This window comes from Perna viridis, chromosome 2 (assembly GCF_037379345.1).
Source record: "Perna viridis isolate PV_CMFRI_1.1 ecotype Kerala chromosome 2, ASM3737934v1, whole genome shotgun sequence".
NCBI classification, from domain to species: Eukaryota; Metazoa; Mollusca; class Bivalvia; order Mytilida; family Mytilidae; genus Perna; species Perna viridis.
The window spans coordinates 3,752,600-3,969,521 of NC_142446.1; the positions used below are offsets into that span (position 1 = coordinate 3,752,600).

At 33.6% G+C, this 216,922-nt stretch overlaps 6 protein-coding genes across 17 annotated transcripts; 3 read left to right on the forward strand and 3 right to left on the reverse strand.

Annotated features, from left to right (window-relative positions):
* Nucleotides 1-17,605: 17,605 nt before the first annotated feature.
* On the reverse strand, nt 17,606-77,996 carry LOC148623335 (exonuclease 1-like). Of its 3 annotated transcripts, none has more exons than XM_088565117.1 (14): nt 77,899-77,996; nt 64,611-64,796; nt 63,771-63,890; nt 61,014-61,137; nt 53,506-53,643; nt 51,124-51,339; nt 44,310-44,500; nt 43,405-43,501; nt 42,857-43,034; nt 37,513-37,879; nt 33,150-33,663; nt 27,803-27,830; nt 23,512-23,620; nt 17,606-22,155 (listed from the first exon to the last, which is right to left on the reverse strand). In XM_088565117.1, the coding sequence occupies exons 2-14, from the start codon at nt 64,769-64,771 to the stop codon at nt 22,041-22,043; spliced, it is 2,358 nt and encodes a 785-aa protein (XP_088421243.1). In that variant the 5' UTR covers nt 64,772-64,796; nt 77,899-77,996; the 3' UTR covers nt 17,606-22,040. The 3 variants fall into 3 exon arrangements, with proteins under 3 accessions (XP_088421243.1, XP_088421242.1, XP_088421244.1); XM_088565116.1 differs by having other exon boundaries at nt 77,893-77,990; XM_088565118.1 differs by lacking the exon at nt 23,512-23,620 and having other exon boundaries at nt 77,893-77,990.
* Nucleotides 77,997-80,244: 2,248 nt separating this feature from the next.
* LOC148623336 (protein YIPF4-like) lies at nt 80,245-93,520 on the forward strand. The gene is made up of 6 exons (XM_088565119.1): nt 80,245-80,394; nt 84,012-84,183; nt 86,971-87,142; nt 87,625-87,702; nt 90,085-90,198; nt 90,900-93,520. Exons 1-6 carry the CDS (start codon nt 80,256-80,258, stop codon nt 91,035-91,037), a joined length of 813 nt encoding a protein of 270 aa, XP_088421245.1. The 5' UTR covers nt 80,245-80,255; the 3' UTR covers nt 91,038-93,520.
* A 2,896-nt stretch (nt 93,521-96,416) lies between these two features.
* LOC148623337 (kelch repeat and BTB domain-containing protein 2-like) lies at nt 96,417-107,004 on the reverse strand. 2 transcript variants are annotated; one of them, XM_088565129.1, is made up of 2 exons: nt 106,920-107,004; nt 96,417-98,505 (listed from the first exon to the last, which is right to left on the reverse strand). In XM_088565129.1, exon 2 carries the CDS (start codon nt 98,489-98,491, stop codon nt 96,563-96,565), a length of 1,929 nt encoding a protein of 642 aa, XP_088421255.1. In that variant the 5' UTR covers nt 98,492-98,505; nt 106,920-107,004; the 3' UTR covers nt 96,417-96,562. The 2 variants fall into 2 exon arrangements, with proteins under 2 accessions (XP_088421255.1, XP_088421256.1); XM_088565130.1 differs by lacking the exon at nt 106,920-107,004 and adding an exon at nt 99,767-99,902.
* Nucleotide 107,005: 1 nt separating this feature from the next.
* On the forward strand, nt 107,006-167,960 carry LOC148623338 (dipeptidyl peptidase 3-like). Its single transcript, XM_088565128.1, has 19 exons — nt 107,006-107,056; nt 112,359-112,520; nt 115,939-116,055; nt 116,436-116,525; nt 117,888-118,025; nt 118,595-118,669; nt 122,032-122,122; nt 123,638-123,783; nt 126,450-126,580; nt 128,818-128,876; nt 131,357-131,551; nt 132,980-133,086; nt 136,655-136,747; nt 138,260-138,322; nt 140,775-140,899; nt 141,908-142,028; nt 144,803-144,982; nt 145,466-145,628; nt 167,736-167,960. Exons 2-19 carry the CDS (start codon nt 112,362-112,364, stop codon nt 167,873-167,875), a joined length of 2,193 nt encoding a protein of 730 aa, XP_088421254.1. The 5' UTR covers nt 107,006-107,056; nt 112,359-112,361; the 3' UTR covers nt 167,876-167,960.
* A 3,140-nt stretch (nt 167,961-171,100) lies between these two features.
* LOC148623339 (protein AMBP-like) lies at nt 171,101-175,014 on the reverse strand. 2 transcript variants are annotated; one of them, XM_088565131.1, is made up of 6 exons: nt 174,856-175,014; nt 174,452-174,598; nt 173,921-174,020; nt 173,346-173,639; nt 171,597-171,823; nt 171,101-171,369 (listed from the first exon to the last, which is right to left on the reverse strand). In XM_088565131.1, exons 1-5 carry the CDS (start codon nt 174,895-174,897, stop codon nt 171,597-171,599), a joined length of 810 nt encoding a protein of 269 aa, XP_088421257.1. In that variant the 5' UTR covers nt 174,898-175,014; the 3' UTR covers nt 171,101-171,369. The 2 variants fall into 2 exon arrangements, with proteins under 2 accessions (XP_088421257.1, XP_088421259.1); XM_088565133.1 differs by lacking the exon at nt 174,452-174,598 and having other exon boundaries at nt 171,231-171,369; nt 174,856-175,008.
* Nucleotides 175,015-180,398: 5,384 nt separating this feature from the next.
* On the forward strand, nt 180,399-214,207 carry LOC148623340 (kelch domain-containing protein 1-like). Of its 8 annotated transcripts, none has more exons than XM_088565139.1 (12): nt 180,446-180,543; nt 181,533-181,605; nt 188,105-188,242; nt 188,874-188,944; nt 191,771-191,992; nt 193,583-193,670; nt 195,719-195,796; nt 199,003-199,142; nt 201,696-201,808; nt 204,671-204,834; nt 205,113-205,165; nt 210,540-214,207. In XM_088565139.1, the coding sequence occupies exons 3-12, from the start codon at nt 188,141-188,143 to the stop codon at nt 210,733-210,735; spliced, it is 1,227 nt and encodes a 408-aa protein (XP_088421265.1). In that variant the 5' UTR covers nt 180,446-180,543; nt 181,533-181,605; nt 188,105-188,140; the 3' UTR covers nt 210,736-214,207. The 8 variants fall into 8 exon arrangements, with proteins under 8 accessions (XP_088421272.1, XP_088421264.1, XP_088421265.1 ...); XM_088565140.1 differs by lacking the exon at nt 181,533-181,605 and adding an exon at nt 182,702-182,832 and having other exon boundaries at nt 180,459-180,543; XM_088565143.1 differs by lacking the exon at nt 181,533-181,605 and adding an exon at nt 187,567-187,605 and having other exon boundaries at nt 180,462-180,543.
* The last annotated feature ends 2,715 nt before the right edge of the window (nt 214,208-216,922 follow it).

Sequence of the window (216,922 nt, forward strand, 5' to 3'; positions counted from 1 at the left end):
GCAGTTTTATTTATCCACCAGAACAAAAAAAAACGAAAAAAAAAAAAAGACTAATGACACAGCTTCCTGCGCCTCTTTTTCAGACCTTCGCCTCGAATATGACGACTAGTCATCTCGGAACTAAAATATATGACAAAAAAGACGATTTTGATTTAAAAAAATATATATTTCTTTTTCTTGTGCAGTAATATACTAGTTTGTCCCAGGCAAATTGAAGTGTAGGCAAAATTACGACAGAAGGCCCCCAGCAGGTCCAGGGGGCGAAGCCCCCCCCCCCCGAAGTTCCGCGGAGATAGCGTTTTAGAGTATCATTTATGCCTCTCCTGGATATATTTTATCTAAAAAAAAATTGGCTTAATTAAGTGCAGGCAAAAGCTTTTTTGCCTAACGACAGCAACGCGCCTGTGTCCTGCATATGGTGTTCATGTTTCTCAGTTGTCAAGGTATATCGTGAGTTAGTAGCGACTATTCTGATTTCTTTTAAAAGGCACCACCGTTGCCTTAGAGACAGACTTTTGAATATATTGATTGATTGACATTCATTTATTTTGGTCGCCCAATTGTTCTTTAATCCCCTGTTAATCTTGATGTTTGTCATTGAGCTGAGAAACCGCCACTAGTAAATTTGTCAATATTGCAATTGTCGCTAAACACCTCAAAATTTGGAATGTTTTAAGTGTTTTATGATCCTGTCAAAATATAGAACAGGTTTTGTCTTTTTTAATCGAGGAATCTGTCCCTGACTGCTAAAAGGTACACATGCATTTTCACCTGATTTAAAGTGTACTGGAACTTTGCAATTAAAGTAAAATGATATCAACAAAAACAAGAGGCTCCCAGGATCCTGAATCGACCACCTGGTTGAATTTTTGCCTTTCAAAGGCAATAAATTTAACATGAAGTTGTCCAACAATTTTGACTCAAGAAGTCTTTGGTAGGGCTTATCATAAGGATCATTTCAACAATTGAAAGTTTCTTTTAATCTATCACAGTTTTCAAGATATTGACTGAAAACTGTTAAAAAAGTCATTTTCCCCTTGCAAGGGCAATAACACTTACAATCAGTCATCTGACTACTTTTATCCCTGAAGACTTTTGTAGTCCTAATAATAAGGATTATTTCAGCTATTGAAAGAATTTGGCTAAACCTTACGGTTTTGGAGATATATGTCTACTGTCTGACCCCTACACAGTATGTTCTATTTTTAGGAACGGCTGCCATGTTTTTTGCCGGATCAAAAATCACCACAGTTCTATGCAGGATACACCAAGGAACATTCGTACCGTATTTGGTTCCAATTGATCAAATAATGTCAGAGGAGAAGATTTTTGCAAGAAATAACATTAAAAATAGCAAAAATCGTTGAAAAAGGGCAATTTTTCCAACATGATTCAACAGTTTAAACCAAAATTTTACCAGAGATAGATCTCATCATGCTGCACACTTTTGTGATATATGCAAAATCTGCTGTCTGTCCCCTAAGTTCTATTTTTAGTAACGGCGGCTATATTTTTCGGCGAATAAAAAATCCCCACATCAATTCTATGCAGGATACCCCAAGGAACATTTATACCAAGTTTGGTTTTAATCAGTCAAGTAGTTTCAGAGGAGATGAGTTTTGTATAATTGTTAACGACGACGACGGACGCCAAGTGATGGCAATAGCTCACATGGCCTTTGGCAAGGTGAGCTAAAAATGTGTGATAAAATAGTGTATACGATGCCTCACAACGGTGATCAGTCTTTGTGAAACGATCCTTTATAAAACATTACTATTGTCGCTTGCGTCGCCTGCGTTTTTGTACATGATACTTTTTTCAAACGATTTGCATGGACTGGTGCTCTTAGAAGTTAATTGTCAGTACATCGCCGTACTCGGAAGGTATACTCCCCGATTAGTTATATAATGTAGTATGGACCTATCCAATTTTTTAAGGTTTGGTGAAAGCCAGTTGGAGTTCTTGTACAATACAGCCTAACTTGGTCATTGAGATGAAATTACGGTTCACCGACGGTCTTGTCATGTTGCTGTTTATATTTTTCCTGAGCTCCTTCTGTTTTTCTTTGCGATTTCTCTGGCTGACTTCACATTGTCAACGATTGTCTTACAGGTTGCTTCTGCATTTCCACTCAATCCTGTGGCTGATTCTGGAATAAATGCAAGGTCAAGTGGGTTTCAAGGTTCCCGACCTGTAGCTCGTTGACTCGGTTGCTACCGTGTTTCTGTAAGCCATCATTACGCTTTGGAGATATTCTGGCCACTTTGATTGGTTTTTGCCGTAGTACATTCGCAAAGAGGTTGTGAGTGTATGGTTCTGTCTTTCCGTAGCTGCATTGCATTCTGGGTGGTACGACGAGGCACTCAACTTGGTTATTTGGAAAATTGAGCGCACTTCTTTCAATAACTTTGACATGAAATTTTGTCCTCTATCTGTAAGCATTTCTCGACATGGACCATACCTGCAGATAATCTCATTGAAGAAGGTTCGGGCCGTTTCGGCTGCTGAACCGCTTCTCATGGGAAAAACTTTTGGCCATCTTGTGAATGAGCAAACTACGACTAAAATCTGGTTGTAGCCTTCTGCTGACTGGTAGGTTGCAAAGTATATCCATTTGAACCCGTTCAAATAATCCTGTAGCTGGTAGTGGCTGTAACGGGGCCTTTTCATGGACTGGTTTTGCATTGTTGACATTCTAAGCATGTTCGACAGTAATCCTCAATGTCAGAGTACATGCGTTTCCAGAAGTACTTCAGCATAGTATTGTTGTATGTCCTGTCGAATCCTGGGTGTGCGGCTATAATTGCATCGTGATACGACAACAGAACGTCGTTTCTGAGAGCTTTTGGGACTGTAAGTTGCTCGACGACTCTGTTTGACATGTGGTCTTTCCCTGTCGGATAATAGTGATGAAACAAGATACCGTCGGAAATAACATAGTGGTTAGATTCCCGTATAATTAAATCGGCCAACTTTATATCTTCTGGCAGGGTATTCTGTTCAATGTAGTCACACCTTTGTCTCAATGCGGAGTCTTCACGCTGTGCTCTTTTAACTTTGTCTCTTGTGATAGCTGTTGTCTCAAATATGTGCTCTACTGGGTCTAGGTCACGATACCTCACTTCTGCTTCAGTTATGGCCTGTAGTGCCGAAACTTGAGTATTGAACGATGATTGTTCCTTGTTGACTGTCCCTGTGTGACTGTTACTTTGGGGACCGGATGGGTGTTCAGCAAGGTTGCCCACTATGACCTCAATACTAGGTCGGCGCTGATGCTTGTTTTTGGGTGCTCTATTCTAGAGAGGAAGTCAGCGCAGATAATATCTTTGCCTGTTTGTAGTGAACCTCAAAGCTGTAAGACTGCAGATACATTACCCATCTTGCGAGTCTACCAGTACTTTCTTTTATCTTGTGTAAATATTGTAGGGCTATGTGGTCAGTGTATACGTAGAATTTGCGGTTGGCTAGGTAATCTTGGAACTGTTTGATTGCAGTTACTAGCGCGAGGCATTCACGATCTTCCACATCCCATAATTGTTCCGTTTTTCTTAGCATTCTTCCGCCATACGATATGACTTTATGACTTTGAGTTTCTTAGTCTCTGTACAGTATTGCTGTAGAACAAAGCCTATAGCTGCGGAGTACAAACTCCTTGTCAAAGTCTGGCACTACTAGTATTGGTGGCGACGTTAGCCTATTTTTCAAGGCAAGGTGTCCACTGCATGTTGACAATCATCTGTCCATTCGAATTTTTGGTATTTCTGAAATAACTTGTTTAGCGGCGTGGCTATCTTCGCGAAATTTGGTATAAATCGTCTTAAGTATTTCACACAGCTTAGAAACATTCTCAGTTCTTTAAGGTTCTTAGGGCGGTTAAATGACCAGATCGAGAGTGTTTTCCTTGATGTTGCAAACAGACAGGACTTGGGCTGTCAAGGACGTCCGACAGATGCGGTAGGAGGAGGGTAAATATTTTGTCACAGTTTTGAGCTTTCTGTAATCGAAGACGAATCTTTTCTCTCCATTTGCTTAGTAAGCAGCAAAACAGGACTACTCCAGGGTGACATACTGTTTCGAATTATCCAACGCTCTTTCATATTGTCTAATATTTTATACATTTCGCCTTTTGTCCTAGGCGTTGAGTGGTATGGGCATTGACAACTGAACTGTAATTCCCTGCAAAAAATACAATCTACACAGTGTGTGTCATACAGTTAAATCTTTGTTCTTAAAACTAAAATCAAAATGCTGTTAGTACTGGTGGGTTTTGATTTTTGTGAAAATAGTGCTACACATTAAATTTCAAAGATTACATAATGTAAAATAGAACTGTAATAATAAATTTGCATTTCCTATTGAATTTAGAACTGTTTACTTAAACGTTTAAACAGAATGTAAATCTTTAATACGTATTTCAGATATGCATACCTGTTAGTCTTTATTACAGTTCAAGAGGGAGATTCTCCCCCTTTTGACGCTGTCTGATGTCGGAGATTATTTCCGTTAAAGCAATTTTTTTAAAGTGCAAATTTAATTATTTCGTATTTTGCACAGTTATTTTTAACCAAAAATCGACCACAATCTTTCATTTTTATACGAGATATTCTATTTTTTTTCAGTGATTTTGTGGGATTCTCACCCCTTATATGAGAAGTAAAAAGAATTGAGTATATATAGCATGAAAACGGCAGTTAGAGCAAGTATAGTCAACTGTTCATATCGTGCGTTTGGTTGGTTAACACTGCGTTACGAAAGACTTTTGGGGATTTCTGTGGTTTATAACCCACAAATTATATCCTCGAAGCTACGCTGTCTTAGCTTTATAATAAACGAAATGAAGGGTGTAATGGGTATACGGAAAGTGCTGTATCTTTTTCAACTTTATCTCACCTTCAACACAAAGTTCAAGACTTTGAAACTCGTGGTTAGGATTTACTTATTTTTTAATGTATTTAGTTCTTTTTATTTTCACTCATTTATTGTTCATATCTTATACATTATGTACTATTTTGACTGCTGGTGTTGCCGATGTTGACTAGTGGCAAATACATGCCGCGCATTTGTGTTGAAGTAACCTTGAAATAATGAGTCATAATGGAGGCGGAAGGTTTAGCGCTATAATACCCGGTTTAACCCACATTTCATTTTAAAAAGCATGTACCAAGATGATTTCCAACTTTCAGGTTTTTACCCTGATATTTCCATTTGCTACATAGACTTTCTTTTTATACTGTTCTTTTTCACTACTACCCCGATTTTACCAGTTCTTTAATTTTGTTACTATTCTTCATTCATTAAAGCATTAACTGCTGGAAAAATAGTTCAACGGGAAAAAATCATATCAAATATTTGCCAAAGATGTCTTTAATAAGAGGTGCACATGTTCTATAAATATAAAAACCCTGTTCAAAACTTTAGTAATATTGGCTTAATACTCACTGAGTAACAGATTACTCAAGAACATAAAGTGAAATTCAAAATGTTAATGAGTATTTAATTCTTCATTTATGGTTTTCAAGTAACGAGCTAATTAACAAACTTGCTTAGTTGAACTCTATTCAGTACGTGTGGACACAATGTTTTTGACAGACTTACAACTCATACAAAATAGCACACAATAAAGGTGAAAAAAGTGTTGCTTTAAGGGTGCTAATCAAAAACCTTTACCTTCGATCCCTGTAACAGAATGCAAACTTCAAGAAAAGAGCGGAAAACTCCTCAAGACTGCATTAATTGTCTAAATCTCTGGACCATAACTTATAAAATACTCAACGAACCTGAACAAAATTTGTTCTTGATCTGTAAGGCACAGAGAATTTTCTTCTATGGGTGGGAGGAGGGGGTTAGAATATTTTCAGCAGCAGCCAGAGTTGAATTCTTACTTAGAAAATCTACATTGCTAAGTAAAGGGGCATATTAATTTTTTTTCTTCCATGGCGATTAAAACAGTTTTTTGGCTTTAATTTGGAATATATTTTTTTTCATAATAATCCCAGCCACCCCCAGTATAAAATGGTCCGTGCCTCACTGGTCATGGTTAAGCAATGTACCAAATATCAATTTAAATATCTGCGTGCATGACAAAATAGTGCGGAAACCGAGTAGATTGGAGTAAATTTGTAATTATCTTAATATTATCATAACTATGATATATATATTGTAAATAATGAAACTCAAAGTCAAGACGTATGGTTTGAATGTTCCGAGTATGGTTTAACTGTTGACAGTGTGAATAATTTCTGATAGCAATCATCAGAATTGGTCGGTAGCAAGTAATATACAAGTGGAATGTAATGACAATCCTTGTATCCGTGATTAATATATATTTACAACATTTGAAAGTGCCATTATGCAGCGAAAATTTCGATATCACTTAGTAGTTTCACATTTCAAATATTATACCGCTCTCGCAATCATCCACAAAGACAATATTGGTATTTTTTACATGTACATTTAGTGAACCGGCGCAGTTGGCAGTCCTTTTGGCACAGATCAACTACGAGAATTTTTTTAGGGGGCGGGGGTGGCGCAATTTAACTACAAATTTTTGTCCGACTGACACAGAATTTTTTTGAACAAAATTCAAACTTGATCTGTAACTTGTACCAAATATCAAATGTATATGCAAGCACGATAAAAAAAAAGAAAGTGCGGAAAACTGATTCGCCAGATTGACAAATGGGCGGGCGGACGGACGGACAGAGAGCAAACCTTATGTCCCCTTTTGGCGATAGTAAGATATCTTGTTTTTTTGTTTTGGGTGCAGTCCCCTTTGGCCTCTTAAAACTAAAAAAAATGGTAAGAGACATCTGAAATCTGATTGAAAAACGAGGCTGAAATTTTCAGAAGGAACTCCCCCCACCCAAAAAAAAAAAATTCTAAATCAAAACAAAAAATAAAAAAGTCCTTTTGAAAATTCCTGCCTTGTTCTTCAATCAGATTTCAAAAAAATTTTGGTAGTGTTGCCCTTTTGGTCCTTTATTACTTCAAACTGAAAGAGATATCAGAAATCTGATTGGAATTTTTATAAAGAATCCAATGAAAAAAAATATCAAAATCAGATGAAAAATTAATAAAAAGCTTCGTCAAGCGCAGCATGATACGACCGCAGAGGTAGAAACCTGAACAGTTGGGACAAGTGTGGACACAATATTAGTTTTTGACACACTTAAGCATAAGGACTTACAATTCATTATGGACACATAAAATGGTTTGGAGACTATACCGCACAAAATTTTAAAATTACAAATTTTCAAAATCAGACCAAAAATTAAAAAAAGTCGATTTATTCGGGTGTGGCCCATTTGACCCCTTATAATTCGAAAATCGTAAGAGATATCTGAAACCTGATTGAAAACGCAGGCTGGAACTTTTATGAGGAATCTAATAAAAAAAAGTTGAATTTTTTGGGCGTTGCCCAACTTTGACCCCCTATAACTTGAAATTTGTTTACCAGAATTGAATAAGGAACACAATAAAAAAGGAATAATTAAAATCGAAAAAGTAAGAAAACAAATATTCTACAAGGGTTTTAATAGAAACATATTTTTAAACCTTTTTTTTTTACACAAAAACAGTAGAGGCCACAAAGGCCAAATTAAATAGGAACCTTCCTTTAATGCTAAATAAAATCATATCAAAATTTCAAAACAATTAGTTGACCACAAATAGAGACATCGCACGAAAACGAAGTGTCCCCAGACGACGACTGCACCATAACATTATACGACCGCATATTTTTGCGGTCGTGTAGAAAGTCGATGTTTAAGGGTTTAGACCAATATCGTACTCATTTAATAACAAACGGTTAAAGAAAAGTAGGACCTGCAAAGAAAACATTTAAAACAGAATTTCAAATGGAACACATTGACATCTGAATCATCAAAATTGGATTAACAATAAACCTCTTTCAACAATTCTACCACACCCATTTCCCCTTATTTTCAAAAGCCCCAAAACTATAGGGCTCTCCACCATGTACATGGGGACAATGTTTTAAAATTTAAAAAAATACCCAAGTTATCGTAAATAAACTAAAGTTAACAGACGCTAACTAAAGTTGCCAAAGACTACATGGTGATAGACTTTATTTTAGAGAGTAACACATTTAGGTTACAAGAACTAATCATACGACTGAAAAATTCTTCATATCTTACCTCCCAAGGCTAAAAACTCCAATAAGGAGTGGTGGTGCAACTTCGACCAAATGGAGACATTGGTAAAGCTCTTTAGGTACCAGTGTCGTATTGCATATCCCTGAGCAGGTGTACGTCAAAACATGGATGCTATAAAAATATAGTGCATTTTCTTTTTGCCTCTCTACAAACTAATATTTTGTCAAAAGATATGAACAATGACTTATAAAATAGAGCAAACATCACACTGTAAGATGAAGAACTTTTTTAAAAGAAAATCTAACATGATATCATAAAAATGTTCCACTGAAAAGGTTGGTTTGGTGAGTGCAAAACGAAAGTGAAAGTAGAGAAAATGGCTATTTATAGTTCGAGACTACTTTTCTGTCCGGTCTTCGTGGACTCACCCTATTTTCTTTGCGGGAAATTATTTTTTCACATGTCTTTAGAAATGCTACATAAGTGAAAGTTTTATTGAATCAATTTACATATTTTTAAAAAATCCTAAAAATATGCACTTCACTATAGAAGTCTATGGGAAAATTAATACGATACTGAGACCTTTAGGATGAAGAATGTTACTTTTATTTTCCAGAATCCCAAAGTTTTCTTAAGAGATTTGTACAGATTGGTGAATTGATCCAGTCAAGGTGGCCATGTTTTTTTTTAAATATCCTGCAATGAGGTTATTTGTTAAACGAATAAAGGTATACGGTTATTTTTTGCGGTATCTGTACATTAGCAGGTTATCGACTTCTGGCTCCTCCCACTCACGTGATCGGCAGAACTACTTTTTTCTGGTATGCGTAAATTAATCATGGCCGCCACCATAGATACGATATAAACAAATTGCGATTGCGTATCCGAATAATCCTTTGCTGTTTTGTTTCGTTTTCACCTGAGTGAAATAAAAGATTTTATGTTAACCAAATAATGATTTTGTTTGTATTTTTTTTCACCTCATATATATGGCAAATCCCAAATCTCGTTCAGATTTGATTCATTATCAGTTTGCAGACGACTTCCAATATACCAAACAGAAACAAGTCAGCTTCCACCTTCCTCGCGAAATTCAAAACTTTAATGTTCTTAAAATCGACTTTACAACATTCAAAATATTTGTATTTATTGTTCATTTTACTTATTTGTCTCTTGGAATTAAATAAATTTTGATACATTGCTTATTTTCTTCAAACAGCTTTGACGGATTATATGATGCAGATTGAATTTCAATGTTTACTGAGTCATGCGCCATGCATATTAATTTTTTTCGTTGGGTTTAACGATCGGGGCTCCTCAGGGGATATGCATTTTAAAAAAAATTATTTTAAAAATGTACACACGCACAAAACTTAATATAACAGGATAAAAACAATATAGGTACATTGTCGAAAATTATTGAAGATATGTGTATTCGGCTTGGAACGGGGGAAATAGCTCGGCGGAGCCTCGCATTTCCTACCCGTTCCGTCGCCTCATCACATATCTCCAATAATTTTCGACAATGTACCTATATTGTATATGTATCAAGTATTGACACAGACTGTTATTACCCGAGGGGGAAGTATGGACGCAGAGTGGTATTGCCCGAAGAGCAAATTTGATTGAACATACATATTTTGTGTTGAATGCGCATTGTCTAGAAAACTCCTTCATTTATTGATATCAATAATTTAATTATACGTATGTTTATAAATATCCATTAACATATGTTACTAAACATCTAAATGGGGAGCAAATTCCACATCAGACAAGTCATATACATATAACAATGCTTCTTTCTTGAAGGTGTACTTGCATGGATGTGTTGAACTTGGTACGTCATGTTTAGGTTTGACCATTCCACTTAGCTTGGTAAAATTCTGGACTCCCAGTTTTTTTCTTAAGATTAACAAAAAACCAACATTGTAGTGTCTGCCAGTTACATGGATGGGCCTAATTTAAAAACGGTACGGGTCATAAACTCGAAATTCAACAGAAGCATTCCTTTAGTAGTTAGTAAAATCATATCAAAATTTCATAACAATTGATCAACCATAACTAAATTCATCGCACGAAAACCAAGTGAATATGGACGACGACGCCGCTGTCAGCACCATACCAATATACGATATACGACCAATATATTTTGATGCAATTTGTTTTACATATATAAGGTCTTTGTTTTTACATTAGTCCTAGTTAAACAGTTCTCTATAAAAAAAAAAGTATAAAACTGCACACTAACAGTCATATACCCAAGAGAAAACATTCAAAATTCTATGAATCAAAATTACAATACCGGTATATGAAGGACTTTAAGGCTAAATCCATCGATACTGATACTTCTAAGTAGCTGGAAAATGTTCCTATACTGTAGTACTTGTTACAGAACTATCATAACGTGTATGTACGTTTAGTACTTCAGGCTAAAAACCACTAATTCCACTTCCCATAGGCTTCTATGCTAATTTCACAATATTCAATGGCTTCTCTGGACTTTACCTTAACTTTAACCTGCAGAGGACTATATATCAGCATGATTCTACATATGTCAGCTCACAATCCTCAGAATGGCATGTGGGGTTAGCAGACTTGCAGTGAAGTACTGGTCACCGGAAGTGAAGGGTCTATAAATAGCATGGGAAATCCCAGTGTTTTCACAAGATAGGGGTATATTTAAAAATCATTGTGGAGATTAGGCTTCACATCACAGGAAGCAAAATGCACCTATAAAATGTACAGAAATGTTTTTCCTGTCAGAAACTGTTTAAATTTTTTAAATAAGATGAGAACTTTTTTCACAGCACTATGAGGAACAGGGGTAATTTCTGCGTAGGACTATTTTTGCGTACGTTCCAAATGCTCATTGGTTGAATTGGTGGTCTGTAACCTAAAGAGTCACTTTTTGTCTTAGAAAAAATAAATCACTATACAGGTATCTTTCTACACACATACTGAATGCATTTGCAAAGTTTCAGTGAAATGTGACAAGCACTTTTTTAAATATTTGATTTTTAAATATAGGGTAACCAACTTGTGCGAGCAAAAAAGTGACAATATTTTACCATACTTAAATGCATTAAATATTTGCAAAGAACTTTTTCTGACTTTTCAAATAAAAAATATCAATCACAACTTGTTTTTTAACAATATTAATGAAGAAATAGTTTTAACAGTAATCATTTTCTGAGAAATTGGTCTATTTTTTAAAAATTTATTTCTGACATGCCTCCCCCTTTTTCTTGATCACATGTCAAAAATCCTAAATCTTTAAATTTTCACAAAAGGTGATATATTTGGCTTTAAATTTGTAAATACAGTGTTTTTACATTACAACATGACCAGTAAAGGGCACCTAAAGCAAAAAAAGTGCTCAATAATGGATTTTCCATGTTGCCATAGGGGAATGCTTATATGGCCTTAACCGCAGTAATGAAAGTGAGTTTTTCCTCATTTCTAACCTAATTTTTGCTCAAATCTACACAAAACTTGATTTCAAGTGCTTATTACCACCATATTTAGGTAAATATAGCCCTCAAAGTTTAATATTTGATATTTTTACTAAATTTTCTACACTTTTTACAAGATAGGACATAAAAATCAGGCAAAAAGACCAATTTTCCATAATTTGGACCTATAACTTAAAAAAATGCATATTTTGAAGGATTTTTGTAGTGTATTCCTCTCATGGCAAAGTTAACAAGATCTTCAAGTAGTTTAAAGCTATTTCAAGAAACTTTTCATTTTGCCATGGCTTCAGCTTAAGGCTAAAAACCACTAATTCCACTTCCCATAGGCTTCTATGCTAATTTCACAATATTCAATGGCTTCTCTGGACTTTACCTTAACTTTAACCTGCAGAGGACTATATATCAGCATGATTCTACATATGTCAGCTCACAATCCTCAGAATGGCATGTGGGGTTAGCAGACTTGCAGTGAAGTACTGGTCACCGGAAGTGAAGGGTCTATAAATAGCATGGGAAATCCCAGTGTTTTCACAAGATAGGGGTATATTTAAAAATCATTGTGGAGATTAGGCTTCACATCACAAGAAGCAAAATGCACCTATAAAATGTACAGAAATGTTTTTCCTGTCAGAAACTGTTTAAATTTTTTAAATAAGATGAGAACTTTTTTCACAGCACTATGAGGAACAGGGGTAATTTCTGCGTAGGACTATTTTTGCGTACGTTCCAAATGCTCATTGGTTGAATTGGTGGTCTGTAACCTTCACAACCCACTGTCATTAACTTTAGAATCACTATTTTATTTAATCATGTAAATCTTCTTCACAATTTTAACAAAAGTTATTTTTACGTATGTAGTATTAATGTCTTGATACTTAATAAAATCCCTACCCTACGTTTAAATATGAATGTGACTAAAATTATATTGTTATGTACATGTACAAACTTTACTTCATTGGCATGAAGTCGTAAACAAAAAATGGTTAAATTAAAAATCATATTAAGAGTTGTCAGTACATGCAGTCTGACATATACATATATAGCAAAACTAAAAATCGTTGGAGCTCCTCGGGAGTGTACTTACATGTACACTGTACTTTTACGTGTACATAATGTCTATATGTATAATGTAGAATTCCCGAAACTTCATGTTACAGTAATGGGCAGCTAATTGGACAACCCCAACTCACCAAATTCCTCAATGCCATGTGTTTTGCAACAAAATAGCTTGCCAGACAACCTCTAGCACTGCTGGAGTAATAAATAGACCATCCTATTCCCAGACAGCATGCCTCCGTCGGGCCAACGTTGGCTGATGGTTGGTTTGTTGGCTTTTAGTTGGCGTTGGCAAGACTACGTTGGCCCAACGTTAAGCCAATGTAGCCGTGAGTGGTTTTGGAAATATCTCTATATTGATTTATTTTTACCAAAATGGTTTTTACTTGTCAAGCTAATGGTTAAACATGGCGTATTGAAATTTTAAATACTTTCATATCATTAAAAAAGGTTTTACGTCGGTCCTACTATTCAGAATAACCAATGCATTTTATGTTTTTCTTTAATAACTTTTAGAAGCTGCTTGTACTAGATAATATTGTTACATTTTAATTTTTAAATCAAAACCATGATTACATAATTTGTATTTTTCTACATTAGTCCAACCCAGAGCCAACGGTGAGCCAACATTCAACCAACGTCAAAACAACTTTGGTAATACACATGTTAAAACAGACTTCAGATTATTCTTGATGCCAAAATGTATTTTGATCTCAAGAAAAATGAAACAAGAAAGCAAATCCGGACATATGGAAGAAAAATTGTGTTGCATACAAACTGCGATGCTAAGTTGGGCCAACGTTGAAACACCAAAAAATTATTGATATATATATTTTTACTTTAATAAAAGCTCTGTAAGCTCTTTTAAAAAATACTGTTATGCGCATGTTTAATATTATGCAACAAGTATTCATGTTTAATATTTATGTTTGTTTGTTTGTTTGTTGGGGTTTAACGTCCGAGCAGCAATATTTCAGCTATATTCAGACGATGAACATGAAATTGATGATAAAATGAACATGAAATGAAAAAAAAAAAGGATGGGTCACAAGGATAATAGGGTCGACAAATTTTGATTGCCACTGGAAAAAGGGGGATGGGTAAGGTCGGGCAATTTAGCCTCCAGTGGTGGAGCGCAAAGGTTCCTACTCCTATCGAATACCACAGCAGGGTTCTTTAACGTGCGAGGAATGTGGCATCTTTCCCAACACGGTGCACCACTATGGTTTGCGGTCAGGTTTTCCGTATTATATCCTGACAACCCCAGCATGTAACACGCCAGGGGTACCCCATTCCACCACCTGGGGCACACATCCCAGTTGCTCTGTAGGCAGAGCGCCTAGCCCCCGGCTAGGTTTCTGAGCACTATTTAGTCGCCTTATACGACAAGCTTAGCGCTGCTGCATGCCTATTCTTTTATCACCCGGACCTGCACGGGGGTTAATATTTATGTAACGAGTATTCGTGTGTAATATTTATGTAACTAGTATTCGTGTTTAATATTTAGTACTTAATAATACACAAATTTATTATGAATAACCAAATCTAACTTATGATAACAATAATGTACGTGATTATCTCCCCCTTATGCAGTTTTGTAACTGAGAGCATAAAACACCCTTTTCAAAACAAAAGTTGTCTTTCATTTTGAACAAACGTGTACATATTTTCAATGTAATTTCTACTTTAACATAAAACAGAGACAAGCATTATAATGTTTCTATCAAATGATTTGCAAATTTTCAATACCTACTATACAAATGCTTGTAATATCGGATAATTCGATAATTTTTCTTGTTTTAATCATATTTGCAGCTGCAATCAGCTTGTCCTTGGTACATTCTAACTGTTAAAAATATATGTGAGAAAACGAGGGGAATTTTGTTTGCCTTCTCTAATGCAGCGCGTAGCATCAGCACTCTGCGACATCACAATTAAACAAATTATCAAATTTCATTCCAATATATCTCGAGGAATACCATCGTTGTACCACTTGGATGGGTGAAAGTTGGGCTTATGCTGGATCAACATTGGGTATCCCACGTTGGCCCAACGTAGGAATGCTATTTAGGTTAGGCATAAATATATGTTGTTTGCGGTCACCCTATCGATCCTCCTTCAGAACTCCTATCCAAAAGTTTTTGTTATTTTGAAAAAAAAAAAAAATAATAATAAAGTCTGCCGATTGTCTTTGAGAAAAAAAGTAAAAAATAAAGCCATAGATGTTTTTTTCTATCCTAGATGACAAAAAAAGAGAAATATTTGTAGTTTATATTTAGATTCGATTGTAAACACATACATGTATGCCACGAGTGTGCTCTTGGTCGTGGATAATCCCTTTTGAGATTCGGCACTAGAATTAAATATTTTGTTGTTTTGACCACCACCGTCAAAACAAAATTATAATTTAAATTAAAATAAATCCCAGCCTACCGACCCGACAAAATTTAAGAATGGTGATCGGAAACATAACATTACTTTTTCGGCCTTGGAGATTTCTCATTAATTGACTGCAGCTGGCGTGCACCATTGACCTACCTTTCTGTCTTTCGTGCACTTGGAAGTATTGATTTGATCCAAAAAAGTATTTTGCTGGGTCAAAGATTCAGTTGATTGACTGATTGTTGGGGTTTAACGTCCGAGCAGCAATATTTCAGCTATATTCAGACGATGAACATGAAATGGATGATAAAATGAACATGAAATGATGAAATGAAAATAGGGATTGGACACAAGGATAATAGGGTCGAAAAATTTTGATTGCTACTAGAAAAAGGGAGGGATGGGTAAGGTCGGGCAATTTAGCCTCCTGTGGCGGAGCGCAAAGGTTCTTACTCCTATCGAATACCACAGCAGGGTTCTTTAACGTGGGAGGAACGGGACATCTTTATCAACACGGTGTACCACTATGGTTTGCGGTCAGGTTTTCCGTGTTATAGCCTGACAACCCCAGCATGTAACACACCAGGGATACCCCATTCCACCACCTGGGGCACATCCCAGTTGCTCTATGGACAGAGCGCCTAGCCCCCGGCTAGGTTTCTGAGCACTATTTAGTCGCCTTTTACGACAAGTTTAGCGCTGCTGCAGGCCTATTCTTTTAACACCCGGACCTGCACGGGGCTCAAAGATTCAGCAAATATTGTAGGCTGTTCAGTATAGTGTACTGATTACAAATCGGATCACTAGGTCACGGATCGACATTAAATTACGCGATAATGCATTTAACGAATGAACGTGGTCACATGACAATTTCTCCGAATACACCATGACCCACATTCATGGGTATGACTATGCCCGGGGACTGCGTAAAAGCTTCAATGCTTGCACCGTGTGTGAGAGACCCCAAATGACAGCCAAGGGCGTTAAGAAACACCTCTGCCCGTCATGTATTACAAATACCATATGTGAGTGCAAACCGCGTCTCACAGTATTATATACTGTAAACGTACTTATTTTCGCGGATTTCGCGGTTGACCATTTTCCGCGAAAATAAATACCCGCGAACATAAATACCCATATCACAAAATTTAGAAGAACTTTATTACCCTAGACAACACATACCCGTCGATCAAAGACAAATTGCTATGTAAACAATTTTACAACCAGAACGACCCAAGCTGACCTTTAAATTGTTGTGAAAACAATATCAGGTGAGAGCAGTCCACGCTACCTGTATTTGTAAGATTGACACTTTTATTGTGAATGTGTTCATTGATCCGAATAATCCATAGTGACCATAATGACCTGTGTACGCTTTGATCTTTATTTATTATGAAAGGGACAGTTAAATAATCGATCCGTCACATTTTATATTTAATAACATATTTACAGGTATTCAAAATAAAATTAATCATGGAATAAACTTTGTCTTTTACACGATGTTAAAAAGAGACAGAGTTATATTCCGCGAAAATAGTAAAAGTTAAAACTAGAAAAACGCGAAATTAAATACCCGCGAACTTGTTTGAAATTGTAAAATCGCGAATATAAGTACCCGCGAAAATAAGTACGTTTACAGTATGTTAGCATGTTAGCATGAAAACGAAAATTAAATCAAGTATAGGAACAGTCAGCTGATGGTCGGCGTCACTCATATCGTGCAAGTGATAGGCTAACACTGTGTTACGAAGAATTTTTTTTTTTTTTTTTTTTTTTTTTTGGGGGGGGGGGGTTTGTGGTTTATTTCTACAAAGACAGTCGAATTATTTGCTCAAATCAACTATGTCCTAGCTTTTTAATGCACGAAATGAAGGGTGTGACGGATATACGGAAAGTGCTGCTGTTTTCAACTTTATTGTTATAGTGCTATTTAAATACCCCAAGGATGCTGGTGCCCAAATAAGGTAATTCCCTCTACCCATCGAGCGATTTGCACAACACAAAAAAAAAAGATCATTTGTAAAGAGCATTGAAGTCCCTATTAAGTTTCAGAACATTGACACCTATGTTTCAGAGATATTTTCTTTAGAATGAAAATACCCCCCCCCCCCCAAAAAAAAAAAAGCAAATAGAAAAGAGCAATAACCTCAACAAGGGCGATTTTCATATATCCATGGTTACATCATGCCGAATACTTTAACCCAATATAAAAAATAGAAATGGTGAATTAGTCGAAGAGGCAACAATTCCACGCAATAGGCCACCCATGGGTCTTGACGAGGAAACCACAGGGCAGATTGTAACTGGCCCTTAAACAGCATTATGCACAGGTACAGAGAAATAGTTTCCCCATATACTCCTTCAATATAAAAGTATAATGAACGTGAAAACGATTTGTATGAACCAAACGATTTTGAAAAACTTACAAAAAACTCGCTGTTAAGATTCATACTGTCCATTTTGGTAATGACAGCAAAATTCATGTCAGTTCTGTGAACAATACCCAAGGGAACATGTTTACATCTGTTTAATAACACAAAGATAGCAAAAACGTCATAAAGGGCATAACAGGGTTCAACAGAACTTCATATTATTTTATTTCATCTTGCTTGAACACTTTTATTGAAAGTCAAATTTTATGTAAACCTAATGGTGATAGAGATACAAATATAAAACTCAATCCATTTTTAGGAAATTAGTCTTGTCCTCTTTCTGATACTGCAATTAACCCTTTGAACCTTACTGCTATAGTTTTCATGTAAATAAAAAAAACATGCAAAATATGGTAAAAATTGCATAAACACGCTTAAATGGGTTTTGGGATAAACTTGAAATTTTTCTTCCATTCGTTAGGGTTTTGAAATTTATGGCAAAAACTGTTGTCTGATCCTTATAAAGAGTGCCAAAAAAATTAAATATGAAATTGAAATTTTATAGAAAAGAAAGCCCATGACCATGGATACTAAATGTCCCAAATAAATGCAAACGTTTTGGAGTTCTTGTACAATGTTGATGACAGACGAATGGACAGACGGCAATACACCATCGAAATTGCCAGGCATATAACAATCAGGAAAAAAATACTGGTTTCTGGCCCTTTTGCGGCCCCTCATTTTTACTTGGCTCAAGACACATGCCAAAAATCAATCCCAATCTTCCTTTTGTGGTATGGCAACTTCAACTGGTAAAATTCACTTTTTTTCAAAATCATTGTTCAAACATAAGAAAATAAATTTGTTTCAGGTCCCCTTTAAGCCCTTATTAAAAATGTTCAAGCCTTAACCCCCCCCCCATCCAATTCTTCCTTTGGTGGTATGGCACTTTGTAACAAGAGATATCAATTCATTAATAGCCCAGTTATTGTCTGGAATTCAGCATTTTTCTGGTCCCCTTTTTGGTCCGAAATTAACAAATGTTCATAATCAATCCCTGTCTTACCATAGTAGTATAAGAAACAAGAGGCTCCCAGGAGCCTGAATTGCTCACCTGGTTAGAATTTTGCCTTCTACGGGCAATAACTCTAATAAGGAGCTGTCCTCCAATTTTGACTGAAAAAACTTTGATAGGACTTATCATGAGGATCACTTCATCAATTGAAAGTTAATTTGTATCTATTCTAGTTATCACGATATTGGCTGAAAACTGCTAAAAACATCATTTTTTCGCCTTTCAAGGGCAATTACTTAGTCGTCATCCAACATCTTTAATCACCTGCACACTTTTGTAGGCCTTATCATAAGGATCATTTCAGCTATTGCAGTTTCTTTCTATCTATCAAACTTTTCAAGATATTGGCTGAAAACTGTTAAGAAAATCCTTTCATGCTTCACCTTTCAAGGGCAGTAACTCCAACAAGGAGTCGTCCGACAACTTTTGATCCAATGCAGACTTTTGGTCTCACTAACCACTTCTAACGTTTCCATTACTTTACATGTTAAAAAAGTAATTTTCAAAGTCTCATTGTGAATTCCCAGGACAAATGACATCTTAAAGTTGCATACTGTTGCGAAGTTTGGAAAATAAGGCTTCCAAAATCATTACGCTAATGGTACGATGATAGTAGAAATTCTTCAGAAAATTTACTTGAATAAATAATACTGAAAATCCACATTTTTACCTGTTCTGCTAACTGACAGCATGGAGGCAAATTACTCACACATGTAAACAATATTCATACACTTTTGCAGTTAATTACATATATGATTTTAAAGTACACATTCTCAGCTTCATTTTGACTACTTTTAATCATAATACACACAAATAATGCACTTACAATGCATATGTCTAGGTTCAGTGTGTTTTTGGTATTACATAGGGGGGTGGCCATTTGACCCGGAAGTGGTTAGTGAGACCTTTGTAGGCCTAGAGTAATTGCCCTTGAAAAGCAGTTTTCAGCCAATATCCTAAAAACTATAATAGATAGAAATTAACTTTCAATTGATGAAATGATCCTTACGAAAGAATTTGGCTTAACCGTACTGTTTTGAATAAGGGTAACAACAGAATTACCAAACACAAATTCGATCCACAATCAAGTCCAAAATGAATCTGGCAAAATAGATATTACACCACTGGAGCAGCTGGTACTGCAATGGTCCTGACTTGGTTCATTGCTCATTATTTTAGAAACAAATGAGTATTTTTCAACCAAGGATTGATATCTTAAAAGAATTTATGAAGTAGTTAGTACTTGCTCTAGCATAGCGAATCAATTGTAAAATATAAACACCATATGCAGGAGATGATGGAATATTGCTGCACAGGTAAGGAAAATTTATATTAAAATTAAAGTCGTATCTTTTATCATAAATCTTAGTGTTTACAAAAGACCACTGTCACTGTTGTCAAAAAAGGTGCAGAACAAGCTGTTTTTGTAGTCTCCATCATCTTGAACTTTGGTGGATATATTGAAGGTAATCATTTACCAAAAGATGGGTTGCTGACTGACAACACATCATCAATATATCTGTATGTAAAATTAAATGATTTAGCATCTTTCATATTTTTATTCTTGATGAGATTCTGAAGAAATTCAGTCTTTTGAATACAAAAACATATCGGCTAGGAGAGGAGCACAGTTAGTGCCCATTGATATGCCAACTCGCTGAAATAAACCTCCTCCGAATGTGACAAACATGTTATCATTGAGGAAATCAAGTACATTGTAAGCCTGCTTTTCTGTGTAGCACACTTTGTCCTTCTGCGATATTTTAGAAAAAATATGTGGATTTGTAACTTAAGAACAACATAATTTTTTGAAACAAGATTTACAAACAAGTCCTTTCAAATGAAATTCCTATTTTTCAAAAGTTTGGAGAGATTGAATTTCCAAAAAGCTGTGGGATTTTAGGTTCTGAAGTAAATATACACAAAAACTTTCTGATCCTTATGTTTTATTCATAATAACAGCGGCCATATAGTTCTAGGGAACAAAAATCTCCACTTCAGTTCTATGCAGCATACACTAAAGAACATTCATACCAAGTTTGGTTCAAATTGGTCAGTAGTTTCATAGGAGAAGAGTCTTGAAAAATTGTTAATGAAGACAGACAATGTTTACGATGGAAGCAAGCGATGGCAATAGCTCACATGGCCGTTGGCCAGGTGAACTAAAAACTTAGTATGTTCCCTTATTTGATACTCCCACTCCCCACTTTGATAACATGCAGCTTTTGACCTCCATATTGATTTGTATCAAAATCTGAAATAGGAGGTGCACAATGGGAATATGTAATAAAGATTCTGTAAAAGTTCCATTCAATTCCATTCAGTTGTATAGGAGGAGTAAAGGATAATAGAGGAGTCCCCCAAAAATGTACCCAAATTCAAAAATGACAAAGCTCATGTTTTCTATGTGAAACCCCCAAATAGATTTGGCTCAAGATCTACAATACGAGGTGTACAACATGTAATAAAAAATCTGTGAAAGATGAATTTAATTCCATTCAGTGGTATACAAGGAGTAACGTTACAGATAAGAGATGGGTCCACCTGTGTAATAGAAGGAAGGAAGTATGGATGGACAGACACCCCTATCACAATATTTCCCCCATTTGCAAGTTGGGGGTATAAACATTATGGAACAATAGACATTCCGTAATGCTTTTACTTGAGTCTATGAAATGCTTAATTTCGTGTCTAATTTTAAAATTGTTGGGGGCTATAACCCCTAAAATCAATACTAACCTCCTTTTGGTAGTTTGGAACCTTTTTATATAATTTCATAAAGATTAACTGACTAATATTCAAATTATTGCATGAAAAACCAAGTGTGTACGGATGACCACAGTGCCATATTGTTACATGACCTTAAATTTTTATGATCGTATAAATAACTATACTTTGTAGGTACAAAACATACAAAACTTCAACTATAAAAAATGTATGACATCTAAAAAGTCACTAAAAAACTGTAGACAAGCATTGCAAAGTTGAATTATATATATATATCATTTGTTAAATCATTGCAAATTTCATCTCTGTATAATAAGATGAGTTCATCTTCATTAGATGCTAAGTTCTGTAAGTACTACAATCCCTGTTGAATCTATATCAATACATTAGGTATGATGAGTGGTATCTGTTATATCTATCTCTGTACAATATTAGGTATGATGAGTGGTATCTGTTATATCTATCTCTGTACAATATTAAGTATGATGAGTGGTATCTGCCTTGTTATATATATCTCTGTACAATATTAGGTATGATGAGGACTAATATACTTGTTGAATCTACCTCTGTACAATTTTGAACACTATCATCCTTGTTGAATCTATCTCTGTACAATGTTAAGTATGATGAACACTATCATCCTTGTTGAGTCTATTTCTGTACAACATTGAAGATCATCCTTGTTGAGTCTATTTCTGTACAATATTGAGGATCATCCTTGTTGAATCTATCTTTGTTGAGTATGATGAGTGCTATCATCCTTGTTGAATCTATCTCTGTACAATGTTAAGTTTGATGAGCATTACCAAACTTGTTATTTCTATCCTTGTATGCTTTTAAATCATGGAAGAATACATCTTTGTAAACCACTTGTTACTGATAAAACATCAGAACTGGCAGATGGAGTTCCATAAATGTCTTTGTTTTTTTCATGCTTTATCTTTGGTAAATCTTTGCTGAAATAAACAGTGAGAATGTCATTTGTAATTTTCATTAGCATACATGTGCTGAAAAAGAATGAAAATGAATGCAACTATCATGCACCAAAAGACTAGACACCACAGTAAAATAACAATATGTAACACTCTCAACCAGATACAAAAGTTTAGCTTAGAAGCAAAATTCAAAATGACCTCTCATTAAGATACAGAAGCTTAAATCTTAACTTAAAATAAAGCAGAACTCATGTGACCCCTTTCCAAGTGTGTGTGTGTGTGAGGATATAACTAGGAACATTACAAGCAAAACTTATTTGGTGATGCCCCTCCATCCCAAAAAACATATAGGAAACCATTTAGACTGTTAAAAATGAGGATAAATGGCATCATACAAGAAAGAATTTGTGAAAATTTCAATAAAATCCATTTGCTGGTTTAAGAACAGGTACGGATAAGATGGTCCTTTTTGTTAAGAACAGGTCCGGATAATAAGATGGTCCTTTTTGTTAAGAACAGGTACGGATAAGAAGATCGTCCTTTTTGTGGACCAATGACAAAGTCCATGTTTTGTAACAGATGGAAAAATAAAATAGGTACATAATGACATCTTTTGATAAAGACTTTGTGAATGTTTCAACAAATTTCATTCAACATTTTCAGAGAAGTTGTAGATTAGAATTGATGATAGACAAACAGCATTTGCTTTGCTTGGAGCATAATAATAGAAAATAATTAAGGATTTTTATTTCCAAATTTTTGTGTTAGTTGCTGTTAAACTCATAAAATATGTTGTCAACATATTTTTATGACATGTAAAGATGGTACATGTATATATATATACATGATATATATGTGTATAAACAAATATTTCTAAAAAATAAAGCATATCAAAAAAATATGTAAAAAAGTATTTGTGAAAATTTCATTCAATTCCTTTCAGGGGTATAAGAGAAATAATGGATAAGGTACTGGTTCACCCATTTGCCCATATTAAAAAATGACAAAAGTCCAATGTGAAACATCCAAATTGTTTGGATCAAAATCTGAAATAAAAAGTGCACAATGAGAACATATTATAAAGATTCTGCAAAAGTTTAATTCAGTTCCATTCTGTGGCATGGGAGGAGTAACAGATAAGAGATGCCCCTCACCCTGTGTAACAGAAGGACATATGGACACCCCTATCACTATAGATCCCCCATTTTGCAAGTGGGGGTATAAAAAAGGTTTAATGTTGCAATTATAACAAACCTCACAATTTGGTTGATTCTTAAAAATAATTGAGGAGATATGGTTGTAAAAGATGTAACAATAGACATGTGAGAGTAATCTAATCAAATGTCATACAGATTATGGTAACGGACAGATATTTACCTTCTATTATTAGAGAATTTTGAAAGCATGTCCTTCAGATTCAGTTGTTTATTGTTTACAGGTATTTTCTTAGATAATCCTGAGACCCTACATCCAGACGTGAGAGAAGCTGAAAATTAGAATATTTATTTAGCTGCAAAATTATAAATCCTCCACTTAGATATGAAAATATTATTTTTCTTCTTCAAATATCCAATACCTGCTCATTATAACTGAAATGAAATGAATATATCATAATTAAGACTTCTGAACAGAGTATCATAAAAGAGAAAATTGTTGTTGTTAACACTGTTTTTGATGTTCTATATTGTATATTATCTTGAAGGGCTTTGATATTGTCAAATCAGATTTTCCTTAATTGTGTGTTTTTTTTAGTAGTTATAGTTTTGTGTGTGAGGGTCTAAGAGAAGATTAGCTTGTAAATTAACTGTGTAACCCTCTCAAAATAAAGATTTTATTATTATTATTATTATTATTATTATTATTATTATTATTATAATTTGGCTTTGTTTGGATGACACTGAAATTTTCAAGGTATCAATGACAGCGAGTTGATTATGGAAATTTCTTGCATCAAGAGAAATACATTTTCAGTTTCTACATTAAGGTGATGTGAGAAATTTCATAATCGACAACCTAAAGTTGTAGATTCTGCCTCTAATTTTTTCAAAACAAAAACACAGGTGTCATTCCACATATGTGTCAAGGCAGATAATCTAGATATCATCTATGACCTCAACAGCTGTTATGGGAGGACAATGTAAATAAACTGTTATCTCGCCTGTTCGATATTGTCAATATAATAGTGTGTTTGTTATATATATTTTTCGTGTTGCTTTCATATTTTGTATAATAATATGATATTATAAAATGATCATTTTTGTGTTACCACTACATAATGCACTAGACTGCGGGGGTATATCCATTCAATTGGCATGAATTCGTAAAGCAATGATGGTAATGCATCTGTACACCAAATATCACTGACCTAGCATTAAGATGTTCATGTTGAAATGAACTTATCAGAAAACTTAATGTTAAACTTTAACATTAAATTTTCTAAGTCAACAGACCATGACTGCGGGGGTATATGTGTAAAATTGGCATGAATTTGTGATGCAATGATGGTAATGCACTTCACAGTTTATCCAAAAAAAAAAAAATAAAATAAAATAAAACCATTAATAACCCTCATCTTGTTTTAAACAAGTGATTGATTAGAAGGTCAAACAAACATATATGAAGAGTTTTATAACATATGTAACTAGAAAAATAACATTGCAGAAATAAGATTCCTGTCACTCCTGTTAAACACTCAAAATGAATGATATTCCCTTGCAAAGTCAGACAAAAAAACACAGAATTCCAACCAATACTTGGATCTAGTGCAAGAAGATTGCTGCCACTAATTACTCAAATTGAAGTGTATTAATGACTTAAATTTTCGGGATGCCAGAGATAAAATGGAAAATACAAATGTATACTTAAAGTGAACAAAGTGCCAGTTCCAAGAATAATTTTGGTGTTGCCTAGTACATTTAGGCATTACATAGGGGTTTGGAGACTTCACACTTCAAACATTGATATTTTAAGTCCATTGTGTACTTCAGTTGTTTCAAGGTTCCTTACACCTAGATAATCATTATGGCCTGACCTACAACCAAAAATGTATACTGGCCAGTGAAATCAATAATTAAATACTTTTGCCACATGACAAAAATGTCTTCCTTCATACTTTACCTTCAGAACCAAGAATAACTTAAAAAGTAGATATCTTAGAGCTATGGATGGCTAAGGATATTGAAAACTTTGTGTAAATTTTGAATATCATTCTTATTTAAGTGAAGAATAGTTTTCTGCATTAATAACAGATAGGGTCAAAGATATACCCTGTTTAATCTTTGATAGGTAATCAAGTTAATTCATGAATTGTCGGTATTGGAAAACAGCTTTCCAATGGAAGTGGCCTATTTCATCACTAAACAAAAATGTCCTTAAGGGCCATGGGAGCTTTTGGCATTCGTGGTTTTTGTACTCAAGTGTCTTTTCTAAGCCTTATCATAAAGATCATGTCATGAATAATAGAACTGAATGTTTCTAAATGTAATGGCTTTCAAAATTTTGGCTAAAAACAGCAAAAAAAATCCAACATCAGTTCTCATTTTAAAGGGCAATAACTCAAATAAGAAAGCCTACAACTGACTCCTGTATGAAAGATCACTACTGGAGTGTTTCTATCTATAATGTTTTTTTTTTTTACAAGATATTTCATAAAATTGCAAAAAAAAACATCAGTTTTCAATTTTCAAGGTCAATAACTTTAAACAAGTACTATCTTCTTAAAAGATAGCAGATGCAGTAAAATTTTGTTCTTTTAACTTCTAAGTTTCTACATTTATTTCAAGAAAAGAACACATGGCACGCAATTTCAAATTTTAAATACATATTTTTCAAATGCCACTAATTTATCAGTATTTGGCCAATTGGGAAATAGAATTACGATCAAGGGACATGCATTTCCATAGAAGAGCGTCCTTAAGGTCAAAGGATAAAAAGCAAAACTACCGACTGCATCCGCAAAAAATTCAACACAAAGGGACTTTTGAGGAGGTCTTCACACAAAGGAGCCTGGGTGGATATATATATATATATTTTTCTCTATCTTGTATAGTTTTTCAAGATGTATCTTGAAATAATGGCTTTTCCCAATGTTCTATAAACAGACATGGCAGCCATGTTTTTTTTCATGGATCAAAAATAATACCACATTTTTGTGCAAGATACCCTGAAGATTGTTCATTTAAATTTGTTAAGTTGTTTTAGCAAGGAAGATGTTAGAGGAATTGCTAGACAAAAACAAGGAAGAACCATCAGATGGTGGAAAAAGCTTACATGGCCCTTTCGAAAGGTGAGCTAAAAACAAAATTGATGTTGAGCACGGCCTATTTTACTCATGCGAAAAATAGTCAAAAAAATATTCAGTTAGACATGACCTCTTATACTCATCAGATGAAAAGTCAAATATATTACACTTCTGTTTGACCTCTAAAAATAATTAGAGGAAAAAGTCAAAGAAAGATCCTGTTTAGTATGGCCTTCTAAGAGTGTCTGTCTGTAGTGTTTATATCAATATGTGTTGTTTAAGAAGATCTACATAGTGGTTGGGAAGGAAATTTTTGAAGGGGCCATTTTGAGGATTTTACTAAGATATTCATAATTTGAAAGACCCATTTGTTAAGAAACTGTATAATTCTCATTGACATAAGGAACCATTTCCAACGAGAAAGGGCAAATGGCTCCTGGATCCTTGCCTTCCCAATCCCTGTCTATAAATCTAAACTGCTTCTTGATACATTTTAACCGATTCCATCAAGTATGTTCACTTAAACATATTCTTGAGCATCTGTAGGACTGCAATTGTTTTGAATTAATTGTCACTTCCTTTATGTAAGAAAACTTCAGGAAAGATACATTTTACACAAAGCAGAAATACCAGAATTCAATGATCCTCACATTCTTTTGAAAGTTTAAACAGATTTAGTGAGGTCATTCTTTAAATATCATTTGAAAATCAAATACATGTATAAGACAAATGAACTGACTAAAATGTAAAAAGAAAACAAAATATATTTAGAATGGCCTATAATGTCTGAATACAAGCGTTATTCAAAACTAAATGTGTGAAATTTAAGAACATTAATGAGCATGCTCATAATATCCTATGCACCCACATTTGTCCTCTTTGGAAGAACTTAGTCCCAATACCCCAAAAAGTGGCTCCCTTCACCCATTTGTTAAAATCAATCCCTTCCAAATTGCTAGTAACCATTCAACAAAGTTAAAGGGAGATCATTCAAAATATGGAGGTGCTATCAAAATGACAAGCCCAAATAATTTTTTTTTCTAATTATAAAAGTAGTCCCCTTTGACCAATTTCTGCGAAAAAATAAATCCCATCCAAATGGAAGCTTCTATAGTTACTATAAACTATTCCCTAAAGTTTAGAAGAAATCAGGGAAAAAATGGAGACAAGCCTAAATCTTTGATTTTTTTAAACTAATTCACCCCCCTCCCCAAAAAAAAAAGTGGTCCCCTGTCACCAATTTCTGTTAAAATCCATCTCATCAAAGCTTTTATAGTAACTAACCATTCACCAAATTTTTAAGGCAATCAGTTCAAAAATAGAGGCACTATCCTTGCAACAACATAATGTAATGGACACATGTATGGTGGACAGACGGGTCAAACCTTAGTTGTATGGGGCATAAGTGGAGTATAATAAATAACTAACCTTTTGTAATATCTTTTACAGCACCAGTCTGTAATACAACAAAGTTCAATATTTACTAAACAGAGTACTACTATGATAAAATGATAACTCAGAAAACACTAGACTCCCCTGACCAGTACTTGATAATAATAAATACTTTGATTTGTGTGGTTGATTAATAAAAATTGTCTTTAAATGTTAGTGTTTTCCTCTTCATCATGTTCCAATATAAAAGTTCAATAAGGTAAATGGTTGAGAGTGTGCAGTAGGGCTCTGTGTCAGACTACAATTTCAACAATAAATATTGATGTTTTCACATGGGCTCAGGTCACTATCTATACAACAGGTAAACGAAAGGTCGTACTTAGCATGACAACCATTGTTGTAAGTAGTTAATTAATGACAAATTGTAAATTTCAATAAAACCCAGGTTCTTCTAATACAGATATAAATAATAAAAAAAAAAGTGTGGAAAACTTTAAATTCACTGAAAAGTCCAAGGGTTGTAACTTCCATAAAAATCAATCTACTGTAACCGAAGTTGAACTTATGAAACTTCTCATAGTAAGACTACATACAAAATATAAAATCAGTTGGTAAAAGCAATACAAAAAAAACTGCGGAAAACTTAATCTGTAACTCTTCATAATAAGGCTGCATACCAAAAACAAACTTATTTGGTAAAAACATTACAAAACAGTGCGGAAAACGCGGACGGATGGATGCCCGGTATTTCCATGTCCCCTCGCAATGTGTCATGGGTGACTAAGAACTGTATTTAAAATCTAAAGGGATCCGAACACCAGCTTTTACATATTGTCAAACACCTACAAAATTTTAGATTACCGAACTGCTAATATAACGAGAAGTTGACCAGAAAAAACATTATACATATATATGATAAATACACAAGTCAACTTGAGTCTAGGAAACAGAATTTAACACTGCAGAGATGAGATTTGATGGATATTTTACACAAAAATCTAATATTTGCGTAAATATATCATTTGAAATATACTAACTTATTTAAAACACATTCAAGAAAAAAGTTCATTAATCTTGTGCATCTTTTTGGTTATTGCGATACCCTCTAACAATGAATGAATCATGAATCCCCCCAATCAACCCTGAGTTATTGCGATACCCTCTAACGATGAATGAATTCCCCCAATCAACCCTGAAGATTGAAACAGACCTCAGTAATTGATAGGTGAGGCACATGCAGACGACTTTCGCTTAAACCTTAAGTTTATAAATATAATGATGGGATATTAGTGGTTGTGCATCAATATAAGTAGTAACCAGAAAACACTAGATCTAACAATACAATGCATTGCCATACAACGCATTATTTAAATGCATTGTATAAAATGTTAACTCCAAGTAAAAGATCATAGGGTCATTGATGCTATTAATTAAGTCATTAATTTGCAACTGCACTTTTAAAAATAGATGGCTTGGATGAAACTATTAACAGAATACTGTACATAAACAAAGGTATAATGGGATGCATGTTGCTTATTTACAATCAGTAAAATGTCTTATAACATTTAAAAAAAAAAAAAAAAACATTTTATAATTAAAGCCAAAAAAATGTACATCTACAATAAGTAAGAAACTGCAACATATTTTTATTGACAACATACGTTTTACCATTTTCTCAAACATTGACACGAAGAAATCACAACCTACCTTATACTTGGCAATCACTGTACCTATGATAAGTAGTTCTTATGAAGGAGAAAGTGCTAAGCCACACATACATAGCCATCCTTTCTTCCCTAGTCCAAATTTATACAGTTAAATCAGTCAGACTCTGGTAGATGCCATTGCTTTGTTAACAAAGAGTAATCAAGAGAACCAAGGTTATAGCGGTAATCAAAAGAATATAATCCAGGGACAAAGACCTGACATGGAAAACACATACACAACAAAGAATATAAAGTAACTAAAATCATACATACAAAGTAACGAAAGCAAATGAGCAACTCGGACTCCACTAAAAACTGGGAGCATGGACCAGGTGCATCGGTATGGTAAGCGTCCTCTTTTTTCTAGAAACACACGCCGAGTTGCTCGTAAAAAGTCAAGTCCAGGGTAGACGAAAGAGTAATCAAGGGAACCAAGGTTATAGCGGTAATCAAAAGAATGTAATCCAGGGACAAAGGCCAGACATGGAAAACAGACATACACAACAAAGAACATAAAGTAACTAAAATCATACATACAAAGTAACAAAAGTAAATGAGCAACTCGGACTCCTCTAAAAACTGGGAGCATGGACCTGGTGCACCGGTAGGGTAAGCGTCCTCTGCTTTTCTAGAAACACCCAGGAAAACTATGACACGTTGAATAAATCAGTTTTCATGGTGCAGATGGGACCATAAAACTTCTGTAGTGATGACTTCAATCTTTTAGCAACATAACCCTGTTCCAGAAGCCTATTTGTTAGAGTTCTAGCGCAATACAAGAAGTCTGCGTAGTTCGGCAAGCTCTGGCATAACGTATGAGTTGTGATATGAACACTCCATACGCAGGTGCTGAAGGGATGTTGCCACAGATGAAAGGAAAGTTGACAATTCTGAATGAAAAGTCATCACGTTTGTCATAAAGTTTGGTCAATAGTTTTCCTTTACCATTGATTTCTAAGTGTAGGTCAAGATATGAGGCTGACTTCACAGTGTCTGTAGTATCCTTTATCTCAAGTTCTTTTGGGTAGATGCGATGTATCAATCCCCGAAATTAGGATTGTTTAAAGATAATACGTCATCTATATAGTGGAAACTGAGATTAAAGGTTCTAGCTAAACGATATTCTTTCTTTCGGATCAGATCAGCTATAAAGTCAGCCTCATTAGAGTGAAGGAAATGGTCAGCAAGTAAAGGAGCACAATTTGTTCCCATTGAACGCTGACCGTTTGTTGAAAAAAACGTCCACCACACTGGACAAATATATTGTCGATTAAAAATTCCAGCATTTTCTAAACATCTTCCTCTGTATATTTGGAAGATGATTTGGAATTATTTCTTACAAAGTATGAGGAATCTCTACCAAGAACTATATATTTGTATGTAGGTGTACCATCTTTTTTTGGAAAACCAACGATGTATAATGTTTTTAAGTCTGGATTTAACTGAGTATGGAGAATAGAAGTATACAGTGTTGAAAAATCATAGGTTTTAATGCTATTATATTCAGATAATAGTCTTGAACTGATTGTATCCAAAAGATCTTTCGAATTTTTCAGGATCCACATTGAATTAATAACACTACGGGAGTAACAAGTGTTGTGGTAGGACTGTAGACCCTCTTTGACAGCTGTGAATATAGAAGTTTAAAGTTTTGAAAGAGGTTTGGTGGTACATTTTGCAGATCCAGCTATGAAATGTTGTTTTTATGGATTCTTGTGGAGTTTAGGAATCCAGTACATAGACTGTAAATCACAATCATACGAAAAGTCACATTGGTTCAGTCGTAAAAAAAATTCAATTATTTAAAATGTGAATTATCCATCTCTTAAATACACTGCGTATTTATCAGCAAAATGAATACTGGTTATTTTTATTATCACTGGTTAGGTGATGCTTTGATTTTAGAATTTTCAGTTTGAACACTGATGACATAACACTCTGTCGTAATCTTTCTTCTTATTAAAATTGATAGAACTATTGTCTACTTTAACTTAACGTTAGCAGTAAAATTAAATTAAATCAAATCAAATTAAATACATCATCATAAATTTGCAAACACATTACGCAAAAATTATCATGCACTGGTTGGGCGAGTCTATATCTTGATATCTTCTTATCGTCTGGAAACTACCAAGAAACAGACATATGGAAGGATGGACATGCAACTTTCCATCAGGGTAATCACATAACACTTTGCCAATTCATTTGGCAGGGTATTAAAAGCACCAAAGTAATGAAACTTAAAGAATCAACACACTATGAAAAATACACATTGGATGAGTGTAGAATATTTTATGCCTAAAAAAATTTAGGCAACGTACAAACAAGACAAAAACTTGAGAAAATAAAAAAAGTATTGTCTACCTACCAACCCTTGGACTTACATATCTTTTTCACAACATGAGGAATTGTAGAACATGAAAAAAAATGGGTTGACAGAAAGAAACACTTGGGTTCCATATTACTTTAATTTATCATTTCATGATGAGCTAATAAGAATGATCCAAGATACATTGTAATTGATCTTAACCAAACTACATCTCTCAAACCTTAGAGCAAGCAGGGAGACTATCAAATATCTCTGTAACAAGTATACAAAACTTACAGCAAGCAGAGAGACTATCAACAATCTCTGTTACAAGTGTACAAATCTTAGAGCAAGCAGGAAGACTAGTACATGTATCAACAATCTCTGTAACAAGTTTACCAACCTTACAGCAAGCAGGGAGACTAGTACATGTATCAACAATCTCTGTAACAAGTTTACAAACCTTAGAGCAAGCAGGGAGACTAGTACATGTATCAACAATCTCTGTAACAAGTCTACAAACCTTGCAGCAAGCAGGAAGACTATCAACAATCTCTGTTACAAGTGTACAAACCTTACAGCAAGCAGGGAGACTATCAAATATCTCTGTAACAAGTGTACAAACCTTAAAGCAAGCAGGGAGACTATCAACTATCTCTGTAACAAGTGTACAAACCTTAGAGCAAGCAGGGAGACTATCAACAATCTCTGTTACAAGTGTAAAAACCTTAGAGCCAGCAGGGAGACTAGTGCATGTATCAACAATCTCTGTAACAAGTGTACAAACCTTAGAGCAAGCAGGGAGACTAGAACGTGTATCAACAATCTCTGTTACAAGTGTACAAACCTTAGAGCAAGCAGGGAGACTAGTACATGTATCAACAATCTCTGTTACAAGTGTACAAACCTTACAGCAAGCAGGGAGACTATCAACAATCTCTGTAACAAGTTTACAAACCTTAGAGCAAGCAGGGAGACTAGTACATGTATCAACAATCTCTGTAACAAGTTTACAAACCATAGAGCAAGCAGGAAGACTAGTACATGTATCAACAATCTCTGTAACAAGTTTACAAACCTTAGAGCAAGCAGGAAGATTAGTACATGTATCAACAATCTCTGTTACAAGTGTACAAACCTTACAGCAAGCAGGGAGACTATCAACAATCTCTGTAACAAGTTTACAAACCTTTGAGCAAGCAGGGAGACTAGTACATGTATCAACAATCTCTGTAACAAGTTTACAAACCTTTGAGCAAGCAGGGAGACTAGTACATGTATCAACAATCTCTGTAACAAGTGTACAAACCTTAGAGCAAGCAGGGAGACTAGTACATGTATCAACAATCTCTGTTACAAGTTTACAAACCTTAGAGCAAGCAGGAAGATTATCAACAATTATTACTTCAGTTTCACAACCATTTGGAAGAACATCAGAAATCTTCCTTGGTAATTTCATTTCATCACTTTGACAATGGTTTGAAGTTTCCTTATCACAAGAACTGTATGATTTGTCAATATTGTTACAGTCAGAACTATCAATCTGAGGATCTGGTCTACATACTGAATCAGACAGTCTGGGTGTTGAAAACTCTTGTTTTGGAGAGGATACATCAGACATGACTCTTTTAAAAGCATTTCTTGATGATGGACTTGCCTCTATATTTTTGAAATTTGTAGACTTAAACCGACACCAACTGAAAGCTGATTTTGATTCATCTCTTTTAACTTCTACTGGTGTACATCTTTTGGAAGTGTTAAATCCGTGCATCACATTTGAGTGACTTGAGATATTCTCTGGTATTTGTTCTTCCTTGTCATTCTTATCACCTGAATTCTTCATTTCTAGTTTCATTTCATTTTCTGGGGATGATGTAAAAAACCTTCAGTATAAAAAAAAAAAAAAAAAAAAAAAAAAAATATAAGTTAAAGTCATGGAATGGTTCTCTAGAAATTGATCCACATTAAAGTCTAGCTAATAGTGATCCTTTGGTTTCAACAATTCAAACTAAAGGTACCATCAGAAGCACTTTGTTGATGTTCTAGCAATGGAGGCCCAATACTGTAAATGTATTATTATTGATAGTTTCAAAGAATTATCAGTGGTACATAGTGTTAAAAATCTATTTCGCAGGTACTATTTTTATGCTTTTCTTTTCCACTGTAAAAATCAGGGATAATTATAATTTTGATACAGACTGGGGGTCTCGGGACTGCTTAAGGCCCCTTAAGCTCTTGGGTTATTGGTGCAAAATCCTGCATTCTAGGGCTCTCCTTGACAAGAAATTAGTGGATATCAAAATCTTCTTTTTTATGCCTTTGTCAATCTGACGAGTATTAACATTGGATCCTCTATACAAAATTCATCTTGCCATTACAAACTAAAAAAACGGCATGGACCTACATATAAAGTTTCATCAAAATCTGTTGAATGTTTAAGGAGGAGCTGCCTGTGCACCTGATCCATGCTCCCAGTTTTTAGTGGAGTCTGAGTTGCTCATTTGCTTTTGTTACTTTGTATGTATGATTTTAGTTACTTTATGTTCTTTGTTGTGTATGTCTGTTTTCCTTGTCTGGTCTTTGTCTCTGGATTACATTCTTTTGATTACTGCTATAACCTTGGTTCCCTTGATTACTCTTGCCCTCACGTTTTTACAAGTAAAACCCTATAGTTGAATTATCTCCCTTAAGAACTATATTCCTACATGCACAGCTACATATAATGCCCAACCTTTCTATTACGTTTCATCAAAATTTCTTAAGGGATTTAGAAGATGTTATACTTACGATAATGTAGACAGAAAGATTGACAGAGTGATTTCTATATATCCACAAAACTTTGTTTGCTGGGGGTATGGTATAATAAATGAGAAACATTAAAAAGCTCATTCAGAATTTATCAGCAAAAATATCAAAAATATCTAAATCTGGTAAAGGTAAAACAGGAAAATAACATGGTCAGCAAATGCTAGACCAGGTAATGGTAAAACAAGAAAATATGTAGACCAGCTAATGGCAAAACAGGAAAATATCTAGACCAGTTAATGGTTAAACAGGAAAATATCTAACCAGTTAATGGTTAAACAGGAAAATATCTAGAGGAGTTAATGGTAACACAGGTAAAACAGGAAAATATCTAGAGGAGTTAATGGTTAAACAGGTAAAACAGGAAAATATCTAACCAGTTAATGGTTAAACAGGAAAATATCTAGACCAGCTAATGGTCAAACAGGTAAAACAGGAAAACATCTAGACCAGTTAATGGTTAAACAGGTAAAACAGGAAAATATCTAACCAGTTAATGGTTAAACAGGAAAATATCTAGACCAGCTAATGGTTAAACAGGTAAAACAGGAAAATATCTAGACCAGCTTATGATGAAACAGGTAAAATAGGAAAATATCTAAACCAGTTAATGGTTAAACAGGTAAAACAGGAAAATATCTAGACCAGTTAATGGTTAAACAGGTAAAACAGGAAAATATCTAACCAGTTAATGGTTAAACAGGTAAAACAGGAAAATATCTAAACCAGCTAATGGTTAAACAGGTGAAACAGGAAAATATCTAGACCAGCCTATGATGAAACAGGTAACATAGGAAAATATCTAAACCAGTTAATGGTTAAACAGGTAAAACAGGAAAATATCTAGACCAGCTTTTGACGAAACAGGTAAAACAGGAAAATATCAAGACCAGCTTATGATTAAACAAGTAAACATGGAAATATCTAGACCAGCTAATGGTTAAACAGGTAAAACAGGAAAATATCTAGACCAGTTAATGGTTAAACAGGAAAATATCTAGACCAGTTAATGACTAAACAGGAAAATATCTAGACCAGCTAACGGTTAAACAGGTAAAATAGGAAAATATCTAAACCAGTTAATGGTTAAACAGGTAAAACAGGAAAATATCTAGACCAGCTTTTGATGAAACAGGTAAAACAGGAAAATATTTAGACAAGTTAATAGTTAAACAGGTTAAACAGAAAAATATCTAGACCAGCTAATGGTTAAACAGGTAAAACAGGAAAATATCTAGACCAGTTAATGGTTAAACAGGTAAAACAGGAAAATATCTAGACCAGTTAATGGTTAAACAGGTAAAACAGGAAAATATCTAGACCAGTTAGTGGTTAAACAGGTAAAACAGGAAAATATCTAGACCAGTTAATGGCTAAACAGGAAAATATCTAACCAGTTAATGGTTAAACAGGTAAAACAGGAAAATATCTAGACCAGTTAATGGTTAAACAGGTAAAACAGGAAAATATCTAGACCAGTTAATGGCTAAACAGGAAAATATCTAGACCAGCTAATGGTTAAACGGGTAAAACAGGAAAATATCTGGACCAGCTAGTGGTTAAACAGGAAAACATGGAAATATTTAGACCAGCTCAAGCCAAAAATAATAATAGTCTTGTTTCCTGCTACCAGCAATACAAAAATAAGGTTGGTAGGTAAGGAAATCGTTATGTTTTTCATTTTACAGTGACTTAATTGGGAAACAATCTAGAATTTAACAGTCCTTGAGCAAAACGGCCATTAAATATATAGGATAGGCAAAAAAAAAACTAGGGTTGGTAGGGTAGCAGGAAACAGACATTATTTTAATGGTAAACAGGTTAAACAGGAAGCCTGTAAGAACTAAAATTCCCATGTTCTTCAGATGGACTTGTTAAATTTAGTTAGTTAATAATCTCTTTTTGAAGGCAGCAGACAATAGCTACTTTCCTCAATATGACATGCATAATGATAACTAAAGGCTCAAGAGAGCCTAAATTGCCCACCTGGTTAACCATTTGTCTATTTGAAAACTTGAGAAATGAGACAGGCTAATTTAAAATTAACTGAAAAGTTAAATGCAGGAAAAACTTTTAATAGCACTTAATGACCTGAACCAGAATTTTGCTAAAGGCAACAGTTTTTTAATTATATTCTTCCCACCCCTATGTTCAATTTATAGCATAGGCAGCCATATCTATTCATGGATTAAAAATTACATGTCATTTCCAGCACAATGCACTAAAGAGTAATCAAGGGAACCAAGGTTATAGTGGTAATCAAAAGAATGTAATCCAGGGACAAAGGCCAGACATAAAAAACAGACATACACAACAAAGAACATAAAGTAACTAAAATCATACATACAAAGTAACAAAAGTAAATGTAAAAAAAAAAAGTAAAGAACGCTTATTTTCATTAAATGATATTGAATGGATTTAGAGAAGAAGTTATCAATTAATTACAAGAAATGCTTTGTCACTATGAAGCTTCACACCAACTCTGAAAACAATTAACTCAGCGTTAAGTTAGTTGCACAAATGTGGACAGGCAGACAGATGGGGTTATATCTGTTTACCCACAAAACTTAGTTTTAAAAAAAATGTTTCATGTCCCTCACCAAAGTAACCACAAACTTATCCTCGAGATTCATTTTGGTATTAAATTCATCCAAATCCTTCAAAAATTGTATGAGGAAATGTGATAACAAAACAAATTTTTAAGAAATTTACATTTCAAAGGAAGATAACATGCACAGTATATGATATTTTTCAAACTAGTCTGAGAGATTTATGGTAGTAAATTTTTATATATTTTTAAACTAGAAATGCTGTTAGAAAACCTCTGCCATCCACATATTTTTGTACACACTTGATTCACTGAAACTTTTATGATCAATGATAGTAAGACATGGAATGCAGGTTTCATAATTTCTATTACAACGTACCTGCTTGTTACCACCTCTTTTGGAGCATTTAAGTCAAACTTGTGTTTCTTTGAAGGACTTCGAACAACAAATCTATTCCTCCTTGGTGACTTTATATAATTTTCCTTATTATCTACAACCTTTGTAGCACCATAAGTCACTGTAGTGTCAGCCTCTACCAAACAATTGTATAACTCTGGTTTGCAGTGACCTTGTGTAAATTCCTCATACTTGGTAAAAGTAGTCAGATAATTTCTTTTCTTTAGCAAAGGATCTTCATCACTATTTCCCCTTTCATACTTTCGCTTCCTAATAACCTGATTGCTAGGAGAGATTTGATACAGACTACTCAATTCCCTGTCAGTTTTTACGTCTTCAACATCTTCAGCTTAAAAAAATAAAAACCAAGGGGAGATATAAAATACAGTACTTATATTGGTTTTCAACCTTCAATTTCATCTTATTTTCTAAGAACACTGACATATTTGTATTTTAAAATGAAGATGAAGACTAACTTCCATCTAAATAAGAGCAGTGGGTTAAATCTCATAGTAAGAGGAACTTCAAAATCAGTAGGTGCCTTCTCTAATGTTAACATGTATTAGTTTCATGAAAATACACATAAGCTTTCAGAGGCTTTGCCCTGGAAATAAGTTTTTACTTGAAAAAAATTATTTCCTTAAGTATATGTGACTTAGAACTGTAACCTACTGATGCAAATATCAATAGGCATCTTCTTTGTCCCTCAATGGTCAACTGGTATACATTTCTTCAAAATATATAAAAGCTTTCACATGATATACCTCAAAATCATTCTTACTAAAATAAATTGTATGTCTTAAAGTATAATGTATATGTGATCCTAATATTTGACCTGCTGACCCCACAATATATAAAAAAGTGTTTTGTTTACCTCCAAATAGTTACCAGCATGAAAAAAATAGGATAAGTAGGTAGGTATGGAATCATTTTACTTTTCAGAAACATTTTACATTGACTGAGTTAATGGAGAGACAATCTAGTCTTCTAACAGTGATTGAGCCAAAATGGCCATAAAATGTTAGGGTAGGCAAAAAAACTAGGTAGGGTAGCAGAAAACAGATATATTATTTTCAAATGGATGCCCCAGACATAAATATATTCCTTACTGCCTAAACTTTCTATAAAACTGCATAAAAATCCCTTGAGCGGTTTAGACGTAGTGAATATGATATTTTAACATGTAAAACACTTAAGTTGAATTATCTCCCTTTGGAGGCATTGTTCAATAACCATATTCCTTTATAAACATCTACATATGAAGACTTAACTTCCTCTTTTTATATAAAGATCCCTAAGTGGTTGGCTATTTTCAGCTAAAGAAATTTTGAATCTATATCGAAGCTAAGATGTGGAAAGGCATCTGGTTTAGATGGTATTCCTAATGAGATGTTAAAGGCTGGTAGTTCTATACATATCCCCTTAATTCAGAAACTATCTAATCATGTATTTTCATCCGGCATATATCCTACACAGTATATCTGTCCCTTGTTTTTAAGTCTGGTGATCCGAGTAAAATAGATAATTATATGGTATTGTCATTAATTCATGCATTGGTAAATTATTTAACTCTGTTTTGAACAGCAGACTTAATACATTTTTAGAACTAAACTCAGTGATAAATCCTTGTCAATTGGATTTTCTGACAAGTGTAGACCATCTGATCAGGTTTTTGTTTTAAAAACTATCATTGACAAGTATATTAGTAAAAAAGGGGGAACATTTTTTGTCTGTTTTGTTGATTTCAAAAAAGCTTTTGATTAAGTGATACATGCAGGGGTTAAATGTAAACTTTAATGAATAATATTTTCAGCAGTCATGGCGAAATTCATCGGATATGACCGGTACTCTACGCCACCGGTCCAGTAAAATAAGCGTGATTTCCAGACCAGATGTCCGGTATGTCTTTTTTTTTTATTAGACATGCCTCAACTGGAACTTCCAGTTTAAAGATGGCATCCGAATCAAAGCAAATTTAAATTAGGTCCTGCAGATAACTGTTTGGTCCAGCAGATTTTGTTAGGTTGCCAGACAAATGTCCGACAGGTTGAAAAATGATTTTGCCAGGTCTGTTTTCAAAAACACATGATGGTTTGCAAAAGAGAATTGATATGTTGCATACTTTTTGTGAAGAATGGTGTTTTGATATTAATCTTAATAAGCCAAAATTGCAATTTTAAATAAATCAGGTAAATTTTTCAAATGTCTGGTTTATTCCAGAGGAAGAGAGCTTGAATGTGCAATGTTCTATAAATATCTTGGAATTGTATTTACACCTAGTGGTAAATTCAAGCAATGTAAAGATGACTTATATACAATATAGGTACATTGTCGAAAATTATCGAAGATATGTGATGAGGCGACGGAATGGGTAGGAAATGCGAGGCTCTGCCGAGCTATTTCCCCCGTTTCAAGCCAAATACACATATCTTCGATAATTTTCGACAATGTACCTATATTGTATATAAGTCATACAAGACTACATACAAAATACAATGTACCTATATTGTATATAAGTCATACAAGACAACATACAAAATTTAAAATCAATTGGTGAAAGCATTATAAAACAAGAGGCACCCAGGAGCCTGAATCACTCACCTTCTTGAATTTTGTCTTCCAAAGGCAATAAATTAAATAAGAAGTTGTCCAACAATTTTGACTAAAGAAGTCTTTGGTAGGACTATCACAAGATCTTTTCAACAATTGAAAGTTTCTTTTAATCTATCATAGTTTTCAAGATATTGACTGAAAACTATTTAAAAAGTCATTTTTCCCCTTTCAAGGACAACAACTCTTACAAGGAGTCTGAAGACTTTTGTAGTCCTAATAATATGAATCATTTCAGCTATTGAAAGAATTTAGATAAATCTAACAATTTAGGAGATATATGTAAAAAACTACTGTCTGACCCCTGATGTTCTATTTTTAGTAATGGCAGCTATGTTTTTTAACAGATCAAAAATCCAAATGATCATTTTGATAAGCATACCCTAAAAAACAAAAATACCAACTTTCATTGAATTCTGTCAAGTAGTCTTTGAGAAAAAGATTTTTGAAAGTAATAACATCAAAAACAGCAAAAAATGTCCAAAAAGGGCAATAACTCCAACATAACTCAACAGATTTTCACCAAAATTTGACCACAGATGGATCTCATCATGCTGAATACTTTTACCCCATCAGAATTTGGCTAAACCTAATGGTTCTGGAGATATATGCAAAAATCCACTGTCTGACCCTTATGTTCAAATTTTAGTAACAGCGGCCATGTTTTTTAACCAATAAAAAATCCAAACGGTCATTTTGTGCAGAATACTCTAAGGAACAGTCATTATAAGTTTCATGCAAATCCATTCAGTAGTTTCAGAGGAGAAGATGTTTGAAGAAATTGTTAACGACGATGACGATGATGGACGCCAAGTGATGGCAATAGCTCACTTCAAGGGCAATAACTCTTCCAAGGAGTCGGCTGACAACTTTGATCCCTGAAGACTTTTGAAGGCCTTATAATAAGGGTCATTTCAGCAAATGAAATAATTAATTAATAATATATAAAACGGTTTTGGAGATATATGTGAAAAACACAGTCTGACCCCTATGTTCTATTTTTAGTGATGGTGGTAATGTTCTTCAATGGTTCAAAAATCCCCACATCAGTTCTACGCAGGAAACCCCAATGAACATTCATACCAACTTTGGTTTCAATTGGACAAGTGGTGTCAGAAAAGAAGATTTTTGACAGAAATAAAATTCAAAATAGCCAAAAAAAAAAACCAAAAAACATTGAAAAAGGGCAATAACTTCAACATGGCTTAATATATGAAAGTGAAAATTTGACCACAGATAGATCTCATCATGCTGTACACTTTTAACTTTTTTCAATAGATCAAAAATCCCCACATCAGTTCTATGCAGGATACCCCAAGGAACATTCATACCAAGTTTGGTTCCAATTGGTCAAGTGGTGTCAGTGGAGAAGAGTTTTGAAAAATTGTTAACGATGACGGATGCCAAGTGATGGCAATAGCTCACATGACCTTTGGCCAGGTAAAAAGTGTGGAAAATGCAGACACCCAGCATTTCCATGTCACCTGGCGATGCGTCACAGGTGACCAAAAAAAATCCACTTACTGACCCCCTTTTTTTTTCCAACCGGGTACAGTAAACACATATCATTTTTTTGGCCGTATGGTTAATTTGGTGAAATTATTAGTAGCTCCTTTGATCTAAGAAGAACATGCCTTGGTACTGCTATTATTTGATATCTATGTGTTTTGTTATGGCTCTGATTCTGACTGAGGCTTATGATATGATGATACATGATTATTAAATAGATAGTACTAAGCAGTGTTTTATCGAATGTTTCCAGTGAAATAAATTTCGATAATTCACACTGTGAAATAAATTCGGTAATTTCACTCTTGGATTTTCTCCAACCAAAACATCACAACTTCAATCCGCTATTCGTAAAATTTGAAATTTATGTTGAAAATAGCAACAAATAATGGAGGAAATCTATATAATAATAGGATAATCAACAGGTTATTGTGAATGACCAAAATATGATCACTCATGCCAAGAACGCAGTAAGATTTAACTCGTTAAATCTATGCGTTCTTTGGCACTCGTGATCATATTTTGGTTATTCACTCCTTTCAATCAATTATCTCTACTGTGTAATGTGTTGTTTTTACTTAATTACATCATTGTAGTTGATTTATGTGCTCTTTATGGGCCCTGTAATTTGGAAAATATAATATTCTATTCCATTTTATTCTATGCTCACAGACAGATGGACAGACACTTTGTGGAGGTATAAAATAATCAAATCATCAAGTCAGCTTCTTTATACCTAAAAGTTTAAATTCATTATTCTTTAGTGCAGAATATTATTTCTTAGCATTTTTGAAAATACAGTAGGTACACATTGGTTTTACATGATGAAAATATCAATAATATAATTCATGTATAATGAAATATGGAACTCCTATCCTAATAAACATGTTTAGCTATTTAAGAGTCATTTACAAATGGTGTCACCTTATATGCCAGCAAAGGATTTTATAGTCTGATTAATCTGATAATGAAGTATAAACAAAAAAAAACCCAGTGTTTGTTCTGTGCAGAGTTATAGTGTTTAGGACAGGTGACCCTCATTAATTCCCATAATGTTTGGTCTTACATCAGGACACATTACCAACAGTAAAGTTTTTCAATAGCACCAGGAATACCAAAATTGACATCTATACCATACATACCAATTTTGGAAAACTACTGTGTTACAATGTTCTACTAAAACTATATCTGCATGACATAAGTGTACCTGATTGGACTTTGAACTCTATTCTAGGTAACTTTGTGGTAACAGTTATTTCTTTGCCCTTCGTATTTGGTCTACTTTGTACATCTGTCAGAAAAGACTTAGGCCGAACTCTGTAGTTTTTGTCCCAAACACTCAGCATATGTAAACTCTCAATTTTTCTTTTATTAGCTCTACTTGGCTGCAAATTAAACCATTTAACTTTATGACATGACCACTAACATTAACTTTATGACATGACCACTAACATTAACTTCATGACATGACCACTAACATTAACTTCATGACATAACCACTAACATTAACATTAACATTGATTAATGTTGGAGTATAACAATAAATTTATAATTGACAGTTTTGGTTTGAAATTTAAAATCATGACTTTATAGTTCATGTACCAAATAAAATGTATTTGGGATTGGGTATGATTGAATATAGTATATTGAGTATAAATTTACTGTGATTGAAAATGTGTTTGTTTAGTTTAATCTGCCTATATAATGTTACAATTGATTGACACGATCATATACAAAATCAGTTTAAAAACATACCACAAATATATCAGGATCAAAATCAGCAAACTTCTGCATGTTGTAAATATTTATGTTGCCAAGGGCAATTTGTAATGCTTTTTCATGAGGAAAATAACTGGTTAATGATAAGGAAAAAATGTTGAAAAGAAACACTGTATCAGAACGAGATTTTCAAAGTATAGTAAAACTCCTGACAAAATGGTCATAACTCATGTCAAACATATATAACAACTTTAGTGAGCTTACTCATAATATCCAACACACTCTCTTGAGTCCCTATACCATAAAGGAGCACCCACTTAACAAGTTTCTCTGACAAAAAATCGAAAAGGGAAATAAAATCTGACCAAAGAATAATTCACAAGCTATACAAGACCACCCGCACTCCTCCAACCATTGTGCATTTGGCTCCTAGTGGACACTTGGAAAACTGATTCAATAGTATTCAAGAAATAATCATATACATGTAGATGTATAATATACATTGTATTGAACAAGTTAAAAGTAACTGTGGAAACCAATCCCATTCATTGATAATATGGAGGCACTGTCCAGGCAAAAACCCTAAATACATATTTTTTAACCACATTCCATTTCTCTAAAGTGATTTCTGTATACAACTATCCCATCTAAGTTTTTATAGCTAACAACAAATCATTAAAATCTGAAGGAAATGTAAAAAAAGTTGCTGTCAAGGCAATTAGTCTTAAGCTAACAACTCAATGACAGACGGGTCAAAACATTATACCCCTGCAATTTAACCATAAAATGGTCGAGTTTGTAACTCTGAATATCAACCCCAACAATCTTTTCGTAGTACAACTCCATCAATTCACTATCACCGAAGTTATTGTCTGGAAACCAAATGTCAGCATATGTTGCCATATTATCACATGACTGTTCATTTAAAGCATTTAGGATACAACCCAGCATATGGCATATTGTCATGACTCAATCCATCCTTGTATTCATTTAACGGGATCAGTTGCCTGGATAAAGGATCAAATACTAGCTGATAGAGGAATGTGTTGTCAGCTCTTATAAATCCTTCTATATACTCCTGGCTCACCACTAAAGACATCTTTAAATAGGTAGACGGAAATTTCTTTAATAACTGAAATGAAAGAAGTCTTTAGTTACCTTCCAGACACAACTATCTTTAATAGCATTTCAAAGAATGGAAAACAACAAATATTATTTTTTTTAGAATACAACAAAAAATAAAAATAATTGAACATGAAGAGATACTCTGCCAGGTAATCATGAAAAAGGGGGGATGGCAAATGTCAAAAATGGTCTAACTCGAAAACTACATTTTGCTGGAAATTAGACTTAACCTTTATCTTATGGCATTTAACAACTGCAAAGTTTAAAAAATCGTGGATCTAATCTCAACTTATCACCTGGAAACTGTTGGGGATGAAATTTTTTAACACAAAGAAAATTATCTGCATTAAATATAAAGTTAAATATATATAACCCATAAATTCAATTATATCCCTTTGGAATCCTCTGACAGGAGCTATATTCCTTCATGCAAATCTATATACCAACTTTCCTATAAAATTTCATTGAAATTCCCTGGAGCAAATTAGGAGGAGTTGCACTTATGAGGTTTCAACATGTAAAACCTGTAAGTTGGATTATCTCTGACAGTAACTATATTACTTCATGCATATCTAGGCACGATGTTCAACCTTACTATAAAATTTCATCAAAATCCCTTGAGTGGTTTAGGAAGAATTGCATCGACACGCTTTTAACATGTAAAACCCTTAACCTCTTTAGAGTCCTGCAACACTATATTCAGTCATGCACATCTACACATGATGCCCAACCTTCACCAAAATCCCTTGAGCAGTTTAGGAGTTGTGCTGACAAGGTTTTAACATGTAAAACCCTGAAGTTGGATTACCTTCCTTTGGAGTCCTCTGACAGTTAGTGCATTTCTTTATGCAAATCTACTTATGATGCCAGACCTTTCAATAAAATTTCATCAAAATCTCTTGAGCAGTTTAGGAGTTGTGCTGACAAGAAATGCAAAAGACGGAGGGACAGACAGATGGAGTGATTCCTTTATACCATGAATTCATACTTTATTCTCTTGATATGTAAGTGTATGACATTTTAAAACACATAAAAGATAAAAGTATAGGGATTTCACATGTGAACACATTGCTGAATAATCTAGGGTTTTGACACCTCATTATAGAGTGAAATAACCTTCAGTTTGATAGAACTGAACAAAGAATACATGACCAATTTAAACAGAATATGAATGGTTCAATAGCTGCACATGAAAAAATATCATTCTTCTGTAAAATTCATATCCCTTCAAAAACACACCCATATATTGATATATGCAAAACTAAGATAGACAGATTTGTTATAAGTAGATTGTGAATCAGCACACATGGAAAGGGGCAGATACTGTGATATTGAAAGATATCCTATTTGTCTGTCATGTAATAGTGGTGACATCAAAGATGAGCATTTCTTCTTTTTGGTGTGCACTAATTATACATCAAAGAGAAATATTTATGGAGAAAAACTAAAAATAAAGTGTTCAATTTCTTTTATCAAAACCCCACTTTACAATAAAAGACTTATTCTACATACTAAAAAGCAATTCAACTGATATACTTGAATTAACACTTTAATTCCTGAAGGAATGCTGGAATCATATGTTAATTTTTTTCTTTTTTTATTATTAATTTTTTTTATAGACTATTTCTATCATATATAAATACCACTAACACATCATGGTCATAAATGTACATAGAATGTTACTTATTTCAATGTTCTTAATTAATGTATTGTTTGTATTCATGCCATAAGGCCTTAAATAAAGAGCTGCACTTCAAGGGCATGATATGCTCACTCCCCTTTTAACTTGTCCTTATGCTATTAATGAATTTATATGATCATCTACAAATAATTTGAGCCCTATCAAATATCCTCCAACCCCCCCCCCAAAAAAAAGGAGGCTCCCAGGAGCCTGAATCGCTCACCTGATTTAATTTTTGCCTTTCAAGGGCAATAACTCTTAACAAGGAGTTGTCCGACAATTTTGATTCCATTTGATTGATTCGAGACTTTATTAAGCTTATAATAATGATCATATCAGCAATAAAAAGCTAATAGCTAAACCTAATGGATTTGGAGATGTATGCAAAAATCTGCTGTCTGACCCTGATGTTCTATTTTTAGTAACGGCAGTCATGTTTTTTAACAGATCAAAAATCCAAATGGTCAGTGTGTTAAAGTTACCCTATAAAACAAAAATGCCAACTTTCATTGAATTCTGTAGTAGTTTCTGAAAAGAAGATTTTTTAAAGTAATAACATCAAAAACTGCAAAAAATGTCCAAAAAGGGCAATAACTCACACCAAAATTTGACCACAGATAGATCTCATCATGCTGAATACTTTTACTCTCATGTCAGAATTTGGTTAAACCTAACCGTTTTGGAGATATATGCAAAAAATCTGCTGTCTGACCCCTATGTTCAAATTTTAGTAATAGTGGCCATGTTTTTTAACAGATCAAACATCCAAATGATCATTTTTTGCAGGATACTGTAAGGAACAACCATTTTAAGTTTCATCAAAATCCATTCAGTAGTTTCAAAGAAGAAGATGTTAGAAGAAATGTTAGAAGGACACCAAGTGATGGCAATAGCTCACATGGCCTACAGCTAGGTGAGCTAATAAGGTGAATAAAAAAATCTACAAAAAAAATTGGCACTTTCAAGGCTACCTCAAGTTTAACAAAGTTTGTTGTCTTGATTTTCTACCTTGTTCAAAACACACTTTTCTGAGAAGGTTACCAAATACCTTTTATATTTATTAGTTGATCATCATAACAAATGGTCCATTTTCAATGATTTTTCAAATAAAATTTCCTTGGCTGTTTCTGCCTTTTTTTAAAGAGTAAAACATAACACAGAAACGTAAAATCTGACATTTATACAAATCGGAAGGGAGCTTACTTCAATAGATATGAACAATTCACCAAAGTTTCATATAAGTTAGTGAAAGTGTTTTTGAGTAATTGTGTGAAAACTTGAAAACCCCCCTTTTGTTAAGTATAAAAATTCATAACATGGAAACGAAAAATCTGAAATTTATGAAAATTAAAAGGGAGCTTATGTCAATAGATATCGACAATTCACCAAAGTTTCATAAAAGTAGGTGAGTGTTTTCGAGTTATTGTCTGAAAACTTCAAAATCCCCCTTTTTTTAAGTAAATTCATAACACAGGAACAAAAAATCTGAAATTTATAAAAATCGAAAGGGAACTTACATCAATAGATATGAACAATTTAACAAAGTTTCATAAAAGTTGGTGAACACATTTTTGAGTTATTGTCCAAAGTGTGGACGACGGATTGTACGACGGACGGGCAATGGTATATCATAATATGTCCCGTCTTAGACGGGTGTATAGAAAATTGTTGTTTTCGATCACCCTACTGACCCTCTTTCAGACTCCCCTACCCCAAGGTTTTTCTTGCTTAATTGTGTAAAAAAACTAGAGGCTTTAGAGAGCCTGAATCGTTCACCTGGTCAAAAATAGTCTTTACAGCTCTTTACCTTACCATACTATGGTCACAAGAATCATTTAATCATTCAAGGACAATAACTTTGAAACACTGAGCAACAGATCTTTATCAAAATTTCAGCATAGGTTCATCTCAGCATGCTGATCAATGCCCCCCTGCCAGAAAATTAGGTTTACAAGTTATTTCAACAAATCGTCAATTTTTATTAGTGGTGGCGATGTTTTTGACAGATAAAAAATTGTTAAGGATATCCTAACAAACATTCATCCAATGTTCGGTTAAAATCCATCCTACAAGTTGTCTAAGAGGAGATTTAAAAAAAAAAATCTATTTCTGGACCCATAACTCATTCATTTGTCAACGAATCTTTCTGAAAATTTCAGCATTCACATTCACTGAACATTTTTAATCCCTGCCAGATTTCAGCTCAACCAAACTGTTTTTAAGTTATTTGCATAATTCTTCAATATGGTCTATTTTTAGTAACAGTAGCCATATTTTTGCAAGATCAGAAATCCACAAGCATAGATTTTAAAACATGTTCTACATAACATTCATGCAAAGCTTTGTTTCAATCCATCAAGTCGTTTTAGAGGAGAAGATTTTCAAAGTTTGAAATGTAAAATTCAGAAAAAAATCTACATCAGGACCTAAAACTCCTTCATTCATTAACAGATCTTTCTAAAAATTTCAGCACAGGTCCATCACATTATGCTGAATGATTTTACTCCTACTAGATTTTAGCTAAACCCAACTGTTATTGAGTTATTTGCATAATTCTACAATCTGACCCCTATGGTCTATTTTTAATAACGGGGGCCATGTTTTTTTGCCAGATCAAATATTCCCAAATATTTAAAGATGTTTGAAAAAGTTTACGACTATAGACACATTAGTGATGGCAATAGCTTACCTGACCTTTTGGCCAAGGGAGCTAAAAATTAAAAAGCCTGCCGACTATCTTACAGAAAGAAAGAAGAAAATAAAGCCAAAGTTACTTCTTTTCTATCCTAGAATCAATTGTAAACAGACATGTGAGTGTGCTATTTGCCATGGACTAAGTCTATTACATTTTTTATCTCTGCAGATTTGGTTTTATTGAATTATGAGTTTGGTGTCACTGATTTCATTTCAAAATTTAAAAAAAAAAAAATTTTAAAATTTTTAAAAATCCCTACCTACAGATCCTAAAAAATTTTAGAGGAGTGATCAGAAACACAACATTATTATTTTTCAGCCTATGCATTTATTGTAAATGTGTAAACAAATATCATCTGATGTCTATTGTCTACAATGCCTCACCTTCCTATGAAGTTTCATCAAAGACCAGTGCTCGTCTACAGCCACCAGTCTGAAGCAAGGGCCAGTAAAAATTGATTCTAGTTAGTGAAATGATGTGTACTTTTCTTGTTTCAGCTAGTTCAGGGAGTTTCTGATGCTCATCTCTTAGAAAGCTGTGAGACGAGATGAGCATGAGAAAATCCCGCGAGTTGAAAAATATTTAATAATCTGTTTATCGCTGTTTTGCTGAATTGTAAGGTATTAGTTTTCTTTTATTTTTAGTTTTTCTGACCTAAATATGTGAGTTTTATAAGCACTGCAAAATTTCCATATGGGTCTATTCTTTGGCCATGTGCTATGTGATGTCACATATGTTGTGCAGCTGTGATTCACATCATTTGAAAAAGAAATTGGCTAACTATGACTGTCCTGTTTAAAATTTGAGGAATAATTTTGGAATTTATTCATTCTAATTGGGTAAGTTACTGTATTAAATCATTTTCCATTGTAAACTAGAAAATATTGCTACAAATTAGCCATTATTTCATATGCTGTAAACAAACAGACGGTTATTTGGGTTATCAAATATTCCTACGCAGTTGCTTGTATGTCACACGAGGACATAGAAACTAGCGATTATTTCCATTCTCATTCGACTGGTGTGAGATTGAAAATTATCCTATAGCAGGATCAAAGGGATTCTAAACAAAATAGTGGTAAGATTGAATATGAGTTATGGATGGCAAATAGTTTATTGTTATAACAACATTTAAGATTAGCCTCAACAAGTATTGTAAAAAAAAACCTCACAATCTGCTTTCCTTTTCTAAATAATAGGCAAAAACTGATTAAAATGTCAAACATAACACTTTCAAGAACCATACCTCCAAGAAGAGTAACAGATTTTTCTGAAATTTGCACAAAAATAGATATTAAAATACTGAACATTTTATCCATTCACATTAATCATAAATCTGCATTAGTTTTCTAAATAATAGGCACACTGCCAAAAAAAGATAAAATTAACAAAAAAGAGCAATACCTCCAAAATTAGTGAATCAATTATCTAGAAAATTTCAGAGAAGACAGATTTCTTCTATCTGTTATGGTTTTTGAGATATAAACAAAAATATATGGTGATACCCCTATGTTCTATTTTTTATGACAGTCGCCATGTTTTTTTTGGCAAGGGACCATATAGGTGTAATACCACTATTTCAGAAACCAGTCGCCTGAACATACTAGAAAGTAGTTCGTAATGACAGAAAGTAGTCCCAATATTGCACCCTATCATTCTCCTTGTTTAGTAGAGGTATACAAACTTGGTGTCATCTGAAAGCTGAATGAAACAGCAATACTCTAAAAACTTCATTTTCTTTATTAAGTGTAGGGTAAAACAATTCTGAACAAAAACTCTAGGCCCCTTGATATGGCTAAATTTCAAAACGAAAGTAGTGATTTCTGCACCTGTCTACTTTCACTTTACCGTTCTTTCTTAGAAGGCACATAAGGTATGTTGATATTTTTATGAGAGTTAAGGTAAAGGGTGACCATCATAATGATACCCCTCTAGCACCATCAGTACTAATGTAAAAAAATTTTTGAGCCTTATAAAAGCTGAATTTAACATAGAAAGTAATGGAGACCAAAAATAGTGGTATGACACCTATAAACAGATACAATTTTTAGAGTGGACATGCTAAGGATGATTGTCACCAAGTTTCATCAAATTCTGTTCTGTGATTTCAGAGATTTTTAAAGAAAAGTTAACAACAGTAGACAACAACAGACACCAAGTGATGAGAAAAGCTAACAAGGCCTTTTAGGTCAGGTGAGAAAAAAAGTTTATGTAAATTACAAAACAGGACACAAATATTAGTGATTTAACTTACTGTACGCAGATCTGCCTGTCTTGCCAATTTAAAGACTTTACAAGCTTTTGCAAGTCCTATGCCCGGGAGAGATGACAAATAATCACATCCAGATAATATACACATGTAACGGAACTTTTCAAATGTATAAAATCCATTCTGTATTTCTAATACTTCATTCAATCTAGTCTTTTCTATCATAACTCCATTACCAAGTACATCCATTTTAAATATAACCTGAAAACAGTGAAGTTTTTGTATTCATGAGTAATTTTGTTAATAAATATTGTCTTTGCTCATGTAGGTGTTCACACTATATTAACCTGTTAACATTTTCTCTCTTTTATCAATCACTTGTAGCCCTACACTTCTGTACAATTTACCAGTTAACAGTTTCTCTGTTTCTGCTAACTCATTAGTAACCCCTATCATTTTCTACAATTTACCTAATAACATTTTCTCACTATTATTAATCACACACAATCCTTACACTTCTGTACAATTTACCTGTTCATAGTTTCTCTCAATCTTCACTATGAGTTTTTAAAGAAAAACTGATATTACTGAGACACTATACAGAAAGAGACATACCATGACTAATCACCATGGTGGTGGTAATTGCTAAATATTTTCAAATTGAATATCTTTTATACTTCTAAAGAAACATTCAAACTTTTTTGTATTCAAATCAGCATGTTCTACCACTCTGAATGCTGACAAAAATATGACAATATCTCTGATAGTAACAAGAGGCTCCCAGAATCCTGAATCGCTCACCTGGTTAAAGTTTGTCTTTAAGGCCAATACATTTAACAAGAAGTTGTCCAACAATTTTGACTTATCATAAGGATCATTTCAGTGATTGAAAGTTTCTATCTGTTATAGTTTTCAAGATATTGACTGAAAACTGAAAAAAAAAAAAAACAAAACCAAAACCCGTCATTTTTTCATCTTTCAAGGGCATTAACTCTTACAAGGAGTCACCTGACAACTTTGATCCCTGAAGACTTTTGAAATCCTTATTATAAGGGTCATTTCAGCAATTGAATGAATTTGGCTAAACCTAACATTTTTGGAGATATGTGCAAAAAATTACTGTCTGAGCCCTATGTTCTATATTTAGTAAGGATGGCCATGTTTTTCAACAAAACAAAAATTACCACATCAGTTCTATGCAGGATATCCCAAGGAACATTCATTCCAGGTTTGGTTCCACTTGGTCAAGTAGTGTCAGAGGAGAAGATTTTTTAAAGAAATAACATTAAAAGCAGCAAAAAAAAAATATCAAAAAAGGGCAATAACTCCAACATGGCTTAACGAATTAAAACCAAAACTTGGCTAAACCTAACGGTTTTGGAGATATATGCAAAAAACTACTGTCTGATCCCTATGTTCTATTTTTAGAAACAGCCGCCATTTTTTTAGATGAATCACAAATCCCCAAATCAGTTCTATGCAGGATACCCCAAGGAACATTCATACCAAGTTCAATTCTAATTGGTCGAGTAGTTTCAGAGGGGAAGAGTTTTGTATAATTGTTAACGACGATGTACGATAATGGACGCCAAGTGATGACAACAGCTCACATGGCCTTTGGCCAGGTGAACTAAAAAAGTAATTCAATGTCCACTCTGTTAGTAGTTACCACTATCAAGGTGACTAGTTGTGGTTTTGTCTCTTTCTGTACTGTATATATCGCCTGTGGCACATGGACTCTATACAACCATTTGACACCACCAAAGTGGTCAGATTCCTCAGGTATCTTTTATTGTTTGCTTGTATGGAATTGTGATGAAGTGATGTTTCAGTAACATAAAGTCAATAGACTCTGACTGTGGGGCAAATTGATGAAAGAGATATGGAACTGTGAAGTATTGATGCTAATGTAACTACATACCACCTAATACATGTGATTCATGATAAAGTGACCTAATCAGAAAACTTAACATTCAAATCTTCACAAAAAATTTCAAAGCCAATAGATAGTGACTGCAGAGGCATATGCATGAAATTGATAAGAATTGGGATAAAGTAATGCTAATGCAACTGCACACTAAATACAACTGACCTAGTACAAGTGATTTATGATAAACTGACCTAATCAGAAAACTTAACATTAAAATCTTATAGTGGACACCAACACCAAAAAAGTAGTTCCTAACTGTCTCATTCCATGACATTTGTCACATTTACAATGTTCTACTTTTATTTACAGCTGCCATTTTCTTTTGATTATAAATATATGTGTATACTTGATACAATTTTGAAACTATACATCCAAATATTATTGAAACAAATACAAGCAGCATGAGATCTATGGTTTCAGAGGAGATTTTTGTCAATGGAAAACAATGGACACCAAGTGATGGTACAGATATTTATGTTTCCAGTTGACACACTTACCTTTTCACAACCAAACAGCAGTAGATCTGAATCTTCAGTTACAATTATCTGAGCAATACCAGCCTTATTGAGATAAGCTAATTGTGAATCTGCTTCATAAGGTGCCTGTATGCAGTCTATCCCCCTCTCTCTACATACCTATAACAATGGAGACATGTCAATTTAATTCATGAGAATACTATGGAGATTACCCAGTGACCTGCTAAGAAGTATTTCTACATGCAATGTCAATATCTGCAAGCGTTTAAAAAAAAGGTCTGGAAAACTGAAGATAGACTGATGGACAGGTCAAAAACATTATATCCTTTGCAACTTCATTGTGTGGGGTATAAAAACATCAGAGTTGGAGAAGAAGAGTTTTGAAAAATTGTCAATAACAGCAATGGATGGCAAACACAAATAATGGCAAGTTTTGTTATGAAAGATAAGACCCAAGCAAGGACATAACTGTTTCTTGCTGAAATATATTAAAAACATCTAGAAAACATTAGTGAAGTCTGTCCATGAATCCATGATTTCCTGTCACTTCTAATCATGATCATCTTGTGAAATCTGTCCATGAATCATGGATATCCTGTCACTATCTCCCATCTTGTACCAGATGGAAAAAACTAAAAATAGGTGATGCACAATGACCTCATGAGAAAAAAAAATGAGTGAAAGTTTCATCAAATTCCATTCTGCAGTAGAACTAGGGACAAATGAACGGGCAGCATGATCAATATAGACCTCCCGCTTAGATGAGGGTATAATGAAGAGTCAATGTGTTGTTGGCATATGGTTTTTTCCTCATCCACTAGAGACCTGTGCACTGGCAAGTAATCTCCTTATATTGAAAACTGCAAATCAATTATGTCTGGTGAATTGAGTCAACTACGGATGTTCTTCAGGATATTACACCTTGCAGTATTTAGAACACCTTTGTGTGATGTCTTCCTGTCATTTGATAGCAAAGTGTTTTTGTTGTCTAGGAGGACACTTCTAGGTCCTTCCAAAGAAGCTGTGTTTGTAAGTACATGTGATTCTTCATGATGATAAATGAAGCCCAAACATCTTTACAGCTAGATGAAATAGACCACTTCAAATTTCAATAAAAATCTAGGTTGGCTACTGAATAATTTAAATAGCTCTCTAGGTAGAAATCTGCCCTACAATATACCAATGTGTCCTACTCGCCTGTGTGATCTTTTGGACGCTGTCTTTTAAGTTAGAAAGCTGTCAATTACAATGACCTTAACCTCTATATTAAACCATGCACCAGTTTGTTTGGATAGCTTGTACTCTACAATTAAGGGATTTACTTGTTTCAGATTGGATAACATTGTTCATTTTATTTAAATATTCATTGACTAAAACCATTTTGATTTTCAATTATGTAATTGAATTTCCTTTAAGTGGGGAAAATGTGTAACAGTGACTTGATTCCCTTATTGTTTTTCAATCGAGAGATAAAAATCCCTAGTGTTTTAATTCCATCAACCAAATTTCCTAAATGATAATGATATGCGAGTAGTATAAGTAGTAAAAATATAAATCTGTTTAAGGTTATATTGGACGACAAGTAAGGTATGTAGGAAGGTAAAACCATTTTATTTTAAATTATTTTATATATAATGTAGACACTTATGGGAGGATTTCATGACTTTAATAGTGCTCAACTAAAAAATGATAATTTAGCAGCATTTCAACAAAAAATACAAATAAAATGTCCTAGGATTCGTAGAAAAAATAGGATAACCTTAAATAGATACATTATTTTTCTTGACCTAAATTATCCTGCAATTATATCAAGATTTTGAAGAGGGTTTTCATGAAGGGGAATCATAAAAAATGGGGCATGGTACTTGGGGGAAGTAATTAATGGACATAATATTGGTTAAAATTAAGACCAGTGATCATTATGGGAGATGACGAGTGAATCAGTGACTCACAAAGTTAACAAAGTACCAGTTCAAAAATTGTGAACATTTTTGTTGTCTACGGCAACACTATTAATATCTTGTTTTCCCGAGTAAATAGTCCATTTCTTCTTTTCTATTTTCCTTGGTTTCCTGTGAAAATATATTTGATTAGCCTCAGTGAGCTGTATTAGCTAAATGATGAATGAACATCTAGGGACCATAAATATGAATATTTATTTTTATTAAACAATTTTATCCAATCAAAAACAAGTAAATCACTTAAATGTAGAGTACAAGCTACCCAAACACACTGGTGGATGATATAATTTAGAGGTTAAGGTCATCATTATTGAAAGCCATTCAAACTTAGAAGACAGTGACCAACAGATCACACAGGTGCTCTGTGGTAATTAAGTAGGACATATTGGTATAATGTAGGACAAATTTTTATCTAGAGAGCTATTTAAACTAGAAATCATTCAGATGGAATCCATCTCTGTGGGCCCAGCCATGGCAATCAAACCACATATACTAGTGGATTAAGGTGAACTATTCACATTCTAAATATCAAAAGCCCACATGAAAAGATCAAAAATTTACAGCCAGGACAAGTTTGTCACCAAAAAAAATAGGAATATGAACATGAGGTCAAAGTTCAACCTCATAATCCACTAACCATGGACCAGGACACATCATCTTTATGTGATCTACCCACATGCTAAATATCAAAACCCACATTGAAAGAAACACAAGAGGATTCTAGGAGACTGAATCACTCACCTGGTTAAATTTTTGCCTTTCAAGGGCAATACTTCGAACAAGGAGTTGTCTGACAATTTTGATTCCAAGAAGACTTTGGTAGGACTTATCATAAGGATCATTTCATCAATCTATTTTCAAGATTTTGGCTAAAAACTGCTAAAAACGTAATTTTTTTTGCCTTTCAAGGACAATAACTCTTACATGGAGTCGTCTGACAATTTTGATTCTGAAGACTTTTGTAGGCCTTATGAAAAGAATCATTTCAGCAATTGACAATTTCATTCTATCTATCATAGTTTTCAAGAAATTGGCTGAAAACTGTAAAAAAAAAAAAAAATCATTTTTCACCACTCAAGGGTAGGAACTCTTACATGGAGTCATCTGACAACTTTGATCCCTGAGAGACTTTTGTAGGCCTCATCAATTAAAAGATATTAGCTGAATCTAAGTGTTTTGGCCCCTATGTTCTATTTTTAATAACAGCAGCCAAGTTTTTAACAGATCAAAAATCCAAACAGTTTCATTTAGTATACCCTAAACAACAAAAATACCAACGTTCATTGAATTCTGTCTAGCAGTTTCTGAGAAATAGGTTTTTGAAAGTAATAGCATCAAAAACAGCAAAAAATGTCAAAAAATGGCATTAACTCTAAAATTGGTCAACAGATTTTCACTAAAATTTGCCCAGATAGACCTCATCATGCTGAATACTTTTATCCTATGTCAGAATTTGGTTAAACCTAATGGTTTGAAGATATATGCAAAAATCTGCTGTCTGACCCCGATGTTCTATTTTTAGTAACAGGAGCCAAGTTTTTAACAGATCAAAAATCCAAACAGTCATTTTGTTTCGGATACCCTAAATAACAAAAATACCAACTTTCATTGAATTCTGTATAGCAGTTTCTGAGGAGAAGATTTTTAAAGTTATAATATCAAATTCAGCAAAAAAAGTACAAAATAGGGCAAAAACTCCAACATGGGTCAACAAATTTTCATCAAAATTTGACCACAGATAGATCTCATGATGCTGAATATTTTTACCAGTCAAAATTTGGTTAAATGTAACGGTTTTGGAGATATAAACAGAAAACTGCTGTCTGACCCCTATGTTCTATTTTTAGTAATGGTGGCCATGTTTTTTTAACAGATCAAAAATCCAAACGGTCATTTTGTGCAGGATACTCTAAGGAACAATCACCTTCAGTTTCATCCAAATCCATTCAGTAGTTTCAGAGAAGTATTTGAAAGTTATAACATCAAAAACATCAAAAAAAAAGCACAAAAAGGGCAGTAACTCCAACATGGGTCACCAGATTTTCACCAAAATTTGACCACAGATAGATCTCATCATGCCAAATACTTTTACCTGTCAGAATTTGGTTAAACGGTAATTTTGTGCAGGATACTCTAAGGAACAATCACAATAAGTTTCATCCAAATCCAATTCAGTAGTTTCAGAGGAGATGTTTGAAGAAATTGTTAACGAAGACAGACGAGAACAACGGCAGACGCCAAGTGGTGGCAATAGCTCAGATGGCCTATGGCCAGGTGAGCTAAAAAGTTACAACCCAGACACAAGTTTGTCACAGAAAAATTAGAACATTTGAGCTTAGGTCAAAGTTGAAGATCATAGGCTACTATCTGTGGTATGGGGCACATCATCTTTACGTGATCTCCTAACATGCCAAATATCAAAAGCATACATTGAAAGACAAAAAAGTTACAGCCTGGATATGAGTTTGTAAAAAACGGACAGATGGACAGAGTAATCACTATCGGGTGAGTGCCTTTTTTCATGGCAGGCCTCATTACTATACCTAGAATTGTATTGATATTTCAACTTAAGAGTGCTGTACATTCTATAGAGAAGTGACAACAAGTCTGAACTGATATTCTTACATTACCAATTAAACAGGGCTATCTAAGAACTGAGATATTAGTACATTGCATTACGTCTATCAAAATGAAGGGTATCTCAGAACTGAGATCTTAATATTACCTTCATCAAACAAAAGGCCATCTCAAAACTCAGATCTTAAAATTACCTCCTGTCAGGGATTATAGGCCCCATTCATTGTACTTACGTCACATCCATGTGACATTCAAGTTTTCAGTACTAATACAAGTATGAAAGCAGTCTGATGTTTTTTTTTTCATTTATACTTGTTTATAGTGTCCAATTCAAACCATTGTACGATATTGGTGCCGTGATCCGGATGGTATCCAAGCTGTCTTCAATTACGCGCAGGTTCAAGACTTCTAAATAAATTCCAGGAAATCTGTGATGACAAAAATGTAACAGTGAATAACCAGAAGCTAACAAGAATCATCAATAATCTTGTAAAGAAGCTGGAGACTTTACAAACATTAGATCAAGAAATTATACAGAATTCAGAAGAAGTGGACATTGAAAGAGAAACTGTTGATTCAGATATGTATGCTTATATCTTAGATGAGAAAATAAGCGAAATTCAAAATCTCATTATTGTCAATACTTCTACACTAAACATAAAAGCAGTAGAGTTCTTTAGTTCAATAGAATCTACTTCAGCACAATCCCAGCCATCCATCCAAAATCAGACTGCATTAGCTCAACCAAATCTGCAATAATTAAACCTGCAAATACCCTGCAGCCCACACAAGTTCTCAGCCAGCACAAGTTCTCAGCCAACACAAGTTCTCAGCCCACACAAGTTCTCAGCCAGCACAAGTTCTCAGCCAGCACAAATTCAACCCACAAGTCCTCAGTACATTCATGATCAGCATAGCTATACCCAGCCTAAGACAGAAATGCACAGCAATACACGTTATTCAAACTTCAGAATATCCAAAAACACAAAGTTTTACTAGAGTTCATGAATACAACAAGTTGCCCAAATTGAATCTTCCCAATTTTGACAGAAATATTATGCAATGGTGGTCATTTGGGATTCCTATGAGACATTGGTTCACAATAATTTTACTCTTAGCAATGTTCTGAAGTTCAATTATTCAAAATCACTTCTTCATGATGAGGCTTTGAAAACCGTCACAGGATTATCACTTACACATGTTAATTATAAGAAAGCTATCTCTTTGCTCTGAGAAAAAAACCCCCAGAAAATCATGTGTAATCAGACAAAAGTACATGCAAGCCCTGGTCGATATTCTAACACCAAAGTATTCATTATCTAGCACAAAAACTACTATGATGAAACTGAAATACGCATTCTAGGTTTAGAGGTATTAGGACAAAGCAAGGAGACATATGAAGCATATCTTGTACCTATCATTCTCAACAAACTACTGTATGAAATCCACAAAAATATTGCTAGACAATATGGATCAACAGACTTAGATTTGAGTGAGTTACATCTTGCAAATTTTGTACATCATAGATGCAGGAAAGATGTTCATACAAAGTGAGCAGCCTACAGCAACAGCTGCCTTTCTAACACTAAATTGAGACACCACACTGACTACAATCATGTGGAAAGGAGTAACAACAGCAAAAGCTCAAACTTTAATGACTATAAACAGAAATTTCATATTGTAAAGAAGCACATTGTCTACATATTGTACAAAAGTAACAGATCATGATGCCTAGATGTCAATCATGAAAAGAGATCGCAGTGGACAGAAAAGCACAGAAAGTAGTATGCGCAAATTTGATATTTAACACTATAGAGTTCTTATAATTTATGGAAACCGTGAAAATAGATACACACTAATATGTTCACTTGACAGAAGCCATGAAAATTAGTATGTTTACAGTATATACCTCACCATGCAGCGAAAAAAGATTAAACCACAAAATCAATCCAAGTAGTATTCAAGTGAAGTTTTTAGGAAACCCAGAATATCGACTTGAAATGACTGCTTGATGGATACTCCGCTCTGAACGATTTAGCCAGCATAATATTAAGATTTCTTTAATACAACTTTGCCTTCACTACTGATATTGAGAAACTGTGTTGGCTTAGAGACACAGGATCCAGATGTCACCTGTTTCTTTTGGTTTGACACACCAACAGATCCATTAACACATATTCCAATGGACCATACCAATGATAAAATACTAACACTATTGCATCTACTGTATGGGAGACAAATTGAAACTTTATCATATTCAGGATCAACAATTGATACTGATGAGGACAATGTACAAAACATGAAACTGTTAACCAACAACTTTTTACTCAATCACGTATTATTAATGACTTTTGGAACCAGTGGAGTCAAGAATACCTTAGCTCACTAATGGAACATCACTGAAATACAGCAGTCAACACATTATAGCTATTATAAAGTGATTCATGGAGAAGATTTCATTGTCATTTTACACACTTACAATGGTACTACATCTAAACCAATCCATTTGAACTCATATCAAAAGATAAAGATGAAACATCCAAGTCCAATTCTGAGCAGATGAGCAAAGTCTGATGCCAAGAAGAAAATCATGATTCTACCCAGATGCAAAACTTAAGAACATTTTAAAATGCATTTATTCAGTGAGAAATTGTCTAAGTCCCTTTATTGAGTTAACAGACACACAGACATTAATTCAGTTTTCACAATGCTAACTGTTTACAGAGAGACAATTGTAAAGTTTAATATTTTCCTTTTCATGATGTTCTGTTTTTGATTCATTTGTTTAATTGCATGCCCCTAGTATGGCGGGGATTGTAGGCCCCGCTCATTGTACTTAGGTCACATCCTTGTGACGTTCATAACATTTTCAGTACCAAGTATGAAAGCAGTCTGACATTCTTTTTCATTTATACTCAAGTTTATAGTGTCTGATTCAAACCATTCTAATATACCTCCATCAAGTGAGCTATGACCTTAGTATTACATTACCTCCATTAATCGAAGGGCCATCTCAGGACTGATATCTACACATTTCTGTAAACAATCTCTTGCCTCTGCTCGGTTCCCCTCCCTTAACAATTTGGCAGCTTTTTTTCTGTTTATCTCTCTCTTCCTGTTCAAAAAAATATAATAAGAAAAAAAATCGTAAAAAAAAAAATATGTAACACTGGACTAGTTACTACTAGTAATTCAAAACTTATAAGTTAAAAAAGGTTACTAGAGGGTCTTAAAGGCTCATGTGGAGCACTTTTCTTCGACTTAAGAATATTTAATGTCAGAAATTTACAAATTATCCAGCAATTTAAACATTTTGTTATAAATTTGATTAAATTAAAATGTTAAGACATATAAAAATATTGACCTCATCTGCCTTTAAAAGAGCACAAATATTGCACAGTGTCTATTCAATTGAACTGACTTCTATTCCATTTGTTCTAGTTGAGCAAAAACTAATCTACTACACAGTGCTTGAAACTTGTGGAAAATACAATGTCATTATCTTGTAGTAACTCACCTGGGGGTAGAATTCTTTCAAAATGTAAAAATCCAAGTATGGGCGCTCATACCAGTATTCCCCACATGCCCATATATTGGACACAGATCTTGTGTATTACAGGTCTCTAAAATTTCAGGTCTGAGTTGCTAATCTGGGTAATCTGAACCCTTCCCCATGAGCCCTTTTTTTATATATTAATCTCAGTGCCCTGACAAAACTTGTCAATTATCAGTTCCTGAAAATATTGCAAGTCCCATAACTTCTACAAAATTTGTTAAAATCAGAATGGCACATCTTAACCTTATAATAATACATCCTACCAAATATGGAAGGAATCTGTCAAGTGGTTTCAGAGGAGTTGCACTCACACAGTCTTTTGCCATTATGAACAGCTGGAAATACAGCGGATCCGTAAACTAACTTATTAAAAAACAAGAGGCATCCAGGAGCCTGTATCACTCACCTGGTAAAATTTTTGCCTTTACAAGGCAATAACTATAACAAGGAGTTGTCTGACAATTTTGACTCAATGAAGACTTTGGTAGAACTTATTATAATAATCTTTTCAACAATTGAAAGTTTCCTTCTATCTATTATAGTTTTCAAGATATTTGCTTAAATCTGCTAAAAACATCCATTATTTGCCTTCCAAGGGCAATAACTCACAACTTTCATCCCTTGCAGACTATTGTAAGCCTAATAATAAGGATCATTTCGGCAATTGAAAGAATTTGGCTAAACCTGGCAGTTTTGAAAAAGTTTGAGAAAAACTTTTGACCCCTTTGTTCCATTTTAGTAACCGTGGCCATGTTTTTTGACGGATCAAAAATCCTCACATCAAATCTATGCAGAAAACCCTAAAGAAATAACATTAAAAATAGGGCAAAAACGTCGAAAAAGGGCAGTAACTTCAACATGGCTTAACATATTAAAATGGAAATTTGACCACTGATAGATCTCATTATACTCAACACTTTTACCTGATGTCAGAATTCTGCTAAACCTAAAGGTTTTGGAGATGTATGCAAAAAACTTCTGTCTGACCCCAATGTTCTGTTTTAAGTAAACATCAGTTCTAAATAGGATACCCTAAGGAACATTCATACCAAGTTTGGTTCTAATTGGTCAAGTAGTTTCAGAGGAGAAGAAATTTGAAAAATTGTCAACAACAATGGACACCAAGTGATGACAATAGTTCACTTGGTCTTTGGCCAAGTGAGTTAAAAAGGCCTTATGAACATTTTGGAGGATCTACCCTCATGTTGAATATCTGAGGCTTACACCACATGACAACAAGGTTACAGTGCAAACATGAATCTGTAAAGCAAAGTTCTTAGTTTTGACCTCAAGGTCAAAGGTCAATAACCATGGTAAGCACCACATCATCTTTAGCTAGACTACCTTCGTGTCAAATATCAAAATCCAACACCAGACAACAAAGTTACAGCCCAGACATGATTTGTTAAAGACAGATGAGTGGATGATTGCTTTTGGGGCCCTGCCACAGTGGTGAGGGCTCTAATTGCTAAAAAAAATTTGTTTGGACCACTTATGTTTTATTAGGGCCACCAAAATTTTGACATTTTGAATATTTGTGGCTCAAAATGTTCTCTTTAGGCAACCAAGTTGTAAAAATTAGTAGGTATGTAAGGGTTCCACCTATGATACATATCACGATTCTTGACTGACATTCAAACTTGTATTGCGATTTATAAATAGGTCAAAATTAGTATTATTTCAATGATTTTATAATAAAAAGATATTTTTGTGTAGGTATAGCTGGTCTTTATCCCTTGCAGTTTCAGCAAATCTAAAGTGTTTTCACATTGCAGATTAAACTGTTTATGATTGAAAAAAAAAAATTTCTACATGTCATTACTCTGTTTTTGACGTCTGGACTAATGAGTAGAGGAATCAAATCAAAATTGCTAAAAGGGTTCTTGTATCGATTTTCAATAAGTAACCACAGATATCTTAATGCACCATTGCACCGATATACCGTTACCCTCCCCCCCCCCCCCCTACAAAATGAGTTTCAGAGCAGATACCTTGTATTTCTCTTTAATCAGAGATGCAGTCCAACATCAGATAAATTACTGTATCGAGTTAATGCTTTACAATACAAACATGATAGCAGAAAAGGTTGTGTATACAAATGTACGTCTACAAAAGAGTAAGGTATCCTTTATTTAGCATCATAGAAACATTCCGGCTGTTTACAAACTATATTATTTGGCAAGTTTACTTACTCTCTTCTTGACTTCTCCACACCAGCTTTGGAAGGAAGATGACACCCATCAAACACCAAAATAGGTTTCAGATTGTTTTTCAACATGTACTCTAAAAATTTCATACAGTAATACACATACCTGAAATTATGGAAAACAAATAGTAATTATATATTCAGAATAACAACAGTTTTTGAAGTTGAGATGAAAAATACTACTTTGACCCAAAAAAGGTGAGATGTGATGTTCTGTAGAAATGTTTCAAACTGGATAATACTGTTTATAGGGTTTGTAAGTCTCGTTCTAGTTTAATTTTCCTTTCCGGAATTTCCGAATGTATTGAAATCTGAAGACCAATCTGCATCTTATTGTTTACTTCTGGGATCTCAAAACTCTGCATTGCAATGAAAAATTTTCTATTCTATGCTTTTCTTAACATTTTCATGATGTAAAACTGGAGATTTGTAACTTTTAATTGGAATTACACACAAAAAGATGTTTTGCTTTTACTACTGAACTCAAAAATCTGTAAATGGCCAATCTCCATGCATTTGAATGGTAGACTAGGACCCTACCTTGTGACACAACAGAGTCACATGACAAGACTTACATATCCTATAGTCAACGTCACAGTCCATTTGGCATAACACTGTCACTGGAAATTGCCTGTGTCAAAGTGGGCCAACATTTTTTTACTTAATCAATTTTTGATGAATTTTGGAATTTCAAACAACACTCAATGATGACAAAACAACCTAAAATACTGCACCAACTGTTTAATTATTAATGTTTGCCTTGTTATGCCATTACTAATTACAGTGAGCTCCTATTAGAATACCATAAAAAATTATATTTACTTACTGGTCAGTTTTCTCTCCTAGTACTAGTTTCTCTGCACAAGAAAATGCTCCTTTATGAAGCCAACAATAGGCATCAATAGCTACTGTACATCCTGAAAATTTGGCAATATTCACTGGTTCATGAATTTTCTTCAAAAAAGGCAAAAGTCCAGTAATCCCCATTTTAAGAAGGAAGTTTTACCAGAACCTGAAATAGTTAAATGAAGATTACTTACTATTTACAACACTGATTACCAGAAACAAGATTGCTACATGTAGCCCCTGTCTATGAAAAAAAATTGAAAGCCCAACTGATATTCAAAATGTGTGTTATTGAAATTAGGAACATGGTCAAAGAGGCTCTAAAGGGCCTGATCGTTCACCTGACTCAATAAGCAACATTCTATTTTTGTAAAAGTGGCCATGTTTTTTCTTAGATAAAAATTCCTAACACTCATACCTAAGGTACCATCACATCAATTTTCATTACATTCTGTCCAGAAGTATCTGGGAAGAAAATAACATTAAAAATAACAAAAAGATGTTGAAGAAGGGCTATAACTCCAACATTGCTGAACAGATTTACATGAAAACTGAACATTTTACCCCATGTCAGAATTTGGCTTAACTTCTGTTTTGGAGATATATACACAACAAGAGGCTCCAAGGAGCCTGAATCGCTCACCTTGTTAAATTTTTGCCTTTTAAGGGCACTAACTCTAACAAGAACTTGTCAGACAATTTGGACTCCAACTGATTCATTGGACACATTTGTAAACCTTATAATAAGCATCATTTCAGCAATTGAAAGCTATTGGCTAAACAGATTTGGAGATGTATGCAAAAATCTTCTGTCTGACCCCATAGTTCTACTTTTAGAAACAGCAGCCATGTTTTTTCAGTGATCAAAAATCAGTCATTTTGTTAAGGGTATCCTATAAGGCCTGTTCCAGTAAAACATACATGGGACCCAGGGACAACATTTAAAAAAAAAAAAATACTTGGTTGTGGGTTGGTGGAAAATGCATCTATGGTACGGTACTGGACTTGGAAATTGCTTCTGTGAGGTGAGTGGTTGTTGGGAAAATGAAGGAATATTCTGTTGAAAGTTTTTTTTTACTTTCCCAAAATGGTCCAAAATGAATCCGTCATTGTATAAACCTTTAGTATAGTTGAGTTACGCGCTTTTGTTGCTGAAGTTCGCGCCATTTTTACAGGTGTTCCACCTGAAAATCGCCCGTGTTTGTTTTGATATTATTCTTCTGATATTCTCGGGATTTTGAATTGGAGCAATGGTGCGACCCGAGACACCTGAACATCAGAAAAGATGTCAACTTCCGTCATTTGTTGATGTGGTTCATTAGTGTCCTCGTCTCTCGGTCGTACTTAGACTTATTATTATGGTTTATACTTTAAATAAATTGTGACTTGGATGGAGAGTTGTCTCATTGGCACTCATACCACATCTTCTTACATGTATATCTATTCAGTGTGTCATCAAAGCAACTCTTCCACAATTAAACTTCTTTTGAAACTGAATTTGAACAGTTGTTAAATCACTATGTAGTCATTGCATATTGATATCAAGAATAACCCATTCCAAAACTTCAAAATGAAAGGGTATGGGCTATGGAGTGAATGTGTAGGTGACTAAAACACCAAATTATCAAAGAACAGGGCTTTTACTTCTGTTCTGCATCTTAGAAATTAAACAAGATAGTCCCCAGTGTGCAAATGAGCAGAATTTTCCATATTGATAAACATCAATATTGCTTTATACTCTATTGTTCCTCACCTGCACAGAGTGCATGCAAACTTGAGTGATGCTTAAATACAGCAGATTTCCAGCTGAAAGTGCTAGGTACACAAGAAGAAAAGTTTTCTTGAAATCATTGATCCCCAATAAAACAAATGAATTTTAGGAAACTTCACACAACTATCAAGGCAATCATATGGATACACACAGAAATTTCAACTGGTTAGATGATATGCAAAATAGTTCGTGGTAATACACCAGCTTCATATACAGTCACTGTTGTACAGTGTGGATCAATAAAACTTCTGCATTATCTTCTATTCCTCTTCACATACCAAATATCATCAACCTGTGATATAAAGTGGTTGTTGAAAATTTGCTATGGACAAATACTCTCACAATTGCGAATACCAGAAAGGTAATCCCTATATTCTGGCCTTCTTCGAATTTGCTCTTCGACAAGACAAAAATCAAGATTTAGCTATGCATTGAAAAGAGGATATGTGTGCATAAAAATGAATGTTAATATATGAAATGATTTTAATGTACAGATATGTGAATACACAAGAGGTAAAAGCATAAATCTATACATGAATATATACAACATGCAAGAAATAGGCAAAACAGCGAATATATATGTTTTTTAATCAGTGTCTTAGCTAGGCAAAATGGAGGGTGCAGCACCCCACCCCTCTGCCATATTACCCCCTTAGTGCCCATTTATAATTATCTTAAGATTACACTTTTGTTAATAAATTACACCAAGCCAGTTAAGAAGTGTCACCTTCATTTACCATATCCTGTCGTAATTAACCCTTAGGTATACCTCAGGTAATTATTGGTGATCATTCAGCTGATCAGGGTTGTCGGATGATGATCATTTACAAGTAGAAATTGGATCCCGATTGGATCTATCACCATTTCATGGACAGCCAATCATTGGTTAATAATTATTTTCTTTTGTACAATTAATTTTTTTTAAGTTGACAGGTCTATGTTATATAGAACCATGGGTGTAAACAATTGCATGTTGCATATGTTTGTTTATTCAATATGTCAGTTATCTCTGTCAGTTCAATTCTTTTTTAAATTTTTTATATCGTCAACAGTACAGGTAATTTTTCAAAAGTTATAATTACATTAGAGAAAATAATATGATTTTGAAATTGAATTGGAACAATATTGAATATTTGTTGCATTTTGTGCAACATTTTGCCTCGTAGTATGTCATAAATGTTAAGAATCACTTGCCCTTAATCTCCTTTATGGTGTGATAGTATACTGCTTTAAATTCTACAAAAGTAATGTTAATTTTTGTCTACACATCATTCCTGTATTATTTAATAAGAATACATACATACAAGAAAAGCAACAAAAAAAAAAAAATTAACAAAGATATTTCTGACTTAATGGAAACATAAATTTAAAAAAAAAACTTCAAATACGCCAATGTTCCTTTTTGGTTGAAAAAACATGCTACGTGTTTAAGTGCCCTCTTCCCTGCACACCCTCTATTTTCAAATCCTAGCTAGAACACTGATTATGTGTAAATGGAATGAAGCATTCATGAAATCATGCAATGTCTTGCTATTATCTGTATGAAATACATGTATGTCACATGCAGCTGAAATATATAAAAAATTAAAGAATCACCATGGGAATACTGTTATAGAATATATATGAATTTTAAAATACAGACAAATGAACGCAAGCAGTAAAAGCGCTAGTCTATACATGAATATGTGCAACATGCAAGTGATAGGCAAAACTACAGAATATATATTAATGAAATGAAGCATCCATGAAATCATGCTATGTCTTGCTATTATCTGTATGAAATGTCTCACATGCAGCTGAATTATATAAAAAAGTAATGTATCACCATGGGAATACTGTTAAAGAATATCTATAAATTTTAATTTGCTTCTGTTGGTGCCTATAAAACTTGGGTTTTTACCTCTATGGGTGGGTAGGAGTGGAAAAATATTGCTTCTATGGAAGGTTACCCCAATTTTCAAGTGCCTTCCCCTCGTCCCATGTATATTTTACTGGAACAGCCCTAAAACAAAAATGTCAACTTTCACTGAATTTTGCAGAATAATTTCTGAGGAGCAGATTTTTTAAAGTAATAACATCAAAAACAGCAAAAAACATCCAAAAAGGGCAATAACTCCAACATGGGTCAACAGATTTTCACCAAAATTTAACCACAGACAGATCTCTTCATGCTAAATAATTTTACCCGTGTCAGATTTTGGTTAAACCTAACCATTTTTGAGATATATACAAAAATCTGCTGTCTGACCCCAATGTTCAATTTTCAGTAACAGCAGCCATGCTTTATAACAGATCAAAAATCCAAACAATCATTTTGTTAAGGATACCCTTTAAAACAAAAATACCAACTTTCATTGAATTCTGTAAAGTAGTTTCTGAGGAGAAGATTTTTTAAAATAATAACATTTAAAACAGCAAAAAACGTCCAAAAGGGGCAATAACTCCAACTTGGGTCAACAGATTTTCACCAAATTTTGACCACAGATAGATCTCATCATGCTGAACACTTTTACCACCAAGTCAGAATTTGGCTAAACCTAATGGTTTTGGAGATACATGTATATGTGAAAAACTACTGTCTGACTCCTATGTTCTATTTTTAGTAACAGCGATCATGTTTTTCGACGGATCAAAAATCCCCAAGTCATTTCTATGCACAACACCCCAAGGAACATTCAAAGTAAGTTTGGTTCCAATTGGTCAAGTGGTGTCAGAGGAGAAGAGTTTTGAAAGAAATAACATTAAAAATAGCAAAAAAAACTTTGAAAAAGGGCAATAACTCCAACATGGCTTAGGTCTCACTAACCACTTCCGGGTCAAATGGCCACCCCCCTATGTAATACCAAAAACACACTGCACCTAGACATATGCATTGTAAGTGCATTATTTGTGTGTATTATGATTAAAAGTAGTCAAAATAAAGCTGAGAATGTGTACTTTAAAATCATATATGTAATTAACTACAAAAGTGTATGAATATTGTTTACATGTGTGAGTAATTTGCCTCCATGCTGTCAGTTAGCTGAACAGGTAAAAATGTGGATTTTCAGTATTATTTATTCAAGTAAATTTTGTGAAGAATTTCTACTATCACCGTACCATTAGCATAATGATTTTGGAAGCCTTATTTTCCAAGCTTCGCAATGGTATTCAGCTTTAAGATGTCCCTTGTCCTGGGAATTCACAGCGAGACTTTGAAAATTAGTTTTTTTAACATGTAAAGTAATGGAAACGTTAGAAGTGGTTAGTGAGACCTTAATAGTTTAAAATGAAAATTTGACTGCTGATAGATCTCACCATGCTGAACACTTTTATCCCCCATGTCAGAATTTGGCCAAGCCTAATGGTTTTGGAGATATATGCAAAAAACTACTGTCTGACACCTATGTTCTATTTTTAGTAACAGCGGCCATGTTTTTTTACAGATCAAAAATCCCCACATCAGTTCTATGCACGATACCCCAAGGAACATTCATACCAAGTTTGGTTCCAATTGGTCAAGTAGTTTCAGAGAAGAAGAGTTTTGAAAAATTGTTAACAACGACGACGGATGCCAAGCGATGGCTATATCTCACGTGGCCTTCGGCCAGGTGAACTGAAAACTACTGTCTGACCCCTATGTTCTATTTTCAGTAATGGCGGCCATGTTTTTCGACAGATCAAAAATCCCCACATCAGTTCTATGCAGGATACCCCAAGAAACATTCATACCAAGTTTGGTTCCAATTGGTCATGTAGTATCAGAGCAGAAGAATTTTGAAAAATTGTTAACGAAGACAGACGACTGTGACAGACGCCAAGTGATGACAATAGCTCACATAGCCATTGGCCAGTTGAGCTAAAAATTAATAAATGGATATGTGACACATTCTCTTGTCGCCATAAATAACAAAGGCTCCCAGGAGCCTGAATCGCTCACCTTGTTAAGTTTTTGCCCTTCAAGGGCAATAACTTTGATCCAATGCAAACTTTTGTAGGCCTTATCATAAGGATCTTATCAATTGAAAATGTCTTTCTATCTACCACAGTTTTCAAGATATTGGCTGAGAACTGTAAAAAAAAAAAAAAAAACAACTTCGATCCCTTGCAGACTTTTGAAAGCCTTATAATAAGGATCATTTTGGCAATTGCAAGAATAAGGTTAAATGTAATAGTTTTAGAGATATATGCGAAAAACTTCTATCTGACCCTTATGTTCTATTATTTGTAACAGTGGCCATGTTTTTCAACGGATCAAAAATCTCCTTATCAGTTCCATGCAGGATACCCACAGGAATATTCATTCCAAGTTAGGTTCAAATTGGTAATGACATAGGAGAAGATTTATGAAAGAAAAAACATTAAAAAGAGCAAAAAAATGTCAAAAAAGGGCAATAATTCCACCATGGCTTGACAGATTTAAACTACAATTGAACTACTGATAGATCTAATCATACTGAACACTTCAACATGACTCAGAATTTGGTTAAACCTAACGGTTTTGGAGATATATGAGTGTCTGACCACCACGTTCTATTATAATAAATGGCAGCTATGTTTTTAGATGCATCAAAAATCCCCACAAAAATTCTATGCAGGATACCCAAAGGAACATTCAAACCAAGCTCAGTTCAAATTGGTCAAGTAGTGTCAGAGTAGAAGAGTTTTAAATTATTATGAACGACAACAGACGACGGACACCAAGTGAGCCAAAAATGAATGTTTTCCCTTTTTAAATTTAAAATAAAATGCAATAAACATAAATATCTATAAATACATTACTAATTATTATTTCTAATACTTTAATTTGTTTTCAATTTATACATGAATAAATAGTTTCACATAAATGTGATAAAGGGGTTCCTTCAAAACTTTTTCAGCTGGAGAATTGTTCGAAAAATGGAGGTTTTTTTTTTTTATCTGTTTATCATTTTGTGGCGTAACAAGTAAATCATGTGTGAAGTTTTTGGAAAACCTCATGAATAAATTTAATTTTCTTGAAAAATTATACTCTTCTAGAATACAAATATCTCTCTTTTTCCTGCTTTCACTCAACCTTCAAGAACTTAACTTTCATGGCATTCTCAAGGAAAATGTCCTGCTGTATGAGTATGTCCTGCGGTATAAGCATGTCCTGTAGTATGAGCATGTCCTGTAGTATGAGCATGTCCTGTGGTATGAGTATGTCTTGTGGTAAGAGCATGTAATTTTTTTAATAACTGAAGCTTGTAAGTCCTTTTTTTCATTTACTGCATACCATGAGATCAATTATTTGGGGAAATTTAAACAAATATTCAAGAATGCTGCTACCACATTTCCGAAATCATCACCATTTTTACGGAATAGTATTTCCTATAACTATCAACACTGGTAGTTTTAAAAAAAATTTTCACATGTGGTTCTACAATATTTAGACTTGTTAAATTGACAATATTTACTAATTGTGCAGTAGAAATTAATCTTTAGAGAATGATTGGCTGTCAATAAAAATTTTGATCCATTTTCTTATTGTCACCCTAATCAGCTGATTGCTCCTCGATTTTTTTTACAGGTCATGTAACAGTCCTTTACCTGTTTAGAGAGCAATTAACAACTTTTATCAGATTTATGGCTCATAGAAGTGAGACTGACACACAAATTTTGGGGTTTGAATACTGGGTTTTCTAGAAAACTTTGGCAATGGCTACTGTAATGTTCAGAAAGCAGTAGATATTCTGTTCCAACGGTAGAAAGGTTCTCATTCTGGTAGAAATGACCGATTAGCAGGTTATCATGTACTTTTTCAAAAAATACTGTTTATCATTATGCAGCGATAATACGCAATGCAAGTATCGCCTCATTTCTGAATTTCCCAAACTTTAAAGTCAATTTGTAGGTTAATGCTACAGTTGCACATCTCTTAAATTACAGGTCTACTGGTCATAGCCATTTTCATGACAGAATCATTTTTCGCCAATTTCTGCACAAAAATTTCATTTTAAGATAGTTATTGTATAATACTTCATTTTTTTTTTACAAAATATATTGCAAGAGTAATCAAGGGAACCAAGGTTCTAGCGGTAATCAAAAGAATGTAATCCAGGGAAAAAGACCAGACATGGAAAACAGACATACACAACAAAGAACATAAAGTAACTAAAATAATACATACAAAGTAACAAAAGTAAATGCAAAACTGCTTATACCTTTTGTTTTAAAAATTCTAATTAACATGCTTGACAGGAAGAGTACGAAAAATCAGGTGGCGAGAATTACATGTACTAGACATGGAGAAGTACTTCTTGACCCATTTTCCTTAAAGAAGATGTGACACAAAAATGTATTTGTTCAATTTTTGGTTTATATGATTTATTACACCTAATATATATAATAAAAATGTCCATTTAGTCATTTACATTGTTTAAATGGAGATAAATTGATTCAAAATTGACGATGACCCAAGCCATACAAATGTTAATTAGCCATGTGGTCATGTGACCGTGTTACGTCATTAGTTCCCAATTCATAGATCGAGTGGTTGAAATGCTTGCATGGCTGCTGATTTCTACAACTGAGAGTGAAAATATTGAAAGTTTTGGTTGGCCAGTAAATATATACTTGCAGTTGTATTAATTTAAACCACTTCAAGAAGAAAAAAATAAACAATGTCAGAAATATTGAATATTTACATGTATAAAGACTAGACTATCAACAGTGAGATGACATCACTTCTGTTCGAATATTACACAGAAATATTTCATTATGTTCTGCTATATAAGATAGAACTTTTTACATAAAGTAAATTAAATTTGTATTCTAAGATTTAAACTGTTCCGATCTCAATCTTCTATTTCACCCCTATTTTACGGTATGTTACTCCTGTACCAGTACCAGGGATTGTAATATAAAGTCTCTGCAAGTACAGAGAATAATATGAACATGCTAATTTTTTATTGGTTTTTGATACCGTAATTTTATTTGATAACCCAAAAGGGTTTCGTACTGAAGCTTCCTCTTGTTCTAAATCTTTTTGCTAATATTAAATATTTTAACTGACTTGTACAAAAATGTAGTCCATACCAGGAAAGCTCCCTTAAACTCACCTAGGGTCACCTATTATACACTGTGTATCGCGTCAAATTCTCCCTGTGAATTGCTTTATTTCAAAATCCCTAAGAAAAAAGAAATCCAATTGTATTTCAATTAAATATTATCGAGGTCATACACCTGCGTCAACACCTGGGTCATGGGTCGCTAACCATATAAAGATAAAAGAAGCTGCCCACGTTATCTCTTGGGCATAATTAAGTCGACCGGGCTTGTTTATAAATATACCCAGTGGCAAAAAAAGAACGATACACAGTTTCACTATTTTTGTTGTACCCTCCAGTTCAAGTCCTAAAATAGTGTGCAAAGTAGTTGTGTATTCACCAAGCGGGGATGTATGCCTAACGAAAATGAAAAGCTGACAGAAAACGAGAAGAACTTAAGTCTTCTTACATGATGATTGCACCCATACACATATCAATGGACCACTCTGCATCATATATACAAGCTATTTTCAAAGATTTATTATTTTTTCAGATGCGTGTATACATTTTCAATGTACCCAAATGGAAATTGAGAACCCATGATTTAGCACTTCCATTTATGGTAATTGAGTGTTACTTCCTATTTTCATTTATGCATATTAATTAGGTTGTCGTTCAATGATTGGGATTAAAATTTTGTCAGTGGGACTATGGCCCCTTTACCCTTCATTTCAATGGGCCATCCTAAAAAATAACCATGGGACAAAATTTGAAATAGCTACTACTGCCATCTACGTGTAAATTTTGCAGAAATATGTAGCATTAACAAACTTTAATTTACACTGCAGATAGTCCACACATCCCTACACAAGTTATTTAGGTGAGAACCTATTTCTTTGTTTAGTTACTGGTACAAATATTAGATTTTAACCATTTATCTTGGAAAGGTTTTGTTGGGGCTTAAGGACCAGATGACATGACTCCACCATCATCAGTATTTTCAATAAGGGGTTCAGAATCATGTTCAGCTGCCAAGTCAGTTTCTACAACAATTGCAAAAAGATGACTTGCTTTGTTTCGGTGAAGCTTAAAAAAATGTCTTAGGTGGTATTTTCAATTTTAAATGGGACCGCTAGCACATACGTTTCTGATATTATCATTTTATTCAAGTTCTTTAAAAATACAATATCCATTGTTCTTTCCTTCAAACGTGTACATGATGAAGAACATGCAATCTCAACAAATCAAAACAAAGTGCCATTTCATTCCCCGGTCCTCAAATCCCCTCGAAAATGTGGCAATCAAAACACTTGCAAGTAGCTGATAAAAACCAGATTAAAAGACATGTTCATGCATTTTTTAACTGCCACAAGTAGGGGGAATTATTTACACCCCATCATCAATGATGGAAACTTAATGTGCGCACATGACACAGCACATTGGTCACTCAATGCGCCATTTTGAGAGGGAATGTGGATATGGTGCATGGCGCATAGTAATCCCTATCACTGGTCATGAAAACACAAATAAATCATTTTAACTTTATTTAGGGCTAACCTGATGAGGAAACGTTTGTTACACTCGTATCTAAACATACTATAGTTTTTTATAAATATACTGGAGTACTCCCATTCCATTGTTCAAAATGATATTCTTCCAATCAAGTTACCGATACGACACTAATGTTATATATAAAAATAAAATTCAAACATTATACTTTCCACTTCTGTAAATTATGTCATGTGCATGTCTTTATTGAATTATTACACCAGTAAATGAAAATCAAATGTCAACTATCTGCCATTATTGTTGTCGTACCCCAATTCCATGCATTTCCAGTGCAGAGATTAAATAAGTATGGGGAGCCATATGGGATACAATACAATTCCACTAAATAAATAAAAATATACTAGTATTGGATTTATTGACAAAAATATTGTACTGGACAAAAACAACTATATAAAATCTATTTTCTAGTCTAAAAGAGAAATATTTATATGTGGGAATTTAAACGCTTTGTTTTTTTAAAGCAAATAATTTAAAAATGATGTTTCTCTTATTTCAATTCCAATTCAAATAATCACTTAAAATTGACATACTGTAGGGTGATCTCAATCATTAGATTATTGAAACTTGAAAATTTTTAGTTGACAAATATTGAAATATTCTTATACAAGTATTTTATATACCATTTTTTGTGCAATTTTTTTTCCACTTGAATCAATTCTAACTTGGAAAATTAAATTAATTTTATATTTGAACAACTTTAATAAAATCAACAACAACAAAAAACTGTCAAACAAAAAAATATCCATTTTAGAACCATCAGGGTGATACTGTTTTTTCTTCATTTTTTAAGATATCTGTAAATAAGAAAATATCCCAAATTACATGTAGCTTAAATTTGTTCATTGTGAACTTTTTCTGTTGTTAAATACTGCATATGTATTAATTTCCACTGAATTTTTCTAAGTTAAATGTTTTTAAGATGAGGGAAAATATGTTTAATATTTAGATTTGTCAAATCCTCAGAAAATATTGATTTTTTGTTAATCTGGCTTTCCATAGTTTTTTCATATGACACATGATGTATTTTGGTCACATGATTGTTGTTTGGGAAGCTTTTCAAATGGCAGACAATAAATCAATATCGACTGATTGGTTTCATGTGTATTTTCTACATTTCTAAAAGGAATTAAATAATATGGCATACAGAGGTTTTGGAAAAGTTGGAAATCGAACCCTAGACCGCTCAGTGACAAGCCAGTGACAAACCAATTTGGCTAAAGAATTAATCCTTTAGCCAAGTCAATTAACTGGCTATTTAAATCTCACTACCTACTACAATGCAGGTAGGCCATCCTGCCACATTTCCCTGACCTTAAGAGTCTTTGTACCACAAACGACTCCATAAGTAGCTCAATAGCAAACCAAACCCTGTGGGTTTTTTTAGTTGGGCACCAAATGTAACGGGAGAGCATGATTTGGCTCACAAAATTATACTCTGCCACCGAGGATCGAACCCTAGACTGCTCAGTGACAAGCCAGTGACAAACCGATTCGGCTAAAAAATTAATCTTTGCCAAGTCAATTAAATGGCTATTTAAATCTCACTACCTACTACAATGCAGATAGGCCATCCTGCCACATTTCCCCCACCTTAAGAGTTTTCATACCACGAACGACACCAACACTAGCTCAGTAGCTAACCAAACCCTGTGGGTTTTTTTAAGTTGGGCGCCAAATGTAACGGGAGAGCATGATTTGACTCACAAAATTATACTCCCCCACCAACCGCTCGGTGACAAGCCAGCGACAAACTGATTCGGCTAAAGAATTAATCCTTTGTCAAGTCAATTAAATGGCTATTTAAATCTCACTACCTACTACAATGCAGGTAGGCCGTCCTGCCACATTTCTCCCACCTTAGAATCTTCATACCACGAACGACTCCAACACTAGCTCAATAGCTAACCAAACCCCGTGGGTTTTTTAAGTTGGTGCCAAATGTAACGGGAGAGCATGATTTGACTCACAATATTATACTCTGCCACCGAGAATCGAACCGTAGACCGCCTGGTGACAAGCCAGCAACAGACCGATTTGGCTAAAGAATTAATCCTTTGCCAAGTCAATTAAACGGCTATTTAAATCTCACTACCTACTACAATGCAGGTAGGCTGTCCTGCCACATTTCCCCCACCTTAAAATCTTCATACCACGAACGACTCCAACACTAGCTCAATGGCTAACCAAACCCTGTGGGTTTTTTAAGTTGGTGCCAAATGTAACGGGAGAGCATGATTTGACTCACAATATTATACTCTGCCACCGAGAATCGAACTGTAGACCGCCTGGTGACAAGCCAGCAACAGACCGATTTGGCTAAAGAATTAATCCTTTGCCAAGTCAATTAAACGGCTATTTAAATCTCACTACCTACTACAATGCAGGTAGGCTGTCCTGCCACATTTCCCCCACCTTAAAATCTTCATACCACGAACGACTCCAACACTAGCTCAATGGCTAACCAAACCCTGTGGGTTTTTTAAGTTGGTGCCAAATGTAACGGGAGAGCATGATTTGACTCACAATATTATACTCTGCCACCGAGAATTGAACCGTAGACCGCCTGGTGACAAGCCAGCAACAGACCGATTTGGCTAAAGAATTAATCCTTTGCCAAGTCAATTAAATGGCTATTTAAATCTCACTTTCTACTAAAACACAGGCTGTCCTGCCACACATTTATAAAATGATATTTTTGTGCCATGTGACATGTCTACTTTTAAATGGACTTTTTAATGGAGTCTGAGCTGCTCATTCACTTTTGTTTCTTTGTATGCATTACTTTGTTTATTTTATGTTCTTTGTTGGTGTGTCTGTTTTCCCTGTCTGGTCTTTCTCCCTGGATAATTTGCGTTCTTATGATTTCCACTAGAATATTTTTTTAACTTGGACCTACCCCTGTTGTAAGTATACAGAATTGAACTAACACTTACACTTACATCTGTATAATTTTTAGATCTAATCATTTATCATATATGTTAAGAATGGTCTTCTCTTTTTCCCATTTTCATGATTCCCGCTGTACAACATAGAGTCGCGTTTGATTCTTGAAATCGGCACACGCCAAATAGTGCCCGTAGTTCAGGAACGGTACAAAACGTCGGTATCCACTTTTTCCCGTACCTAATGCTTTTTTACTGATTTTTCCATTATTGCTTTATTTTTTCAGCAAAAAGTTTGTACACACGCGTTTTGTAAAATGGCATGATTTCTAGCATTCTGTCAATAATGGGGCTTTACTATCCACACGTACCCGAATCCGGGTTGTTTCGCCCTACTACCGGTTCGCTCTGATTTTTGTATGTCAAAGTAAAATAGTGAATTTAAGGATTTAGCGATCTCAGATGATTTATTAATAAAAAAAAATGCATATCAGTATATATTTTTTTCATTGAATTTATTCAGTATAATTATTCTATGTCTCTTGTGAAATAGCATGTAAGCCTATGCAATTTGTGTGTAAATAAACTAAGTCAATTGTAAAACTGCACAACCAATTAATGTTTGCCATTTTCTGCGACGTGACTTACAACACCGAAAATAAAATATACCTTCTCTTCTACTATATTTGGACTTGTTTTCCACAGTTAATTTTTACTTTTAATTTTGATAAGAACCCTTTTGTTATTTTCATTCAGGTTCCTTATCATTTGCTTATGTGTGCCTTGATAAAGGTACAATCATCCACAGCGTACACGATTCAGCTTCTGTTTTGATCTTGAACTTTGTGGGTTTTATGCTCGTGAAGTTTTGTGAGTTTTGTGCTCATAAAGTTTTATAAGTTTTATGCTGAAGAAGGATACCATCTTCTGGTAATGTTAAACATATTTAGACTTTAATAGATGTCAGCGGTACGAGTTCGAGTCCTGCGGAAATTTTTGGTCGTTCCCTCTGCGAGACTCGAACTTGTACCGCTGTGATATCTATTTATATATGCCCAACAATAATACCGAGATATCGTTGGCCCAACAATAGCTGTGTTGTATCTATACCAAGATATAGCTGGGCCAACAAAAATCGTGTTGTAACTAAACTGGGATATCGTTGGCCTACCTACGTTAGACAGATTAAATATTATTTTCTGAATCTAGAGGTTTCCATTTCACAAAGCAAACTCAAAACTAAAATTTACGACAAAAGGAACAATATATCCTTTCCAATTGTTAATTTTCCCTTTATTTGGCTCCTACACACTGTGTTTGTAGTGAGGTTTTAGACTAGCTTTAATGAATACCGATAAACTATTGAGTCAAGGTTTTCGTCACCACAAGTAAGTTAAAAGTTTTTCTTATTCTTCCATAAATATAAAGTTTTGATGCTGAAGTTTGGTTGTAGATGTCGTACCTTAATAACAAAAAAGGATTTTACGGTAATAAATAAAGCACAAAAGTTTAAACTGAATCCTTGTAGTCTGGGGAAAATATTTGAATAAACTTCTCTTAAACGGTTATCTTTACTATATATATAGCATTATTCACAAGAATATGGCCTGCCTAAATTGTTTAAACTCCACCATCTTTTTTTCGTCATAGCAATTGTCTAGTGCAGTTTCATCATTAACATAACGGCTTGACTTTTAATTGGCAACTCGGTGGTACGTGTTTCTAAAAAAGCAGATGACGCAAATCCTACTGATGCACCTGGTCTATGCTCCCAGTTTTTAGTGGAGTTCAAGTTGCTCATTTACATTTGTTACTTTGTATGTATTATTTTGGTTATTTTATGTCCTTGTTGTGTGTGTCTGTTTTCCATGTCTGGTCTTTTCCCTGGATTACATTGTTTTGAATTGCGCTAGAATCTTCGTTCCCTCGATTACTTTTGATATAAAATGAAAAAATATAAAAATATAAAGGGAAAAAGAGAGAAATTAATTTTCATCAGTTTTAATTAATTGGAATTTCCATTGGCAGAATGTTTTTCATCAAGATTACCATGGGACAAGAACTTTATCAATGATTTTCCACATGGGACGTAAACTTTTTTTGGCATACCTTTTTTACATTATGAAAGCTTTTTACCTTTCACCAGTTTAATTGTGATGCGCGCTACACGGATTAAGTTTTTTTCACTGAGGAGCCGTCTAAAGAGGCGTACGCCAATGTTCGTAAGCAAACGGGAAGACATACTTACAGTTTCGTAGTATTTTTAGAAATTTTATTATCCTAAAATTTTAACGAATTTAAATTAAATTGTCATTTTCATCCCTCATTCAAACGGTTGTACGTTTTACTGAAATCAAATTGACAAAGAGATATTTTTTCTAGTTTGACGTGTTGAATTCGAAACTTAAGAAAATATGGCTGCCAGCGAAGGAAATATTTCGTCTGAAAACAACATTTCTCTTAATATGGAAAACTCGTACACATACACTCCTCCTTCTGGTGCCCAAAGTTCACCTGACGAACTCCAATTTTTGCAAACACTGAAGGGCAGCGGTAATGTTTGATATTGAGAAGTTCAGGCTAGAAAAAAAAAATAAAAATCACAAATTATTGAGTTAGCCTATCGCCGAATCGGTATACCCCGAAACGTGTAACCTGTACTCGTGCCACATTCCCTGTGCCCAAATCGCTATATTCCCGATTTTCTATTATTATTATTAGGAATTTTGTACCGAAACTTGGTCAGGAAGTTGTGAATGATGTTTTAAATCAATTTAAGTTTAACTTTGAAGTTCAAACTACAATGTATTTGAGTGGTATAGGAGAGTTCGCCAATCTCATTAGTGATGTCATATTCACTAATTTGCATATCATTAAGTGTCAAATTGGTTGGCAAATAAACAATCGACAATTTCATGATTAGAATCCCAATTTTCAAAACTTTATAACTGTTAGTCTGTTATTTTATATCCAATTTTGGTTCTGTAAACTGTTTCATTTAGATAAAGTAATTCATATTTTTGTATGTGAATTTACTTGAAAAAATAAATTTGTAGTGATATTTATATGTACACCTCTATTTTTGTATAAAATTATAATTAAAATTTTATGTTCATATAGTCTGATTACTGAATATTTTATTTAAAAATTCCATGGATAAAAATAATTTTATTTGCAATGTTGGGAACCAAAAGAATTTTTCAATTATCTTTAAAAATGAAAAAGTTATGATGATTTAAAGTTGATACCCTATGCCACTCAATGGATTTTTTGCCAACCAAAACCCAAAAACTGCAAAAATCATTCTGAGGTTAAAACTTCACTTTATGACTTTTGATAACTAAAAAAAAATGTCAGAGCTTGAATTCTGTTACTAGAAAAATAAATTTCTAGTAATGTAATATGAAGAAAAAAGCTCAGATTTGATTTGTATTTAATGATCAAAGCTAGTTTATGTTTCCCAGACTGGTATGGTCCTCAGTCGCATTTGCTAAGTATACGAAAATGAAGCTACCATTATACTGTCTTTATACTCCCAATTTTACATGCAGAAACCAATATTGATGCTTTTTCTGCCCATAAGTATGCATGACCCAGTAGATAATACAGCCAAGGGAGAGTATTATTAACTTTTGAATGGTAAAATATTTGTTATGATATACGGTTTTCATCATCCTTACCTATTCTCTTATTGTCATGGTCTGAAATATGAATGGGCCGAAATGTTCGGCTTTGGTAAGGAACTTTGGGTTGCCATGGTCCGAAATGTCTTTGGGTCTAATTGTCTGGTATATATACACAGGCAAATGTGCCACACATGAGAATCATAAGGTTTGCATCATATGATTATCATATGAATCGAGCACCATATGATAATCATGTTTCATATAACATGTGATAATCACATGGTTTTCACAGACATATGATTATCATATGTTTTGAAGCCCATATTACCATATGAGAATCATATGATAATCATATGACTACCACATGATAAATATCATATGATTTTCATATGATTACCATATGATTATCATATGAATCGAGCACCATATGATTATCATATGTGGCACATTTGGCTGTGTAAGCTGATTATGCCATTTCTATAAACATTTGGGTGTCATGTTTTGACCATCCGTATCTTAGAAAAAGCTAAGATTTGATTTGTATTTATTCATCGAAGCTAGCTAATGTTTCCTAGACTGGTGTGGTTCTCATTTTGATTTACCAAGTTTATGAGAATGAAGCTGCCATGATGCTGTTTTTAGTTCCCGAACTGGATATTGATGGTTTTTCTGGCCATACGTATGCTGAACCCAGTTAATTATACAACCATTTATGCTCCCAAGTTACGCTCTCTTCTGCAGCGAATAAACCTATATTTTTCACATTCAAAGTGTTATTGAAAGTATATGTTCAAGACACTCAGGCTTGTGTGTACAAGAGGTTAAAACACAAACATGCATTCACAAAATATATTCATTGCGACAAGATATCATAGTCACTTAGTCTCTTAAAAGAGTAAGTGTACATGTTCAATATACATTTTTAAAGAAATCTTAATATTTTTCTGTTAAAAATGGCAAAATTTTTAGGTTTATAGAAATCACATTGTCCGTCTATCTGTCAATCTGTCCATGTAAACTTTTAAAAGTCTTATTGCAAGTATTTTTAAAAGTTCGATTCTGGTCAAAGTCTTATACTGTGTCATTTAATGACAATCAAAATTCAGAGCTGTATTAAGCTTGAATTTTGTGTCCATATAATTTTTGCCCCATATGTTCATGGTTTGAATATCTAGCTGAACTCCACAGTCCACAAAGCATTTTATCTTCTAATGTAAATCGCATAATTCAATGCGAAGTGTGGGGAGATCTGTTTTTATACAACCACATAAAAATTTGTCGTCTGCTTCATATTGTCCATTAACAATCCTTGTATGGAGATTTTTGATTTGATGGTAAACATGGCCGTGTTACTAAAAATTAATGGGATGGACCTATACAGAAATTTTCAGAAAGATCTGTCAATGGATGAATGAGTTATGGGTCCAGAAATGGATTTTCTCAGGAATTTTAAATTTCCAACTTTGAAAATCTTCTCCTTGGAGACTACTTGATAGATTGTAACTAAACATAGCATGAATGTTTGTTAGGATATCTTAAACAATCTGTGTGTGAAGATTTCCAATCTGTTGAAAGACATGGCCACCATGACAGAAATTGAGGATTTGTAGAAATAATGGAAAATAAATGGGTTTAGCCAAATTTTTATAGGATAAAATTGATCAACATGTTGAGACCGACCTATGCTGAAATTTTCATAAAGATCTGTTGTTTGATGTTGGAGTTGTCCTTGAAGAGTAAAAAAGTGACTATGAAGATTTGTTTTATAATATGTAAACCGGTTGGATAACTAATTAAGATGCTCCCTATTGATTAAATTATTCTTCTTGTGACAATAGTACAGTAGGATCAAGAGTTCAGCTTTAGAAGGCTAAAAGACTACTTTTTGACCAGGTGAGCGATTCAGGCTCTCTGAACTGCAAGTGTATCAAAAACTAATATTGTGTCCACACTTGCCCCAAGTGAAAGGAGTTCAACATTCTGTGGTCTAACATGTATCATGCTGTGCTTTGTGAATCTCTGTGAATCTCTTTATTATAGTTTCAATTTTATTAAGATATAATTTATGAAATCACATTGGAAAATATTCATAATTCTGATTGTTTATTGATTGTGAACGTGAACTGTTCACTACCTAAAACTTGATGTTCATTGATACATAACCACAAAGTGGATGATGTTAAAGAAGTGATTGATATCTTTTTTCTTCATTTCAAATCATTTACAGACAGTACCTGAGGTTATCAATCACAAAATGCAATTCATACATTGGATCTCAATTAATTATATTAGAAATTAAGCATTGGACAACTTACTCTGGTTTATGTTTCATTAAAAAGGCCTCAAGTTGTGGATTATCTCAAATCAATGGCTTACCAAATTCTGATCAATTGAAGAAAAGTACACTGAAGGTATGAAATGTTTACATGAATTATGAAAATAATTTGTGAAGTATAATACCACATGTTGTACAATAATAGTATGAACAAGACCTGTTAATGCTGTTTGTGGACAAAATCAAAATGTTGAAAGTGTTACTTTTAGGAGAAACAGCAAATGTTCAGGGATCTATACAAGCAACGGAAACAGGGCAATCCCAAGATATTTATGGTGTGCGCAAGAGAGGACCAGCATCATCATTTTTAGAGAACAGAGGGTTTGGTTGGTTATTAGAGGAAGATGAAGATGTTGATGAAGATGACCTAAAACCACTTTTGTATGTGCAAGTACTGTAATGAGTTCACTCTTTATTTTTTATATCTTTACATTCTACATGTCCTAGGCATCCTGTATTTTAAAACTTTCTTCAACATCTACTGGTACATGTATATTTTAAGAGAGAACACTCTATGAAGCATTTTCTTATTTTTGGTCTATGACTGTAGAGAGATATATTTATTGAACTAAGTATTAAAACTTGAATAAAAAGAGTATTGATCTCCATGAAATTGTACAAGAAGATTCCATGACAAAATGAGAAGGACATGTTTGATATATTTGGTTATGGTCCTAAGTTATTAAGAACTAGGAGCCAGAAAGAAGTGACAGATATGCATTTGCTTAAACCTTATGTAAATTACTTAGTTCTTACACTTGAGTGAAAATATTGATGTTCTTTTTTTTTTATGTTGTGTCTCAATCTGAACTCAGTACAGTATCAAGCTAGAATGCTCCAATGGTTCAGGATGTGACCACTAAGGTTTTATCAGGCTGTGGAATGTGAAGTATTTTATTCACTAATAATTATGAAAATACTGTAACTTAAGTTGTACAAAAATGTACATGGGGATGTGAATAGTTGAATGTTTTGGAAACAGAAAAGAATATGTCTCATGAGCTTCATGTTTAGGGTCACCATAAAAAATGGCAGACACCTTGTGATCAGACTGTCCTTCTGAAAAAAACTGTCCAGGCTGTAATTTTTTTGTCTTTCTGTGTAGGCTTTTGATATTTGACATGAAGGTACGTCAGCTCAAGACAATGTGTAGTGTACCATGGTTGGTAGCATATGACCTTGAACTGTGACCTCAAGTTCAAGTCAATGATTTTTGCTTGACAGATATATATCTGGGCTATAACTTTTTTGTTTTTTGACATTTGGCATGCAGGTAAATCAGCACTGGATGATGTGTCCCCATATCATGATCTGTGAACTTTGACTGCTTGCTAAAGTAATGACTGCAATCATGGGCTGCTGTGGCTTCCAAAATTTTGTCGCCAGAAATTTGCCAGCTGCCAATTTTTGTTTGCAATTTTCAGAAATTTTTAGAAGTTGCAGCTAACATGAGTTCCAAAAAATGATTCTATTTTAAAATATGACAGTAAGCCCACCGGTGAGTTATCTTTGTCAGTTCATCAAAATACCCTACATTCATGACATACATGTACCCAAGATTCACTCTTGATGATTGTTAGCTCTAGTCTTAGCCAGGAACTTAAACCATTAGTCATTTTTCATATGCAAAATGATAAAGTACTACTCCCGAAATAGGTGTTTTTTTGTATATTACTATACTCATAAAGTCACTTATTTTAAATCATGTTGAAATTTGTCCTCTGTGGTCTAATTAAATTGATCATAAAATATGATTAAATATTTTGAGGAATTTGATTTTTCAGAAACTTCCTTCTGTTTCTGAACTATACACAGAATGTAGTTCATGTATAGTTCCTTATCTCTTTTGGAATCAGTAAATATATTTTAGGCAATCATTCATCTTAAAAATACTCAGAAAGGAAATGTACAGCATGCCACATCTAGTATTTTTCTAAGAACGGAAAAAAGACAGGTATCTGTATTTCACTCACTGTGAATAATTAAAGCAAGTTTGAACCGTTCCAATCAAGATTTGGGTGTAGTATTAACACTGTTAGACTTTTCGTTCTGTATTGTCAACTTTCCTTTCATCTGTGGCATCACCCCTTCAGCACCTTTGTATGGAGTATTCGTATCACAACTCGTACATTATACCTGAGCTTGCTGTATCTACGCAGACTTTCAATATTGCACTAGACTACTTACAATTAGGCTTCTGGAACAGGGTTATGTTGCTACAAGTTTGATGTCATCGCTACAGAAGTTTTATGGTTGTGATCATGAACTTGTGGATCGTTACAGTGTGTCCATCTGCACTATGAAAACTGATTTGTTCTGTGTGCCATAGTTTTCCTTTCCTCTTTCGTCTACCCTGGACATGACTTTTTTATGAGCAACTTGTTAGGTGTCTAGAAAAGCAGAGGAGGCTTACCCTACCGGTGCACATGGTCCATACTCCCAGTTTTTAGTGGAGTCTGATTTGCTCATTTACATTTGTTACTTTGTATGTATTATTTTGGTTATTTTATGTTTGTTGCTATTTTTGTCTGTTATCCATGTCTGGATTTTGTCCTTGGAATACATTGTTTTGATTTCTGCTAGAATCTTTGTTCCCTTGTTTTTTTTCAGATGTTCACTGATATGATCATAATATCAAAGTTTTGTCCCATGTGGTCTTACAATGTACATAAATGAAATTATGGGTATTATTTGGCATGTTTAGTTATTGAATTTTGGACATCAGATCAAATTAAGAAAGTTTTTTTAACAGTTTCATTCTGTGTCATAATCATATTTTGTGTCGAAAATTTAATCACAATGCAAACTTTAAACTGCATTATTAATGATTAAGCTTGAATGTCATGTCCATATTTGCTCAAACTGTTCAGTGTTCGACCACTGCAGTTGTATCAAGCTGCACCCTGCGAAGCATTATATTCATGATAAATTGAGCATATTTTGCATTGCTGATGTACAGGCCTTCTACATCTCAATGATATCAATTCATAGCTAGAAAAAAAAATGCATAAGAGTGTACACGTTTTATTTTATTTCAGAAAGCTCTTACTCATAATTGAATAAATTCCCTTATAGATAGAATTTACAATACTACCTGTATCTTATCACATGTATTTGAGGCTACAATCAGGTTCTGTTTGAATTTAATCTGAACTGTTTTCCTTTCAGAGAAGAACTTGATATTGATCTGAAAGACATATACTACAAATTAAGATGTGTATTGTTCCCCTTGCCACAACTAGGTTTTAATAGACATGTTGTGAGAGAAAGTCCAGACTTTTGGGGACCACTTGTTGTTATTCTGTTGTATTCCCTTGTATCATTATATGGACAGTTCAGGGTAAGTCATTTTAATCAAACATTATATGGACAGTTCAGAGTAAGTCATTTTAATCAAACATTATATGGACAGTTCAGGGTAAGTCATTTTAATCAAACATTATATGGACAGTTCAGGGTAAGTCATTTTAATCAAACATTATATGGACAGTTCAGGGTAAGTCATTTTAATCAAACATTATATGGACAGTTCAGGGTAAGTCATTTTAATCACACATTATATGGACAGTTCAGAGTAAGTCATTTTAATCAAACATTATATGGACAGTTCAGAGTAAGTCATTATATTTTTAATATACAATGGTAATGACTTGTATATGGATATAGAAATAGTTTAAATGTAATTGCAAACAATACTTATAGGTTGATACCTGGTATATTTTGTACAAGAAAATTATTTTGGTTGTGCATTTAGAATGTTAAATTGATTCCTTTGATCAGTAAATTCATACTTCATTAATAGTCTACCTTTGTATTATTTAGGTCGTCTCTTGGATTATAACTATATGGATATTTGGTTCCCTGATTATATTTTTACTGGCCAGAGTTTTGGGAGGAGAGGTATGTTTTACTCAGAAGAATAAAATGCTGGTTTCTTCATTTATATAAAAATGATTCACTTGTATATCAGTTATGTATATTGGTTTACTTTGTTTTCAGAAAAAGAACAAAATGTAAAGTCTATGGTTATGTCTTTACTCTAACAGTCATTAGAAATGATTAGTCTGTGGTTATGTATTCACACTAAGTGTTAAAAAGAATGTTAAGTCTCTGATTATGTATTCATTCTGACAATTAATTGACATGTTTAGTAGCAGTCTTTGTAAGAATCATGCAAAATCTGTAATATGTGATACACCTAAAAAGGCTACACATTTTTGTTTTTGTTATTTAGTTCCTTTGTAGGTCTATATGATGAAATGTATAATTATTTATTCCAATCTGTCTGCTCTCAGGAGATAATTCACATTGAAAATCCAATGCTTTCTAATGTACATGTATTTTAGTGTCATTTACAGAATTATCTCCCTTTTATTTGAATTCTAGAGTACATTCTGTGTAATTTATAGGGTTATGTGAAAATCTACATGTTATTTTCTGTTTACTAAAGCATTTTAAACAAAACATCAAAAATGAAAATATGTAGGCTTTCCAACCATGTATCACATTTTGTATGATTCTTAGCTGGAGTGCTATTTAAGTATGTGATCGTGCATTCACACTAGCAATGAATGAAAATATTACCCATTAGCAGTTTTCTTGGTATTCAAAGTTTTAGTCTTCCTCAGTTTATTTAACAAATTTTTGGGTAGTATTTAAAAAAAAATTGAATGGTACATTTGAATGGGACATAAAATTCATGACAATGACATCTGTCTGGTAATGCTTCCATCTGTCTTTCTGTCCAGTAAGCTCTTAAATCCACATTTCTAAATGGGTATTTATATCAGATACATTTAAATTACCACCATTAATATCTTAAACTAAAAAAGCACTTCCATGACATCTAGATTGGAGAATATTGAATACTATTTCTTTCTGTTCATGGCGGAGTAAAATATACCTAGTCCAATACACCATAATGATTACATGTAAACATAATTTTTAGGAGATAAAACTTCACTGACTCGACACAAAGGCAATTTGTATATCAAAGTTTGTTGTCAAGTCAGTGCACTGTAATTATTTTTGTACTGAAAACAAATTTAAGAGAAAAATATAGTTTAACTCAAGAAAAACAATGTTTTTTATTTCCAAAAAGGCGACATCAGTTACTTTCTATCACTTGTAAATATGCGATCAAGGTGCTATGAATATTGCATATATTTACTACAGTGAAATTGTTTGCCTCCAAGATAAGGTTGTTTCCCCTGATGAAAGTTTCCCAATTTGTAAAAAAAATAGCTAAAAAATAATCCCAAACAAAATAAACTATTTCCAGTTAGGAAATCAAAGGATAGGATATGGTGTTTCTTCTCAAACTTACACTGATAAACTTATGACATATTTTTATCTTGATACCCTCTATAAAATTAATCATTGTAAGGAAAAATTTGAGGTTTTATATATTTTTTTTGTATAGTAATTTTGAAAAATAGGGCATATTTTCTCATTAAAAAGGATTAGATAGTTTTGTAAAAGGCCTACATTATCACTGGTTATGGTCATCATTGTTCCTAGTTCCACACCAATAGACATATTTAATTGGATTTATTTATTCCTAGTCTTATACAGATAGGTTTATAACACCCCACACAGCGAAGTTACGTAGGGTATTATGTTTTTGACCCGTCCATTAGCTCCTCAGCCAATCATCAGTTTTCCTGACTTTTTTCTTAATACTTCCAGATATTGAGCTGATTTTTGGAATGAGAGTCTACCATGACAAGTTACAGATCAATTTTACATTTTGTTCCTGTTCACTGATTTTTACTGAAATTATGGGCCTTGGAATTAGCAAATTTTACAAAAATGAGTTTTCTTGACTCTTTTTCCAAACCCTTGCAGATATTGAGCTGATTATTGGTATGGGAGTATTGGAGTCCGTTGTGATGAATTACAGATCAAATAAGTTTTTTTTTACTCTGCTGATTTTTACTGAAATCACGGGCCTAGGACTACGCAAATTTTGCAAGAATAACAGTTTTCCTGACTTTTTTCTAAACGCTGGTAGACATGCAAGTCTACAATGTACCATGATGAGTTGCAGATCAAGTTCATGTATCTATGAGAATTTGTATGAATTAAGGCCCTTTAAACCTTTTTTTTTTAAATACTTTTTATTTGAGAGTCCAATATATCATATTATGGACATGTTGGGTATGCGAGTGCACTTACTAAGGTTCTTCAATTTTTTGTTCAGTGTTTTTTTCTTTCTCGTTTCTATGATTACTGGGCAGGGAACATTTGAACAAGATTATTTTTATAATACTATTGTTATAGGTATCTTATTCTCAGTGCCTTGGTGTGATTGGATATTCAGTATTACCCTTAGTGATCACAGCATCTATTTTACCACTTGTGCACACTATGTATTATCTCAGTAACATTATAAAGGTAAGATATATAGTAATGATATTGAATATATGTATATAATTACACTGGTCTTGAACATACTTTCATGTTCTGATGAATGTTTGAAGGGTTTGTTGAATTCTTATATTATCAACGGGCAAAGCCACAAAAAATAGATAAATACAATGCATCTCTGAAAGAAAGCTAAGAAAAACTAATTAAAAGTGCCTAAGACTCAATCCAAACTTTGAGCTTAGCTGGGCAAGAGTGTGGTCTTAGGTATACCATCCAAGTGTGTGGATATACAAACACACAATCAAGGTCAATAAGTTCATGAAAATTAATTTATGGGATGTAGAAAAGAAGTTTTCTCCAACCAATAGGATTTTGTCAGAGAATTTAATTACCATTTCACTCTCAGAATGGAGAGGACTTGTTCATGACCCCATTCTCTAGAGGGAGACAATGTATTAAGTAAGTCAATTTAACATTCTTAATTACTGTGGAAGTACATTTATTCGTGGATACCAGTTTTCATGGATTTGGGTAGAAACACAAGTTCGTGGATTTTTGAATGCATGGTTTTGAGGTTTTCAGTATACACATCAATGGGAATTTTCTTTTCGTTGGGTGCCAAATTTCGTGGTTTGGCCTACCAACAAAAATTGGTACCCCATGAACAATAATACTTTCACAGTAAGTTTTTTTAATATGACCCTTGAACTCTTTACATTATTTTGCAGCTTTGTGGTGTAATGTGGGCAGCTTACAGCGCAGGATCATTACTGTGTGTTCAAGAACTACAACACAAGAAACCTTTGTTATTGTATCCTGTGTTCCTTTTATATATTTACTTTTTATCACTTTATACTGGTGCATGATATGTGACATGGTGTATAACAAAGACAAGTCTTGATCTTTTCACATAGATACGAACCAGCCAAAAATAATGACAGGAATTTTATGAAAGTAACTGCAACTTATTGACTAAATTGTTCAAGTATTATTTTATTGACAAAAACTATAAAAGGATTATATTATCATCAGAGAAGGCTCTGCTAATTAAAAATGCTTATTCATGTTCAACGTTGGTAATCTTTTTATACTTCAAGCATCTAAAGACAACTAAAGAAGATCATATTGGTATCGCCACTTAAATACACTATTTCCAGTGGCAATCAAAATTTGTCGACCCCATTGTCCTTGTGTCCCATCCCTTTTTCATTTCACCATTTCATGTTCATTTTATCATCAATTTCATGTTCATCGTCTGAATATAGCTGAAATATTTCTGTCAGTCCGTCGGTCACACTTGGTTTTCCGGACTTTTTTTTTGTAACGCCTCATCCAATTGATTTCATATTTGGTATATAGTCTTATCATGACAAGTTACAAGTTAAGTTCAAATGACATTATGGTTGAACGATTTTTACAGAAGTTATGGTTTTGGACATAGAAAATTTCATGAAATTTTATGTTTTTCTGACTTTTTTTTGTAATGCTTCATCCAATTGATTTCATATTTGGGATATAGTCTTATCATGAAAAGTTACAAGTTAAGTTTGAATGTTGTTACGGTTGAATGATTTTTACAGAAGTTGTGTCCCTTGGACATAGAAAATTTCATAAAATTTTATGTTTTCCAGACTTTTCTTTGTAATGCCTCATCCAATTGATTTCATATTTGTTAGCTAGTCTTATCATGACAAGATACAAATTAAATTTAAATATTATTGCAGCAAAATGGTTGATATGGAACTTATGGCCCTTTGACATAGAAAATTACATAAAATTTTATGTTTCATCATTTTGATGCAAATTGCTGCTGTCATTCTAGATTTATTTGTCCTTTAATTCATAATAACGAAGTTTTTTTCAACTTTCCAGGTGATAGAAAGAGAATGTCTTTATGCAGCTTTCTGTAATGCAGAATGCTAAAATGAAGCTCAGGTTTGATTTTGATGGAATTTGCTTTTGCTGTTCAAGAGTTATTTTCTCTTGATTGTTAAAAAAATAACACCAACCATTGTTAGTTCACATATATAAAAAAAATCTCATAAAGGCAATGAGTTCAAAGGCCGAAAGGGGACACTGTATTGCATCAGCAATACTGTCAGAATGCTTGTTATCTATACTATACTTTCTTGTGTGCAACACAACTTCTAGTAGTGGTTAAAAATAATCATGGTATTTATATTGCAGAACTCCAAATATAGGGCGGTCACTTGGACCAGGGTGTATCCTTTAATTTTTCGTCTTTTGACATTTGTGTTTTTAATTGTCACACCTAATCATGCCAAGTTTTAATACTGAACTCCTAAAGGTTTTAAGTTATTTTGATTTTGTGATGAAAGGATTGACAAACAGATGGGGAAGCTAATTACTACATGTATAGGGCACTGACAGGGTCCTAATAAAGGCAGATTGACAAACAGATGGGGAAGCTAATTACTACATGTATAGGGCACTGACAGGGTCCTAATAAAGGATTGACAAACAGATGGGGAAAACAGATGGGGAAGCTAATTACTACATGTATAGGGCACTGACAGGGTCCTAATAAAGGCAGATTGACAAACAGATGGGGAAGCTAATTACTACATGTATAGGGCACTGACAGGGTCCTAATAAAGGATTGACAAACAGATGGGGAAAACAGATGGGGAAGCTAATTACTACATGTATAGGGCACTGACAGGGTCCTAATAAAGGCAGATTGACAAACAGAAGCTAATTACTACGTGTATAGGGCACTGACAGGGTCCTAATAAAGGCAGATTGACAAACAGATGGGGAAGCTAATTACTACATGTATAGGGCACTGACAGGGTCCTAATAAAGGCAGATTGACAAACAGATGGGGAAGCTAATTACTACATGTATAGGGCACTGACAGGGTCCTAATAAAGGCAGATTGACAAACAGATGGGGAAGCTAATTACTACATGTATAGGGCACTGACAGGGTCCTAATAAAGGCAGTGAAATACTTATTTGAACAAAAATATTAAGGATAATGATTTTCTTTTCGTCACATATGGTGATGGCAGCCATGAATAATGTCATTCATTTATTTTGTTTTGTCTTGTATTGTGGAGACATGAATCTTGATTAAGGAATTGACAAGAAAATCCATTCAAGTTTGATATTATGAGCTTATTATTACAATATGCTCAGAATTCCTAATTGTTATTATTTTTATGAGTTATTTTTTATTAAAGAAAATAGAGAAATTATATTGAGGACTATAGCTGGTTACAAAGTGTAAATATGTATTTGATGGATGGTGTATTTGTCAATGATATACAATAACATACTGTCTAGTATGATCTGTGGTATTTAATAATAAATGGGATAAGCATAAAGTTGTAAATGTTATTTTTTAGCATCCTACCCGCAGACGTGAATAGGTTATGACTGATTATAGTTAATAGATACTTTTTATCAGCCCGTCGTTCTTGACAGGCTGTATAATGCTATACTGGTGTCCATCCATTGTTTACACTTCAAACAAAAAATCAAAAATGCTGCGACCAATTTTTGTGAAACTTTGATGAAATGTTTCTTTCTACTGAAGTGAGTACCTTTTTTTACAAAATATATCAGATATCAGAATAAATTGTGATCACATATAAAACTGAGGATAAAAAACAAGACAGCACAGGAACAACTAAAGCACTTGCAATGTAAAATTAGAGGCTGTAGAGAGCCTGAATCGCTCACCTAGAGAACTTGAAATCATGTGGTCATATCATTTGATCATTTAAAGCTTAAAGGGTCTCTGGCAGCCATTTGGTTTAATCAAGCAGAACCCAAAATCTTATCAAATTGTTTTCCATATTATTATTTCTGCCAATTTTGGTCACCACTGGCTAAGTAAAAGCACAGAAACTAAAATGTTTCCCCTTTGGTTTCAATGGCAACTTTGAGTGGCTGAAACCACCTGCTGAGCCACATAAAAAGTAGATCTTTTGTTAAGGGAAACCTAAATGGCCTCTTGTGTAACCAAAAGTAGATCTTAAGTAAAGGCTCTTGCATACATCATTTCTGTCAAGTTTGGTTGAAATTGGTCAAGGGGTTTTCATGCAGTTGAGGAAAATATGAAAAGTTTACGGACAACAACTATGTGATGGCATAAGCTCACTGGAGTCTTCGGTTCAGGCATATCTGCCAAGTTTGATTGAAATTGGTCAAAAGGTTTTCATGCAGTTGAGGAGAATGTGAAAAGTTTACGGACGACGACTAAGTGATAGCATAAGTCACTGGAACCTTCAATCCAGGTGAGCTAAAAAACAAAACAGACAAGACATCAGGTGCTCTGGAAGGGTATAACAGTGGCCATGTTTTGTTGGAAAAAAAAATCACCACACACAGGGATATCTTGAGGAGCGTTCATGCCAAGCTTGGTTAAATTCCATCCAGTAAGATGTTTGAAAAAGTTTACAAACAACAACTAAATAGTTGATTTTTTTTTGGCAAAACCTCCTCTGCCCCTTATAACTTGAAAGAGTAATCAAGGGAACCTTAACCAATACTAGTATTGGAAAGGAAATAAAATTATGTAATCCTGGGACAAAGATCAGACATAGAAAACAGACACACATAACAAGAACATAAAATAACCAAAATAATGCAATCAAAGTAACAAAAATAAAAGAAACCTTAAAATGTATCTGAAATCTGATTGGCAAGCACTAATAAGAATTTTCATCAGAAGTCAATAATTTTTTTTTAAAATGGACCAGAAAATATAAAAAAGTTGATTTTTGGGGAAAAATTTTGTACATGTAACTCCAGAACAGTCATGGATAAGTCTACCCTACAAAAAAATGTAAAACTATTAAATTTCAAAAGGAACACATTGACAACTGAATCATAAAAATTGGATCAATAAATTTTTCCAATCAATTCTAATGATAATACCCATTTGCCCTATTTTAGCCCCTTATTTTTAAAAAGGGGTGGGGCAAAAACCTCCAAAAACAATGGAGTTCCCTGTCGTGTACCTAGGAACAAATGTGTTAAACTTTTAAAAAGATCAAGTTATTGTGAATAAATGAAATTTTTTTTGCAGCCATATAAAAAGGAATAGTAATATTACTATACTAAAAGAGTAACTTCACACAGATCTGTTCACTAAATGTGTACTGATGACAAGGCAAGGACTAATTGCATTCTGATGATACAAATTTATTATACAACTGAAAATTTATAGCAGTGTTAAAATTAAAAAGCAAAGAAAATGGAATGTTAGTATCAGCTTATTTAATGGAAAAATCATTTAAACCCTTAAAATATTTAATCTTTGAACAAAAAAGGATATGAACACAGTGATGAAGAACATTAATTACTTCAGAGAATGAATCTGTATTAATCATAGTAAATGCAGAAAATAAATGCTATATGTTAATTGTATGTTCTTGTAGTTATGTCTTTGCATTGTTTCCATGATTCCAAACATATTTCCGGTGTCTGTAGATATTTGTGCATGGGTCTCTATGAAATTGTTTTGGGGGTTACAACCTTTGATGTTTGAGAAAAAACATTTTGGTTTTCTTTGTATACAAAAATGCAGCTTATTTCTTGATCATTTTCAATGGGGTTTAATCTAAGGGATTCTACACATAAAACAAGATTTTCCATTCAATTTTCATATTTAAGTAAGTCCAAATTGCAGTCTGAATTTTAAACTTTTTTGGATGTTAACTAAACATTTTTTACAGGTATTATTGACTTTGATGGGTATGAAAAGAATGTCATAAAGACAGGGTCAATGTCATGGTCAATGTGGACATCATAAAGACAGGTTCAATGTCATGGTCAATGTGGACATCATAAAGACAGGTTCAATGTCATGGTCAATGTGGACATCATAAAGACAGGTCCAATGTCATGGTCAATGTGGACATCATAAAGACAGGTTCAATGTCATGGTCAATGTGGACATCATTTATTATTCACTTTTTTATCATACACTCTATCAGTAAAATTTAGTATATGCATATAGAAATCACTTTATCCATTTAATCTCATATAAGTCTAATTACAAGTTTTTAAGCTCTTGACCATTTCCAGCCAGGTTAAATCTTATGCTGTGTCAGACATTGAATTATAATCCATAGTCACAGCAGAATCAAGCTTGAATGATGTGTAACTACATGCCCCAACAGTTCATGGTTCAACCTCTGTTTGCATCAATCTGCAAAGCATGAAGCATTTCATTGTATAAAGCCAAAAAGAGCTTAAAATATATAGTAGAATTTTTCAAAGAAAGACTTTTAACTATTTCAAATCAAAAATAGGCAGTTTATACTAAATTAGAATTGATTATTCTATAACTCTTCTATCCTAATTAACCTTCACAGCTTTCCAAGTGTCACTACATGTACTAACAATGCAATAAATATTTAAGTATCTACGTCTGGTCTAAAGACCTGAGAAAGTTTCCTGGTATGAAGTCGAGCAGATATACACTGATAGTTCTGACATGTTCCAAGCATCCTTTCAATAACATTCCATCGATTTGATGCAAAATCAAGTTTACATACAATGTTGTAGCGACAGATCCTTGTAAGCCTTCTATATTCTACTGTTCCACAACAGTACAAGGCACCACTGATCATATGGAGTCCAACATTATACATTTCCTCTGGTAAGTCTGGTCCTTGTCGCCACTGATTGTCTGATATGTTGAATATTTCTACAGACTTGAGAGCTTCTCTACTTATTGTCTGTGAGGAATGGGAATAGATCTGACCTCCAGCAACATAAATTTCCCCCATCACCAAACAAGCACCAAATTTAAATCTTGGTGTTGGCATTCCTGCTTTAGATATCCAGTTTCCTTTTACTGGATGATACATAACAACTAGGTTGTGAGCACCTACACCAGTTCGTCCCCCAAGTAAAAAGATATACTCCTCAAATACAACCGAACACAAATCAACAAGTGTTGTAGGTAGCATTCCTTGGTAACTCCAGCGGTTTTTTTCTATGTCATACACTTCAATAATCTCTGTAGGATGTTGGTTTTCAGTGACACCACCAAAACAATATATCTTCTTTCCTAAGCAGGCAAGAGTAAAGTTTGATTTGGGAAACAACATTGGTGACAAAGAGAGCCATTTGTTGTGATCATTGTCATAACAATAAAAATCCTTTCTCACAATTCTCTCTTCTAGCTCATCAAATGAGTCATCAGAATCAAAATGATCAGAGGGAAAGTCATGGTAAATGTAGTTTCCACCCCCAGCATACAACATATCATGATCTGTAACAACGCATGCTAAATCTTCAACTTCATAATCCCCAAGACGTTTGGCAGTTGGGTAATCTTCCATGTAGAATGTCTCTCGAGTTAAGGGATTATAACAGTTGATACATGTAGTTCGTCTACGATTTTCTATTCCTCCAACAAATAAAATACAATGCTCTGGTTTAATCATTCCTGAACGGAGAGCTAAACTGAAGTTATGTTTGCCACAATACAATTGAGGATTACTTTCTAACCTGATCAAACCCTCAAGCAAGTTTACACATGATTCTGAATCCTGTATATATTTATTATTCATTACACAGTCCTTCAGATATTTTACAGAAAGAAGTCCAATTCTAATGTGAGGTAACAATTCACTAATCAAAGAGCGTCTTCCCTTTTCATCTTGAGATATCCAAGCCATAATAGCTTCAAATATAACCTCTTCTTGCTCCACATTCAATTCATCACTGCAAATCAAGTCCTTTACTTTATCTACAGACAGATTAAAAAACTCTTCACCACGACAAACTTGAGTAAAGTGTTTCTCAATGTACTCCCTAGCTTTCTGTTGTAAACTGTTACAGTTATGAATATGTGCAAAATTAAAAATGCCAATACAATTTGCATTATCAATTTGTGTTTCCAAGAACTTTGCACATGCTCTTTGTATTGGTAAGATCTGGAACAAAGATGCAGCACTGAGGAGATTCTGGACATTTTCTTGATGAATTTTGATCATACCAGTGTAAGTGTATTCTATAATGTGACTAACAGAATCAAAATCAATTTCATGAAGTTCAATAAGTGACTGCTTACTTTCATTCAAATCTAAAGTAAACATGGCTTTAAAGTATGGACTTGCAGCTGCGAGGACAATTTTGTGACAAGACATCAATTGACCTTGAACACGAAGTGTGATATCCTTGAGTAAATCATTCTCAAACAAGATATTCATCTCTTTAAGAAATGTCCCAGCATACATTTCATTTTGAAAGAATACTGATTCTTCATTCTCATACTGTAATTGGCACTCTAAATCATCTTTCTCAGAGGAGCAACCCCCAATACTTGTATCCATGGCAACTATAGCATCTATAAATAAACAGATAATTAACTAATAATATTTGTGATAGTTATGATGGATTAGATGTGTCCTTTAATTACTAAGTACTTACATTTATAGATCTGAGACAAACCAACCATTAAATCAAAACAAAAATGCTAAATATTATTTCAAAACATGATTTCTTAATAAATTAAAATAAATATGAAATATTCAGCATCAGGCAACAACCATTAACCCTGTGCAGTGGAGGTAAAATTTATATAAGGACACTTTTATACAAAATCTCAAAATATTGCTTAATTGTGTTAATTTTGTTCTGATAAAATGTCTGCTTAATTAGCAAAGGTTTCAATGCCAACATAAACAAATAGTCTCATCCCCTACTGACCTGAATTTTTCAGCCCCCTCAACAAATTGTGTTTTGATTTTTTGCCCAATTTAGGTCAATTTCTTTAAAGTTTACAGCATTTTTTACTAAAACTGATAAAAAATCAAATTAACTCTCCCAAGTTGAGAATCTAGGACCCAAAGTACATCAACATGTAATTGTCAGTGACTGATAAACATTGTAAAAATAGAGCATCCAATAAGACATTAAATGATACCTCAACATGCTGCAAAACTTTTTGGGGGGTAAAAACAAATTAAAATGACTTCTGTAAATACAAAAGTACCAGTCACCATGGTCATATATATTGCAAATTTCAATATGCTGTACATGTGTTTCAGGGAATAACATCTCATCATCAGCATTAAAATCAAATATATAGGAAGACCTAAATCCAGAAATTAATTGTACAAACATATACAAGAAGTACTCCAACCACATCTATCAAAATAGGAAGCCAAACTGAAATTAGAACTTAATCATGTTGATCTGTATTTTATTACACTCAATAACAAAGTTTGAAAGATATCAACTGGAAACTGTTCAGGGGTGGACAGAGAAAATACTGTGCCACTCCATGTGGTGGGTATTAAATCTTTATTATTTCTGGTCAGATTTATGTAAGTGAAAAAAATAGAAATGAACAAAGTGAACTTCACTTTACTATAAGCTATCTTTTTTTTCTAAAAAATGTTTTAGACCTTGAATTGTGAAAACAGAGATATGTATGTATATGTATATTCCTCCTGAAGTTGAAGACTATCTAGAGTAACATCATTTAAGTCATAACTTTATTATTTAGAATCATATTTAATAGCTAGGTTTTGATCGACTGATGTAATATTGTTGCCATTTTGTTAAATGAATGTCTTCATTCTTCCAATTAAATTCCATCTTACCAACATATGCTTATAACTGTTAACAGGTCTATGTCACAAATGGCCTCTTAATTTGGTTCCATACATCTGTCATACTTCGGGGTACATTCTTTGTGTTATATACTTAGTGACAGCAGAAACACACCTCAAATACTGAAATATTCTATTAAAGCTATTAAAGGGATTCAGTACAATGGTTTTTTTTATTTGGGTACCACGCATTCAGAAACCATGCATTCAGAAACCATGGATTCAGAAACCATGGATTCAGATACCATGGATTCAGAAACCATGGATTCAGAAACCATGCATTCAGAAACCATGGATTCAGAAACCATGCATTCAGAAACCATGCATTCAGAAACCATGGATTCAGAAACCATGGATTCAGATACCATGGATTCAGAAACCATGGATTCAGAAACCATGCATTCAGAAACCATGCATTCAGATACCATGGATTCAGAAACCATGCATTCAGAAACCATGCATTCAGATACCATGGATTCAGAAACCATGCATTCAGATACCATGCATTCAGAAACCATGCATTCAGATACCATGCATTCAGAAACCATGCATTCAGATACCATGCATTCAGATACCATGCATTCAGAAACCATGGATTCAGAAACCATGCATTCAGATACCATGCATTCAGAAACCATGCATTCAGATACCATGCATTCAGAAACCATGCATTCAGATAATGATGATCCTACACAAATAATGATTAATAAGGAAAATTGGATTTAACCTTGGTAAATACATGTATGCATTAATTTGTGTGTACAAGTCAATAATTCATGTAATTGAGCTTTTTACATGTAAAATAGATATACAAGTAATGGTAATAGTTGTCAGGCTTATAGGACAGTAAAGCCTGATAGTCCTGGCTGGAAACCTGGACACATGTGGGGCTAATGAACCAAAAGGTGATAACAAGTCCAGCACCTTAACAACTCTTCCACTCTGTCTCTTATTTGTACCAAATTGTCCAGACCTATATTTTTTAATTGGTTGCCTATCAGTAAATAGAAATTGACACCAAAAGTGAGTTAGGTTAATATATCTGTCAGGGAGGCACACAACTCACAATTGACCTGAAAATACTTTTTATGTAATTATCCATTTTTATACATTTCCTTATTCAATTTGATTGTGTGAACCAATTCAAATAATTAAATTCAATAATCTTCTTGAATATATTGGTTTGTTTGTTTTGTTTGTTGGGGTTTAACGTCCGAGCAGCAATATTTCAGCTATATTCAGACGATGAACATGAAATGGATGATAAAATGAACATGAAATGATGATGAAATGAAAAAAGGGATGGGACACAAGGATAATGGGGTCGAGAAATTTTGATTGCCACTGGAAATAGGGAGAGGTGGGTAGGGTTGGGCAATTTAGCCTCCTGTGGCGGGGCCCTATGGTTCCTACTCCGGAAGAATACCACAGTAGGGTTTTTAACGTGCGAGGAACGTAGCATCATTCCCAACACGGTGCACCACTATGGTTTGTGGTCAGGTTTTCCGTATTATAGTCTGACAACCCCAGCATGTAACACACCAGGGGTACCCCATTCCACCACCTGGGGCACACAACCCAGTTGCTCTGTGGGCAGAGCGCCCTAGCCCCCGGCTAGGGTTCTGAGCACTATTTAGTCGCCTTTTACGACAAGCTTAGCGCTGCTGCAGGCCTATTCTTTTGACACCCGGACCTGCACGGGGGTGAATATATTGGAATGAATAAGCCTTTATACATTTTGAATCTGTGAAAGACAACCTTTACAACTTAGCCTCGGGTTATTTCAACTGGTAAGAATAATTTAGCTTTTATTATACATAATTACAAACAGTTACCTTTTGTTCTTTTTATCTAAATATATATAATCTTAAAACTATCATATGGATTCTTTTCTCTCTGTCGGTCTGTTTGCATTTTTTATCTTCTTGATTTTTTTCCCCAGTATAATATCTGACGTGGCTGTTCATTTTTTTTTTAAATTTTTTTTCTTTACTCTAATCAGTCCTGGATTTTTAAAACCAATCCTGATTTTTTTCTACCACTTGTATCCTGCCTTTTTTATTTATATTATTGTTAATCCTTGATTTTTTGAACAAGTTTTTTTTTTTTTACAAATTGGTTGGAACAAATCGAACATGGGACAAATTGACCAGACACCTTTTTAACCATACATCATCATCCTGCCTTTTTATTTCAAATTTGATCCTAGCCCCCCCAATAAAATCAAATGGTTGCTCCCAAATTATATTGATTATTTTTTTTACTTTTTTCACAATGAAATATTTTAATTTTCATTTTTTTCTATGCTTTTAATAATTGCAATTAATAGGGAGAACACAAACCAACAAAACAAAAGAATCTCCTGTACTTGGCGATCGAAATACTGGTATACCAGAATACTGCACAATACTAATATAAAAAATATTCCAGTATTGTCCATGGAGTGATAGATCTGTGCAGAAGCTTGTCATGTTTACTGAATGATGGACATAACGATTAGATGGCCATTTATGGTCCAGTTACATTTAAAGTAAAGTGTTTCAGAAAAAAATACAAGCCATGATGAGTAACTCCACAAAAAAGCACTATCAAATTCACAGAACGTGTTTACATAACAATTTAAGGTACAATTACAATACCAATAAGTGCAATACTAGTATACCAGTACTGTACAAAATTTTGAAAAAAAAAATCACAATACTGGAATATATTTTATAGCAGTATTGTGAACAATACTGGTATTCCAGTAATTTGATCGCCAAGTACAGGAGATTCAAACAAAACAGAAACAGTGAATTACTGTACAGCTTGCACTATATTATGTTCACCGAACTAATAACAAAGGGCCTGGCTCTACATGTAAATATGCTTCTTTTATATATTTTAAGTAATTTTAATTAAGTAATTTTTACACATACATGTACAAATGAGATTTATATCCCAAATGTGTATGTGGTGACCATTCACAGGGGGTGGATATTTAATCCCTTTTTGAGGGGATTAGGTGGATATTTAAAAGAAAGATAGACGATCACTAGGTTTAAAAAGTAGAGACTATGCATGGAGTGTAATATAAAGTCCCTGGTCCACGTTATCATTTCAATACGGACCATAGGAACAAATTTCAGTTGTTCATGCAAAGAAAAATGAAAGAGTGATCAAGGGAACCAAGGTTACGGCAATAATCAAAAGAATGCAATCCAGGGACAAAGACCAGACATACACAACAAAGAACATAAAGCAACTAAAATCATACACTCAAAGTAACAAAAGCAAATGAGCAACTCTGACTCCACTAAAAACTGGGAGCATGGACCAGGTGCACCGGTAAGGTAAGCGTCCTCTGCTTTTCTGGAAACACCCGCCGAGTTGCCCATAAAAAGTCAAGTCCGGGGTAGACAAAGGAGGAAAGCAAAACTAAGAACCATTGAATAAATCAGTTTTCATGGTGCAGATGGATACACCATAGCGATCCATAAGTTCATGATGACGACCATAAAACTTCTGTAGTGATGACTTCAATCGTGTAGCAACATAACCCTGTTCCAGAAGCCTATTTGTTAGAGTTTTAGTGTGATACAAAAAGTCTGCATAGTTTCAGCAAGCTCTGGCATAATGTATGAGTTGTGATATGAACAAATGAAGGGATGTTGCCACAGATGAAAGGAAAGTTGACAATTCTGAATGAAAAGTCATCACGTTTGTCGTAAAGTTCGGTCAATAGTTTTCCTTTACATCGATTTCTAAGTGTAGGTCAAGATATGAGGCTGACCTAACAGTGTCTGTAGTATTCTTTATCTCAAGTTCTTTGACGTAGATGCGATGTATCACATCCCCAAAATTAGGATTGTTTAAAGACAATATATCATCTATATAGCGGAAACTGAGATTAAAGGACCTAGCCAAACGATATTCTTTCTTTCGGATCAAATCAGCTATAAAGTCACCCTCATAAGAGTGAAGGAATAGGTCAGCAACTAAAGGAGCACAATTTGTTCCCATTGGAATGCCGACTGTTTGTTGACAAACATGTCCACCACACTGGACAAATAGGTTGTCGATTAAAAATTCCAGCATTTTGTAAACATCTTCCTCTGTATATTTGGAAGATGATTTGGAATTATTTCTTAGAAAGTATGAGGAATCTCTACCAAGAACTATATATTTGTATCTAGGTGTACCATCTTTTTTGGAAAAACAATGATGTATAATGTTTTAAAGTCAGGATTTTAACTGAATATGGGGAATAGAAGTATACAGTGTTGAAAAATCATAGGTTTTAATGCTATTATATTCAGATAATAGTCTTGAACTGATTGTCTCCAAAAGATCTTTCGAATTTTTCAGGATCCACATTGAATTAATACCACTACGGGAGTAACAAGTGTTGTGGTACGACTGCAGACCCTCTTTGACAGTTGTCAGTATAGAAGTTAAAAGTTTTGAAAGAGGTTTGATGGTAAATTTTGCAGATTCAGCTATGAAATGTTGTTTGTATGGATTTTCGTGGAGTTTAGGAATCCAGTACATAGACAGTAAATCACAATCATCGTCCTTGGTAGAAAGACCAAAAGAGGATAGCACAGATTTATGGTTTTCAACAATCTCTTCTTTGGAGAGTGTGGTAGCAGTATAGGTCTTATCACTGCTATCATTTTCTACGTCTAGCTCTGATAATAAACATTTGATGTAAAACACTTTGCAGACAAAAACAATGTTGTTTTGGGCTTTGTCTGCCGGTACGACAACATATTTGTCATGTATAGTAGACAATGTTTTTGCTACATCGGGGTCTTTGAAAACTGATGTAGTTGTGGCACTCATTGACCTACTTAAAACTTTCATTCTTTTCAAAATTAAAGACCTCAAGGCCTTTAACCACTCTGACAGAGAATCAATGTCTTCTTGTTCTCGTTTCATCCATTTTCTTGCATAGTCCTCGACAGCATTCATAAGAACTTTAAAGTTATAATTCCAATTTATGGAGCGTTGTTCACGGTACTTGGGACCTTTAGAAAGGATATTACGCAGAGATTTGTTTTCGATGATGGTTAAATCTCCCATAACAATGTGACCAGAAGGAACATATTTGAATGGAGAGTTTTTGCAAGAGCAGTCAGGTGGTTTAGCTTGAAGTCCTCAATCATGAGATTCTGCAATAGCCTTTTATAATTGAAAATTTTGGATGCAATGGGTGAAATATAAGAATATGAAATAATTGGTATGGATTTGTCTTTGAAATATGGGGGGAATTTTGTTGGTGATGTTTTTGTGATGGAGAATGTTGGCCAAATTAATTGCATCTATACCTTTGCTGACAAACAGTAGTGGAAGAAATGATCGTTTTTCTTCATCTTGACTTTTCACACAAACTGGTTTAAATAGTCTGTGGAAACCAATATCCAAAATGATGGTAACAAGTCTGTATAATAATGAAATGGGGTCAGAAACAGGAGTGTCAAGACTTGTTTTGTAAAGGGAGAGTAGTAGAGTAAGAGATATAGAATAAAATTTGGTTCTAATGTGATGAAGTCCAAGAGGTTTTTGTATGAAAGGAAGGAGACCATCTATGGAGACATCATGTAACTTAGGTGATGTATAGTGGCGATGGCCATGACTCCTTTCCTGTCTTGGATTTTTGTCAAATTCATCACATTTATGCTATTGTTATATTGGCTTGAAAGGTTTCCTATACTTTTGATGTTGTCATTGCATCCATAAGGTATTGCAGTACCTAGTCTACGTATCCAGTACTCCTCTCTTTCCCTACGATAGTTTTTACTTAGAACGGGACAGTTCGTAGGACAGTAAATTTTTTCTAAAATACGAACTTTCATAGAGAGGATTGAATGATTTTGTTGATTAATGTGTTGATAAACTGTCAAGAATTTGGTGGTGTTAATTCCTGAACCATGACCGCACATTCTTTTGTTTAATCATTCTTGTGTTTCTCCAACATATACTAAACCACATAAGTTGCATTCTAATCCATATATTAAGTTTGTTGATTTGCAACTGAAGTCATCGTGACTTCTTGTATAGAAGGTTTTGTTTGTAAGGGAACTGCAGAAGTAAGAGTCGGTTATAAGAATGTTGCATGTTTTGCAATTTTTAATTCCACATTTTGATATGGTACAATTCAATTCCTCATCGTTGTAGTCAAATATATCATTTAAAGTGATGGAACATGGTTTGATAATTTTGAAATAGTCCGAATTTTTGTACTGGAATATATAGTCTGCAGACTAAACGTGTGATTGGATACTTTTAATTGAATTGGTTGGGGCACTTTCCATACCAGATGTGAGTGTGTTAAGATTCCCATCTGGGGACACCACATTCTTATAAGACAACAGAGTGTCCGATCTGCTGTCAGGTTCGGAACTTTTTATAATGGGCGACATCCAAGCCACTTTTTCTTTCATTCCTCTTGTTAAAACCATTAATTTTTAAAAAAAGTGTATTACTGGGTTGATGATACCCTCGGGGACAAAATCCACAAGTAGAGGTATCGTCCCAGTGGTGTGAAAGCAGGCACGTAGCCGAGGCCAAATTGAAGTGTAGGCAAAATTACGGCAGGGAGTCCAGGAGGCAAAGCCCCCCTGAAGCTCTGCGGAGATAAAGTTTTAGAGCATCATTTATGCCTCTCCTGGATGTATTAAAAAAAAATATAAAAAAATTGGCAAAATTAAGTGCAGGCAAAAGCTTTTTTGCCTAACAGCAGCTACGCGCCTGGAAAGAGTAATCATCAAGGGAACCAAGGTTATAGCAGAAATCAAAAGAATGCAATCCAGGGACAAAGACCAGACATGGAAAACAGACATACACAACAAAGAACATTAAGTAACTAAAATCATACATACAAAGTAACAAAAACAAATGGGCAACTCGGGCTCCACTAAAAACTGGGAGCATGGACCAGGTGCACCAGTAGGGTAAGCGTCCTCTGCTTTTCTAGAAACACCCGCCGAGTTGCTCATAAAAAGTCGAGTCCGGAGTAGAAAGTGTCATAGACATAGACTGAAATGAATGTAACTGTAAGATCGATCAATCCCGATAACAAAGTCATAGAATGGTTTTGATGAAAACGACAAAATTTTAAATTACAAAATTTGGCATTGTAAGTATTTTGAATTAAAAATACCATTCACAGTTTCTGCAGGGGATCAATCTTCAGGGGATATGGTTTCTGTCTGTAGCTTTTGTTTTGCGGTTTGAATTATCTCCCCTATCTAACACATTGCACTTCCTTTTACAAAGTGAAAGTACAAGTTTTGGCGAGTAAGGAAACTTGAAATATGAAATTTGAATTAATACTATTATCTGTTGCTGTAAAGATTTTTTGTTATTAATTGTTTATTTATATCCTTTCTTCAGTCTTCTTTAGTCTTCGTGATAAGTTTTCGTCGATTCAAATATGAGCTCAATTTCATCACAGTCAATGGCACAAAGCACAATTTATGGTTGGTAAATGTTCAGCAATGATGGGCCACTTGGGCTTTGTCATACATGTTGAACATTGTCAGGCCTTGTACTAAGGCTTGTCATTAGTAACTGTGGGTTTAGATTGTTGAGCAATGATGGGCCATGTGCTGGTACCTGATTGGTCTAAAAACAGGATGGGCATGTTGCAATAGCTTTTTGGTTATAGTTTTACTGAATGGATTTAAAAATTCATGGATGGGGAGCCTCTTCAGGCTAGTTGTCTACACATCCAGTTTGCATCAATAACATAAAGGGTTGTGATGGAAAAGTCCGATTCGTTTTGGAAACATTGTTGAACTTATCCACAAATGTGTCACTATTAATGACATTGGGAACTGTTTTCACATTTAACAAGTCATATAAGTAATATTGACTGGTGCCAAAGTTGAAGCATCGTCTTTACCAGATGTTTCAAAATTTGGTAATAAAATCTTGGACGAAAATGTAAATATCTCTGATCTCTGAAAATGAATTTCTCACACTTCCGTAAATTACTTTCATCACTATTCTGTATATTATTGACTCAAACTGGATGTCTTGACCATTAGCTTGTAGAGGCTCCCAGTCCACAAATCTGTCGACCAGGAGACACTGCCTTAAAAAAAACTAAAAGGGTTTCTAAAGAAGAATAAAAGTGATTTAAATTGATTAAAAGATTTTTGAATAATAGATCAAAAATCTTTATGAATTTTTCGACAAAAAATTAGTAATAAAAAGGGGGAGATGTCGATGAACAAAGTTTGCTATTGATGAATGTCTTATATATGCCAAATATCGTCTATTTATTCTTAAAGCTTGTATTTATGGGTACAATATTTCAATATAAAATTAATATCAATTTGAGTTAGAAAAATCTTGATAGGACAGACTTTTTTGTTACACTATTTGTGCTGTGTTTTACAGGGATACGGTAACAAAACACTACATATCTGAAATGGATTTTATTTCTGTCAGAATTCCTCAACATGTTCTTAAAGTTGACACTATTTGATGTAATTTGATGAATACATTTCAAATAAATTCATAATCTTGACAGGACTTTTTCTAACAGAAAATATCCCTTTTGGCAGAAGATATGTGCACAAACAAAATTAAACATTTTTGATGCACTGTAAACTATATCAATCAGAACGCTTATCTGGAAAAAAATAATAACAATAAAATATACAAAAACAACAATTTCAACTTAACTGTATAATAAGTAAGTACACTGCCTAAAACTAACTTCTTTATCTATATTGGAATGGTTCGAAATCAGAAACAAATTGATTGATTTTATGCAGTACATCATTATGTTAACACCTATAATATTTATAACATGTTATATCATGTTGTTTACAAATGTATATACCATAAATGTTGTAACTGGGTCATAACCATATTTCCTTTATGAGTTTGTGCCAATACATTATTTGTATTTGTTTTATTTTCTAAGTGGTAAATGTCTATCAAAAAAGTTTTACATATTCTGGAAGCTGTACTGATAGGTGCGTTTGATATAGAAATAATTTAATTTTGAGTATGTTAAAGCGGGATATCTTTACAGGATGAACAGGCCATGCATGAGAGCATTGTAATTACTAACTGTTTGTAAATATTAAGCAATGGAAGGCCCCTGGAGCATTGTCATAACTAACTCTGGGGAAATATTGAGCAATGACAGTGTTATTTCTTCCAGTGTTGTTGCATAGTCATCCATTGCTTTTCTCAGCAAGCACTTGTATGACCTCAAAAAATTACAGTCATATTGTCATCTTTGTTGTTCCTAGTATTTTCTGCATTTTCTGCATTTTCTGTGATAACTTAGGTTGAAGATAACCAATTGTCATGAAATTTTGAAATATTGTTACTTGCTACAAGTGAAATATTGCTATTTAAAATAAGGACCAAAAGGGGTAAAATAGGTTTTTATTTAAAATTGATGTAGGATATTTGTTTCTCATATGATTTTGACAGTTTTTTTTAATTGGTTTCTTATAAATTATAACAAGTTTTAATTAGCATTTTAGTCTATAGGGGGCCAAGTGGGGACACATCCTTAGTTTAAACTTCTTTTATTTCTGGTCCAATTTGGATTTTTTTCATTGGATTAGTTGTGGAAACCCTTAACTGTATTTTTAAATCAGTATTGGAATAATTCTGTTGTTGACTATCAAGGGGTCAATGGGGCCAATAACATCATTTTTACATGTGTCTCCAAAGGCATAAGGTCTAGGAGTTAAGTCTGTCCATCTGCCCGTAGCACGGTCAGTCTGTAACACAATAAGATATTAGCATGTCATCCCAACTCCTCTAAAACTGTTCAACGGAAATACATGAAACAGGGTATGTAACAAGAACATCATAATTAGTGCATATTATCAGGAAATTTGATTCTCGAAGTTTTATTGGAGTTGACCCCTTTGAATTTAGATATTTACCATTAATCTTGTATCAGCTTGTCATTACAACTCCTCTTAAGCTTCCCAACAGAATTTCATAAAACTTTATTTGTAGCAAGAACACTATATATAGTTGTACTATTTTTCAGGAAATTTTGATTCTCAAATTTTATTGGAGTTATGCCCCTTTTAACTTAGATATTTACCATAAATCATCATATATCAGCTTATTATCACACCTCCTCTGAAATTTCCCAACAATTTCATAAAACTTGGTATGTAGCAAGAATACTATATCTTGTTGGGCATATTATCAGGAAATTTTGATTCTCTAATTTTTATAGGAAATATGTTGTGCAGTGTGATGCAGGTTCAGACATCCATTGGTCTAGCTTGTTTGGAAGACTGAATTCTTAAAATTTTTCATCTGATTTTAATGATTTTTTTTGTAAATTGTTCCTCTTTACAAAGATTTTAAAAGCATGCTATCAAATCTAATCTATTATTAACCATTTTTGTGATTATTGGATATAAAGCAATCCATGAAAGCACCCTGAAAGCAGAACTTTTGGATTTATGATCCATTAGGAACCTTGGGTCAGGAACTTCTCTATTATTTCTGAACACTGCACAAAAGTCAAAATGTAATTCCTTTTGTATCATCCAATACCTTTTTTATAACCACTAAATATTTTTCTGACAATTATTTGGCTCAAAAATATTCTATTATTTCTGCAAATAAAGATCTACACATGTCTTCAAATCAAGGAAAGATTTGAGGGACTGCTTTTTGGCCTTGATAGATATAAGTAATAATTTTACATTTAGGGAATTTAGTTCTTGCAATAATGTGCCAGAATCATTAAATGTGCAGCGTGTGTTTCATTAAAAAATAATTATCAGTCAAAACCTTAATCCATTCATTAATATATTATTATTAATGAACAGTAAGTGAACAGCAGTGATTTGAACCAGTAAAATTAGCGGAAAAGTTCAAATTGATTAAAAGTGTAAAGGAAAATCTTATGTCCATAGGAAATTATCATCTTTAGCTGATATTTGTTCCATTTGAGTATAATTGTTGTGTGGGATAAATACTCTATTATAATAGTTTTTGAATGGAAATGCAAATTAACTTTTTGACAGCCTGTTTAAAAACTTGTGAAAATACTTCAGAAATCAGTAGTAAAGATTGACACTCAGTTCATACATATATTTGGAAAAAACAGTTTTAAATATAACGAGAATTGGTATGGTGTGTGTGTCTAAGAACAAAAACCCCACCAGGAGGTAAATGTCAGCCCAATGCCACTCATTGGTCTCCAAGGAAACTTTCATACCTCAGGGCAGACTGCAACTGGCCCCAAAACATCATTATATACATGTAATATGGGAAATACTAATCTATAATTACAATTTTATTTTACATCATGTAATCTTTTAAATTTTGTTCTTGCTACAATAATATTCACAAGAATGAAAATCACCCAGTGCTTACAGCAATTTGATAACTTAAATTGAATTTCAAAATTTTGTGCAATATTGTATCCAAACCAGTTGTTGTGTCCATAATGAACTGTAAAATGTCATTGTGTTTAAGTGACACTATTTCTTTGAAACTGTGATAATGTAAAGGACTAAGTCCTCTTGGCAATTGCTTCTTCCCTGTTTTTATGGAATGTCCTGCCTCTTCTATTGGATTGGACAATATGTTCTTAGCTCTAACAAGTTTTGGTAGACCCCTTGTTACTTCGTTCTCAACTATACCCTGTTGTAAAAATCTAGTACTGTAATCCAACACATTAACAAATGATAAACCATACAACAGTTCTGTCAAAAAAATAAACAAATCTGAGTGACTTGATAAGTCTATGATGTAATGATCATGATTAGAAAAGAGAAGAGAATTATTTATTTATTTATTAAGATGCCAAAATTGGAAGAGAATCCCTTAAAATATTCTTACAATGATTTAAACATTAACAATGATTATAGAGGTAATGAGAAACACTTGGACATACTTTATGTACTAAATAGGTACATTTGTATTTCATTCAATCTAAAGTATGTGGATGATTTCACATCTGTTTGTAAGTGGAAAGATAGTCGTAAGTAATGATGTCATGATAGAAAGTAGTATTGTGATTGTATTTCTGTTAAATAAATGTGCTTATCGTAGCTTATTGACTACAAGTATGTGTATGGATAATATTTGATAAGTACTGGTCAATACTTTTAGCCAAATTAAGCCATTTTCAAAAATAGGAACATACATGTACTTACAAGTACAGCCGCTGCCTAAACTACAAATGTAAATTCTTTGTTGTCGGTGTATTTTATCCAACGAAAAGTTCTACTGGTATTTGTAAGTTTTGCATATTGATTTCTGTTGTGGGAGAGGTATTTTCTGTTGTGGAAGGAGGTATTTTCTGTTGTTGGACAGGTTGTTGGAGAGGTATTTCATGTCTAACTGTTGTGTGGAATGCAAAAATGTCTAAATAACTGTAGTTATCATAAATACATTAAAATTTGACCAATAACAACGATGTCTTTAAATGCTTCAAGAGAAACAAAGTAATCTGCATACATTCAAAATGCCCCAGTTGAAAGCTGATAGTTCTTTAGTTGTTGGTAGGGATTGACAAAATTGGATCTGTAGTTGATGAGAAGTAAAACAGTTGCTTATTTTTTTTTTTTTTTTTCATCATTTTTTGCAGAAGATGAGTACAGACAATTCACAGTATATTATCCAGAATGATACAGGAGTGTGTGTACTTGACTGTCAGATGGCTTTTAATGGCTTAACTGAAAAGGAGAGATTGTATGCTCACTACATATCCCAGGCTTCCTGGTTTGGTGGGTTAATAGTCCTTGTTCAGGTAAGATTGATACCAAACATTATTCATGTGAAAAATGTTCTTGATAGATTAATAACTGATAATGTTAGCAATATTAATGGTTTTGCTCAACTACAAAAAATTAGGATTGTATAATGGCAATATAACATTGTCTTTGTCATCATCTGTACATTTGGTCTCAGGACATTAATTGAATAAGTGAATGGATCTGTATGATATTGCACAAAGTTTCAATAGAGAATTCCCATTTATCACCCAACCTACATATCTAACATTATGTATTACTGCAACCTACATATCTAATGCTATTTATTATATAGATAACAGTGTTTTATCGAATGTTCCCAGTGTAATAAATTTCAGTAATTCACACTTTGAAATAAATTTGGTAATTTCCCTCTCACACTTTGTCTTGCCAAAATGTCACAACTTGAATATCAATCTGCTAATCATAGAATTTTAAAATTAATATTGAAAATATCGATAAATTATGAAGATAATCTATATAATAAATGGGATCATCAACTGGTTATCGTGAATAACCAAAACATTAGCACTCGTGCCAAGAACATTTGAGGATTTAACTTGTGTGCAGAACAAGTTCCGCACATTTGTTAAATCTAGGCATTCTTCGGTACTCGTGATAATATTATGGTTATTCACTCTTTCCAATTTTTATCCTGTTTTTATTAATACAACCTACATATCTAACTCAATTTATTAACACAACCTACATATCTAACACTATCTATTAACACAACCTACATATCTAACACTATCTATTAACACAACCTACATATCTAACACTATCTATTAACACAACCTACGTATCTAACTCTATCTATTAACACAACCTACATATCTAACTCTATCTATTAACACAACCTACTTAGCTAACTCTGTCTATTAACGCAACCTACATATCTAACACTATCTATTAACACAACCTACTTAGCTAACTCTATCTATTAATACAACCTACATATCTAACTCAATTTATTAACACAACCTACAGGGTTCGACGTTAGCTTTTATATTCACTTGTCCAATCGGGCAAGTGACATATGTGATTCACTTGCCCGAAATATTGAAATACTTGCCCCAAAACAGTCAAGTGTCCCCTGCTTGGCCATGCTCACTCCCTCGACACTTGGGGAGAACTGATTAATTGCAAGCCAAATAAATCGAAAAGCCGTCATATTTTTTGCGGGAATAAGGGGTAAAACAAGAAGCAAAGAAATTACAAGTATTCATGTGAGGAGTTTTTATTTCACATCTTTAGTTTAACAAATGGACAACAATAACTATCTTCAATAGAATTTTATTTCTCTTTTTCTCTCATATTTTCGAAGTTTTCGATACAGATTTCTTACAGTTTTCCAAAGTAAGAAATTCCATAAATAAATCGCGATGTTCAATTGGATAACGAAAATAGATGTACAATTGGATGCATCCGATTGGTCGACATTAATATCATACGATCTATTTTTGGCAAAGGGAAAATCAGAAAACTATCCAATGATAATCTAGGTCAGCAAGGTCGGGAAGAACGGCGAACTATACAGAAGTAATTTTCGATGTTTTAGAGCTGCGATGATCAGAAATAATGTAATTTGGGCTCATATTTTTTTCACTTGCCCAGTCGGGCAACTTTGATGTCGTTTTTACTTGCCCAGACCGGCGATTTACTTGCCCTGGGCAATCAGGCAACCGTTAATGTCGAACCCTGACCTACATATCTAACACTATCTATTAATACAACCTACTTAGCTAACTCTATCTATTAACACAACCTACATATCTAACTCTATCTATTAACACAACCTACTTAGCTAACTCTATCTATTAACGCAACCTACATATCTAACACTATCTATTAACACAACCTACTTAGCTAACTCTATCTATTAATACAACCTACATATCTAACTCAATTTATTAACACAACCTACATATCTAACACTATCTATTAATACAACCTACATATCTAACTCTATCTATTAACACAACCTACATATCTAACACTATCTATTAACACAACCTACTTAGCTAACTCTGTCTATTAACTCAACCTACATATCTAACACTATCTATTAACACAACCTACTTAGCTAACTCTATCTATTAATACAACCTACATATCTAACTCAATTTATTAACACAGCCTACATATCTAACATCATCTATTAACACAACCTACATATCTAACACTATCTATTAACACAACCTACATATCTAACTCTATCTATTAACACAACCTACTTAGCTAACACTATCTATTAACACAACCTACATGTCTAACACTATCTATTAACACAACCTACATATCTAACACTATCTATTAACACAACCTACATATCTAATACTATCTATTAATACAACCTACATTTCTAACTCAATTTATTAACACAACCTACATATCTAACACTATCTATTAACACAACCTACATATCTAACTCTATCTGTTAACACAACCTACTTAGCTAACACTATCTATTAACACAACCTACATATCTAACACTATCTATTAACACAACCTACATATCTAACACTATCTATTAATACAACCTACATATCTAACTCAATTTATTAACACAACCTACATATCTAACACTATCTATTAACACAATCTACATATCTAACACTATTAATGTTATAGCTTACCGTTACTAATCAGACTTTTGTATTGTGCTAAACTTCTCACAATAAGACTTCTGGAACAGGGTTATGTTGCTGCATATTTAAGGTCATCGCTGCATAAGTTTTGTGGTCAACATCATGAAATCGTGGATCGTTACGGTGTATCCATCTGCACCATGAAAACTGATTTGTTCAACATGTCATGGTTTTTCTTTCCTCTTTTGTTTACCCTTGACATGACTTTTTTATAAGCAACTTGGCATGTGTTTCTAGAAAAGCAGAGGATGCTTATTGTGATTATATGATTTATAATCTTCATTAAATTTTTTTCTATAACTACTCAATATATTGACACAAGCTTTATATTTATATCCTGGGATTCAGTTTCAGGATTTGGGCAACAACTAAGTCCTGTTTGACAACTGTGTACATTTTGACCATTTGGTTTTAATATAAAATGTTCATATACTTCAGTTGGAATACAAGGGTATCACTACTGGACATTGACTCCCAGATTGACCTAAACTTTGATTCTCTGACTAAGCTCATCATGGATGACAAATGTGAACCATGTTAATTAAGAAGAAGAACCCTTTAACCAGATTTTGTTGTTTCTCTTAAAAACAAGTTATTAGTTTTGTTTTCCTTCTTGATTGTGATATCTCTGCCTTTGAGTATGTAATGAAAGGTAAGTTCTTGTGCATTCTGTAATTGAATTATAGATCCTCTACAACTAACTGTGATGATTTTATTACCATTCTTTGAAGGAAGTTGATTTCAATTTCTGTTTTTTTTTCAGACTTCTCCAGAATCTCCTGGTATTTTCATACTACTACAAAAAATATTCCATAAACAATCGATCAAGGATGTAAAATGCCTGGCTTTAGAAAAAGGATTTACTGAAGAGGACTGGCAGGTATAAATAGAGAACAATATTTCATACTATTACAAAAAATCTCTTTTTCAGAATGTAAGGTGTTGAAGGAAGTGAATAAGTCTGTTTTCTCTTCTGAAGAATGGTAGGTATTCTGAAATGGTTAATTCTCTTCTGAAGAATGGTAGGTATTCTGAAATGGTTAACTCTCTTCTGAAGAAATAGAACAAGCAGATAAGTCATATTTTCTGAAGACCAGATGAATTGCACACATAGTCTGTATTTTTCTGAATTCAAGTTATTTAACATGTATAGTTAAAGAGTATTGACTCATTGACACATTGTTAGATTATTTTTTACTGAACAGGTAAAATAAGTGTATTTCAACCTGAATAATGCAATGTGGTTGTCTTTTTTATCAGGCATTTATGATATACTGTGCAGCATTTTATGCCAATATGGGAAACTACAAAGGCTTTGGAGATTCGAAGTTTATTCCAAATTTGTCAAAGGTAAATATTATACATTTATGGAATTACAATTATGTTGCTAGAGCAACTCCTTTAATGATTAATATAATCACCTCACCAGTCAGTTTAATGGTTAATATAATCACTTCACCAGTCAGTTTAGTGGTTAATATAATCACCTCACCAGTCAGTTTAATTGTTAATATAATCACCTCACCAGTCAGTTTAATGGTTAATATAATCACCTCACCAGTCAGTTTAATGGTTAATATAATCACCTCACCAGTTAGTTTAATGGTTAATATAATCACCTCACCAGTCAGTTTAATGGTTAATATAATCACCTCACCAATCAGTTTAATGATTCAACTTTTTCTCATGTTGATAAATTGCATTGCATCCTAGTTTTCAAAAATCAATAATTGTTTTATTACATGGTTGTTCCAGAGAAAAAAAACAATTAGAAAAAGACAATGAATCTCATTCAGCAACAGTTTTAGGAAGGTCCCTATTCTGTTTTTATACAACCACACAAATTGCCGGTCATGGCATTGTTGTTGATGTTGTCAATTGACATTAAGGGGTGCTTTCCATCATACAGTTTGTTCCATTTGAACCACAAATTTATGTTCCATTTTTGGTTTGTTCCCAGATGGTTTACCAGACAAACAAGAATTAGTTGGTGTATATCAGTTAATGGAATACAAGCTTGGTATACACACAATAACTTAAATAAAAGTGTAGCAATCTCTTTAGAATTGTACCCCTGGGAACTATACCACTTAAAAAAAGCCTGGGATTGATTTTACAGTTTTTACTGAAAAAATGTAGGAATAAGGGTCCAAAAAGGGGCCATAAACAAGCAATTTCACGAAGTAAAAAGAGCATGGATTAACCAGGGTGTCAACTTGAACATGGTTACTTTAGGAGTTAGAAGTCAATAACAAGCATTTTCCCAGTTCCTTGTCAAAAACTGGGGTAAAATGTATAGATCCTTTTGAAAAAGTACCACAAAATGTAGTACTATCATACTGCAATGGAAGTTTTTATAACTGAAAGTTAGTAGCTTTAATGTTTCAAGAATAAGAGGCCAAAAAGGGGTCTGAAATAATATTCAGAAATGAGCATTTTCTACAAATCAGTATAAATTTCGTCTTTTTTTGTCTAATTGCAAAATTTAAGTTGATTGACACTAAAATTCTGGTCAGAATCTTATACTGTGTCAACTATTTAATCACAATCCATATTGAGAGCTGTATGACCTTTGAATGTTGTGTCATACCAACTGTTTGTGGTTTGACCTCTGTGTCCACACTCGTACCAACTGTTTGTGGTTTGACCTCTGTATTGGTATGAAGTTGCTGCAATGTCTTTGTGAATGAGATATATTACGTATCATTTCAGGATAAGTTAGAGTCTGTTATTTTGAGCTGTAAGGCAGCTGTTGAAGATTCCTCAAGCATTAAAACGATATGGGATGGTGTGTCAGGTCGTATGTTTTCATTGGTTGATAGACAGAAGGAATTAGGTTTGGGAAAAAAGGTAAAATATGTGTCTGAAAGGCTAATTGTGTTAATGAGAAAATAAATAATGCGAATTATAAGCTGGAATTAAGATATTTTTTAAGACAATAATTTCAGTATTAGTTTTTGGATCAATATGAAATTATACCACAATTTGTCATACTACAAAAGGAAGGCTGGGATTGGGTTTAGGAATCTAAGGCTTAAAAAAGCCAGAAACAAGACAAAACTCTCTAATAAGCCAAGGAAGTTTTTGAAATTGTTTCACTAGTCACCATATATCCAAAGGAAGGCTAAGTTTGATTTTGGGGGTTGTGAATGGAGGCTTTTATGAATAATGATCTTAAAAGGTACCTTTCTGATTCTTGTCAAATTCTTATCCTGTGTCAAATATTTTATTGCAATCAAATTTCATTAAGAATGAATGAAGTGTACATACTTGTCTCAACTATTTAGGGTTCAACCTCTGCAAAGTATTATATTGTAGTTTTGGAAAGTATAAGGTATGTGTAGTTCAGATATGTGTTGTAAAGAAGCTAATGTTACCAGGTATTCATAGTTTACATAAAGTAAGATGCTTCATTATAGGGAACATCATCTTACTTCTCTAGTAATTGTGATTTGGAGGATGCTAAAGTTGCACAGGAATTCCTGGACAGCAAGGTAAACAATTTATGATAGAACTGTATATTATCTAGTTTATCTTAAATCAGGATATTTTGCTTTTTCTCTCATTCTTTCTGTTTTAGCTCGCCTGGCCTTAACTATTTTCATTACTTAACATTCTTTACATTTCTTTAAGAACCTTCTCAGAAACTATGTGTGTATTGTTGCCAACAACCTAAGGGTAACTAAGTTAAAATTGTGTAGATAATGTTGATTGAGTGTAAAACAGTCCCATCCTCTTTTAATTGGGAAATTTTGCATCATTTTTTTTTAAATTGGGAAATTTGGAATAACAGCACAATACCTTAAATTTATAATTAAAATCAATAATTTTATAGGGGATCAGGGTAACAAGAAAAAATGAGAAACCACTAATCCATGTAAATATGAACAGAAACACCATATCCTGCACTTTGACTACCAATTTGGAAAATTATTTATCTTATTTGGAGTAATTTTTTTAGCTTTCTTTGGACAAATTGGGAAACTTTTATTAAAAGTGGACAGCCTTGGAGTTAATCTAACACTGCTGGATCACAAAGGGTGAAAGACTCCATCCACCTGTATATCTATTTGTTGAAGGACATTTATTTATGACAAATTAAACGACAAAACGACATAATGTAAAGATGTTGCTACATAACGTAAATACAAAATGACCACATGTAATTATAAAGCCACAGCAAGTAATATAAAATTGACAACACGTAAACAAATGTGTATCTCATCAGACAGTTTAGGTGTTCCATAAAATACAGTATAGCAAGTTATTTGGCCAGAACAAGCCTAACTTGGATAATGTGACAGTATGATACTGTATAGTTTCTTGAGATTAGGTAAAAGGAAACTTGGGCAACTCTTACATTTCATTAAATGCATACCATGAGGTGTAGTATAAAAGGAAATGTAACAAATATTCAAAAATGTTGCTACTGAATTTCATCACCATTTAAAAGGAATAGTATTTCTTTTGACGTCAAACAAAACTTACTGCATTGTTGAAATTTTAGGAAATGTGAAGACTGTAGGGGAGGTAACTCATTTTGTATAAACAATGATAATTTAAAAAATTGTTTACATAAGTGGTTCTACAAATTTGAGACCTGTTAAAATGACAGTATTGTCAAATTAATTGTGGAGTAGAAATTAATCTTTAGAAAATGATTGGATATTTATAAAATAGTGGTAGATCCAATCAGTATTTGAACTTTCTAAGTGGTTTCCAGTATCCCGTGGTGTCCTTCAGTGGACCTCTTTAACAGCCCGTGATGAGCAGAAGTTGCAAGGTATGCAACACTACTCTCTGAAACGCATACAGCATCTCCATCAAAGCACCAGATCGGATATGGTGGAATGTCTACTGGGAGTCATTGACATATCTCACAAACTTAATATAAAGAAACTGATGTTTTTCCAAAAACTTGTTTCTCTTCCTCCATGAACTATAACCAAAAAGTTATTTGTGCATAGACTATATACTTTCCTCAGTAACCCTAAGACTACGAATGGTTATATACCAGATATTCATGCAGTTGTCGTGAAATATGAACTAGATGAATACTTGTTAACTATGTTAGTCTCAAAGTTTTTCCCAATAAACATGAATGGAAGAGAATAGTGCGGAACAGTGTTTGAAACTATGCCACCGGTGAATGGTCAATATGAATGAAAAACAGTCATGACTTTAAACGTTTTGTCGAGGTGTGTGAACCAGAACAGACATGCTTCCGAGTCTGGAAGATGGCAAAAAGTGTCCCAGAGCTACATAACGTTTTCTTCTTAGCCAAAATTGTGTCATGTATACCACAAACAGACTCAAAAATTTGTGAAAAATGCAACTCTGAATACAAGGACACAATAGAACACTTCACGCTTTTCTGTGAATGCAATTTAGAATTACGGGATCACTTTTGGACGACAATACTTGACAATTTCGGAATTCAGACCTTCCTCTTTCTTGATGGACTGTACAACAAAACCCCTGATGAAAATCCTTGAACTGATTTTTTGTATGTGAGTCTGTCATGATTAGTTACAAATCAAGTATAAGTTTCATTCTTCTATGCTGAGTTTTACTAAAATAATGGGCCCTGCACTTTAAAAATTGTATTGAAATAATAGTTTTTCGCTTTTTTTTTGTAAATGCTTGAAGATATTTGACTGGTTTTTGGTATGTGAGTCTGTCATAATTAGTTACAGTTTCATTCAGCTATGCTGAGTTTTACTCAAAACCACATGCGGGGGCATCATTTGTGTTTCACAGACACAATAACACATCTGACAAAGTGCTTTTTACAATTATGAGTTATGATACAGCTGTATGAAGGTTAAATGGGGGGCATCACATTATCTAGTTAGTAATGCTTCAACAAACTTTTTTGAGCCGATTTAAATAACTAGTAATGCTTCAAATGTTTTCATGTTTATTTTTTCTTCTATATTTTCCATAGCTGTTTAATTTTGTCATGAAGTGTATTTTGCTTTTTTATTGTTGAATGTATATCTCTGTAAAAGAGGAATTAAAGTATGATGATGAAGTGGTTCTACAAATTTGAGACCTGTTAAAATGACAGTATTGTCAAATTAATTGTGGTGTAGAAATTAATCTTTAGAAAATGATTGGATATTCATAAAATAGTGGTAGATCCAATCAGTATTCAATTTCTAATTGCTGTCTAAACAGGTACCCTTACCTGTTTAGACAACAATTAACATCTTATCCTGTGGCAGAAGCAAGCATTTTAATGATTTATTGAACAATGATAAAATAGATTTTTTTTCGGTGATTTATTGAAAGTTGAGTGCAACTTTAACCAATTAGGAATAATGGGCCAAAAAGGTACTACTTTAATCTTATCTCATTTCAAATGTTTAATCAAAATGCAGTGCTATATCCAGCTTGAATGCCATGTACATACTTGTCCATAATGTACTGGGTTAAACTTTATAGTCATATCAAGCTGCACCATGTAAAGCATTTTATTTCATTTTAATTATAAAATGAAGTAAATTGTATGTATTACCTTTTGAGTAGTTTGATATGAGCAATATGCTGAATAATTATCAAAAAGAACTTCTTTGATGTATGAGACTATGTATATACATGTATATGTAAATTCCTGGTAAATATAAAAAAAAAAACTGATAAAATAGTTGTTTTAACTGGAAGACTTATTTTTAATGTAAAAAGCAATCTCAATAAAGACCTGTTATTGGCTTGACATGTGACTGGAATCAATCTGCTATTTTTAATCAAGATCAAACAAAAACTAAGTAGTTACTTTTATTTCCTTTCATTTTAAATATCACATGGTTCTTATTTCATATTTTAGTCTTGTCATTATAAGTGTTTGTTGCAGGATTTAAGTGCTTACAATACAAGGTTATTTAAAACGGAGGAAAATGGTCAGACTTGTTATGAGGTCAGATTAGCCAGTGTAACAACAGAAGGTATGCTCTACTATTATGTGGTTCACTAAACTGCAAAATGCAACATTTAAAAAATCAAGAAAATCACTTTTTTAGGTAATTTCAATTCATGGACCACTCCATTAATATCTTGGATCATCCAATGACTTTTTGTAACTAAAGTAACTCAATACCTGCAAATTTGAAAATGAAACCTATGAAACTGGTTGTTGTTGAATGATTAACAAGTGTAAAACTACGGCTGAAAATGGCAAGGGAATATTAATAAAAATTGACATGAGCGCTATGAATGTTATACAAACATGTTACATGTTACACACGTTCTAGTTCCTCATACTTTGCAAAAAATACTTTCAAGTCATCTTTCAAATATACAGAAGATGATTTCAAAATGCTGGAATTTTTTATTGACAACATATTTGTCCAGTGTGGTGGATGCATTTTTCAACTAACGGTTGGCATTCCAATGGGAACAAATTGTGCTCCTCTAATCACTGACCTATTCCTTCACACTTATGAGGCTGACTATATAGCTAATCTGATCCAAAGAGTATTGTTTAGCTAGATCCTTTAATCACAGTTTCTGCTATATAAATGACATATTATCTTTAAACAATCCTAGTTTCGGGGATTTGATACATCACATATACCCTAAAGAACTTGAGAAAAAGGATACCTAGGACACTGTGAAGTCATTTCTTGACCTAAACATAGAGATCGATGGTAAAGGAAAACTCTTAACAAACATTACGACGAACGTGATGACTTTTCAGTCCGAATTGTCAACTTTCCTTTCATTTGTGGCAACATCCCTTCACCTGCATATAGAGTTTTCATATCACAACTCATACATTATGCCAGAGCTTGCTGTAACTAAGCAGACTTTTTTTATTACGCTAAACTTCTTACAATTTGGCTTCTGGAACTGGGTTATGTTCCTACAAGATTGAAGTCATCACTACAGAAGTTTTATGGTTGTCATCTTGGATCATTATGGTGTATCCATCTGCACAATGAAAACTGACTTGTTTAACGTGTCATGGTTTTCCTTTCCTCTTTCGTCTACCAAGGACTTGACTTATTATGAGCAACTTGGTCGGGTAGTTCTAGAAAAGCAGAGAATGCTTACCCGACCAGTGCACCTGGTCCATACACCCAGTTTTTAGCGGAGTTACTCAGTCACTTTTGTTAATTAGTATGTATTATTTTAGTTACTTTGTGTTCTTTGTACCTGGATTACATTCTTTCGATTTCTGCCAGAATCTTGGTTCCCTTGATTACTCTTTCTAGTACCATGTAGTAGACATAAAAGAATGAAGAATATTTATTTAAGCTAGAATTAATTGAAATTGAGCTTGTAACTCTGAAAGTAGGACTTAAAAGCATAAAGCAGGACATTTCAAAGCATTACATAATTTTTTCTGGAACTATATTGTTACTATACAGTTGAAAAGTGAAAGCAGAGATCACTGAGAAACTGTTCTTACATGTATTGTACAGGCAACATAATAACAAAGCTAACTGGTATATTTGTAGATGGACCTGTCTCAGGATGTTCTGATGATATACTTGGGACTCATCAATTTACATCGGCTGATCAACAGTCATATTTATTTAAAGTGACAAGGGGAGACTATTCACAATTAATGTCACTTGTTGTACAAAACCTTGAGAAAGCTAAGGTAAACTTATTCTTTGAAAAAAAAGTGTAAAAATGATTAACTAGGCTCTGATAACAAGTTAAGTACAGACAAACTTATACCTAAACTAACTGTACTCATATAGTTATACCCCATGTAACAAAGTTGTGAAGGGTATAATGTTTTATTACCCGTCCGTCGGATTGTTCTTCAGTCCATCTTCAGTTTTCCGGACTTTTTGTTAAACACTTGCAGATATTGACACGATTTTTGGTATATAAATTCACCATGATATGTTACAGGTCAAGATTAACTTTCATTCAGCTCTGATGATTTTTATGGAAATTACAGGTCTTGAACTCAGCAAAATTCACGGAAATAACAGTTTTCCTGACTTTTTTGCAGATATTGATATGATTTTTAGTAAATAAATTCACCATTTTAAGTTACAGGACTAGTTTGTAGTTGATTCTGCTTCGATGATTTTTAGCGAAATTATGGGCCTTGAACTTAGCTAAATTTGCAGAAATAACTGTTTTTCTGACTTTTTTTCTAAACACTTGCAGATTATGACATGATTTTTGGTATATAAGTTCACCAAAAGTTACAGGTCAAGTGTACGTTTTGTTCTGCTACGATGATATTTACTTTGGATTAACTAAAATTTAAAGGAATCACAGTCTGGAATTTGAAACTACCATTCTCAGTAACAGAATTTAGTTGGAAGATAAAAGTCTGAAGTCTAAAAAATACTCTTATTCCTCTTTTTATCAGGGTCCTTCGACATGTATTTCTCTTAGAAACAAATTTACTTGAGTATCGAACATTGGGACACATGGGGTATAAGAGTGCACTCACTAAGGTTCTTTAATTGATTTTATTTGGGTGCATAGTAACTTTCATGGAGAAAATGGAGTACTCATTTAATACTCAATGCTTTTAATGCAGGTGGTTTTCACAGTTTTTATTCAACCGCAAATAATTCACGGTATGGCATTGTTTTCATCCATATCACAAGCATCTGTTGACACTTGGTTTCCATGCAATAACTTGATGATTATTTGATTGATCTTTATTTAAAATTTTATAGCTAGGTTTCAAACCACATAAAGAAGGTTGGTATTAATTTTGGGATTTATGGCCAAACTGTTTTGAATTAGGGGCCAGAAATAAATATAGTATTTAAATGTATGATTAACTCCAATAAAAGCATATGGATGTCTATGGTACTGTTTTACAATATTTAAGACCACAAAGATCAGACTGAGTTTGATTTTGTAGTAAAAAGGGGCTAAATAGAGGCAAGAAACAAGCATTTTCCTGATGTACAGTGAAAAATTGAGTAAAAATGTCAATGGATCTCTTTGAAATTGTACCACAAGGTGTTATATCATATAAGGAAGACTGGGATTGATTTTGGAGGTTGTGCCTAGAAATAAGGGATAAGAATGAAGCATTTTTAGCTCACCTGGCTGAGGGCCATGTAAGCTGTTGCTATCACTTGTCTTGTCCTTTGTCTTCGTGGTCTGTCGTCGTCATCATCTGTTGTCGTCCATCATTGTCATTAACAATTTTTCAAATCTCTTCTCCTTTGACATTACTTGACCAATTGAAACCAAACTTGGTATGTGTGTTCCTTGGAGTATCCTGCATGGAAGTGATGTGGGAAATTTTTATCCATTGGCCACGGTTACTAAAAATAGAACATAGGGGTCAGACAGTAGTTTTTTGCATGTCTCCAAAACTGTCAGGTTTAGCCCAATTCTGACTAGGTAAAAGAGTTCAGCATGATGAGATCTATCTGTGGTCAAATTTTTGTTTTAATCTGTTAAGCCATGTTGGAGTTACTGCCCTTTTTCAAGCTTTTTTGCTATTTTTAATGTTATTTCTTTCAAATATCTTTTCCTTTGACACTACTTGACCAGTTGGAACCTGCATAGAACTGATTTTTGATCTATCAAAAAAACATGGCTGCTGTTACTAAAAATAGAATATAGGGGTCAGACAGTAGTTTTTTTGCTTATTATATCCCCAAAACAGGTCAGCCAAATTTTTTCAGTTGCTGAAATGATCCTTATTATAAAGCCTACTAAAGTCTCCAGGGATCAAAGTTGTCAGACCACTCCTTGTAAGAATTGTTGCCATTGAAAGACAAAAGAATGACAGTTTTTATTAACAGTTTTCAGCCAATATCTTTAAAACTATCATAGGTAGAAAGAAACTCTCAACTGCTGAAATGATCCTTATAAGTCCTACCAAAGTCTTCTTGAGTCAAAATTTTTGGACAACTCTTTGTTAAATTTATTGCCCTTGAAAGTCAAAATTTAACCTGGTGAGCCATTCAGGCTCCTGGGAGCCTCTTGTAATGACATCTGGACAATAAATTGACTAAAAGTGAATGGATCTCTGTGATATTGTACCACAAAGTGCCAAAACATCAAAGGGAAGTTTGGATTGATTTTTGGAGTTATAACTGGAACAATATATGAAGATCGGTTAAAAGAGTGGCCACTTTGATTCTTGTCAAATTCTCACCCTTTGTCAACCATTTCATCAGAATTGAAATTCAGAGCTTTTTCAAGCATGATTGGTGTGTCCATACTTGCCACAACTGTTCAGGGTTTGAGCTCTAATGTTGTAACAAGCTGCCCAGCAAATCATGTTTTAACAATTTAATAAAAAAAATTATATTTTAATTAATTTCGTAGGAATTTGTAGCTAATGACCTTGAGAAACAGATGTTAACTGGATACATCAATAGTTTTACAACAGGGTCCATACCTGATCATAAGGATGGCTCCAGATATTGGATTAAAAACATTGGTCCTGTTGTTGAAACGTAAGTATCTTCATATTGGTTTGAAAAAAAATGGAAGTAAAATAGTACATGTGTATTTAACAAGTCTTGAAAAAATCCATCCTAAACTGCAATGCAAAGTTAATGGCTGACTAAAATGCTAGCAATTGACAGCAAGTTTTTATTAATGTATAAATGTATAAATACTAGACCATATTCTGAAAATATCTCATGTTTGACAATTTTTTGTCACATGTCATACAGCTTCAAGGTTAAACTTAAATGAGAAATTTGTGCAAGCTCACTTCTATTAACATATCAGTCTCCTACAAGTCATGCATATATGATTTATGGGTACACTTTTTGATGAGTCTAAATAAGAATTATAAGAGGTATTTACTCTTTACATCATGATGACATCTTTTGACCATTAGGCCATATTAGCTACTACCATTACTTGGTTTCTTGTCCTCACCATTAACAAAAATCTCCTGTGATACCACTGAACCAATTAAAACCAACTTGGTACAGTTGGTCCTTTAGAAAACTGATGTGGGGATTTTAGATCCATAGACGAACATGGCCGCCATTACTAAAAATAGAAAATACGGGTCAGACATCAGTTTTTATACTCCATCACACAGAGTGGTGTGGTATAAATTGATACCCTTCATGAAGTTGCGGGTCTGTCCATATGTCTGCCCATCTTACAGTTTCAGAATGATAATTTGAGAACCGATCAATAAATGTTTTTTGAAACTTTGCACTGCTCAGTTTTACCAACCCCATTTTTTCACCATAATGTGGCAGGGTATCACTTACTGTTCCATTAATGATCTATTTTTGGCATTTATCTCGAAAAATATTAGGTTTAGCCATATTCTGACTGGGTAGAAGTGATCTACCTGTGGTCAAATTTTTGTGAGAATCTGTCCACATACACTGGAGTTATTGTTTTTGAAAAATATATTTGCCATTGTTAATATTATTATACCCCCAAAAACAGTTTTTTGTGGGGGTAAATTGGAATCACCCTGTCTGTCTGTCTGTCCTTCCATCCTTTCTTCTGTCCACATTTCTAGTCAGCGCAACTTCTCCTTTACTGCTAAAGGGATTTCAATGAAATTTTATAGGAAGTTTGGGCATTATTTGTACATGTTGATGAAGGGATTTAATTACCCTCAGAAGACTCTAAAGGGGGATTATCCAACTTATGGGTTTTATATCTTAAAACCTCTTCAGAGCAACTCCTCCTAAACTGCTCAGGTGATTTTCATGAAATTTACAGGAAGTTTAGGCATCATATGTAGATGTGCATAAAGTAATATGATAACTGTAGTAGTGGTCCTATACTACAGATTTCAGTCCTATTGGACAACTACTTCCTGTTTATTGACTTCAGGAAGAATACCTGGTATATTTTGGGGGAAAGCAGTGGGTATACTCAGTGAGTAATAGCTTACAGATCCATTGTTCAATTAAATTTGGTATGATTATTCCTTAGGGTAACCTACACAAAATGACTATTTGTGAAAAAAGATGACTGCTGTTATCAATAATAGAACATAGGGTGAAAAGCAGTTTTTGGCATGTATTTCCAAAACTTATTTGGCTAGTTTTAGCCAAATTCTGACTTGGGTAAAAGTGTTCAGCATCATATGATCTATCTGTGGTGAAACTTTTGTGAAAAACTGTTATCCCATGTTGGATTTCATGCCTTTTTTGGACTTTTTTTTATTTGTTATTTTTTATGTTGCTATCTTCAAAAGTCTTCTCAGGAACTACTGCACAGAATTCAATCAAAGGTGATATGATTGTTCCTTAGACTTTGGATTTCTTATCCATGAAAAACATGGCCGCTTTTAAAAAAAACGGAATGTAGCTTATCAAGCCAGGTGAGCGATTCAGCTATTTAAAACACCCATCCCTATTCCAGAGCTTGGGCTTTATTGGTGGATTTCACAGCACTTTTTTGGGTTAATTTGACTTGAAAGCTTACACCAAAAAAACCCAACTATTTTTGGGGATTGGGGACCAAAAGAAATCCTGAGGGTGTCCCTCTGTATGGGGTTCAAAGGGCAGAAATAAACTTTTTAACTTGATACCACAAACTCATAAACTTCTCAATGGATTTTGATGAAACTTGATATAAAATAAGGTATGATGTTGAAGATATGCACTAAGAAAGATAATTGTTGCTGATGCTTTCAAGGAGATGTAATCCAATTATTAAAACAATGAGTATGAACCTATATTTGTCTACTTCATTATTTTGTCAGGTACATTGGTTTTATAGAGTCTTATAGAGATCCATATGGGGTAAGAGGGGAGTTTGAAGGTAAGCAATGCTCATTATGCCCCCACAACCAAAAGTTGGGGTCATATTGTTTTACTTGTGTACTTTAGTTCTTCTGTCCACCTGAATGTCCGTCCATCCTGCATGAAAAACCATTGCATAAATTAAATTGAAACTTTGAGAAAGTGCATATTAGTATATCTATAGTGGGAACTCCCTTTATTTTTTTTATTCCCTTTTTTTCTGAGTTCTGAAAGGGGGGTATTTTCCATCTCAAAAACAATTCCAACAATTAAAACGATACTATAGGAAAGGGTGTAAAAATTCTAATTTTTCATTTAAAAACTTGCGTGATATGTCAGAATTTTTGTGATATTATTTGATAGAAATCAGCATGGTGAAACCTGTCCTATGTTTTAAGTATAAACCTTTTAAAAATATTTTCTTTTGTGTGTGTTCTTCTTCATGCATATGTGTATGTTTATGTAGGATTAATAAAAAAAATCCACTGGGCGGCTTAGCAGCTCAGTGAAAAGTTATTTATTACATTGCCCAAGTGTCAGTAGACAAATCTTTCATGTACAGAGGCATCATCTGTGTCACCCAGTCACAAAGATGTTTCTAGGATAGTTCTACTTACATAAACAGTTGTGTGGGATGCCACTTTGTCTAGTGTTATTATTGTCCGAACTATATTGTACATCTGTTTACAGTCTTAAAATCATGGTATGGCATTGTTGTCTGTAGACACTAAGTTTTAATAGTGCAATAACTTATATATTAGTTGATGGATCAAAAAAAAAAAACCAAATAGGTCAAGGTTTCAAACTTTTAAAAGAATGTTGGTATGATTTTTGGGGTTATAACCCCAAAAAGAACCTAAAACAGACATTTCCGTGAATTTAACTATGTAGCTCAATTATAAGCATATTGATCTCTATTATATTGTATTAAATTTTCTGTATGACAGAGGTCAGATTGGGGTAGATTGATTTAAATTTTGGTATGTGGCTTTATTTAGATGGGGCATATTTTGTAAGAGGTTGTTGTAATCGACTTACTGTTTCCTTTGACTTAACATTTTTTTGCCCAATTTTATGGTGAATGTTAGTTGGGCAAGCAGGTGGGTTGGTGGGGAAATAATTGTCATAACACTTTTCTCAACTACTAATACTATTAGCCTCTTGATATTTGGTATCCAGCATCAGGTACTGGTCCTGTATTGTGGGGTCTGAATTTCAGTCCTGTTGGACATCTTCTTCCTGTTTGACTAAAATTCTGCCATTTCAATCTTTGACCCATTTTTTGCTGTATGAAAGACACAAATATCTTGGCTCCTACTGGACAGATTGATTCCAAATTCGGTATGTGGATTTATATGGATGGGGTATACATATCAAGTGATTGTTCCATTGCAGCTTCATATTGAATTTGGGGGTTGTAACTCTTAATGTTTAGGAAAGGGGTTGAAAAATGGCCAAAAGCATGTATTTTAAAAACTTAAGTATATGTTATGTGTGTATGGATGTAATTTTACCACTAGGTTCCATACCACCAAGGCACAGATTGATTTTTTAGGGGAATACCATATTTATTATGGAATTAAGTGGAAAAAGGGTCTAAAAACCAACTCATTTTTTATTTCTATGCAATAACTTGAGTAAAAGTGTATGAAATCTCTATGAAATAATACTACTGGGTGCCATAGAAGGAATGTTGGATTAATTAGAAGGGTTGTGCCCTTGATTTACTAAAGACATCTTCAATATTTTTTTTTTAAATCCTCTCATTAAACCACTACATGGAATGTAATCTCATTTGGTCATCAGCATTAATAGGGTTTCTACTTCTAAAGTTTTAATACTACTACTAATAATAATAATATCTAAAGAGGGCTACCAACATACAGTTAAGGAACAGTTTAAGTTTCCAATAAAGATCACCAACATACAGTTAAGGAACAGTTTAAGTTTCCAATAAAGATCACCAACATACAGTTAAGGAACAGTTTAAGTTTCCAATAAAGATCACCAACATACAGTTAAGGAACAGTTTAAGTTTCCAAAAAAGATCACCAACATACAGTTAAGGAACAGTTTAAACCGCAAAATTAATTTTTTAATCTGAAACGTTATATTAATTTTTCGAGAGTTAATAGTGGCTTCGAAAAATGTGACTGCCTTAAAATTTCAATATTAGAAATTAGCATTAAGGAATTTTAACATTGTGATATATTACAGTCTCTTTTGGATGAAGAATCCTACTAAGCATGACATCATGTGCAAACATTTCTTTTCTAATATTAAGGAGTATCTCAATCATCTTGTTTCTACATTTAGAATAAATGATTTGATTCCAACTGAATATCCTTCAATTAGCATGCTTTAGTAGTGTGCCATTCTATTAAAAAACAGAGTGAACCCATCAGATTAAAACCCCATCACTCTGAAACACATGAAGCCCATGTATGTTAGATTTATATAAGTAATCCATGTAGTAAATGCATTATCACAATATTTTAGGTTTTGTAGCAGTTGTAAATAAAGAAATGAGTGCCAAGTTCTCTCAGTTAGTAGAGAATGCTGAACACTTATTAGCCTTGCTGCCCTGGCCTGCAGCTTATGAGAAGGACCATTTTCTGAAGCCAGATTTTACTTCACTTGATGTGCTTGCATTTGGAGGATCAGGAATCCCTGCTGGGATCAACATACCTAACTGTAAGGCTATCTACTTCTTTCAATGCACTTAAGTATAACAGATATAGGATGCATTCTTTTTTAGCTCACCTGGCCGTAAGCCATGTGAGCTATTGCCATCACTTGGCATCCGTCGTCATCGTCGTTGTTAACAATTTCTTCAAACATCTCCTCAGAACCTGCTTAATAGATTTGCATGAAACTTATAATGACTGTTTCTTAGAGTATCCTGCACAAAATGACAGTTTGGATTTTTGATTGGTTAAAAAACATGGCCAATGTTACTAAAAATGGAACATATGGGTGAGACAGCAGATTTTTGCATATATCTCCAAAACCGTTAGGTTTAGCCAAATTCTGACACAAGTAAAAGTATTCAGCATGATGAGATATATATGTGGTCAAATTTTGGTGAAAATCTGTTGACCCATGTTGGAGTTATTGCCCTTTTTGAATGTTTTTTGCTGTTTTTGATGTTATTACTTTCAAAAATCTTCTTCTCAAAAACTACTGTACAAAATTCAAGTATGAAAGTATTTTAGTTTTTTAGGGTATCCTTAACAAAATGACCGTTTAGATTGTTGATTGGTTAAAAAACATGCTGCCGTCACTAAAAATAGAGCATGGGGTTCAGAAAGCAGATTTTTGCATATATCTGCAAAACCGTTAGGTTTGGCCTATATCTTTCAATTGCTGAAATATCCTTATTATAAGGCAGGCAAAAGTCTTCGAGGGATCAAAGTTGTCAGACGACTCCATGTAAGGGTTATTGCCCTTTTTAGTTTTCAGCCTTTATCTTGAAAACTATGATAGATAGAATGAAACTTTCAATTGCTGAAATGATTCTTATTATAAGGCCTACAAAAGTCTTGATGGAGTCAAAATTGTCAGACAACTTCTTGTTAGAGTTATTGCCCTTGAAAGGCAAAAATTTAACCAGGTGAGCGATTCAGCCTCCTGGGAGCCTCTTGTTTGAATTCTTTGTTAATCTCAAAACAAACAAAAAGTGATAACTTAGATTTGTAGCAGATTGAAGGATGTTAACCACACATGGAATCAGTATGAAACCTTGAAGTTCACTTATTTAAATTGCTGCTTATCATGTACTTTCATGTACGTTCAAAATGTTATATGCAAACGATATGTGCTATTTGAAGTTTTTACATGTTTACTAGTCTTAAGACTTCATGTCACTGTGAATCAGGCACAAAAAAAACACTTAACACTTTCAATTTACATCTTTTGTTTTGAATGTAAGTACTACCAATGTTTGCATATTGTAGCCTTTCAGAGCTTGATTCAGGGTATAATTGTCTCCAAATATAGAATGTTTAGATGTCTGTGCTTTTCTTTGTTGAACAGTTTTCTTGTTTTAATGATTCTACTCCTTTTTTGTGTTTTCTGTGCAACTATTGTTTTGTTAAGAGAGTGAGTAAATTTGTATTTCAGATGATGATATAAGACAAAGTGAGGGATTTAAGAATGTGTCTTTAGGCAATGTATTAACAGCAGCTTATAAGGATACAAAAGTCAGTTTCTTAGATGAAGAGGACACTGTAAGTATTTAGGGTTCAGAGCTCCAGATAAGCTATGTGACTGCATGTTTAGAGCTCCAGATAATCTGTATGACTGCGTGTTCAGAGCTCCAGATGAGCTGTATGACTGCGTGTTCAGAGCTCCAGATGAGCTGTATGACTGTGTGTTCAGAGCTCCAGATGAGCTGTATGACTGCGTGTTCAGAGCTCCAGATGAGCTGTATGACTGCGTGTTCAGAGCTCCAGATGAGCTGTATGACTGTGTGTTCAGAGCTCCAGATAAGCAGTATGACTGTGTGTATTCCAGATGAGCTGTATGACTGAATGTTCAGAGCTCCAGATGAGCTGTATGACTGCATGTTCAGAGTTCCAGATAAGCTGTATGACTGTGTGTTCAGAGCTCCAGATAAGCTGTGTGATTATGTAATAAATATAATTAATAACCCAATCAATCTGTCAATATATTCAAAAACCCAATGATCCTAAGTCAGAACCCGGTTGTTTGTCAAGACTAGGCATTTTCACTCCTTCTCATTGTAACCAAGACTGTGATTCTTCCATAATATTAAGTTGGTAGTTGGTAGGAATCCAAAAATACAACAGAAAATAAAAGCCAATCAAAACAATTAGAACTCCGCCTTTGTTTTATTATTTTTGTCAATCAGCAAGCCTCAGCAGATTTTTGCTCCTCTCGATAGGTATGAGCCATAGGTGAATGTTGGCAAATCCAAACAACCATTTCAATGACGTTTGAATGGACACAGGAGTGACTTTACAAAAAAGTCCTTACTTCCAATAATTCAGATTACCAACCACGATCTTAGGGATTTCAACGAAGTGTAGATCCTAATCATTGAACAGAACACGATCTGGAGCGAACCACAGAGGTTGAAGTGGGAAGGGTTTTGGATAAAAGAACTCCATGTCTTTCACCCACTTAAAATAAATAAAAAAAAAACATTAAGTTCTTTCATGTGTTTCAATGTTTCATTTTTGATAATAATTTTAATTCCTCTCAGATATTCACTTGATGATTCAGTGAGTTGTGTTTACATTATTTACCACCCTAAACACTCAGTGTATAAATTTAAGGTCACAAATATGACCACAAATATTTACTGTAGACATAATAACCTATACACTACTGTAGACATGACACCCAATACAGTGCTGTAGACATAACACCCGATACACTACTGTAGACATGACATCCCATACATTACTGTAAACATGAAACCCAATACAGAGCTGTAGACATGAAACCCAATACACTACTGTAGACAGGACACCCTATACAATACTGTAGACATGACACCCATTACAGTACTGTAGACATTACACCTAATAAAGTACTGTAGACATGACACCCGAAAAACTACTGTAGATGGGATACCCAATACACTACTGTAAACATGCCATCCCATACATTAATGTAAACATGACACCCAATACACTACTGTATGAATGACATCTGTACATTACTTTAATGTAGATATTACAACCAATGCATGACAACCAAGCCAGTACTGTAGACATGACATCCAATACACTACTGTAGACATGACATCTAATGCACTACAGTACATATGTCACCCAATACAATACTGTAGACATGACATTCAATATACTACTGTAGCCATGACACCCAGTACACTATTATAGACATGACACCATATATAATTATGTAAAACACCCAATACACTACTATAGACATCCAACCCAATACATTACTGAACACATGACACCTAGCACAGTACTGTAGACATGACATCAAATACACTACTGTTCACATGACACCCAATATACTACTGTAGACATGATACCCAATACACTATTGTAGACAGGACACCTAGTACAGTACTGTAAAAATGACATCAAATACAGTACTGTAGACATGACATTCAATATACTTCTGTAGACGTAACCCCCAGTGGAATACTGTAGACATGACATCCAATAACAACTGTAGACTTGACATCCAATACACTACTGCAGACATTTCATCCAATGCAATATTGTAGACATAACACCCAATACACAACTGTAGACATGAAAAAAAAACACTAACAAAACTGTACAGACCACCCATGTCAGTCGCCAAACCAAAAACACTAACAAAACTGGACAGATCACCCATGACAGTTACCAAACTTAAAACTTATCATTTCCATGTATTTTTTTTTCATTCAGGTCTTGGAATTTTATTTTTTCAATAATATTTACATTTCTGATGTTTTTGTATGAATCATGTTGTTTTTAGGGTAAGTTTTATTACTTAAACATTGTCTTCTATTTTTTCTCTCTTTTTTACCACCTGTTAATTTAAATTTTGTTGTAGAATAATATTACAACCCACTTGTGAACTCTTGCTCTGTCATGTTTATTGGTTGACTTGCATTTTAAAAGCCAAGGCTGTATATCATATAACTAGGAAATAAAACTTCACAAGTGATGAAAATGGGAATCTTTATTGACATCCCATACACTACTGTAGACATGCCATCCTATACACTACTGCAGACATGACATCCTATACAGTACTGTAGACATGACATCCCGTGCACAACTGTAGACATGACATCCAGTACAGTACTGTAGACATGACATCCCATACATTACTGTAAACATGACACCCAATACACTACTGTAGACATGACATCCAATACACTACTGTAGACATGACACCCAGTACAGTGTTGTAGACATGACATCCAATACACTACTGTAGACATGACATCCTGTTGACATCTGTACTATTACAGTATTGTAGACATGACCACTAGGGAGTCTTGATCCCTCAAGTTTTGTTGAAGGTATGGCCCTTTGAACTTAGCTTGCTGAAGTACACTACTGAATTGGATATAGTATGGTGGTCATCACACCAAATACATTGATCATCCTGTCATCCAAACTCCTCTCAAACTAATAAAAAAAATTCAAGAAACATTGGGTGAAGTCAGGTTACAATATGTTGTGCATATTTTACTAGGCAGTTTTGATCTCTAAAATTTTGTGGGAGTTGTGCCCCTTTGAACTTAGTTTTCAGAAGTGCATAACTGAAGCATCTTGTCATTGCAACTTCTTACTAAGGAATTTTATACAACTTGGTATGTAAAGAAGCAATACATAGTTGTGCATGTTAAAGGAAAATTTGTATTCCTCAAAAGAATTGCTTGAAGTTAACTCAGATTCACAAATTCTGTGTACTTTGTACTTTTGGTCATTTTTTGGTCACATTTCCGATGAAGAAATAGGAGCCAGACCCAATAAACATTCCTTATTATAGTTTATCACATGTGTAAATATAAAGTTATTTCTTGAGTGTTGACGAAGTTTTCTGGATTGTGTCAAAAAGCAACAAAATTTACCAATATTCTGCAGTTTTTTATATGATGCAAAACATTTGTGGTCATATAATGGTATTCTGCTTTTGCCGTAGGGACAATCGTTTGAGAATAAATGTACATCTATAACAACATATTATGTTTTCTATCACAGAAAATTAGATTTTGTCACATCATATTACTTCTTAAAAAGATACTATTTACCTCATGGATCTTTAAATTATCTTCCTTTAAATGTCTTATAGGTTCTATTTGTGAAGTGGAAAATTGATTCTTTCGAAGTACAAGTTGGACTTCATGAGTTGTTAGGTCATGGTAGTGGTAAACTGTTCATCAAGGTTTGTATTATAAGTAATGTATCCTTTGTCTTCAATAATCATCTATCATTTTTGTATAAAATTTAGCCTTTATATTATCAAAATCTGAAATACTGTTTTTTTTTGTCTTTAGATACAACATAAGAAGAAGTACTTTATTTGAACTACATTTCATAAAACCAGACTGTATAAAATATGACACATTTCCCAGTGCAATAGAATTAAGAGTAGAAACAATTGTGTGTACAATGTATCAGGTTTAGACAGCATACACCTATATCACTCATTATAATATAAACAGTTGAATCTACACATGCTGTATGTAATGGATTAACAAACCTTTGGAGGACTATCTGTAATGTGTGAGAAGTATTTTTACCAAAGATATGCTTCTAGTTTCAACTAATTAAAAAAATGGTAATCAGGAGCAATCACAGATTTAAAAATGATCTAATGAGAAACTTTACAGGATTGTTTACAACAATGATAAAATATGACGAGATTGTTCTTTTGATTTTGTCTTTGCTCTAAATTGTCATTGAAACTTTAAAATGGTGGATTCTCATCCAACCTTCACATTGAACTCAGACAAAACTATACAGACCATCCATGATAATTACCAAACTGAAAACACTTACAAACTGTACACACCTCCCATGTCACCAAACTGAAAACGCAAACAAAACTGTGCAGACCTCCCATGTCAGTCACCATACTAAAAACACTAACAAAACTGTACAGACCACCCATGTCAGTCGCCAAACCAAAAACACTAACAAAACTGGACAGATCACCCATGACAGTTACCAAACTTAAAACTTATCATTTCCATGTATTTTTTTTTCATTCAGGTCTTGGAATTTTATTTTTTCAATAATATTTACATTTCTGATGTTTTTGTATGAATCATGTTGTATTTAGGGTAAGTTTTATTACTTAAACATTGTCTTCTATTTTTTCTCTCTTTTTTACCACCTGTTAATTTAAATTTTGTTGTAGAATAATATTACAACCCACTTGTGAACTCTTGCTCTGTCATGTTTATTGGTTGACTTGCATTTGAAAAGCCAAGGCTGTATATCATATAACTAGGAAATAAAACTTCACAAGTGATGAAAATGGGAATCTTTATTGACATCAATTTCAATGAAATTTGTTTCTGTCAACCCCTGACATTATTTGCTAGTATCATTTTTTAGAGAGCCACCATAAATATAAAGTTATTAGCAGTATGTCTTATTACAGAATTACTGAAACAGAATCTTTAGGGCAGTGCATTATTGTATTTCTATAGTCTCCGTAGGTCAACATCAAAGTTTCTTGACAGAGCTTTGATTTAAAAGCTTGGTTTAGAAAAATAGATTACTGCTTACAGAGTAGGGTTCTACATATTTAAGAAATACTATATGGGCTTTCTATCAAAAATCACAACTGTTGCACTGTGTCAAATGTTTATGTCTTTCTATTCAGTTTATGTCTTTCAAGCAGGAAAATGATATCTTGAGGTAGAGTGTTTCTATGAAACTATTTTAGGGAGAAGATGGAAAATTCAACTTTGATATAGACACAGTGGAACACACAGAAACCCAGGATAAGGTTAGAAGTAGCTGGAATTGAATAATCGGTCAGAAATATTATTTGTCATAGGTGTGTTAATCATCTTGATGTGGATGGGTGGGTAGTTTTTATATGACCGCAAACAAAATTTTGTCGCAACTTTAGTTTATTTATGATAACGAGTGAAACACATCAAATCTTTTTGAAATTCTATTGTTTCTAAGGACATTGCAGAAGGCCCTACAGTTTTTTGGAGGTTTTTGCCCTGCTGCCCCTTTTTAGGTGAACTATCGCCATCACTTGTCGTCCTTCGTGGTCGTCTGTCGTCGTTAACAATTTTTCAAAACTCTTCTCCTCTGATACTACTTGACCAATAGATACCAAACTTGGTATGAATGTTCCTTGGGGTATCCTGCATAGAAGCGATTTGGGGATTTTTGATCCGTCTTAAAACATGACCACCATTACTAAAAATAGATCATAGTAGTCAGACAGTAGTTTTTTGCATATATCTCCAAAATCGTAAGGTATAACTAAATTCTGACTGGGTAAAAGCGTTCAGCATGATGAGATCTATCAGTGGTGAAATTTTCATTTTAATCTGTTCAGCCATGTTGGAGTTATTGCCCCTTTTCAATGTTTTTTGCTATTATTAATGTTATTTCTTTCAAAAATCTTCTCCTCTGACACTACTTCACTAATTGAAACCAAACTTGGTACGAATGTTCCTAGGAGTATCCTGCATAGAACTATTTGGGGATATTTGATCCATTGAAAAACATGGCCACCATTACTAAAAATAGAACATATATCTCCAAAACCGCTAGGTTTAGCCAAATTCTTTCGATATCTGAAATGATCCTTATTATAAGGCCTACAAAAGTCTTTAGGGATAAAAGTTGTCAGAAGACTTTTTGTGAGAGTTATTGCCCTTGAAAGAGGAAAAATGATGGTATTTTTTGTTTGTTTGTTTTTTTACAGTTTTCAGCCAATATCTTTAAAACTATGATTGATAGAAAGAAACCTTTGATTAGTGAAATGATCCTTATAATTAGTCATACCAAAGTCTTCTTGAGTCAAAATTGTTGGACAACTTGAAAGGCAAAATTCAACCAGGTGAGTGATTCACGCTCCTGGGAGCCTCTTGTATTTTTATTGCCATCACTTGGTGTCCATCTTTGTCTGTCAGTGTGTTGTCATTGTTAACAAATTTTCTGATCTCTTCTCCTCTGAAGCTACTGGACCAATAAAAACCAAACTTTATATAAATTCCTTTGGATATTCTGCAATTGTCTTGGAAATTTTTGATCATGGCTGCTGTTACTAAAAATAGAAGGTAGGGGTCAGTCAGAAGTATTTCACATATATATCTCCAAAACTGTTAGATTTAGCCAAATTCTGACAGGCAAAAGTTTCAGCAAGTTGAGATTTATCTGTAATCAAATTTTTGTTCTAATGTGTTAAGACATGTTGAAGTTATTGCCTTTTTTTTGCATTTTTTTCACTATTTTTAATGTTATTTCTTTTAAAAATCTTATCCTCCTACACTACCAGACCAATTAGAACAAAACTTGGTATGAATGTTTTGGGTTGTTTTTCATAGAATTGATGAGAGGATTTTTGATTCACGGAAAAACATGGATGGGGTTACTAAAATAGAACATAGGGGTCAGACAGAATTTTTTCATGTACATCTACAAAATTGATAGTTTGCCAAATTTTGACTATGGTAAAATGTGTAGCATGATGTGATCTATCTGTGGTAAAATTTTCATTTAATCTATAAATCTGTACGGCCATGTTTGAGTTATTGCCCTTCTTCAAAATCTACTAGCTATTTTTAATCTTATTACAATGTATTTTAAAAAAATTTCTCCTCAGAAACTACTGGACAGCAATTAATGAAAGTTGATATGATTGCTCCTTAAGTATGATCATTAGGAATTTTTATCCACGAGGAAAACATGGTTAAAAAAAATTGACTTTTTATTGAAAATTTTTAATTGAATTTCAAATTTTTTGCTATATTGTGTCCTAACCAGTTGTTGTGTCCATAATTAACTGTAAGTCACTATGATTAAGTGTTTCAAAAACTAATATTGTGTACACTTGCCCCAAGTGAACATAGTTGGACATGCTGCATGCTGCAAAGCACTTTATTATAATCAAGGATTCATAGTAAACAGAGACAGGGAGGCAATTATGCATTGGAAAAAAAAGCATTTAAAAAATTGTTGTTAAATAATGTAAGTTATTAGTATTTGTAAAATATTTCATTATGTATTTTTAGTTTTTGCAAATAATAACTGGTTGATATCTTTTTTGCTGGAGATATCTTGCGATGAGGATCTCAAAGGTTAACTATGTGACCATAACTTAAAACATCTTGAATAAAATTCTTCTTTGCCAACATTAATAGCTAGAGCAATAAGTACTTATTTATGCTGAGATTCATGACTTGTTGGCTGATCCTGATTTTGTGTTCTTTTAGATAACAAAATGGTACAACCATAATGAGACTTGGGATGGCAAATTTACAACAATTGCATCGACTTATGAGGAATGCAGAGCTGAATGTGTGGGAATATATCTGTGTCTGTCAGCAGATGCTCTCAAGTGAGATAAGTTTTTATTTGCTGCTAGTTGTTTATTCCACTGATGTATCATCTCATTCTTCTATTTAAATATTCTACTTATGTTTCTATTTATAAAGAATATATTGGACTTGTTTCTGTTTTCATAGAATATACAAATCTGTTCTAAATATGATACTTACAGATTTTTTGTGACAATAAAAGGCAGATCTGAAGGCACAAGTGGTGCACAGAAACAATCATTTTGTGGTGTCTGGATGTAACTTGAGTAAAAGTGAATGGATATCTTCGAAATTGTACCACAAAATGTGATACCCCCAAAGGAGGGTGGAGATTGACTTTTGCTTGGGGTTATGACTGAAATCATTTAGGAATAAGGGGCCAAATAGTATCAATTTTGATTGTGGTTGAATACTTGTCAAATAAATAATCAAGCATGCAATAAGTAATCTTCAAATGGAGAGAAAAATCATGGTCACAGGTTATCTTTATGTACAGGTTAATTTTATCTAAAATGCACTGCATATGGATATTTAAAAGACTTCTATGACATGTTTTTGCATAATACAGTTTGTCCCTCAGACAGGGTTGCCTGTAATTGCAATCAAAATTTAGGGCTGTATCATGCTTGAATAATGCTTCCATATTGGCCCAACTGTTCATAGTTTGAACTCTGCAGTTGTATCAAGCTGTGCCATGCAAAATGTTTTACTCGTGTTTTATATAAGATGTGCATTACTATTAATGCCTATCTCAGGGAACAGTGTTATTACTTGATCCATGAAAGGCATATTGACCTCATTAAAACTCCTTGACTAGATATTGACTTCACAACGGTCTGTTGCTGCTGGACTAGCATACTGTAAATTAAAAGACTTAATCATCAAGAATATAGGATCTGTTTTTTCAAAATGGACTTTCGGAATTTAAACGCAGATGGTAAATTTTTTTTCAATATATCTGGATATGAAGTCTTTATATCTGTTAAGTGTCGTGTGAACTTTTTTCAGTTTTGTAATGACTTTTGTAGGATATTTGGACACTCTGGTGATTCTGCTGATGATCTCATTTATGTGAACTGGTTGAATATGGCAAGAGCTGGACTCCTGGCTCTTGAGTTTTATTCTCCAGATACTCAGGCATGGAGACAGGTATGTAATAAAACACTCACCAGAGTCCCAGGTATGGAGACATGTAATAAAACATTCTCCTAAAACCCATGTATGGGGGCACGTATGTAATAAAACATTCTCCTGAAATTCAGGTATGGAGGAAAATATGTATTAAAAACATTTTCCTGAAACCCAGGTATGGAGGCTGGTATGTAATGAAACATTCGTCTGTCCCAGGTATGCAGACATGTATGTAATTAAGAATTTGCCTGAAACCCAGACATGGAGACAGGTATGTAATTTAACACTCACCAGAGTCTAAGGTATGGAGACGTGTATGTGATTAAACATTCACCTGAAATCCAGACATGAAAACAGGTATTCCTGAAACCCAGGTATGGAGGCTGGTATGTAATGAAACATTCGTCTGTCCCAGGTATGCAGACATGTATGTATTTAAATAATTTCCTGCAACCCAGACATAGAGACGGGTATGTGATGAAATATTCTCCAGAGACCCAGGCGAGGAGGCAAGTATTTAATAAAACATTCACCAGAATCCCAGACATTGAGGCTGGTATGTAATAAAACATTTACCAGAGACACAGGCATGGAGGCAATTATGTAATAAACATTCACCAGAATCCCAGGTATGGAGGCAAGTATGTAATAAAACATTCACCAGAGACACATGCATGGAGACAAGTATGTAATAAAATATTCACCAGAATCCCAGGCATGGAGGCAAGTATGTAATAAAACATTCTCCAGAATCCTAGATATGGTGGCAGGTATGTGATAAAACATTCACCAGAATCCCAGGCATGGAGGCAAGTATGTAATAAAACATTCTCCAGAATCCTAGATATGGTGGCAGGTATGTGATAAAACATTCACCAGAGACACAGGCATGGAGGCAAGTATGTAATAAAACATTCTTCAGAATCCTAGACATGGACGCTGGTATGTAATAAAACATTCACCAGAATCCCAGGCATGGAGGCTGGTATGTAATAAAACATTTACCAGAATCCCAGGCATGGTGGCAAGTATGTTATAAAACATTCACCAGAATCCCAGGCATGGAGGCAAGTATGTAATAAAACATTCTCCAGAATCCTAGACATGGAGGCAGGTATGTAATAAAACATTCACCAGAGACACAGGCATGGAGGCTAGTATGTAATAAAACATTCTCCAGAATCCCAGACATGGAGGCTGGTATGTAATAAAACATTCACCAGAATTCCAGGCATGGAGGCTGGTATGTAATAAAACATTCACCAGAATCCCAGGCATGGAGGCAAGTATGTTATAAAACATTTACCAGAGACACAGGCATGGAGGCAAGTATGTAATAAAGCATTCTTCAGAATCCTAGACATGGAGGCTGGTATGTAATAAAACATTCACCAGAATCCCAGGCATGGAGGCTGGTATGTAATAAAACATTTACCAGAATCCCAGGCATGGTGGCAAGTATGTTATAAAACATTCACCAGAATCCCAGGCATGGAGGCAAGTATGTAATAAAACATTCTCCAGAATCCTAGACATGGAGGCAGGTATGTAATAAAACATTCACCAGAGACACAGGCATGGAGACTAGTATGTAATAAAACATTCTCCAGAATCCCAGACATGGAGGCTGGTATGTAATAAAACATTCACCAGAATCCCAAGCATGGAGGCAAGTATGTAATAAAACATTTACCAGAATCCCAGGCATGGAGGCAAGTATGTTATAAAACATTCACCAGAATCCCAAGCATGGAGGCAGGTATGTAATAAAACATTCACCAGAGACACAGGCATGGAGGCAAGTATGTAATAAAACATTCACCAGAATTCCAGGCATGGAGGCGAGTATGTAATAAAACATTCTCCAGAATACCAGTTTTAGCAATTGTTTTGGGACAGATGCAATAAAAACAAGCCAGGACTGAATTTGTTATGTTGACAAGGAGAACAATCCCTGGGAATGGACTTATGCTCACTATGAGAATGATCCCCAGGATGACTTACTATGCTCACAATGAGAACGATTCCTAGGACTGCACATATAATGCTCACAATTAGAGCAATTCCCAGGACTGGACTTATTATGCTCACAATGAGAACGATCCAGGACTGGACTTATTTTGCTCACATTGAGAACAATCCCTGGGACTGGACTAATTATGCTCACAAGAAGAATGATCCCCAGGACTGGACATATTATGCTCACAATGAGAACAATCCAGGACTGGACTTATTATGCTCACAATAAGAACGATTTAGGACTGGACTTATTAGCTCACACTTAGAACAATCCAGGACAGAACTTATTATGCTCACATTTAGAAAGATCCCTGGGACCGGACTTATTATGTGCTCATAATGAGAATGATCCTCAGGACCGGACTTATTATGCTCACAATTGAAACCATCCAGGACTGGACTTATTATGCTCACAATGAGAATGATCGCAGGACTGGACTTATTATACTCACAATGAGAATGATCACAGGACTGGACTTATGATGCTCACAATGAGAATGATCCTCAGGACCGGACTTATTATACTCACAATGAGAATGATCACAGGACTGGACTTATTATGCTCACAATGAGAATGATCTCCAGGACTGGACTTATTATGCTTACAATGAGATTAATCTAGGACTGGACCTATTATGCTCACAATGAGAATGATCCCTGGGACTGGACATATTTTGCTCAAATTCTTCTACATCACCTGTTGATTTGTAAACCTAAAAACAAAGTATGTACAAGATTCTTTAATATGAATATAAATTTTTTTTTTTTTGTAGGCTCATATGAATGCAAGATTTGTAATACTGAGAGTAATGTTAGAAACAGGAAATGGCCTCATATCTGTTACAAAGACAACAGGGGATGATGGGAAGGAAGACATTAATCTGAAGTTAAATCGGAGCAAAATTCTACCAGTTGGCAAAAAAGCAATTGGAGACTTTCTTAGAAAACTTCAGGTATGATACTTTAAGGTTTCAGATAGTCCTATTATGTTTGAAAAAAATGGATGTGTGGAAAACCACTTGTCAGTGCCTTAAATTCTTGGTTATTTTATTTATGGTTTTACTCATCTATGCTTAGAGAAGTAATTTATGTAAGGTAACTCAAGTTTATAGTGATGTACAGCTTCAAGTTAAATTCAATTGCATTGAATACATGTATTGATTAAAATATTAGTATTTTAGTCTATACCTATAAGTGACAGAGCTATTTTTACTCAAGTAACATTTGACTTTGTTGATAATGCTGTAATATCCCTGATGTCTCAACTAATCAGAATATGTGAGACTTCCTATAACAGTTTAAATTGCATATATCATCTCCAAATTATGTCACTTCAGACAGAACAATATTTGTCTTTACTTTTTATTATAAATTGAATAAATCTACTAATAGTACAATATTCACATTAAAGAATCTTGTACATACTTTGTTTTTAGGTTTACAAATCAACAGGTGATGTAGAAGCTGCTAAGAAAATGTACTTGCATTACTCTGAGGTGCATGATGATGAAGAACCCAGATTCCTTAGTCTGAGGAACATAGTGCTAGCAAGGAAACAACCAAGAAAAATGATGGTACAACACAACACTATAGTGGAAGGTAAGATTATAGATTGAGTTTGAAGTCCTAAGTGCTGAATTGAATTCATCCTGTTTAAAGTAATGAAATACCAGTTTAGTTTTTAACTCACCTAGCCATAGGCCATGTGAGCTATTGCCATCACTTGGTGTCTGTTGTCTTCATTATTAACAATTATTCAAACATCTTCTCCTCTGAAACTACAGAATGGATTGGGATGAAACTTATCTTGATTGTTCCTTAGAGTATCCTGCACAAAATGGCCATTTGGATTTTTAATCTGTTCAAAAACACGGCAGCCTTTACTAAAAATAAAACATAGGGATCAGACAGCAGTTTTTTGCATTTATCTCCAAATCATTAGGTTTAACAAAATTTTGACATGGTAAAAGTGTTCACCATGATGAGATCTATCTTTGATGTAATTTTGGTGAAAATCTGTTCAGCACAAAATGACTGTTGGGATTTTTGATCCATGAAAAAACATGGCCATTACTAAAAATAGAACATAGGGGTCAGAAGGCTGTTTTTTGCAAATAACTCAAAAACCATTGCCAAATTTCTGGCAGCGGCTAATATTATTCAGAATCATTAGATGGACCTATGATGAAATTTTCAAAACAATTTGTCAACTAATGTAGGAGTTACGGCCCCTGAAACAGTTTTTTTTTTTTTTTTTTTTGCATTTTTCACATTTGAAACTTTGAAAATCTTTTTCTGAAAAACCATTTCTCAGAATTCAATTTCATGACAAAACATGGCCACTGTTATTAAAAATAGAACATAGGGGTCAGAAGGCAGTTTTTTGCAAATAACTCAAAAACCATTGCTTTTAGCAAATTTCTTGCTGGAGTTATTTTGTTTAGCATCATGAAACAAACCTGTGCTAAAAATTTTCATAACCATTCATTGACTGATGTAGGAGTTATGGCCCTGAAAAAGTTTTTGTGTTTTTTTTCTTCATATGTACAACTTCTTCAAAGTCTTCTTCTCTAAAACCATTTAAGATCGTTTAATGAAAATAAGCATATTAGTTCTTTAGTGTATTGTGCTCAAAGTGAATGGTGTGATTTTTAATCCATGAATAGATGTGGCTGCCTATATTTAAATTGGAATTTAGGGGTTGGAAGACAGTTTTTTGAAAATAATTAAAAAATTGTTGCCTTTAGCAAAATTCTGGTTCAGGTCCTACATTTGACAATTCAGTTGATTTTAACTTAGCCTGTCTCCTCAAGTTTTTCAAATAAGCAAATGGTTAATCAGGTGAGCGATTCAGGCTCTCTTGAGCCTCTAGTTGATGTTATTACTTTCAAAATTCTTCTCCTCAGAAACTACTACACAGAATTCAGTGAAAGTTTGTATAACTGTTTTTAGGGTATCCTGAACAAAATCACTGTGTGGATTTTTGATCGACAAAAAAACATGGCCACCATCACTAAAATAAGAACATAGGGGTCATACAGCAGATTTTTGCATATATTTCCAAAACTGTTGGGTTTAACCAAATTCTGACATAATGAAAAGTGTTCAGAATGATGAGGTCTATCTGTGGTCAAATTTTGGTGAAAATCTGTTGACCAATTTTTGATGTTATAACTTTAAAAAATCTTCTCTTCAAAAACTACTATACACAATTTAATGAAGGTTGGTATCCAGCACAAAATGTCAGTTTGGATTTTTGATGAAAAAAACATGGACAATGTTACTAAAAATAGAACAAATGGGTCGAAATATATTTTTTTGCAAATGAGTCAAAAACTCTGATGGAGAGAAGTATTGAAACAGATTTTTTTGTTGTTTTAATGTGTACAGCTCTCTGAAACCAATTGCAACAAAATTAAATAAAAGTTGGCTAAAATTTTTTTAGGTTTTCCTCCACAAATTGATCATTTATAATTTTTTTTTACAGCCAAAATACATGGCTGTAATTACTAAAAATGGGACATGGCCAAAGGATTTTGATTTTCACGAAATATTATGGAAATTGGGGATAGTTACACTTAATCATATTACTCAGAAATAGGGCTATATGGCTTGTCCGGCTATCTCCTCGTACAGTTTTTTTAAATACATCTGAAATATTTTACAGGATATTTTTACACATGATGAAGGTGTGCAGGGCCAAAGGATCTTGATTTTCATGAAATTTTACGGAACTGGGTGATACTTAGACTTTGTTATTTTTTGTCAGATATACATGTATATACCAAGCAATAAAGTTAGGGATTTGTTATGGGAGGTATTCATATTTTTTATGTGTCCATTAATACGTCCATCGTTCCCCTTTTTCTCATCACAACTAGTCTGACACTACCAAACAGAATTTCATGACACTATGTGGCCAGGATACAATATGTAGATATGCATATATTTAGGAATTATTGATCCCCAAATTTATAACCAGGCCATGAATAACACAAACCTTGGAAGGATTTCTGAATCTACAAACCATGTCTTCATACATAAATAAATATGTTCCTAATTTGGCAAATCTAGCGAGTGGGGGCATTACTACTAACAAATGAGGTGGGGGCTCCTGTGATAAACAGGCCTTCTAGTTTTGCTATTTTTTCCTCAACTATAAAAGAATAATGAAAATAGGTAAACATGACATTCTGAGTTGACAGGCAGTATTGAAATATTTTTTTGGTGGCCATTTTACATCCATTTTCACCAGTTGCTCAGATTCCATCTTCAGGAAACTAGGTGTTTTAAAATGATTGGGGGTGACGAAAGATTGTACTGGGCGTTAATTTTCCGTTAATTTTTAAACTTGCTTTGATTTCAATGATAATTGGTTTCTACAGTAAATATGGTCTCCTGATATGAATGGTGATGATGAAAAATTTTGATAGCCGTGGTTTAACTTCATTTTATGTTCTTTTTCAGCAATTTTATACTGGGCTAATGTCCCCTCAGACCTGGTGGAATAACAGGGCATAGGGGACCCCTGCCCAAATTTTTTCCAGGGGTTCTAAAAACACTTTGAAGGCATTTCCAACATTTTACAGTGCCTTAACTACTCTTTTGAACTTACAGCATTTATCAATTTTTTGTCAAATATGGTAACAAAGCATGAAACATTTACTTATTTAATAAGGTATGGTTTGTCAGGTGAGTGATTCTTGTTATATATGCCTATCAAAGATGGGTCCTAGTATGGTATACAAATGTCCGTCTGTCAGTCCACTTTAATATGTCACACTCTAACTTGAGAATCCCTTGTACAATAATTTGCAAACTTTAAACAATTGTTTGTTATGATTGTCTTAATGGTCTTTTTACCTTTTGGAGAAAATTTCAGTTTTGATTGAATGGTAGAAAAAAGAATGGATACAGTGAAATGTAACAAAACCAAACGACAACATAGCAAATATTTTCAGAGATCACCAAAAGGTTTTCAACAAGTATAAGCACACCTCTAAGCTCTGAATGGCCCTGACAACATAAAAAATATATAACGACACAAAGACACATTAATGATCAAAATCTGACAGTGAAATCATGAAATCTGCTTTTGGGTTATACTAGTTTTATAAGGCCTTAATCATCCCCCCTTTAATGTAAGGTAAAAAATGTACTGAAATAACAAACACACCATCGAATTCACTCAAGATAAAGCATTCAGTTGTCTCCATGGAGTAATTCAACATACACCATATAGGCAAAATGAGCTATATAAAGAATGCTGACAGTTACTGAAAGCACTGAACATTTTAAGAATAACAATACCTTAAAAACTTCCATCTTTAATAACTATCCACTAGAATTACAGGGGACTGGATTTGGAGTAATTATGTCAGGTACTAAATAGGCAAGATTTGATGTAGTACAATACTCAGAAATGATTGAATACTTTTTACATATCTCTATGCAAAAACAAGGTTAAAAAAATAGACAAAAATGTGATAATCGTTTACCAATAAATCTATTAATGGCAGACAATAAACTAATCAGATTTTGTTTGAAAGAACATGCTTTATAGACTATATTTCTGTAAGAAAAAACTGTGTGAACAATACCATTTTAAATTAAGAACCTGCAAATACTATGATATGTTTGTATCAGAATATCACCATCTAGGAATGGGAAATTAACAATAGGAAAGTCAAAATCATCTCTTTTGTCTTAAATTTTAGTATGAAAGTTGCCATTTTTCTAGTGTAATATCTAAATTAAGAAAAGATGTATGAGTAATATTATTGTTAGACTTAGTGTTCTTTTGGGTAGATACCTTGAACATAGTTTTAGAAGTTGGGATTTACTGCCAAAATATCATCCAGATATCTAAAAGTATTGTTAGATTCATACAACAGATCATGTTTTGAAGGATGTCTAAAGAGTTTAGCCATGAACTGAATGAAACATGTAATCCCATATTTGGATATAACATGTTTTACTTCAGACTATATATCTGTTTTTTTAACAGTTGTTTGAAGATCTGTATACTTTTTGGTGAAATTCCTATTTTTCCTTTTGGAGTAATTTACTTTTTTTATATTTTTATGGGAATTTTTTTCACACTGTAACTTTAGAATCCCATGTACAATAAATTTCAAACGTAATACATTTGTTTGATACGATGGTCTAACAGAAAAAAGGTAATTTTGATCTATGGGGATTTTTTTTCACATGTCACACTATAGGTTGAGAACCAATCATTCAAATAATTTCAAACTATACCAAATTGTTTTGTATTGTGGTCTATGTGTGTAGAATGTTCAGTGTTCAGTGTCTGGGACTTTTTTATATTTTTTAAACTTCAGTATAACATATGATATAAAAGCTCTAAAAAAGAATTTCCATCAATCATGGGGATGGGGGCATAGCACGTGTTCATGGCACAACTCTTAAATATTATTGCACATATTGTATTTAAAGCTCTGTTAAATTGGTTTTAAGAAATGGCTGAAATCTTTCATTTCTTTTTCAAATTTTTATTTCACTGTCTTTCACCTGAAATTTTAAATTTGATTTTTTTCCTGTGAAAGCAGAACTTGTTATAACTCTCTCCATCTGTCCATTAATAGGGGTACATACTTAATGTCTGTCTATATGTCCATTAATAAGGGTACATACTTAATGTCTGTCCATCTGTCCATTAATAGGGGTACATACTTAATGTGATATTTAACAGTATTGAAATAACATTTTGAATATTTTACATAATGTATACTGAAAACGTTATATTTAAAGGTATCCTGTGCCCCATCTAAAACCCTTTTTAATTCTTTCGGTTGGCTAACTGTTGAGAATAGAACTATAAATCACAAGTGTCTATTGATCTTTAAATGGGTTAGCTGATTAAATAATATGTGTTTGTGAAGTAAATCCATTCTAGAAATGCCATAAACAATGCTCTTTTTATTCCTGAACCTAAGACAGAACTATTCTGACATACTTTTGCTTACTTTGGCCCATCTCATTGGAACACCCTCCCACATGAAATAAGAAGTGTAAAAGGATTAAGTCTTTTTAAGCAGAAATTAAAACTCTTCCTAATGGAGCAACAGGCAAAAGAATAATTCAACTATATTTACATGTACTATAATGATAACTTTGTTGGCATGCATTTATGTACATGTTGTATTATTTACTAGTACTCATTTTGTGGCTTTGAAATTAACCATATATTTTTTTGTTTTTGTGTGAGGGCCTCAGGGAAGATTAGTTGTAAACTAACTGCGTAACCCTCTTGAAATAAAGTATTATTATTATTGTTATTGTTATAGACTATAGTATCCTTCACACACAGAAAATTACTTTGTTCAACATACAAAAAGTTTTTCATTCTTTGGTTAATTTTCTTTGGAAATGGGTTGTACATCATCAATGTACTGCATTTACTGTGCAAACTTTAACATGTTCCAGATTAAAGATGTCAGAATTTAAATTGAGTGTGACAGACTGACAGAAAGACATATAGTGCTGTGGATGGACGGCTAAGGATTTTTCTAACTTTAATGGGCCTAGAGGGTATATGGCTATATCATATGTCGATGGAACGATAAATCAATTAAGTTTTTGAATATCATTCTTTTTTAACTGAAAAGTGGCAGAGTTTTCTGCTATTTTGCATTAATTAGAGGAGGGGTCAAAGATCAATCAACCCCAATACTTTTTGATAAGTGATTTAAGTGAAATCGTTCATTGTAGGTAACAGAAAACAAGTAACATGTAAAGATCATATGTATGGAATTTCAAAAATGTCAAAAAGAACTTTTTCCGACAAAAATTGACTATTTAATCACAGAACAAAAATGCCCCTAAAATTGGTTGCATTTTAGTGCATTTTCAATGATTAAGAGATAAGAAGACATTGTAGAATATTATAATGTATGTTTAAGTATTCTTTACTGAATAACAAATAAAATAACCCAAAGTTCTCGATTCAATCTGCAACATAGACTTTGCAAAATGAGTTTTAAGTTGCAAATTTTCACATATTTAAACTATTAATTGTACTAAAATTGTATAATATGGAATCGTTTCCGGTCAATTTGTTTAGTTTCCAGACTGTTTAATGAACAGAGACACATGTAAAGTATCGAGTCTACCTTACGTTTTGATGAAAAGACTTAAGTTTTTGAGATTTATTTTTGTACATACAAAATTCATACATATTTTTTTGTTGCATTTGTCTTTATATGATTGGACTTGAAATAAAATCTTAAAGATTTAACCATGAATCAGGGATTCTCAAACAAGGAATGCGACTTGGGGGTCATGATAAAGCTGGATTTGGTGATAAATTTGACATTACATAAACCGTGAACTTTGAACTTTGCATTTAAGCAAGTGCAAACATGAACATGCATGTTGTCACAATATTTATGTCTTATGATGTATAACTGTGCACCAGACTGATGCTTGTAATCCTCTGCAGTGGCGGATCCACACTGAAAAGGAGGGTGCCAGCTGGGGTTCCTCATAAAAGGATATTATTTACTATTTTTTGTCAATTTTACACCTGAAAATGACAAATTTTCCAATAAAAAGGGGAGTGCGATCCTATGCACCCCCTCTAGATCCGCTGCTGCTTTGAACAGATTATATAGAGTTGATAAAAACAAACCAGATTCCTTGTAAAAACTCTAACCCAAAAAGAAGAAAGAAGCTCAAACACAATAAATCTTCCAAGATTTTTTTACCTCTCAAAAAGACTCCAGTTTTAGTAGCTATATGAATATGACACAATGGTAACATAGTTGTTATAGAATATTAGTTCAAAGGAAACATCATTGTCCAGGCTAGGGGTGGATCAAGAATATTAAAATGAGAGGGGCTCTGATGAAGACGTTTAAAAACAGGGGATACAATCTATCGTTTTGCTATATTTACTGTCTATAAGTTGTTCTAAACTTCCTTTTTTTGTGTAAACATATATGTACAGAACAGTTGTGGTAAGTGGTTTGTGCATTGAATTTCAACTTTTTACCATGTTTCTCCATTAAGGAAAGTGCATTTTAGAAGAAAAAAAGGCACAAACTTTGGTCCACCAAAACAGGTCTACTAATAACGAACATTTTTCTACTTTCACTTTTTATTTAAGGTTCATAAAATAGACTCCTTTTTTGTAGCATTAATTTTTATGAAAATACAGTTTGTCCTCAAAAATAAGTTTTTAGTGTCATAGCTTGATGTTTACCCTGTACTTTGGATAAAAAGTGATGATTATCACACTGTATTTCTTGGCCACCATGTTTTGATATACACCCGCTCAGGAATATGTAATACAGGGTTGATACCTTAAGCCAATGAATATTTAGAACCGGCCCCTTTTTAGTTTACATATGTTGAAATTTATTTTTTGAGGGGTGGGGGGTCATTTTTATATGTGCGGCATATGCCCTAATATATTGTGGTCATATAATGGTATGGCCCCATTGTGATCCATTTGTAGACACTTGGTTTTCATGCTGTTGTAAATTACGCTAAATATTAACGTCGCATTTCGCAGCGTGGCCGCTTTGTTTGTGACATGATTTATATATGTAACGTACACTGGAAAACTATAATCTTGCAATGGAAAATGCCTCGTTTTTACGCCCTGCTATAAAGTGACACAATGCAAAGTCTTGACTACGATACATTTTGGTGCCGTGACCAGGATAAACGAAGGATGGATGTTCCACGACAGAAATCCATGAGAGCAGGGAACAGAGCAGTCGTGACAAAAATGCTAAAGAAACTGGATGATGCCATTGAAGAACCAACTATAGATTCAGACAATGTTAGAACTTTATTAAACATTGTGGACAAGAAGATATCTACGTTGAAAGGTCTAGACGAACAAATTCTGCACAACACTGAGATGGAAGGAATTGAAGATGAAATCATTGAGACAGATGAGTATTACATAGAGTTAGATAACAAAGCACACATATACAAAAATGTTCGATTCCAAAGACAACCCATGTATGTACTAGTAATCCAGCACTCCAATATAATGCTCCAGAATTCACTCCGTTTTCATTTCAAAATGGAACACCTTCACAATCTTGTTCATTGTCTAGCTAGAATCACTGTCTTCCGAAACTGTCATTACCTCACTTTAATGGAGATATACTTGATTGGCAATATTTTTGGGATTCATACGAGTCAACCGTTCACTTGAATCACACCCTAACTGACGTCCAGAAGTTCTCATATTTAAAATCCTTAGTTCAGTTTGATGCCGCTGGTTTAACCATGACAAATGCTAACTACCACAAAGCAGTAGATTTACTTACAAATCGATATGGTCAGCCACACAAAAAATCAGCGCATACATGAGATCCCTGCTAGACCTACCCGCACCGCATGGTAATCTTGAAAGCTTGAGGTCATTTCATGACAAATCTGAGGCTTACATACGTGGCTTGAATCCTTGGGTCAAGGTCAAGAGATGTTTGGGTCCTTACTGATACCCGTAATACTTGGAAAATTACCCCATGAATTTCGAAAAGCAATAACTCGAGAAAATGGAAATGATAATTGGCATATACAAGCACTTCGTGTGGCTATCACAGAAGAAATTTCAATCCAAGAATCAGGGTACGTAGATTATACACAAAGAACGGAAGTAATTCCAAGTGCAAACTTCGTGACAGGAGTAAGACGAGAACATGGAAAAAAGACCTACACCCACAAGTCATCAATAAAACAACAAAAGTTTGACGAAAAAAAGAAGTGCACTTACTGTGATGGAAGTCATTGGTCAAATGAATGTAAAGAAGTCGTCGACTATGATAAAAGAATAGCAATTGTAAAGGAAAAGAAACTATGTTTCAATTGCCTTGGTACGCGTAGAGTAGCTGAATGTAACTCAAAATATACATGTGAATCTTGTCACCGCAAACACCACTCATCCTTATGTAAAAAGACTACAAATACTAGTAACCAACATTCACAAGATGGTATATAGAGTAAGAAATCAGAAGACGATACGCTTTACACAGCTAGTAGTGAAAACAGATCCACAGTTCATTTGAAGACGGCTATAAGCCCCGTTGTCTATAGTAATACATGTATTGACGCAAATATTCTCTTCGATGAAGGAGCCCAACGATCCTTTATAACTGAGGACTTGGCCACAAAATTGAAGGTGAAAAGAGAAGGTTATGAGTGTCTAAGCATATCTACATTCGGAAACGCTAACAAGAAGGTGAGAAATCTAGACGAAACAACAGTACAATTAAAATCAATTGACGGTGAACTTATTCCAGTCAAAGTGTTAATTGTACCTACTATAGCATCTCCATTACAGAATCAAAATATTCAGTCAACCCAGAAATTTTTTTATTTATGAGGATTGCAATTAGCTCACATGCACAAAGAACAATTTGAGATTTCCTTGCTAATTGGTTGAGATTTTTACTGGGATGTAATACAGGACAAAATAGTACGTGGAGAGGGACCTACAGCTGTTAGTTCAAAAATAGGATACCTACTTTCTGGACCCCTTCCATCAAAGAACAACGACATGTCTATCTCAGTGATGAATATACTTGTATGTATGTCACAAGCAAGAGGAATTTGATATAGAAAAGTTAGGAATCGAAGCCAAGGAACAGAATGACCCAAGTCTGGACGAAATTGTTGAAAACTACATGCGAAACTCAATAGAAAAACACAAAAGAAAGTATGTCGCAAAATTGCCTTGGAAAGAAGATTCGTCAGAATTCCTGACAAATCAAGAAACCACTAAAAGAAGAACTGAAGCAGTGATTCGTCATTTAGAGAAAGACCCAGAGATATTCCAAAAATACGGGGGGATTATTGCCAAACAAGAGAATCGAGGATTTATAGAAAAAGTGCCTATCGATAACAATGCATTTAACAACAGGATATACTATATTCCACACTACCCGGTACGTCATAAGGATTCCTCCACCACTCCAATATGTATTGTGTATAACTGCAGTTGTCAAGCTAGTAGAGAAAGGCCCTGTTTGAATGATTGTCTTCCTTCATACCCACCTATGATGATAGATTTGACTGAAATTCTTGTACGGTTTAGAACGCACAAGTTTGCCGTGACGGCCGATATAGAGAAAGCATTTCTTCAGATAGAACTAGACCCTACAGAACGAGACGTAACGAGATTCTTTTGGCTAAACGATCCCACTGACCCAAAGAGCCCACTCATTATTTACCGTTTTAAAGTCGTATTTTTTGGTGCTACTTGCTCACTGTTTATTTAAAGTTCTACACTTACGAGACATTTCCGAGACAATCCATCAAATACTTCAACAGAACTACAGAAAACTTTGTACGTAGACAACGTGCTGACCAGCTTTGCAGGTGAACAATCTATCTTGCGATTTTACACTGAATCAAGAAAGTTACTGGCAGAAGCAGGGTTTAATCTCTGGTCTTGGAATTCTAACAGCAAAGAACTACAAACCTGAGCCAAAAGCGATAATACTGCAGAATTAGACGATAACGTGAAAATATTAGGCATGAAATAGAATACTGAATTCGACACTATAGGGTATCCAAGTGTAAGAATGCTAGAAATGGACAAAGTGGTGACCAAACGAGAAGTTTTGAGCTTATTGTGGAGGATTTTTTATCTGTTAGGGCTAATAACACCCATGACAGTGAAAGCCAAACTCTTTATGCAGCAATTGTGGAAACTAAAGTTACAGTGGGATGAAGTTCTACCAGAAGATCTCAACAAAAAATGGCATGAAATCGCTATAGATATTGAGGACGCAACTCATCTGAGTTTTCCATGAACTCTGTTGAAATCGAATAAGCTGGAAGACACATACCTACACGTATTCACAAATGCCAGTCAATCAGCTTATTGAGCATCTGCCTATTTAGTAACTGGAAATTTGTCGCTGATCATTATGGCTAAAAACAGGGTCGTGCACGTAAAAACCATTTCACTGCCACGTTTAGAACTAATTGGAGCAATCATTGGAGCAAGATTGGCCAGTCACCTTACAAAAATGATGGACACTAAACACATCTATATGTGCAGCGATAGTCAAATTGTCCTAAATTGGATTATGTCAACAAAAGCCTTGAAACCTTTCGTTGCAAATCCAATTGCAGAAATACGAAAGTTGGTAGAAAATTGTACGTGGAACTACTGTCCGACCAATGATAATCCGGCAGATTATTTTGCACATGGGTTAAGCGCCAAACAACTAGAAGAGAATAGTATCTGGACAAACGGACCAGCCTGGATTTCAAATAGAGATCATTGGCCCACTTGGAACTGAAAATTGCACAAATGCAATACACTAACAACAATAAGTAAAGAGTCAATAAACGAGGAAGGGTCGAAATTGAGTGGAATTTTGAATTGAATGCGCCCATTCATCGACACACCCAAGTACAGTTCATTACAAAAGATAATCCGAATAACCTGCTACTTTCTGCTCTTTACCGAGAATTTACGTGAATCCCCAGATAAACGACAGTATGGACCGCTATGCTTACTGGAACAAAATAGCGCATTAACTTTGCTTGTGAAATCAGTACAACAGGAAGTATTTCAAGAAGAGATCGCTAGTTTAGAATCATCATCCCAGGCAACTGCGCTTGTACGTCAACTTCAACTTTACTTAGACGGAAAAGGGGTACTATGATGCGCCGGAAGAATACATAATGTATCTATTAAAGAGGAGACAAAGCATCCGTCATTATTGCCAACAACTCACAACTTTACCACATTAGTTATAGCCGAAGCACACAAAAGGACACACCATGGTGGAGCTAACATTCAGACACAGTATTGGATACCAAGAATACGACAAGTTGTTAGGTCTCAACCCCGAAAATGTGTCGCATGTAGGAGGATAACCGGTAAACCTTATTCTGTCCCCGACCCTCCACCATCACCCAAAGATACAGTAAGTTACGAATTTCCATTTTTTGTAGATTTTACAGGTGCTATGATTACGAAAGGACAAAATAATGAACTCACGAAATCGTATATATCTTTATTCACATGCACCACAACCAGAGCTGTTCACTTACAGGTTCTTAATGATTTAAGCGAAGAATCCTTTATATTAGCTTTCAGAAGATTTTGTGCAAGATCTGTTCCTAAAATCATGCTGTCGGACAATGCTACTACTTTCAAAGCGGCAGCCGAGCGCATTACTAGATCAAAAACAAACAGTAGAATTCAAGAAATACTCAAACAACAACAGAACCGAGTGGAAATTCATTCCTAACGGTGCGCCGTGGTTTGGAGACTTTTGGGAACATTTAATTGGTCTAACAAAGAGGACTATTAAGTGTACTCTAGGCAAAGTATGTATCAGCATGAATATGCTTGAAACTATTGTGACCGAAATCGAAGGAACGATGAACAACCGACCGATTACCTTCATATCAACCGACATACAAGATCTGACACCACTCACTCCATCACACATGTTACATGGACGTAGACTAGATTCTTTACCAGATGAAGTGACGTTAGAAAACAGTGTTATATCTGTGAACTTACACGTGAAACTGAACAGAAACGTACAAAGACAGAACAAACTTTTACAACACTTCCGAAATAGGTGGAAGCACAAGTATTTAATGTCTCTCAGAGAATATCATCGTACAACAGGGAAAAACGATCAGTCAATACTAGTTGGAGATATAGTACTTGTCCATAATGATTCGTCAATACAAGTTGGAGATATAGTACTTGTCCATAATGATTCGTCGATACAAGTTGGAGATATAGTACTTGTCCATAATGATTCGAATCGTATAAAGTGGAAACTCGTCGTTGTCCGAGAACTTATAAGCGGAAGAGATGGATTAGTCAGGTCCGTCGTGATTAAAACAGAAAATGGAATTACAAATCGCCCTATTGTGAAACTTTTTCCGTTAGAAGTGCGAAACAACGAAAATGAACCAAAATAAACCACTGCTGGCTGGAGGAAGAAGAATCAATGACATATAATTGTGAAATAGACTGTTCAAATTTATTCTTGAAAATAGAGACAATTGAGTAGCGTTAAAGTTTAATCATTTTATTGCAACACTTTAGTTCACTTTGGTAATTGATAATTTTCGTGAATACTTTAGGAAAGACCGACATTTTTCAAAATATGTATTGTATATCATGTTTGGTTAAAGATCATTTTTGGTGGCCCTAGGATGTTGTAAATAATGCTAAATATTAACGTCGCATTTCGTGGCATGGCCGCTTTGTTTTTGACGTGATTTATATATGTAACTTACACTGGAAAGTTAGAATCTTGCAATGGAAAAGGCCTCCTTCTTACGCCCTGCTATAAAGTGACACAACACGAAGTCTTGACTATGATACACATGTACTTACTTAAATATTAGTGATATTGATAAGACTTTACTTGGTATTGATTTTGGGGGTTATGACCCTAACACTTTTGGAATTAGGGGCCAAAAACTAGCATTTCATTAAAATTTAAATATGATAAGTTAATGTATCTCTTTGGTATTGTACCAAAATTGTATATCCCACAAAGCTCAGGCTAGGATTAGTTTTGGGATGATGACCTGAATCAAGGAAGAATTTGGGGTGGAAAAGAGACAAAAAGGAGCATTTTTTTCTTGTTTACAAAGAATTGCATGAGTAAAATTGTATCAATCCATATGCAATATGTTCCATAAGGTCTCATACCATGAAAAAGGTTTCATAAAGTTTTTGGGTTATAATCCTTACTGTTTTGCAAAAGGGGTAAAATAGGGTTTTTTTTATTTTTGATTGAAAAGGATTACTTCTTATTCAGTTTTGAGAATTTTTTTTACATATAGGGATGTTTTTGGTACCTTTCTATGCTGAATATCTGAACATAGCAATAGAATATAACCATTTTTAGTTAAGGGAACAACATTGACATATTTGAATTTTTTTAGTTAGTTCTTGTTGAGTAATGGCAAGTCAAATGTAATTAAAAACTGAAGTTTTTTCCCAAAATAGCTTAAATTGATATAAACTTATAAAATTTATCATTTTTTTCAAATTTGTGATATCTACACTAATGTAGACTCACCAGATCTTCAAAAAGTCTTCAGAATATCAAGATATTACATAGGTCTACATTGGCTTAGATACTTTTTTCACTTGGAATGGGTAATTTACTTCCTGGTTTTAAGAATATCAGCTGTTTTGACCAATGATTATATCTTAAATGTGCAGTACAGATTTTAACTATAGGCGATCAAACTTTAGGTTTAACACTTTTGTTAAGTAAGTAAAAGTTTGCTTTGACTCAAACATCAATTTTCCGGAAAATAAGGGGGAATAGAGATCAACTGGCTGTGGTCATACCATACTGCACTTGGTAAAACTTTTTATCATATAATAATAACAAATCATACCAACATAGCTTTATCTAAAATTGTAACAACTTTTTTTTGTTAACTATGGGTCAGTAATTTATTGAGATGAGTTTTGTCAGGGCTTAACTGATGTTAAATACTTTCACACTGAATAAACAAATCAACATTCTAGAAAGGTAGTTAAAACATCTGTTTTACTTTAACAGATCTCAAATTATTTCAAAACATCCATTCACAACAATAAATCACATGAATAATTGTAAACACTGGCTTTTATTTTTATCTGACCTTGGATATAAAGTTTATTTTGGATAAGATATAATGTACAGTTAATATTTTTTAAATTCATAACATGTAAAAGGGTCATGTGGGGCACAGGTGTTTGGTCCATCTGTCTGTACTTCTACCACTTTCTTGAAATTCTTATTTTTGTGTATGAAAGTAATGTTTATCAACTTAATCAAACGACCCAAAAATTTTGCAATCTTACAAGGGTATGGTGTTGTTTTTATCTGTGTTATTATCATAATGTTCCAAACTACACAAAAAAGGGTGGTATTGATATTGGAATTAGGGGCCAAAACAAGCATTATAATTTAGCTATATAACTCCAGTAAAATCATTTGATGCTTATCATAGTTATTAAATGGTGGTGGGTTCATACTTATCTAAAATGTTTGGGGTTTGATTGATTGATTAATTGTGGTTTAACGTCCGAGCAGCAATATTTCAGGTATATTCAGACAATGAACATGAAATGGATGATAAAATGAACATGAAATGATGATGAAATGAAAAATGGGATGGGACACAAGGATAATAGGGTCAACAAATTTTTATTGCCACTAGAAAAAGGGGAGGGATGGGTAAGGTCGGGCAATTTAGCCTCCTGTGGCGGAGTGCAAAGGTTCCTACTATCGAATACCACAGCAGGGTTCTTTAACATGCGAGGAACGTGGCATCTTTCCCAACATGGTGCACCACTATGGTTTGCGGTCAGGTTTTCCGTATTATGTCCTGACAACCCCAGCATGAAACACGCCGGGGGTACCCCATTCCACCACCTGGGGCACACATCCCAGTAGCCCCTGGCTAGGTTCCTGAGCACTATTTAGTCACCTTTTACGACAAGCTCAGTGCTGCTGCAGGCCTATTCTTTTGACACCCGGACCTGCACAGGGCGTTTGGGGTTTAACCTCTGTGGTCGTATCAAGTTATGGTGTTCGTCCGTTTCTCTGTCCATCATGTTGTGATTGCAACTCCAGAAAAACTGTGAAAGGATTTTGTTCAAATTTTGCAGGATTGTTAGGCACCAAACCTAGTTGATCATACTGCAACAGCATATTGATTTGACAAATTTTATGGGAGTTATGGGACTTGAGTGATTTCCTCCATTAAACTGTCAAGTGAAACTCCTGAAACCACTGAATGGATTTTGTTCAAATTTTTGTTGTCTTTGTGGTCATAAAGCTTCTTTGACCATAGAGCCAATTTCCAGTTTTTCTATAAATATATACATACCAGTATATATATGTTTTTATATGAGACCAAAAAATTTGCATTTGTATAGTGGCCATTGTTGGTGTAGGAATTGTTGTCTTCTGTGTTGTCATTGTCTATATTCACTTGGTTTTTGTGTGATAACTTGAAAATAAGTTGGGTTATCTTTTTAAGATAAGATTTTATAACATGGTCACAATCCACATAAGGAAGGTTGGTATTGATTTTGGGGATTATTGCCTCAACCATATTAGAATTAGTTGCCAAAAAGTAGCATTCCAGTAGACAATGGGTTTTGCCATCACTATGGGTCCATCGTTCATGGTCATCATTGTCGTCCTTCGTCATCGTTCATTAATTTTTTCAAACATCTTCTCCTCTGAAGCTACTCGACAGATTGTAGCCAAACTTTGCATTAATGTTCCTTAGAGTATTTTTAACAATCCTTGTGTGGGGATTTTTGATCTGGCTAAAACATGGCCACTGTTGCTAAAAATAGACCATAAGGGTTATTTGCAGAATTATGCAAATAACTGAAAGACAGTTGGGTTTATCTAAAATTTTATTGGGGAGTAATATCATTTAGCATGATGGGATTGACCTATGCCAAAATTTTCAAAAAGATCTGTTGACAAATGAATGAGTTGTGGGTCCTGAAATGATTTTTTCCGTAATTTTACATTTCAAACTTTAAAAATCTTTTCCTCTAAAACTACTGGCGGGATTGAAACAAAGCTTGGTTGAAATGTTATGAAGAACTTGTTTAACGGCCTGTGTGTTGGGATTTGTGATCTTGGGAAACACATGGCCACCGTTTATAAGAAAAATAGACCATAGGTGTCAAATTGCAGAAACACAAAAAAAGTTTGGTTTAGCTAAAATCTGGCATGGAGTAAAATTGTTCAGCATTGTGTGATTGACCTGTGCCGAAATTTTCATAAAGATTTGTTGACGAATGAATGAGTGATGGGTCCTGAAATGGAGTATTTTTAAATCTTCTCCTCTTAGACAACTTGTAGGGTGGATTGTTAATAAACATGGTATGAATGTTTGTTAGGATATCCTTAACAATTTTTATCTGTTGAAAACGTGGCCACAACTTCTAAAAAAAGACAACTTGATGAAATTTCTTGAAAACCCAAAGGTTTAGCCTAATTTTCCTGGGGAAATAGTTGATCACCATGGTGAGATCAACCTTTTGTTGAAATTTTCATTAAGATGTGTTGCTCAGTGTTAGAGGTATTGCCCTTGAAGAGTAAAAAAATGACTATTTATTTTATAATTTGAAAACCAAATAGATAACTACAATGCTCTGTATTGATTAAATGGTTCCTGTGACAATAGTACAATAAGGTCAAGAGCCCAGCTTTAGAAATCTATAAAGACCAGGTGAGCAATTCAGGCTCTCTAGAGCCACTAGTTATAAATAACTTGAATATTAGTTGGTTATTATTTATAAAATTTTATAACAAGTCTACAAACCACAAAAGGAAGGGTGGTGATTTGTGGTGTTCTGGCCTCAGTGGTTTTAAGTGTTGGGGAACAAAAAGGGGCAAAAAACATGCATTTCATAGAATTTAACTACAACTCTAATAAAAGCAAAGGAATGTCTATGATGCTGTTTCACAATATTCTATACCCAAATGGTCAGACTGGTATTGATTTTGGGGGTTAAGACTTGAACATTTTAGAAATTAAGGACATAAAAGGGGGCTAGAAACATGCATTTTTAGCTCACCTGGCTTTAAGGCCGTGTGAGCTATTGCCATCACTATGTGTCCGTCCTTGTCGTCATCAATAAACTTTATCAAACATCTTCTCCTCTGAATCTACTCAGTAGATTGTAACCAAACTTTGCATGAATGTTCCTTAGGGTATTTTCAACAATCTTCGTGTGGGGATTTTTGATCTAGCAAAAAGCATGGCCAGCTTTAGAAAGCTATAAAGACTATTTTTGATAGGTGAGCGATTTAGGCTCACTAGAGCCTTTAGTTATGATGTCAAGACAACAACTTGACTATTAGTGAATGGATTGCTTTTAAATTGTATTTCAAGAGTGACTCTGTGGGCCCTTTGAAGCATTTTATTTCAAATGTTTTGAATTTCCTATTCTCAAAAGCACTTTCAGCAGTCTTTATGGGAAATTGTTTTATTACAATTTATGCTAGCCCCTTTTGATACTCACAAATTTCTGTAATTTGACTTTATCATACCCCCACTTTGATTAGGAGAAGATATAAAGTTTCCATCGATCAGACTGTCCATACTCCCATTCATCTACATCTACAAATCAGAAAATGTTGAATGGAATTAAATGAAACTTTTACACTTTCTTTATCACATGATACCATTGTGCACTTCCTATTTTGCATTTCAGTATGCACAACCTTCAGGGAAAAAAATTGTTAAATATATGCAAAATAGGACAGGTTTCAAAAATTAGGGCCCCCGCAACAAAAGTGGCTGTCACCCTATAGTGACCATTCTGTCCAACCGTGCCTCTGTTACAAACTCATGTCCAAGCTGTAAATTTTTAGTCTTTTGATGTAGGCATTTGATATTTTTTATGTGGGATGATTACCTAAAGAGAATGTGCAACTTACAATGGATAGTGGTCTATGACCTTGATTTTTGACCTCAAGATCATATCCCTGTTCTTTCTGTAACAAACTCTTGTCCAGGCTGTAACTTGTTTGTCTTTTGATGTGGGCTTTTGATACTTAGCATGTGGGTAGATCATCTAAACATGATGTGTTGTGTACCATGGATAGTGGGTAGGTAGCCTAAACATGATGTGTTGTGTACCATGGATAGTGGGTAGGTCACCTAAAGATGATATGTTGTGTACCATGGATAGTGGCCTATGACATTGAACTTTGACCTCAAGGTCAAATTCCTAATCAGGTAACAAACTTTTGTCTGTGCTGTAACTTTTTTGTCTTCAGGGTATTTGATACATGTGTGTAGATCCTCTAAACATGATATATTTGATCCATACTTATTTCTATTAATATAAATGCTGCATTAAAAACTGAAAATTTTTAATTGGTAAGCTTTTCCCAAATCCATTTGGTATATATGGCTTAATTGCCACGTTGGGGACCACAGAGACGGATTCCATCTCAATGATTTCTAGTAGAGCCTTGCTCACCAGGTGTGTTCAGTTGAGGTTAGGGATTACGAGGCCCTCAAAAGGATTTATCAGTACTTGACTTGTCCAGTATAAAATGTTGGATGAAATATTTTGAATAATATCATTGACAAGGGTAACAAATATTCCTCTTTTTGTAATAATTTTTTGATTACATTTTATTATTTTTATATTAATTATCTAATTCAGATAATAATAAAAAAAATTCAGTCAATTGTAGCTACATCAGCTTACATTTTTCATAGCTCACATGACAAATTGGGCAGAGCTCACTGCTGCCATATAAGACGATGTCTGTCAGTTAAGGTTCATTAAAGAAGTGAGCTGCAATGACAAATGCAATGCTTGCATTGAACTTTCTAAGGGTCCTTAAATTGATTTTTTTCAGAATTTTACATTTCCAACTTTGAAAATCTTCTACAAATGAGTTAGAAATATATATATAAAAAAGTTTAATTGAGTCAGAAGGGGGTTTAATGGAGGGTATATAGTGATCATGGTGTCTGTCCCTTTGTCCGTCCCCATTTCTAATCTGCTACTCCTCTGATGCAGCCAAATGGAATTTAATGAAACTTTCTAAGATTGTTTATGACATGATATGACATTGTACATCTCCTATTCTGTTTTTCCATCTGAATTTATATGTTTATATCATTTATGAGGTATCCTATATAGTTTCTGTGGAAGGAAGTTGGGCTATTCCCAAGTGAGCTTTTTCATAGTTTTTCTGTTGTTTTTTTTTCTAATGTAATCAGCAATAACTATGATATGTTTGTACTAAAATGTTAAAAATATGTATATTTGCTTTCTTTCAACATTAAAACTTAGCAGAAAGTCAGATACTAAAAAAAAAAAAAAAAAAAAACACCATTTCCGTGATCAATAACAAAACAAAATCAAGAAAATATTTCATAAAGTTAAAAATAAACAAATAAGAGTAACAACATTTTATTTTGAAAGAATTTTACATTTTAAGGAAAAAGAAAAAAAGGTTGAAGGTAAAAACAGATTGTTAAAACTTAGTCATAAACAATTTAAAAAAAGCCTGATGTTTAAAGCAATACCAAATGATCTATGCTTAATGGGCCTCTTAATCCCCTGTGTTTTAGTCCAGGTCTGAAAAATTAAAATGTTTGAGAAACCTCATTAAATCACTTACCACAGTAATTCTGTCTAATAAAATTGGAATTTTTCCAACTTCACACAATAAGTCAAAATGCTGTCAGCAGTTTTCATGAAACTCTTGTTCATCATTGTATGCTCCTTTTCCTTTTTTTACGTTTTTTGAGTTATGGGACTTTATTCATTCTTAAACAGAATGATTTACTTACTGGTCTTAAATGTCAGATACATGTATTTGGACCAATGAATATAGTGGGAGCATGTTTTTGAAGGGGGGACTGAGTAGTGTTTTCAATTACCATTAGTCATTCATAATTACATGTATTCATTTTAAGTAAAGATCCACATTAAAGGGGGCATGAAGCCGGCATATCATGTTCTCTTTATATTAAATGAATTTATTTATAAATTTATGTTTAAGAGGAATTACTTTGCAGTTTTTAATTTCACTTGCTTATCATTTAGTCATTCTTTGTTTTATTTTGGACAAGAGCTCTGGTATGTTCATGTTCCTAATGATTCCTCATTTGAACTTATCTACAAAAGTTCCTGTAATCAAAGTGTATTTGTGTAGTAAGTATAACTTTGAAGTTAATGTGTTAGTCATTTTAAGTAGTTAGAGGTAGCTACTTAAACAGTATTAGCCTGTCAGTCTTGATAAGACTTCATTAATTAGATGTGTGTGTTCAATAAAATCTTTATGTACGTCATCTATAAATAGTTACTCAGAATAGAATCAGTAAGACATTGCCAAGGTGTGTGTAATTTCCTTGATATTTAACATCAAGGATGTGAGTCATTGTATGTACTCATTTAGAATATTCTCCTTCAAAGAAAGCCAGTGGTGAGCAAATTATGATACATTCAGTTAGCACCTGTTATTCCAATGTTACTAAAGAAATTATTTGTAAATAAACAGCATGTACATCATAAATCTTTGAACTATAGATAGATTTTTTTTAATCACATATACTGGGTTTAATTTCTCAGATCACCAGATACTGGGCTTAAATTCTGAAATCACCAGGTACTGGGTTTGTTTTTTAGTCTTTATTTAATGGATTTAATGACATCTCAAATCACCAGATATATACCGTGGTCAATTTCTAAAATCATTAAATACTACTTGGGTCAATTTCTCTAGTCACCAGATATTTGGGTCAATTTCCCTAGTCACTGGAACCATTACCATATCCCCTGTAGGAAGGCTTTGTTTGATTTTGAGGTTGTGACTGGAACTATTACCATATCCCCTGTAGGAAGGCGTGGTTTGATTTTGGAGGTTGTGACTGGAACTATTACCATATCCCCTGTAGGAAGGCTTGGGTTGATTTTTTAGGTTGTGACTGGAACCATTTAGGTCCAATTTTTATCATGTTACAAATGTATCTCCGCAAAATAAAAGCAAAGCTTTGTCAAGCTTGAATGGTGTCGCCATACTTGCCCCAAAAATTCATGATTGATCTTAGCAGTTTTGTCAAGCTGTGCCCTTTGAAGCATTTTATTTTATTATTTGACCATGTTGTTTTAATATCAAACTTCTTAAAGTATTGTGTTCAGCTATTAATGTTTTTGTTTTTCAGGATCGTCTGTTAAGTTAAGGAGTTATGAATCCTCTGCTGAAGGAATGGTTCAGTCATTTATAGAGAGATTTCCAAAGGAAGAAGTAGAGAACATAATGAATACTTTGTGGATAAGGGACCAGCCATTCTTTACTGATTGACATTCCTACATATATTGTAGACAGATTATTGCATAATGAAACAATTCCACTGAACTTTTTTATAAATTAAACTTAGTAAAGTTCACCATAGCTTTTTATATCATTTGTCAACCAATGGATGAATCATTTTTGCCTTTTAACAAACTTCAAGTGTATATACTAATCTAAATATAAACTATAACCCAAAGTAAGCCCTTTCCACTAACACTGACCTTTATACTAGAACTTCTAAACTTTAATATGTCCTTTTCCACTGAAAATAATTTTCTCCACTCTAAATTAACCCTCTATACTGTAACAAGTTCTCCTCCACTTACACTAGCTTCTCCCCTGAAAATAACCTTCTTTACTTACACTAGTTTCTCCCCTTAAAATTACCTTCTCCATTTATACTAGCCCATCTAAACTTTAAGCAGTCCTTTTTCTTTTAAAGAACCATCTCAGCTAACACTAGCACCTCTAAACGCAGTCCTTCTCTACCTAAAATAACCTTTTCAGCTTACACTAGCACCTCTAAACTTAAACCAGTCCTTTATCTAAAATAACCTTCATCACTTACACTAGCCCTAAACTTGTCCCTCTGTCACAATTCAACACATTTTTGGCAATATGCACATATAAAGGTTTCGATGCTACCTACAAACTTTCATGAAATTCTGTTGAGTAGTTTCATAAAGGTTGTGATAAAAACCTGCCTTAGTTGTATATTTTTGAAATTTCTGTGATTAAAGGGGCATTACTCCTACAAACATTAGAGGATAAACATTTCTTGGTAATAAGTACAACAGCATATGGTGTCCTTGCTACCTTCAAAGTTTCATGAAAATCTGTTTTCTTTTCAGCTATTTACCAGCACTTTATCTGTCATTAGGACAAGTCTTATGCCCAACTGTTTTATTTTATTATTAAAATTGTCCTAAAGTAATTCTGTGTCAATAACAAAACCATGGTCCAATTCAGAGGTCGAGATTGAAACGGTCATAAAGCTGTACTAATTTTCAATGATCCTTTTGTGCTCAACAGAACAAGATATGTATGCAATTAGTGTTGGTATACTGTGTGTTCACCAAATTTTCAGTGAATTTGTGAAATGTGCTTCTTTCTGTAGATGATGTAAAGTTGTTATTCAATCCCATTAATTGTGTGAAGGATGTTTGAACTATCTGGTGATGTAATTAATTGCCGTTAAAATATGGCAGGTTTATGAAGTGTTTCGGTCTTTATAATTGAAAACGAATACAATGGAATTCAAAAAATTTCAACAATTTATTCACTTGGGGCTTAATCCGAAATTTATTTGGGGGTGTGTTAACTGGGTTTGCTTAATGAAATAGTTGGAATTTCAATGAAGAATACGAACTCGATCCCCTAAAATAAGACCATTGTTATTTTTACTGATTGTTTACAATATGTATTTTTATTCAGTATGAGATTCCAAAGGTAGATATTCTTTCTCTTGTAGTGGTGGAGTGGGCGGATGTTTATTTTCATCAACCCTCGCCAAACTGTATACATGTAGTCAGGGTCTTTAAAATACACTCCTTGATGTAGTTTAATGCAATTTAAGTGTAGGCTTACAAAAGATGCTTCCATGCGTCTGGTTATAATAATATACTAACCAGATGTTTTTGTATGAAATGAACTTCAGTGCAGTAAAAAGAGAACTTTAATGAAAATTACGCAGTTAAACTACTTAATACAAATGCCAATTTTGTAGATTGATAACACAAGACAAAGATAGCCCATGAATTAGTTTGTTTATAGGTTTGGCGTTCATGTGTGAAGGTCTTGGTCACTCCAGACAAACAACGTGTTTTGTTTCAGTTCACCTGATGTCATAGAACTTCTGTAATCGTCTAATTATTTTGACTCAATGACCTATCATGTTAATTTCAGACAAAATAAGGATGCCAAAATTAAATGTACTTTATCAATCAGATGCCTGACCTTATTTGCATGTTATTCTGTTGATTAAGTAACAAGAGAGTTCCTCGAAAGTATCATCTATGTGCCTGAAACATATGCTGATAATGTTTATGGCATAGTAATGTTACGGAAAACAGTCATATGGTGAATGCAAAAAATATTTTTACTGGTGTCAGAGAGGTCTGGGTAATCCCTTTTGGGATTAAAGGTCTGGAAGACTTAATGTTGTTCCTACTTCCTGCTGTTTGCTAGGTCCAATTTGGTCGTTCAGTACGAGTTGTACTCCGATGGCCGTTTCTTGGGCACAGGGAGTGTATATTATGTACTATAAAGCACCGATCATTTTTATACTGAAAGGGGGCTGGGATTATTCTGAGAAAAAAATATTCCAAATTTGAGCCCAAAAAAGTTTTACTCGGCCATGGACAATAAAAATTATGATTCATTATTTCCCCTATTCCTTACAAAAGTATGTTTTCAAAATCTATAAAAAAAAAATATAACTTTGGCTGCTTCTGAAAAAAAATCTAAATCAATATTAAATCCCAGCCCTCTCCATGCATCGAGGAGAATATGGTCTGTGCCGAGAGTTCCTGTTGGGTAGTATGTTCTGAAATATTTCCCTTTTTTGGTTCACTGTTGTATTGTTTGTAGTATAGCTACTTATTCATCTTTCAAGACTTTTAATCAAATTGTAAAACCCAATTATTTCTTTGTATCAGTTACATTGATAGCATTCTCCCAAATCAGGGAATTGGATGCACTTCGCCCCTCTCCCTTAAGGTGCAGGTGAAGATGGATTCAAAAACCTGACTTGGGAGGATGTATTGATAGATGCTCTGTAGTTTCTTGAAGAGGATAGATCTTCGTTATGACTATGTTATTTAAATGTTCTAAGATACTCCTTTTAAGGGGTGTTCGGCTTAAGTATCTTACAACATCTGATAGCGTTTAAATGTCAACATTTATTCGCACTTTGAGCAGAATGTATTCTGATGTATAAAGGCATGTAAGTTCCTATTCCGCTTTCTGGATTTTGCGCCTATGCATCGAGTTGATATGTTGGAATGACCAGATCAACAGAGTTCTCTACATTTCGTGATTCACCAGACAGAAGATCATGTTTATAATGCATATGGTGCTGTAGTAACGATTTAAACTAAGTTGCCTTTTGTGTATAGCCTTTAGTACATTTCATACTAAGATAGAAGAGAAAGGTGCCAAAAATGAAAAGGAACGTGGGATTTTTACTGGTCAATCTTCCTGTCTTTAATGATTATCTTGTCCATACACTAAGAATTTGTTCTTATCGTTTTATTATAAATAATACAGTAAACAAGTAAAAAAGTAACAATAGGTATAAAAAGTTTGTGTAGTTTGCCCTTTGGAATTGATAAGCTGCACCAGGATCCCTGCTCCTGCATACTATTAAAGAACCTTTCCGGATTCCGTGTCCGCTTAGGTCATTCCGCCACATGACGTTCGTCGCATTACCCGTCGGTACGTACCTGCACCAAACTCGACCTTTCATGGAAATTATGCCTGCATTATTTTCTTAGAGAGGTGTACTAAAAAAAACATTAAAAAATACAAACAAATGTTAGGTCATTTCTGTAAATTATAGAAAGGTCAACACCAAATGACCCCTTACTGATGAAAATCGTCATAATGTCATATTTAAATCTACTAATCTAATTATTTTTTTATGACCTGATTCTGTACATAATATAGAAGAATACAGATAAACATGAAAAGCAGAAAACAATGTACATGTAGTTCTTTTTGGATACCGTACCTAGCTGACAATGTGAATCCTTCTTAAAAAACTCTTGGAATTATTCTTTTTACACGACTTTTTACATTGAAGTCTGGTTGGGAAGCTATTGCCCGTATAACTACAGCCTTTTGACTTAACACACTTTCTTTTAAGCTGGTCGTAGTTCCAGACACGTTTTAATTTCCCACATTTTGTCCAATCGGGAATAGGAAGCGTGCAATCTGTGTGTGTTTTCTTGTACAAATCTGTAAAGACACAAATGAAAATTTAGTCCAATTGTTTATTGACCAGAGAAAGTGTAGTTTCAAATGTGTATATACGAGTCTGCTGTTTAATAACAACAGGAAATGTTCATCGCAAATCACTTAATCATTGTTTTGTTCAGGTCATGTCATCATGTCTTATAGATAAATATGTGTATACTTGTCGTAGTATAAAGCTTGTTTTTAAAAGAAAGTATGCCAATGAAATATTCAAAACTTAGCCCAGCTGTGTCGAACAGGTGATGCCTAGGGCTAACGTTTTGTTTATATAAATTCATGGATAATCACAGTAAAAACTGTCTAATAGTCATTGTTTTGAAACAGAAATGACACAGCAATGATACGAAATTGATTCGTCATCTGTTCAGGTAACCCACATTTCACTTTTTTCGATTAAAGTAGAATGACGGGTATTTGTGCTGAGGTAATGAAAGTTTAACTACTAACATACTAATAACAGTTACCGAGCTTGATGGGAGAAAAATGTAGCAACGAACAACCACATCAGCGATTTTACTATTCTTTACTCGTGTTTCGTGACTCTAGCATAAAAACACGTGCAGTTTCCAATAAAATACCAAATGCATATCACGGGCGTGTTTCTATTTACTCATCAGTTACCCCTTACTTCCGATTGCTTAAACTTTAGATGAGTACCTACTTCCCATTTATCAGCCATATTAGAAGTTCATTTAGAGTGTTATGGATCGTCATTATCAACTTTAATTTGGTTGTCCGTTTGTTGAACCGTACATCATGGTAAAAGAATTTCCAGGCAATGTGGCAGGTTTTTTCCCCAGTTATATATTTAGCAGATCTTACACTCCAAATATTTTGAAATCTTTTGATGTGTGGACTTAAAAACATACTGACCTCACTTTCTCGTCCCTAAAAAGACTATATCGAACGTTAGAAAGTATATATCATTCTGGTAACAATGAGAACATTTAGCCCACTTTTATCTTCACATCTTATATATCATTATTGTTAACTTTCGGGATCTTCGAATTATATGGAGAATTAAATGCCTTTTTGATTGAAATTGAAGATAGAACGCACACTTAAACTGCAGCTGTTTGGATTAGAGTTCCTAATATTCGTGTGAACTAACCGTCTATGATGCAAGAAATTGCATTTTATAATGTTTAATCAATTATACATGGAATATTAAGGAATGACATAAAGGATGCGGTGGAATTCCTTGAATGATCTGCCATTCTTGACAATGATAACTTACAACATTAGTATCAATGTAGGGGTATAATACATAAAGTAAAACTAGGATGGAATGACAGGAACACTTGTATTTAAAGAAAATCGAAATATTTGACTGAGTATACTGGACAGATCTACAGATGGTTCAGCTGGAAGCGAGAGTTATGTGTACCAGTCGAACAACAGCTCTGGTACGTGAACAACACAGCAGACGGCTATCATATTCATAAAAATATTACAAAACGGCCGTGGCATATAAAGTTCGATTAATACTAAAATAAACACGTACCTGAGTTTCTGTGTTTTATACACGATCTTTTACAATCTTTTCTTCGTGTGAAAAAGTCTCCATTTGAATGACATCCTTTGAATCGTACACAAGTCCCTTTCAGGCCATCGTAATAATATCCTGCACTCTTATTATAACACCGGTACCTAATTTGTACGGAGGGCTGTCGGGAACACAAGTCGATCACACTGTTGTCACTGCTGTCACCCTGAACACCGTAATATACTTCATTTTTGTATCTGCTGAGTTGATAATTGTCCAACTTTAGTAATTTCTTTCTCCTTTGATTGGTAACTAAATAAAGATGGTTGAAATATTGTCAACTTTCGGAGACTTTGTAATTCAAATAAGTAAGTAAAATAATAAACAGTCATTTGAAATGTAACAACTGAACAGAAGTCATGCTCAAAGGGTACTAATTTCATAGCGTATTGCTTATTTCTTTTTTTTTAATTTTTAACTATTTAGTAAAATAGTAAGTCAAATTAAGGGATCTTTTCAGCGATCATTTGAAAAATATGCTCACAAAATCGTAATAGATTTTTTTTTCATCGTGAATGAGTTCTGGTGAATACCTTTTTTACATGTGGCCTCGTATTTACAGTACCCATGCCTGCAAAACTTGTCACTTCTTCTTACTACGCATCTTGTCCCTTCAAACGGACAATAGATATGCTGTAAGTAAAAGAACGCGAACACATTTAATTGCTTCAATTAGGATCGAATCTCGAGAATATTAATTTTGTGTGACACCACTTGGCACGAGAAGTCATGTTTATCGTGGAAATGATAAACGTAAAGTGGGGATCATTTGAACGCGCACCTGCCAAGTAATTACCGTCAGTGCTATAATTATCCTATTTAAAGCTATTTTATGTGAAATAGTATCCATGTGATTATCTATTAATGCCAGGTATGTCAGCAATGTAAGGATGATGTGCCCAATTATTCTTGTACTGTCTTTAACCTTGTAAACACAATTTTTCGGCATTAAAATAACTATCTTACTTGTATAAACTATTTAAAAGCCTCGCATAAAAATACCAGTGTAGGTGTGATATTGGACAACATCCAAGACAAAGACGATATTTGAAGGACTTACTAACCGCACACGGATCGAGACACTTGCACATTGTATTTCCCTCTACATCCGCCTCGTATCCATATTTACATTTCTTGTGACATGGTCGATCTGTTGTGTCCCAGGGTCCGACAGCTAGTACAAGAGAACCAAAACAGCCCCTTATCACCAACTGTACAAAGGAAATAGTTAGGTAATGATAATAGTGTCACAGGTGTCAGTACCCCCTCACAGCTTAATCTCAAGTTATTGACTTAACATGCCACAGTGGATAAATCTTAACCTTATCATTCAATACTGAGTTATTAATGGGTACTTATGAATTTATCGCAACAAAATCCGAACGAATGCTTTACTTGGGTAATACAGTTGAAAAGAATGTTATTTGTTGTTGTAATTTTTACTATAAGCGTATATTTCACTACTCACAGTTATGGAGTAAAGTCCGCAGAGAAATTGCATTATATCCATTATAGTCTGATCAACACTTATTCAGAAATGTTTGCAACATCGGATAAATCAGTCATTTATACCAAGGTCCTGCATTACGCATTCATGTTTTTTTACTTAGAGAATGCGGGGGTCACGCAATAAACACTGAGAATGTTTACTACATATTGACACTGCCCACTTTTTCTCCCATTCATTCTTTTTTCCATATAAGATTTACTGGGTGGAGTTGTAATACATCACAGGATTCCATTGGCTATTATATTCATTAGGCGGGACTTTACGCTCCGTTGAGGAGAATCATGTGAATTGTTATTCTTGGTATTTTTTTGTATTGCGTTGATGTTTTTTTTTGTGTTTTTGTTTATTGTTTTTATTGACATTATACGACAATTGTTCAGTTAATCTGTTAAACAGAATTATAAAAAAAAAGAATGCATTTTGGCCCTTGAGTTCTGGTGAATACCTTTTTTTACATGTGGCCTCGTATTTCAATTCAGTTTTTCCTCGTGGGTGCAACGGGTTAGTGGTCATCACATGACACTGCTAAATCCAATTGTGACCTACCAGGCAAATTGTACCCCTTAACCAGGGGCATATAGCATTTTAATCATTAATGGAACGTCATAGCTGCCTTATGTTGACTAGTACCCCCTTAGGCGATAAACACGGATAAAATATCGACGTTGTTGTCATTCCATAAAAATGCTCAAAATAAAGTAACAAATGTAAAATTATTAGAAAATATAAGGAGTGTTTTGTCATTGTAATGCCGCCACAATGATTGTTTAATGTATGGTCGGAACGGAGAGGTTGAGGGCAAAGCACGGCTCCTCGAGATGTCGGCCTCCTCTCCATCCGAAGCGTTTAAAAATGTCGTTTTTTAGTACTATCAGTTCTGGTTTGGGGAACACTCACTGATGGTAGAATGTTAGTGCATGGAGTGTTGGTGTTTTCTTACTATGTCTAGTACTGCTTTGTTTGTGTGTCTTTCTTCATAAATGTGGCAAAGGAAATAGGAAGAAGAACGCCCAAGCATAACAAAAATAAATGAAAATAAACAAGATATTGAACCGTTAAAATTTAAAGAAACCGAGTGTATATTTGTGAAAAACAAATAGATAGAGCTAATATTAAAAAAGCAGCAGGCGGAGATTGCATATCCCAAAAATTACTAAAGCTTGCTAAACCAGCCATTGCTCAACCTATCACAAATTTGATAAACAAAAATTTAACAACTTCTAAATTTCTAGAAAAAAACTACGAGGCCCACGTAGTGCCCTGCTATAGGAGAAATAATGCTCTACATAAGTCTAAATTATTCTACCCTATATTTCCATTTTTAAAGGCCATAGATGTGCAATTGACTGAGGTTTTCAACCGTATATTTCATCCCTATCTTTTCGTGCTGGTTATGGTTGTCAAACCATTGAAAGTAGTGGAAGTCTGGAAAAAGTATAGGACAACTCTTCCGCTGTTCCTGTGTATAAGATGTTTTGGGTCAGCTACAGTCTGCCCTCTGGTATGAGTGTTTCCTCGTCGTTCATTGAAGACCAATGGATGGCCTTGGATTTACATTTTCATTCCGGTGGGGTTGTTGTCTCTTTGACATATACACCATACCTATTCTCGTTAAATTTGGCGATACAGCTGTAATTTTGATGGATTTAAGCAAGGCGTTTGTTAGTCTTCCACATAATGTCCATACACTATAAAAGCATTTGGTGTTTCAGATGTAGTTTTTAAATCTTCTTCAATCTTCTGTCAAATAGTGTGTCAAACTAGGATCCTCATTTAGTGAGAGAAAATTTATAAAGGGGTGCCACAAGGGTCAATTCTGGGACAGTATTATTCAATATATTTCTAAATCTTATTTTCTATTTCTTACATGATTCTTCTCTCTACAACTACGCTAATGACAACACTTTTTTTCTTATGACGGATATCATCTCGATGAAGTAAAAACAAAATTAGAACCAGACAGCTTAACATTAATAGGTTTGCAGTGAATCAGATGAAAGCCAACCCTGATAAATTTCAGGCAGTTTCCATTGGCCGAAAAACTTATTATAAAAATATATCTTTCGATCTAATTGATATTATAAGATATGAGGATGAAGTTAAACTTTTAGATGTAACAATAGATTACCAGTTAAAATTTGATACTGTTATAGCCAATATTTGTAAAAAAAAAAAAAAAAAAAAAGAAAAAGAAAAATAGCCTCTAAACAGTTAAATGTTCTAAAAAGGGAAACACTTGAATAAACTGGGAAGATAAACAATATACCACATTTTTTTACTTGTTCAACTTTGATTATTGTCATAACTGTCACTTGGCACTTTTGCAGTGAGGTAGATACTGATAAAATTGGGGGGGGGGGGAGAAATCAAGAAAGGACCCTTAAATTCATCTTTAACGGTTACAACGGTTACTCCAGTACATATGAGGAGCTTTTGATAAAATTCAAAATGCCATCACTGAAAGTAAGAAGAATTGGAAATACAATGTATTTCAATTGAAACTTTTAAGATAATGAAAAGACAGAGATCAGTATATCCACAAGACCTAACTGAAATAAAAGAAAATAAATAAAATCAGAACACATCAAAACTATCCAGTTTCAGAACCATCAAGGTATTGGTTGAACTTCTATAAATATGTTGCTGCAAAACCTGGAATGACTTGCCAGCCCATTTTTACAGAGAATCCTTTCATTCAATTTAAGAATCTTCTGACCTCATGGAATGGAAGTCATGCCATTGTTCTGCTTGCTGTTGATAACAGCTTTGCCTATATGCTTTACATTGGTTACTATTTTTAGTACCGCTTTTCTATTTTAATTTTATTTGCATTCGCTTCCATATTGCTTTATGTCTTAACTAATGATTTGTGTATAACTGCATAAAAAAAGACTTTAACTAGACAGATGTTATGTATTGTGCTTGTGATGTAAATGCTATTTATGTAAATTTGCATGTATGTCGATTTTAAAAGTAAAAGCTCCAATGAGCTTATGTTGTATTGTTATACTATCGGCGTTAAAGAAACGTTTGTATTGTATTTGTATATATGTATTTGCTTGTGGCCGTTCGGACACTGCGTGCTTTCGATGCTGGTCTGTTAAATAAAGAGATGAAGTTTTATGCTTTGTTGGTCCAAAACATACACAACGATCAATAGATATGTTTCTAACTATTTGATTTTAATATTATTTATATATTCATTATTTTAAGTTAATAAATAAGAATTTTACTAATATATTATTTATTTTAAATGATACATTTAAGATATAAACTTTACTTAAAAAAAATATAATTATAAAAGTTAGAAATCATATGTCAAATGTAAATTGTTTACGTACCTGATATTCAAAGCTTTTAAGTTTATTCTTTATTGGGTTGGGTTGAGCTCCCAATCGGAACTACTCGGCCATTTCTGCTACATTATAAAAATAACCTCGGATTTCTTCTTGAAAAAAAAATGCCGGAATTGTAGTCATACGCAAATCAAAGTAGTTCTATCCACCAGGTGGCGCTAAAATTTTTAGTTGGATATCATTAGAAATAAAGAACAACAACTCTTCAAAGAATTTTGGCGCAAAGCGAGGAGCTAGAAAAAAGTAATGGTAAAAAATTCAACCAGTTTAACTATAATATTAGAATAGGATCGGTCACATTCCGGACAGATGCATCCGCCTAGTGCCGCCAAGGTTTTTCTTTTGTGTAACTAATAAGTGACTTCAATATGTTTACATGTACACATGGTTTTGCTATTATCACGTGATTATCATTTGATTTCGTTATGGATATAAATAGTGGTGAGCTGAGCTCGGTGTTTTACCGTTAACTGTTGAATCTGTATTTTACATATGCTTTTAATATGTTTGAAAACGAGATTGAGTTAATAACACATGAGTAACAATAGTCGCAATGATTGGTCAATTAAGTAGGCATTTAGTATTTAAGCGAGTTCATCGGCGGTTTATCGCTTCTTCTACAGATAGCCATTCAGGTGTGTAGCACACCGTCTCTACGCTGAAAGACTGTTACAGTCTGCACGTTTGTTGCTCTTAACTTATCTACGGTTATGCCGTTTTTTCATAGGAATGTAACATTCCGAGATAATACTTTGGTTTAGATTTGTTCTGACCTTTCGCCTTCTTTATACGCTAATTTATCGTGAAATTATTTATATTTCTGGTTTTCTGTCGAGCTACAATTATGGCGCAGTGAACAAACGTTTAGGATGTTAGTCAGTCACTTCCAGTTGCATTGTCATACCGGTTAATTTTGAAGTTATTAAGTGTTATGCATTTATAAGCGATATGCACCATTGTTTTATAGCAAAGGCTTTGTACTTAGTCAAATAAAAATTGAGTTTTCATTTAGACAGTGTTACAGTTACAGAGCCCAGTGCACGAACGTACCACACAACAGGGTGTCTTAAATAGGGTTATTTAGTCTGAATATAAGTAGTTGATATAGACACGTAAAATCTAGAAAAGCGAATACATTAGTGAATGTTCGAACATTTTCCATCATTATATTAAAAGAATTACACACTACTTATATGGTTAGATTGGTATTGCTGTTTTCTTAGTCAGATTTCAAAGTGTTAACTGGCCATTTTCACTGAGAAACTTGCACATACAGAATTAAGACTCCCGTTACAGATCCACATATTCCTCAATATATACACATACATTTCAATATAAATGTATGCACATACTAATCCAGCATATGCACATACTTGATCTATATTCTAGTAGATGCATATGTTTTTCAATGTATGCACACAGGTCTCATACGATTATTTGAGGCGTAAAATTTACAATTATCGACATAAATTGATTCAGTACATGGCTACTTTGATTTTTATGTGTATGTAAATCTAACTTTTAGTTGTTTCTGCTTTATATGTCTTGTGTGTAAGTTATGGGAATGTTATGTTATCTTACCTTATACACGTTTTATGAGACATTCCATAAAAAGCTCTATGTTTTGTACCAAACCGAATTAAAATGAATTTTTCGTATTCGTTCCATAATTTGTTATAGTCATGACTAAATTGCCTTTGGGATTTGGTTTATTCACCTTGGTATCGGAAACGACTTGAAATGATTTTTAGACAAAATTCAAATGGTGCAAAATACTGTAAAAAACCCCATTCATTGGTTGAAGTTTTGGAGGGTCAGGCAGAAAGTCATCATGAAAACCGGAATCATAATTAGAACCGACAAAAAAGCAAAACTAATATAAATTGCTATTTTTCCGGAACATGTAAAATAATCCTAAATGGGATGGTGGTCAAAACAAACAAAAACAAAAAATTATAAATATATTCAGCGCCGAGACCCAAAAGGGATTACCAGTAAAATACGGTCCCTGAGCTATTGTGCCGGAGAAAATCCTCGAAAAATGAATTATACATACATAAAATTGATACCTATTGTAACCTTGTGTTAAAAAATTAAGTCTCTTTATTTGAAATCGGATACTATGTGCATATTAACAGGATAAGGAGTTGATCAACTGATTGTTCCATGGACAGATGATCTACTCAAACGTTTCCGTCATTGACCCGACGTCTAGAGTTGATAAAGAACATCCTGTTGCAGTTGACCAGAACATCAACAAATCACTGAAAATGAAAATACAACATTATAGGTGAATTAATTGCAGTGAAACTGGTATTAGATCACACACTATCTTCAAACACACTTGCAGGTCCCGAAAAATTAGCAATTTTCTGGACAATCAATCAGCAATTGGAATCCTCAGTCTGAACTGAAAAATTTGTTTGTTTGTTTGTTGGGGTTTACAAACAAACAAATCTTTCAGTTCAGACGGAGGATTCCAATTTCTGATTGATTGTCCAGAAAATAGGCTCGACGACAGAAGAGCCAAGTAAAAATGGTCCGAGATAGGCTGTATATAGACAATGAACTATACATTCCAGAAAATGCAAATGAACAAGTAGCGACTGATAACAACACCAATGAACAATGCTACTCATCACAACGCCGACAATCAGATACTAGCCCACCGTGCAAACGGCAAAGGAAACAAGACGTTTCGGACATGGAGCAAGTTCGGCCTTGGTTGTTTCGGCCATATACTAGTTTGGCCATATAATAAAAGTCGTTTCTGCCATAGTTTTTCTTCTTTATTTTACTTGATAACAACTTGTTTTATCAAAGATATGATATGTCTCAACTGATATTTATAACTACATTTTTATTTAAAGAAATGAAAATATTAAAATAAATTAGGTTTTATTTGTTATTCATCAAATTCAATTAATATTGGAAGGTGATACACAACCTTAATCGGCAGATAAACTGCAATTGATTTATTTGTTAAGTTAATATAAACTGTTTTAAATTGCCATTAATTAACACAAATTACCTGCTTTGAAGTAGTAATTGGTTGGTTTTTAAAACTGAATGTTGGTTATAACGGTCTTCTTAACACAAGCTAACTTAAGCACACGCTTATATTAATTGATGTGATTATTGGAATGCACTAAAATCATATACTCAATTTGAGTCCTTTTTTTGATATACCGTCTGAATGTTTTAAAAGCTGAAGCATGTTACAACATCGTCATTATTGTTCATGTCGACATGTCTTGTCCATGTGTATTTTGCAAGCAGGAGGTCCGACCTCGACAGCATGCTCTGGAGTGTGAGAGTTGTAAGAGATGGCAGCATCGTTTGTGTAGCACAGGTTAGTATTCTTTTAGTTCTGTTTATTAATTTTATTTTTTTCTTTTCGTTCTGGACGGTATAAAATAATTACTTGATAACACAGAAAAATAGTCAAGTGTAATGAGAATAATGATATATAATGGTATATTGAATATATTTAGTATGGCCGAAATAACTGATGGCCAAACTGGTTTATAGCCGAAACGTCTCGGAAGCACGGCAAAGACAAGGTCCGTCTCCTCCATCTTACAACCGAGGCCCAGACTAGGGGGTTGGTGCGAGAGGACTATGTGATAGTGGAAGTTTAAAGAAAATAAAACTATGTTTTTTTAATGTTTGTGGCCCAAAGCAAAAACTTGTTTGACCAGATATTATTGAATTAATACTTAAATATGATGTTTGTATTTTTGTAGAGACAAAACTAGATGATATTGATTCATTGACCATACCAAAAAATTATCAGTATTTTTCAAAGATAAGAAAGCGGTGTAAAAAAAATCAGGCGGTATTGTAATAATATATAAATCAGAATTACATAAATACCTACACTTTTATAAGACCGAATGCAAATTTGACCAATGGGTTAAGTTCTCAAAAGACATCGTTTGTAAAAATATAGATACTCTTCTTGGTTGTGTTTATATACCCCCTGAAAACTCAAAATACGCCTGTAAAGACTCTTTCGATGATATTGAAGCTGAAATGATACATTTGAAAAATAGAAACGATCTGAATTGTTTGATATTGGGGGATTTCAACGCAAAAACTGGTATATTGAAAGATTACATTACCCGTGATGAAAATATTGTAGATACACTAAATTTGGATTGTGATTTTGGTGTTATGTCTTGTATGTATGATTATGAAAATCTGTCTTTACAAAATACCACATCAAAGAAGTAGTGAGTGTTGATGTAATGTAAATAATTATGGTTATAAGTTAATTCAGTTCAGAAGTAATGTTTATATATGTAATGGCAGGTTATGCAAAGATAAAGGTATTGGGAAAAGAACATGTAATGATACTAGTGTTATTGATTATCTTTTGTCATCATCATATACTGTACCATTTATCACAGAATTCAGGGTAGATGATTTTAACTCATTAATTTCAGATGTACACTGTCTTTTACATGTTGAAATTCAATGCTCAACTGTTTATAACATTGATAAAAGTGATTGTGATTGTGAAAATGAAAGGATTGTCAAATGGAACGGAAAGAAGCAATCAGATTTTGTTAATAACGTAAGGAATCATCATGAAGGCATGTTAGATGAATTAAAAGTAGAGCTTGATAATTTAGAATCAATTGGGAAGAATTCTGTAAATCATAGTAAAATTAATAACATAGCTGTACAAACTTTTGTTAAAAATAGAAGTAAAACAATCCAGAAAGATAAAGACAAAAATCAACCTTGATGATAAATGTAAAGAGAGTAGGAAGAAATTCCACAAAGCCAGGAAGTGATATAGTTTCTTAAAAAAACAGAAAAATAACCAATAAGACAAGCAAAGAATATAAAGGTGAAATGAAAAAAGCATATGATACCTTTCAGAATAAAATTGGAAATAATTTACAAAAAGCAAACAATTCCGACCCAAAGGATTTTTGGAAAATATTAAACAGCATAGACAAAAAAGAAAAAGACGAAAGCCATATTTCTGTAGGTACATTTTACGATTTTTTCATAGAACTAAATGAGAAAGAAAACATAGATGAAAATGAAACTTTTTGATTTTGAAAATATTGTCAACAACTTACCAAGTGAATTGAATGAATTACTTACTGGTCCAATCATTGAGGACGAAATAGTTAAAAATATTAGAAATCTAAAAAATGGCAAAGCCTGTGGAGTTGATGATATTCTTACTGAATATCTTAAAAACACTGTTTTGGAGCTAATGCCTGTATACTTAAAGATTTTTAATTTAGTACTCAATACAGGTATTTTACCAGAACTTTGGTCGCAAGGAATTATTGTACCTATTTATAAGAAGAAAGGTTTGGTATTGAATCCAAATAACTATAGAGGAATTACACTAAATTCATGCTTAGGGAAAACCTTCTGTTTCAAATTTTTTAGAAAAAATTACTAAGTTTTCTGATGAGATTGAGCTCTTATCTGAATCACAGACTGGATTTCGAAAGGGTTATTCTACTGTTGACAAAATTTTTGTGTTACACTCCCATTTAGCTGTATATTTTTCAAAAGGTAAAAAACTATTTTGCACATTTGTTGACTTTAAAAAAGCATTTGACACAGTTTGGAGAGATGGTCTGTGGCTAGAAGTTCAAAAATCCAATGTAACAGGGAGAATATTTTCAGTTATTTTCAATATGGATCAGAATATTAAGTCTTGTATTAGGCATCAAGGTAAACTCTCTGCATTTTTTAACTTTGAAGTTGGTGGAAGACGAGGAGAAAATTTGTCATCTTTTTTGTTCTCAATTTTTTTTGAATGATCTAGAAATCTTTTTGCAAGACAATGAAGTACAAAATCTAGATTTGATAGAAAGTTCATGCTCAGAAATGTTTGATGTATATGTCAAAATATTTGTGATGCTTTATGCAGATGATACAATTATAATGTCAGAAACAAAGGAAGCTATGCAAAAAGCATTGGATGTGTTTGCTAATTACTGTATAGAATGGAAATTACAAGTTAATACTGAAAAGACAAAAGTTGTCTTCAGTAAAAGAAAGCATAAACAACATTTTCAATTTCAAATATATAACAAAAATATAGAAATAGTAGAGTCGTATACATATCTAGGCACGGTTTTCAATTACAACGGCAGTTTCACTATTGCATGCAAGCATCTCATAGATCAAGCCCAAAAAGCTCTTTTTGCTCTCTATGGGAAACTAAGAAACATTCCACTGCCAATTGATTTACAGTTTGATATCACCAATACTGTTATATTCCTCTGAGGTCTGGGGTTTTGAAAATAAGCAAAACATTGAAAAGGTGCATCTTAAATTTTGTAAAAATATCCTTAAGCTGAGAAGCATCACTCCAAATTTTATGGGTTATGGAGAGTTGGGTAGAATTCCACTTGAAATATTTGTTAAAGTAAGAATGGTTGGCCTTTGGGCAAGAACTATGCAAAAAGAACAAAAACTGTCAAATCTGATGCTTTGGCTTATAAAATTGCATGACAATAATCCAACCAAATTTAGGTGGGTTAACTATATTTAATCTATCTTGGATGATACAGGTTTTAGTTACTTATGGAATGAACGCGTTAAAGTAAATATTAACTGGCTTAAGGTCACAGTTAAACAGACATTATGTGATCAATTCTATCACTCTTGGTTTGTTACAAATGAACACCACATCTCGTGGTGAATTATATTCCACTTTTAAACATGAATTCAGAATTGAACCATATCTTCTCCGAGTGTCCCCAACAGAATGTATTCATTTGACAAATTAAGATGTTCCAACTTAATACTATCAATAGAAACTGGGAGGTGGTCTGGAGTCCTACTGAGTCAAAGAATATGTAATCTTTGTAAAGAAGGTATGGGAGATGAATTTCACATATTCTTCCAGTGTAATAATCCAATGGTTAAGTATTTGATATCTCATTACATCCCAGATTACTACTCAAAGCAACCGAATATGAGTAAATTTGATGGGTTATTGACTATCTGTAATGTTCAATTATACAAAAGAGTGTGTGCTTTTTTATGAAAAATTGCTAATATCATATGAAAGTGAATGTGTTAAAATATAAATGTGAATCTGTTTGTATTCACATATTTTATATTGACTGTTCTGTGTATTGTGTCTGTGTATTTGTCTTATTTACATGTATGTACATGTTTGTTTTTTTGTTGTCCTCTTGTACACCTACTGTGTCTGAGGCTATCAATAAAATCTTGCTAATCTTGGAAAGACACACTTCAAAAGTGGTTATCAAACAATTATTAATGAAATCAAAAGTGAAAGCAAACAAATTGAAAACAGAGGGATTTCAGTAAATATATTTTGGACACCAGGTCATGCAGAAATCAAAGGTAATGAAACAGCCGACATATTAGCGAAAGAGGCATCGAAAGAAGCAGAAGTGACACAATTTGCAGATAATATGTACACTGAACTGGATATTAAATGAGCAGCTAGGAACAATGTATTGAAAAAATGGCAACATAGATGGAAAAATGGTGAATCAGGCAGATGTTACTACAGATTTCGTTACAACATAAAGATAAAATTAAGAAAGGACTCACCAAACAAGGAGTTAAATAGGATTGGAATCTCATGCTTTCTCATTGTATTTCGTGTGGTGAGATTTAATCATACTCATCACTTATATTTTCAAGTGTCTTGTAATAGTTGGTTAATACTCAATATATGGGGATAGTTTTTGGCAAAATTTCTTATATATATCGATTAATACCTCAATAATAGAAAAATGTCAACTTCAAGTCAAAATTCGACACCTCAAGGAAGGAGTTTGAAATTCAAATTAACATCGTAGTCTACACCTCCAGGATGCCACCATTTTGAAGTACATATTCAGTATGTGAAAAAAAAAACTCAAAAAATTATTAACCACATGGTTTTCAAAATATTTCTTATAAACACCAATAAATACCATACTTTATGAACTCAGTTAGCTTTAAGTTAATATTTGGAACCAAAAGGGAGGAGATCGAATCTTTCAAGTTAGTTTTGTAATATATCTATACAAATCCTTGGATAGTCAAAATTGTGTAAAATAAAAGCACTGATACTACAAAAGAAGGGAAGGCTATGGCTATTAAAAAGGATTATATACTCCCTTGGACCATTTCTGATTAATTTTACACAAATTTTATGTTCAGGTTTTGAAGAAGGAGTTTGAATTTTAAATTAGGAGGAAAAACTGTCCACATGGGGGTGACTCTGGCTGCCAAGTAAAGTATGTCAAATAAAAACGTTGATATCACAAAGAAAGGAGGAGCTATAGCTATAAAACCCACAGACCATTTCTTGTCAATTTGAAACAAATTTTTTGATGATGGTTTGGGTTTTGAAGAAGGAGTTTGAATTTTAAATGAGGAGGGAAACTGCCCTCACAGGCTGGGCTACCTAGTCAGGAGTCAAAACCAAGGCATATAAAAATGTTAATATTCACCTTCATACCATTTCTGATCAATTTTAAACAAATTTTATGACGATTGATCTTGTTTGGAAAAAGGAGTTTGAATTTTAAATGAGGAGGGAAGACTGTCTTCGAAGGTGGGACGAGGTTGAAATTTGATAAGAGATTAAGGTCTCGAATAGAGATATTGAACAAAACCAAAAATTGAAATCTGGAGGCTCAGTTCACTTGGGGAAAGTGTGGACACAATATTAGTTTTTTGACACATTAAACACAATTACATAACATTATTAACATTTAATTTTGGATTAGCAGTTGGTTTAGACATATCTTGTTCAATTTAAAAAGTCAAAAGAAGTTCTGCTTTCAAGTAAAGGTGCACATCAAAAACCTTTGTCTTCAATCCCCATGATACAGAATGGTAACATACTAATTGGAACATTTTGAATTTTACAGACTAAAGTGATCAGCTAAAACAGTTTTAAACAGTTACTGATTACCCATAATTGTTTTTTTTTAATTTTCAAAATCAAAACAGAAATTAAAAAAAGTAGATTTTTTTCCAGTTCCAATTTTATATATAAATTTCCTGTTGGAAACTTGTAAGTGATTTTGATTATACTTGTTGTTCCACTTTTCTTAACAAATTTCTCTATTAGAAGGAATGTGTATAATGTAGATATTTTGTATATTGTTTTTGCATGATGACTTGTACCGTGTCTCCCCTTTTCATGTAACTCACTCATCTATTTTCTGTTTACTGATCCACTAAGTAATTGGTAGGTGATACATAACAGATTATTCAGCCCCTATTTCAGGGAACGCTTAGATATTTGATGTATTGCTTTTGCTTGGTGACTTGTACCATGTTTTCTCTTTTTCAGATTCCTGGTTCATCTACTTCCTGTAAACCAACTGACTTAGTAATTTTTTAGATGATACTCAATAGATAATGAAAATTTTCGTAACATATCTTCCAGTTTATATTACAGGGAATGTTAAGATATTTGGTACATGTATATTGCTTTTGCATGATGACCCTTTCCCAACTTTGACTAAATAGTTGAGTGGAGGTATTTTTAGCATGATCTAGTGTGCAACATTTTGTTTTAATTTGAAAGGACAATGAAGCAGTAAACATGTTGCCAAGCTTTCATTTGAATTTGATTTACTTTTATTTACACAAATTGCCATAAGTAAAAGCCCTAAAACAGACCATGCTGCATCCATGATGTAACACAGATTGGAACAAGCCATTGCATGATTGTAAACTAAAGACGGTTACAGATACAAATAAAAAATCTACAAAAAAAACATTGTGAATTTTGATTTTAAAAAATTGACTCTGGTCCTTTTTTCCAGGTTAGTCGGGTAAGGGCAAACAGTTGCATTTTTTTTATGGCCTTAATTTTTTTTTTTCAGGAACATTGATCTTTATTGTGAAATGATTTCAACACAATGAGCCAGATACAGAGAACAGTTTGTAAGAAGGCAACTTCTCGATGTGGACATATAGCAGTTAATTATGGTTCATACATAATTGTTTGGGGAGGATACTCCGTATGTATTTCGGAACTGACGAATAACTATTAGTATTTGTAAATAATTATGTACTTTGAGTATGTTCAAATATATTTAACAGTAAGTTCAAATACTTAGTCACTAATGAAATTCTGTTGGATAAAGTACAACATGTACCGTACAAATTTATCTTACTAGTTATAATTATTCAGTATTAAAGATTTAAAAGCCTTAAGGACTTCTTTATCAAATTTATTGATACTGATCAACTTAATAGTAGTATTTATACACATACACAAATTGAAATGAATTGTCTATATGTAAATAGAAAAGCTTGCTCTTAATACATTTATCTACTCTATAATGTCAGCAATCACTGGAAATTAATAACTCAACCGATGATTAATATCCCGAATTCTGTTGTCAAATAAAAAAAGTTGAAAACAGATATCATGGTCAAATCTTATCCTGTGTTGAATATTTTAATTGCAATTCAAATTAAGAGTTGTACATTTATCAAGCTTGAATTGATCAAATTGTTCTTTGGTTGCATAAATCTGTGTTTGGTATTTTACAGTGTGCGAACTTAGATCGGTTTTATTTACCTGCTGATGAGTTATGGGTTTACAGCACAGAAAATAAGTTATGGTATGTATGTTTTTCTTTTCAGTCAGATAATGTGTCTGAGTATTATCAACCAGCTAATGAAGTTTGGGTGTACAGTACAGAGAATAAGATATGGTAGGTTAATATTGAATGTTGACAAAATTCAGAAAAAAGTTGTCAAGTATACATGTATCCAGATACAAACATAGACAGTAGATCAGATATGATATCAAGAATTACAAGGACTTTAGTTTCATTTATTGATGTGTGTTTTAATTTTCATGGTTGGAAGGAGAAAGACATTTTATTGGGGACTAAAATATAAGTACTAGAATAAAAAACATGTCTTTAAATTGTTCACATTTTAAATATTAATAATATTTTGACTCAAGTTGAAGAAAGAAAATAAAATTTGATATTGTGTGGCTTTTTTTTAGACTACCTAGAATTAATCAACAAATTATTTATGAATTAAGTGAACAATATTGGGGTGACTAGTATTGTTTGATGTGGCTTCTACTACCATTACACTTGATTTGACATCCTAGTCATTTTATCTGACCTTATGTTCATTCATGGAGATTAATTCTAAAATTTGTGGTTCCAGACTATCCACCAAAACCATTTACTTAAGTCCCCTAATCTACAGTTTTTTTCAGTGCTGTATTTTCAAAAGTAAGTAAACACTTTACTTTTTACCCTTGACAAGGTCCATAAGGCTGAATATTTGTGCCACACTTCCTGTGGGGTGGGGGGTTGGACCATCTATCATATGTTTATTCTTCCTATTCCACTGAATGAAATTGAATGAAACTTTCACAGATTTTTTTTTTATATACCCATTGTGCACCTCCTATCAAATCTATTTTGGGGTTTCACATAGCAAAACATGGACTTAGTCATGAATGAATATGGGGACATGAGGGTATCACTTATCCATTACTCCCTCTACACCACTGAATAGAATTGAGTGAAACTTTCACAGAACATATTTCCATTGTGCACCTTAAATTTAGATTTCAATCCAAATTAATGTAGAGGTCGAAATGTGTATGTTATCAAATGGGGGAGTAGGGGTATTAGGTTAGTGAGCATTGTTCACAGATTTTCTAGTTTTCTATTAAGTAGTAGTCTTTATAAAAATCACACAGAGGGTGATTCATGCATGTCAAAGACACACCAAATTCTTTTTTGTTTCTAATTAAAAAAAAAAACTGCTACAGACGACATAACAAATCTTGAATTGGCATTCAGTTGTTGCACTTTTGAGGTAGAAGTTATAAGGATTGGTAATGAAATTGGCATTTTGCAAGAGTTATTGTTCTTGACTTGGTTAGATTTGGTTGATTATAGTAGGAATGAATGTATGATTTTCTCAAAAATACAAATATACTTACATTATTTCATTAAAATATAGCATATGTAGACAGAGAAAGCATTGTGTGTTCAGTAGAGTTTTCTAAACCATGAATCCCCTCTATCTATCATTGACTGTGTCTGAATTTAATATGGACGAATACTTAACCTGAGACACCAATATTGAGTCTGGTATGTCATATTATTGTCCCCAGCTACAGTGTGTCAGAAGGGCTTAGCAATGGCGGGCTTCTATTTGGTAGTCTGTCTGTCACAATTATTTTTGGACGTAATTCCTCTGAGATTGGTAATCAGTTCAGATTATTGAAAGATCATTGTTGGTCTACTCATTTACTTGATCCTACTGCCTGACCCTTTTGATTCAATAAATTTAAAGGACTTAAATGTTATTGTGTATGTGTCATTATAGAACCACTCATCTGATACAGCTGATCTGATTTCCATGTCAACTTTATAGAATAGTTAGTAACTATTTTTACCTTAGTCACCACCATTTTGATCCAACAGATTTTATAGAAGTCATAGTTCCTTTAAAGGAGTGAACTCAGTAAAACACTTCCACTGCAAACCAAGTTTCTCAGTTATGGAAAGAAACCTTCAGAAAGCAAAAAGTAGATTGCTCTTTAAGGTTCACAAATCAACTTATCTTTTTGAAATATCAAAACATAGTATCATATGGCATTTTTTTGGCCTTTTTCCATGGTTCTGTTAGCATACAATGTGAAAATGTGCTGAATTTGGACCATGCCCCCACCTCTGGTTGAAGGGTTATTAATACAATTTTAAAATGCAAAGCAAACAAAAAACTATAATAAAAAAATGTGTATTTTGAAGTGTAAAATGAAATAACTTATAAATCATATAACCAACTTTTTTGAAACTTTTGTGTGTTTATATCTATTGACATAAGCTCACTTCACTTTTTATAACTTTCAGATTTTTGGTTTCCGTGTTATGAATTTTTATACTTAAAAAAAAGATTTTTTAAGTTTACACACAATAACTCAAAACACTTTCACTAACTTTTATGAAACTTTGGTGAATTGTTCATATCTATTGAAGTAAGCTCCCTTCTGATTTTTATAAATGTCAAATTTTAAATGTTTCTGTGTTATGAAGTTAAAAAAGGCAGAAACAACCAAGGAAATTTCTTCGTTGAAAAATCATTGAAAACGGACCATTTGTTATGATAGTTCCAAATTTTTCATCCTTTGTTGAATGGTTGATCTTGGATCACCCTTTTTGTGTTACATACTAGTCAGGCTGCATATTTGATACAATGAAGTGGGAGCAAGCTCCTGTGGTTTTTAGTTTATTACTTGAAAATCTTACTAGAAAAGGAACTTTCAATTGATATTATGATCTTTATTTCAAGGCCTACAAAAGTTTTTGAGGGTCTCAGATGTATGACAACATTGCCAAAAATGTTTAATTTTTGTTTAGCTTATAGACAGAAACAGATAAATAGAAACATTCAGTTTTTGATTCTGAAGTAATGATAGGTTCCAAAACAGATTTTTGTGTTGCTTTTGAAAGGCCAAAAAAAACATTATTATTTGTTCTTCTTTTCTTTGTTAATTATAGGTTTTGTATGAAAACAGACCTCAGTCTTTGTCCTTTGGAAGTGTCAGGGGCCAGTGCTTGCTGTCATGGTGATGACCTTTATGTCTTTGGAGGTCATGGTAGTCAAGGAAACAGTAATGAATTGTATAGATTGGACTTAAAGACATATACTTGGCACTTATTAGATCCTGATGTTAGTCCTAGTCCTAGAGATAAAGCAGTGTCATGGTTTTATGAAAAAAAGTTAGTTATACCAAAGCATACAAAGCTATCATCACTATTACAGTAACTAAGTACATATTTGAACATTAATTGAGAACATAATTACTAGATACTCATGTGTTCTCCCAAGAAATTTTCCTGCTTTTTTGGCCTTTTCCAAAAATTAGTGATGGCTGAGTGCACCCATTTAACCAGTTACTGCACTCATATCAAATACTGAAATCTTAACTCATAATTGCCATCACTTGATGTCCATTGTTGTCGTCATTGTTAAAAAATTTTCTAAATTCTTCTCTGAAACTAACGTAAAAATAAGAACCAAACTTTGTATTAATGTTCTTTAGGATATTAGTATCTATCTGTGGTCAAATTTTGTTTTAATCTGTTAAGTCATATTCGAACTATTGCCCTTTTTTGACGGTTTTTTGCTACTTTTAATGTAATTTCTTGCAAAAGTCATCTCCTCTGACACTACTTGACCAATTAGAACCAAACTTGGTTTGAATGTTCCTTTGAGTATTCTACTTAGAACTGATATGCTCATTTTTATCCTTTGGAAAACATAGCTGCCATTATTAAAAATAGAACATAGGTCAGACAGAAGTTTTTCTCATATATCTCCAAAACTGTTTGGTTTAGCCTATTCTCTCATTTGCCGAAGTGATAACAATGAACAGGCCTACAAAAGTTTGCATTAGATAAAATATGTAGGACGACTCCTTGTCAGAGTTATTGCCCCTGGAAGGCAAGAAATGAAGTTTTTTTCACAGTTTTTGGCCAATATTTTGAAAACTATGATAGATAGAAAAAAACTTTCAATTGCTGAAATGATCTTTTTGATATGGCCTACATAGGTGTGAATTTGATCAAAGATGTCGAATGACTCCTTGTTAGAGTTATTGCCCTTAATTAATTGATGAAATGATCCTTATGATATGTCCTACCTAAGTCTTCTTTTGAGTCAAAATTGTTGGACAACTCCTTGTTAGAGTTATTGCCCTTGCAATGCAAAAATTAAACCAGGTTAGTTATTCTGACTACTCGTAGTCTCTTGTTTAAGAAAGCACTTGGTATTTGTTTTCACAAGTAATAAACTTTGATTCATAGGTTTTTATTCAAATCATTTAGTAACCACCAAACCTTGATTTTGTAATCATGGCAGATTTAACAATGTTAACTTTAGGATCCTAGGTAACCATGTCACTGTATTTGAACATTTCAAAATTTTAAGAGAAGTACTTTTGCACATTTGAAATTTTACATTGGATATTTTATATGCCACAGTTGAGAGGCCACAAACTCATGTGGACATATTTTAAAGGCATTTTTAGGATGTTCCAGTGCAAGTGACATGCAATATCATGGATTCTACAGATTACAAGTTCACCGTGAACATAAAAAAGAATAATAGCCAAACTTACTGCAAATAACAAAATGTGCTAGTGCATTCAAACTAAAATAAATTTCAAATACAACAGTAGTAGCACAGTGCTATATTGGCCTTGTTAGAACTTCAATACTGTTGAAAGGACTTCACTTGGATTTTCTGTATTTGTAAATTATCATCTACTACATAGTATTATTTTAAAGTTGGAAGTTCTATTTTTGTAGATTTTACTGCTTCAGTGGTTTTGGACCATCTACTTCTGGTTATATGTCTGATAATGGAATGTATGTGGAAGATACTGACAGTTTAATGGTATATTGCTAACATTTATTTTGTATTTTGATACAGGCATTCAGCATCCTATTCTGGGAAGTTGACTTTTATATTTCTAAAAAAAGAATATATCTGTGGGACCTTAAAAAATTAGTTACTGAAAATTGTGAAATTTGTTATTTTTTTGTGTTAATTAGATTAAATTTAGGTTATTTTTCGTGTTAGTAAGGTTAAATTTAGACTGTTTTTAAAGTATGTTATGATTGGATTTGTGAAAATAAAACTGCAAATCTACATCTAGATTGATCATTGAAACCTTGATTTCCTGATATACAGTAGTCAACTTCTTTCAATTAGTCCGTGGACTTTTTGTAGCTTTAATTGTCACATAATTAGTGAATTTTATCACAGGAGGAAAAACAAACAGACCACAAAAAGTATCAAATCTTCATAATGTGAAAAAATAAATATCAATTGATAGATACAGGTCATCCGGGGCCTCTGGTTTCTTCAGCTATTTCAGTGATTATTATCACAAAGATTTTAAAATTGTAGCAACTGGTTTGTCAAGGTGTTTAGTAGAATGACTTAAGAAGTTTAAAGTCTAGTCAAAAAAGGTTGATCTTGAATTAGCACAAAATAACATGATAAAATCCACAAAATAATTAATTGATGGTGAACTTCATAGGTACAAATGTTGTTTCAAATTTGTTAAGGGATTTTCTATTGAAGAAGGAAGGTAACCTTTTGACCTATATTTCTGTTATTCTTTGCAAATATTTTCTTACTTGTTAAGAAAGTTACTAAGATCCACTAAATTGGTTTAGTTTGATGCAGTATCATATTCTGCTTTCCATGACACAAATTATATTACAGTTGTATATCTAGTTTGGTTTTTATACCACCACAAAAATTGTGCTCATATAATGGTTTTGCATTGTTTTTGTCCATGGTGTTGTTGTCTGTAGTCACTTGATTTTTTGTGTGATATCATGAAAATTAGTAGGTTGATCATCATAAAATTGTACAAGGTTTCAAACATCAAAAGTAAAATTGGTATAGATTTTGCAGGGTTAGGGCCCAAACTGTTTTGGAATTACTAGTTGAGGCCAAAAGGGGGCCAAAACAAGTTTTTCAAAGAATTTAAGTATTGAACTTCAGTTAAAGGATATGGGTGTTTAGAATATTGTTCAACAAATTTCTGTTCCACCATGGTTATACTGGCATTGAATTTAGGGATTAAAATTTGAATTTGAATCTGAATGACAACTTGAGTGAGAAGAATCAGACCTCTTTGAAATTGTTCCATTACGTGCCATACTCCATAAGGAATGTTTGGATTGATTATTGAGGTTGTGACTGGCACCATTTAGGAATTTGGGGCCAAAAAGGTATCTCTTTGATTTTGGTAAAATGTTTAACTGCAGTGAGATTTTAAAGCTTTATCAAGTTTGAATAGTATTTGACTGTGTCTGTACTTGCCAGGTTCGACCCTGTGGTTGTATGAAGCTGTACCCAGTGAAGCATTTTATTTGATAAATAAAACATCCAAGAAAATGCTTTTCTGATTTTGAAGAGAAAAACATGTAATACCATTGGTATTTATAATTTGTGTTTTTACGCAGGATTTATTCTTAACATATACTTTAGTGGCATGCAGTAAAACTATGTTAAATTATTTCGTTGCGATTTTAACTTGAATTGTAGCATTTTATCTAGAGATATCTTTCTTATTCAAAGCAAAATCCCGTTGGAAATTTCTTTCAGCTGTAGCTTTTTTGCTTTTATTCATTTCATAGTTATTTTTTCTTTAGTTAACATTGTTTAGTTTCTGACACAAAAACACAGTGATTTCTGTAAAAGTTTTTGCTAGACTGCCAGGACTTAAGTTATTATATTAAATACTTATGTATTTATCCCAAATCACTTAGAAAGAAAAACAATCCCCAGTTTCAAAGAATATCTCACTCTCTCTAACATAACAAAAAATAAGCTTTTGAAAATGATTGAAAAAAGTGATAAAAGACTTTCTTCCATATTTAACACACATAATTAACTAATCACAGTAAGATATTTATATATTACAGTGGCCTAAACGAGGCTGGAATAACCAACTGTTGATATATGACACTGATATAGGTGAATGGAATACCCCTTTGTGTAAGGTAAGAAACTCAACATTTCACTGGTGATGTGAAGTAAGGCACTCAACATCTCACTGGTGATGAATCCACTCTTATCCATTACTTCTCCTACACCGCTGATTGGAATGTAATGAACTTTTACAGAATCTTTATTACATGTTTCCATTATGCACCTCCTTTTTTAGATTTTGATCCAAATCAATTTGGAGGTCAAAAAGTGCATGTTTTCAAATAGAAAAGTAGGGGAATCAATTTGAAAGTTCAAAGTTCTTTACAGTAATTAGGTCATTGACACCTTATCTCCTATAACTGTCTTTGAAAAGCCTTACAAAAGATTTCAAAATTAGTCAAGTTACAATTTTATGAGATATTAATTCTTACTTGTCACTAATACAATATGGATTATTCTCCTTGAGTCAGTACATAACTCGCAAACACAGATAATTTAAACTAAACACCTTAAGGACCTATTACATCTGCATGCACACATGCTTCAGTTTATCAGTTGGTAACAAAACACCCAACCAATACCACTTAAAGCATGGGATGGTGGTGGGAAAGATGACAAGTAAGTATTAATATCTCATAAAATTGTAACTTGATTACAAATTTTGAAATTTTATTTCAATCTACTTGTCACTAATACAATATGGATGATTGCAAAGCAAACTATCCTTCTATCTGGTGGTGTATGCTTAAAAACCAATAACTTTCCAAGCACTGAGAGAAGTTTTCTAGCTTCTTTTGAAAAGCCAGCTGTTTGATAGGATCTGTCGATAGAAGCCATGCAGTCAGACTGAAAATGTCTGGATCTGGGTGATTAATTTGTGTCATTGATTGACACAACAGAATCTGAATCACTGGCAGTCTGACTGGAAATTCTATCAACAGCTCCAGTAGTTCTGGGTACCAATGTCTCTGTGGCCATGGTGGAGCCATGAGAAGAATTTGACTGCCTCATATATTCCAACACTCTGGGTATCAGGCAAATGGGGGATATGCATAAGCGTACATCTTCTCCCACGATATTGTTAACACATCCAGTGCTTATGCTCATGGATGAGGAGTCCAAGAACAAAACACCTCTGTCTGATGGTTCTACACTGCTGCAAACAAATCCATCAGAGGACAACCCCAAATCTGAAAAAGTTTCATAACAATATGACTGTTCAGTGTCCATTCTGTTGGCCAAATTTTCTTTCTGCTCAATTGATCGGCAAGGACATTTTTCTTTCCTACTATATGAGCAGCTTTTAAAGTCATTTTGTTTGAAATTGCCAGGTTCCAAAGATCCCAAGCCAAAATTTTGAGACATAGGTTGTTTTCAAAAAACCAAAAGGTGTAATTAAATTGGTGGCATAAAATAGACGAGCATTGGGAATTAATTCTATGCATGAAGCCATTTTGAGGGGTGTCAGATTTATCACTGGTCTCATTTTGCTATTTTTCTTTTGTACCAGAAAAAAATGTTTCAGGTACTGTAAAGACCTGAAATCATTTGATCTTTCGGCACCAGCTCTAGTACACCTTTATCTATCAAAAATTTACTTCTTGAAGTAAAATATTTAAACATTTTGGAGAACCAGAAGTTTGTTTTATTCCTAGCCAATTGGGTTTCTGTATGAATTCTAGTTTGTAACCCTGTTCCACAATTGATAAAACCCATTAGTCTGTTGTTATTTTTTTGACAATTTTGGAGGAAAATTCAGAGACGTCCCCCTACAGGCATCTCTGCCTTCTGTACCGCCATTTTGATACAACAAATCTTGCAGGAGTTATTTATTGCATTTCATCTTTTTTTTTTGTGTGGCGGCATAGAATATGTTGTGACACTGTTGACTTTGTAAAGTATCAAATAGAATGGCAGAACATAATTGATAACAAAAGCTTCTTATAATGCTATAATGTCAGCATTTAGAAAATATTCCATTAATCTCTTATTTTATTAGCTCACCTGGCAAAAGACCAAGTGAGCTTATGCCATCATTTGGTGTCCATCATTGTCCACAAATTTTCAAAAATCTTCTCCTTTAAAACTAAGACTGACAGGTTTTAAACTTGGCATGATTGTTCCTTAGGGTATTCTGCACAAAGTGACCGTTGGGATATTTGATCCATGAAAAACCATGGCCGCCATTACTGAAAATAGAACATAGGGGTCAAATGCAAATAACTTAAAAACTGTTGCCTAAAGCAAATTTCTGGCATGGGGTAATATTGTTCAGCATCACGAGACGGGCCTATGCTAGAATTTTCAAAACGATTCGTCAACTGATGTAGGAGTTACAGCCCCTGAGACAGTTTTTTTTTTTTTTGCATTTTTGGCATCTGCAACTTTGAAAATCTTCTTCTCAAAATCCATTGCACAGAATTCAATGAAATTTGGCATATATGTTTCTTAGGGTATCCCACACAAAATGACTGGATTTTTGATTCATGAAAAAACATGGCCGTCGTTACTAAGAATAGAACATAGGGGTCAGGAGGCAGTTTTTTTTGCAAATAGCTCAAAAACTGTTGCCTTTAGCAAATTTCTGGTATGGGTAAAATTGTTAAGCATCATGAGAAGGACCTATGCCGAAATTTTCAAAACCATTCATTGACTGATGTAGGAGTTACAGCCCCTGAAACAGTTTTTTGTTGTTTTTTTTTCACATGTACATGATTATGAAAATCTTATTCTCTAAAACCATTTGAGATCATTGAATGAAAATAAGCATAATAGTTCTTGAGTGTATTGTGCTCAAAATGACTGTTGTGATTTTTTTTATCAGTGAATGGATATGGCTGTCTATACTAAAAATGGAACTTAGGGGTCAGAAGGCAGGTTTTTAAAAATAATTTAAAAATTGTTGCCTTTAGCAAAATTCTGGTTCAGGTCATGAAAATGCTATTCAAAGCATTTCCTGCATTTGACAATTTAGTTTCCTTTAACTTAGCCTGTCTCATTCCTCAAGTTTTTCAAATAAGCAAATGGTTAACCAGGTGAGTGATTCAGGCTCTCTTGAGCCTCTAGTTATTGTATAGTTTGGTGTCCATATCATGAATGGAAACATATGTATTTTTATATTATACCTATTAACTCTTATTTTCAACTTGACATTTTCAATTTTACAAATGCAAGCATTGATTTTCTCATAATTCATCAAAATACACTTAATAACTTCCCTTTACTGCAGTGCACTCTCACATAGGTATGTGATCACTAAGGTTATTTTAACTTCCAGGGAGTCCTTCCTCTACCACGAGCTGCAACTGCAGCGGCTGTTATAGAGGCTGTTGTTTTTATTTTTGGTGGTAGACACAAATCAACAAGAATGAATGATTTACACAGCTTAGACCTTGATACATTAAAGTGGAGTGGAGAGTAAGTATTTACGCAGCTTAGACCTGGTTACATTAAAGTTGAGTGAATAGTAAGTATTTATGCAGCTTAGACCTTGATACATGAATGTGGAGTGGAGAGTAAGTATTTACGCAGCTTAGACCTTGTTACATTAATGTGGAGTGGAGAGTAAGTATTTACGCAGCTTAGACCTGGTTACATTAAAGTGGAGTGGATAGTAAGTATTAACACAGCTTAGACCTTGCTACATTAAAGTGGAGTGGAGAGTAAGTATTTAAGCAACCTAGACCTTGATACATTAATGTGGAGTGGAGAGTAAATATTTACGCAGCTTAGACCTTGTTACATTAAAGTGGAGTGGAGAATTATTTATGCAGCTTAGACCTTGATACATTAAAGTGGAGTGGAGAGTCAGTATTTACACAGCTTACACCTTGTTACATTAAAGTGGAGCGGAGAGTCAGTATTTACACAGCTTACACCTTGTTACATTAAAGTGGAGTGGAGAAGTATTTATGCAGCTTAGACCTTGATACATTAAAGTGGAGTGGAGAGTCAGTATTTACACAGCTTACACCTTGTTACATTAAAGTGGAGTGGAGAGTCAGTAATTACGCAGCTTAGACTTTTTTGGCCTTGAAAGATATTTAGTACTAAATTTTGCATTTAGGAAATTAAGTTCTTGCAGAAATTGTCAAGAAGTATTGAATGTGGAGCACATTAATTAGTAAAAAATGTCCATTCTATTATTATAAGATCTGCTAACCTGATGTTTTCACTAGGCAGCAATAAAAGAAAATTCCTGTTTCTTTTAAACAAATTTAATTACAACTTAACTCTAGAAATTTGCAATTACAAGATTGTACATCACAAATAATATGTTATAAACAACATACATGGGTTTAGTTACAAACATGACTGCATAATTTTTAAACAACCACATAAAATGTGTATTCCTATAAATAGTATCATGCTGTAGTTGTTGATGTCATCTGTGGACCTGTCATCTGTTGACAAATACTTGAGTAAAAGTGATGGATCTGTGTAGTTTTAAAACATGAATTTCTTAAAATAAGACATTCAACCCAAGGAAGTCTTTGATCGACTTTTGTCTTTAAAAAATGAAAGCAAACTTTTTTTTTTTATCCCTGGACAATAACTTGAGTAAAAGTGAATGGATGTATTTGGCATTGTACAAAAATGTACTTCAGTGTGCCATACCACACATAGAAGACTTGGATTAACTTTGGTGATTATGACTTGAACCATTTATGGGGTAGAAATTGGGGGGCAATGAAGGGGGGTTGAACAAACATTTTCTTATGTTCAGACAATTATTTACATGGATCTCTTTGAAATAGTACCAAAAGTTGTCATTTCCCCACAGGAAGACTAGAATTTATTTTTGGAGGTTGTGACTTGATACATTTAGCAGTCTGTAGCAGAAAATCATTGTCATTCTGGTCAAATTCTCATCCTGTATCAGACATTTTATTGCACTCCATATTCAGAGCTGCATTGAGGGCTGGGATCGATTTTGAGGTTTTTGGCTTTAAGAATTTAGGAATTAAGTGCCAGGAACATGCATTTTCCTGATGTACGGACAATAACTTGAGTGAAAAATAATTGATCTCTTTGAAATTGTACCAGTGTCATACCACAAAAAGAACTTAGGAAAGCTGGGATTCATTTTATGACTCAACCAATCAGGATTAGGGGCCGACAGAGGGGCCACAAACACACATTTGTATGATGTCAGAACAGTAACTTGACTATAAATGAATGGACTCTTTGAAATTATACTATAGTACAAGCTGCAATACCACAAAAGGATTGCTGTGATTGATTTAGGGTGTTGTGACTTAAACTGATAAGGAATGAAGAGCCAGAAACAAGCATTTTCCTGATGTATAGATGATAACTTGTGTGAAAGTGAATGGATCTCTGATATCACTGTGTATCTATTTGCACCAGGAGAACTATTTGTTCACCATGTCATATTTTTTTCCTTTTCTACCATGGACTTGATACTTTTATATGAACAACTCATTGGATATTTCTAGAAAAGCAGAGGAGGCTTATCGTACCAGTACACCTGGTCCAGTCATTTGCTCATTTGCTTTTGCTTCTTTGTACATTTTATTTTTGGTTATGACATGTTCTTGGTTGTGTTTGTGTCTGTTTTCCCTTTCAGGTCTTTATCCCTTGATTATATTCTTTTCATTTTTCTTGGAATCTTGGTTCCCTTGATTACTCTTTGAAATTTTACAAAAGGTGCCATATCCCCAAATGAAAGCTGGGATTGATTTGGGGGGGTTGTGCTTATTTAGGAATAAGGGGTCAAAAACAGGCTACTGTGATTCTGTTAAGTTATTTTCCTGTGTCAAATTTTTAATTACAATCAAAATTCAGAGCTGTGTCAAGCTTTAATGGGATGTACATGTACAGACTTGTCCCAACTGTTCAGGGTTCAACATCTATGGTCATGTCAAGCTGCACCTGCTAAGCATTTTATTTAAAAAGCAAGGTTAAGATTTTTTTATTCTCTTTGTTTTATGAAACTGTTTGTTTAAGAATGAGGACTACTGGTTGTCTACCTTGTGGCAGATCATGGCATAGTCTTACAGCATTACCAAATCAAAGATTATTTTTATATGGTGGCTTTGATCAATTGAATGTGCCTCTAAGTAAGTATTTTTTATGTTCCCTCTCTAATTGCAGCAGCATTAAGTTTTACTGCTGTCAAAATGTACTGTAGTCTCAATTAATTTTCACCAACGAAAATTTCAGAAACCCTTAATGCTATTGCATTTGGTATCATCTTAATGGGCTGCAGCATATGTACACTTTTTGGCTAAGACACACATCAAGGTCCTGTAAACATTTTAGTTTTGCTATTTAGTTCACCTGTACCGAAGATCCATGTTTGGATCTGTCATATGTTGTCCTGGACTGCTGTCATTGTCACCATAAACATTCACCTCGCATAGGTCACAAGCATTTTTAGGGTGTCCAAAAATTGTATTAAAAATGCTTACTGATCCTGAAACATGGCCACCAATTCTATTTTTAGGCCACAGGATCAAGTTGCGAATTTGAATAAATAATTAAAGTCTTTGAAAGATTCTTGAAAATAGACTTAACATTACTTCTTTTGTTTGAAGAATTTTACAAAAGTCTCCATCCATTGATGGCTCCTTATTGAACTTAATATATCAGAAATTGCATTTTTTTTGTGATGATGACCTTTCACTTCAATGTATGATTAACTGCACCATTTGTTGATTTGAAGACTGCTCTAACTTTAAAATAGAGATTTTCAGGAATTTATATACATGTATGATATAAGCATATGTTGTTTATTGCTACTAAAGTTTCTAAATTTGGCCTTGGGCATTGGGCTACACTGAGGGCTTTTCAAATAGAATCCAAAAAAGGTAAATATGCCAGATATGATTACAAGTATTCAAGGGCAATAACTACTGTAAGTAATCATTTTCAACTTCAACTCATAGAATTTTTTGTTGGGCTAGATATAAAGTTTGTTTCAATTGAAAGTTTCTTTATAGCATATATATTTTTTAAGATAGAAGCCATAACTTGCAATAAAAGTCAAATTAAGACTTTCAAGGCCATTAACCTGTAGATAATTGTTAAACAACTGTGTGTGTGATTCATTTTGTGTCCATTCTTGTCATCTATCCTTAACTTAAAACTCTTCTCTTTAATCAGTCATTGGATACCCAATTTGGTCATCAGCATATTAATGTATACTTTAAAAATGATTTATGTAGATCAGGCATAAAACTTGGCACCCTTTGTTATTTTTTACCACTGGGGTTGTCACCAATTCTACTTGTATCTCATAAACTATAAGAGATCTTCATTTGGTCCAAAACAATTCTTTATTGAAGTTATTGCCCTTGAAAGGTCAAAAGTGGTGATTTTTATAGTTTTTATATGCTTTTATGGTATTCGGGTGTTTGTCCATTCATCTGTCTTCATTAACACTATACCTAAAAACAAATTCTGCATTTTGGTATTTTGGTTATAGGACTTCATTTATACAGAAATGGTGTGATTTTATGTTTTTGGACTATAACTCAAAAACCCTTGCAGCAATGTCAATAAATTTGTTGAATTTCTTTGTTTTTATTGATGTTAGCTCCCTTCCAATTTTTGTAAATTTCCAGTTTTATGATTACGAGTATTATGGGAATTTGTTCATTAAGAAGAGCGGATTTCACAGTTTTCAGACTAACACTCAGTAGTGGTTTCAATTGTTTTGAATTTTTCTTTTCCTTTTTTTGAGTTTTTGAACTATTCCAAGAATGAGGGGGGTTTCTCATAATTGCATAATACTTCAAAATGCTTCATGCAATTTTTATGAAACTTTATTGATTTTTTTTCTTTTAATGATATAAACCTTCTGTTTGAATTTTATATAAGTGTGTCAAATATTTAGTCACAATCAAAGTCAGAGCTGTTGTAGACATATCTAGCTGTGCCCTGCAAAGCTTTTTTAGCTTATAACTTTAAACCCTTATAGACAAAAAGATGCTTCCATTGATGAAATGATCTTAATGACGAAAGTATGATTGTCCAAGGTGTATAGCAGCCCTTTATTTTAGTTATTGCCTTTGAAAGACTTAAACAGACATTTTTGAATAGGTGTATATACCATGCTCTCAAGGGCCTCTAGTTCGAGAATTATGGTAAACCCAGTGTCACCATTGTACTAAACTGTCTCCCAGAAGTGATGACATTCATCATAAGTACTTGGTCTAGAACCATTGGATATCATAGTCATAGTAAATAGAAAACTGTTCAGTACTATTCACTTGTAAACAGAGGGTCGAAATAACAAATGAACTTGATAGTAAACAAACCAAATTAGTGCTCAGTGCTGAATTCACAGAGGCAAATTATCTTATTTCTTATAGGAAGAACTACGGATTGAAATTTGGACTTGGAAGGGTGTTTTGATGAAAGTTACCTAAAGTGTTCTACTATATTGTCACCTTTAGCTAAACATTGTCAAGTTCAATTATGTTCTATTATCAAATGTCACAGTGTTGGAGGACCAGAAATGAAAAAGTATTCAATAGTATTAATCTTTAAATGACATATCTTGAAATATTGTATACTGAAATTTATTTGTACAGACACAATCCCCCCTTGAAAAAATGTAACTGGCAAAACATGTTACCTAGGATTTCTGTATTTTATGTTTTACTTTCATTTGTTATACAAATTATCAAATGACCAAATTGATATTGTTAGGACTGGGAAGACAAAAAATATCTATGTTTACAGTTTTTGGCTTCTATTTTAAAACCATAGCAAATAGGGAAAAGGTTTCAATTGTTGTAATATTTAATTTTAATCCAAACATCAAATATTCATAGGACAAATGGGCTCCAGGTCAGCAGTTAAAGCCCTTTAATGTCATTCATTTTCTGTTATAGGTATGCAACATTATCCTCAACAGTTATTTTCTATTTCTAATTTTATTAAAGATTTTACAAGTATTATTTCACATGATACAGGTGATGGTTGGATACTTGATACCAAGACATTATCCTGGTGTAACCTTGATCACCTTTCTCAGGACTGCCCAAGATTATGGCACACTGCCAATCTCACACCTGAAGGGGAGGTTATCATCTTTGGAGGCTGCTGTAATAATATTTTAGATTATTCCTTAGAAAATGTAAGTAATTATAGTTAGCACCTGTAAACATTTAACACACCTATTTTTTGTGATTAGATTTGTTGTCAGTTATATATGGCCAGAACATTAAATATACTGTGTGTGATAACTATACTGACAAGCCTTATTGCCTTAAAAGTAGAAAGTATTATAGCTTTGAAAAAAAAAGAATGGAAAAGAGAACAAATTTAGAAGGTTTTTAAAGTGTTCAAATTACTAATATAAGTGGGGTTTGATTCACAATATTTTATGTACTAAGATATATTTTTTGTTTGCAGAAAATAACTGCTGATATTTTAACAATACAGACACAACCGTATTCTTTACTCAGGTAGGTTGTCAACTGATCATTACTGGTATTGTTCTTTACTCAGGTAGGTTGTCAACTGATCATCACTGGTATTATTTTTTACTCAGGTAGGTTGTCAACTGATCATTACCGGTATTGTTCTTTACTCAGGTAGGTTGTCAACTGATCATTACCAGTATTGTTCTTTACTCAGGTAGGTTGTCAACTGATCATTACTGGTACTGTTCTCGACTCAGGTAGGTTGTCAACTGAACATTACTGTTATTATTTTTTACTCAGGTAGGTTGTCAACTGAACATTACTGTTATTATTTTTTACTCAGGTAGGTTGCTCTGTCAATACTAGATATACTAGAATACTTGTATGACTGAGAAATTATCTGAATATTATGTACCATTAGAAAGGGTGTCAAAATGCAGATGTGCTCCAAATAATTATGGAAATACACTCTTGGAAATTTCTAAAAAGAATAATTTATGTATTGCTGATTCTAGAGTCGGCTCGGACAAGGACATCGGTAATAAGACATGCAGAGATTCTAGTGTTGTTGATAATTTAATTCTGTCATCTACTTTATTCCCACTTTTAATCAAATTTGATATTAAGGAGTTCATACCTTTGTATTCAGATTGGCAATGTATGATATCTTTCAGCTCTTGGCAGCATTTCCTTAAATAGTGTAGATAAAAATATTTATTCTGAATATCGAAGATGAAATACTGATAAAAAGAATTATTACAAAATCCGTATTCGGGAAGATCCAGAAGGATTATTATCAAATACTTTATTAAAACATGAAGAGCTGTCTATGAAAAGAATTATAACTCTTACTCAAATAGAATTGGACAACATTGTGTCGGATATTGGTAGAAACTTTATGAATGCAACGGCTGATACTTTTGGTAAAGTTGTTAAATGTAAACCAATTAATAAACATGAAAATTCTAAATTGCGGTATAATAGAAAATGTGCAAAATCCAGAAAGAAATTTCATAAAGCATGGAAAAATTATAACATTTTGAAAAACGCTAACAATAGACCCTGAATGAGACAGGCGAGTAAAGAACATAAAGCAACATTAAACAAAGCTTTTGCTGACTTCCAACAAAAAGCGGCTAATGATCTTTGCAATATGTCCAAAAAAGATCCAAAAGAATTATGGAAAATCTTAAATGATATTAATAAAATGAAAAAGGACAAAAAATCTAATATATCACTTGTAACATTATATAAGTACTTCAAAAATTTGAATCCAGCTGATAACTTAGATAATGATGTTGACTTACAAAATGATACCGTAAATGAAAACGTAAGTGAGGAAGCTTAAATCCATCTAAATAGCCTGAAATCAGAATTGGAAATCAGAAAAATATGAAGCTTTTGGCAATGATAAAATATTGAATGAATATATAAAGTCTAAGGAAATGATGCCAATAAATGTCAGATTATTTAATATTATTTAGATAGAGGAATAATACCAGGAATTTGGTTGTCTGGTATTATGATAGCTATTTATAAAAATAAAGGTTCCAAAGTGGACCCAAACATGTACAGAGGAATTACATTGAATTCATGTTTCAGTAAAACTTTCTCTGCAGTACTGATTAATTGACTAAAAAAGTTTTCTGAAGAAATTGACCTCGTATCCAATGCACAAGCAGGCTTTCGCAGAGGGTTTTCTACATTGGATAACATTTTTGTCCTATAGTCAATAATAACTATTTATTTTTCTTTTTGTAAAAAATAGTTTTGTACCTTTGTTGATTTCAAAAGTGCTTTTGACACTGTATGGAGGGCTGGATTGTGGCAAAAATTATTGAAATCAAACATTTAAGGAAAAATATTTACTGTCTATTATGTATTAAAAATATACATTGTACATATCAGAATATCAAAACCTGTGTCAAATTAGGAAACGAATATTCAAATTTTTTTTATTTCATATGCTTGAGTTAAACAGGGTGAAAATTTATCACCTTTTCTATTTCCAGTGTATTTAAATGACCTGATGTTTTTTTTGCTGAAAATAATGTGGGACCACTGAATGATTTATCTGTTTTATGTCAAGAAAAAGTGCAAATGTTTTTAAAGCTGTTTATTATATTGTATGCAGACAATATTGCACTTTTGTCCGAAATGTGAGAGATATTGTGAAAGTTGGCGGCTTCAAGTTAATGTTAGTAAAACCAAAGTTGTTGTATTTAGTAAAAAGAACTTAAAGCCTAGGCACACATTCAAAATCTGTAGAGAGGAGATTGAGATTGTAGGTTCTTGTACTTACCTTGGTATACTTGTCAGTTTTAATGGTAATTTTTGTAAAGCGAGGGAAAAGTTGGTTGAGCAAACACAAAAGGCTTTATACGCTCTTTACAGGAAAATAAAAATATTTCTATTCCCATTGATTTACAGTTGAAATTATTTGACTCATTAGTTACTGGATTTTGATATATGGTTCAGAAATATGGAGTTTTGAAAATACAGATAGTCTTGAGAAATTACACCTTCAGTTTTGTAAAAACATTTTTAAGGTTAGAAATAGCACCCCATATTACATAATCTATCTAGGCAGATTAAAAGAAGACTTATATTGGAATAGTTTACTGACTGACTATACAATTATCATCTATCATGTATGTGGTAATGTTTGATCTACATCCCAGAAATCTGAATAACATTATTTGGATATCATTTGGTAAGTCTGTCCTAAACCATGTAGAACCTACTTTTATTTAGAATGATCAAAAACCTATGGATAGAAATATATTGAAAACCCTTGTTTAACAACAGTTAAAAGATCAATTCATTCAATCATGAGATGTTCCAATTTAAAAATACAGTTTGAAACAGGTAGATGGTCTAAGATACCTAAAAGTCAAAGAATATGTCAACTTTGTGCGCAGGGAATAGGAAATGAATTCCATTATTTCTTGTTGTGTAAACATGAAAGGATCAAAGAAATTCCAGATAAATATTAAACAACACATTAAAGTAGAAATCCACAGATGTAAAAAGGCTTCTTGAATTTTGCCATAAAGAACTGTACATTAATTTGACATCATTTATTAGAAATCTTTCTAAATTGCTGTGAAAACAACTTTTCATCCACTAGATACTTTAATGATTAAAACTTGACTGTGTATTTCATATATTCATCATGAAAATCAGTTGTTCAAAATGTGAAAAAAAGAGACCTTTAAAAAAAGTTACTGCTGAAGTCCCATCTCACAATGCATTACCTGATGTAATAATGCATGGTGCATGATACCTAACAAAAAGCAAAATATCTGGTGCACAATACATATCATTATTATATAGCTATTTTTATCAGTGTCTAATGTACGATATTCGACCAGACATCTTAGACAACCACAAAATATTTGCAGTTGTATATTGGTATGTCACTGTTTTCGTTATTCATGTTGTTGTTGTCCGTTGACACTTGGTTTTTGTGTGATAATTTGAGCATTAGTTGTCTGATCTTTTTAAAATTTTATTACAAGGTTCTAAATCATAAAAGGAAGGCTGGTATTGATTTTGGGGGTTATTGCCCCAACTGTTTTATAAATAAGGGGCAAATAGGGGCATGCAACAAGCATTTAATAGAATCAAAGAATTTAACCATATAACTCCAGTAAAAGAATAGGAATGTCTGTTATATTTTTCCACAATATTCAATACCACAAAAGTCAGGCTTGGATTGATTTTGGGGTAAAGAGTTAGAGGTTAGGGGCCATAAACATGCATTTTTCTGATGTCCAGACGATAACTGAATACAAGTAAATGAATCTCTTTGAAATTGCATTAGAAGGTGCCATACCACCTGGATTGATTTTGGGGTTTAAGACTTAAAGCTTGTAGGAATTAGGGACCAAAAAGGGACATGAAACAAGGATTTTCCTTATGTCTGGACAATAACTTGAGTAAAAGTGAATTTATCTACGCAGACTCTTTGTATCGCGCTAGAACTCTAACAAATAGGCTTCTGGAGCAGGGTTATGTTGCTACAAGATTGAAGTCATCACTACAGAAGTTTTATGGTCGTCATCATGAACTCGTGGATCGTTATGGTGTATCCATCAACACCGTGAAAACTGATTTATTCAACGGGTCATGGTTTTCCATTCCTCGTTTGTCTACCCCAGACTTGACTTTTTATGAGCAACTCGGCAGGTGTTTCTAGAAAAGCAGAGGACGCTTACCCTACTGGTGCACCTGGTCCATGCTCCCAGTTTTTAGTGGAGTCCGAGTTGCTCATTTACTTTTGTTACTTTGTATGTATGATTTTAGTTACTTTGTGTTCTTTGTTGTGTATGTCTGTTTTCCATGTCTGGTCTTTGTCCCTGGATTACATTCTTTTGATTACCGCTATAACCTTGGTTACCTTGATTACTCTCTCATACAAATTTTACTACAAGGTGTCCTACCATAAAAGAAAGAATGGGATTGATTTTTATATGAATGCAAAAATTTGCTGTCTTGTAATGTTATGGCACAGTTGGTGTCGTTGATGGCTGGGGACACTTCATTTTTGTATGATAGCTTAAGTTTTGGTTTACCAATCGTCATAAGATTTTGATATGATTTTACTTTCCATTGAAGGAAGGTTCCTATTTAATTTGGAGTTTGTGGCCCCTACTGTTTTAGAATAAGGGGCCAACACAAGTGTAAACAGGTGTTTCATTAAAACTTATGTAGAATGTTTTTCTTCCGATTACGATCATTCATTGTGTTCCTTATTTAATTCTGGCTAAGAATGTATCAGCAGATTTATTGTGTTCGGGACAGTTTTCAAATTATAGATGGTCTGATTTTGAAAATTTTAAAATGAATTTCAAATTTTGTGCAATAAAGTATCCAAACCATTTGTTGTGTCCATAATGTATTGTAAGTCCCTATGCTTAAGTGTGTCAAAAACTTATATTGTGTCCATAATCGCCCCAACTATTCAAGGTTTGACCACTGTGGCCTTATCATGCAGCACTTTACATAGCTTATCATTTTTGATGTTGAACTAAAAGTTTAATAGCATGAGAATTTGTGTTGCTATAAATCCCAAAATTGTAGGTCAAAGGTAAAGAAGGATACTCTTGGCTACCTTATGTCAGTGCACTGGAAATCATGACTAATTTGTAACTCTCAGACTATTGGAATAGAGACCTGCTGTTTAGTTGTATAGGCATAAAGAGGTGTAGCATAATTTATTTCAATATCTGTGGGGGTATAAGGCTTCCAGACTTTGATGATTTCTGAGATCTTTAGTGATTCCTGGATTGGAAATATTTTATGAATAGATGTATTTGGACAAAAAGTTCTTGTAATTTAGTATGAGATTGTGTTATAAACATGAATCTTTCCCTTAACATATTCTAATTGAATGTTAATTATTCCCTTCCAGGATATGCCTAGATTCAGTATACAGTAGGAAATCAGAGACAGAACCATATTGGGATGAACTGCCACAGCCATTGAGTCAGATTCTACGTAAAAGACAGAAATTACAAGGATTGTGCATTACATATGATTTTGACATGGATAATCAGAATGTGAATGAGAATGCTAATGAACCAGGTTTATCATGTGTCATTTCATAGCATTCAATGGGTTACATATACATACTTTATGTTGGTGGTTTTTACAGCTTAAATTTTGTTGTTGTTGTTTATTTTTGTATTTACCATACCTCCAGTTTGAGAGAAGTTTGATCCATCATGAGTAATTTTTTTTAGCTCGCCTGGTCTTAAGGCTGTGTAAGCTATTGTCATTACTTTGTGTCCATTGCCTGTTATTTTCAGATGTTGTCTGTCACTGTCTTAATTTTTTTCAAACATCTGAAACTACTTGATTGATAATTTGATTGAGGCATGGTTATTCCTAAGGGCATCTTGCACAAATTGATCGTTTAAAATTTTTGATATGTCAAAAAAAAATTAGCTGCTGTTACTAAGAATATAACATAGGGCTCAAAATACAGTTTTTTGCAAATAACTCAAAAACCATTGAATTAGGCAAAATTCTGACAGTGTGTAAAATTGTTCAGCAACAGAAGAATATATGTTGAAATTTTCTATACTCGGCGTCACATAAATAACATACTGTTAAAATTTGAATAAAAATATTTTCTACGACTTTATTGACACCAACCGTCGTTTAAATTGTCTTAAATGACTTGCTCATTCGTTTAGCCAAACAGCTTCTCAAAAACAAGTCGCTTATTAGCTTAAATCATGCGTAACAAATCCTTACGGGAAAATCCCATACTAATATCCGCCATGTTGGTTTTTACGGGACGATTTGTTTACAAACGAAGTGCGTAAGTTCCCGTCGAACTCCGGTGACAATCGTCTGCTTGATCAACTTCTCGGTATTATACGTTGTTCGCGTAAAATAAATCCGAGATATCCGAAATAACGCCGAATTGCATTCTGGGTTCTTCGGTTTTTGGACAAACCATTTAAACGTAAACAACATCTCCTAGCAACCCGATCACTGTAAACATGGCCGACTTTTTACAATGTAAATATTGCCACCTAGAATTAAAATCTGACCGGAATTTAACGATTCAATGTTTAGGGAGAAGCCGTTTGGCTTAACGAATGAGCAAGTCATTTAAGACAATTTAAACGACGGTAGGTGTCAATAAAGTCGTAGAAAATATTCTTAAAAATATGCCTTTTTTGCTACTTTTCCTCAACTATAGAAGAATAATGAAGATCAAAGCTATTTATAAGATAAACATGATATTCAGAGTTGACTGGCGGTATTGAATTTTTTTTCCTGGGTGGCCATTTTCAAAATGGCTGCTATTTTTCAGCCATTTTACTAGTTGCTTGGATTTCAATGATTCTTGGTTTTGGGGTTTTTGATTCTTCAGGATCAAAATACCTTACGTCACCGGTCCATCTTTGGAACTTCCCTACTATTTCTGAACACTACACAAAAATATAGTCCAAATGTAATTCCTTTTATATCATTCAATACATCTTTTATAACCAGTAAATATGTTTCTTGCAAGTTATCAGCTCAATAATATTCTATTATTTATGCAAATAAAATTAAGATCTAGTCTTCATATCAGCTCAAGTTTTGAGGGACTTCTTTTTGGCCTTGAAAGATATTTAGTAAAAAATTTACATTTAGGGAATTAATTTCTTGCAGTAATGTCTGTAAGTATAAAATGTGTTAAATATTTTCATTTTAACACACTTATAAGTCAAATTAGCCACCCTATCATTAATATTATACCATTTATAAACAGGAAGTGAAGAGCAGTGATTTTAACCAAGTAAATATGGCGGGAAAAATCAAATTGATAAACATGTCTAGTTTTTGAAAATCTTGTGTTAAGGAAATTATTTTCTTAAGCTGATATTGGTTTTGTTTGAGTATATTTTATGTAGGATAAATACTCTTTTAATGTAGCTTTTGAACGTAAATAAAGATTAACTTTTTGAAAGACTTAAAATTGGGGAAAGAGATGAAATGGAACAAAATATGTAAATATGTGTAAAGTTTAATCAGTAGTATAGATTGTCTTTCAGTTTATACATATAAAAAATGACAGTTCTTAATAGTATTTAAAAATGCAATTTATGATCACAATTTTATTTAACATCATAAAATCTGAAATTTTGTTCATGCTACAGTTTTCACAAGAAACAAAAACTGCCAGTGCTATCAACACTTTGATTAGGAAACATGGTATCCAATGTTGAATGTTAATGACAAAAAAATTGATATGAGGGGCCATTTTCCCATTAATTTTTATACTTCCTCAGATTTCAACGATATCTTGTGATGAAGTAAACATGGACTCCTGAGTTGAATGGTGATGATGAAAAATTTTTATACCATGATTTAACTTTTATGAAGTTTTATGTTCATTTTTAGCAAATGTATATTTACAAATGCCCCAAGACCCGGTGGGATAACCAGGCATAGGGGACCCCTGCCCAAACTTTTTTTGAAGGTATTTCCAGCATTTTACAGTGCCTTAGGTACTCAGTTGAACTTACAATGTTCATCAATATATGTTCTTTTGCAGCGATTTTTTGTCAAACTTAGTTAATAGGGCATGGTATGCAAGATGAGCGATTTCGTTTCTTCAAGAGCTTCTTTTGTTATCAAAAGGGTATATTGATTTACCAAAATACTTTGTGATATCAGAAATTTGAAATACACTTGATGCTAGGGTAAAATTGATCGTCTTATTAGAGAAACCATACTATTGAAAATAAATGGCACTTGCAAAATTTATAATATTAACCTAAAAATTGTCAGCAGTGACTATGATGAAATTATATTTTTTTAAATTTCAGATTTCAAATTAGCCAGTAATGATAACATGGTTAAATTTGGAACTTATTTCTAAAGGTCAAATGCTAATACAATATATTAAATGAGCTCAAAGCTAAACTTGTTGCAAAAATCAGTCTGTAGCTACCAATGGAGGAAAATTATGAATTTCATTTTTTTCTTTATTTCACCATTATTAAAAGACTGCATAAACTTTGTGGTCATATAATGGTATGGCACTGTCATCAATTTATGCGTCGTCATCATCCTCCATGGACACTTAGTTTTTTTTTGTGATGATTAAAAAATTAGGGTAAAAACCATGAAATTTCACTATACAACTCCAGTGGAATCATATTGATGTCTATGATATTCCGTGTTTGGGAAGAAAATTTCGTGAAGGGGCCATTTTCAGGATTTTGGAAAGATGTTTTAAATATGAAGGGGCCATTTGTTAACAAACCATATAAATTTCTTTTATGTGAAGGGGCCATTTTCTGTTAGAAGGGGCAAATTGCCCATGGTCCCTTGCCTTCCCAACCCCTGGATATTGTTCCATAAAACCTTTTAGGAATTACGGGTACATAGGGCCTTCTCTGTGGTTCTGGTCAAATTTTTATCCAGTGACAATTGTCTTATCACAAGTTTGCACTCTGTGTTGGTATCAAGTTGCACCCAGCAAAACATTTGATTTAATGTTGTTGTTCTTTTCAGCCAATTAACAATCAAAGTCATAAAAAATTGAGTATCAATATATGTTTTTGTTACATATGTGACAGGGTATTACCTTATCTATATGAATTTGCCATGTTAATAGAATTCACATTTTATAAATTCATCCTGTTCTAATTACCGGCGATCTAAGGTTGTAGACAGTCCACTGCTCATTTCTTACAATATAACTCCCATTAATGGATCAATTTGTCTGCAAAGATTATTTTCAGATTCGATCAAAGCACCAGCCAATGGATGAAAAACAAACCCCCTTTTTGTACAATTTCAATAATTTTGGGATCATATACAGGTAATAAGTGGTACAGTTCAGTACACACTTTATTTTATTGAGATAATTTTGAGTGTTAGACAGTAGGTCCCATATTACAAAAGTACGGATTGGGTCGTTTTTATACGCCGACTCCTTAGATGGGACAAATTATGGTATATTGCTGTCCGTCTATCCGTCTTTCCAATTGTCATTCACACTTCGTACAATATTTCGAAAATGCTTCAATCATTTTTTTTAAAACTTTGATGAATTGTTTCTTTCTATTGATGTAGGCTCCTTTTGATTTTGATTTTTTTTTATTTTTGTTTACAAGTTACGGGGCCCAATTCCTACAAAAATGGGGTGATTTTCTGTTTTCTAACTATAATTTGAAAACCAATGAAACAGTGAAACTAATTAATCTTTTATTTATATTGAAATTTTGTAATTTTTTTATTTCAAGATCTTGAGTTACGAGACTTTGTTCATAAAGGAGGAATTTTACCATTTTCGAGCTATAACTCGGTACTGGTTGCACCAATTTTCCTGAGTGTTTTATGCCATCTCTTTGCACAATATTTCACATATTAGCTCACCCGAATGTTTGATTCCATCACTTTACTCAGTATTTCCCAATTTGCTCACCTCCGAGTGTTTTATGCCATTTCTTTGCCCATTATTTCCCTTTACCCAATATTTTCTCATAAGCTCACCCGAGTATTTTATGACATCACTTTATCCAATATTTTACTGATTAGCTAAACCTCATTGTTTAATGCCATCACCTTTCCCAATATTTCATTCATTAGCTCTCCTAGTGTTTTATGCCGTCACTTTGCCAAATATTTCTCTTATTAACTCAACCCCAGTGTTTAATGCCATCACTTTTCTCAGTATTTCACTTATCAGCCCACCTCTTAGTGTTTTCGTGCCACCTCTTTGCCAAACATTTTCCTTATTAGCTTACCTTCGAGTGTTTTATGCCATCACTTTACCCAATATTTCCCCTGTTAACTCACCTAGTGTTCTTGTCACCACTTTGCCCAATATTTCACTTTTTAGCTCACCCGATTACTTTGCCCAATATTTCCGTTTTTCGCTCACCTCCGCGTATTTTATGCCACCACTATACCCAATAAGCTTACCCGAGTGTGATATGACATCACTTTATCCAATATATAACTGATTAGCTCATGCCCAAGTGTTTCATGATAACACTTTTCCCAATTTTTACTATACTGGCTTATCTCTAGTGTTTCGTGCCACCACTTTGTTCCATATTTGCCTTATTACCCCATCTCCCAGTGTTTATGGAATCAATTTACCCAATATTTCTCTTATAAACTCATCTCGGAGTGTTATATGACACCACTGTATCCAATATTTCCCTTATTAGCTCATCTCCGATTGCTTTATACCATCTCTTTGCCCAATATTTCCCTCTTTAGCGCACCGATTGTTTAAACCATCACTTTTCCAAATATTTCCCTTTACCCAATATTTTCTCCTAAGTTTACCCGAATATTTTATGTCATCGTTTGCTCAATATTTCACCTATTACCTCACCTCACCTCTGAGTATTTTTTGCTACCACTTCCCCAATCTGTCCCTTATTAGCTCACCTTCGAGTGTTTTTTTTTTGCCACCACTTTTTACAAATTTTCCTAAATTGCTAACCCGAGTGTTTTATGCCATCACTTAACCCAAACATTTCCCTTATTAGCTCATCTCCGATTACTTTTGTCACCAATTTGCCCAATATTTCACTTTTTAGCTGACCCGAGTACTTTGCCCGATATTTCCCTTTTTACTTACCCCCGTGTATTTTATGCCCTCACTTTACCCAGTATTTCACTTATAAGCTCATCTCCGAGTGTTTTATATCATCACTTTATCCAATATTTCTCTTATTAGCTCATCCGAGTGTTTTATGTCATCACTTTACACAATATTTCCTGTATTAGCTCACCTTTGAGTGTTTTCTGTTTTTTGCCACCACTTTGCCCAATATTTCACTTTCTAGCCTAACCGAGTACTTTGCCCTATTTTCCAATTTTTGCTCACCTCCGAGTATTTTATGTCACCACTGTACCCAATAAGCTTACCCGAGTGTTATATGACATCACTTTATCCAATATTTAACTGATTAGCTCATGCCCAAGTGTTTCATGATAACACTTTTCCCAATTTTCCTATACTGGCTTTCTCTGAGTGTTTCGTGCCACCACTTTGTCCAATATTTGTCTTGTTAGCTAACCTCCGAGTATTTTTGTCAACACCAAGTCCAATGTTTCACTTCTTACCTGACCCGAGTACTTTGCCTGATATTTCCATTTTTTGCTCACCTCTGAGTATTTTTTTGCCACCACTTCCCCAATATTTCCCTTATTGGCTCACCCTGAGTATTTTATGCCATCTCTTTGCCCAATATGTTGTCATAAGCTCACCCGAGTATTTATGCCATCGTTTGCCCAATATTTCACTTGTTAGCTCACTTCTGA

Excerpts from the sequence above, each read along its gene's own strand:
- LOC148623340 (XM_088565146.1), top strand. The coding sequence starts at position 188,141 with ATGAGCCAGATACAGAGAACAGTTTGTAAGAAGGCAACTTCTCGATGT. Across the intron at positions 195,797-199,002 it reads GGAATACCCCTTTGTGTAAG|GGAGTCCTTCCTCTACCACG; the intron begins GTAAGAAACTCA and ends TTTAACTTCCAG. Across the intron at positions 205,166-210,539 it reads CAACCGTATTCTTTACTCAG|GATATGCCTAGATTCAGTAT; the intron begins GTAGGTTGTCAA and ends ATTCCCTTCCAG.
- LOC148623339 (XM_088565131.1), bottom strand. The coding sequence starts at position 174,897 with ATGGATATAATGCAATTTCTCTGCGGACTTTACTCCATAACT. Across the intron at positions 174,599-174,855 it reads GCGGACTTTACTCCATAACT|TTGGTGATAAGGGGCTGTTT; the intron begins GTGAGTAGTGAA and ends TCCTTTGTACAG. Across the intron at positions 174,021-174,451 it reads AGTGTCTCGATCCGTGTGCG|CATATCTATTGTCCGTTTGA; the intron begins GTTAGTAAGTCC and ends TTTTACTTACAG.
- LOC148623336 (XM_088565119.1), top strand. The coding sequence starts at position 80,256 with ATGGCTGCCAGCGAAGGAAATATTTCGTCTGAAAACAACATTTCTCTT. Across the intron at positions 84,184-86,970 it reads GATGACCTAAAACCACTTTT|AGAAGAACTTGATATTGATC; the intron begins GTATGTGCAAGT and ends TTTTCCTTTCAG. Across the intron at positions 90,199-90,899 it reads ATCTCAGTAACATTATAAAG|CTTTGTGGTGTAATGTGGGC; the intron begins GTAAGATATATA and ends ATTATTTTGCAG.
- LOC148623337 (XM_088565129.1), bottom strand. The coding sequence starts at position 98,491 with ATGGATACAAGTATTGGGGGTTGCTCCTCTGAGAAAGATGATTTAGAG.
- LOC148623335 (XM_088565117.1), bottom strand. The coding sequence starts at position 64,771 with ATGGGGATTACTGGACTTTTGCCTTTTTTGAAGAAAATTCATGAACCA. Across the intron at positions 63,891-64,610 it reads CTAGGAGAGAAAACTGACCA|GTATGTGTATTACTGTATGA; the intron begins GTAAGTAAATAT and ends CCATAATTTCAG. Across the intron at positions 27,831-33,149 it reads ATCTTCCTGCTTGCTCTAAG|ACTGGTGCTGTAAAAGATAT; the intron begins GTTTGTAAACTT and ends GTTGTATTACAG.
- LOC148623338 (XM_088565128.1), top strand. The coding sequence starts at position 112,362 with ATGAGTACAGACAATTCACAGTATATTATCCAGAATGATACAGGAGTG. Across the intron at positions 112,521-115,938 it reads GGTTAATAGTCCTTGTTCAG|ACTTCTCCAGAATCTCCTGG; the intron begins GTAAGATTGATA and ends TTTTTTTTTCAG. Across the intron at positions 123,784-126,449 it reads AAAACCTTGAGAAAGCTAAG|GAATTTGTAGCTAATGACCT; the intron begins GTAAACTTATTC and ends TTAATTTCGTAG.